Source organism: Rhinopithecus roxellana, chromosome 1 (genome assembly GCF_007565055.1).
Source record: "Rhinopithecus roxellana isolate Shanxi Qingling chromosome 1, ASM756505v1, whole genome shotgun sequence".
NCBI lineage: Eukaryota > Metazoa > Chordata > Mammalia > Primates > Cercopithecidae > Rhinopithecus > Rhinopithecus roxellana.
Genome location: NC_044549.1, coordinates 199430961 through 199719318, shown reverse-complemented (window position 1 = coordinate 199719318; position 288358 = coordinate 199430961). Strand labels below are relative to the sequence as shown.

Sequence of the window (288358 nt, the reverse complement as noted above, 5' to 3'; positions counted from 1 at the left end):
AATCTCCTTAAATTCCCCTTCCCAAAGTCAGGATTAATCCCAGAAATAGGAATACTTTCTCGAGGATTCTTTCAGCTGCAAGTAACAGAAAACGGAACTTAAAGTGGCTTGAATACTAAGGAGACAGTTAATTCACAAAATGGGAAGTTCAGTGGGGCAGGCCTGTGCCAACCTAATCCAGTGGCCCCAGCTCTGTTTTCCACTGACAGTATTGACTTTGTGACTCAGGATGGAGGTTTCCACTGCTGCAGACTGGCAGCAAACTGCTCCTGCCATGCTGGCCTTGGCTGTAAGTAGAGCAACATGGCAGGGTCAGCTTCCCTTGGAGCACATAAGCCATTTGGGCAGGGTGAATACCTGAACAAAATCACCCTGTTGGAAGAAAGAAGGGGGGTGATTCCAGTGAGGCAACCATCAGAGTTCCCCAAGGGCAGGCTGGAGCAAAGGGGGCAGGAGCCTGGGATTCTCCGTGAGGCTGTGCCTCTAGCCAGCTAGGTAAACTGGGCAAGTCATTTCAACTTGAGAGCTCAGCGTTTTTCATCTTACAATCCAATGACTAAACGAGAGCATCTTCAAGGTTCTATCAAACTCTGAATTGTCTTTGACCCTTTGGAATGAGATTAATTAATTTAGATAATAAAATATTCAATCACGACTCAATACAGGCCTTCAAATATGGGAGATGACTCTGGTCCTTTATGAGAGATTATATTTTCCAAAAATGACCACAGCAACTTCTCCCGTCCCACATGCCCATCTGCAATGGAACCTTGCCACTCTCCCATCAGGAAGACCTCTGAGCTGCCAAACTTCACAGCTGACTGTCCCCATGTTCCTCAACGGAGCTTCTTCTAATGTCTGCGGGCTCCAGCCCCAGAAGCCCCTTTGCTGTTTTTAGCAGATGCTGCCTTGACTCTTCACAGATGCATCCTCTGGGTGCTGAATTTCCTTGCTGTGGGTATGCAAACAAGACGTCTCAATGGTTCTGTAAGATGGGCAGGGCAGACATTAACAACTCCACTGTGCTAGCCAGCCTCAGATGGCCCACAGTGGTTTGCACCATCCTTGAATAGGATTGACTTTTGTGACAAATAGGATAGTGCAGAAATGACAGAACTTGACTTCAAAACCTAGTCATAAAAGACAGCGTGGGCCGGGCGCGGTGGCTCAAGCCTGTAATCCCAGCACTTTGGGAGGCTGAGACGGGCGGATCACGAGGTCAGGAGATCGAGACCATCCTGGCTAACACGGTGAAACCCTGTCTCTACTAAAAAAATACAAAAAACTAGCCGGGCGAGGTAGCGGGCGCCTGTAGTCCCAGCTACTCCGGAGGCTGAGGCAGGAGAATGGCGGGAACCTGGGAGGCGGAGCTTGCAGTGAGCTGAGATCCGGCCACTGCACTCCAGCCCGGGCGACAGAGCGAGACTCCGTCTCAAAAAAAAAAAGAAAAGAAAAGACAGCGTGAATTCTGTCTTGCTGTCTTAGAATGCTCACTCTGGAGGAAGCCAGGTACCATGTCAAAGGAACTCAGCACCTGAAAGACCCTAAGCCGAAACCACCCTGTGTAGTCACCCCCAAATTCCTGACCCACAGAAACTGTATAAGAAATGTTTATTGTTTAAGCCACAAAGGGTTGATTTTTTATATAGCAAAGTATAACTAACATTAATATACCTATTACATAAATAAGAAATCGAGCCTCAGAGACATATAGTGACTAGCTCAAAGCCACACAGCTAGAGCTGTGGAAGAAGTGGGAAGAGAACCTTCACCTTGTGACTGCTGATCCACACAACATGGGTTTCCTCATAGCCTCATAAGTCTGCAGTTCTCTGATTTGGCTTTAGGAGAGATGAGACTGCAGGCATGGGGCAGTGATTGCTCAAGCAACCCTGGCACACTCAGGGCCTGGGCCAACACACCTCCTCTGACAGGAAACACAGAGTCAGGGACGGGGGTAGAGATTCTTGGTTCCCACTTGTTTGTGTTCTCTACAACCCAGAGAAACAATTCGTGGAGACCTCTTAGGCCCATACATGCACATGCATCTTGGGCCTCCACTAATGCTATACACGGAACTACGGCTGGCCCACAGTGCTGCAACTCCTCCGGGCTGTGATGGAAGCCTGTGATGCAGCGGCTTCTGCTTAGGGTCCCTGACTGACTGCAAGTCAGGGCCAGCCCTTGCTTTCCAGCACCCCACACTGCTGATTCATGGGGCTACTTTAGAGAAGTTGCTCCACCGAAGGGAGCTTTCAGTTCCCATGTGAGTCACTGGCCATGTGGATACCAGTCATCCATGCACAAGACAGGCCTGGGCTATGTGAGCGCTCAGCAGTGAGCTGAGTGTTGTGGTCATGGGGTCAGCGAGTGACAAGGCCAAGCTGGCTCTGTTTTCTCATCCTTCCAACTAGATTGGATTTATTCCAGCAAGAGTTACTATGGTCCTGTGAGCAGGACTGGGATTGGGCAAGTCAAAAGGGTAGTTTAAGACAAGAGGGCAAGAAGGGCTGAGCAGTCACTGTCTCCAGGGTCTCCAGCCAAGAGAGACTTGAGATAGTGAAGCTTTCTGATGAAGGACCTAAAAGGCCCAGCAGAGTGGCTTGTGCCTACATCCTCCTATGGTATTCAAGGACCTCCAGGATAGGAAAGAAAAAAACAAACAGGGCATAGAACATCTGGGTTTTCATGTAAACTCAAGATTCTGCCACCTGGATAGCCATGAACAAGTTGTTGGCCAATTCCAGCCTCAGTTTCCTCATGAGTCAAATCAAGCTAATGGTTTTCAGCCTGGGTTCCTTGGAGCCTTAGGGTTCTTCAGAGTTACCTTGGAGTTTGCCATAAGGAGGCATCCCCTATACCAGTGTTGTCCAATAGAAATATAAAGTGAGTCACATATGCAATTTTCAATTTTTGGTAGGCTGGGCTCGGTGACCCACGCCTGTAATCCCAACACTTTGGGAGGTCGAAGGGGGCAGATCACGAGGTCAGGAGTTTGAGCCCAGCCTGACCAGTATGGTAAAACCCCATCTCTACTAAAGATACAAAAATTAGCGGGGCATGGTGGCACACGCCTGTAATCCCAGCTACTCAGGAGGCTGAGGCAGGGGAGTCACTTGAACCCAGTAGATGGAGGCAGATGTTGCAGTGAGCCGAGATCATGCCATTGCACTCCAGCCTGGGCAACAGAGTGAGACTCCATCTCAAAAAAAAAAAAAAAAAAAAAAAAAAAACTTGGTAGCTACATTTTTTAAAATCTAAAAATAAATAGGTAATTAGCCAGGTGTGATGGTGGGCATCTGGAGTCCAAGCTACTCAAGAGGCTGAGGTGGGAAGATTGCTAGAGCTCAGGAGTTTGAGGCTGCAGTAAGTCAGATCATGCCACTGCATTCTAGTCTGGGTGACAGAGTAAGACCGAGTTGGTAATAAGTAAATAAATAAATGTGAAATTAATTTTAATATTCTTTTATTTATTGAATATATCTAAAATATCATTTCAACATGTAATCAACTGATTGCACATATTAATAAGATGTTTTACATTCTCTTTATTGTACTAAGTCTTCAATATCGGGCATATGGTTTGTATGTAAGCACATCTCAATTCAGACCAACCACATTTCCACAGCGCAGTGGCTGCTACGTTGTGAAGCAGAAGGAGGAATTGTCTTTAAGAAGAGAAGACCTCTCTCTAGTGGACAAAACAGAAAAATACATGAGAGACCAATGGATTAAATGAGCAAAACACTGGAAAGCACAGGCATATTTGGGGGTTCAAAGGGGTCGGTTCAGCTAGAGTGTGATGGGGAGAGTGATGGGGAAAGGAGGGAGTGTGAGAGAAGAAACCATGAGATCATTGGGCCTCTCCTGAACCCTGTGGTTTTGATGCAATCAGTTTCTCTGAAAAGTGCCTTTGGATTGTGAACTATCACACAAAAGAGTTCTGTCTTTATAGCTGAGACTTAGTGAGGCATAGGGGATACAATGAAAGTAGAACACGACTCTACAGCTTAAAGCATAGACCATAGAACCCAACAGCCTGGGTTCTAGTCCTCACTCTGCCTCTTGTTGGCTGGGATAAATAGAGACAGTTTCCACGTCTATTAAATGGGAATGTGGCCATCAACAGTTCTTACCATCCTTCTACATGTATGCCTCTGTCTTCCCATCAAGATCTGGAGTTCACTTCCCTTCCTTTGAATCTAGGGTTACCTTGTGATTTACTTGGACCAATACAATGTGGCAGAAGTGAGGCTGGTGGCCTCTGGGAAGTCAGCTGCCAACTGTAAAGTTTGGGCTAGACAAGTAAATGATGAGAAACCACATGAAGAAAAAAAGTCCACATGGAGGAACCTGAAGCACTAGACATGACTGAATTCTTCCTGAACCTTCCAGCTGAGCCCAGCCACAGGAAGAATGAACAGAAGAACTACCTAGCTGAGCCTCACCTGAAATTCCAGACCAAAGAATCATGAGAAATCACACACTGTTATTGTTTTAAGCCACTAAGTTTTGAGTGGTTCTTTAGATACTAACAGATAACTGAAACAAATATGATATTTGCTATACTTATCTCATAGCGCTGTGTGAAGATTAAATGAGATAAGGCATGTACCATGCAGTACCTATGATAAACACTCAAAAATTGTAAATATTATTGTAATAGTAGTCATATGAGTATGGTCCATGATAACTGTTGTCATTTTGATACTAGCACATGCCTAAGTAATACAAGCCAGACTCACCTACCAGTACTTGTGAAAATGAAAATCTATTTCTTTGAGTGATCGTTTGGTTCCAAAAATATCTTAAGCTGAAGTATGGGCACTGGAAGTAGGGGGCAGATGTGAATGTCCAGACATCAAAAATGTGCTCATAAAATAACGTATTTTTTAAGTTATCAAATGACAACGGACAATAAAAAATTTTCCCAGATGACTTGAGGACTGTACAGAGTACAATCCCATTTTAGGAAACACTACTGTGCATGCCAGGCAGACACTGGGGACTTCAGGCAGGAGCAACATGACAAGACATTGTATCCTCCAGGCCAGCATGTGCAGAATGGGCGGGTGTGGGAGGATGGAGGAGGATGACAGCAGCCCCCATGTCATGGCCCAGGCTACAAATGTGTGAAATCCAAAGTAGGGGAGAACAGGGGACAGAGAGTCTAAGGGTGTGGAAAACAGCGTCAGCCACTTTCAGATCAGAGGATGAGAAGGGGAGCGGCACAGGAGGAAGAGAAGGCACAGGGGAAAGATTTGAGTTCAATTTGGGGTTAGTTGAGTCTGGGGTGGTGCTATCCTTGTGTCTTGGGTTGGATTTCTGAAAGCAGAGGCTAAGAAGGAGATTCTTGTGCAAAGTAAGGCATGGAGAAGGGCTCTCAGGAGAAATGTGTAGGAGTGAGGGAAGCAGGATAAAGCAGAGGACAGGGTGGGCAGAAGTCTGGCCTCAGCCTGGCCACGCCTAGGGCTGGAGTAAGGTAAGGCACTGCAGAGGCGTTCCTTGCTACGACAGGTGGCTGAGCTTCTATGGCCCAGCATCAGTCAGCTGCTAGTCACAGGCAGCTGGGAGGAGTATGAGAAAACTCCAGAATCTCTAAGCACGGCAGCACCCCATCAGCTATGGTAGTGAGTCCCAAACATGTCTGTCTAAGGGCAACTCTTGGGCTTCAGAAATGCTGATGTCGGATCCTACCCTCAGAGACTGTGATTCGCTTGGCCTGTGGTGTGGCCTGGCTTTGGACATTTTACTATATACCCAGGTGACTGGAATGTGCAGACAAGCTTGAGCTAAGGGCCATCCTCCAGACAAGGGTGCAGGTGTGAAAAGTTAGCAGCCAGGACTCTTAGCACCTAAGGCATGGGTGCATCAGCAGGTAGAGCCATGGAAGAGTATCACAGCAACTGCTACGTCACAAGACATCACACTGCTCAGACTCTGTTGTGCCCAAAAATCTGCTAGATCAGAGGAGTGTCCTACTAAAATGCAGTCTGATTCAGCAGGTCTGGGGTTAGGCCTTCTAACTTGCATTTCTAACAAGTTCCCAGATGATGCTGTCACACCAAAGACCACACTAAGTAAGGAGGTCTTACACCAAGGTTGACCACTGTAGATCTGTAGTTCAAGAGGGAGGTTTGGACTGAATGTATGGAGCTGGGGGTGCCAGCATTATGCATGGTTATTGACACATGGAAGTGAGTGGGAGTATTGGGGGACAGTGCACGGGCAGATCAGTGAGGCAGGCCAAGGCCAGACTCCTGACCTTGGGAGTGAAAACTGATGGCAGGCTTGCTGCTGGAAGGAGAGTGAATGTGGTCTATGCTTTCAAGAAATTTGCTGTGAAGGGGAGGGGCAGACAGGATGGAGCGCAAACTCAAAAGTGTTTAAAATGGAGAAAAAAATACTTGGACCACAATACAGGCTGCAGAACAATTGTCATGATAAGATCAAAAGCATCAGAGGCAGTCAAGAGTCTGGTTAGGAATAAAGACTGGAGCCAGCTTTGCTGCTCCCTGGCAACATGACTTTGGCCAAGTTACTTGCCTCCTTGTGCCTCAGTTCCCTGGTCTGTATAGATGTAGATCACATTAGTACCTGCCTCTTGTGTTTGCAGTGTGATGAGTTGTGTTTGTGGTGATGGAACCTTTTTTTTTTTCAAAATAATATATGTCAAATGCTTAGAGCAGACACAGGCTGCTCCATGTGTTAGCTATCATGATTACAAGAACTCCTGAAGAGGGGCAGGGTTTTCTGCAAGTGCTGTCAACCTAAAATGAAGAAGCTGAGCACAAAATATAATTTTAAAGACTTTACCTGAGCCAATGTGAGGCCAGCTGCCCAGGACACCCTTCCAAGTTGCCTTGGGGAGTACTCCATCCGGCTTTTGTTGCATTCAGGCTTTAAAAAAAAAATAATTTCAACTTTTATTTTAGCTACAGGAGGTACATGTGCACACTTGTTACATGGGTATATTGCATGTTGCTGAGGTTTGGGGTACGACTGATGCCATCAGCCAGGTAGTGAGCATAGTACCCAATAAGATACTTGTTCAGTTCTTACCCCACTCCTTTCTTCCACCCTCTAGTAGCCCCCAGTGTCTGTTGTTTCCATCTTTATGTCTTTGTGTGCCCAGTGTTTATCTCTTAGCTCTCGCTTATAAGTGAGTACATTCAGTATTTGGTTTTCTGTTCCTGCATTAATTCGCCTAGGATAATGGCCTCCAGCTGCATCCATACAAGCGGGTTTTTAAAGATACAAAGAATGCAAGGAGTGAGCTGATAAAAAGTTGGCAGGAATTCTCATTGGTTTACAGAAATAACATTGATTGGGGATTGGCTTTACATTGTTGAGCTGGAGGATATGAGTTATGGCATCCAGTGCATGGCATTTTACAGCTACTTAGCATCAGTTAGTCTAGAATCCACATAGCAAGTGGCTTCCAGAGTAATTACTTAGCTCAAGGGAGGCATGAGATGTGATGGCTTTTCATTCCAATGCCTTTCTGGGACTGATAATTTAAAAGGGCTCACATTCCTATGATTAAAAGTTTCTTTTTGCTCTCATTTCCTTCCTTTTGATCACAAATTTTTCTCCTCAAAAGCACTGATGATACAAATCTGAGTGTCAGCTTGTCCCCTGTCACTGGGAAGGCTCGTTCCTGGGTAGTCCTGTCCCACATGGCGGAGTGGAGACATCTCAGGGAGGAATTTTAAGAACACCAAAAAGCTGAATCAGGATGATATTAAGGAATGGCAAAAGTGAGTCCTCAGTCAAAGCATTGACTCACATAGCTGCCGTCGCTTGCTCCATCATCACCAGTCTCTGGAATACTGTGATTTTCTTTTTCTCAGAAGAAATAAAACAACGAAAGATATCTAGCATTAATTTGAACAATAGAAATATATAATGCACATAGGATTATAATCAAAAAGAGAATTTTTATGCCAGAATGAAAAAGGAATCTAGTCCGTCAAGAGTCAACTAAAAACATCATGAAGAAAATTAAATCCCAGCTTTTCTTTGGAGACTGTAGCCAAGTAGCTTCTTCTCTGATTTTTCCTAGGTGAGTTTCTGCTTCATGGGAAATACTTATGTATACACAACAAGAGGTATTTGCCACCACATATCCACCTCCTTTTTCAGCTAATGTAGAATCTAAAGCAATATGATTGTCTAGCACAACCTTAGTCAGTAAATCCATAGCTTTTTGTTGAGCTGTGATGGAGAGAGCAGTTTCATCAGCAATGTTTCCTAGAGTTTTAGAAAGATTTTAGATCATGTGTTCATGGGAAGTTACAGCCAACAAAGGCAAAACTATTCTCAAAAAAAAAAAAAAAAAATGCATGGAGCTATCTTCTTGATGGCTAGCCAGATAATTAGCACATTTTCTCTAAATAGAATCTCCATCTAACGTAGATCTGCAGTCATGCCTAGAGAAAAGTATGAGGGAACTAGTCCAGTGCTGAGTTTCTTCAGAGCTGTACATAGAGAAGGGTAATGAAATATCCTAAGACACGTTGCCCTTTAACATTCCATGCTCTTAGATACTTATTTTTAAAAAAGAAAAGAAAAGGAATAGTTGCAAATCACTCTAGTGGGAAATTCACAAAGGGCAAAAACGCTTGGAATGCCAAAACTGCTTCACTGGCCTGTGAAATATTAGACATCAGAGACCTTAAAAAAGAAAAAAAATCTCCAGTTATAGGCCATGATTTTTGATGACTTCATCTCCCCAGAGCTCTCTGCAGGAGGAACTCTTGATTAATTTTGAGTATTCTGAGACCGTGGCAGGAATGGAGGATATCACCTTTAAAAAATGCAAGTTCATAAGTTCCTTCATCTAGTCACTTGGGCCTTCCTATTATTATTTGGAAGAGAGAGAGCTGGTGTTTTCCAAATGGTGTGGATCACAGGTTGAGCAGAACTAATGAGACAGCCTTTGGCCAGGAGAGGTTAAAAACTTCAATTAGTTTGGCTAATTGAGTTTTTATTATACCATTGGTGTGTTTCACCAGTCCAGAGGATTGGGGGTTAAAAGCACAATGGAAATATTGGAATATAGGCCAAATGTTGCAAATGGATTGAATTACTTGACCAGTAAAATGTGTTCCTTGGCCGTTCTGGAGCTCAGATGAAACTCCCCATGAGGGAATTACCTTTTCTAATAACAATTTTCTTACTTCTTGGACCATGGCTTATTGGCATGGGCAGGTTTCATCCCAATGAGAAAACACACAAATTAGCACCAGAACATATCTATGTAACTCTGAGATAGGGGCAGTTGGATAAAGTCCAATTACCATATATCAAAGGGTCCTAAAGGTCCTAAAGGTAAAGGAAAATGTCCCTGTAGCCTATGAAGGAGTTTTCCAGGATTATGTTTGGGACAAACCATACAGCAAGAATAAACAAGAGGGGATGGTTTCCAATCATATTGCTTTCCCCAAGCTGTCATTTCATCTGGATTCCAATGAGTCAGCTCATAAACACATCATTTAAAGGGTAACTGAAGCCCTAAGGGAAAGATTGGTCTATCATTAAATCCATATCATAAGCCTGCTTCTGGGGAAAACTTGGTTCCTTTATCTTTCCCGAGGTCGATTTCCTTCTTGAGAGTTCCTGTTTGTGCTGCTTCTAATAAAGTTTTTGTTTGTTTGTTTGTTTGTTTGTTTGACGGGGGGCTGGTGTTTTTTCTTGTTTTTTTTTTTTTTTTTTTTTTTTGAGACAGGGTCTCGCTTTGTCACTCGGGCTGGAGTGCAGTGGCGCAATCTCAGCTCACTGCAACCTCCATTCAAGAGATTCTCATGCCTCAGCCTCCCAAGTAGGTGGGATTACAGACGTGAGCCACCACGCCTGGCCAAAGTTTTAAATGGGTAATAAGTCTGTAAGGACATTTCAGGGTATCTATTGTCTGATGTAACCTTCAGGGCTGCATTCTTAGCGGCATTGTCAGTGAAATGATTACCTTTGCTCTCTGGAGTATCTAATTTGGCATGGCCAGGAATTTTTATATTTTTATGAGATTTCAGTTGGGGGCTGCTTCCAAGAGGTCAGAGACTTGTTAGCTTGTTTTTGTTTTTGTTTCTGTTTTTGTTCTTGTTTTGAGACAGGGACTTGTTCTGTTACCTAGGCCAGAGTGCAGTGGCACGATCATAGGTGATCTTGGAGGCTAGCGTCAGGCATCCCATTCCGGAATATTGTTAAAAGGTTTTCTTTTTGTTTGTTTTTTTGTTTTTTTGTTTTTTCTTTTTTTGAGACAGAGTCTTGCTCTGTCACCCAGGCTGGAGTGCAGTGGCCGGATCTCAGCTCACTGCAAGCTCCGCCTCCCGGGTTTACGCCATTCTCCTGCCTCAGCCTCCGGAGTAGCTGGGACTACAGGCGCTCACCACCTCGCCCGGCTAGTTTTTTGTATTTTTTAGTAGAGACGGGGTTTCACCGGGTTAGCCAGAATGGTCTCGATCTCCTAACCTCGTGATGTGCCCGTCTCGGCCTCCCAAAGTGCTGGGACTACAGGCTTGAGCCACCGCGCCCAGGCAGGTTTTTTTTTTTAAACTGTTCAGAATAATTAAGCACAAATTCATCTGGCCTTTGAGTATATTGTTGAATTATCTTCCAGTCTACTTTTGAGGAAAGACCCAGGAAATGGCATCACGGAGAGACTTGGCTAAAGTGTGGATCCTCTCATGGTCAGCTTCCGTTTGTTTTTCCAAATCCTCTAAGGGATTTTCCCAGATTGCCTTTTTCAGCCATTCAGTGGCCCTGCCCTTTCATACCAGCATGTGAACTAATTGATAAAGGTCAGAATATCTGGGCTCATAAGTCTGGACAGTGAAAGCAGATTGTTCTGCACACCCTATGGGATCTCGGAGTAGGTCAGGGCAGTCTTTTATAATATTCTTCAGTTCAGTTTTTGTCCAAGGGGTATACATAATAGTGGTCTCACCTCTTGCTGTGGTTTTACCTGAAAATGGGCTGCCAAAATGGGGTTTCAGGGAGGGGGTTCAAGTTCTAGGGAATTTCCTAAGGTAGTAGTGGGAGGGAAGGAAGGTCAGGACAGGGGACTTGAGATAAGAGAGGATATACCTGTAGTCCCAGCTACTCGGGAGGCTGAGGCAGGAGAATGGCGGGAACCCGGGAGGCGGAGCTTGCAGTGAGCCGAGATCCGGCCACTGCACTCCAGCCTGGGCGACAGAGCGAGACTCTGTCTCAAAAAAAAAAAAAAGAAGAAAAGAAAAAAAAGAGAGAGGATATAAAGGTGCAGGGGTAGAATGAGGAGAAGCAGCTGAAAGTGGAAGGGAGGAGGCCTTCAAAGTCTTTTTAAATTCAGAAATAGATTTAGGATCTTTTTGTTTACCTCCTGAATTGAGGCAATTTTCTCAGAATTTATCTTTAAAAAACTCTAGGTGCCATTGGAAGTAATTATCCTATTTCATGTTCTAAAACCAGCTTTTTTCTCTATTGTGCACAGAAATGAGTCATTTTGGGCATTTCAAAAGACCCACATTTTGGCCATTGTTGTTGATGATCATCCAGGGCTATGTAGGTCCATTTTCCTAGATATTTATAAGAGGATGTCTCATAAGTGTGGTACATAAAACCAGATGGCGTTTCTAACAGTGGTTGTCCCTTAAAAGAGCGTTCAGATTTTGAAGGTTGATTTTCCATAATAAAGGAACTTCTCAAAAAGATGTGTTTGGGTGGAAGTGTGGTGCTTATGAGCACCACTCCTCTGGGTGTCACCCAAAAGTCATGAGTTGCTCTCTTACGGGCCTCAGAATGCCTCTAACCACCAGGTGGCACCAGAGTGCTAAAGGTATGAGCAATCAGTACCGTATTTTATGCGCATGCAGATGAGAGTCCCTAAAACATGTTCTTGTGGTGAGGGCTTCCCTACGAGGCTCCTTTATGTCCTAGACTACAGTCTTTGACACCTCTGCAAAGTCTCCAGTCACCTAGAGCACTTGAATTGGTCAAAGTGAGCAATTACCCCTTCTTCATAGCAAGAGAACTCACTCTCATGCACTTTTCAGTTTAGAACCAATAGGAGTTGGTCACAGATAAAACACCCAAGTCTGAATCTCAAACAATAGGAAGTAGCTGCAATTTAAAAAGCGTGCTATGTAAAGCAAAACCACCAATGTTAAACTGCCAGTGCCTGGACCCAGACCTCCCTGCCCCAAGGCAGAGGTGAAAAAACGCTGTTCCCCCTACCCTTTTTCTTTTCTGAAACCCAAATCTCCTGCCCATTAGGCACAGATGGAAAACTTCCATTCTAGTAAGGGAGGATTGGAAAACGTAGCTCAGGCAAAATCTAGACCTTCAACCAAAAAAATGGGAAAGGCCCAGATCTCAGCAGGACTCATACCTTACATTCAACAATTTCTCTCAAAGTCAGAATACAAAGGGTTCCCGGAGCTGGCCAGGTGCTGAGTCTGGGAGGTAAGTCAGGTGGTAGAGCCAAGGGGGTTATTCTGAATCCTTCTCATGGCACCAAAAATGCTGACCTCAAAGGAAGAAGATGAGGCACAAAATATATTCATAATTTTGAAGACTTTACTTGAGCCAACATGAGGCCAGCTGCTCAGGACACACTTCCAAGTTGCTTTGGGGAGTGCTCCATCCAGCCTTTGCTGCAAGCAGGCATTTTAAAAAATAACTTCAACTTTTATTTTAGATTCAGGGGGTTACATGTGCATGTTTGTGGCTATATTGCATGATGCTGAAGTTTGGGGTACAACTGATCCCATCACCCGGGTAGTGACCATAGTACCCAAAAGGTAGTTTTTCAATCTTTGCCCCTTTCTTTCTCTCCCCATTCTAATAGTCCCCAGTGTCTGTTGTTCCCAGCTTTAAGTCCCTGTGTGCCCAGTGTTTAGCTGTCACTTATAAGTGAGAACGTGCGGTATTTGGTATTCTGTTCCTGTGTTAATTCACTTAGAATAATTGCCTCCAGCTGCATCCATACAGGCAGGATTTTAAAGACAAAAAGTGAGCAAGGAGTGGACTGATACAAAGTTATTTGACAGGAATTTTCATTGGTTTGCAGAAATAACATTGATTAGTGATTGGCTTTATGTTGTTGAACTACAGCAGTGGTCCCCAAACTTTTTGGCACCTGGGACCAGTTTCATGGAAGACAATTTTTCCACAGACCTGGGAGGAGTAGGGGAGATGGTTTGGGGATGAAGCCAGTGCGTTACATTTATTGTGCACTTTATTTCTATTATTATTGCATTGTAATATATAATGAAATACATGACTCACCATAATATAGAATCAGTAGGAGCCCTGAGCTTGTTTTCCTGCAACTAGATGGTCCCATCTGGAGGTGATGGGAGACAGTGACAGATCATCAGGCATTAGATTTTCGTAAGGAGCATGCAGCCTAGGTCCCTCGCATGCACAGTTCACAATAGGGTTCACAGTCCTGATAGTCTAATGCTGCTGCTAATCTGACAGGAGGAGGATCTCAGGTGGTAATACTAGCAATGAGTAGCAGCTATCAATACAGATAAAGTTTTGCTTGCTTGCCTGCCCACCACTTACCCTCTGCTGTGCAGCCTGGTCCCTAACTGGTCTGTGTCCCAGAGGTTGAGGACCCCTGAACTAGAGGATATGAGTTGTGGCATCCATGATTATGGTATATGACATTTTATAGCTACTTGACATCAGTTAGTCTAGAACCCACAGGAAGTGGCTTCAAGAGGTAATTACTTGGCTCAAGCAGGGACTGAGACGTGATGGCTTTTTACTCCAATGCCTTTCTGGACTGGATAAATTAAAGGGGTTTGTATTCCTCACATTAAAACTTTCTTTTCTTTCTCAGTGCTCACACAGGGGTCAGCTTTTTCCCCACTGAATTGAAATCCAAGTGCACTCCTTGACTTCTCCTATGGCAAGTTCAAGTATTCTTTCCTCAGAAGTGACAATATTACTTCAATAAAGGGCAGTGGCCCACAGCAAATTTCTCTACCACCTTGAAACTGAAACTATCAAGAAGGCCAACCTGAGGAGGACAGTTTGGGACCACTGAGGTACAGCCCCTTGTTTTCTATGCCCTAGCATAGAAACTTTCCTCCTTCCAGGGAAATACGTGAACTAAACGGGAGTCACAATTCTGTCTTTTAACTTTGCTGCTGATGATTTCAATGATTTCCTTTTTTTTTTTTTTTTTTTTTTTTTTTCAAAATAATGGCTACCATTTGTTAAGCTCCTACAAAATGGCAATCACTGACCAACATCACATCTAAAGCACTCAACTCTGCAAGATGAGTGCCTTTCTCATTTTACAGCTGAGGCAGCTAAGGCACAAAATATATTAATAATTTTGAAGACTTGAGCCAACGTGAGGCCAGCTCAGACAAAATCTTCAGCCAAGAAGTGGGAAAGGCCCAGATTTCAGCAGGACTCATACCTTACACTCAACAAGTTCTCTCAAAGCCAGAAGAAAGCAAAGGGTTCCCAGAGCTGGCCAAGTGCTGAGTGTGGGTGGTATGTCAGATGGTAGAGGCAAAGGTATCTAATGTCCCTAAATTGTAGGATCACATGGAGTAATTGTTTTGCATACAAAATCCAAGTCTCCCCTGGGCAGTGGTTCTTAATCTTAGCTGCACATGGAATCACTTGGGGCAGGGTTGGAGGGTGGCTGTTAAAAAATCTTGGTGGCCCAAGCCAGCACTATGTATCCTGTTGGCTGTTGTTCCTGGAGAACCCTCACTAACACATATGGCACGTGCTTGGTTTTTTAAGAGACTGCTATATTCTTTTCAGAGTGGCTATGCCATGTTACATTCCCCAAAACTAGATAGTAAAGTATGAGATACCTAGATTTTCCACATCCTTGTCAGAATTTGGCATTGCCACTATTTTTTCCATTTTAACTATTATGATACGTATGTGATAATATCTTTTTTTTTCAAATAATTTTTAGTAACAGAATAAATTCTAGCTTTTTAAAGTCTAAAGCTACATAAAACTCAAAGCAATCTACTTTTCTACCTGAGATCAAAATGACTTTCCTTTTCCTAACTAAGCATAATTCTTAGCATTGAGGTAAACCTGAATTCATGTGGTATACTTTGTCAAACTTTTCCAAAAAATTTTAAGCCCTGCTTTAGAGAGATTCTCTTGTTACACATATATATTTACATATTTTTTCTTCAAAGACTAATGACAATGTATGAGGTTAATAGGCCTGTAATGGAACCATGATACTACTAATAATATGAAATAAAAAGCCACTCATTTATACAAAGTGTTCCTGAATGGTGCAATAAGAAATGGGATCACAGATTTATGTACATATATGAATCACTAAGAGTTCAGAAATTAAGCTCACTTTAAGAAAACTCGGCCAGACACGGTGGCTCACACCTGTAATCCCAGTACTTTGGGAGGCCAAGGCGGGTGGATCACGAGGTCAGGAGTTCAAGACCAGCCTGACGTGGTGAAACCCTGTCTCTACTAAAAATACAAAAATTAGCTGAGCGTGGTGGCATGCGCCTGTAATCCCAGCTACTCAGGAGGCTGAGGCAGGAGAATCACTTGAATCGAGGAGGCTGAGGTTGCAGTGAGCCCAGATCGCGCCACTGCACTCCAGCCTGGGTGACAGAGCGAGACTCTGACTCAGGAAAAAACAAAAAAAAAGAAAGAAAGAAAACTCATTCTATTTTTCTCTTTGGAGCAGAGGTTGCAAAACTGTGATGCCTAACAAAAATTTTGTGTATAAAAGCTCCAAAACCAAGCATTAGCCTAAATTGGCTATAACCGCAACTTAAATCAAAAACTATATTCAACTACATCTTCGCTGTGGCTATGCAACTTTTTGTTTTGTGGCCTGAAGGTTTTTACTGAGGTAACAACCTCTTATCTCTTGTCCCTCCCTCTACCACAAAAGCAAAAATAAACAACAACAAAGAACACCTCTACAGCTTCCTTCTTCATGGCTGTCTTTGGCAATGCTTCCAAATCTTGAAAGCAAAAGAACCTGCTAAAGTATATGAGGAGGATGAAAACACTATACATGACATATGAAAACCAATCTAAGAGTATGAATTGAAAAAGAAAATACTAGAAGGAAGGCCAAGCAGCAGTCGGCCCTCAATAGAAAACAAAAGAGAAGGAGGGCTGTGACTGCTCTGGCCCTTCTTCCATATTATCTCCCAATTAGAAGAGCGTGGAACCGAAAATTTAAACTCTGAAAAGGTAATAACTTTCAAGGAGGAGCTACGGAAGTGAATAAATGATAAAGAAGAACAGCAGTAGCTTTAGCTGTCAATGAGTTTCTTTGCTCTGGCATTGGCAATATCAATACGATCTTTGTTGGTGTCAGCCTTGTCTGTGATTCGTTTTATTTGCGGATTTTGAGCATCGATCTCATTGCCTATGTTCAGGGCCATGTCTTTTAGATTTCCCAGGATACTACCCACTTGAGTCGGGTTCTCTTCCATTTCATCTTCTCTGGCATCATTAGTTATGCGTTTAATGTATCCACCACTGGCTGCTCCTGTCGTTGGTTGCTGAGGCTGACCATTTGTCACCGGGCCTGGCTGTTTAGATACTACATTGCAAGGTGAGTTTTCTCCGCCATCTCCCCATGTTGTCTTATAAGCCTTGCCAGACTCAAAGTTCTTTGTTCTATTACATGGGCAGACACAAAGGCCACAGCATTTGTTGAGTTCTGTTAAAGTCTTCTCTGTCTCTCTCATGTCTTTGTTTATTTGGTCCAAGCCTTCTTCTATGCGGTTTAGTTGTTCCCCTTGTTCATCCAGCATAGTGATGGTCTTGATTCCTGCATCCTGAGACTCAATGGCTAAACCCAGGATTCTCCTCGTACTTTCCAGAGACTCGTCAGTAATCTGGTGAGCTCTCAGTTGAATTTCTTCTGATGACAGATTATCCATGATGAATCAAAACTCAAGCGGGTAAGGCCACTCCTCTCCAGCCGCAGCTCGGACACCCCAACCGTGATAATATCTTATCATGGTCTTAATTTGCCTTTCCCTTGTAGCTAGTGACATTGAATACATTTTCTTGTGCTCATTTGCCATTTGAAAAATCCTCTTCCATGAAATGTCTCTTCAAGTCCTTTGCCTATTTTTAACTGAATTAGTTTTTGGGTTTTTTTTGTTTGTTTGTTTGTTTTTACTGTTGAATTTTGAGGATTGTATATATATTCTAGACATGAGTTATTTGTCTGATAGGTGGTTGGCAAATGTTTTCTCCCATTCTGGAGCTGGTCTTAATAGGGCCTTTTGCAGAGCAAAAGTTTTTCATTTTCATAGTTTATCTATTCTTTCTTTTATGCATTATATTTTTGGTGTTATGTCCAAGAACTCTTCACCAAGGTTTAGGTCTCAAAGATTTTCTCTTATGTTTTCTTCTTAAAGTTTTATACTCAATCCATTACATTTATATCAATGATCCAATTTGAGTTAATTTGTGTATAAGGTCAAAGGTTTAGATTGAGGCTTCTTGGTTTTGATTTTTGCTTGTTTGTTTTGTTTTGGTTTTTATTTTTGTTTTTCTTTTTGGTCTGTGAACATCCAGTTGCTCTAGCACCATTTGTTGAAAAGACTATCCTTCCCTCATTGAATTGCTTTGGCGCCGTTGTCAAAAATCAGTGGGCCATACTTGTGTGGGGCTACTTCTGGGTTTTTTTAATTCTCTTCCATTAATCTTTGTGTCTATCCCCCTGCCAATGTCATATATTTTTTATTACTATAGCTATGAAATAAGTCTTAAAATTGGGTAAAGTGATTCTTCCCATTTCATTCCTTTTCAAAGTGCTAATTATTCTTTAAATATTTGAAATAGTTTCCAATCAAACTCTCTGGGCCTGGAAATTTTTTTCTTGGGAGATTTTAATTGTGAATTCAATGCCTTTAGTGGTTACAGGGCAATTCAAATTACCTGTTTCATAGATGAGTTATAGTAGTCTGTGCTTTTTGAGGAGTTGGTTTATCTCATCTAAGTTGACAAGTTTTATGTGTGTAGAGTTGTTCATAGTACAGTTGATTCTTGAACAACATGGGTTTAAACTGGGAAGGTCCACTTACATCCAAAATTTCTTCCACATTTGCCACCCCTGAAACAGTAAGACCAACCCCTCCTCTTCCTCTTCCTCCTTTAGCCTACTCAGTGTGAAGACAATGAGGATGAAAGCCTTTTTGATAACCTACTTCCACATAATGAATAGTAAATACATTTTTCTTCCTTATGATTTTCTTTTTTAAAATATAAATTTAAGTGGTACAATGGCATTGTTATACGGATATATTACGTAATTGTGATGTCTTGGCTTCTAGTATATCTATCACCCAAATAGTGTACATCGTACCCATTAAATAATTTCTCATAATTCACCCCCCCCACCACCTCCCATTTTTCTGAGTCTCCAGTGTGTATTATTCCACATTCTATGTCCATGTGTATACATTATTTAGCTCCCACTTACAAGGGAGAATATGCGGTATTTGACTTTCTGTTTCTGAGTTGTTTTACTTAAGGTAATGACCTCTATCACTTGAGCCTTGGGGGTGCAGGCTGCAATGAGTCATGACTGTGCCATTGCACACCAGCCTGGGCAACAGATAAGAGACCCTGTCTCAAAAAAAACAAACAAACAAACAACAACAACAACAACAAAAACATGGCCTTCAGTTCCATTCGTGTTGGTGCTTTATGGCTGAATAATAATTCCATTGCATATATAATGTGAATTGTGCTGTGATAAACATGCATGTGCAAGGTATTTTTGATATAATGATTTCCTTTTCCTTTGAGTAGATACCCAGTAGTGGGATTGCTGGATTCAATGGTAGTTCTATTTTTAGTTATTTGAGAAATCTCCATACCATTTTCCAAAGAGGTTGTACTAATTTACATTCCCACCAACAATGTATACGAATTCCTTTTCTTCACATCCTCACCAGTATCTGTTGGGTTTTTTTACCTTTTAATAATAGCCATTCTGATTGATGTAAGATGATATCACGTTGTGGTTTCCATCTGCATTTCTCTGATCATTAGTAGTAACGAGCACTTTTTCATATGCTTTTTGGTCATTTGTATGTCTTCTTTTAAAGTGTCTATTCATGTCCTTTGCCCACTTTTTAATGGGGTTATTTGTATTTTGTTGTGGTTGTTGAGTTGTTTGAATTCCTTGTAAATTCTGGATATTAGTCCCCTGTCAGATGCGTAAGTCGCAAATATTTTCTCCCATTCTGCAGGCTCTCTGTTCACTCTGTTGTTTATTTCTGTTGTTTTTGTTTTTTGTTTGTTTGAGAAAGAATCTCACTCTGTCTCTCAGGATGAAGTACAGTGGCATGATCTCAGCTCACTGCAACCTCTGGCTCTCAGGCTTCAAGCGATTCTCATGCCTCAGCCTCCCAAGTAGCTGGCACTACAGGTGTGTGCCACCATGCCCAGCTAATATTTTAGTAGACATGGGATTTTGCCATGTTGGCTAAGCTGGTCTCAAACTCCAGGCCTCAAGTGATCTGCCCGCCTCAGCCTCCCAAAGTGCTGGGATCACAGATGTGAACCACTGCACCCAGCATCTGTTATTTATTTCTTTTGGTGTGCAGAAGAGTTTAACTAAGTCTCACTTGTCTATTTTTCTCTTTGTTGTATGTGCTTTTGAGATCTTAGTCATTAATTCTTTGCCTAGACCAATGTCTGGCTTTTCCTAGGTTTCCTTCTAGTATGTTTATAGTTTTGAGTCTTACATTTAAATCTTGAATCTATCTTGAGTTGATTTTTTTATGTGGTGAGAGATATGGGTCCAGTTTCATTCTTCTGCATATCACAATTCGATTTTTCCAGCACCATTTATTGAGCAGGGTATCTTTTCCCCAGTGTGTGTTTTTGTCAACTCTGTCAATGATTAATTGTCCCTAAATATGTGGTTTTATTTCTGTGTTCTCTATTCTATTATGCTGATCTATGTGTCTACTTTTATACTACTACCATGCAGTTTTGGTTACTATAGCCTTGTAGTGTAATTTGAACTCAGGTAATGTAGTGTAATTTGAACTCAGGTAATGTGATGCCTCCAGCTTTGTTCATTTTGCTTAAGAATACTTTCAGGCTCTTTTTCAGTTACATACAAATTTTAGAATTTTTTTCTAATTCTGTGAAAAATGATGTTGATAATTTGATAGGAATTGCATTGAATCTGCAGATTTCTTTGGGCAGTATGGTCATTTTGACAACATTAATTCTTCTGATCCATGAACATGAGATATTTGTCCTTTTATTTGGGTCATCTATAATTTCTTTCATCAGTGTTTTGCTGCTTTTCTTGTAGAGCTCTTTCACCTCCTTGGTTAAATTTATTTCCAGGATTTTTTGTTTTGTTTTGTTTTGTTTTGTTTTGTTTTCATTGAGACAAGGTCTTTCTCTGCCACCCAAGCTGGAGTACACTGGCACAATCTCTGCCTCCCAGAGTCAAGTAATCCACATCAGCCTCCCAAGTAACTGGGACTCTAGGTGTGCACCATCATGCCTGGCTACTTTTTTGTATTTTTTGTAGAAATGGGATTTCACCTTGTTTCCCAGGCTGGTCTTGAACTCCTGGGCTCAAGCGATCTGCCCACCTCAGCCTCCCAAAATGCTGAGGTTACAGGTGTGAGCCACCATCCCCAGCCTAAGGTGTTGTTGTTGTTTTTTTTAATTTTAGTTATTGTAAATGGGACTGCTGTCTTGATTTGGTTCTCAGCTTGATCATTATTGGTTTATAGAAATGCTACTGATTTTTGTCTGTTGATTTTGTATCCTGATACTTTACTGAATTCATTTACTAAATCTAAAAGGATTTAGTATTTTCTAGATATAAGATCATAACCTCAGCAAGCAGAAACAATTTTACTACCTCTTTCCCAAGGTGGATTTTTTTTTATTTGTTTCTTTTGCCTCATTGCTCTGGCTAGGACTTCCAGTATTATGTTAAATAGGAGTGGTAAATGTGGACATTCTTGTCTTGTTCCAGTTCTTAGAGGGAATGCTTTCAACTTTTCACCATTCAGTATGAGGTTGGTTATGGGTTTGTCATATATGGGCTTTATTATTTCATGGCATGTTCCTTCTGTGCCTAGTTTATTGAGTGTTTTTATCATGAGGGGATGCTGAATTTTATCAGATGGTTTTTCTATATCTATTGAGATGATCATATGGCTTATGTCCTTAGTTCTGTTTATGTGATGAATCACATGTATTGATTTGCATATATTGAACCATCCTTGTATCCTTGGAATAAAACCCAGTTGATCATGCTGTATTATCTTTTGGATATGCTCTTGGATTCTATTTGCTAGTATTTTGTTGAGAATTTTTGTATCTATGTTCGTGGGGAATGTTGCTCTGTAGTTTTCTTTTCTTCTTGTATCCTTGTCTTCGGTATCAGGGTGATACTGGCTTTGTGGAATGAGTTAGGGTGAATTCCCTCCTCCTCAATTTTTTTGGAACAGTTTCAGGAAGATGGGTACACCTCTTCTTTGTACATTTGGCAGACTTCCTCTGTGAATCCATCTGGTGCTGGCCTTTTTTGAAACTTAAAAAAAAGTCACTTGGGCCTGAGATTTTTTGGAATAAAAAAATCTGGCAATTTTTTATTATCGATGCATTCTCACTACTTGTTATTGATATGTTCAGAATTTCTATTTCTTCCTTGTTTAATATCAGTAGTCTGTATAATTCCAGGAATTTATCCATTTCCTCTAGGTTTCTAGTTTATGACTATACAGTTGTTCATAATAGTCTCTAATGATCTTTTGTATTTCTGTGGTATCAGTTGCAATGTCTCCTTTTCATTTCTAAGTACGTTTATTTGCATCTGCTCTCTTCTTTTTTACAAGACATGCTCAAAGGAATACTAAAGATGGAAACAAAAGGTTGGTATTCAGCATCATAAAACTACGAGAGTATACAAACTCACAGGTTTTATAAAACAATTACACAAAGGACGAACAGGAAGGAATCAAATGGCAACGTGACAGAATTCTACCAAACCACAAAGACAACAGACAAAGGAAAAAAAAAGCCAAGAATTGATAAAACAACTAGGTAACAATTAACAATATGACAGGAACAAAACATCATATATCGATATTAACCTTGAATGTAAGTGGATTAAATGTTCCACTTAAAAGATAAAGATTGACACACTGGATTTAAAAAAAAAATGATCAAACTATATGTTGCTTACGAGAAACTCAACTTATTGGTAGACACATATATACTGAAAGTAAAGGGGTGGAAAAAGATATTCCACACAAACAGAAACCAAAAGCAAGCAGGAGTAGCTATACTTATATCAGATAAGACACACTTTTAAACAAAAAAAAAGGGTCATTATATATAATGATAAAGGGATCAATTCAACAAAATAATATAACAATGCTAAGTATATATGCACTCAACACCACAGCACTCAGATTAATAAAACAAATATTACTAGATATAAAGAAAGAGATAGACAATAACACAATAATAGTGAGGGACTTCAACAAGCCACCTGCAGCATTAGATAGATCATTGAGACAGAAAATTCACAAAGAAACATTGGACTTAAATTGGACTTTAGACCAAATGGACCTAATAGACATTTACAGAACGTTCCACTGAAAACTACAGAATATACCTTCTTCTCATCAGCATATGGAACATTCTCCAAGAGAGATCATCTGTGAGGCTGCAAACCAAGTCTCAATGTATTTTTAAATATCAAAATCATATCAAGTATATTCTCAGACCATAGTCGAATAAAACTAGAAATCAGTAACAAGAGGAACTCTGGAAACTATAAAAATACGTGAAATTAAGTAACATGCTCCTGAACAATCTTTGGATCAATGATGAAAATTTAAAAATGTTTTGAGATGAACGAAAATGGAAACACAACATACCAAAACCTGTGGGACACAACAAAAGCGGTGCTAAGAGGGAAGTTTATAGCATTCAATGCCCACATCCAAAAAAAATAGATCACAAATTAACAACCTAACATCACACCTCAAGGAACTAGAAAAAGAAGAAAACATCAAACCCAAAGCTAGCAGAAGAAAAGAAATAAAGATCAGAGCAGAACTAAATGAAATTAAAACTAAAGAAAACAATACAAATGACCAACAACACAGAAAGTTGGTTATTTGAAAAAATAAAATTAATAAATTGCTAGCTAAACTTACTGAGAGGTGATTTTCTTCATATTTTCTTTTCTCTAGCTTACTTTATTGCAAGAATACAGCATGTAATACATATAACATACAAAATATGTAATACTCCACTATTTATGTTATGATAAAGCTTTGGTCAACAGTAGGCTATTCATAGTTTAGTTTTGGGAGAGTCAAGTGTTACGTGCAGATTTTCAACTGCATGGAGGTAGAGGAGGTTACCACCTCTAACCCCCTTGTTGTACAAGGGTTAGCTGTCAACTGTATTTGATTATTATACTTTGATGTCTGCAGGGTCTGCAGTGATACTCCTCCCTGTTTCATTCCTGATGTTGCTAATTTGTGTCTTTCTTTTTTTGGGGGGGGGGGTGGGTCTTTCTAAAGGTTTATCACTTTTATTGATCTTTCCAAAGAACAATTTTTTTGTTTCATTTCTTTTTTATGTTTTCAGTTTTATTAATTTTGCTCTGTATTTTTCCCTTTTTTCTACTTACTTTGGGTTTATTTTGCTCTTCTTTTTGTAGATTCTTGAGACAAGAGCTTAGATTATTTATGTGAGACATTTTCTCTTTTCTAATGTAAGCATTTAGTGCTATAAATTTTTTTCTCAGCACTACTTTAGCTTTGTTTCACAAAGTTTGATATTTTGTATTTTCATTTTTATTTCATTTCATGTATATTTTTATTGCCCTTGAGACTTCTTTGACTTTTGGATTATTTAAACATATGATATTCATTTTTCAATAACTCACTTGGTATAGATTTTCAGCATGGTACATTGGTTTAGTATTTTAATATACTCTTCTTTTCAGCTGTTGATTTCATGCCGGAAGGAAAACCACAGCTTTGTTATTGAAAGAGCCTAGAATTTTGTCAGCTAAATTGTGTTGACAAGAAAACATATAAGAAACCATACACACACACACACACACACACACACACACACACACACGTCCATGATATGTTTATACCCGCAGCTAACAGCAAAGAACAAATTCTCACTTTGAAAAAACAAGGCTGATGGCAGATAGCATGGTAAACAAGAAAAAGGAAAAGGAAGCTGTTTAGGAAGAAAAAATACCAGGTCAGCTTGGCATCATTAAAAGAATCAGGTCAAACCAGAAGACTCCAGCAGAAATATCAGAGACAATATTTCAATGTCTGGGTTGACTGCAGACAAACTGCATTTATTGTAAGTTGACAACACTTCCCCAACTTTCCACCATCACTGCTCTATCATAATAACAAGATCAATCAAAGTAATTCTCCTTTGAAAAACTGAAAGGGAAAAAAGACACTGCATTTAACATAACAATGGCAAGAAAAGTCCAGGAACTAAAGACATATCAAGAAGAAAGCAAGCAAGCCTGTACTTACTAGATGTTAGCAGCTGCCCCCAAGTTGTGATAACCAAAAATGCTTTCAGACATCACAAAATTGCACCCAATGAGAGCCACTTTATAGATATGTGTGTCCTTGTTTCCTGTTTTGCATGCTGTAATAAAGCCATGATGCTTAGAGCCATAGCAGCTACCTTGTAATTATGAGGAATGATGCCACAGAGGTGCTGAGGCTGGCAGAATTTGCTGCATCAGCCCTAGAACTAGCTTCCTAACAGAAATTATCAGCCTCCCACTATGTAAGTCGCTTTAATGATGTGCTCTGTTACTTGCAGCCAAGAGCATCCTAGTGAATCCACCAATGACCTTATTCCTCTGCTTAAAATCTTTCATTATTTCTGCATTCAGTATAATTTCAAACTCTATAGCTTAACACACAAAGACCTTTGCCTCTTCTGCCTCTCCCACCACCCATCTTAGCACACACTTTCCCCTCTTGAGCCAGAGTCCCTTGAATCAAACCTGAGATTTTCTGCCTCCTGAGTTTCTCGTGTGCTGGCCCCTCCAGATGTCCTCTTTCCTCTTCTCTCCTTGTTCTCACCCCTATGCACTTTTCAAAACTTAGCCATGTCACTTCTTCCAGGAAGTTTTCCCTAAATCTCCATGTGACAGTTTTAAAATGTGGTCCCCAAGTTAGTAACAGTCCTCTAATTGAAAGTGATCATGTGTTTCCTGGGGCAGGAATTTGGGCCTCTGTGACCTTTCATAGCTCTGGGCACCAAAGCAGTGTGTAATTGACTAACCCAGGGAGGAGTGTTATTCAAGGACACACAGGTGACCTTTGTGGTAAGAACGTGCTATGGGTGACATAAGCTGGCCAGAACTGAAGGCATGGAACCCAATTTAGCCCAACTCAACTCAACCCAATCAGCTAATGCCGCTCATCTTTCCAGCCTCAAACCTTGACGTTCCTGCCTCTTGTACCATGCAACCCGCCCACACTGAACCCCTTGATGGCCCAGAATGTCCACTAGTGCATGAGTGTTCCCCTAGATCTAGTATTCAGCCCCCCTCTCCCTGGATAACTCCTACTTGTCCTTCTGATCCCCCTTTGACATCACCTCCTCCAGGAAGCCTACCCTGCCTCTTCAAAGCTGGTATGCTCAGAGCCTGCCCCTCACATAGAACTTACCACACTGCCTTCTAATCATCCATTTCCATATCTGTAACCTCAAAAATATCCTCACAAGTATTCCTTTTTGAACTCCCAGCACCTAGAGGTATGCTATGCTCAGCTGTGAAAACAAATGTTCATAGCATGATTGTGCCAGTGGCCTGGCTGAATATGCTATGCTCCCGTCCTCCCTTCAGCAAGCATGTACTGAGGTCTGACTCTGTACTGCAGAGACATGGCTTCCTCATTGCACTACTGTCATCATTCAGGTTGCTGGGAAAATCGGCTGTTGAGGACCCACCATCTATGTACTAAGTATCTACCTCATGTTAATTTATTTAATCCTCACACCAACTCAGTAAAGTTGGTGTTATAAATATCTGCAATTCAGATAAGGAAAATGAGGTGCCAAAATTGCATAGCACTGAATGCTAGAGTCTAGGCTTAAACCCCTGTGGCCTAACTCCAGACCCATGGAATTAACCTCTACACTGCCTGCCTTCCTTCTTCATAACTGCTTAGCCACTTGTTACAAATGCAGAGGCCTGGGCCCCATCCAAAGAGCTTCTGTTTCTATAGGTCTGGGTGGAGCCTGGGAACCTATATATGCCACGAGCCTCACCTAGTGTAGTCCACTAAGAAATGATGACTGTGACTGGGCGGGATGGCTCATGCCTATAATCCCAGCACTTTGGAAGGCCCAAGAGGGCGGATCACGAGGTCAAGAGATCGAGACCATCCTGGCCAACGTGGCAAAACCGCATCTCTACTAAAAATACAAAAATTAGCTGGGCGTGGTGGTGCATGCCTGTAGTCTCAGCTACTCGGGAGGCTGAAGCAGGAGAATCGCTTGAACCCGGGAGGCGGAGGTTGCAGTGAGCCAAGTCGGCACTGCTGCACTCCTGCCTGGTGACAGAGTGAGACCCCATCAGAAAGAAAAGAAAGAAAGAAAGAGAGAGGAAGGGAAGGGAAGGGAAGGGAAGGGAAGGGAAGAAGGGAGGGAAGGGAAGAAGGGAGGGAAGGGAAGAAGGGAGGGAAGGGAAGAAGGGAGGGAAGGGAAGAAGGGAGGGAAGGGAAGAAGGGAGGGAAGGGAAGAAGGGAGGAAAGGGAAAGAAAGAAAGGGAAGAAGAAAGAAAGAAAGAAAGCCGCCCTCCCCTCCCCCACTCCCTCCCTCCACTCCCTCCTCATCCCTCCTCCCTCTCCCTCTCTCTCCTCTCCCTCACTCCTCCTCCCCCCCTCCTCCCTCCCTCCTCCCTCCTCCCTCCCTCCTCCTCTCTCTCTCTCTTTTCTCTCTCTCTCCTTCCTTCCTTCTTCCTTCTCCTCCCTTTCCTCCTTTCCTCCCCCTTTCCCCCCTTTCCTCCCTTTCCTCCCTTCCTTCCTTCCCTTCTCTCTTCTCCCTCTCCTCTCCTTTTCTTTTCCTTCTTTCTGTGTCTCGCCAGGCTGTGCCCAAGAGCACCAAGGAGTGTGTCTGAGACTCTACATGGTCTGGCCCTGGTGAGCCTGTCTTGCTGCATCATAACACACCCTGTGCTCACTACCCTCACTCCCTCTACGTGAATGCTGTCGCTGGCCTCCCTCCTTCCACCCACCCATGTGTGCTTGAGCAGCAAAGGAGTGAGACGAGGGTGGATCTTCCTCTGAGAATGAGTTAGCAAATGCCCCAGGGACATCCCCACGTGGCCTCTTCCAGAGGCCCTGGAGCAGGCAAAGACGCCTCAGGTTTCTCAAATGCCTGTTTAGTCTTTGGTGCTACCAGAAATATCCAAAAGGCTTCATCTAGGACCCTACACACATTTAGGGCACACCGCCCAGGGTTCAGTCCTCTAACTGCTAACCTTGGTCATCCTCTGAAGCTCCTCACAGCCCTGGTGATTCCAGCAGTAGTTTGCTCGGCTTGAGACAGATCTGACCCAGAGGGCAAGGCAGCAGTGGAGCTTGGCGTAGCCTCGGGCCACCACCTGCATTTCCCCAACTCTAATTGGTGATGCCACCTAAGTGGGCTGTGTGTGGTTGGGTGAGCAGAGCAGGCTTCAAAGAAAAGGGCCTCCACCCAGGAGTCGGTGAATTTTACTGCCACCCAACATCAAGGGGGTATCATATGAGATTTGGCAGGTGGCCCAGAACAGCTCAGCTGTCGGAGCTTGTTGTAGAGTGGGCAGGTTAGCATTTGGGGGATTCCCCAGCAGTGTGGCAAATGGAAGCTGAGCTGATAGAAGGCACCTCTCTTAAAGCCACATCAAAGATAAGTTGCTGGAAAGTTAGCAAGACTCCTGAAGGTAACAGTCCCTAAGGAGAGCCTGAGAGTGTGGGATGGGTGAAGGTGGGGAGGAAAAGCAGGTTGGGCATTTTCCCCTAACCAATATTACTTGTTTTGACTATTGCTACATAAAGAAGTGCCCCAAAATGTAGAGGCTTAAAAGAAGAACTATTTTATTAGATCTTATAATTTTGTGACCCAGAAAGTTAAGTAGAGCTTGGCTGGATAACTCTTTTTTTCTTTTTTCTTTATTTTTTTGAGATGGAGTTTTTCCCTTGTTGCCCAGGCTGGAGTGCAATGGCAGGATCTCCGCTCACTGCACCTCCACCTTAAGCGTTCAAGCAATTCTCCTGCCTCAACCTCCCAAGTAGCTGGGGATTACAGGCATGCACCACCACACCCGGCTAATTTTGTAATTTAGTAGAGACAGGGTTTCTCCATGTTGGTCAGACTGGTCTTGAACTCCCGACCTCAGGTGATCTGCCCGCCTCAGCCTCCCATAGTACTGGGATTACAGGCATGAGCCACATGCCCATCCTGAGTAACTCTTCCAAGTGGCATCAGTGGGGGTCCCTTGGTGCTGTTGAGCTGGTGGATACCTGGGGCTGAGCAAAGAAGGCTGGAGAGCTAGGCTCAGCTGGAACCATCTACCATTCCTGCATGTGGCCTCACCAGCATGGTGGCTTCATGTGTCGCACTTCGAAAGCGGTGGTTCAGAGCACCAAACGAGAATGTTCCAAGAGACCCAGGTGGAAGCTGCAAGGCTTCTTATGAGCTACGAGTCCAAGAATGTCACTCCAGCCACATTCTATCAGCCAAGCAAGTCACTGAGACCAGCTCAGATTCAAGGGAGTGGAATTGGACTTCATCTCTCAGTGGGAGGAGCAGTAAAGAATTTGCAGCCATATTTAACCTCCCATGATACAAGAGAGCTAGGAAAGACTTGCAAGGCTCATTGTGGAATTTTTTACTCCATATATGTTTGTTGAGGTCCTGGTATGTGCCAGCTACTGCCCTAGGCACTGGAGAGACAGACCAATGAACAATACAGAGACACGATCCCTGCCCTTATGGAGACTGTATTCTAAGAGAGTCTAACAAATAATTACGCAGTGCCTGGCACGCGATACGTGTTCAATCAATGTTGAATACTAGTATTATTATTGTTAAATAATCATTAGAGGCCAGACACATTGGCTCACACCTGTAATCCCAGCACTTTGGGAGGCCAAGGCAGGAGAATCACTTGAGGCCAGGAGTTTGAGACCAGGATGGGCAACATAGCGAGACTTTGTCTCTACTAAAAATAAAAAAATTATCCTGGCATGGTAGCATCCACCTTTAGTCCCAGCTACTAGGGAGGCTGAGGTGGGGAGGATTGCTCAGGCATTGGAGGAGGTCAAGGCTGTAGTGAGCCATAATTGCACCACTGCACTCCAGCCTGGGTGGCAGAGTGAGGCCCTGTCTCAAAAAATATTAATAATAACCATTGGGAAAAAGATTTGCCATAAGCAGATAAACAACAGGGTGCAAAACAGTACAATCAACAAAGAGGCTTACATGTTCAGGAGGTTAACATTTAAGCCAAGGATGAGAAGTAATGAACTAGGGGAAGGGGGAATTGAGAGAGTTTTCAGGCAGAGGAAACAGTGTGTGCCCCACAGGGCAGTGGACATCGAGTGAGGCTGGGCAGATGGCACAAGGACAGATCACCCAAGGCTCTGCCCTTATGTGTTCATGTAGATCCACCTTCCACCTTTTCCACCTGCCTTGTGCTTCTGACGACTGATGTGTATGAGCTGCACCCACAGTTCCCTTTTCTCCTGGTTGGTGACAGTGGAGGCACCAGCAGAAGTTTGGACAGGGGAACTCAGGGGTCGAGGGAGAAAGAAAGTGGAGTATGTATTTTTCTGGCTTCCTCTCTGCTGCACTGGGGTTAAAGTAACCATGTTCCTTTGCCCAAGGCTGTGTGCCCTGCCAAGCAGCCGTCTCCTAAGGCTTTAGGTCTCACTAGGTTCTCCAATGGCTCTTTCTTCTGTGTACTCAGGCCTAGGATTAGTAGTAGCTTCCCACTATTGTTAGATCAGGGATACTTTACCATCCCTTCTTGCATTCCCTATATCCTGCCCACACCTTTGTAAATGGTCTCTTCCTTTTCAATTCAATTACAAGGTAATTGAATTGTCATCAATAACCTTTTTGAGAGAGCCACTTGATTCCTACTGGGACCCTGAATGATACAGCTATAGCAGCTAGAATAATAATTTGGAACGTTATCCCAAGAGCAAGTCTAAGAAAATGATAATTTTCCATTCAGTGGCATGCTGGTAAATATTAACAACCAGGTCTCTAAAGAGAAAAGCTCTGATTTGCAGTATTTGTCTTGAGGTCAAATACTTCCACCTTGGCTGATTTCAAGCTATCAATATGACATCAACAGCTTGCAACAGTCCTAAAAATAGAATACAAGCTGGTGTGAGCCAGCTCCTTCATACTTCTGTCCAGATCCAAAACCAACTCTCCTATTCTCCACCACTAGAGCCACCCCAGCCCAGAGATAGGCTAGGAATTCCATCGAAGACGACAGGCCCTCTGGATGCTGCCAACCTCCTTTCTGCTCCTTTCCACAAGGCCCTGTTGCCTCCTGGGAAAAGGATGGCCTATGTTAGGCTTGAGAAGCCAGAATGGCCCTGAGCCCCTGTTCTGTTGGAATTTCAAAAGTGAACCCCAAGAGGGAATTAGAGATACAAGAGATCTATTGGAGAAAATTCCCAAAAGAGTAACAGGAGAAGGAGCAGAAGTAGGCAGGGAGAGCCTTTAGATAGAGATGCAGATCCAACACCTATAAAAGGAAGGGGGAAGGAAAAAGGATCCAGGAAGTTGAATCTTAGGCCATAGCATAGAAAGTTCTGAGGAAGTCTTGGCGAGGCCAATGGGGAGACCCAGGGCAAAAGTTGCCTGTAGAGGAATTCTGCTTCAGGCAAGAATGGGAGGGCTCCAAGTTCAATCATTATCCAGAAGTAGTGGGGGGTGTTGGGGAGAGTGGCATGTGGCCTCAGTGTTCATGGTGGAAGTAGCTGAGGCCATCATTCCACCATGCATCCTGCAGCAGGGTCTCCTGAAGGAGAGCTGAGCAGGCGTGTCCACAGCTGCTGCAGGAACTCACATCCACTGGTCCTGCTTCCAGGAGGCCTGCATCTCCCCGAGGAGTTCAGAAACCATCTATTTTCTCCATCTATAACCACTACTGAAAAAGTTCAGAAGTCCCAGAGGTGCCCTGGGCCCAATCCTGCTGACTCAACAGCTTCTGTATGTAATGGGCACTGTCCAAATCGACCTCTGGCTGTGACCTCCAAAAGCTTATGCCACTCCCTTCATGATCCTTTGCCCCACAAAACCCTTCCCTTAGGGGTTCCGGGGATGGAATCCATCCCAGAGAAGTTACCTTCTATGCCAGACTCTCCAAATCCAGCTTTGCCCCCAGTGCTGGACCCAGCTGGGCCTCTGAATTCAAGTCCCCATTCCAATGCCTTACACTCACCTGGGGCTTCTTGCTCGCCATGCTCAGACACCCAGGAGACCAGGGAGAGAAGCCCAGGCCTGGCACCTCCATGACTTCTTCTGGCATCAGCCACCTAACCCCCATCCTCTGTACCTCTAACTCCCCATATTCCTTTCCCCTGGCAGGACCCCAGGCTCCAGCTTCACTGAGATATGGTTGTATCTTCTGATTTTAAGAGGACTGTCCTAAGGAGTCCTTGGAAGCCGTGCTTCGGCCCAAAGGTTCTCAGCAAGGAAGCTGAGCAACATCCCATAAGAGAGAAGGGAATGCAGGGAAATGTCCCACGTGAATGTTCACCAAAGGGTGAAAGCAGTAGAGGAGACTTTTAATAATCAAGTGGTTTGGATGATCTACTCTGTGAGTCAGTTAGCTTCCTTCTCCAGATTCTCCTGTCATCTCCCAACAGATTCATGGACAAAGTGGCCATGGTGGCAGGAATTGAAGTTATGCATGGGCTCAGCAACGTGGACTTACACTTACCAAGGCTGACCTGGCTGCAGCCTCTGCTGAGCAACCAACTGGCCAGCAGCAAAGATCAACATTGAGTCTCTAACAGGGACAATTCCCCAGAGTGATCAGCCACCTTATTTAGTGGTAAGTTGACTACACTGGACAGTTTCCATCATGGAAGAGGCAGTGTTTTGTTCTTAACTGGAATAGACACTTACTCTGAACACAGATTTGCTTCCCCCCCATTCTCCCCATCAAAAAGGATTTGCTTTTTCTGAATGCAATGCTTCTGCAAAAAATAAAAAATAAAATAATAATAATACCATCTGTGGACTTGAAGAATACTTTTTCCACCATCATGGTATTCCCACATAACATTACTTCTGAGTAAGGAACTCACTTCACGCCAAATAAAGTGTGGCAGTGGGCTTCTGCCTGTGCAATTTACTAGATTAACCATATTCCCCATCATCCTGAAGCAGCAGGCTTCATAGAACAGTGGAATGGCCTTGTGAAGACTCAATTATGGTGGCAGCCAGGTGGCAATATCTTGCAGTACTGGGGAAGCGTCCTCTAGGAGGATGTGTGCCCTGTAAATCAGCATCCAATATACATACGGTTTCTCCCATAGCCAGGAGTCACCGGTCCAGGAATCAGGGGATAGAAATGGGAGTGGCACCACTCACTACTACCATAGGTAATCCACTAGCAAAATGTTTGCTTCTGTTCCTGTGACCTTATGCTCAGCTGATCTAGAGGTCCTAGTTACAAAAGGAGGAATGCTTCCACCAGGAGATTCAACAATGATTCCATTGAATTACAAGTTAAAACTGCCACCCTGCCACTTTGGGCTCCTCTTACCTCTGAATTAACAGGCAATTAAGGTAGTGCTGTACTGATTGGGATGATGGATCCTGATTACCAAAGGGAAATTGGGCTGCTACTCCATATTAGAAGAAGACAAAGTATATTTGGAATACAAGAGATTCCTTAGGGCACCTATTAGTACTACCATGTCCTGTGATTAAAGTCAATGGAGAACTACAACGCAGTTCAGGAAGAACTGCTAATGGCCTGGGTTTCAGAAATGAAGATTGGGGTCACCCACCAAGCAAAGAACCATGGCCAGCTTAGGTGCTTGCTGAGGGCAAAAGGAATAAGTCACAGGTAGTGGAAGAAGGTAGCTATAAATACCAGCTATGACCATGTAACCAGATGCAGAAATGAGAACTATATATGAGTATTTCTTTCTATTTTGTTATATGTTTGTATGAATAGATATGCATTAAGCAAATATTTTTGAGTTTTTCCCTCTTTATACTCTTATCATCTAACATAAGATGTATTAACAGTGATTGACTTTACATCCTAGTATTTAAGTTACAAAGTATCTAGGGAAAGAATGACTATCACTCAAGGACATTGCAACCTGTTCCAAGGAAAATGTTAGCACATTTTCAGTTGTATCATGTTAGTAGAAAGTATGACTTTCTTATTGTAAAGATAGATATAGATATAGATATAGATATAGATATAGATATAGATGATAGCTGTAGATATCCATTCTTCTGGTTCTGTTTCTTTGGTGAAAACTGTACTTACATATGCCTCAATAAAGTTGTATACACAAATGCAAAAACCTTCTCAGGGACATTGGTCATGAGTATTCAGTCCTCAGCCAAGTGGAAGTGAAAAGTAGCCAGGCACCCTTTCCTCTTTTTTGCTAAAAGTGGGAAATGGAATGTGTATACTGCATGTTATATACAAGTAACAGTGAAAGTTTTTTTCAACATCATTGTTGCTGAAGCTAGAAATTGGGAACTAAGATTTTCTTTCTGAAATCAACTAGCAAATTCAAATGTGCACAGGCTGCAATTTGTGGGACTGAACTCTGAGACTATCTATAAATTATGTGATTGATAGTTTAGGTACCTATTTTTCCTTCCAAGCAAAATGAACAACCAAGTGCAATGCTCAAAGTTCTGCCTACTGGGAGTATTTCTTCTTATCACTGTCCTTTAGGAATGACCCAGAGAGAAGCTGTACTGCTACATCTGAACATCTTGGGTGATGCCTGCATATTGTGCACAACCATCTGTAAGCAAACACGAGTTTTTCTCTTCCTCATTCAGCTAATCACAGGGAATTCTTCATGAGGTCATAAGTACAGGCAGAGACAAAGAAGGCAGTATAGGAAGAATCAGGTCTATAGGTATGTGGACCACTTCCTCAGCTAACTTTCTTGTGCCTTCAAGGCCTGCTCGGGCATGTCTCATATTTACCATTTCCATTTGATGATAGGTGTTTGTTTAACTTTTAAAGAAACTGCCAGCCAGGTGCAGGGGCTCCAAGCCTGTAATCCCACCACTTTGGGAAGCCAAGGTGGGAAGATCGCTTGAGCTCAGGAGTTGGAGACAGCCTGGGCAAGATGGCAAAACCCCATCTCTACCAAAAAAAAAATAATAAATACAAAAATTAGCCAGGTGTGGTGGCGTGTGCCTGTAGTCCCAGTTATTTGAGGGGCTGAGGCAGGAGAATCGCTTGAGTCCAGGAGGTTGAGGCTGCAGCGAGCTGTGATTGCATCATTGCACTCTAGCCTGGGCAACAGTGTGAGACCCTGTCTCAAAAAAAATAAAAGAAAGAAAAACTGCCAAACTGCTTTCTAGAATAATTGTACCATCCCCACAAGTTTTAAATTTGTCACCCAAAAGTCCTTTGATTTGTATGTGGGTCATAAATTGTGTGTTAAAAGAAGTATTGAAATGAAATCTTGAGGCTAGGTGCAGTGGCTCACACCTGTAATCCCAGCACTTTGGGAGGCTGAGGCAGGTGGATCACCTGAGGTCAGGCGTTTGAGGCCAGCCTAGCCAACATGGTGAAACCCCATCTCTACTAAAAAGAAAAAGAAAAAAAAATGAACTCTTGAAATGCTAGTCAAGCACTGCACCTACACCAGACATTTCTGAGAGCAGTAGGAAGAAGAGTGGAGGAAGACAGTCCCAGCCAGCCTAAGGAGTCAAGAGACTGCTTAACAACCAATCCCAACCCCAGGCCCAATCTTGAAAACAAGTATGGCTCCCCTTAAATCAAGTCCTAGAAACCTGAGACTTTGGAGCCAGACAAGTTGGACTGAATCCCACTCAACGACCATTTTCTTGCTGTTTAACTGTGAGTGACTTTAACCTCTGAGCACCTCTGCTGGCTTATCTGCAAAATTCAAATATTGATTGTCTCTTCTTCACATGTTGTTAAGAGGTCTGATTAAGTTGATGCTTGGCAGAGTGGTGGTGGCTCCCTAACTCCATGTTTCCACATGGGCCCTACTGCTGGACAAGTAGGGATCCTTCAAGGTACCCTGAAGTTACGGAATCCAGGTCTCCAGAGGACCCTCTGAGGTACTGTAACTGTAATAGGTTCATTGCCTGATGCACAGAGCAAGTCAGTACACCAAGACACTGGGTTGCAGCAGAGAAAGAGGTTTAATCATAGAGCTACTGAATGAGGAGATGGGAAGAAACCTCAAATCTGTGTCACTGAGAAGTTTGAGACTAGGGTTTTTAAGGGTTTTGAAGTGAGCCAAAGTGTGGAGATCGTTAACTGGTCAAAGAGTGCAGGGTGAAGTCATGAGACAAGAGGATGAAGAAACTGTATTTTCATTATGATCCATTCATCTGGAGGGGTCTTCAAACTAGTTGGCAACAGCTTTTTGGCTGGAATTTGGGATCTGGAAAACATCTTAGAAATTCTTAAAAACCTTATGATTTTGTTTATGATTCTTTTGTTTATGTACATGACTCAGATCTTTTCTATCTTAAATAAATGCCTTATGATTCTAACATCAGAAATCCTATCTATAAGAACAACAGGGATGCCAATGGTCAGTATCAAGTGCTACATGACTTTTGGTTACAAAGAAGTGAGTGGAAGTGCACTCTGATTAATGCTTCATTATATGTATTTCTGTCCAAAATTCTTGTTAACTGAAAGGACGACTTAAGCACTCTGTCTACTCCTTCCGGGCCTGAACTCAATACTTTTCAGAGGGCAACAAGGGATATAACTTAAGAGAAACATTCTTCCTCCCACCCTGAGTTACATATGCCTTTTCTGCTAAGGATTCCACCAGTAATCGATTTCCTTAGGTCAGTTTTTCCTGATCTTGGCTGACCATTGGCTCCCAGGTGCATTTGATTGATCATCCATGTCTGTGGACCACTTCTTATTCAGGTGCAATGCTTCCCGGAACGAACCAATGAGATGCCTGACCCCCTCATTCATCATGATTGCTTCCTTGCCCCTCCCTAGTTCCTGTTTTTTCACACATTATTACATTTCTTTCCTGCTATATAAACCCCTAGTTTTAATTGGTCAGGGAGATGGATTTGAGACTGAGCTCCCATCTCCTCAGTTGCAGCACCCAATTAAAGCTTTCTTCCTTGGCAATAGTTGTCGTCTCAGTCATTGGTTTTCTGTGCAGCCAGCAGCAGTACCTATACCAAACCCCTGGTGCTTTGGTAACAATAATCCATCACACTCTCATCCCCTCATCCTTTTGAGTCTCCATTGTCTATCATTCCACACTCTATGCTCTTATGTACACATTATTTAGTTCCCACACTGCAGGGAGCTGAAGGCCAATGGGACATGACCAATTCAGCATTCCACCGGACGCTATATGATCAAACAGTAAACTGTTTATCATGAATGCAGGATGTGGGCAAATTCATGACTGCTCCCGCTGCCAGAAGGTTTGCTGAGGGAAATCGCTTCCTGGCGTGGAGCTCCTTGAGGTTATCTACTGGGACATCTAGAGAATGCAGTCTTGTAAGCCTATTCTGGACCGAGCAGCTGACCCCTTCTTCCACGCCACCCTTCTCACTATCTCTTTTGCCTAATAAATACAGAGGGCTGTGTAAAGCTCAGGGCCCTTGTCCACTAGAGGCAAGGTACCCCCAACCCCTTCTTCCAAATATACTCTTTTGTCTTTGTCTTTTATTCCTGCATTCACCCCCCTTTGTTCAGTCCCCCGAGGTCTGTGCAGGTTACATAGTGGCGCCCCAGAACAGGGACTTTGAGGACGTGAACAAAGAAGGTCTGCTGGAGCAGAGGAACTGAAATTAACAAGGCAAACGGGGAGCCCAGGACGAGTCCACTGGCAGAGGATATAACTATGGTCAGTGCCCTACAGAGGTACTGATCAGTGCCCTAAAAAGGTACTGGGAGCAGTGCTTTAAAGAAGTACTGGGAATGGGAAGTTTTCTGAATCAGGGTAACATGGGGCAGAATTTGTCTGTTGAAGAAAAACATTATGTGAAGTTGCTTAAAGTTTTGTTGAAACAAACGGGTGCTCAGGTTAGTTCTCACATTAACTAAGATGCTACAGGAGGTTATTATGCATAACCCATGGTTTCCACAGGCAGGCACTCTTGATGTGGAAAATTGGGACAGAGCAAGAGAAAGATTAAAACAGACTCATCATAAAGGTTTTAAAGTTGATTCTTCAGTTTTCTCCATTTGGAGTTAGTTCGTACTGTACTTCTGCCATTATCTCCTTATTATTCTGCGGGACAGCAGGCTGAATCTAAAAATCTGAAAGAATCTGTTGTCCCACCCACAGCTCTAACTGAAAATGAAAAACAGGAGAGGGAGGATAAAAATTGACCTATACCGCCCCCTCCAGTTGCAGAAACATCTGTACCGCCTCCTTCGTTGGCAGAAATAAGTGATTCCAATACAAAGAATTTTACACTCTGCTGCCACGGCCAGAGAGCCCTTAGGACCTTGCGCTTTTCCTATTTCCAAATAATCCACTGCAGCTTAATCATGAACACACTCCACTAGAGTTTAAGTTGTTAAAGGAATTAAAAGCGAGTGTGGTAAATAATGGCGAACGGAGCCCATTCACTTTGGGATTGCTAGAATCTGTGTGTGATGCCATGTGCCCTTTAATGTGAAACACTTGGCGCAAACTTGCTTGTCGACTAGTGCATGTCTGACATGGAACTTAACTTGGCAAGAACTGGGTGCAGACCAGGCTAGACAGAACCGTGCTGCTGGAAATGGAGACATTACAGAGGATATGCTATTGGGTAATGGCCCTTATTCAGACCTGGAACATCAAATGGCACTCCCAAACGCTGCTTATCAGCAGTGCACACAGGCTGCTAAATGTGCCTGGGCCACAATTCCTGAAGAGGGAGTCCCACTACAATCCTTTTTACATATCATGCAAGGGTCACAGGAACCCTATGCACAATTTCTTGCAAGATTACAAGAGGCAGTGAAGCGTCAGATTCCTCATACCACAGCTGCAGAAATGCTAACCTTAACTCTAGCTTTTGAGAATGCAAACGCGGATTGTAAATGTGCACTGGCACTGGTGAGGTGTACAAAAAAACTTGGGAAATTTTCTCAGAGCTTGTCAGGATGTAAAAACTGAACTTCACTGCTCTTCAATGTTAGCTGAAGTAATGGCTAACTTAGTAGTTGACAAATCTAAAAGGAGCCAAGGGTCAGGCCCTAAAATGGGAAAATGTTGTAATTGTGGAAAAACTGGATATTTTAAAGAGGAATGTTGCCAGATCTCAGGACAGAAAGGACCTTACAATGCAGTGCCCCACCCAGCCGAGAAAACACCAGGACTTTGTCCTCCCTATAACAAAGGAAATCATTGGGCTAATCAGTGCTGCTCAAAATTTCATCAGAATGGCACCCCCGTCAGGAAACAAGACAGGGGCTTGAACCGGGGTCCCACAAACAATCAGGGCATTCCCAGCCCAGACCTCAACCCCGTTTCAGGCATGGGTTCCCAGAGGAACATTAATTCCCTCACCCCAGGAACACCAGGAAGTGCAGAATTAGATCTCCCAGCCAGAGAAAGGGTTACGTTAGTTGGGGAAGACAAACCCACCAAGATTCCCACTGGCATTTGGGGACTTTGACCAGCAGGATATATGGGACTAATTTTAGGCAAAAGCTGCCTTAACTTGCAAGGCATTACTTGCAGTCCCAGGAGTTGTTGACTGATTATGAAGGAGAAATTCAAGTAGTTTTAATGTCACAAGACCTTTGGGTTTTTGAACAGAGAGAATACATAGTGCAATTATTACTTATTCCCTGAAAATTACAACCTTCTCCATGAAAGGAGAAACAAGGAAACAAAGGGTTTGGGAGCACAACTACATGGGAAATCTATCTATCCCAACCCATAGCCTCTAATAGACCCACTTGTGTGGTACAAATTAAAGGAAAGAAATATTATGGGCTTATGGATATGGAAGCTCATGTGTCAGTAATATCTAAAGACAATTGGCCCCAATCCTGGCCCTTGAAATTGACTTCTACATCCTTAGTGGGAGTAGGAACAGCTCAAAGTGTTCAGCAGAGTGCTGAGATTTTACATTGTCTTGATCCGGATGGACAGTCATGTACTTTTCAGCCTTATGTTGCAAATACAGCTATCAATTTATAGGGTCAAGACTTACTTACAGCATGGGATATGAGACTTACAAATGAAAACTTTGATAACCCAGGACTTAAAATGTTGAAGAACATGGGATATCAGAGTGGAAAAGGTTTGGGGAGGTTTCTACAAGAAAACCCTAACCCGATATCAGTAACTGGAAAAACAGATAGAAAAGCAGCTAGGATGTCAGGATTTCTGACAGGGGTCATTAATATTTCTCCTCCGCCCACGGACTTACCATTAGAATGGCTTAGTGACAAACCTGTGTGGGTGGATCAATGGCCCCTAACACAGGAGAAGTTAGATCAACTTCATCTGTTGGTAAAAGAGCAATTGAAAGCAGGACATATAGAAAAGTCAGTTAGCCCCTGGAATTCACCAGTATTTGTTATTCCAAAAAAGTCTGGAAGATGGCAATTGCTGCACGATTTGAGAGCTATTAACGTACAAATTAGACCAATGGGCACATTACAGCAAGGTTTACCTTCCCCGGCGGCCATTCCAAGAGACTGGTCTCTTGTAGTAATAGATATTAAGGATTGTTTCTTTTTGATCTCGGCTCACTGCAAGCTCTGCCTCCTGGGTTCACACCACTCTCCTGCCTCAGCCTCCTGAGTAGCTGGGACTACAGGTACCTGCCACCACGCCCAGCTAATTTTTTGTATTTTTATTAGAGACCTGGTTTCACCGTGTTAGCCAGGATGGTCTCAATCTCCTGACCTTGTGATCCGCCTGCCTTGGCCTCCCAAAGTGCTGGGATTACAGGCATTAGCCACAGCGCTCGGCCAGGATTGTTGCTTTAATATACCCTTACACGAGAAGGATAAGCCTGGATTTGCCTTCTCTGTGACTTCTATTAATCAAAGAGAGTGGTTCTCACTATCAATGGAAAGTTTTACCTCAAGGCATGCTTAGCGGTCCCACACTACCTCAGCATTTTGTGGGAAGAGCATTAAAGGAGCCTCGAAATATGCTTCCCACTATGTATATCATTCATTTTATGGCTGATATTCTTTTGGCCACTCCTACAGATCAAATTTTACATCAATTATTCAGAGAAGTAAAGCGAGCTCTTGTCAAATGGAATCTCAAAATTGCTCCAGAGAAAGTGCAAACAACCTCCTAATACTAATACTTAGGAACTATTGTTACAGAGAGGAGTGTACGGCTTCAGAAAGTAGTTCTCCATAAAGACAGGTTACAGACTTTAAATGATTTTCAGCAATTAGGAGACATTAATTGGCTACGACTGATGTTAAGTATTGCTACTGATCAACTTACATATCTTTATCAAACCCTGCAAGGAGACTCTTCTTTAAATTCCCTGTGGCAATTAACTAAAGAGGCAGAAGCCAATTATAGCTTGTAGAGCAAATGTTACAGCAGAAACATGCCTCACGGCTACAACCGCAAAAACCTTTGCTTTTGTTTATTCTTCCTACCCCCCCACTCTCCAACAGGACTTTTGGGTCAGCTCATAGACAAGTCTGTAACAGTAATAGAACCCCCCACTCTCCAACAGGACTTTTGGGTCGGTTCATAGACAAGCCTGTGACAGTAATAGAACCCCCCACTCTCCAACAGGACTTTTGGGTCGGTTCATAGACAAGTCTGTAACAGTAATAGAACCCCCCACTCTCCAACAGGACTTTTGGGTCGGTTCATAGACAAGTCTGTAACAGTAATAGAACCCCCCACTCTCCAACAGGACTTTTGGGTCGGTTCATAGACAAGTCTGTAACAGTAATAGAATGGCTCTTTCTCTCTAATCAAACAGTCAAAACCTTGCAACTTTATCTTTCTTTAATTACACAAATTGTGACTATGGGCAGGCACAGGTCAAAAATGCTTATGGGATATGACCCTGACAAAATTATTGTTCCTGTAGACTCCCAGCGACAAGCCACAGCTTGGGAAATGTCAACTGCCTGGCAAACTACTTTTGCAGACTTCATGGGTGCTACAGATAACCACTACCCTTCAGACAAAATTTTACAGTTTCATAAAATCCCATTCTTTCATTCTTCCTGTGATTACTCATCACAAGCCTATTCCAGGTGGACAGACTTATTTTACTGATGGCTCTTCCAAAGGTCATGCAGCTATATATGGACCAAAACATACTCAAACAATAATGACCTCTGGGGTTTCAGCTCTACGCTCAGAGCTAATTGCAGTCGTTCAGGTTTTACAGCTCACAGCTTCCGATCCTATCAAAGTTGTCTGTGATTCAGCTTATGTTGTAAATGTAGCCAGTCACATAGAAACTGCTACAATTAAAAATACGCTAGACCCAGAACTGCTTATTTTTAAGACTTCAACAAGTTATTCGCTCTTGTGCAGCTTCTGATCATATCTCTCATATTCATTCTCACACACAACTTCCTGGGCCACTCTCTCTATCTAGGTAATGAGAAAGCAGACAAACTGATTGGTTCTGTGTTTCAGCAAGCTCAAGCACCTCATGCGCTTCTGCACTAAAATACTTCCCCCCTCACTCGCATGTTCCATTTGTCTCCCAGCCAAGCTAGGGCTATAATACAAGCCTGTCCTACTTGCCAGCATGTCCCTGGAGCCACACCTGTAGAAGGATGCAATCCACGAGGTTTGGCTCCAAATGAAATTTGGCAAATGGATGTTACACACATAGCTACCTTTGGTAAGATTAGCTATGTTCACGTGACTACAGACATTTATTCTCATACGCTGCATGCTACATGCCAAACAGGTGAGATAGCTGGTCATGTACAGTGACATTGTCTGTCATCATTTGCTCATACGTGGATACCTAAACAATTAAAAACTGACAATGGACCCGCTTATACTAGCCATGCTTTCAAAAATTTCTTAAGCTTTGGGCTATAACCCATAAAACAGGAATTCCTTATAATCTTAGAGGACAAGGCATTATAGAGCAGGCACAGCAAATATTACAATGCATATTGAAAAGACAAAAAGGGGGTACAGGAGGCCAACTACCACCTCAACCAAAACTACGTTTAGCCTTATTTACTTAAAAATTTTTTGACTCCTGGTACGGATGGTAAGACTTTCGCAAAAAGACATTGGCAAGTGTTAGAGGAAAAGAGCAAAGTTTATCCAAAAGTGTTATGGAAATTCCCGGAAGAAGGACAATGGAAAGGTCTGGTGGATTTACTGACATGGGGAAGAGGGTATGCTTGTATTTTCACAGGAGATGGACAAGCCATGTGGGTGCCCTCAAGGTGCGTGCGACCATGGAATGGGAGACTGGAGGAACCCAGGGTGGCCAACCATGGGCCCGGTGCCTCCAGTACAAGCCATGAGCCAGCTGAGCCTGAGTGCAAAGACGGAGAGAAGGCCGACCAGAGTCGCAATGACATCAACCCCCATAACCTGGGGACAACTCAAGAAAGCCATACAGGAAGCTGAGAAACTACTGGAGTGTCAGGAACAGGCAAAAACCCCTGTTTCCATGTTCTTGGCCATGTTAGCTGTAACGTCCTGTGTGGTATGTTTTCCCTATGCAGAGGCAAAGACATATTAGGCATATGTTCCCAATCCCCCAGTAGTACAACCTATACTTTGGAGTGACACTCCTCCTGAGATTTATCATGATCAGGGAGCGTGGGCTCCAGAACTCCTAACTCCCCCTGACATAGAACAGTTAGACTCTCAGAATAATGTCATTAATTGTATCACTCCACTGGAAGGGCTTCCTTTGTGTATCACCACAAAGATGTCGTTCAGCCATAGCTCCCTTACAATTCAAGCTCAAACATGGTTGAGTCACTATGGTAGAATCATGTACTTATCACGTCTTGGTTCTATTAATGTAACGGGTGTGCTAACCAACCATTCCCGGCCCAATCACCCTAATTGTGCTGACTATACAGAATAGATTCCCTTCAATAGTTCCTACACACCTCCATGGATCCCCTGTCTTGGCCCACTGGCTAGAAAATAATCTATGTTAACTGGAGACATTGTGGATTGGGGACCTAAAGGTCAATTAGATGGAAAAGACGAAAATCAGAAATCATGGCACAAACTTTGCTGGCATTGGTGGCAAGCTTTTAATTCTTCTTCTTTATACAACACCGGGATGCAATCCCAGTCTGCCACCCAGACTGCTTGGCATGGAGCAGACTTTAGCCTGCCTCTTCCTCAGTGGCATTATGTAGGAAGAAAAGGACCAATTCAAGATACAGTATGGAAGGCAGCACTCCCATTTATGAACGACAACATCTGGGTTGGAATTCTATCCAATAATAGCAATAGTAAGCTACACAGTCTTAATGTTACATTTGTAAAGAATATCACCACTCAATTTACAGTTTGTGCTTTTAATTTTTATGTCTTTTTGGCAGCTAAGAAGGACCAGCTCCAGGTAAACAGTACCCAATCGACCTGTAAATCTTGCCAGTTATATCACTGCATTAATCATAGCACATTCCAAACACATAATATCTCTACTTTGATGATTTTAGGTTGCATCCCTGGGCTATGGATTCCTGTTAATTGGTCCAAGCCTTGGGCTGCCACACCTGCTTTGCATTTTGTGAAACTTCTTCTAACTCAGCTTACTCATTGTGTCTGTAGAGCCTTGGGCATGATAATTTTTGCTATTGTTTCCTTGGTCACACTAATAACTTCTGTTATGATGTCCTCTGTAGCTTTGCATAATTCTATTCAAACAGCTTAGTACGTGGAGAACTGGACACACACAGCCAACCAAGTGTGACTACTTCAGAATAAAATTAACACTGAGTTACAAACTGAAATGGCCGTGTTAAAATCCATGGTCCTGTGGTTAGGGGAACAAGTACAAAACTTGCAATTCCAGCAGCAATTGCGTTGCCATTTTAATCACACTGATATTTGTGTAACCAACTTACAATATAACCAAAGTGAGTATCCCTGGGACCTTGTGAAAGCCCATTTGCAGGGAGCTTTCACATCCAACATCACCTTTGAAATTGGTGAATTATAAAACAAAATTATTGATTTAAACAGGCAAACTCAAGAGTTTCAGCCTTCTTTAGAAGACTGGACCAAATTCCAGCAAGGCCTGGAGAACCTCAACCCTTGGACCTATCTAAAACACCACACTAACATCTTATATGTAGTTATTGGAATAATGTTGTTTTGTCTCTGTCTTCCGCTTATAGTCTGTAAACTCAGATGGACTGCCAATAAAAAAATGAGAGTCGCTCAGCCTGGTCTTACATTCTTTCAATTAATATGTAAACAGAAAGGGGGATATGAAGGGAGCCGAAGGTCCATGAGACATGACCAACTCAGCATTCCACTGGAGGCTATATGATCAAACAGCAAACTGTTTATCATGAATGCAGGATGTGGGCAAACTCACGACTGCTCCCACTGCCAGAAGGTTTGCTGAAGGCAGTCACTGCGTGACGCCGAGCTCCTTGAGGTTATCTACTGGGACATCTAGAGAATGCAGTCTTGCAAGCCTCCTCTGGACCAAGCAGCTGACCCCTTCTTCCACGCCACCCTTCTCACTATCTCTTTTGCCTAATAATACCGAGGGCTGTGTAAAGCTCAGGGCCCTTGACCACTAGAGGCAAGGTACCCCCGACCCCTTCTTCCAAATAAACTCTTTTGTCTTTGTCTTTTCTTCCCACGTTTGCCCCCTTTGTTCAGTCCCCCTAGGTCCATGCAGGTTACACCACTTATAACTGAGAACGTGCAATATTTATCTTTTTGTGTCTCACTTGTTTCACTTAAGATAATGGCCTCCAATTCTCTCCATGTTGCTGCAAAAGACATGATTTTATTTTTTTAACAGCTGAATAGTATTCCGTTGTGGTTATATACTACATTTTCTTTATCCGATCACCTGTTGATGGACACTTAAGTTGATTCCGTATCTTTGCCTTTGTGAATAGTACTGCAATAAACAGTTCAGGTGCTTTTTGATATAATAAGTTCTTTCCTTTTGGGTACATACCTAGTAGTGGGATTGCACGATCCAATGGTAGCTTTATTTTCAGTTCTTTAAGAAATCTCCATACTATTTTCTATAGAGGTTGTACTAATTTACATTCCCATCAACAGTGTTTATGATTTCCCTTTTCCCCACATCCTCACCAACATCTGTTATTTTTAACCTTTTAACTAATAGCCATTCTGACTGGTGTAAGATGATATTTTATTGTGGCTTTAAGTTTTTAAAAACAGGTTTTTTTTTTTTATCATGTTGAGGAAGTTCTCATATATTTCTAGTTTGCTGAGAGTGCTTATCACGAGTGAGTGTTGAATTTTGTTGAATGCTTTTCTCTGTATCTAAATTGATATGATCATATGATTTTTCTCCTTTACTCTCCTGATGTGATGGATTACATTAATTAATTTTCAAATTTTCAACCAGACTTGTATATCTGAAATGTGTCCCAGTTGGTGGTGGTATTTAATTCTTTCTTTCTTTTTTTTTCTTCCAAGATGGAGTCTCACTGGTGCAATCTCGGCTCACTGCAACCTCTGCCTCCCAGGTTCAAGCAATTCTCTGCCTCAGCCTCCCGAGTAGCTGGGATTACAGGCACCCGCCATCGCACCTGGCTAATTTTTTTTGTATTTTTGGTAGAGACGGGGTTTCACCATCTGGGCCAGGCTGATATTGAACTCCTGACCTCATGATCCCCCCAACTCAGCCTCCCAAAGTGCTGGGATTATAGGTGTGAGCCACCCCCCCCCACCAGCCTAATTCTTTTAATACATTTAGGGGTTTTGTTTGACAATATTTTTGAGGCTTTTTTGCGTCTATGTTTATGAGAGATATTGGTTTGTACTTTTCCTTTCTTGTAATGTGTTTATCTGGTTTGGCATTAGAGTAATGCTGGCCTCATAGAATGAGTTCATAAATGTTCCTTCTGATTTTATTTTCTAGGGGAAAGTGTAGAAAATTAAGAAAGCTTAATAACTTCACTGATTAATTTGAGTCTTGCTCTGTCACCCAGGCTGGATACCTTTTGGACTCGTTATTAGTTATCGATTTAATTTGTTTCATAGCTATAGGCCTATCCATATTTTGTATTGCTCCTTGTGTGAGTTTTGGTAGTTTGTATTTTTCAAGGAATTGGTCTATTTCATCTAAGTTATTGGATTGGTGAGCATAGAGTTGTTCATTATTTCTTTATTTGCTTTCTAATATCCATGGGATCAGTAGTAATGACTCCTCTTCATTTCTGCTATAAGTAATCTGTGTCTTTTTTTTTTTTCCTTTGTAAGCTGGTCTAGAGATTTATCAGTTTTATTGATTTGTTTCAAAGAACTAGATTTTAGTTTCATTTATTTTCTCTATTGATTTCTTGTTTTCAATTTTAGTGACAATGTACAGAATGGGAGAAAATATTTGCAAATTATACACGTAATACTAGAGCATATAAAAAACTGCTACAACTCAACAATAATAAAACTGGCAATCTAATTAAAAGTGGGCAAAGGACTTGTATAGACTTTTCTCCAAATATATATTATACAAATGGCTAACAAGCACATGAAAATGTACTCAATATAATAAGTCACCAGAGAAACTCAAAATCAAAACCACAATGAGGGCCAGGCATGGTGGCTCATCCCTGTAATCCCAGCACTTTGGGAGGCCAATGAGGGCAGATCACCTGAGGTCAGGTGTTCGAGACCAACATGGTGAAACCCCATCTCTACTAAAAATACAAAAATTAGCCAGGCTTGGTGGCTCATACCTGTAATCCCATCTACTTGGGAGGTTGAGGCAGGGGAATTGCTTGAACCTGGGAGGTGGAGTTTGCAGTGAGCTGAGATCGTGCCACTGCACTCTAGCCTAGGTGACAGAGCAAGACTCCGTCTCAAAAAACAAAAACAAAACAAACAAAAAAACCACAATGGAGTACCACTTCATACCCACTAGGATGGCTACTATAAAAAAGTGGAAAACAACAAGCATTGACAAGCATGTGTAGAAATTGGAACCATCACATTAACACAAATAAGTTTACTTCTTTGTTTTCAATTTGTATGCTAAAAAAAAAAAAAAAAAAAAAAAAAAAAAAACCCTTCTAATGTTTCTGGCTAGACCTTCTAGTACTATGTTGAATAGAAGTAGTGTAAGTAGGCATTCTTGTGTGTGTATGTGTGTGTGTATTTAGAGATGAGGTCTCACTGTGTTGCCCAGGCTGGTCTCAAACTCCTGAGGTCAAGCAATCCTCCTGCCTTGGCCTCCCAAAGTGCTGAGATTACAGGAGTAAGCCATCACACCTTGCCTGTAAGTAGGCATTCTTATTTTATTTCTGATCTTAGTGGAATATTTTCAATATTTTACCACTGACTATACAATCAGCTGTTGGTTTTTCATATATGGACTTTATCATGTTGAAGTATTTTCTAGTCATATTTTTTGTCTTGGTTTGGTTTGGTTTTTTGAGATGGGGTCTCGCTCTGTTGCCCAGGCTGGCATGCAATGGTGTGATCTCGGCTCACTGCAACCTCTGCCTCCTGGGTTCAAGCAATTCTCCTGCCTCAGCCTCCCAAGTAGCTGGGATTATAGGTGCATACCACCGTGTCTGGCTAATTTTTGTATTTTTAGTAGGGACAGGGTTTCTCCATGTTGGCCAGGCTGGTCTCAAGAGGACAGGGTTTCTTCATGTTGGCCAGGCTGGTCTCAAACTCCTGACCTCAGGTGATCTGCCTGCCTCAGCCTCCAAAAGTGCTGGGGTTACAGGCATAAGCCACCACACCCGGCCCTGGTCGTAATTTATTGAATGTTTTTATCATGAAAGGGTATTTAATTTTGTCAAGTGCTTTCTCTGCATCGAGACGATCACATGATTTTATCCTCATATTCTATTAATGTGACACATTACATTGATTGATTTTTTAATATTGAACCACCACTCTTGCATTCAGGGATAAATCCCTCTTAGTGCAAGTATATAGGTCTTTTAATATGTTGTTGAATTCAGCTTGCTAGTATTTTGTTGAGGATTTTTGCATCTATATTCATGAAGGATATTAGACTGCAGTTTTCTTTCCTTGTAGTATCTTTGGCTTTGCTATCTGAGTAATGCTGGCCTCACAGATATCGATTAAGAACTGTTCCCTTCTCTTCAATTGTTTGGAAGGGCTTGAGAAGGACTGGGGTTAATTTTTCTTTAAATGTTTGGTAGAATTCACCAACAAAGCCAACTAGTCTTGGACTTTTCTTTTTGGGAAGTTTTTGATTACTGATTCAATATCTTTTCTTGTTATAGGTCTATTCAACTTTTCTACTTCTTCTTCAGTCAGTTTTGGTAGATTGTGTGTTCTTAAGAATCAGTCCATTTTATCAGTTACCCAATTTGTTGGCCTTCAATTGTTCATCATATTCTCTCATAATCCTTTCTATTTCTACAAAATCAGTAGTAATGTCCCCACTTTCCTTTCTGATATTAGTAACTGGAGTCCTCTCTATATATATCTCTGTCTCTTTACTCAATATAGCAAAATATTTGTCATTTTTTTTAATAGCAAACTTTGGTTCTGTTTATTTTCTCTATTGTTTTCTATTCTCTCATTTGTTTATTTCTACTCTACTCTTTTTGATTCCTTCCTTCTGCTAGCATTGGGTTAGTTTTCTCTTCTTTTTCTAGTTCCTTAGAGTATAAAGTTAGGTTGATTTGACATATTTCTTCTTTATAAAGTATAGGCATTTACAGTATAAATTTCCCTCTGAGCACTACTTTAAAAGCAACATCACATAAGTTCTGACACGTGTTTTTCTTTTCAGTCACCTAAAGATATCTCGTATTTTCCCTTATGATTTCTTATCTGCCATAATAGTTGTGTTACTGAAACACCAGTGGTTCACTCTGGGTCCTACTGCTTACCTCACAGAGAGCCAGTCACTGAGACAATGAATATTGACAAGGAAGAAGGCTTTAATTGGGTGCTGAAGCTGAGGAAATGGGAGCTCAGTCTCAAATCCATCTCCCTGACCAACTAAAACTAGGGGGTTTATATAGCAGGGAAGACATATTACAATGTGCAAGAAAACAGGAACTAGGGAGTAGCAAGGAAGAAATCATGATAAATGAGAAACCTGGTGTTTCATTGTCTGGATACAGTGATCTGGTGAGTTTCGGTTATTTGATACTTTTTGGGAGACTAAGGGATCCTTTCCTAGGGAAGGAACTCAGCTAAAACAAATGTAAGTTTCAAGCTTTAAGACCAGAAGGATCAATTTCTATGTTTATCCAAAAACAACTGTCTATGGGATCACTGGGTCAGCTTCAGTCCCCCCTTTCTATTTATAAATTCCTCAATCATGGGGAATCTGGTCATTGATCTTTCTGGCTGCTTCATGCTGAGGAGGGGCTTCGTGGGCAGCTCCATACCATGAGTGACCTCGCAGCCACCCAGAAATCAAAAATTAATCTACTATAGAGTTTTCTTCTGAAACACAATCTTTCTCTCTCCAGGCCCTTAGTTCCTCCAAAGACAAATCACAGCAGGACCAATTTACCAGCAAAATAAGCTTCAGACCCTTCTACTTGGCCTGACTACTCACACAAAGTGCAACAAGAATCATTGTCCACATAGGCTCTCCTAAATTGGCTTTGCTGGCACTTCTCACAAGGCTATTTCAGTCAAAGCCCTGAGAAAATAACCAGTTCCTCCAACTGTGTCCCATTATAAGAGAAAACAGCTTCTTATTAAACGTATGCAAATAAACACATTGCCATGAATCAGGAATATTCACAAATAGTTTACAAATTCTGGAGAAATTAGGCAGAGAGAGAGAAATATGCCTCAAATTCTGTTTATAAAACTATGCTCAATATACAAAGCACATTTAAAGGCTATAAATGGCTCAAAAGAAAAAAATTCTGCAGACTCTGAAAAACAAAAAAGAATCAGCAAAATTTCAGACAAAAAAGCCATAAAAATTATTTTAGTCCTCCATTAGTTTGATCCATGCAATCAACTCCTGCTCTGCTTCACATTGGGCTAGCAATCTTTATGAACACATCAGCCTTTCAATTAGTGTCCTACAAATATTCTCTCTAATTTAATGGCACAATTCTTCAGAGTTATCAGACACTTGCATTCAAGAGTCCTTTTCATGAACTGTTCCAAAGGATCAAGCTCTAGACTGAAGCTGATTATAAGTCACATTTTGAGGAGCATCAAGGCAAAATAACAATTATGGATGACAAAATCTCAGGACCGCCATAGTAAAAGACACAGTTGACAAGGCAATTTGGTTATTTCTGTGGCATATAACAATTTAACATAATAATCATAATTATTACTGACAACATATATTAAGACATATCAGAATTTCAGGAATATCATATAATCCTGGAACACACACTAACAATATATCTATATAACTATAACCCAAAGAAAGTTAAATACCACTTCACATTTGACAATGCTTGCTGTATAATTCCAACACATAAAATAAGCCTAGTAAGCGTAATAGATTTCTCTTGGACTTCAGGGAATTTAATATCCAAAAAAGTTAGTTTGAGGTCAAAAAGACTGAATTTAGAACTTGAAATTTTTCTGTTGTAAAGTCTATCAAATATCAAAGGCTTACAACACTTAATATCACAAAATAGGATCACAAATTACTATAAAATAATCGTTTATTTAGCCAAAATTATAATATAAAATGTTTACTCTTTGATAAAAAGGAGTCCGTTTCCTATACAATAAGACCTGATAAAGACGGCATGAGGTCAATAAACTGTCTCCCTTCCTTTATTTTTTTCTTCTGTGGTTTTACTCAAAAGGTAAACAAAAATCTCTTATTATCTCTTGCACGAAAATTTTGTTCAAAAGAGAACACCATATTTTACCTTTGTATGGGGTGTTATTAATGTTAAAGCTAACTTTAATAAAACCTTATAAACAAATCTATTTTTAATCAGTTTGACCATAAGATAAGATTTCCATAAACCTTTTAAAACCTTTTATAATTTTCTATTGAAAAACAGATCAATGCTCCTAGAAAACCCTGTTATTCTGACACACTGGCCCAGACACTGGCCTTGCATAAAGCCTTGTGGTTTTGATATTGTTTAATTTATAGAAAAACTCTATACTAATCTGATCCCTCAAAATTGATCCTTACAATATCATGGACCTACCTCTTCTACAATAGTCCCTGGGCCTAGAGGGATAGAATAGTTTTAGTTTCTGTACCTGTGTCTCATGAAAACAGTTCATTTTGATTGTCACCTTCTCCTGGGTCTGAAAATAAGGCTTCAAATGGTATTAATGCTCAAGATTCAGCAGGGGTCAGTGCCTTTTTCAGACTCAGGAGTCAAAGGCCTGTAACTTAGCAGCACAAGGATTACTTAATAGATTATTTACACTACAGAAAGTCCTATCATTCTAACATTTCACAAATTAAAACATTGTGATTTGGTGTCTAGGAGTGACTGCCTGCAGTACTTCAAACCACTGGATTAAAGTAGTTAGGTTACACATTGCATATGTCTAATTGCTAGCATTCTAGTCACAGAACTATGACTAAAAGCATTTAAAAATGTGATAGGTCCTATGCCAAACTTATCAAAGTAAGACAATTAACTTTACTCTCCATCATTAAAGAAATGGTAAATGCAAGTATCAGTTTTGTAAATTCAGTATGAGAATAAGTATCTCCTTTCACTTCAATACCATACAACAAAACAAGAACAAAGTAAAAAGAAGCACACAATAATTTCTTTTCAGCTATTTAAAAGAGCATCATCACACATTTCCAAGATTGGTTTCTAGATACAGTACTGACAGCTGATTAGGCAACTTTAACCACCAAAATCCTCAAACCAGTGAAATACTTGCACATATTTTGTTTTCAAGTACACACATGAGGACCCACCAGTGATAAATGGTTTTGAGTCAAAGATCACTAGAAAGTCTCACTTTTTTTACCACTTAATCAAATTGAATATCACTTAATTGGAATTAATTTGAGAAAAATTCCAATTAATATAATTTACTTAAGGACAAGACCAATCTTTCCTTAGCATTAAAAGTTTATAGCCATATCACAGTTTTCCCTCATTACAGGAAAAGATCTAAAACCAACTCAAATTGTTGATTGAATTGAATTACCTTGGAAATGATTTTCACGTACTTTTTCCAGTAAAATAAATAGTGTACTATTTCTGCTTAGAACTTGTAAAAATAGCCAGGCGCGGTGGCTCAAGCCTGTAATCCCAGCACTTTGGGAGGCCGAGACGGGCGGATCACAAGGTCAGGAGACCGAGACCATCCTGGCTAACACTGTGAAACCCCGTCTCTACTAAAAAATACAAAACAACTAGCCGGGCGAGGTGGCAGGCGCCTGTAGTCCCAGCTGCTCGGGAGGCTGAGGCAGGAGAATGGCGTAAACCCGGGAGGCGGAGCTTGCAGTGAGCTGAGATCCGGCCACTGCACTCCAGCCTGGGCGACAGAGTGAGACTCCGTCTCAAAAAAAAAAAAAAAAAAAAAAAGAACTTGTAAAAACAAGTCTTGTATGTTTTAGCCAGGATCTTTAAAGCTCTCATAGTTCTCAAGATCATCAGGGGTAAGCAAAACCAATCAAATTGTTAAATGGCTGGTGTTTATTAATTTTTGGAGGCTTGGCAAAGGTAGCCTAGGAATTCTAGATAAATAGAACAAATGATGACTTGTTAGAAATGTATAGGAAACAAAATGACTATTCATAGAACCAAATAAAAGCCTTCAATTACAAACTAAAAAAATCAATAGTTTTATAGAGATGTATACATAAGTAAAACCCAAAAGAGAACAAACAACAAATAAATGAAAATTAGAAGCAAAAATAAACAGGAAACCAACCCCAAATTTTTATCCTGCTCAGTTTATCTCAGAGACTAAAGTGTTACCTAGAGGTTAAAACACACACACACACACACACACACACACACACACACACACACAGCCAGGCATAGTGGCTCATGCCTGTAATCCCAGTTCTTTGGGAGGCCAAGCCTGGCAGGCAGATGACCTGGGGTCAGGAATTCCAGACAAGCCTGGCCAACATGGTGAAACCCCACCTTTCAGAAAAATACAAGGCATGGTGGCACATGCCTGTAATCCCAGCTACTTGGGAGGCTGAGGCAGAAGAATTGCTTGAACCTGGGAGGCAGAGGTTACAGTGAGCCAAGATTGCAACATTGCACTCCAGCCTGGGTGACAGAGCAAGACTCCATCTCAAAAAAAAAAAAAAAAAAAAGAAGTAAAGAAAGAAAGAAAAAACAAACCCATGCACACAACATATATTTTGTTCCTGGTACACAAATTAATGTCTTCAAGTCAACTGATACCACTATACATTTTGTGAAATTAAGAAATTCACTTAGGTACATGACCCATAAGTACCTTAGTACCAGTACTATCTATGCAAAATAGCAAATATACTGTGAAGCAATGCAAGCATGTATGTGAAATTTGGGTCCCTGCTAAATCTGGCTTCATGGCTAATTGTATTAAAAAAGAATTGCCAAACTGACAATATATTTCTTATAATATTTATTTTATCTTCATCAAAACTAAGAGCTTTAACTATGAGCAATGTTAGTCAAATTTTTCTAACTTTCTAACAAGTTTTAAGGAATATTTTACTATCTAAACTTTTTCAACTTTCTATTTTCTCTATGTGTGCATAAAGATAGAAACACAGAGAACCAGGAAAAAGTAACATATGATTTACACAGACCATCTATGATATGCTTGGACTTCTTATTTTGTCCTAAATTTTCTTTTCTTTTTTAAATAGCCAGTCATTTTATTTTAGAACAAAAATTCACCATACAAGATTCTTTCTCATACAATATTTTTTCTGTTTTCTTTGTAACTTTCTTCACCAAAAATACATTGTCACATTCTTAACTTTCTTCATATCTCTCTCCCCTACTTACTGGTTCCTTTCTACCTTGTTTCATAAATAACTTTTTCAAGTCCATAGTTTGAAATAACATTTAGGTAACTTCTGAATTAGACAAAATTATTCTTTTTCTCACTAAGAACACACATTTTTGGGTACATTTTATACACAGAATCAATATAATTCTTATACTTAGTAACCCTAAATTTTAGTGAAATACTAGGAAGCAAGAAACCCTGAACTGCCTACCAGATATTAGTATTTTATAGATCAGAACAATTCTATAATTTTTAGAAATATATTTCCTGTAACCCTTCCTTAATTGGAAATGACTCAGGCATCCAATAAGCATTGAAAATAACTTTTAAGATTTTAAGTTACACAAAAACTTCACCTATAGCACTTACTCACATTTTAAATTTATTTTTGGCAGTTTATCTAGATTACTTATGCATTATTTATTTCCCTGTTAACCATTTTATAACCTGTGAATATCAGGTGTTTACCTAAATAAGAACTTTAAGTTAACTACAAGGGCATTTTCACCAATAATTCACAAGATTCAGCTGTTTTCATTGAACCAATAACATTAAATTAGTCTTACTTATTAAAAAAATCCTACAAAGATCATTTTGTTCTGGCTAGGTTTATCATTTTATAACCTATGCCAAATCCTGATACCTCAAAATATCTAGCAGAGACAAATATAAAGCCCAAACAATAATATATGTTAACAATTCTTAAGACATTCCTATTTTTATTTTATGAATAGTTTTAAAGCCAGCTTGCTTATTAAAGGTTTACTTATGTCATGTGAACTTGAAAAATACTTTGGGTTTACTTAATTTATGAGTTCTCTTTTGTTTACAAGCCAATTTGGTAGGCAAAAAGACATAACATAATAAATGTACATACGTAAACACATCTAGACTTGCATATGCACACATACAAAGTAACTGGTTTACATGGTTACACTTTATTTGCCCCATATGTAATCCAACATAGGGTGTGAACCAAAATTTTGGGTAAAGCAGTCTCCATAGCAGTTTGATTTTTAAAGGCCAAACCTCCCCTACTCCAAGGAACACTGGGGCCAAACAGCACCACAGAAAACCACCCGGAACCTATTAACCAGGCCCAACCTGCTTAGAACAGCAACATAAAAGCCTGGATACAGGAAACTCCATCCCACTTTCTCAATCAACAGCAAACTCCGATTCCAAACAATATTGGGGACAAGCATTATTACAAAAGAATATCAGTTTATGTAATTATAATTTTCCACAATACACACACACAATCACCAAAACAGAATCCAACTGCTGCAGCAATAAACAAGCCCCAAGAGTGTCCAAATTGAAACAGCCAGGGTCCTTCCTGTCTCCACTGGTTGGGCTTAATCAACCTGCAAACAAACATTCCTTAGGAATTTCCCAAATTGAGAGGAGCACATTCTGCTATCTGGTACCCACAAAAGACACTCACTTGCCTGGACACACACACAAACAATTACAAACAAGCCCCCAAGAGTGTCTGTAGTGAAACAGCCAGGGTGCTTCCCTCTCTGTCAGTTGGGCTTGTTCAACCTGCAAATGGAAATCCTTTCAAAAATGTCCCAAATTGAGAGGAGCATCTCCTGCTGTCTGGGCCCACAAAGGACACTCACCTATCGGGATGCAGATGTCAAATTTCAAAGACAATTCTTCGTAGGCAATTAGGAACACAGTTGAGACCAGCTATAGTGAGGCCAGAGACAGACTGAAACTTACCTCCAACCAAAACTGAGTGGGAAGCTGCTTAGGAGGGCTTTTGAGACTCCTGGCCCATGGAAGCTGAGCAATGAGCAATTGTGGCAACACGTTGTGGTCAGGGAACCAAAATCTGTTACTGAAACACCAGGAGTTTGGTCTATGTCCCGTTTCTCATGGCACAGAAAACCAAAGACTGAGACAATTATTGCTGAGGAAGAAGTCTTTAATCAGGTGCTGCAACTGAGGAAATAGGAGCTAAGTCTCAAATCCATCTCCCTGACTAAAAGGAGATGTTTACACAGCAGGGAAGAAATGTAACAATGTGTAAGAAAACAGGAACTATGGGGCCAGACATGGTGGCTCACACCTGTAATCCCAACACTTTGGGAGGCAGAGGTGAGCAGATCACGAGGTCAGGAATTTCAGACCAGCCTGACCAACATGGTGAAACCCTGTCTCTACTAAAAATACAAAAATTAGCAGGGTGTGGTGGTGAGCACCTGTAATCCCAGCTACTTGGGAGGCTGAGGCAGGAGAATCACTTGAACCTGGGAGGCAGAGTTTGCAGTGAGCCGAGATCACACCACTGCACTCCAGCCTGGGCGACAGAGTGAGACTCTGTCTCAAAAGAAAAAGAAAACAGGAACTATGGAGGGGTAAGGAGGCAATCATGATGAATGAGAGGTCTGGCATCTCATTATGTGGATGTGGTGATATGGTGAGTTTCTGGTGGTTGATACTTTTTTTTTTTTTGAGAGGCCTGAAAGGTCTCTCCTGAGGAAGAAACTCAGATAAAACAAATACAAGTTTTAAGCTTTAAAACCAGAGGCTTGTTTATCAAAAAAGCTCTTTATGGGACTGTTGGGTCAGTTTCATTATGAGAAATTAGTTAGTGGGTACCATGTACATTATTCAGGTGGTATATATCATAGAAACCCTAACTTCACCATTATGCAATATGTGCATGTAACAAAACTATATACTTGTACCCATATATTTACATAATTTTTTAAAGAAAACCTAAAACTAACATTCTTAAGGGTAAGAAACTGGATGCGTTTCCCCTAAGAATAGGAGCACATCAAGGATGTCCTCTGTCACCATTCCTATTCAACATTGTACTGAACATCCAGCTGTTGCAATAAAACAGACAAACAAAAAAAGGGAAATGAAAGGTATAAAGACTGGGAAAGAAGAGATAAAAATATCTTTGTTTGCAGATGACATGGTTCTCACAGTATAAAATCTCAAAGAATGCACAAAAAAAACTCCTGAAATTTATATAGCAAGCCTACAGAAGGCAAAGCTAATATACAAAAGACCTTTGCTCTTCTAAATACCAGCAATGGCCAGGTGCAGTGGCTCACAACTGTAATCCCAGCACTTTGGGAGGCCAAGGGGGGGTGGATCACCCGAAGTCAGGAGTTCGAGACCATCCTGACCAACATGGTGAAACCCTATCTACTAAAAATACAAAAAAATTAGCTGGGCATGGGGGCAAGCACGTGAAATCTCAGCTACTCCAGAGGCTGAAGCAGGAGAATCGCTTGAACCCGGGAGGCGGAGGTTGCAGTGAGCCAGGATCACACTACTGCACTCCAGCCTAGCAACAAACAGAGTGAGACTCTGTCAAGAAAAAAGAAAAAACAGCAATGAACACTTGAAATTTGAAATTGAAAACAAAACCATTTACATTAGCACCAAAAAATTTTAAATGCCTAGGCATCAATTTAATAAAATAGATACAGAATTTATCTAAGAAAAATTATAAAACTGTATAAAAGAAATCAATGAAGACCTAAATAAATGGAGCAATATTCCGCATTTAAGGATAAGAAGACTCAATATTGTCAAGATGGCAATTCTTAACTTGATCTATAGATATAATGCAATCCCCATCAAAACCCAGCAATTTATTTTGTGAATATCAACAAACTGATTGTAAAGTTTATTTAGAAAGACAAAAGACCTAGAACAACCAACAAAAAACTGAAGAAGAACAAAGTCAGGGGCCTAGCACTACCAAACTTTGAGACTTTATATAAAGTTATAGTAATCAAGATAGTGTGACGCTGGTGAAAGAATACTGGAAGAACATAACAGACAGCCCAGAAATAGACTTGCACTAATATAGTCAACTGATTTTTGTCAAAGGGTCATAGGTAATTAAATGGATAAAGGATATTTTCAACAAGTGGTGCTAGAACAATTGTACATGTGCATGCAAAAGAGGAATCTACACACAGATCTTACACCTTTCACAAAAAACTCAAAATGCATCTTAAATCTAAATGCAAAATGCAAATGTACAAAACTTCTAGCAAGTAACACTGGAGTAAATCTAGATGAACTTGGATTTTTTATGAGTTTTTATTATTTTTGTTTTTCTTTAGTTTTTATCTTCTTTTTCTGATACCTAGGTAGGACCCCAAATTGATGAGTTTTTGATACAATACTGTGAAAGAAAAGTAATAAATTAGACTTTATTACAATTTAAAACTTTTGCACTACAAAAAAAAACTTGTTAAAAGAATGAATAGACAAGCCAGATACTGGGAGAAAATATTTGAAAAAATTTTGGATATAGGACTTATATCCAAAATATACAAATAACTCTTAGAACTCAATGATAAGAAAACAATCCAATTTAGAAAAAGGACAAAATATCTAAACAGACACTTCACCACAGATAATAGACAGATTCGAAATTGCATATGAAAAGATGCTCAACATCATATGTCATTATAGAATTACAAATTAAAATGGCAATGAGATACCCCTATACACGTATTAGAATGGATAAATTTTTTAGAACCTGACATCAAATGCTAATGTGAATGTGGGTGTCTAGCAATGAGAATGCTCATTCATTGATGATGGAAATGCAAAATGATCCAGCCACTTTGGAATACAGTTTTACAGTTTATTACAAAGCTAAACATAGTCTTATTGTTACAAGAACTTTGGGGGGTCTCTTTTCTGGCTGGAAACCTGTGGCCAGTGGTGCCTTTGCCCAAGTTTTCCTCAGGCCCACTGGACTCGTCCTGCCTGGTATGCTGCACTCAGCTCACACTACCAGCCTGTATCCTATACCTCCAAGGGAGACTGGGAGTCAGGCATGAAGCAGCAAGGGCTGTGTGAGCAAGTGTGGGGCCCAGCATTGCATAGTCAGACACACCAGCTATGCTGTGGGGCAGGCAGCTCTAGGTGCCAGCCTGGGTGCTGGCTCTCTGTGAAGCTGTGACTGGACCAGATGCATCACAAGCAGCTTCCCCCGCTAACATAAGGGACTGCAGTGGTGCATGGAAGCTTGGAGATGCCAGGAACCACAAGGTCTCAAAGAGGAAGTCACAGTCCTGGCTTGGGGAGCACCCAGATCTGGGATCCCCAAAGGACCACAGCTTTTCTCTCTTCTTTGCCCATGTGGCAAGCAGGGGGTACGTTTCAGCCCTGTTTGTGTTCTTTTAGCCTCGCCATTTGGTGGGTCCCTAGTTCTTGTCCTGCGAACCAGAAGAATGAAGTATGCAGAGAAGTGGAGCATGAACAAGATGAAGAGCTTTATCAAGCAATAGAACAGCTCAGAGAAGACCCACAGTGCCTAGCTCTTTTCTGTAGCCAAGGTGTTGCGATGAGTGTTCAGCTCCTACCAGAGAGGAGACGCTGGAGTGGGAAGCTCCTCTCTGCTGGCAGGTTATCCCATTGTCTCTGCAGCTCTCCGCAGAGAGGAGGCCCTAGAGTGGGTAGCCTCTCTTAGGCAGGTCATCCCATCATCTCTTTGTCATCTCTCCATCCTCTTCCCAAATCTGGTTGAGTACAGGGTTTTTATGGGCAGCAGAGGGGAGAAAGTACATGCTGATTGGTCCATGGGCGGCCATGGCTGGCACAGGGAAAGGTTCCAAAAGGTCCCCCTGTGGTTCATAGGACTGTCAGCTCAGCCACCTGGCTTCAGGCCTTCCCCAGCTTGAAGGTGGGGCTTCACCAGGGACCTGGCTGCCCAGGAGCTTGTTGGCCTCCCACCACTGTTTATGGCACTCAATCTGTTCATGCCAAGGGTTGCCTGCAGGCCAGCAATGAGCTGCCCTCGGCACCCCCCCTCCTCACCCTCCCTCCTGTGCTTATCAGTGCCCAAAGTCCAGAGGGGGCCAAGGTGACGGGGCCTGGCATGTCAGCACTGCCCCAAGCATGCACACACCCGGCCACATTGCAACAGCACCCGAGCTTGGCCCCAACCTTACTCCAAGATCAGAGCAGGCAGTGACAGCAGGGAGAAGCCAAGCAGCAGGAGCAGGTACTTCCAAGCCTGTGGGCGGCGGGGATCTTCCCAAGCCCCTGCGAGCGCAGAGATGCCTGGATCCATAGCCACAGCAGGGTGGCTGTAGCAGTGCCTTGGAGGGTGGGGCTCCTGCCTGTTCCTAGTTCCCAAGAGCACAGGGTTGCCCAAGTCACAGCCATGGCTTTGGCAGCTGCAGTTGTGCCTGGGGAGTTCCATGTCCCACCAACTTCAAAGGGGCAGGGCTCCCATTTGTCCCCAGCTCCTGCTGGCTCTGTGGAGCATGCAGCCCCAGCCACACCTCCTCTCCACATTTTCCCCACATTGGTTCTGGGCAAGGTGCAGGTGGCATGGTGGCCCTGGCCAACCCCACACAACCTGACACTCCCAGGGCTAGCCCTGCAAGTCCCAGCTACGCTTTTGGCCGGGTACTCACAGGCTCCCAGAACATGGCAGGGAGTGAGGTTGAGGCTGTGGCAGAGGCTCCAGGCCTAACAGCAGGTCCTGCCTGGCCATGCAAGGGTGGGGGTGGTGCAGTAAGCTGCCTCAGGGATGCAGAGTATGGGGACACAGAGCACAGAGATCCTACCACCCCCTCTGCCGCTCCTGCCGCTGCTCCTGCCACCACCGCTAATGCCTCCCCACTGCAGCTGGCATGATGGTAGCAGCTGCTCTGGATGGCCCACCACTGCCATGATTATCATATAATCCAATCACACTCCTAGTTGTAATTGAGCTCAAAACCATGTGTAAACAAAAACCTGCATTCAAATACATATAGTGCATGAAATACTTTTTTATACTTAGTGTATAGTGTATAAAGTATTTTTCATAATTTCCAAGAAATAGGATTAACCAAGATGTCCTTCAATAGGTGAAGGAATAAAAAAAACTGTGGTATTTCCATACAATAAACTCAAGAGATGAAGAATAAGCATTTAACAAAACCCAATACCATTTCATGATAAAAAACACTCAACAAATTAGAAACAGAGGGGAATTTCCTTAATCTGATAAAAGGCATGTATTAAAAACCCACAACTGACATCATACTTGTAGTGAAAGACTAGAAGTTTTTCTCCTAAGATCAGAAACAAGACAATGATGTCCATTGTCCTCTCCTATTTGACATTGCACTGGCAGTTCCAGCCAGGACAACTAAACATGGTAGGGGGGGAAAGTACCCAGATTGGAAAGGAAGAAGTGAAACTATTTCTATATGCAGATATCATGACTTTATAGTACATAGAAAACTGAAAGAATCCACCAAAAAAACCCAAAAAACTATTAAAGCTAATAAATAAGCTCAGGGCACAAGATCAATATATAAAAATCAGTTGTATTTTTATACACTAGCAATGAACAATCTGAAAATGAAATTAAGAAAACAATTCCATTTACAATAGCATAAAAATACTTAGGAATAAATTTAACCAAGAGTGCACAAAATCTACTCACTGAAAACCACAAAATAATGTGGAAAAAAAAAAAACTAAAGAAGACCTGTGTAAATGGAAAGACTTTCAGTGTTCCCGGATTGGAAGACTCAATATTGTTAAAGTGGCAACACTCCCCAAATTGATCTATAAATTCAGTGCAATTTCCATCAAAATTATTTTTAAATTTCTTGATAGTGTCCTTTGATACACAAAAGTGTTACAGGCTTTTTAGTCCTTGCATTTGACTCTTTAATCCATTTTGAGTTAATTTTTGTATATGATGTGAGGTAAGAGTACAACTTTTTCTTGTATATGACTATCTAGTTTTCCTGGCACCATTTGTTGAGAAGAATATTCTTTTAACACTGAATGGCCTTGTCAATGGTCTTGATTTTTGACCCTTGTCGAAAATCAGTTGACAGTCCCAGCACTTTGGGAGGCTGAGGGAAGCAGATCACTTGAGCCCAGGAGTTGAAGACCAGCCTGGGAAATATGGTGAAACTCTGTCTCTACAAAAATTAGCCAGGCATGTTGGTGTGCACTTGTAGTCCCAGCTACTCGGGAGGCTGAAGTAGGAGAATCACTTAGGCCTGGGAGATGGAGGCTGCAGTGAGCCATGATGGCACCACTACACTCCAGACTGGGCAACAGAGTGAGAACCTACCTCAAAACAAAAAAAAAATCAATTGACCATAGATGTATGGCTTTCCCCATTGTATTTCATTGATCTATATGTCTCCAATCTTGAATAGAAGGAAGAACAAAGTCGGAGGATTTGTGATTTCAAAACTTACTACAAAGGTAATCAAGACTCTATGGTACTGACATAAGGATAGATGTAAAGACCAGTGGAATATAACTGAAAGTTATAGCTAAGTCATAGCTATAAATCCCTGTAACCTGACTAGGCAAGGATTTCTTAACTGCAACAGCAAAATCACAAGCAACAAAAGAAATAATTTATAAATTACATTTCATGAAAGTTAAAAACAGGTCAGGCATGGTGGCTCACGTCTATAATCTCAGAGCTTTGGGAGGCCAAGGCAGGAGGATCACTTGAGGCCAGGAGTTCAAGATTAGTCTGGGCAATATAGTGAGACCCTGTCTCTACAAAAACATTAAAATAATTAGCTGAATGTGGTGCTGTGTACCTATAGTCTTAGCTGCCTGAGAGACTGAGGCGAGAGTACCTCTTGAGCTCCAGAGTTCAAGGCAATAGTGAGCTAGCTGATCATGCCGCTGAATTCAGGCCTGGGTGACAGAGTGAGAGCCTGCCTAAAAAAAAAAAAAAAAAAAAAAAAAAGGAAAGGAAAGAAAAGAAAAGAAAGAAAGAAAGAAAAGAAAACAGAAAATTTAAAGTGTTGTCAAAGGGCACCATGAAGAATTAAAAAGGAACCCACAGAATGAGATAAATTATTTTTAAATCATACCTCTGATAAAGATCCAGTATCCAAGAAATAACTCTTACAATTTAATAAAAAGACTAATAACTCAAATTGTTAAAAGGCAAAGGTTCTGAATAGACACTTCTACAAAGAGATACACAAATGACCAATACACATACAAAAAGATGCTCAAAATCTTTACTCATTAAGGATGTGGAAAAACTGTTTCCTACTGTTACGGCTTTTTCACTCCTGTTGTTTGGTGAGTGGCAGTGAGTGTTACAGCTCTTTTACTCCCCCACTGGTGAGCTCCAGGTTCTTGTCCCAAGACCAAGAAAAATAAGGCACACAGACACTGGAGAGTGAATAAGGCAGAGTTGGATTTATAAGCCACAGAAAAGCTCTCAGCAAAGAGAGGGGACCCAAAAGAGGGTTGATAGCTGTAAGGCTGAGTCACAGGTTTTTACAGGCTTAGAATAAGGAAATACATGCTGATTGGTTTATGGGTAGGCTTGGAAAAAGCACTACTCAGGAAGAGGTACAATAGTGTAAAGAACCAATTGGGGGCTGAAGTGAAGGCTTGGCCTGAGACCTTGGCCCAGGACCAATCAGGGGCTGATGTGACATTACACTTTATGCAAATGAAAATTTGGCCAGCAGCTAATCACAAAAAGATAGGTATATGTAAAATAGGTAAAAGGTAAGGACCAGTCGGGAGGAAGCGTGTGAAATGAGACAAAGGCACGCCAAGGAGAGGGATATGTGTTCAAAAAAGGAGTGGGATTTGTTCATCTAGATTCACAGAGCAGGAGTTTCTATTCAAACATGCAGGCTCTTTCCTTTATCGGGGGCTTGCACCTTGATTTTCAGGCTGTTCTTGGTTTGAAGGAGTTCCACCAAGGATACAACCTAACTGCTTGCCTGACTGGCTTCTTTGTTCCTCTTTTCTTTTTTTTTTTTTTTTTTTTTTTTTTGAGACGGAGTCTCACTCTGTCACCCAGGCTGGAGTGCAGTGGCCAGATCTCAGCTCACTGCAAGCTCCGCCTCCCCGGCTCACGCCATTCTCCTGCCTCAGCCTCCCGAGTAGCTGGGACTACAGGCACCGCCACCTCGCCCGGCTAGTTTTTTTTTTTTTTTTTTGTATTTTTAGTAGAGACGGGGTTTCACCGTGTTAGCCAGGATGGTCTCGATCTCCTGACCTCGTGATCCGCCCGTCTCGGCCTCCCAAAGTGCTGGGATTACAGGCTTGAGCCACCACGCCCGGCCTGTTCCTCTTTTCTTACTACCTGTCTCTCTCTGGCTCTCTGGCTCCCTCTGGGACTCCTCCCATCCTCCTCCTCTAGCCTTCTGGGCAGGACAGGTGTTTCAGTTTCTTTAAGTGAAATATGAAACAGAGAAGCACCATTTCTGCCTCAAGACGCATGTAAAGAGGTATAGATTCAGGTGAGTTCCTTTACAAACATTTTAAACGTACGTTTTCCTTTAATTGTAGTAGCCTGTATCAGGAGTTCTTAAGCTTTGCTGCACATCAGAACCACCTGGAGGGCTAGTAAATATGCTGATTCCTGAGCTACCTCTGGAGGCTCTGATTCCTTTGGTGTGGGGATTTCCCAAGAATCTGCATTCTCTTCAGAAAAGCTGATCTGGGTTGGGTGCAGTGGCTCATGCCTGTTATTCCAGCATTTTGGGAGGCCAAGGTGGGCAGATTGCTTAAGTCCAGGAGTTCCTCACCTAACATGGTGAGACCCTATCTCTGCAAAAAATACCCCCTAAAAATTAGCTAGGTGTGGTAGCACACGTCTGTACTACCAGCTACTCAGGAGGCTAAGGTGAGAGGATCACTTGAGCTCAGGAGGTTGAGATGTGATCACACCACTGCATTCCAGCATAGGTGACAGGGCAACACCCTGTGTCAAAAAAAAAAAAAAAAAAAAAAAAATCAAAGAAAAATTCGCTGGGCGCAGTGGCTCACATCTGTAATCCCAGCACTTTGGGAGGCAGAGGCAGGTGAATCATGAGGTCAGGAGATTAAGACCATCCTGGCTAACACGGTGAAACCCGGTCTCTACTAAAAATACAAAAAATTAGCCAGGTATGGTGGTGGGCACCTGTAGTCCTAGCTACTGGGGAGGCTGAGGCAGGAAAATGGCATGAATCCAGGAGACAGAGCTTGCAGTGCCAAGAGTGCACCACTGCACTCCAGCCTGGGGGACAGAGCAAGACTCCATCTCAAAAAAAAAAGAAAAGAAAAGAAAAGAAAATGGATCTGGGAACCATACTTGGAGTAGACCTAACATATAAATAATATTTTTCTTATGTTGAAAGAAGTAGAGAGGTTTATTTGGCTACATATCTTTACTTAAGGCCTTGTTATTACTGGTGGTTGTATAATTTAGAGCTGTCTTTCTCAATCTAATTTGTATTGTACTCCAGAAAGCTAAATTCACTCCCTTAGAGTTCAGGTGGGCCACGGAGATGGGGAGGGGGAGAGACAACCAGCAAAAGGGAGCCAGGCCACTGAATGTAACTTGGAGAGGTTTGAGATTTGACATCATTTTTCTTTTTATCCCCAAAGCCTTCCAGGCCCAGAACATGACTGCCTCTGAAATTTTTGAGTAAATGAATTAATAACCAGCAAAAAAATGAATGATTTTTATAGATGTACAATATCCCTTTTATTTCTAATTTGCTGAGAGTTTATATCATCAAAGGATGTTGAGCTTTGTCAAATGTTTTTCTACATTTATCAGAAAAGATCATATAGTTTTTATCTTTATTCTATTGATATAGTGACTTAAATCGATTTTCATGTATTAAAACAATCTCGTATTTCTGGGATAAACTCAACTTGGTCATGTTATATTATTCTTTTAAAATATTGCTGGATTTGATCTGCCAATATTTTGTTAAGAATTTTTCTATGTTCTTCAGGAATATTGTTCTGTAGTTTTCTCTTGTTGTAATTTGTTGGTCTAATTTTGGTATCAGGGTTATTCTGGCCTCATAAAAGGAGTCAGAAAATATTCCATCCTTTATTTCTGATAGTTTGTGTAAAACTGGTGTTATTTCTTCCCCAAATGTTTTTTAAAAATCACTAGAAAAATCCTCTAGTTCTAACGTTTTCTTTGTGGTAAGGATTTATAGTTAATTATATTTCTATAACAAATGTAGGGTTATTCACATTTGCCATATCATCCCATGTCGGTTTTGATATGTTGGATTTTAAAAGAAATTCATCCATTTCATTTAAGTTGTTGGATTTTTTAACATACAATTGATCATAATATTTATTTGTTATTCTTGTAAAGTCTATAAGATCTGTAACATATTTCCTCTTTGTTCTCAATCTAGATAAGGCTTCATCAATTTTTTGGTCTCTCTCTCTCTCTCTCTCTCTCTCTCTTTCTTTTGAGACAGGGTCTTGCTCTGACACCCAGACTGGAATGCAGTGGTACCATTATAGCTCACTGCAGCCTGAAACTCCTGGCCTCAAGGGATTCTCCTGCCTCAGCCTTTCAAAGCACTGGAATTATAGGCATGAGCCACTGCTCCTTGCTGATTTTATCAACGTATTAAAATGTTGTTAAACAACCAATTTTGATCTTGTTCATTTTCTATTTTATTTCTTTTATTTTTATTAATGCCTTCCTTCCACTTACTTTTGAGTTTAATTAGCTCTTCTAATTCTAGCTTATGTCACTGATTTAAGTCTTAGATTGTAGACGTTTATTCTTTCTAATACAAGCATTTAAAGCTATAAATTTCTCTCCAAGTACTGCTTCAGTTGCATTTCATGAGTTTTGATATGTGGTATTTTCATTATTATCAGTTCAAAATATTTTATACTTTGCCTTTTGATTTCTTCTTTGCCTCAGATTCTTTCGAAGTCAGTTGGGTTTTTATCAATAAAACACAATTACTTTATTGATTTCTTACAATCAAATACTGCCAACTAGCATTACTTCCACTCATGCATCATCAAAAACAAAGGATATTTCCTCCTTGATATTTTCAAATGATGCATTATACAATAAACAAAGTTAGAACTTAAAATGCACCCTAATTATGTAAACTAGTAATTTGCTTAAAAAAGCATAACTAACAATTAAGGTGTGTATCTTACAACTAACAAATAAGGTGTGTAAGATACACACCTTAAACAAACAAAACAGGCATTAACAAAACGCATACAGTCAATACATGATAGAAAGCATGTTTCAAATACAAGGCAGCCCCTCAGGCCACCATATTATTTAGGTTTTGCATTATCTTTTATGACATTATAGATTACACATAACATATTTTATACATTTTAACCCTGAAGATAAGAAAAATAATTGTTGCTTGAAAAAAATTATTCCAGGTAGCCATCTGATTTGTTATCAGGAGAAACTGAACCTCCATGAGTTTAGTGTCTGTCAAATTGGAATCATTAGCTCAAGTCAGTGAATGAGATATGCAACACATTTCACAGTGGCTGTTTCCCAAGTCCTAGCAATGCCTCTTCTCCCACAGTTCACCAGAAGATTAAGCATTTCCGGGACCAGTATGCCCCTTCTATGTGGTTCCCTTTTCATTTTTTTTTTTCCGGATTAACTATTACTGTTTTATTTCGTCTTCTCCCCTCTTCTGTGGCCTTCCATTTTAATTATTAATAAATCCTTTCAGAATATTCTCAGGAAGTTCCATAAGGGGAAGTTCTGGAGATGTAAAATCCAAGGGAGGAAAATTGGGGATTGGAATGCCCTTGGCTTTCCCGGCATTTACTGCAAACTTCTGCCAGGTTGAGGAGGCTGTAGCAGTTTCTGAATGTGGCGGCAAGCTCCGTAACACTGACATTTCTACAAAATTAGCACCTACATCCAGCTCCTTTTCTACTGGACCTTTTTAGAAGTCAGACCTTTTCAGCCTTTAGTTATTTTCTTTCCTTAATCTTTCATTCTCAGCCACAAGAAATTCCACATGCCTCTTCAAATCTGCAATTTTGGTTGCCTGCTCCTCTATAATTGATTTATCATATTCTGGGGCTTTTCTTCCAATACATAGCTCTGCTGGCTCACTCTTTTGCTAAAGTAAATATAGTAGTGTGTCTGGATCCTTGCCAAAGATCCGCTGAATCTCAGGCAAGCGTTTCTCTGAGGAAGTGCTGTACTGAGAAATGGGGCTCTGGCCCTCCGCATCCTCGGCAGAGGGTTTGTGAGATGCCTGAATATGGGTAGCCACATCCTTGTCTATGTTCTGCTAGGCTTTCAATCTTTCCTCACGCTGGGCCCTTTTCCATCTCTCTTGGATGAGGAGGAGCTGTTTCATGTGGCTATCCTTTTGCAATTCCAGTGAAAGATAAGCCTGCTCAGACTGTGTCAGCTTCATGGCTTCAGAAAGATATGCCGCAGCCTTTTTGTGACAAGAAATAGCCTCTTCGTATTTGCCTGCAGCTAATAAACGGTCTACTCTTCTGCTCTGTTGATGAGCCAGGTTAAGGGGTCCTTCCATTACTTCCATAGACAGCAGCGGCCTTAGGAAGGGGAGCGGTGGCGCCAGGCAACATGGAGGGCACTGTAGGCCAGCGCGACGCAGCCGCAGAGCCTGCAGCCTCTCTGCACGCCTAGAACCAGCAGTGGGCGCAGAGGGTGCAACAATCTCACCACTTCCTCCTCAGGCCCCGACGACGCGGACCCGCCCCCTGCGCCGCAGCCGCGGCCACGCACGGCGCCATGACGTCACAAGCGCTGTTTTTTTTTTTTTTTTTTTTTTTTTAATTATTTCCAAATTATTGAAGCTTTTCTAGATATCTTGTTGATTTCCAATTCCTTTTGGGTCTTTTATATAGCTTTTCTTTCTCTGCTGAGATTTTCTACCTCTCCATTCATTATGAATATAGTTTCCTTTACTTCCTTGAGAACAGGTATAATGGTTACATTTTGATACATATTTACAAATTCCAACATGTGGCTCCTCTCACAGGCAGCTGCTTGGTTGTCTTTTCTTTTGAGTGTGGGTCACGTTTTCCTATTTCTTTATATGCTGAGTAATTCTGGATTGTGTCCTAAACATTGTTATGATGTGTAGACTCTGGATTTTGTTTCATTTTTCTGAGAAGTGTTGATTGGTTATTTGTTGTTTGTCTTAACAGGCATTTAAGTTGTATAAATAAAAAATATAATTCTAAGCCCCACAACTAACAGAATGGACTCCTCTGCCAAGGAAGGGCATTCTAAAGAAACACTAGTTCAGGCCATGATGGGAATAGGTGGTCAGACATGCCTCATTATACGCTCCTCTTTTTGTAATTCAGCACAGCTGACCAACATTAACATTAAAGCAGTCCTTAAGCCTGATAAAATAGACTCTTTGTAGCAATAAGATACCAACATGACAAATAGACATATTTTGAAATGGTCCTGCAAAGCTATCTCTTGTGGGGAAAACACATTCTGCAGAGAATCCCCTTCCCATTCCAGGTCTTTTCTCTGATCCAGAAGAGAATTAACTAAGAGTCTGGCATCTTTTTTGGGTTTTTTTGTTTGTTTTTGAAACGGTTTTTCTCTGTCACCTAGGTTGGAGTGCAGTGGCCTGATCACAGCTCTCTGCAGTCTCGCCCTCCTGGGCTCAGGCAATCTTTCCACACCCCTCAGTTTCCTGAGTAGCTGGGACTATAGGCATGTGCCACCATACCCAGGTAATTTTTAAATTTTTTGTAGAGACAGAGGTGTCACTATATTGCCTGGGATGGTCTCAAACTCCTGGGCTCAAGCAATCCTCTCCTTTTGGCCTTTCCAAAGTGATGGGATTGCAGGTGTTAGCCACTGTACCCAGCCACCACATAGGTTTAAACTCCATGTCTCTATCATTTCAGATGCTCTAAACGTCCCTGCCATCTGGTCCAGATGGAGTCCTCAGGCAACCCAGAGACCACCACCTTTTTTTACTATGACCTTCAGAGCCAGCTGTGTGAGAACCAGGCCTGGGCCTTTGCTACCCTGGCCACCACCATCCTGTACTGCCTGGTGTTTCTCCTCAGCCTAGTGGGCAACAGCCTGGTGCTGTGGGTCCTGGTGAAGTATGAGAGTCTGGAGTCCCTCACCAACATCTTCATCCTCAACCTGTGCCTCTCAGACCTGGTGTTCGCCTGCTTGTTGCCTGTGTGGATCTCCCCATACCACTGGGGCTGGGTGCTGGGAGACTTCCTCTGCAAGCTCCTCAATATGATCTTCTCCATCAGCCTCTACAGCAGCATCTTCTTCCTGACCATCATGACCATCCACCGCTACCTGTCGGTAGTGAGCCCCCTCTCCACCCTGCGCGTCCCCACCCTCCGCTGCCGGGTGCTGGTGACCACGGCTGTGTGGGTAGCCAGCATCCTGTCCTCCATCCTCGACGCCGTCTTCCACAAGGTGCTTTCTTCAGGCTGTGATTATTCCGAACTCACGTGGTACCTCACCTCTGTCTACCAGCACAACCTCTTCTTCCTGCTCTCGCTGGGGATTATCCTGTTCTGCTACGTGGAGATCCTCAGGACCCTGTTCCGCTCACGCTCCAAGCGGCGCCACCGCACAGTCAAGCTCATCTTCGCCATCGTGGTGGCCTACTTCCTCAGCTGGGGTCCCTACAACTTCACCCTGTTTCTGCAGACACTGTTTCGCACCCAGATCATCCGGAGCTGCGAGGCCAAACATCAGCTGGAATACGCCCTGCTCATCTGCCGCAACCTCGCCTTCTCCCACTGCTGCTTTAACCCGGTGCTCTATGTCTTCGTGGGGGTCAAGTTCCGCACACACCTGAAACATGTCCTCCGGCAGTTCTGGTTCTGCCGGCTGCAGGCACCCAGCCCAGCCCCAATCCCCCACTCCCCTGGTGCCTTCGCCTGTGAGGGTGCCTCCTTCTACTGAGGGGCCTGTGGCGCTGCAGGAGCAGGTGGACAGGGGACTGGAATTGGGGTCATGGAGAAGCGGGCCTGGAAGGAGCATTGCAGAACACATCAGGGTGGGGACGTCACCTCCACTGCAGGCGTGCAGTGAAGATGATTCATTACACCGTGGGTCCCGCCAGCCTCTTATCTGCGGGAAAGTGGCTTCCTACCTGGGAATTTTATATTGCCATCCAGAAAAACATTTCTTGAACTCTGAGTTCATCTTGCACGCTCCTTCATTTAGAAGTGTGTTTCTAATCAATGCTTGGTTCAGAAGGTTCTAAGACATGAAAGGATTCTGGGAAAGATGCTTCCTTGAAGACTTTACAGGGCCTAAAGCTCAATGTGTGTGATAACTGCATGATGCTGACCACACAGTGCCTCCCTTGCCTGACAGTAGGGTTGTCCCAACTGGTTTATTCACTCTGGAGGCGCCTGGCTCTGTATTCCTCAGGTACTGCTGGATGAGGCTGTCTGGAAGACAAAAGTCACCATACCCTGAGATAAGCAAGGTCATGTTGAAATCTGGATTCTAAAAATCCACAACTAGACTGGAGAAATGTTCTGTATCCTGGATCCAAGTCCTAGCCCATGAATTGGCTCTTAAAAATTTAGCTCATAAATATTTGATTGAAGGAATGAATATAATCAGTGCTGCCTTCTGCACTAAGATAATACAAAGATGAATGAGATACAGTTGCTACCCTCCAGGGGCCAACAACCCAACCCCAAAGGCTCACCTACCTTGATGAACACCCACCTTGGTGAAGGCATCTAGGGTGGACTCTTCCAACATCTCATCCTTCCCAGGTGGATAGAGAGCTGATTTCAGATTTATCACTTTGCACCTAAAGTGTCCTCCTCCTATTTGGTGGATGGTGCTAGCTTCCCCCTACCCACCCACACTCCAAACCTCAAGTCCTCTTGGAGGCCTGTGTTTTCTTTCCCTCAACTTCCACAGCCAGGTCCAAAGGACTACGCCTGTCTAGTGGCTTTCAGAGCTGACTCATTCTTGCTATTGCACGCCCATGGTTTCATCCCTGAAACAGGGCTGCACTTCCTTGGCATCTCCCCACTGCTCCTCTCTTTCCCCACCAGGCTGTCCTCTGCCCTTACGCCAGGTGCTTCAAAACCCTTAGTGACTCCTCATTACTTACAAATAAAGTCCATACACTTTAGCAAGGCTTTCAAGGCCTCCACAATCCAATGCCAGCCAACTTTTTCATTCTTATTTCACTCTAAGCCTCCTCCCCACAGCAGCTTGGGATCCAGCCCCAAAACACCACTGGCCTTCTTCCAGACACCTATCTCCCCAATACCCCACCTCTAGGCATTTGTCATGCTGTCACCTGGGCCTGGAACATGTTCTAGCTGACAGGCCAGCTTCTCCAGGACGCCCTCCCCAATCTGCAAATTAGGACACTCTCTGGGTTGTCATGGGATTCTGCTTGTCCCCTCTAAAATAAAACCACCTTGTGTTGTAGTTATACACATGCAGTGTCTTATCTCCCTGCCCCATCAGGCTGCAAGCTGCTTGAGGGCAGGAACCTGGTGTTGAACCCCAGTGTTCTATCACTGTGTGCTCAGTGGGAGCAAAGAATCAACAGCTGATATTATCCTTCAGATTTATGCTTCTTGGGGAGCACACTTTACCTTCTTTGTCCCAGGATGCTTCTCTATAAATATTTACCTTTCTTTCCTAGTTTACACTCTCAGAGAGTAGTAGAAAGAGAGTTGGGTGTAGCAGTAGAGAGATTGCTTATCTCTCTCTCTGGCGATGGCTATGCTTGGCCTTGCCTTCTAGTTCATGGTACATCTGCCTGCCTCTCACACTGGCCCATTGCTTCACACCCAAGGGCATAAATAAAAGCCCCACTCTAAACTGTGCCATGCCACAAAGACCTGGGCCCAATCTGTGAACCTGATTCAGCTCTGGCGTGGGGATTTGGAAAAGCTTCCCATGTGATTCTGACACGCACCTCCTCCATTAGGTACATTTGGCTGCAAGTGTTTTTTTTTGTTTTGTTTTGTTTGGGTTTTGTTTTGTTTTGTTTTTGAGACAGAGTCTCGCTGTGTCGCCCAGGCTGGAGTGCAGTGACGCGATCTCAGCTCACTGCAAGCTCCGCCTCCTGGGTTCACGCTATTCTCTTGCCTTAGCCTCCCAAGTAGCTGGGATTACAGGCGCCTGCCACCACACCTAGCTAATTTTTTGTATTTTTAGTAGACATGGGGTTTCACCATGTTAGCCAGGATGGTCCCGATCTCCTGACCTCATGATCCGCCTGCCTCAGCCTCCCAAAGTGCTGGGATTACAGGCGTGAGCCACTGCACCTGGCCAACTTTTTAAGAAAATGAGTCCAGAGTCTTCTACCGTCCCTTGAGCAGGGATTTGCACACAGAAGGCACTCAATATCTTGTTATTGAATAAAGTAGATATCAATATAGGCCTTAGTAGATACCAATATAGCCCTATGGCCAACCTGGAGAGAGCTTGTAACCCCTTCAGTTCCAGATGCAACTTCAATGATCTATTTGCCAATGGGGGAGTAGATTTGGAGGAGTTTGATTGGTCTAGGGAAGAGCCAGGGCCTAGTTTTAATAATGAGGCCAGTAGCAACTGCTGGACAGGGCTGGATGGCATACCAGTGAAGGGAAGGGGCTCCCATGGACCTGCCAGCCTACAGGTGGGGCCACTACTCACCACTGATGGGAGAAACAGGATAAGGAAGAGATAATTAGGTAGTTTGTGGAATCAGAGCTAAGCCTATGGGTTTCTAGTTGGCCTAGTCTTTCAAACACACTTTCACACTGATTCTTAACGTTTTGTTCAGCTTTTATTCAGAGGGCAGGCTGAGCCAAGGAGCAAAAAGGCAAAGGACTCCTACTCACATACCCACTTGGCAAAACCAAAGCACCTTGGGCTTTGAACCCACCCTTCTTAGAAGGCAGGTTTGGGGGTTGAGGCCCCTTGAGAGGCTCACTGCACCCTCTCCCCATGCCATCCCATTCCTACCTATCCCAAGATGCTTATCTTGTATTTCTTTCAGCACATCCAGCCATCTCCCTGGGAGCATTTCATATCTGACTCTTTATACTTCCGGTGATATTTTGGCATCTCTAATAGACTGGCTCCCAGGGCAGTCTTTAATCAGGAGTCTTCCCCTAATCTAGCTCCTGAAGAATCCAAGGGAAGAGGCACAAAGAGAAGTATGAATGGGAAGATAGAAGGATAACCCAGTCAGCCAGGGAGTGGCGGATGAGACTGCTGAAAAGGAGCTGCCAGAGAGTTGCATGCCACGAGCCATGCTGTCTGTCCCTGACCACAACCTCCACTAGTCACCACCTCCTGGGCTTCCCCTCCGTCCACCCATGGAAACCACTGCTCAGTCTCAACTGGACTCTTGCAGGCCTATCTCTCCCTCCAAACAGAGGTGTCCTGGACACAGGGCTGCAGACCTCTAACCACGCCTGGAACACAAAAAACCCACAGTGGTTCTACAGCATTTGCACCTCCACATTCCCTCAGACAGAATCTAGAAGAGAGGAATCTCGCTGATCTCTGAGCGGAGCATGTCTCCAAGCTCAGGCCAGCCCCAGACCTCGAATGGCCTCAACTGAAGTGGAAATCCCTCAAAAGCACAAACCCAGTTCCTGCCATCTCCCTCGGTGCCTGGCAATGTTTGTGGTTGGTTGAGTGAGTTAACAGGAGACCATCTTTTGGCTTTTTTCTACTTCTGTTTCTTCTTACTATACTTGCCTACATCTCATCTTTTGGTCAACACCAGGTACTCACCCCATGAGCTTCCTGTGAACTTGTCTAGGGCCCACTGGCCCAAACATCATCTGTTTTGTTTGGAATTAAGCTTTGTTGAACTTTTCACGGCTTTCATTTGTGCAACCATCTGTGATGGGACAAAGAAGTCCACAAACATGGAAACCTGGTCTAAAGATGTCCAAAGTAAACTGTCTGTGGAGTCGAATGGCATTTGAGCCCTGGACCTAAACTCCAAGTCCAAGCTCTTTCCCACTGTGACCTTGGGCCTCTCAAGGCTCAGTTTCCTCATCTATAAACTGTAGAGAAGCCAATAACAGACTCACTCACACTATGAGGGTGTGCATGAAGTCATGTATGTAAAAGTACTTACTTTGTAGTTCATTCTGTCCTAGATAAGTATGAATTATTATGCATCATTTCATTTAAAAAGAAAGCTTCACTGTGTTATATGCATAAGTAAAAGATTAGCATGTATTGTCTTACCTTTGGCTGGCTGTCTTAGTCAGTTTGGGCTGCTATGACAAATACCATAAACTGGGTGGCAAACACTCAGCCCATAGCATTGATTATGTTCCCTCATTTCTGCCAAGAGCGTATAGGTTCTTAAAAGTCTTCTACTTATGGAGGATCTGGGTTAGGGATTCGGGATTGGAGAACAAAAATGTGGAAAAAAGGCCTGTGTGAGTCAGGGTGGTGGGAAACTGGCTCAATTTAGACCTTAGGTGACTTTCCAGGAGACCAAGTCTATCTTGAATGCTCTGTGGCTCAGTTTCCTGTCCCCATCTCTCCCCTGGCTTGACACCCAAGTCTTCTGTCTCCAAGTCCAAGGTTTTTTTTTTTTTTTTTTTTCTGTATTATAAAATATTTGGGTCTGAACAAGGACCTTTCAGAAATACAGTCCTACAGTCAGAAAGTATGATACTATCATTGGCTGGAAATTTCAGGCATGCTGAAAAGTTGGTGGGAGATATTTGGGGGTTTCAGGGAAGTTTGGGAAGGGTAAGAGGGATTATCCTAACACTTCACCAACTTATTCTGAGCACAGAGCTTTGCTCTCTACCTTGAGGCCAGCCCAGATCATAGATGTGGGGTTGCTGCAACCCCTCCCACACCTCCACTGGCCCCTCCACAAAAGGTTACAGGTTGAATTGTGTCATCCTCTGCTCCCAGATTCATATGTTCAACTCCTAACCCACAGTCTCTCTGAATATGACCTTATTCGGAAATAGGATTATTGCAGTTCATATAAAATGATATTATGCTGAGGGAAGCTGAGTTTATAATTCAATATGGCTGGTGTCCTCGCAGAAAGGGTAAATTTGGACACAGACACAGGAAAATGTCATGTGAAGACTAGAGTTATGCTGCCACAAGCCAAAAAACACCAAAGACTGCCAGCAGACCAGAAGCAAGGAGAAAGGCATGGAGCAGATTCTCCCTTACAACCCCAGAAGGAACCAACCTGACACCTCAATCTCAGACTTCCAGTCTCCAGAACTGTGAGACAGTATATTTCTCTCATTCAAGCCACCCAGTCATGGAACTTGGTTAATGGCAGCCAAAGCAGACTAATACAGGACACAAATTTCGGTGGGTGGGAGCGGAATCCCAGTGCACCTCCAAACCTTCCATGATGTTTCAGTGTCTCCTGCACCTACACAGAAGGCTACACCTAACTGAAGACATGCAGAGGAGATTGGAAGCTGGTGTTTACTGAGACCTACTATGTATTAGGTCTTTTCACATCTCACAGCTACCTTATGAGTTTTCTGTTTTCTCCTGTTTGACTAAGGAGGACACAAGGGACCAGAACAGGTCACACTCCAACATCCAAGGCTACATGTTAGATCACACGGGGAGCTTAACAAATACTAATGTTGGCCAGGCTCCATGGCTTGTGCCTCTAATCCCAGCACTTTGGGAGGCCGAGGCAGGTGAATCATGAGATCAACAGATCGAGACCATCCTGACCAACATGGTGAAACCCCATCTCTACTAAAAATACAAAAATTAGTTGGGTGTGGTGGCGTGCACCTGTAGTCCCAGCTACTAGGGAGGCTGAGGCAGAGGTTGCAATGAACTGAGATTGTGCCACTGCATTCCAGCCTGGTGACAGAGCAAGACTCCATCTAAAAAAAAAACAAAACTATTGTCTGAGTTTGTACCCCACAGGTTCTGATGCAATTGTTCTAGGGTGCAGGCTGGCCTCAGGATGTTTTTAACCTGGTGGTTCTAATGTACAGCCACATTTGACAACCACTGACCTAGTGTCTTTATTCATTCAATCATTCACTCAGTGAATATTTACTGAGCAACTACTGGGTGCTAGAAACTATGCTATGTCCCTTGCACACATTATGCCACATTTTCACAATTTTACAAGGTAGGCATTGTGTCTATCCAGATGAGAAAAGGGGGGCTTGGAGAGATAAATGACTTTGTTAAGTTAAAGCCAAACTAGAGATTTTCAACTCAGGTCTGTATTGTACCCAAACACCTACTCTTTCCATCACATCTTGCCAATTTCCCAAATGATATGTCCATCAGGACTCTTAACTAGAAATTGCCTCTAGTTACCATGGCAGAAGAAAATGTGTGGAAAAGATACTGGACATGATTTCATTGTAATTGCATCAGAGATGCATCAGGGTACAGTGTCATGATGTCTGCAGCTACATCACAAATGATCCGGCAAAAAATTAAAAACAGAAAAATGTGTATAATTATACATTAAAATTGGGGAGAAATGACATATAAGAAAAGGTTATACTCAAAGAAAGAGAAAAGCTGTTGGGTAGCTCACAAAACTGGTGGGAAGGTAGGAGAAACAGCTAGGACAAAGGGAGGTGGTCTCTGGCACAACATCCCCAGAAGCTAGAGGTTACAGTGATTCTAGAAAGACTGCTCCCACCTACATTACAAAAAACAGGTACACGAGGCTCACAGAGTGAGCGAAGGCCACACGCCCACACTCTGGCCTCAAGGGAGCTGGGAAAGGGCGCCCAGGCTTCCTTAGCTCCTACAGAAGTGGGCTCTGCCTCCCACCAAGACTCATGTAGTGAGGAATCCCCCCAAGCAGGGAGAGGTCAGCCACAGGATCAGCTGACGGCCACCAGAAGTGTGAAAATGGTTACTGGGTTTTCTACTGCTCAGCCTTGTAGAGTCTAAGCCACTAAGATAGGAGGTCAGAGGTGTGACACCACTAGGCACACCAAAAACATTTTAGGATAAGCCTTTGACAAATGATAGGATCAAACCCCACCCCAAATTGCTCCCATCAGTAGTACTGCTCCCTGCCCACATCAACAGAACTACTCAAGAGACAGTGAAGCACTTGGAAAATGGTGGGCTCAATTTTCTACAATAGTACTATTGAGAATTTCCTTCTTAGCAGCCATTTACTTAAAGGTTATCTCTTGGTAGCAAAGCTGAGTTTTTCCAAAGAGCCTTTTTCAGTTTCTTCTCATGTCTTAGATGGAGCTGATTTCCTTTATTCTGAGTGTCAAGAGCCAGTTTGAAAATAAAAGAACTTAGGCTGGGTGCAGTGGCTCACACCTGTCATCCCAGCACTTTGGGAAGCTGAGGCAGGTAGATCACGGGGTCAAGAGTTCAAGACCAGCTTGGCCAACATGGTGAAACCCCATCTCTACTAAAAATACAAAAATTAGCTGGGTGTGGTGGCGGGCACCTGTAATCCCAGCTACTCGGGAGGCTGAGGCAGGAGAATCACTTGAACCTGGGAAGCGGAGGTGCAGTGAGCTAAGTCACACCACTGCACTCCAGCCTGGGTGACAGAGCAAGACTCCATCCCCACCACCACGGCCAAAAAAAAAAAAAAAAAAGGAAAGAAATAAGAAAATAAGAGAAATTTATTTTTCCACTCAGAAAAAAAAAAAAAAGACTTTGTTACACAGTCTTGGCCAAGGAAACACTTGTTTGTGTTGAGAATTTAGAAGCTTCAGTAGTGGAAAGGTCACTGAATTTGGAGTCTGAAGACCAAAATTGTAGTCCCAGCTCTGCCACTAACTGACTGGGGGGCACTTTTGGAAATAGTAATGATGAAAATGATGATGATGGTGGGGGTGGGGTGGTGATAGTGACAATAATGATGACAGTGGTTGTGGTGGTGATAATGACGATGCTGCTGCTGATGATGATACGACAATGTAGCTAGCAATTATTTAGCAGAAACTTTACATCAGGCACCATGGTAGAAGGCTTGGATTGCCTTAGCTCATTTAATGCTCACAAAACCATTTGGAATTGCTGTTATCGCCCCTTCTTCTAGATAAGGATGGTGAAGCATGGAGGGATTAAACAAATTATCCAAAGTCACATAGTCAGGACTCAAACCTAAGCTTTCAACTAGCACTGTGCCTCCTTTCATAACCCTATTGACATTTCTAGACCTTGGTTTCTTCATGTGTAATACAAGGAATTAGATTAGAGGGTTTCTACCGAGAGTGCATGACAGTATCACGTGAGAAGGTACTTAAAACTACAGATGCCCTGACCCTGTCTAGACCTACTAAATCAGAATGCTGCAGAGGGTAAGGCTCCAGGACGTGTATTTTTGTTAAGTCTGGATGGGCCCAGGCAACTATATTTTTAAGTACCTTCCCAAGTGATTCTGATGACCCCAGTGAGAACCAGTGAACCAACATACTGACACTGGTCCCTTCTATCTCCTCTGGTTTTCATCTGCATGTGCCAGCGTGTTTCCTGGAACACTAATCCTTAACATGGTTCATGACCAGAGGTTCCTGGGGTGATTCAGCTGTAGAAATGGCATCTGCCTTTTCTCCATTATGGAGATTCCCAGCACTGCCTGAGGCTACTTCATGAGGAGGGGTGACCAGAGAGTGGTGATGCCAAGCCCCACCTGCTACTCTGCTTGACTCAGCCTCTCACAGAGATGCTGTCAATGTGAGCTGAGGACCATGGATGCTGAGCTCTTCCACCCAGTCCTCTCATGAAGTCACCTCTCCACTGTCCCTCTGCCAGGCCACTGCAATGAGTTTTCTCCAGTCTCCTCCTGCAACTCCAGCTTATGCTGCCTCCCTCAGGCCATTGCCTCCTTCCACCAGTCTGGCTTGGAGGAACTGGGACAAGGATGAAGGAAGAGGGATTCATCCTTCTCGTTGCCACTCTATCCCAAGCCCAACCTCTATTTTTTTTTTATTTTTTATTTTTTATTTTTTTTTTTTTTTAGACAAAGTCTCACTCTGTCTCCCAGGCTGAAGTGCAGTGGCATGATCTCAGCTCACTGCACCTCTACCTCCCAGGTTCAAGTGATTCTCATGCCTCAGCCTCCCAAGTAGCTAGGATTATAGGCACCAGCCACCACACCCAGCTAATTTTTGTGTTTTTAGTAGAGATGGGGTTTCACCACGTTGGCCAGGCTGGTCTCAAACTCTGGACCTCAAGTCATCCACCCACCTCGGCCTCCCAAAGTGCTGGGATTATAGGTGTGAACCACAGCGCCCGGCCCCGACCTCTTAATTCTCAAATTTTACTGAAGCATTTGGGGTTAACCAAAGTAAAGAATCATACAGAGAAGGCATCTGGTAGTGTCTAAGGCCTAGACTCCAGACTCATTGCCAGGAACCTTTTTTTTTTTTTAACTGGAGACAGGGTCTCTGGCTAATTATTTGTGGGGCTGTTGTTGTTGTTGTTGTTGTTTTGGTAGAGATGGGGTTTCACCATGTTGCCCAGGCTGGTCTTGAACTACTAGGCTCAGGCAACTCACTGGCCTCAGCCTTCCAAAAAACTAGAATTATAGGATTACATGGCCCCTATGCTTGGGGGCTTAGAATTGTGTTTCTGGTTTATACACATGATCCAGCAATCCCACTCCTGAATATATAACCAAAAATAATCAAAGCAGTATTTCAAAAAGATATTTGTACCTGTTTATCTCAGCATTATTCACAATAACCCAGAGGTGCAGGCAACCCAGATGTCTGTCAATGGATGTATGAAGAAAATGTGGCATATGCACATGAGGGAATATTATGCAGCCTTGAAAAAGAAGAAAATCCTGTCACATGCAACATCTGAATGAACCTCAAGGACATCAGGCATTATACTAAGAAAAATAAGTCATAGTCACAAAAGGTCAAATACTATGTGAATCTACTCATATTGTAACAAAGCAGCTTAGCAGCTTAGCCTCAAACTGTTTTAAAACTTTTTTTTTCTTTTCTCCTTTCCTTCTCCCCTACCAGTCTCAAGATACAATTTTGAGACAAACTGCATATGCGTTTCCTTTCTTCTTGAAATACAGCCTTGGGATGTGCTGTGACTCTCTAATTTTTTTGTTGTTGTTGTTGCTGTTTTTCCCATACTGTGCTCCCATGCCTTGTGCACATTTATTTACCTAGATGCTTGTTGCTTAACACCATACTCACACTGTACTCACTTATCTGGTCATATATTTCCTTAGAATCTTCAGGGGTCGGATCCTTATAGGGATCAGACATCTCCTGAATTATCTCTCCAACAAAAGGTTGCTTTAAGGCACCCACTCACAGCTAAAAAAATGACTACAGGATTGACTGCAGTTAATTTGTAACCTGGTAGGATCCACAATGACACCAGCTCCTTCGCCAAATGGAATAATAATTCAAGGTGATCCATTGGAATAAGTTGCACCACCTGACACCTCCTAGTATCCACCCTCTGCATGCCTCTTGTGCATTCTAAGCCCTTTCTTTAAAATCTCCTACATTCCCTCCACAAACTGAAGAGTGAAATTGCTTTCTGCTCTTTCCCTTGCTAGCACATAAAAATCTTGCTCTCTCTCTCTCTTTTTTTTATCACAACTTGTTATTACTTCAACTTATTTCTGCAAGTGGTGGGCAAGTGAACCCTTTCACTGATTACAATATAAAATATATTGTGGGGACAATAGGCTTCTGGCTCCTTAAAGGTTCACTAGAAATCACTGACATGAGGCATATTGATTAATAAGCGGAAAGGTATACAGATTTATTTAACACACATACACAGGAGCCTTAAGAATGAAGATCCAACTTCCCAGTGAGTTACAGAAACTTTTATACTATTTTTGAGGTTACAGAAAAATGAGAGCTTAGATTCTGGTAAAACAGGCTATTAGAGGGAAAGAAGAGGCTTGGCTAGCAAAGGTGGCCTTGTTATATAAGTGAAGCCTCCCTCAGAAAGAATAGATAGTATATTAGTCTGTTCTCACTCTGCTATGAAAAAATATCCAACACTGTGTGATTTATAAAAGAAGATTAATTGACTCACAGTTCAGCATGTTGGGGGAAGCCTCTGGAAATTTACAACATGGTGGAAGCCATCTCTTCACAGGGCAGCAGGATAGAGAATGAGTGCCAGCAGGGAAAATGACAGATGCTTATAAAACCATTATGACAGATGTCAGTAGTTGCAACTGAGACCATATGAGCCACAAAGTTTAAAATATTTACCTCTGGCTCTTTACATATAAATTTTGTCAACCCCGATCTAGAATAATACCTGGAGTGCTCCATAAATATTTATTGAATGAATAAATAGCTGTGATTTAGCCAAATACAACTTTTCTATTACCAAACAGTTTCTATTACCAAACTCTGTTTTTAAGTATGAAACAGAGAATGGGCACAAAGAGGCCCATTTCAGTGCTTTTTTCCAAGATAAAGAAACATTTTGCCCAAAGGTGAATTGAAGTCCCCATCCCTTACTATCTTGTAACTGCCTCACAACTGTGAAATGGCAAATCTCCAGCTGCAATTGCTTCCTGGACTTCCTGGAAAAGGTTGCAACCAGGAGCTCATTTTTAAACATCTGGAGGTTCCCCAGAGTCCTGTGGTATAGGACTTCGTTTTTTGTCTTCATCTAGTCCCGTTTTCAAAACTTATTTGACCACAGGGTCTAATATTGTTCATGAAACAGTCTTCACTATCCCAGGGAACTACTTGACTTACAGAGAGAGTGACTGTGACATTATGCAATAGATATTTGGTCTTCATCCCCATTTCCTGGCATACAACTAAAATTCTTGGAATCTTCCAAGTGCTATGTTTTTTGTATGCTAATGTTGACTTGTTAGTAGTGCCGAATCTGTATGGGTCTGCAGCTACTCAATTCTGGCCTCCTCAAAGGAAAAAATTCAACTGAGGGGCAAAGGCAGAGGGTGAAACAGAGGCAAGTTTTAGAGCAGGAGTGAAAGGAAGTAAAATACACTTGGAAAAGGGCCAAGTGGGTGACCGGAGAGATCCAAGTGCCCCATCCGGCCCTTGACTTGGGGTTTTATACATTGGCACACGTCTGGGGTTTTGCATCTCTCTTCCTTTGATTTTTCCTTCCGGGCAGCCTGTCCTCAGTGCACTGGTCTGCCAGCACTTGGGAGGGGCCGCATGCGCAGTGTGTTAGGAGGTTGTACATGGGCTCACTTGAGACATTTTTCCCATTTTCCCTTACCAGCTGAGTGTTCCCAGGTGAAAGTCATATACCAGTTAAACTCCACCATTTTGCCGCTTAGTGTGCATGCTTGAGCCCGTTTGCCCCAATTCCTGAGATCTTACTGGGAAGCCGCTGATCACCAGCTTCAGGTGTTTTCTATCTATTGGGGGCCGTCTAGTTGCCAGCTGCAACTAATTACTATTTTAGAAAGACAGTTTGACAATTGCCTGACCATCACCGGATAGTTGCCTGACATTCCTGGTGGGGAGGAGGGACCCTCGTGCCCTGCTCATGTCTGCCTACTCTAACATTTCCCCGCTCAAGAGTGCAAGACCCAATTCTTCGGGAAAATGGACGAAGATCAGTCTTCTGTAACTGCTTCCTGCTGCCAGAGGGGCAGTGGTGGTTGTTCTGTGGGTCTTGGCCTCTTGCTAACTGTCAGGGCAGGGTGGCTCCATGGGCTGGAGTTGAGTTTCACTCAGCTCCTGCAGCATTTGGGAAGCTGAGTGAAGTCCATCTGCCAGTCCTCCCCAGGGTATGTGCCTCTCCTTGGGATTGCACTTATTAATGGAGGGGGCTTCTCTGTCAGGGGATTATTTATGGTGCACAAGGTGCAGGCTTGACAAATCTGTTGAATAGTTTTATTTAGTCCCTTTCTGCTAAATACCCATTTACAAATTTGCCGTAGTCTGTCCTTTCCAAAGCAACAGGAGTTGTGGAAACTCTTGATGATTTTCTTTGGGAGGCTTTAGGTAGAGAAACCCTCCCAACCTGTACCAACCACTGATTTCTTCTTTATACCCACATTGGGTGACCCAATCTATTTCTTCCTTAGTGTACTGGAGAGGGGGCAGTTCATTGGTGGGAGAGGGGAGCAAGGCCCCCAAGAAGGTATTTTTTGAGACAGCTGCCTCTTTAGCTTTTTGATCAGCTAACCGTTTTCTTCATGCAGTTTCATCAGAACCCTTCTGGTGTCCTTTACAGTGCACTACTGCCACTTCCCAGGGCAAATGAACAGCCTCTAGGAGCTCTAAGATTTGAGGCCCATACTTAATAGGAGTATCCCAAGTTGTTAGGTACCCCCCTTTCCATTCAGATAGCCAAGTGGACATGAGACACCAGAAAGGCATATTTAAAACCTGTATACACAGTTATTCTTTTTCTTTCCCTAGTTTTAGGGCTCTGGTTAGTGCAATGAGTTTGGCTAGTTGCACTGAGCTCCCCGGGAACAGAGCTTTAGCCTCCAGAACTGGGTGAAGGGACACTATAGTGTACCCTGCATATCTAGTTCCATTCCAGACGAAACTACTTTCATCTGAAAACCATATTTCGTCCAGATTATCTAGGGGCTGATTCTTTGAGTCTTCCTAGCTGGCATAAATTTGGTTAAGTATCTCACAACATGAATGTGTTGAGTGATAGTCTCCTCATAGTGGCAGTAAGGAGGTTGGGTTAAGGGGGGAATACCACTCAACTGTTACCTGTGGATTTTCTAACAAGACTTGGTACTTTAGCAGTCTATTATCAGTGTGCCATTATGACACTTTTATGTTCAATAAGGGGCCTACTTGCCGGGATGTCAGGAGCCAGACTGACAGTCCCATGGCGATTTTAAGTGCCTCCTCAAGTAGGATGGCCACTGCAACAAGTGTGACCACACTTGCACTACTGGGTCTAGGTTGTTTACAAAACAACCTACCGGACATTTGATAGGCTCTATGGTTTGAATTAGAACTCCTAGGGCTATACCTTGCCTTTCAGTGACAAAAAGTTGAAATGGATTGGTTAGTGTGAGTCGCCCAAGGTCTGGGGCTTGTGAGAGGGCAGTTTTTAGCTGTGTAAAGTCTTGCTCCTGATCCTTTACCCAAAGAAGTGGGTCCCTATCAGTCCCTTCTTTTAGAGCCTGATGTAAGTCCCACCATGTCCCAGTATCCAAAGTCTGCAGTATCTTGTGATACCTAGAAAGGCCTGATGCTGCTTTTGGGTGGCTGGGATAGGTATTTTAAGGATGGCCTGTATCCGTTCTGGGGAGAACTTATGTTCTCCAGTGGTCAGGATTATCCCCAAGTATTGGGCCTCTTGTCTTAGAAGCTGTGTCTTGGCCTTGGACACCTTGTACCATCTGTCTGCCAGTAAATTTAGTGTCTGGACTAGATGTTGGATTCCCAGCTGTCTTGCAGGGAAGCAGATTAACAGGTCATCCATATGCTGTAGGAGCCATGAGCCCGCCTCAAGAGTCAGGTCCTGCAAATCGCTAGCCAAGGCTTCCCCAAACAAGTGGGAAGTATCTGTGAAACCTCGTGGAAGCACTGTCCAGGTGAGCTGTTGATGCCTTGCTTTCTCATTCTCCTACTCAAATGCAAATAAAATTGGGAGGATAAGTCTAGGGAGATACAAAAGAAAGTGTCTTTGAGATCTAAGACTGAAAACAACTGAGATCTGGAGGTACTTCTCCTAGAATTATTAATACATATGGGTTGGGGACCATTGGGACTACTGCCTTTTTTATGATTTGCAGGTCCTGGACTAGCCTGTATTTGTCATTGCTCTTTTTTTTTTTTTTTTTTTTTTTTTTTGAGACGGAGTTTTGCTCTTGTTGCCGAGGCTGGAGCGCAATGGCGCAATCTTGGCTCACTGCAACCTCTGCCTCCCAGGTTCAAGTGATCCTCCTGCCTCAACCTCCCGAGTAGCTGGGATTATAGGCATACATTACCATGCCTGACTATTTTCTTTTCTTTTTTTTTTTTTTTTGTATTTTTAGTAGAGACGGGGTTTTTCCACATTGGCCAGGTTGGTCTCAAACTCCTGACCTCAAGTGATCTGCCTGGCTCAGCCTCCCAAAGTGCTAGGATTATAGGTGTGAACCACTGCATCTGGCCTCATTGCTCTTCTCAACAGGTAAGATGCAGGTGTCACAGGGCAAGTTATCAGGTATTAATAATTCGTGTTACAGAAATTTTTCAATTAGGAGCCAAAGTCCCTCTTTGGCCAGCTGCCTTCTACAAGAATAGCAAGAAAGATCCTTGAGGTGAATTACTATGGGCATTGCCGTTATGGCCTTTCCATATATTCCTGTGGCCCAGACCTCTGGATTAATGGAAAGGTCTGTCAGCAGTTCATCCTGTGTGTGGTTTCCTTGAGGCATAAGATTGCATTTGGAAAAGGAGGTGTTGCCTTGGAGGAAAGGTTAACTAAGCCCCTAGTCTAAATAAACTATCTCTACCCAAAAGGGGCATAGGACATTCTGGCATCACTAAAAATGAATGAGAAAAGACAGTCTCCCCCACAGGCACCACAGAGGAGGAGTAAATCTTCAGGTTATAGGCACCCCATTTAGCCCCAGCACCAGGGAGGATTTGGAGGATAATTGCCCAGGAAAAGAGGTAAGCACTGAGCAGGTTGCTCCCATGTCCAAAAGAAAACTTATAGTCCTACCTGCCATTACCAAAGCAGCCCTTGGGTCTGTCCCTTCAACAGTGATGTTCAGTCTGGGAAATGGCTGCTGTGTAGGGCTCCTTCAGCTCAAGGCCATCAGGGGTTGGGATTCTGTCCCAGAGTCCCTTCGGTCCTCAGGGCAGTTTCGTTTCCAGTGGCCAAACTTGTGGCAGTAGCGGCAAGCCATGCGGGGCTTTTTTCCATCAGTCTCATTGGGGCAGTTTGCCTTCCAGTGGCCTGCCCTCCTGCGCTGATGGCAGTTACCTGTGAGGGTAATCTGAGGGCAACCTGGAGGGGTCTGGCAGACTTGTAGTGCAGCCAAGAGTTGGAGCTGCCACTTTTCCTTTTGCCTCCCTTTTCCTGAGCTATTTCCTCTTTCTCCTGGTTTTGGTTGTAGAAGACTGAGGAAGCTATATTGAAAATGTCAGGCCTGGGCCGGGCGCGGTGTCTCAAGCCTGTAATCCCAGCACTTTGGGAGGCCGAGACGGGCGGATCACGAGGTCAGGAGATCCAGACCATCCTGGCTAACACGGTGAAACCCCGTCTCTACTAAAAATACAAAAACTAGCCGGGCGAGGTGGCGGGCGCCTGTAGTCCCCAGCTACTCGGGAGGCTGAGGCAGGAGAATGGCGTAAACCCGGGAGGTGGAGCTTGCAGTGAGCTGAGATCTGGCCACTGCACTCTAGTCCGGGCGACAGAGCGAGACTCCGCCTCAAAAAAAAAAAAAAAGAAAATGTCAGGCCTGGAGTATTGGGTACCAATGCTAGCTTTTGGAGTTTCCTCTGAATATCTGGGGCTGCCTGAGTTAGGAAATGGTCCTTTAGGGTCAGTTGTCTTTCTGGTGTGTCTGGGTCTAGGTTAGTATGTTTCATTAGGGCCTCTTGTAGCCTCTCTAGGGGTTTTCAAGAGGGCCTTGATCTATTAAGGCCAATTTATTATAGTTCATAGGCTTTGTTTTGCTAGCTTTCATTCCTTCTACCAGACAGAGAAACATGTGGTTCCTTGCCCCTATACCCCCCTGGGTATGGTAACCCCAATTAGGGTCAACCTAGGGAACTGTGGTGGCCCCCACAGTGCTGCCACCAGAGTCAGTCATGTGCATTGCACTTATAAATTGCTGGGTCACCTCTGTAATGGAGTCACATTCTCCCTTAGACAGTTTGCCATAGTATGACTGAGAGGGCCCTCTAGGTGAGTTCAAATGTTTAGCCCAGTTTACAGAACTCTTCGGTGTATTTTTCAGGGTCTTCCATAAACTTCCTACTTCCATCTTAATCTGGCTCAGGTCTTGCATAGTGAATGGAGTCTGGACTCTAGTGGGTCCACTGGGGCTGCCAACCTCTTGAAGGGGGCATAACTTAAGGGGGTGGTGTCCAGAGGGTGGCCCTGGATAGAAAGAGGAAGGCTCCAGGGCTGGGAGACTTAGATATAAAGTGTAGAAGGGGCAGTGGGGTTTGACCCAACCTCTGCCCTTGGTTTCTCCGGGGCTTGAGCCCTGGGTAAACCCAATAAGAGGCCTCCCAAACCAACTGGAGGGAGCTGCCTGACAATGGCCTCTATCATCACTGGATCCATTTTGCAGGCCTGACAAAGGCCATGGTTGTTTCTTAGGGCCACGAAGGCCTGTACATAAAGGATTTCTGTTCATTTTCCCTGTTGATAGCAAAACAAATCTAGTTGATGGATTGTATTAAAATTTATGCTTCTGTTTTCTGGCCAACATTACTGGTCCTGGAGCTTTTATTCAACCCAGGCTGTGTTACAGAAAAATATTAGCCTTTTCCTTTTTAGGGTTCGGGGTTCAAACTTTTCTCACTTCTTGAGGATGCATCCGAGGGGCATGTCCCATGGTATAAATACATGACTATTCATCTGTGAAGAGAAAATAGAGGAGGGAAAAAAAGGGAAAAAGAAGGTGTCCTCTCTTATTTCCCTATTATCCTTTCCTGAACAGGGTATCTCCCATTCATCCTTGGGGCTCCAGAGTGAACCGGTCTTACCTGGTACCCTTAACCTCGCTCCCATCTCATCATGATTATCCATTCCAGAAGAGAGGAGATACCGGAGTGAATAGGGGGCCCCTTATTCATCCTTGGAGTTTCAGAATGAATTGATCTTATGGGTACCCCTACCCTTGCCTTCATCTCTGCTCTAGGGTAATCTATTCTGTGCCTGTAGCCTGGGACCAGCCTTCAGTTCTGTCCTGTGGGTACTTTTGTCTCTTTAGCCTGTGGCCTTGGGCCAGCCTATATCCTTGTATCCATGAACTTATAGTGACTCTCTCAGAGCATTCTAGCAACAAAGTGAGTATCTCTTTTTTTATCATCTCATTTCCCATTTTTCTTTTTTTTTTTTTTTTTTTTTTTTTTTTTTTGAGACGGAGTCTCACTCTGTCGCCCAGGCTGGAGTGCAGTGGTGCTATCTCGGCTCACTGCAAGCTCCGCCTCCCGGGTTCACACCATTCTCCTGCCTCAGACTCCCCAGTAGCTGGGACTACAGGCGCCCGCCACCACGCCCGGCTAATTTTTTGTACTTTTAGTAGAGACGGGGTTTCACCGTGGTCTCGATCTCCTGACCTTGTGATCCGCCTGCCTCTGCCTCCCAAAGTGCTGGGATTACAGGCGTGAGCCACCATGCCCAGCCTCATTTTTCTTAAAGTAGATGAGAAGCCTGTGTCTGTACCAGTTCGGCCAACTGCCACAGTGGAATGGACTTCTTTCCCTTCAGATATGACCTTAAAGGTCTGGATGCATATTGGTAAGGGCGTGGAAGTGATTTGAGAAATGGAGGAAAATTTGTATGTAGATTCTTCGTCCTCCTCCCTAACCATCACCTGATGGTTGCCTGACATTCCTTGGCAGGGGTGACGGGGTCTCCTGCCCTGCTCATGTCTGTCTAGCTACCTGCACTAACAGACTGACAGCTTTAGGGTGGGGCTGGTCACCACAGACAGAGGCATGATTAGAGGGTTGGGACTTAGCTCCACCACCAACCTCCTGAGAGGGGAGAGAAGCTGAAGGTTAAGTTGATCACCAATGGCCAATTACTTAATCAATTATGCTTATATAATGAAGCCTCCATAAAAACCCAAGTGGCCTGGGTTCGTAGAGTTTCCATACCACGTGAAGGCTCCTGGGAGGTGGCATGTCCAGGGAGAGCATGGAAGCTCTGGCGCCTCTTCCCCCATACCTCGCCCTGTGTATCATCTCTTCATCTGTATACTTTGTAATATCCTTTTAATAAACCGGTAAACGTGTTTCCCTGAGTTCTGTGAGGTGCTTCAGTAAACCAATCAAATCTAAAGAGGAAGTCTTGGGAACCCCAACTCAAAGCTGGTCAGTCAGAAGTTCTGGAGGGCAGGACTTGTGACTGGTATCTAAGGAGGGAAGCATGATTCTTGGGTTCTGGGTCCCAAAATGGCAGGATCTGACACCATCTTCAGGTAGACAGTGACAGAATTGAATTGGAGGAAACCCAGTTGGTATCTGCTGCAGAAGTGATTGCTTGCTTGCTGGTGGAAAGGAATCCTCAGGAAATACAGAAGTCTTCTGTGTTGATTGTTGTGTTGTGACAACAGAGGAAAACCTGTTTGAGAGTTTTTCCCGAACAGTAACTATAATGTATTGAGAAAATGGGACACCACTGGGAGTGAACAGAAGTGCTATGAATATTCATGCTGGGATAACGGGCTCTCTTGGGTGAACCAGGAAGAATAGTGCCCTTATTCTGTGGGAAATGCTATTTTCTATTACTATCACTCAAAATGGAAAAAGTCTAAATCTGTATTATCAAGAGCTTATTTTAAAATTTCAAAAGTTTTCAGTTGATGAAGGGTTGAGGAGAAAAGTCAATAGTAGAGTCATGAAGAAAAAATTCTGGAAAATATACATGTCAGAATTCAAAACAAATTCCGGAGCCCCGAGGTCCACATCCTTCTGCATTGTCTATGAGTCGTTACTGAAAATCTGTGTTCTGTAGGGGAAGATAGCTCAACCAGCTGAGAGCTGTTGATTCTGCAATCAACTTCTGATTCCTTCTGTGGGTCTTACACTTGAATCTTCCAGCAGAGAGATTAATTGACCAGTGACTATCAAGAGGAGGCTGACTCTTTTGAGCTGCCACCCCAGGCCACTGGCATGGCTGGCATCCACTTCTGGCCTGACTAGCAGGGGCCACAATGGTAGGGTCCTTGGCAGAGCACATGGCTGCCCCACGGAAGGAGCTGCCATCACAGTGGTTAAAGGCTTAAACTCTAATTGGACAGACCTGAGCTCAAAATTTGTCTCTACCACTATAAGGTTTGGGCTTTAGGCAAATTAGCTAACTTCTCTAAAGCTGTTTGTTTATCTGCTTAATGGGGATAATTATGTATCATAAGACTGATATAAGGATAAAATTAAACCAGGTGTGGAATACACATAACATGGCACCTGGAACATACAAAGCCCTTGACAATCACTCCAAGAGCCTCATCCCTCATCAGGGCTGTGGGTATGGTCAGCTTCCAGTGAGGAATAGTCTCCTCTTCTGCTGCTTGTTAAGGCTATAAGGAGAGGATGTGGGGATTTGGTGATTTTGAATCTGATCTCTTAATGTGTATTCACATCAGAACACAAGAATATGCCGCATTTGTTTGTATGTTTGTTTGAAAGATTATAGTTTGAAATACTCAGCTCTATCTGTAAAGGAAATCCATGTTAAACTACCTGAACAGTAGTGATTTTGTTAACCTTCCCTGTATCTGACAGTGTGCTGGGTGACGGAAGACCCCTCAGGAGCCCCCAGCTCTACCCCAGCCTCCACCACTCTCCACCACTTATTAGGTGGGTGGGCAAGGACAGTCGTTTAACCTCTCTGAGCTTCGTCTCCTCATCTTCAAAGTAGGATAATGAATACTAATTATGTCGCAGAGTGGCTGCAAGTTTTAAATATAATGCTGTATGGGTTTCTGTTGTTTTTGTTTTTTTGTGGCGGGGGCTAGGGACTGGCATATAGGTCCTCAATAAATACTAGGTTTGCTTTCCTCTTCTTTTCAAACTGCTTTTGGGTCTAAGTTTCTGTGGTATTATGGTATCTATCTATCTATCCACCTACCTACCTACCTATCTATTTATATTGGTTTTCATCCATGGTTCCTGGCTCATAACTGCCATAGCCCTTGTTACAGTCTTTTGTTATGTTAGGCATGTTGGGCTTCAGGAAACCGAGTCTCTCTGGCCTTCTGCCCTCCTTTCACCTGCTCTAAGGCAGGACTCTACCCCTGACTTTTTGATTGTAGGTCTTAAGACCCTCCCAAGAGAGGATCCTGCCCTATACCCTGGGGGAAGCAATGCTGACATCACGAAGCTTCCATAAAAGCCCAAGAAGACTGGATTCAGGGAGCTTCTGGATAGCTGAACACGGAACACGTGGAGGTTACTGAAGCGTGGTGCACCCAGGGAAGTCACGGAAGCCCCACGCCCCTTCCCCCACACTTCATCCTACGTATCTCTTTATCTGCATCCATTGCAGTATCCTTTATAATAGACCAGTAAATGTGTTTCTCTGAGTTCTATGAACCTCCAATTCTAGCAAATTAGCTGAACCCAAAGAGGGTATCATGGGAACCCAACTTGAAGTCAGTCATTCAGAAGTTCTGGAGGCCCAGACTTACAACTGGTGTTTAAAGGTGAGGAGGCAGTCTTGGGGACTGAGCCCTCCACCTGTGAGATCTGATACTCCAGGTGTAGATAGTGTCAGAATTGAACTGGAGGACACCCAGGTGTGGTCCGCTGCTCAGTGTGTGGGGAAAACCCCATACACATCTGGTCACCAAAGTATTCTCCTGTGTTCATGATTGTTGTTGTTGTGTAAGAGTAGAGGAAAAACACGGTTTGAGGGAGGGTTTTCCCCCTTCCGCCCCCCAACAGTTTCAAACAAAGATATTGGACCAGGTGACCAACATTAAAATCTCTCTCATCCTTAATATTGCATGAAGCTGTTGAGACAGTGGTTGGAGCAATGCTTTCTCTTAGACCACTACATTGATTACTTTTCTCTTTGTCATCTTCTCACTCTCCTCTTTTTCTTTCTGTTTTCCTTTCTGTTAACAAGAGTGGAAATCACTTGTACTCATGTACCTCCTCCCAACCCCACCCCCAAACTGACAACTCTATCCATCTAACTCATTGTTTTAGCTACATCTAATTTATAAAATTAGATGGCTAATGAGATGTCATATCCTAAAATCAACTAAGAAATTGATTTTCTTTCTGTATTATTCTACCCAGACAACACCCTGCTTCCTCAATTTAGAAGGGTGTTGGGCCACCACAGTGGTATCCACCACTGACTGGATACCACGAACTAGGTCCTACGAGGGAGAGAGGTGTTTCTGGCTTAAATGATGAGAACTAGGGCAGACAGTAAAGGATAGCCAACCACAGCCAAGGAATGCAGTCAGTTACAGGCCGAAGTTCCAGTTTAGCATTCCTCTTTTCTACTGTCCCCATAACAGACATTGATTGAATGCATTTTGTTCTATCGTATTCAGTTCCAGAGTGCTTTGCAACACCCATCTTATAAACAGAAGTTGGGCTGAGGCTGGGGCCAAAGTTAGGGGTGGTAGTTCATAAACACGTAGTTTTTGAGCACTAATTTTAGGTAAGACCCTGATATTAAGAAGTAAGGGGGATTAAAAGATGGGAAATTCGGCCCACCAATACATGTTTTCCTATTTCCCAATATATCAAAATATTATCATTTTAACATGCAATCACTAAAAATTTATGAGCTAGTTAACATTCTTCGAACTCTTTGGTACGTAGGTGTATTTCACACGTAGAGGACGTGCACAATTCAACTCGAACTAGCTACATTTGGAGTGCTCCTTAGCCACACAAGAACAGCCTTGTTGTCAAGATGCCAGACATTTGATTTGTGGCCCTCTGGGATTGCAAGGGTTAACCCGGGGCAGCTTGGGTCGCGGGGTGGGATGGTCGCTCCGGGGACTGGGCGGTGGGAGCAATTAACTCCCGCCCTGCGGAGTCGCCGGGAGTTGTAGTCTGAGCCCCTGGCGGGTCTGATGGGAGTTGTAGGCCTCAGCCCCAGGGAGCACGCCGGGAGTTGTAGTCCGCCCCCGCCAGCCGCCGGGTGTGCGTGTCATGGCCGTCGGCACCGCGGTCCCGTCCTCTTCCGCTTGGCCCCAGAAAGTTTCGGTTCTGCCCGGCGGAGGACCCACGAGCGCGTAAGTGCCGCGGGAGACCGTCTGGACTCTGGGGGCACCTGGGTCGCTCACGATCCCGGAGCCGAGAGCTTCGCTCGGGACGCGGCTTGTCACCTGCTGCCCTTACAGTCCCCGCCCATCCCAGGTCTCCCTCAGACCCTGCCCGAGCTCCCCAGTCCTTGCCCAGCGGGCGGGGAAGCACTTCGGGCCCGTGGAAGCCGGCCCAGGCACCCAGCCTGCCTCTGTTGGTCGGTTAGAAAGACAGACCCCAAACACCAGTTCCAAGACCCCGGACGGCCGAGGGGCCGCAAAGGAAAGGAGCCCACCGTGCGGCGTCTCAGAACAAGCCTGGATCCTTTAGCACAGAATGGGGCAGGCCCCCGAGTTCCTGCCTGCGTGGTCTTTAGGAAGTTTAGTTTCTGGCCCTCTGGGGCCGGGACAGCCCAGATCTTCACTTTGCAAGGCTCCGCTGGTGCTCGGATCTCTCCCCTCTTCCCAGGAGGGGATACTTCTTTCTTCCCGGCCCATCCTTTGGCCAAGGCCTATTCACTATCCACTGCCCCTTGTGCCCATGTGCAGGGTCTGGAGATAGCCCCCAGGTCTTTTCCCGAAACACCTGTTGTCTCTGGTGCGGCGGCACTGCACTCACTGGACTGGAGTCCGTGCTGTTGAAACCTGGCGGGGTGTGGTGCGGAGCGGGGAGGATGGCGGAATTTTATTTTTTGTAAGAAAAGCACATGTGGTTGACACGTTAACCGCGTGGCCCCTGTTAAAGCACATGTATTCTCTGATGTCCCTGTCACTCTTCACCGTTCCCATTGGGTGTCCCTTCCAGAAAAAAAAAATATATATATAGAACACTTGTTGAAACTGCCTGTGTTGGCCAGAGCCTCTCAGCCCCTCCGCTTGTCTTACCACAGCAGTTTCCTTTCCCAACAGAGAAATGGGTCAGGGGCTTTTGGGGGACAGAGGATCCAGGGCTTAATCTGCTCACTGTACGCCCCTGCAGGACTTGTGGGGCTGTGGCAGCAAGCTTAATTCCCCCGCCATCTGCCTAATGCGGCTGGAGGGTGTTGGGGGCTGGTGTAGGGGAGGGGTGGGGAGCTGGAGCTATCACACCAAGGTTTTCTGCTTTCTGTAGTTCCCACCTTCTGAAGTGGACCCCTGTTGAGTGAGCTCTACTTGACCCTCCCTTCTGTGACAACCACTGTTCTGAAAGCATTGAATGCCCCATACTAGTTGTGCACCGTAGTTATTATCACCCCGGAAATAAGAGCTAATTGTTACAGTGATGGATCTCAGCCTCCTCTGATTAATAGGATCTCTCCTAAAGGCTCTTACTTTAGGAAATAGAGTTTATCTGTTTATGTTCAAAGTGTCTATCTTTGTGTAGCACTTCGTTTACTTTTTAAATTGTTTTTAATATTTTATTAGAAAAATAAACATACAGAATCACTGAAAGGATTGTATGGTGAATATCCGTATACTCAATTCTTAATATTTTACTTTTTTTTTTTTTTTTTTTTTTTTTTTTTTTTTTTTTTTCAGTTACTTTAGAGATTGGTAGCTGTCTCAGGCAGTGATCCTTTAGCTGTTGTTTGGATGACCTTTGCCCCTTGGGGCTAGGTTTGGAGCAGCAATGTAATTTCAGGAGCCAAGTTTTTAACCTGGTCCTTTTTGAGGGGGATGGCCCCCATAGATGTTTGTGATGAGAGGAATCACCCATAACAGCAAGATCAGAGCAGCTGGTAGCTTTGACCCATGTTGATCACCGAGGCTGTGGGCTGCTGGCTCAAGCATACGAAGTAGGTACGCAAGAAAAGACAGCCCCCTCACCCCAACCCACCCTGCTTCCCTTTAGGGGAGAAGTTTAGCTGATAGGTTACTTTTGTTTACTGAAGATTCCAAAGACACAGCTTTGGTGACTCAAGACTAGAATGTCTTTAAACATGAGGCAGAGGAAGTGTGTTGTCCAGCTGTGGTCTTATGGTGGAAACCACTGGTAGGCACCCAGAGTTAGGGGCCACGTTCACTGCAAGCAGCCCTAGGCAGCAGGTAAGGGTCATTAACTGGTGCCTGTGATTAGAGAGGCAACTTGTGGGCACAGATGAGTCCATTATGATCAGGGCAACATCTGCTCACGTCATGACTGCTATGTTCTTGTCTTAGTAAAAAGATAAATAGTATTTTGTTTGTGATCTCAATGCCAGTTTCAAGAAAATAAGAACTCTTTATTGGTATAAGAGCCTCTATTTAAGCAATTAAATAAATCAATAGGTGGGAATTGGAATGTTTCTGTGGGTCTACCTATGGAAATATTGTTTACATTCTTGCTGTTTGTTGATACATCACTAAAAATGGCTGAAATAACTGTACTACCCCCATAATAAGAGCCATTGCCTCGGAGCAAATGGGCCCCATGGCTTTGAGAAGAGGGTGGCAGAAGCTGTGCTCAGTTGGGCAAGAGCAGTTTTATCCCTTTTCTCTCACATTGGAGCCAGTCAGCCTGTTGGTTTACTAACCTCCAGTGGTCCTTCATGTTCACTTGGGTCTCTGTGGCATTTGAAAGGCACCAAGGACCTGTTTCCCATTAGGCCGGATGCCATTTGGAGGATGTGTACATCAGTGTGATTCTGATGAAAGACTTAAGGAGAATCTGTGGTTTGGGTATAATATTGTGGCCCTGTGGCTGGGACCCACGGCTGATCTGGCCAACGACCTCAGGAATCTAGAGTGCTGTACCCTAGGCCAGTCCCAGGAAACCGAGTTAGGGGAAGTCCTTAGCATACAAAAGAAAATCTTGTACCAAAAAAAGCATTCCAAGAAAACCATTAGCATGCAGGGGCCAAGGCCAAGAGAAGAATCCCTATGTGAAGTCCAGGATAGGGCTGGACAGCTGAACCAGAAACAGTGGTTTAAAATGGAGCTGGAAGGAATTTCCTGAAGTTGACTCTGCAGCCCCAGATGCTTTTTCCAGGGTATCTGTAGACTTGGTCAGGAGCAGGGAGGGGACACTTAGAAGCCTTAGCCACTGAGAATGTCTGTTACCCCCCCTTTCCCACCTCCTTTAAGGGTAGCGATTCTTAATTAATTCACATGAAGGAAGTTTACCTCTCAACATTGCATCCGAAAAAAGAAAGGTAGGAAGAGGTCAAATGACTTCCCCAGGACGGACAGAGTGCCTAAAAATAATTGAGTAAGCTAAATATACCTTGGGTCTCACCCAACCATGGCATGATCTTTGTTGCATTATTTGTTGCATAATACATAATGGAAAGTTCATGTAACTAGTCTGATTCCAAAATCTAAGTAGGGTCCAATTTGACAAAACTTGGCTACCACTGATAAGAGAGAAGAAAATATCTTGCTCATTGCTCCAACTCCAGCTTCAGAGCCATCCTGGTTCCTGCTTGCCCCTCCCATCTGTGGCATGGCCCCACTCCCTGCCCTCTGCACCCGGGCTGGCACTGCTGTTGTCATGCTTCTCCCCAAGAAGTGTAACAGAACCCAGGCCCACCAGCACCTCCCCGCCCCAGGTTGCCTTGTTGATGGTGTCAGATGCACACTTTCAGTAATGGAGAGACAAGGGCCTTGAGAGGTGTATTTGTGCTAGGGCTGCCATAACAAAATACCACAGACTGAGTGGCTTAAGCAACAGAAATATACTTTCTTACAGTTCTGGAGGCTGGAAGTCCCAGATCAAGCCATTGGCAGGTTTGGCTTCTCCTGAGGCCTCTCTCCTTGGCTCTCAGACGGCTGCCTTCTTGCCGTGCCCTCACATGGCCTTTCCTCTGTGCTCGTGCATCCCTGGTATCTCTTGTGTGTGTCCAGAATTCCCCTTATAAACTCACCAGTCCGATTGGATTCCGGCCCACTCTCATGGCCTCATTTAATCTTCATTACCTCTTTAAAGGCCCTGTCTTCAAATGCAGTCACATTCTGAGGTGTGAGGGTTAGGGCTTCAACATCGGAATACGGTGGGGTGGGGTGCACAATTCACCCCCTGACAGGAGGTTTGGGTTAGCAGGGTTGTTTGTGAGGGTGGCGGTGCTTTCCATTTTCCAGGATGGGGTGAAGGAGGCTGTGGGTAAGGCTTCCTCAGGAACCGAACTGTGGTTCACACTTCCTTCTGTCCACACCAAACCCAGAGAGACTGGAGCAGCTGGCCAGAGGAAGGTGTAGGGAGCATGAGCTGGGCAGGGCATGGCCTTGGCAGAGGGAGCAGAGCATCCAAACCCCAGAGGCAGGGCCCAGCCACAGAAGGGCAGCGCAGGGAGGCCCGAACATAGGTGGGGGGGGAGGGAGGGAAGGAGGAGGGACAAGAGAGAGGATGGGCCTATCCCTATCGAGGTCAGGCAGACCATCTGTAAAGGGCCTCACAAGCTGAGTTAAGAGATTTGTACCCATGTCTGACAGCAGCCACTTGAGCTTTCAGGACACCAGAGGTCTGTTTATAAAGAGACGCTAGGTAGGGAGTGTGGAGTAGACACACTTCATCCATCCCTGAATTATATTATTCTATTCACTCTGGAAATAATAGCTCACAATATTTTTACAGTAATTAAAACATAATGTTCACAATTTCTACATGGTGTTTTAAGTGCGTTATTTTAGTCAACATGCAAATAGTTTATGCTCAATAAGGAAAATTGAAAAATCAGAGAAATAGAATTTTTTAAAAAATGTGCTCATGACGGCCGAGCGCAGTGGCTCATGCCTATAATCCCAGCACTTTGGGAGGCCGAGGCGGGTGGATCACCTGAGGTCAGGAGATTGAGACCATCCTGGCCAACATAGTGAAACCCCGTCTCTACTAAAATACGAAAAAAAAAAGAAAAGCCAGGCATGGTGGCAGGCGCCTGTAGTCCCAGCTACTCAGGAGGCTAAGCCAGGGGAATCACTTGAACCTGGGAGGTGGAGGTTGCAGTGAGCTGAGATTGCATCAATGCACTCCAGCCTGGTGACAGAGCGAGACTCCGTCTCAAAAAAAAAAAGTGCTCATGTTGCCACCATTGAAAGATTAGTAGTATTTACATCTTAGTACATTTCTATGCCTCAAAGTTTAGTTTGGTTGGTGGAGCAAGGATCTATGTGTTTTGTTTTGTCTCATTCATTCATTCATTCATTCAGCAGTAATTTATTGAGGGCTCTCCATGTGCCAGAACTGTGCTAGGGGAAATCATGAACAGCAATGAAGTTTACAGACAAGTAGAAAGAACAGAGATTCAACAAAAAATTACCAAACGTCCCCAGAAGCCACAGAAGCATAACGTGAGACTCTGCAGTGAGGGCTGAGAATCATGAGCAGAGTACAATGAGGTACCTTGTATGTTCACTTGTTCTCATGAAAGCACTTACCAGGCCTCTAGAGCTCCTTCTTACTTGTTTGTAAGTTTATTGGGGTATATGTTATCTATTTCTCCCGCTGAGCCTGAGTTCCTTAAAGGTCAGAGCTCCACCCACTGCCCCTTTTCACAGCTGTAGCCCCGGCTCCTGGTTCAGACTTGCCTCTTTATCGTGCTGCCAAAAAATACCTTTTACCTGGCTGGCGGTTTGTTAGCACACAGAAGTTACCTGCTGCTTCCTCAAGGCCGTGTTTTGTGGCTATGTCATATTCTATCAGAGATTCAGTTCTTAGCTCATAACTGGCTGGATTGACCCCCTTGACACTTGGGTCAGGAGAGGTCCCAGAGCATATAATTTTGGAGATCTGTAGTTTTTCCCCACCTAGGTTGGGCTGTATTCTTTGAGGCAGGAGTAGATGTACCAGTTGAGTTCTCAATTATTGATGCAGTTGTTCCAGAGACTGTCCACATTCTCATGCCTGTCATTGTCACCTCTTGGATATTTTCTCAGCCCCACAGCTTCAAGTACAGAGGTGTGGCTCCTCCCTTGAGCAACTGCCTACCTCACTAAAAAGAGACTTGACTTCCCCCAGATCCAAAAGCAACCCCTCAGAACCCTCTCAGCCCTGCTCTCTGGGGTCCATGGACTGGAATATTGGCCATTTTGTATGTGTTCTGGGAGAGCAACCAAGGAACCTGCTATTGTTGGTGGAAGGGAGGGAACCAAGAGAAGGTTCAAGAAGCCATGGCAAAACCTCCAGTTCTCATTCCCTTTAAGAAAAAGAGAAGGTCGTCGGCAAAGCCTGAGTCCTGTCGTCTCGCCTTCCTCCCATACAGCATGAGCTTCACCACTCGCTCCACCTTCTCTACCAACTACCGGTCCCTGGGCTCTGTCCAGGCGCCCAGCTACGGCGCCCGGCCGGTCAGCAGCGCGGCCAGTGTCTATGCAGGCGCCGGGGGCTCTGGTTCCCGGATCTCCGTGTCCCGCTCCACCAGCTTCCGGGGCGGCATGGGGTCCGGGGGCCTGGCCTCAGGGATGGCTGGGGGTCTGGCAGGAATGGGAGGCATCCAGAACGAGAAGGAGACCATGCAAAGCCTGAACGACCGCCTGGCCTCTTACCTGGACAGAGTGAGGAGCCTGGAGACCGAGAACCGGAGGCTGGAGAGCAAAATCCGGGAGCACTTGGAGAAGAAGGGACCCCAGGTCAGAGACTGGAGCCATTACTTCAAGATCATCGAGGACCTGAGGGCTCAGATCTTCGCAAATACTGTGGACAATGCCCGCATCGTTCTGCAGATTGACAATGCCCGTCTTGCTGCTGATGACTTTAGAGTCAAGTATGAGACAGAGCTGGCCATGCGCCAGTCTGTGGAGAATGACATCCATGGGCTCCGCAAGGTCACTGATGACACCAATGTCACTCGACTGCAGCTGGAGACAGAGATCGAGGCTCTCAAGGAGGAGCTGCTCTTCATGAAGAAGAACCACGAAGAGGAAGTAAAAGGCCTACAAGCCCAGATTGCCAGCTCTGGGTTGACCGTGGAGGTAGATGCCCCCAAATCTCAGGACCTCGCCAAGATCATGGCAGACATCCGGGCCCAATATGACGAGCTGGCTCGGAAGAACCGAGAGGAGTTAGACAAGTACTGGTCTCAGCAGATTGAGGAGAGCACCACAGTGGTCACCACACAGTCCGCCGAGGTTGGAGCTGCTGAGACGACGCTCACAGAGCTGAGACGTACAGTCCAGTCCTTGGAGATCGACCTGGACTCCATGAGAAATCTGAAGGCCAGCTTGGAGAACAGCCTGAGGGAGGTGGAGGCCCGCTACGCCCTACAGATGGAGCAGCTCAATGGGATCCTGCTGCACCTGGAGTCAGAGCTGGCACAGACCCGGGCAGAGGGACAGCGACAGGCCCAGGAGTATGAGGCCCTGCTGAACATCAAGGTCAAGCTGGAAGCTGAGATTGCCACCTACCGCCGCCTGCTGGAAGATGGCGAGGAATTCAATCTTGGTGATGCCTTGGACAGCAGCAACTCCATGCAAACCATCCAAAAGACCACCACCCGCCGGATAGTGGATGGCAAAGTGGTGTCTGAGACCAACGACACCAAAGTTCTGAGGCATTAAGCCAGCAAAAGCAGGGTACCCTTTGGGGAGCAGGAGGCCAATAAAAAGTTCAGAGTTCATTGGATGTCAAAAAAAAAAAAAAAAAAAAAAAAAAAAAGAGAAGATGACAGGCAAGAAGGAATGTTTGGGAAAGACGACCCAGGCATGCAGTGGGTTAACACTTTAATCATAGGTCCAAGGGGTTGGGTCACCTAATAAGTCTTTGTTCACCTGTGCTGAAATGCCTGCCCCTGAGCTGCCCTCTGGCAAACTCCGGGGCACTCTCCTAGCTACCCTCTTGAAGCTGTGGGAAGGACAGTCCGCCTGCCCGCTGATTGTTCCAGCCCCTGTTCCAGCAGGACCTCCAGGCCTTCGAAGCTGCAGGTACCAGCCAAGTGCCTCCCTTTCTGTAGGTGGTAACTAGATAGATGCCGTTGGGTGTGCTGAACCAGGCCTAGGCATTGGACTCTTCCAGAAAGGCTTTTCTGCCTTTTTAACCATCCTTGTCCTTAACACTCTTTCTTGGTCAGGGGAGACTTTACAACTGGTAGGCTCCTCCTTATTTGGGACTGGGGGTGGAATCTAACTGTAAGGTGCCCTCTCTGGGTCAGCCCTTAGCTATTGTGTTGGGAGCAAAATTTTAAAGGTGGAGAAAGGTTGACTTCCACACCTCCAACCTCCTGCTCCCCTGATGATTCTTCTTTCCTTGTATGGCTACTCGGATGCTATTATTGCTGCTGTCTGAGCCAGTTTCTGGGCAATATTATGAGTATTAGTCACTTGCATCGTAGCGTAAATATGTTTACATGAGTCAGTCAGCATCTTTGTATCTTAAGTTGACTAAATTGCTGTTGCTATTGTTTAAGGCATTTAGGGCATCTGGGCAGGTATGGGAAACACTTGGAGGTCAGAGAAGGTCCTTTACCTCTAAAATGATATCTAGGTCACTGTAGTTAGGAACTCATACACTAGTACCAAGTGAAAAATAAGAATTTTAAAAAATGCATTGAGTCCCTTTTCCTCTTTATCAGAAAATTGGATGTTTTCAGGCATTTTGGATAGGCTTAAACATAATTTTGAGTTGTTGGCAAGGAAATTCAATGCTTCCAAAGATTTTATAAAACTCATTTCTCTGATACTTGAAAGAGCCTGTCAGAGACAGCAATGAAGGTTTTTACGTGTTGTGCAACGAGGACTGTGGGTTTATGAGGTGATTGGCACACTGGGGGCCCTGTGAAGTATGTGAGTCCTGGAGTCCTTACCCCAGTGCTGAGGCAGCCATGGTAGTGTGTACAGAGCTTTGAGTGTCTCCTGAGTTAGGAGAGCCATTTGCTAATGGGTTGTAGATGTCAGGATCAGGCTGGTTCATGCCAGGAGTCTGTGATTCCCTCAATGAAAGGGCAAGCTTATCTAGAGACACAAGGAAGTTGGCCATGTTTGGAGAGAGATTGTGCCCATTCTGTGCCTTTTGTTGGTTAGTAATGACCTCAGACCGAGATGGAGGATCTAGCAGGGCAACATGCTGAGTTCATGAAAATAGCATCCCCATGGTGACCATGTTCTCTATGGAAGCTCTGATTTACTTCCTGAATCCCTGTAAGGTGATGACCCAGAGCCAGAGTGGGGAAGCCCACCGCACCCCACAGGCCTGGCAGGCAGTTTGTTAGGGCTCATTACGCTGGTGGTGACACAGGCTCTTTGGAAAATCAGCTTGTGTAATCAGTGGCTGGGAACAGCTCACCCCAGGACCTGGGAACTTGACACCAGCCAAGAGCACACTCCCAAGGTCAGACAGGAAGGTCTCCTGCCTTGGGCTGACACAAGGGCAGTGTCACCGAAGCACCAAGAAGTCTTAAAGGAGCGTGTTGCCATCTGTGTTCAGGCTCATGATGCCAAGATACTGGTTTTGGTTTGCAGACATTGTTTCCCTCTTGCCAGACTCCAGTTTGGGCTGGTTTCCAGAAAATCCAGCTGGTTGTATGGTTCCTTCATTGTCCTGGGTGCAGCCTGGATGAGCTACTCAGGATCTGTTGTTACTATCACCTCCTTCCCAACCTCCGCCCTCTCCACAGACATGGTCAGAAGTGTACACACAGACCCAGTGGGCTGCATTTAAAGACTCACAGGGTATATCACTCCAGTCGTCTTCCTCCAGGATTATTTCTCTCAGAGACTGCAAGCTCCTCTGTGTTGGCAGCAGCCAAATAAGAGGAATGCAGATAGAGAAACAGCCTTTACTCTTGCGTGCCTTTCCTTTCCTTCTTGGCTCTCTCCAGTGACCGCCTGTTCACTTTTTAGGCCTGGCCATCACAGAGTGTCTACCACTTCTCCCTTCCCCAAACTGAATTAAATTTTCCCTTTCTCAGATCCCATTGCATTTTTTTTTTTCACAAATTCATCACAATGCTGCTTTTTTGTGAGATATAATTTACAGTTATATGAGTTGTGACAAGTATATGCTTGTCAAATACATATAGTCATGTAACCATCACCGTAATCAAGGCACTCAACAGAATTGCCCCCCATATTTTCCTGTGCTCCTTTGTAGCCAGACCTTCCCTTCTCCCCTAGACCCTGGCAGCTGCTGATGTGATTTTTCTCCTAGTGATTTGCCTTTGCCAGAATAGCATATAAATGGGATTGCACAGTTGTAGTGGTTTGAGAGGCTTCTTTGACTCAGCACAGGGCATTTCAGATTCCTCCATGCTGTTTTGTATACCCATAGTTCATATCTTCTCAGTACTGAGTACCCATGCATTTTTATCCATATCTCTATGTGGGCCTCTTCCACTGTATCTGGATATGTGATATTTTTCCATCTGTCTCCTTCATGGGTAGCCAGGCTGCTCCAGGGATGGACTGTGTCTTGTGTGCCTCTGTATCCCCAGCCTGCACCTAGTAGGCACTTGATGGAATGTGCTGGGGCAGCTGTGTGTTGATAGTGGAGATCTTTATCCTCTCTGGCTCTCTCTAGGGCGCCGGCTGGTCCCTGCTCAGGCCCTGTGTTCAGCTGGTGACCTGGAGAGACACCCAGGGATGGGCAGGCAGGCTTCTCATAAAGCACTCCCATCCTCAGTTTGGTGTCCCTGATGGATGGGTGCCAACACTTGTTGGGAGGTTTGGGGGGTTCTCTGTGGCTGCCCTGAAGCTCTTCTCTCTGGGGCTCATGAATTCCTGGGACTGTGGTACAGGCATATGTCTGTTTCCTTCCTCCTAAGCCAGAGAAGTCCTCTTTGGGCCTTGTTTGCACTGAGTCATAGCTACATTGGCTAGTTAGTTAAAAATAGTCTCCAGTTATCTCCACCCTGTGATAGGGCCCTTCTCTCCTCGGGCAGAGGCAGGAATCCTTATGTAAATATTTGGAGGAACTTGTGGCTGGGGTGATTTCCATGACGGGATCTGCTTGCCTGGACTCCTGGAGCCATGAGGGCAAGGTGGGAGTGGGAGAGTGAGAGGTGGCATGTGTTAGAACACTCAGTATTCACACTGCTTGGGAGACACTGGAGTTCATGGTGGTACCTCAAGCCGGTGGAAGTGGTTGGTCATTTGCTGTAGTGACAATGGCTCAGTCTTAAAAAGTCAGTAGGACTTACTGGAAAAACCAGACTGACCAGAGTTCAAACCTGTGATTCCTCGCCTCACTGGCCCATGGCCTTAAACAAGTTACGTGACTCCTCTGAGCATCATTTTCTCCTTTGTAAACAGGGATGATGTTATCTGCGCCACCAGGGTGATTGTGAGAATTAAAAGTGATCTTGTGTGTAAAGCCCGTAACAGAGCCCTGCACGCAATAGACCCTCATTTAGTGTTGGCTGCCGCCACAGCCAACTCTAGTCTTGCTATCTACTTTGCCAGCAAACATTACAACTTTGCACTGGATATCTGAGGGAAGAATGAGAGGTTCTTAAAGGACGTAGGAATCTCCAGATGCATGTCCACACCTCTTTCCAGTGTGCTCACATCTCTTTAACTTCTGTTGGCCTTCAGCCCTATGGTTAAATCACTTCAACAGCTGCCCAAGTAGGGCTGATAACTCAGGACTCACTAGCTGGGAGAGGACTGGAACCAAACTTAAAAATAGAGACACATCCATTGCCTGGTACAGGGGCTGTGCAGGCCTCTGGAGAGAAGGCCAGGCAGCATCTGCACACCCAGGCTGAGTTGGACTCTGGGCAGCTGGAGGCTGCAAGCCTCCCAACGAAGGGGACCCTGCCAGGCAAGCCCAGCTTTCCTTGGTCCAGAAGTTCTGAGGGTATGTGTCCTTATCCTCTCCCCCACTAGCACAGACTGGCTAGAGACTGACCGCTCTTCAGAGAAAGAAAGGCTAGAGAGTGTGTGGGGGAGATGGGGATCCTTAGGCTTAGCAGAGCTGTCTGAAGCTGGGCTGCACTGGTTCCATGTAGCCTTTGGTATGAGGGGGTGGAGAGAGCCACTGGGTGGCTTTTTAAAGGAAAGTAAGGCGGTCCTATCTACGGTGAATGGACAGTGAGCTCAGAAGGAATAGGCTGCAATGTGATTGATCTAATTTCTTGTTAAGTCCCAAATCAGGTCACTGTGTCTGAATATAAGTGTGTCAGAAACAAACCAGAGAGTGCCCACAGAGCAAGGCCCACACAGAAAGGTCAAGCCCTCCTCTTGAGGGAATACACCGAGATAGGGGGACCTTTCTGCCCAGAGCAGAGTTCTCTAATATTGTCGTTAAATTGTGTCTGTGTCTGCTTCCTCCATGGCCTTCTCTTCCTCTGTGCAGGTGCCACCATGGAGTCTGACCACTGCTAAGCAGACAGCCACAGAGGGCCGAAGTTCTGAGCCTTCCTCCGGACCCAAGCAGGAGACACACAGACAAGAAAGGCAAACTCACCATGGCCTCCACCAATGCAGAGAGCCAGCTCCAGAGAATCATCCGAGACTTGCAAGGTATGCTAGGTTGCTGGGCAGACTGAGTTTGGTTTTGAGGGACTTGTGGCAGGGCTTTTTGCTGTTGCCAGTTGAAATTCAACCCTTTCATTTTTGTTCACACCACGAGTAATTGGAGTCCTCAGGTCACATCACATTGAAATATTTGGGGCTCAAATATCCACCTTGTGTAAGGCTTGGAAAGTTTGCCTGGTTTTCTTTCAGAGGACTGTAAAGCCAGTTTGTAAACAAAATCATACACCCCGCTCCAGGACTGGATCTGATTTCCATTAGTGCACATATGTGTGTTTTCAAGCTGCCTGTTAAGTCTTTGGCTAAATCCCAAACTTCTGAGCTCTGATGAAGTTGGCTCCTTTGGGAAAGAATGTTCTTTCTCCTACTGAGCAGGAAGGACAGAGACCCACCTGTCTTGTTTTGCTGCCCCACTGGGTCCTGGCTGGCGGACGGCCCATTGCCTGGGATGCACTGTAGGTCCAGGCCTGCTGCCTCCCAGACTTCCCTGAGCTCAGCATTATCCACTGAGAGAGGCTGTGACTTGTATCCCTTATCTCACTGGAGAAAAGCAGGGCAGAGGAAGGTGCAGATAAAGCTTCATAGACTCAGGAGAAATGGACTATTTTCTTTTTGGCTGCAAATTCCAAGTTTCACTCTTTCAGATGCTGTCCCAGGGGTCAGAATTTTTATGTTTTCCATCCCCACTCATCACCAGTGCTGATCTTTAAGCAATGTGGAGCTCCAGGACACTTGATACTACACAGTCTGAAGCTGACCACTTCCTCCATGCCTGCAGAGTCTGCTGTGACACTTTCTTGACAGACTAAAAGCCCAGGCTCCTAACCGCTTAGACACCACCAGCAGTTATCTCCCATACCAGGAGCCATTGGCCTAGCCCGGCCACAATGCAGTTCTCATTCTGAAGTTCTAAAGTCAACAAGATGAAAAACACTTTCTCAAGCTTTTAATCTTGTGTCTACTGTGCCTTGTGCCTCTGATAGCTAAGAATTACATGGCATTTTGTGTGCACCAGGCACTTTCTATACCAACAGCCTGGCACCAGTCTATGCTCCTAACCACTATAGTCTACTTTCAGCTAAGACATTAGATGCTTTTTTAAATCTACGCAGAGAGACAGAGAAAGTAAAATGCCAGTCTCTGCAAATCTGAGTTTGCCAGTAGCTTTAAGAGATCTCTCCATAAAGTAGGCAGTCTTTTCTGTGTTTCAATATCTGGTTCTTGAGGATAACTTTGAGACCTAGAGGTCCTTATTGGGAGGGAAGAGGGTGAAATAGGGGACCTCAGGTAAAGCTTCTGATCTAGAACATTGCCTGTCCCATGTACCAGCTGAGTCTGGCCACCCGCAATATCCTGGGTTGGTTTCAACATCCTTTACATAGGCCACAGAGCACTTTGGTGGGAATTCTTGAAAGATGCCACCTTCTCCGTACTCTCCACTTTGATCTGTTGGTAAATGCCTTAATAAGCTTACAAATCTACCGCATCTACCATGAGCGTGGAGTGTCCTTAACTGAGGCGTCTTTGTGTGGTACACAGCCTTCACTCCTCTGCAGGGCAGCCCACTTACCCTCTTGGTGACAGCAGTTTCAAGGACTTTGGAGTCAGGCAGGGGTGTGCTCAGCTTCTGGCTTCTCTTTTAACTCTGGAAAATGTTGGACAATTCCCTTCACCTTTCCAACACACAGTTGCTTCCTTCATGTGCCAGCTGGGTGTGATGATAACACCCACTTCTCAAGATTATTCAAAGAATCAGATAGTAATTCCTGTAAAGCTAATATTATTTAGAGTATCAGAGATTAGAGCTGAACATTTCATATTTCATGTCCAGAGTCTCCTCCTTCAAAGTTTCAGGAGTTCCCAGATCAGGCTGCGAGTGTTTACCTGACCTGAGGAGGAAGGCTCTATGTCTCTCCCAGGCCCTTGGCTCACTGGCTGTCAGTGCCAGCCGTTGCAGACACTTCTAGGAAGGTACAGCTGGACAATTGTCACTTGTAAGCGTCAGTCCCAAGGACCTGTCTCCACCATTTGCTAATCTTTGCCTGAGGGGTCAGTGTTGACTACATTTTCAGCCATCTTAGGCTTGGCTTCAGTCCTGGACAGGTCTGCTTCAAACCATGGTTCTCGGGAGCAGGGGTTAGAAATTTAAGAATTGCCAGAGAAGCAGATTGTTTTGTCAAGCACATCCCAACCATTTCAACTGGGGAAATGTTTTCCAGGATCTAAACCAAATCCAGTGTCTCGATAGTCCCTCTGTCCCACAGCAGAGGCAGTAAGTGAGAGTCAAAGGTGGGTTTTCCTCTTTTCTGCACAGGGAGGTAAATTCTCTTAGAAGTTAAGAGGTGGGCTCTGGAGTTAGGAAGCTCTTGAGAAAACCAGGGATCTTATTCCAGCTCTGCTGTTTGCTACCCGTGTTCTTTGGCCAAGTGCTCTGATTTCTCTGTACACTCCTCATCTGCAAAATGGGGATAATCATAGCAGACTTCATAGATTCTAAACTGTACTTAATTTTTTTTTTTTTTTTGACATTTTAACAGCTCTGGAACCGGGATGTATCTTATAATTAATGGCATCTTAGATTCATCAAAATAAGGCAATCCCTGCCTCTCAATGCCGTATTAAATGAGAAAATACATGTAAAGGCCTAGCCCCTCAAGGACACTCAGTTAACAGAAGCAGGTGCAGTTGTCATTGTTGGAATTGTGATTATCATTACTATTATTTTTACACACTGGGTATTCTGATCCTGCACTTACCTATAATGAGCAGTAGGGTTATAGTGAAGAACCTGAAATATGGCTAGAATAAACATAAAGCTTTCTGGAAGTCAGTATTCAGGGACTGAATGATTAATCCACACAGCAAACATTTGTTGTCCAGCTACTATATGCAAATTACTAGCCCTGGGTGGTGGACAGACAATGGTAAACAAGAAATGTGCCCAGTCAACAAGCATTGTAAAATATCTGTGGGCTCTCAGGACATTTCAACACTCCCTGACTTGGAGTTATATCTCATGGATACTTATATACCCTTTTATGTTTCAGAGGTGCTTGTATCACTGACCACATGCTCCTCATGCTTCCTGGGTTATTCCTGCTTCTCTCTCTGAGTTTAGTCACTATCTGGTTACATGTTCCTATTTGTTGTCTTAAAGATGCTGTGACAGAACTAAGCAAAGAATTTCAGGAAGCAGGGGAACCCATCACGGATGACAGCACCAGCTTGCATAAATTTTCTTATAAACTTGAATATCTCCTGCAAGTAAGTGATGCCTGTAATGTGTTGATTTTTGCATTGGTATCTCTTTTCTCCCTCTTGGGTGACTCATCAGCATTCAAGATATGGTTCAGAAAGCCCAAGGGGCCAGTAAGCCCTTGTGGTTAGATTGAAGGTCAGAGGAGTCCCCAGCGCAAGCTCAGTCCTCCAAGTGTGATCCTTTGGGGAACTGCAAGGTTGCCCCTTATGATGGCTTTGAGAATCAAAAACATCCTTTAGAGATTTAGGTCATTGTAAGGTAGGTCAGAAGGTTACTGTATGGCAAGGATCTTAACTTTGGGACAGTTACATACCCCTTTGGGAGTTTAGTGAAAGCTATAGAGTCTTCCCAAAAAGACATTCATGTATGTATACACACAATCACGCATTTTTGCAGGCAGATTCTAAGAGTGTGCGGACCCTCTAAAGATTATCCATGGGCTTCTGTTTTAGAGCTTTGCTACTCAATGTGCAGTCCATAGACCAGCAGCATCAGCATCCTCTGGGAGCTTATTCGTAGTATATTCTTGGCTCCCATCCCCACCTACTGAATCAGAAACTCTAGGGTCAGCCCAGGATATTTTCTTTTAACATATTCATGGTATAACTCCTATCCCTGCTTAGCCCAAAAAGTGCTGATGTAACGAACACTGCAGATATGGAAAATGCATGCAACTAAAACAGACAGGAAGGAAATGATCTAGAAGTTATTTTAGGGTAGTGGTATTAGGTGTTAAATTTTTTTCAATTTTTGTGTTTTGTTTTATCTAGATATCCTAATAACATATGCATATCTTGCTTCTGTAATCAGAAAAAAATGCTATAAAATGTTATAGAAAGGTATACCTGTATCACTGTGAACACCATTATTTTGCAACGTCACATCCCACCAAAACACGTAGTATGTGGGCCCACTAGAGGAAAGGCCCCTAACGTGCTGAAGGACTTGTCTCTCTCATGCCATTTCACCTGGCTCTTTAACATTGTAAAAATGTTTTTGAGCCTTTCTTTTTTTCAATTAAGCCCATTTTGGTTTTGAATTTGAAATGACTCAGAGCTGACATTTATTTAAATTTGTTGTAGGTGTATTAAACAATATTGAAACTTAAGAGTTGAGTAACTGGGATAAAATGTCATTATCTTATTTCCCTAAGTCAAAGCAGAGTTAACACTCTTCATATTGCCCTTAAGATTCTTTTTTTTTTTTTTTTAAGACAGAGTTTCACTCTTGTTGCCCAGGCTGGAGTGCAATGGTGTAATCTTCGCTCCCTGCAACCTCCGCCTCCCAGGTTCAAGTGATTCTCCTGCCTCAGCCTCCCAAGTAGCTGGGATTACAGGTGCCCGCCACCACGCCCAGCTAATTTTTGTATTTTTAGTAGAGATGGGGTTTCACCATGTTGGCCAGGCTGGTCTTGAACCCCTGACCTCAGGTGATCTGCCCACCTAGGCCTCCCAAAGTGCTGGATTACCGGTGTGAGCCACCACATCTGGCTAAGACTCTTTTCTTATATTTCTTTCTCATCTGTTAATAACAAATTTGGTGGTTTTCCACCCAACTATATGAACAGGGTATTAACACACCTTGATTTGCCAATAAATAAAAATAATGCCAATAAAGGGTCTCACCCAGTGCTGGCACCTAAGAAGCTATTGTTATTATTTATCATTTAAATGCTGGGATGAAAAGCAGTGGGTTTGGACCTCCTCTCCCTGTCCCTTTCCCTACCCAGTTTGATCAGAAAGAGAAGGCCACACTCCTGGGCAACAAGAAGGACTACTGGGATTACTTCTGTGCCTGCCTGGCCAAGGTGAAAGGAGCCAATGATGGGATCCGATTTGTCAAGTCTATCTCGGAGGTAAGCAGAGCAAGCAGCCAACAACTTCGTGTCTTCCTTTTGTCTGCTTAAAGCAGATCTTGCAGAGACCTTTGCTGCAGACAGCTAAATGAGGAAGTGGGAGTTTAAGGGTGGTAAAGAAATCTAGTCCAGGTATACTCAATGCTCATTGTTGCAGTGGCTCAAGCTTGGGAAAACCACTTCAGTGAGTGTTTACCAAGAGGAAGAATGCTGAGTCCTGAATGTACCTCAGGCCACAACCCACATGTTACTTAACAGGGTGGCCTGTTCACATACATTGTAAGTCTGGTAATGGTAGCCCTTGAGGTGTACAGCATAGGATGGCTCCATCTTTTTAAAAAATTTATTTTCTGAGGTAAAGTTCTTTAGAGTTTGCTAGGCTACTTTCCCTACACTTTGCCCGGGAAACTTAGATTTGAAATGAGAATGATGTGGGATCTCAAGAAACATTTCTTAAAATAGTGATATGTGAACTTTCTACATTCAATTCTGAGCCCCTCAAGAGCAAAATGCCATGGCTTTGCTGTTTTACAAAACTCCAGAACAACAAACACACACACATACTTCACATACACACTCACACTCTACTCTCTGTTTATTTTCCTCCCTCAACCCTCAGAGAATCTTTCTTCTGTCTCGTCAGCCTAGTCCATCCAGGAGTGTAGAACTTTGCATATCAGGGAGCAGGTAAACCCCTAAATTTGAGACAGGAGGTTTGTACATTTGTTCTTTCTTTTCAGTATCTCTTCATTAGAGTGTGAAGTCACTTTAAAGTCAACACTCCTGCTGCTTGGCTGGCTGCCCACAAATACCACAGCCTTAGGTATTCTGGGAAGGGCTTCTCACCAACCATGCCAGCTGGAGCCGAATAACTTTCTTCTTATGGAGAATGATGGTGTTAGATATGCTGGCATCAACAGCTGGACATTTCCCACCATTTGCACCCTCTGACATCTGAGATGATGAGGAAGGATCCTGGCTCTAAAGGCCTGGTTCTGCGAGTTTCTTTAATGTCCATGTTAGTGTGGATGAGTCTGGTGAGGTCTGGTGGGATACTTGGGTCCAGGAAGTAGAGCAGTATTTTAATTTTAATGCATCATAAATGTGAAAGGGGTTCTCTTTGTCACTCTCCTCTCTTCATTCCTCAGCCACTGCATCAGAGCAACTAAAGCCTTTGACTTTATTACTTTGGACAGTTGAAGTCTGGAAATAAATTTAGTTTTAATCCCCATTCCCCAGGATTATGAAATGCTTGCTAAAACACATCTACTTTTTGGCTAGTTTCTTCTTCTTTTCTCATAATGCAGACAGATCTTTAGACAGTCTGAAGCCATGGAAACTGACTTTCTAGAAGCAAAAACATTCCTTGCTTGCATGAATGTTGGTGTTTTAGTGGCTGGCATAGGCTCTACTTCCCATAGGGTCCAGTTGTTTCATTTCTATTGAAGACTGTTCTCTGGGGCATCATGGGTTGGAATGGCTTGGAACATCCCTAGGCTAAGTGAGTTGCTGGATCCTTGGTTAATTTTAATAATGAAGTTGCCATCTGGGTATTTAACTGAGAGGGTAAGAGTTAATGGATAAGAAGCATTTGTAGGTCCCCTCTGATCCCTTTGAGGTAGGAGGCAGCTATTTAGGCTAGAACAGGTGAAGGTTCTAAGAAACCATTTCTGGAGGTTCAGTATGGGCTCAGCTTGGACTGTGCTTCACTGTGATGAGGGTGTAGCTCGGCGTCGGGCTCATGGCGCAATGGCCTGGTTTAAAGCAGAATCAGCTCTCATGTACCCTGCAGATTCCCTGTCCTTTGCTGCCATTGTATTGCTTCTCGGCATAGTGTATGTGGGTTCTGATTAGAAGCTAAAAGAAATTAAGGAATTAGGTAATGAAAGCGGATCCATAATCTCAAAACATAAAAGGCTGCATGTTCCCTTCCCCCTAAAAATACCTTTTAAAACAAATAGTTCCATATATATATATAATTCAGTTAATGGGCCTGACTAAAAATATAGCCTCAAATGTTTGCCATTAAAAAGTTCTGATGTTCTAAAGGCTGGTATAATGGTAAGTTTGCCAAAAATAAGGACAAGCTCCTGTCTTTGGGAGCTTACAGACCTGGGCTGTGATGTGAGGGTCTTAATGAAATTCTGCAGGGTGTGTGTTTGTATAATTGACACGCTTCACTTCACAATGCCTTGCTCAGCTCTTTCCAATTGCCTGAATTTCCTGGTTATCACCACTAAACACTTTGTTCTCACCTCAGTCGTCAGTGAAAAAAAAAGTGATTTAGACAGGATATACCATCAAGATTCTCCCCCGCAAATCTGCTGAGATCGTCTGTCTGCAGACATGTCATGGTGGTTTTTGTAAAACCAATAAACCAGGCTGCTGCCTGCCTTCACTTCCAGGTGTCCTGGCTGCACCCAAAACACACATGGGGAATTGTCTTACAGCTTCTCTAGTTAAAAAGATTTAACACCTTTTTGTTGTTTAAAACTACTTCATATGGTATCATTTCCTTGAGTCAGCAGTAAGAAGAAATATAGCTCTGAGCTAAAAGGTGCTATACACCAGGATGTTTACCCCATTGAGTCAGGAAATATGTGGTACAGCCTCAAGCACTGGCATTAAAATACAGGGGTCTGGAGTCAGATAGTGACTCAATATAGTGTCAGAATTAAAATCTGAATAGTATGGGTTATAGGAACCCTCTTTGGCAAACCACTGCTCCCCCTTCCCCCATCACATATACACACTGTAAATATTTCTGACCTTTGAAGGGGTCGGGAGGGTATTGGTCCCAACTTACCCTACCCAGAGCCAGAGCCTGAGAGAGTAGGTACATGTGGTAGGTCAGGAGGTTTTGAATTCCTGCCTACTTTCTTGAGCTTCTGGGCTGACCTATCAGGAATATGAATCCTAATTTGCAAACTTGCCCAAGTGTCTTCTGTGGCTGTCCCTTTTATTCCATCTGCCTTGGCCATTGTATGCTCCCAGCTGACAGAGCCCTGCTTTGTGGCCTCATGGCAGAGTCTCTGACCAACATATTCTATCTCCATCACAACAAGCTTTTGAGTGGTGTGAATGTAAGCCTCAAAACAGTTCCAGTCACATCTTCCCCTTCCTCTGAATTGGTTTTTAGGTATAAGCTCTGTGGGGAGAGGTTTTGAAGACAGACCTACACCTGGGCCTTCCTATGCAATCCATGCCAAACTTGTGAGGCAGACCCATATCCATTTTATCCTTAGCCCCGTGTGACTGGGCTGCCTAGAGACACCCCTGGTCTCACCCCTGGGCTCCTTCTGATTCAATGTAGTGATTTGGCTTATCTGATCAAGAACAGGAAATCCAACCAGGAAAGCGTTGGCAGACTTGTAGATTTTACTGATGGTTTCATGGAATACAAATGAGGTAGTTATATGGCCACACACACGCACCTCTGCCCTTGTCCCTCTCTTCTTCCTTCTGCACATGTTTCTGCCAAGTCTTTAGGCCCTTCCCCTGCACCTGTTCCCCACACACCTTAAAAACAAACCAGCATTAGCTGAGCTGAGACCATCTCTTCTTCCTCCTCAAGCTGACTTGTGGTGTGAGAAGTCCTTCATTTACCTACCTCCAGGTTTGACTCTAATATAAAACTGAGTTTTATTTGGTTTCCTATGACTCCAAACCCAGAGATTCTGATAGAGCAGAGGAGGGAAAGTGACATTCCAATAGAATCCACAGATGTCTGGAAGCCTCTTGTTAATATATCTTCCATGATATGTTTGCTGGAGTCTGCAGATTATTCTCAGATGAAGGCCTGCAAGTAGTTCGCCCACTTCAAGCCTTACTCTCTGCAGTGATAGTATCAAATGTGTTGTGTCCTTTGAAGGACAACATGTAGGGTAAAATTGGGTGACATTTTTTGCCCTGTATCTGTGTTTCACAAGCCATCTATGAGACCAGGTCTGTATTTGGAGTTAGGCTAACAGCTCTTTGGCTCTATGTAATCTGCTTTCTCCAGCTCCGAACATCCTTGGGGAAAGGAAGAGCATTTATTCGCTACTCCTTGGTGCACCAGAGGTTGGCAGACACCTTACAGCAGTGCTTCATGAACACCAAAGTGACCAGGTAAATACAGGACGGGGCTGGGGTTTAGCACCATCCCATGCAGAAATGAACTAAAGTTCATTAATAATAATGACAATTGCAACATAGTGCTCATTTGTGTCCCTCGTGACACTGCAGACTCCTTCCACATCTATCATTGTCTTCCACCCCTCCTCCCAAAGTCCTTGACACATGTGGGCAGGTAGCACTGAGTTTGTGTAGGTTACTGAGGCTTAAAGGGGCTTAATGCTTTTCTCTAGGCCTCAGCCATTGCTCTCTTAACTCCCGATACCAGACAATTTCCCTGGTGGACGGCATGTCCTTGGTGCCAGCACTACTGGACAGACAGGTTACAGCCTTGGCCTCTAAGCAGAATCACCTGTGGGGTTTTTAACACTATTGAGCCTGGGTCCTCACCTGGCATACTGTGTGAACACACCAGAGACTGTGGTGGGCAGCCAGGACTGGGGGCCACTGCAGAGCTCAGGTCAGGTGTGCAGTCAGCCTTTGTGCAGGTAGTGCTGAAGCCTCAGCAGGGAAGAGAGAAGGGAGGAGAGGGGCAGGGATTGAGTCTATAATGGGGAGAGTGGGTATCAGCTTAGAAGCTACAAATCCGGTACCGGTCCACTAAACCTCTTTGGATTTTCCAGCATCTCTTGCCTGGCCCCTTTCCTTTGGGAGTATTCAAAATTTTTTAATCTAAAAAAACTACAAAGGAAAACCTTTTGTTTCATTATGTCAACTTAAAGATTGATTTGTGTAGAGATGTACTTGTATTTCTCATGCATGTGACAGGCCTTGTGAATTGGTGTGAGTTGAAAAAGTTTGCATATTTGATTTGAAGGTTATTTTGTTTTAGATGTTTGGTGAAGATCGTCATAAACAGCTTGACTTAATCACAGTTCACAGACAATAATGTCCCACTTTTTTGCCCACGCGGGAGTGCAGTGGCACAATCATAGCACACTATAACCTCAAGCTGCTGGGCTCAAGTGATCTTCTTACCTCAGCCTTCGAGTAGCTGGATAGGCATTTACCACTGTGCCTGGCTAATTCTTTACTTTTTGTAGAGATAGGGTCTCACTATATTGCCCAGCCTGGCCTCAAATTCCTGGACTCACGTGAACCCCCTGCCTAGGCCTCCCAAAGTGCTAGAATTACAGGTGTGAAGCACCATGCCCAGCCATCTTTTTCTTTTTGGGTGGGGGTTGGGGTAGGGGGAATAGGGTCTTAACCTGTCACACAGGCTGGAGTGCAGTGGCACAATCATGGTTCACTGTAGCCTCTACCTCCTGGGTTCAAGCCATCCTCCTGCCTCAGCCTCTTGAGAAGCTGGGACTACAGGTGCATGCCACCATGCTCAGCTAATTTTTTATTTTTTTAGTAGAGATGGGATCTTGCCATATTGTCCACCCTGGCCTCAAACTCCTGGGCTCAAGCTATCCTCCTGTCTTAGCTTCCCAAAGTGTTGGGATTATAGGCATGAGTAACTGTGTTCTGATGCATCTTTTTAAAATTCTTGTTACTTTGCCTGAAATGAAACAACCATTACCTCAAAATGCAGATAACATTTATTTTATTTTTTCTCACCCTGTCTTATGGTGCTGAAACATTTCTGAATAATTTGTTCCTTGGCTTTTAAATTGGTATCTGGACAGAAATTAGCAGTTGAGTTTAGTGTCCCATATTGAGTTCTGAAAATGGAACAGAAAGTAAAGTTATCTTTCAAAAAATAAGTTTTCTTTCTCCTACAATTGCCCTTCCTTGGCAAATAATTGACATTTAAGGTTCCCATATCCTTTTTGAGAAGTAGATATGATGTATGTAATAAATGAACAAGCATCTAGATCATTGCAGTAATTTCTTTGAAGAGGAGCAAGCTTATTTGAGAGTTATGTTCTTCTACCATGAAAATGAAATTGGTTTGTATGCCTGTGTCTTTTAATTTAGTAACCTGAGTTGGAATTCGATGAGGCAGAGCCACAGTGGGAGGACTGAATAAATTCACACATTCTTTATCTTTATTACTCTTATAATTGACATGTTTTTCTGCAGTGACTGGTACTATGCAAGAAGCCCCTTTCTGCAGCCAAAGCTGAGCTCGGACATTGTGGGCCAACTCTATGAGCTGACTGAGGTTCAGTTTGACCTGGCGTCGAGGGGCTATGACTTGGATGCTGCCTGGCCAACATTTGCCAGGTACTTTGAAGGATTGCTTGGTTTAAAAGACAGGAAAAGAGACATTTAAAGTTTTGAAGATTGCCACCAGTCTACTTAAAGCAATTTTGCTTGCTCAGTAAATTACATAAAACTGTTCAACTCTTATTCCAGCTCCTTTTACAGACTTTGTTAAATCATGACTAACAATAACATCTGAAGGCTCCAACCTTAAACCAACCTAATTGGCCAGGGCATGAGTCAGTGGAGATGCATACTGCAAAAGCCAAGGCTTTAAAAATTTTTTAAGGCACTTGTTGCTATAGGCATTGGGGGAGGAGTGGGCTTTTTCCCCTGCCTATTCTTATGGAGTTACTACAGAAGGCTCCTAAGCAGTAGGAGAGGAAGTAAAAGCCACAGCTTGTCCACATAAGAGTTGCAGGAAAGGTTGCTGCATTTTGTTCCTTCTTTCTTTATTTTCTGAGGCCATCAAGCCAGCCATGTCTTACACCAGTGTGGCACTCACATACCACCAGAGTCCTTACATCAGCTCCAGGAAGGAGGTGTGAGGTACAGGCTCAGAGGATCAGGGGACTTGACAAAGTCACCCAGCTGGTGGGCAGCAGGCCTGGGACACCTGACTTAGGTTAAAATCAAGTCCAGCATTCTTTGTTTTGTTTTGCTTTCTGTTCATAAGGCTTTTAAAATTTAACACTCATATTTTTTATTAGGAAATACTTCACATATAGAGAAAAGTGGTGAATATGATAGTCACATGCAAACCACCAGGATTTAATAGCTTACATTTTGCCATATTGAGGTGTCCTTTTTTTATTTTTATTTTTTGTAGGGACAGAGTCTTGCTATCTTTCCCAGGCTGGTTTGAACTCCTGGGCTCAAACAATCCTGTCTTGGCATTCCAAACTGCTGGGATTATAGGCGTGAGCCACCACGCCTGGCCCAGATATTCTTTTTAAAACTTTTACATTTTGAAATAATTTCAGAATTACAGAAAAGTTGCAAAAATAATACAAAGTACTCATCTATCCTTCACCCTGATTCCCTAGTTATTGATATTTTACTATAATTGTTTATCATTTTTTTCTACTTACATGTTGAATTATTTCCTAAGCCTTTTGAGAGTAAATTACAGACTTGATCTTCTTTTCTCTTAAGTACTTAATTATGCATTTCCTAAAATCAAGGACATCCTGTTATATAACTCAGTACAGTTATTAAAATCAGAAAATTAACATTGATACAATACTGCTATCTAATCTACAGATCTCATTTAAATTTTACAAATTATCTCAATAATGTCTCATAATCTAAGACCCAATCCCAGATCACACATTGTTAATTCATTAATTGCTATGCCTCTCTAGTCCCCTTTAATTTTGAACAGTTTTTCAGTCTTTGTCTTTCATAACATTGACATTTTTGAAAAATACAGGCCAGTTATTTTGTAAATTGTTCCTTAATTTGAGTTTGTCTGATGTTTCCTCATTATTGCATTATGTTAAGTGTTTTTGGCAGGAATACCTCAGCTGTTGTCTTGTCAGCACACTGTATCTGGAGGCACACAGTGTTGATTTGTTTCATTACTAATGAGGTTAATCCTGGTCATTTGGGTAACATGGTGCTTGCCAAGTTTCTCCAAAAGTTACTCTTTCTTCCTTTGTAATGAATATGTATCTTATGGGAAGGCATGTTGAAATTACATTATTATCCTTTTTTCTCTTAAATCTGTCCTGTATTAGTTTTAATACCATTTGATAATTGTTGCCTGAAGCAGTTATTACCATCATCATTACCAGAGTGATTTTCTAACTCCATGATTAGTTGGCATTCTGCTGTAAGGAAGATCTTTTTCTTTTTCCCCATTTATTCATTCATAGCAGTATTGACTCATGGATTCTTACTTTATTCAATAGGTTACATTCTGTCACTGTCATTATTTATTTTGAAGCTTAAATTATCCCACTTATCCAATTACCCCAGTGGGAGCCCCTGTCAAGCTGGCTCTGATGGGGAGACTTGGTTACATCCGATACTTTTTTTAAGAAATAAAATATTATAGAGCAGCTAAAGCCCCACCCCATTGCCATCCTTTCTCCTTTGTTCCCCTTTCAGAAGTAATCGTGGCCCTATAATCAATGCATTTCATGCCCAGATCTTATGCTTTCATTATTACTTGTGTATTTGTAAATAGTTTATATAGTATATATAGTTTTTTTTTGTAAATGTTTTAACATTTTACACATGTTGAATCATGTGATAGCTCTCCTTTTGCAACCTGCTTTTTTCATTCTGCCTTGTTTTTGAGATTTTGTGTCTGTTTATACATGGAGTTCTGTAAGTATAGAGTTGGGTTGGCAAACTACAGCCCACAGGGCTGTGTGGAACACAATTTCGCCCATTTATTCACCTGTTGTCCATGGCTGCTTTTATGCTAACAGTGCCAGTTGAGTGACAGAGACCATATAGCCCACAAGACCAAAATATTTAACTATCTGGCCCTTTTCAAAAAAAGAAAAAAGAATGCTAACCCATGGTGTAGAGAATTCTGTTGGGTGAATAGCCATTTGTTTGGTTTCCCTTTTTCCAGTTACAGCGCTGCCAAGAGCATCCCAACTGTTTCCTTATGTACCTATGTGACTGTCTTCAGGGAAGATACTGTGAAGGGCAGTTGCTGGGTTGTGGAGACTAAGTTTGAAAACACAATAATTTTAGATTTAGGAGATGATTCTGATGAAGTAAAAATGTGTTGAGGTTCCTGCTAAACAAGGGTTATCACACAAGCCTTTGTATTTCTAAAGCAATGCCATTCAATGGAACTTTCTGCGATGAGGGAAATGTTCTGTATCTGCACTGACCGGCCTGGTTATGTGACCTAGAAGCAGCCTCCCAGCCACACTGTTGCTGTGTCATGCAGAGCGGCAGCTGAGCCCCCAAACACAGTGTGACTCTTATTTACCAAGCTGACTGCTGCTTGTTCCTCACTGGCAGACAAACTGAGGCAGGCACCAAAAGCTCAAGAAAAATGTAAACCAAATATCGGGAAATACATGTTCACATAATTCTTTTTTGGCAGTGGGAGGAAAGCCATGATGGTAAAACTCTAGCCATGGAGTTCATCTGTTACAGACCAGTGTAGCTGTGCTCTTTGGTGGAATCTGTTGGGTTTGACTTCCTTACGTTCTACCTGGGAAGGCAGCCCCCTACCACCACCTGGTTGCCTGGTGACAAGCAAGGCCTCCATGTGTGTAGGTTTCCTGCTCTGAATACAGGTATGTCTGCTTTGTGGCCCCACAGGAGGACATTGGCCACTGGCTCTTCTGCTTACCTGTGGAAACCCCCTAGCCGCAGCTCCAGCATGAGCAGTTTGGTGAGCAGCTACCTACAGGTAAGGCCAGGAAGGCTGGGAATTATCTTACTATAGCTTCTACCAGAGTATGTCCTTGCCCCTAGCAACTCAAGGGTGATGTTTTCAGATACCTGTTGTTCCAGCCAGAGCAATAGAACCACTCAGTTATAGCCACTATTCCCTGGAGTCTGGGTTTTTCAACCAAATGGAATCTAGGCTCTCTTAAAATTAAATTCTTTTAAATGATTTTAAAGTATTTTAAAAGAAGCAGTTTGGCACCATGGTTAAAAGTGACAGAGTCAAATCCTGACTCTCACCTACCAGCTATGACCAAGGGGAAATTACTTAACCTTCAGCTCTCCCATCCACAGGATGGGGATAATAAAAATCATTCTAGTTCATAGATGAGGGCTTGACATATGCAAGGGCTCAGTCAATGTTAGTAGGTAGGGGCAGTTTGTTAATTTTTTTAGAAATGTGAATTTATCACGGCTGTATATAGTTCTGTGAAAACTGATCAGCAATTTAAAAAATTAAAATGATCAATATAAGGAGCATTAAGAGTAGAAAATAGATGAATCTTTTACCTTATTTTGTGGCTTCATCATGCCAGGAATTGCGGGTATGGGTGTGGCACAATGAGTGAACAACAGCTTAGATATAACTGAATTTATCTCAGAGACAACGTCTATTAAAAGCTGAAGAAGGCTGGATGGGAAAAGCAAGTCTGTATCTCAGTGGAGCTCACATAGGTGGCCTCCTGGCTTTGGAATGTGCTGCTGAATGTGTGGCAGATGCTTTGAGCAAAGGGATTCTAGTCTTTTGAATAGCTCTTTAGACTAACCTTAGGGCAAGTAATGCCTGTATTTTTACCTCTGCTCTCATTAAACTCTAAAGCTTTTCTGAGTAGCCCTGTAGCTTCATCCCAAAGCCACTTGTCTTTTGTGTTTTTCTTCCCAGACTCAAGAGATGGTGTCCAACTTTGACCTGAACAGCCCCCTAAACAACGAGGCATTGGAGGGCTTTGATGAGATGCGACTAGAGCTGGACCAGTTGGAGGTGCGGGAGAAGCAGCTACAGGAGCGCATGCAGCAGCTGGACAGAGAGAACCAGGAGCTGAGGGCAGCTGTTAGCCTGCAAGGGGAGCAACTGCAGACAGAGAGGGAGAGGGGGCGCACTGCAGCAGAGGACAACGTTCGCCTCACTTGCTTGGTGGCTGAGCTCCAGAAGCAGTGGGAGGTCACCCAGGCCACCCAGAACACTGTGAAGGAGCTGCAGACATGCCTACAGGCCCTGGAGCTAGGAGCAGCAGAGAAGGAGGAGGACTACCACACAGCCCTGCGGCAGCTGGAGTCCATGCTGCAGCCCTTGGCACAGGAGCTTAAGGCCACACGGGACTCACTGGGCAAGAAGAACCAGCATTTAGCCAGCATCCCAGACTGGCTAGCCATGGCTCAGCAGAAGGCAGATACAGCACCAGACACAAAAGGCCAGCAAGAACCTATTCCCAGTGATGCGGCCCAGGAGATTCAGGAGCTAGGGGAGAAGCTTCGAGCCCTAGAAAGGGAGAAAACCAAGGTCGAGGAGGTCAACAGACAGCAGAGTGCCCAGCTGGAGCAGCTGGTCAAGGAGCTGCAGCTGAAGGAGGATGCCTGGGCCAGCCTGGAGCGCCTGGTGAAGGAGATGGCCCCACTCCAGGAGGAGCTGTCTGGGAAGGGACAGGAGGCAGACCAGCTCTGGCGACGGCTACAGGAGTTGCTGGTGCACTCGAGCTCCTGGGAGCAGGAGCTAGCAGAGTTGAGGCGGGAGAAAAAACAGCAACAGGAGGAAAAGGAGCTGCTGGAGCAGGAGGTCAGGTCCCTGACCCGGCAGCTGCAGTTCCTAGAGACCCAGCTGGCACAGGTGAGCCAACATGTGAGTGACCTGGAGGAGCAGAAGAAGCAGCTCATCCAGGACAAAGACCACCTCAGCCAGAAGGTGGGTGCACTCGAGCGGCTTGCTGGGCAGCCCGGCCCAGAACTGCCAGTGGCAGGTGGAAAGAATGAGGCCCTGGTCCCTGTGAACTCCAGTCTGCAAGAGGCCTGTGGGAAGCCAGAGGAGGAGCAGAAGGGCCTGCAGGAGGCACAGTTAGACGATACCAAGGTGCAGGAGGGCAGCCAGGAGGAAGAGCTCCGGCAGGCCAACAGGGAACTGGAGAAGGAGCTGAAGAATGTGGTCGAGCGTAACCAGCTCCTGGAGGGCAAGCTGCAAGCCCTGCAGGCCGATTACCAGGCTTTGCAGCAGCGGGAAGCAGCCATCCAGGGCTCCTTGGCCTCCCTGGAGGCTGAGCAGGCCAGCATCCGGCACTTGGGCGACCAGATGGAGGCAAGCTTGCTGGCTGTAAGGAAGGCCAAGGAGGCCATGAAAGCCAAGGTGGCTGAGAAGGAGGCCACTCTGCAGAGCAAGGAGGATGAGTGCCAGCAGCTGCGGGAGGAGGTGGAGCAGTGCCGTCAACTGGCAGAGGCCCGGCACAGAGAGCTTAGGGCTCTTGAGAGCCAGTGCCAGCAGCAGACCCAGCTGATTGAAGTCCTCACTGCAGAGAAAGGCCAACAGGGAGTTGGCCCACCCCCCGACGATGAAGCCCGTGAGCTGGCTGCCCAGCTGGCCCTGTCTCAGGCGCAGCTGGAAGTCCATCAAGGGGAGGCCCAACGACTGCAGGCTCAGGTGGTGGACCTCCAGGCCAAGATGCGGGCAGCTCTGGATGACCAGGACAAGATGCAGAGCCAGCTAAGCATGGCTGAGGCAGTCCTGAGGGAGCACAAGACCCTTGTGCAGCAGCTGAAGGAGCAGAATGAAGCCCTTAACAGAGCCCATGTCCAGGAGCTGCTGCAGTGCTCAGAGCGTGAAGGGGCGCTGCAGGAGGAGAGGACCAGTGAGGCCCAGCAGAGGGAGGAGGAGCTGCAGGCCCTGCAGGAGGAGTTGTCCCAGGCCAGATGCAGCTCCGAGGAAGCACAGCTGGAGCACGCTGAGCTGCAGGAGCAGCTGCACCGGGCCAACACGGACACAGCCGAGCTGGGCATCCAGGTTTGCACACTGACCATGGAAAAGGAGCAAGTGGAGGAGGCACTGGCCTGTGCTGTCCAGGAGCTCCAGGACGCCAAAGAGGCAGCCTCAAGGGAGCGAGAGGGCCTGGAACGCCAAGTAGCTGGACTGCAGCAAGAGAAGGAGAGCTTGCAGGAAAAGCTGAAGGTGGCCAAAGCAGCAGCCGACTCACTGCCTGGCCTGCAGGCCCAGCTCACCCAGGCTGAGCAGCGGGCCCAGAGCCTCCAAGAGGCTGCACGCCAGGAGCTCGACACCCTCAAGTTCCAGCTGAGCGCTGAAATCATGGAGTACCAGAGCAGACTTAAGGTAATCCTAGCTTCAACCACTTGGGCCTACCCATCTCCCTGGGCAGGCCTGGTGGGTCCGTGGGAGGATGCACCTTCAGCCATGAGGCAGGTGAGGGCTGGAGAATGTACTGTGGGTGCAAGCAAACACCTTGTGGCCCTGTCCTGCTATCACAGCTCACAGTAGCATCTTTCTCTCTGCAGGAACATGTTAGGGCCAGAACATTTGGAGTGATACCTTAGCCCAGAAGTCTAAACTCAAGACCACTGCAAACAAGATTAGCCCACACAGAAGTTTTTAAAATTAGTAGCCAACATTGAAAGAGCAGGGTGTTTACAAACACAGTTTGAGGGCTTCTTTTGAAACCTCAGAAGATCCGAAAGCCTGCATCCTCACCCCGCCCCCTCCCCGTGGCAGCAGTCAGCAGGAACCTGAGGGAGGCACACATCCTCTGAACTTTTCCTTACACTGGTTTTTGTACTTGCCAAGCCCCCCACCCCGCCCTGGGCATGTGAGTGTGAGAACACTGACTTGGCCTCTAAAACCCCTTCTGAGCGCTAGCAGTTCACAGCTGCCTCACGTCCTCGCTCTGGGTTCTTAATGAATAACCAACCCCATCAGGTGCTCTCCTGACAGCAGATACAGGGTAGGGAACCAGCTTATTTCGTTTTTACAAGGCCCTTGGGACAGACAAGTTAATGAGATGAGCAGTTAATATGTCTCTTTGCTAGTGCACAAAGATGAAGGGTTAAGGACTGTTTAGATTGAAGACATGGCAGAATGGCCTGGGGCTTTGATTTCCAGGGCTTGCCACTAGGCTGTCTGCATCAAGGTCTGTGCACTCTCAGGCTACTCCTAACACTCCTCTCTGAGGCAGCGCCACTGCACTGCCACAGGTGTGCCTCCCCACCCAGTGCCATCCCACCCCGTGAAACTCCATGTGGCTCATAGCCAACCTTTTCCCTTGCAGAAATTAAGTTTTAAGTTTGGGGACCAGGCTAAGTCTCTTTTCTTAGTAAGCTTGAAAGTATTTCACTATTAATAAGCCCAAAGCTCACTGAGGAGCCAGTTTGCAGGGAAAAAGAGAAAGGCAGCTTGGTTTTATCTATTTGGGTGATGGGGCTGAGGGATCCTCAGAGCAATGACCCTACATTTATGATCCATTTCTTATCCTCTCTAGAATGCTGGCGAGGAGTCCAGGAGCCTCAGGGGCCAGCTTGAGGAGCAAGGCCGGCAGCTGCAGGCTGCCGAGGAAGCTGTGGGGAAGCTGAAGGTAGGCTCTGGTGATGTGGACCTCTCAGGGAGAGGGCATCTGGTGTGGTTTTGACTGGATCATTTAAGAGGGCTCCCTGCATGCCTCCAGATTCCCAAGCTAAAGCCGTCCTCAGTTTACCTTTGTAGACACCCTCAGTTTGTACCCTGACCCCCTCCATCCATTCCCTGGACACCTGGCTGGAGCTGCCAAATGCAGAAAGGAAATAAGTGTCCTGTTTGGCCATCTCTATAGGTGATCACCAGCCAATGATTCTAAAATGGGCAGGAGCAGGGGTGGCACTGGTCCCACAGTCTTCAGAGCAGTGACTTGTCCAAGTGAATCCTGCTCCCTGCCATCCTTACCTTCAGTGTCACCCTGGGAATTCTGGTACCTGCCACTTGCCAACCACCTTAACTAGTTGCAGTTGAGGCCCCACAAATATAGAGCAGAGATTCATGGCCTCTTGAACTTAATAGAAAACAACCCTCCATTTAGAAGTGACCCAGCCAGATGGGGTGGATGGCACACCAGCCACTTTATGGTACGTTGCATGGGCTTCTGCAAGATGGGGTAGATGGCACACCAGCCACTTTATGGTACATTGTATGGGCTTCTGCAAGCTGAGTGTCTTCTCCCTGATGTCCTGTGCCAGGCCACCCAAGCAGACATGGGAGAGAAGCTGAGCTGCACCAGCAACCATCTTGCAGAGTGCCAGGCGGCCATGCTGAGGAAGGACAAGGAGGGGGCTGCCTTACGTGAAGACCTAGAAAGGTTAGTCACAGTCCACCTACGCAGCTGTCGGTAGTCTTCAGGGAAGGAGTGTTTGGTCTCGTCATTTAGAAAGTCAGTCACTCATGTTAGGTTTAGGAAGTCCTTTTGCAAGAAAAGCCACAAACTCAGAAAGTGCTTGTGCTGGAAGCATGCCACAGAGAACCTGGCTGCCTGCCCATCCCAACCTATACACGGCTAAAGCACCTTTCTCCTAACTCGATTTTCTTCTCTCTGGCCATGCATACTTGAGTAACTGCAAGCTTTGGAAAAACTAAAATGAAATAAAAGTTAGATCATAATAATAATGGTAATAGTAACAGCATATATTTAAATAATGCTGAAAACGTGGCAGGCTCTGTTTTGACTACTTTGCATACATTTACCCATGTAATCCTCCTAACAGTCCTATGAGGAAGGTGTTATCATCTATCCCCATTTTATGGATGAGGAAGATGAGTGTGCCAAGGACCAGGATCAGCCTGTCTTTGTGCAGACTCTCTGATGCCGTATCTGTGGAGAGCAGATCACGCTGCCATCCCAAGGCCTCCTTGACCCCCTCATTTTCAGACTTGGGGCCATGTGAAGTTGTGAGCCTAGGTCCACCATGCGGTCATGGAACCCAGCTAGTTGAGCCAGGACCTGATTAAGAAAAGGTGTAACAGGGAGGAAGACCTAATTTTTAAAAGGTGTAGCAGAAAGGAGGAGTTGCCAGAATCCAACTGCATGTGTGCCACCAGCAAAGATAAGCACACCGAATTGTCCCAAGTCTCTAACTTTTCTATTTATCTATTACCTCTTCCCAACACCTGCCTTCTAGGCCTGGGCTTCAGCTTAGTGGGACATCCAGGATATCTTTGACATTCAGTAACCTAGACATACATTTCCTTTCATCTTACCCTTCCAGTGTTCAGATCCTATAGGGCACTGGCTGCCCTTAGTTAAGTCATGTTCATATGACAATTTAAACAGAGCCTGAGTTGGTGGCATGAAAACATGATATAACAGTGGTTATTTGTAACATCTCAGGATTTGTTTCAGTTGTTCCAAGCTGCACAGTCTATCTGCCAACTTATTTTATTCAGTGTATGTGTGTGCATGCACACACGTACACCACCTGTGTGTGTGGGTGCACCTATAAGCCCATTTTGGTGGACAGGGTCTAGTAAACAACTTCCTGGCAACTTTATACTAGATGTGGAAGGTATAAATTAATCAGTCTCTCTGCAGAACCCTTTGTTTAATGGAGCTTTTATTATGTCCCACTGGACCATCCTTGGAAAACCACTGCCTTAGGAGATAGCTGCATTAAAAATGGAGTGGGTGGGGTGAGGAAGACAGCAAGATTCAGCCAGCTTCCTCTGCTGAAGACTGAGACACACTGCAGCACCCAAAACGGAATTCCTTGGGCCTCAGGGGGGCTATCAGGTAGAACAGCTGGCAGTGCAGATTAAGACTGAGCACCTGCTGTGGGCCCAGCACCATGCCCCATGTGTAGAGTCCCAGGGACATACGGAAGACAGGCCCTCCTCCGTGTGGCCACCTCCAGGAAACTACACCTCAGTCCTGCCTGTCCTGACTCCTTTCTCCTCCTGCTCATCCTCCCCATCACCAGCCCATGAGACTTGTCTATCAGGCTTCTCTTGCAAGCCCAGCCCCTGTCCAGGAGCCAAGGGGTGCAGAGTACTATTCACTTAGGGTGCTTCTGGCAACCTGGGGTCAGCCTCCTCTCCCTCCAAGGATACCCCTTTGTATGTGGGGGTTCCCCTCAAAAGCTAGGGAACTGCATAACCTGTGAGCAGATACCTGTGAGCAGTACCAAGGGGCTCCTTCATGGCGGGGGCAGTGGCACCTCTCATTAGAGTCCTGGGTGAGCCCAGAGGCCTGGGAAAGCTGGAAATTCTGGCTAATCAAGAAAACTTACCACTCCTCCCCCAGGACCCAGAAGGAACTCGAAAAAGCCACAACAAAAATCCAAGAGTATTACAACAAACTCTGCCAGGAGGTGACAAACCGCGAGAGGAGTGACCAGAAGATGCTTGCTGACCTGGATGACCTCAACAGAACCAAGAAATATCTCGAGGAGCGGCTGATAGAGCTGCTCAGGTGAGTGCTGTGTCAAACCAGCAGCTGGGGTTTTCCCCACACTTGGGTTTTCTCTAAAGAAATGCAGCTGTTCTTGAAAGCACACTTCAGAAATTTCCCCATTTTCTTGCCCCTCTCCCAGGAGCCCCTCTCTCCTCCTCCATCTCACTTTCCCCAGTACTAGAGTCCCAAACTCCAGTGCCTGCAGGTACCAGGCAGCTGATATAAGTGGGAGCTGGGTCAGGAGGGGACTGTGAGAAACTGGGGACACAGTTGGGCTCTACTTCTGCCACATCAGTCTTGGCCCAGAACTGCTAGACCACCTTTCTTCTCAAGAGAAGGTGGAAACCTGGATTTTAATGTGAAGTGTCCTGATTTTTTAATCCTGACAAGTCATTCAAAACTTATTTTAACTTTTCCTTATGGAATTTTCAAATATACAAAAATAGAATCATGTAATACACCTCCCAGCTTCAGCAGTGTTCAGCTCAGGGCCAACCTGTCACCCGGCTTCAACAGTGTTCAGTTCAGGGCCAGTCTTGATTGATCTGTAGACCCACCTGTTTACCCACCTTCCCAGATTTTGAAGCAAATCCCACACATATCATTTCATCCATAAATATTTCAGTATGTACCTCTCCAGGGTAAGGACTCTTTTATTTTCTATTTTTTGAATTTTTTTTTTCTTTTTTGAGGCAGAATCTCACTCTGTTGCCCAGGCTTGAGTGCAGTGGCGTGATCTTGGCTCACTGCGACCTCTGCCTTCTGGGTTCAAGCGATTCTTGTGCCTCAGCCACCCGAGTAGCTGGGATTACATGCACACATCACCACTCCCAGCTAATTTTTATATTTTTAGTAGAAACAGGGTTTCACTATGTTGGCCAGGCTGGTCCTGAATTCCTGGCCTCAAGTGATTTGCCTGCCTCAGACTCCCGAGTGCTGGGATTACAGGCATGAGCCACCAAGCCTGGCCCAGAACCCTCCATTTTAAACAACCACAGTATCCTTATTATACCTTAAGAAATGAAGTACACTTTCTTAATATCATCAAGTGTCTAGTCAGTTTCAAATTTTTCCGATTGCCTTAGAATTTTTTCAGGTTGTTCTAATCAGGATCTAAATTAGATTCATCTGTTGCAATTGATTTGTCTCTTATATCCCTTTTAGTCAATGGGTTTCCCTATCATCTCTCTACTTTTGCCGATTGCATCCTCATGGTGTCCATTTAACACGATGATCCATCCCTTGCATTTCCTGTGAGTCCATAGATAGAACTATTGCAGTGGTTCTCAATCCTGGCTACATATTAGAATCACTAGGGAAGTAATTTTAAAATGCCCATGTCCAGGCCCCACCCAGACTAACTGAATTGGAATTTCTGGGAGTGAGACTCAGACACCAGTGAGCCAGAGCTGAGAACCATCATTCTACTGGCAGCTTGCTTAGACTCAGGTTCAAAATTTTGGCAAGAAGCCTTCATAGAATTGGTTTGTAGTTTGGGATCTTTCTTTCAAGAGGCACATACAATCTAATTAGCCCTCTTTTTGTGATGTTAGCAGCACCATGGATCAGCAAAGCCTAGATACGCTAATTCATTAAGTGTTATAAAACAGTGATATTAAAATTACAACCAATTTGAAAGTTTAAAAACTCTGCCTTCTTATCATCAATATACAGAGTTAGAACTCAGGGTATTTGTGACCTGAGGGGTGTGATGGAAAATACCAGCTCCTGGCAGCATTCCACATTCCCAGAGTGTGGATGGACCAGCCTAGAGAATGAGGCTGCTTCAGAGAATGAGTCTTCCTGCTTCCCAACAATTTCAAGTGGCCTTGAAAAAGCCAGTCAAGCCCATGTTCAAGCTTTTTTATTTAAGGCAAAAGATCTGGGGTTGATTGGGAGTTCCTGGTCAGTGATGGAGCCTGTATCTCTCAGGACCTGAGTGGCTCAGGTGTCACATTACTGGTGGCTGAGGAGCTGTTAGAGCTGCATTAGCCCTGAGGGTGCCGACTGCGGCTTCATATGAGAAAGAACTAAACTTCCCATGTCAGAAACCATCAAGCCTGAAAATGCTCATTAGTGTCCCTGAGGAAGCCTGTGTTCACATCCCCCACCCCCAGTTCATCAGGCACATTCTGACACTGCCAGACCTTTCTGGAAAGCCTCACACTTCTTTCAGTCTGGCTTCCAGAGTGACCTTACCATCTCTCTGAGGGGCAGAGGAGGCTAACATCTGATCAGATTTTCACGCTAGGAAATCTTTGATCTTCTCCACTGATTCATTGTTACTTGGATCAACCATAGAAACATAAAGGGCCCCGAGCACATTAAGATTCAGGTGGGGAGTACATTGATGGTCATTGGGCTTACTGCACGTAGACGGTCGGCATGGCAGCACGTTTTAGCTTAAACTCCCAGTGGTCCCCAGCACTGTTGTTTAGGTGCCTGAGTGGTGGCCCTCGTTGGTGCTGGCAGCTCTTTGCAGTTGACAGTGCCTTCTGTTGTACATATTTTGCCACCCGTGTGTTCTCACACATGTGGTGTCAGTTAAGTCTGCATGTCGGGGGAGATGGAGGAGACCTAGCGTGGGCTGGGGCATATTTCCAAGGTGAAAGTGAATTTTCTTTCTATGACTTAGGAAATTTGATACCAGTCTTTTGAAATGAAGCAAGGATCATCCTATTGTTTTCATGGATTCTCTCTTCTTTTCTTCCAATGTGGTTTTGTCCCAGGGACAAGGATGCTCTCTGGCAGAAGTCAGATGCCCTGGAATTCCAGCAGAAGCTCAGTGCTGAGGACAGGTGGCTCGGAGACACGGAGGCAAACCACTGCCTCGACTGCAAGCGGGAGTTCAGCTGGATGATGCGGCGGCACCACTGCAGGTCAGCAGGGGGCTCGTGGGTTGGCACCAACACCCTGGTGGGGCCCAGGACCAGCGCAGAGAGCTCCGAAAGAGGACTCTGTGATAGGTGTTGGTACCATGGCTGACTGTTTAGGAAGAGCACATTGCATTTTGGCTTTAAGGGAACCAGGTGAGGAAAGTGTATTAGTTGGGATCCTAACAAGACACTCAGGGCTCCCTGAAAGAAAGAATACAGAGATGTGGATGGAGTTTGGGGTCCCCACAGGGATGGGGCATACCCAGAGACTAGCAGTTCTTCTACCATTCCTGTAGGGACCAGAGGGGAGCAGCGTTACTGGAAGCCAGCAAGAGCTGGCCTGAAACCTCACTAGAGGAACACAGGCAGTGCCAGGGACACAAAGGCCAGAGAAGGATGGATAAAGATGAATCTCGGGCTGGGCTGGGGGCAGGTGCAGAATAATCAGCGTAGCTGTGAAGTTCTGTGGTCTCTTAGAGCCTTAGCTTCTGAAATATGGGAGGCATACCTACAGCTTGGTGCCAGGGAAGGTGGGCTCATCCATATTTTATCTCCCTGCCTCCCAGGACCTTAGGAAGTAAACCATGCTTTCACCAAGCTGACAAGAAGGCTTTGTTGGAATCCTGTGAAATGAGCTCATGGCCACATCCTAACGTGGGGGCAGAGCTAGGTCTGATGAGAGTCACATGGCATCCAGAGCCCAGTTTGGGTGCTGAGCAGATCACACAAGATCATAGTGTATCATCCTCACCGCCTGGGCTTGTTTTGTTCCCAGGATATGTGGCCGCATCTTCTGTTACTACTGCTGCAACAACTACGTCCTGAGCAAGCACAGTGGCAAAAAGGAGCGTTGCTGCCGAGCCTGTTTCCAGAAGCTCAGTGAAGGCCCTGGCTCCCCTGATAGCACTGGCTCAGGCACTAGCCAGGGAGAGCCCAGCCCTGCACTGTCACCAGCCTCACCTGGGCCCCAGGCCACAGGAGGCCAAGGTCAGTCTCCTGCTTCTACTACCTACTATGTTCTCTAGATGCCACTCCCACCCTCCACCCCGCTTGTTGTACCTAGTTAGTGCTAATAAGCTGAATTCAGTGTTTTCTAAACTTAGGTATTAAAGAGGTGCTAAAATATATTACCACCAACTGGAGACTTTCATTTTGATATATTAGGATTGAAAGAGAATTGAAAAAGGAATAACTTTGTCCTGATAAGATTCAGTGTGATTTAACCTGAAGTCTACGTACCTCTTAATGCACATCCATGAAATACACTGCACGCTTTGGTGAATGCTGTCTACCAGAGCCGCAGCCTTGGCATCCAGAGTAACTCAAGGCTAGGAGTTGTGTCTGGAACCATCCATATCCTTCAGTCTCTTCCTGAAGTTGGCTCTTCTTTCATGTCCAAGGAGGGTGTAATCTCTTTTGTGTCCTCCCACTCAGCCCAGTGAAAGAAGTAGTTTGAGTTCTGCTGCTTCTGTTTTGAGCACACCCTAACAGACAGGCCTGGGCTGCCCTTCGGGGCACTGGACTTTGGATGTGGAGCACAGGGAGGCAGAGCTGAGATGGCACAGGCAAAAGTGGTCTCAGCTTATCTCTGCTCGAGCATCATTGCCATCTGCAGTTGGTCCCTGTGAACTCCTCCTTGGCCTCTGTCTGGATGCAGGCCAGCCAGCCTTTAGAAATACTGTTCTTTCCTCTTTTGTTTCAGTGGATTACCAGGTGGTTAGCAGGCCCCATTATGTTGTTGGGTACAAAGAACTGATGAGGATGGGGAGCGTACTTTGCACAGCTATAGTTTTATCTTCTTCAAATCTTTTGCCCATTTTAAAATGATTTTTAATATTGAATTTTGAGAGTCCTCTGTGTATTCTCTACGCAAGTTCTTTGTCAGATATGTATTTTTCAAGTATTTTTTCCCAATCTATAGCTTGTCTTTCTATTTTCTTTCAAAGAGCAAAAAAGTCTTCAAAGAGCAGAAGTATATCATTTTAATGAGGTCCAATGTATCAGTTTTTTTCTGTTATGTGTAAATGTTTTTCTTTTTGTTGTCATGTCTAGCTTTACTTAGCCCAAGGACTCACAGACCTTCTTCTGTTGTCTCTTAGAAGTTTTATAGCTTTAGCTTATACATTTAGGACTGTGATTCATTTTCAGTTATCTTTGTGTGTGGTGCAAGGTGTGAATAGAGATTCATCTTTTTGTATGGTTGTCCAGTTATTTCAACACCATTGATTGAAAGGCTGTTCTTTGTACCTTTGTCAAAAACCAATTTTTTTTTTTTTTTTTTTTGATGCTGCCATAGAAAGTAAGCAATTGACCTTATACGTGTGGATTTATATCTGGACTTTTATTCTATTCCATGTATCTATGTGCCTGTTCTTTTACCAATACCAAACTGTTATGATGACCATAGTTTTATAAAGCATCTTAACCTCACGTAGAGTGGTTCCAGTTTTGTTCTTTATCAAAGTATTGGCTATTCTAGGTTTTTTGTTTTTCTATATAAGTTTTAGAATCAGTTTGTCAATTTCTACAAAAAATCCTGGTGATATTTAAATTGAGATTGCATTGAATCTCTAGTTCAGTTTGGGGAGAATTGACATCTTAATAAAATTGACTCAGTCCATGAACATGTTATAACTTTCTATTTATTTAAGTCTTCGGTTTCTGTCAGTGGACATCATTTTAGATCCCTGTTGTCTGCTTTCCCTTCCCTGTGCCAGCCTTGCAAGGCAGGTTCAGGAGTGTGGCTGGGTCTATCGAAAAAAACCAATCCCTGGCCCCTTTTTTCAGCCTATGCCTCAAGCTCTCTATTATACAGACTTGAGACAAGAAGAATAACTTCACTTCTAAAGCAGGGCCTGTCTTAGTGGTCATGTGGCAGGTCCAGCTGGGAACTTTAAGCTCACATGAACCATTTTTCTTGCTAAACACCCCAGGAACTTTGCATGGGCTTGCCCTGACTCGTTAGTGACCACCGAGTGCTCAGGTCACTTGTTTTGGTTTTTGACATTTCCTGTCTGCTCATTTTCAATTTTTGATTTATTATTTATTTATTTATTTATTTATTTTTGAGACAGAGTCTTGCTCTGTTTCTCAGGCTGGAGTCCAGTGGTATGATCTTTGCTCACTGCAACCTCTACCTCCTGGGTTCATGTGATTCTCATGCCTCAGCTTCCTGAGTAGCTGGGATTACAGGTGCCTGCCACCAAACCTGGCTAATTTTTGTATTTTTATTAGAGACAGGGTTTCACCATGTTGTCCAGGCTGGTATTGAACTCCTGGCCTCAAGTGATCCACCCGCCCCGGCCTCCCAAAGTGCTGGGATTACAGGCATGAGCCACCGCACCCAGTCTTTTTTTCTTTTTGCCTCAAACCTGCTCTCATATTTTTCCATGACATGTGCTGGAGAGTGTTTGTGGGCAGATGACTGGTACAGGAACATTCCTACAGTGGCCTTCCTACTAAGTGGCTTGCATAGTCGGACACAAGGCCCCTGGTTGGAAACCCAGTGCCTGCTGCAAGTCCTTGAGCACTTGGAGGTTCTTGCCCACACATCAGTGGATTAAGGGAAAATGCAGGTCAGACAGACTCCTGCTTTCAAAAATACATGAATAAGTACTGCCTGTGTCTTATGGAGCAAGGATTTAGTGGCATAGAAGTGTGTTTTCTGTTATTAGGTTCTTTTTTAATAAGATTTTTCCTTCTAAATAAGGGACCTCAGAGAATATGCAAGAGGTTGAAACCTCTCTTAGCCTCTGAGAAGTCTCTTAGGTTGTACATTCCATTTCATCTGTAAGCCTTCCTCTACTTTTTTGGAATTTCCCAGCAACCAACCATTTCTCTCAACTCTGGACAGAATAGCTGTCAGTTGAGTGACCAATTAAATTGTGCCTCAGCAGCTTGTTCTGCATAGCTGCACTCTCTCACTTTCCCAAAGGCCGTTACCCAGCCTGTGCATAACAGTGTATTGTGTCTCTTCTCTCCTGATCTGCCTCTGCTGCCCAGGAGCAAATACAGACTACAGGCCACCAGACGACGCTGTGTTTGATATCATCACAGATGAGGAATTATGCCAGATACAGGAGTCTGGCTCCTCGTTGCCTGAAACACCCACTGAAACTGATTCTCTTGACCCAAATGTGGCTGAACAGTGAGTAGAGGTCACCCCCATTTCCTGAGTGCTCATTACAGGCCTGGCCCCTGTGCTTTCTTATCAAAGGATGAGGAAAGTGAGACACTGGAAGCAGGACTGACTGTCCTTGCCTAAGGGAAGGTGCCTGAGAACAGTGCTTGTGATGGCCTTGAAGAGCATCAGCGCTCAGAAAGTGGTCAGTGTTGAGCCTTGCAGAGAGCTCCTGGGAGATGTCAGTGGCCCCAGGTTTCAGCATCACCATTAAGGCCTGTCTTTCTTGGCTTGAGCGACTGTATTAGTTTGCTTGGGTGCTGCATAAAATACCACAGACCGGGTGGCTTAAATAACAGAAATTTACCTTCTCACAGCTCTGGAGGCTGGAATTGCAAGGTCAGATGCTGGCAGGGCTGGTTTCCTGTGAGGTGCTTCTCCTCGGCTTGCAAATATTTGCCCCCTTGCTGCCTCTTGGTGTGGATGTCCCTGTTGCATGTCCCTGGTGTGTCTCCATGTCTCTCAATCTCCTCTTCTTATAGACACTGGTCCATTGGATTAGGGCCCACCCTAACAGCATCATCTTAACTTAATCATTCCTCTACAGGCCTCATCTCCAAATGCAGTCACAGTCTGAGGTACTGGTGCTTAGGGCTTCAGCATGTGAATAATTTGGGGCATGGGGAGACAATTCAGCCTATAACAGCAACCCTTGCTGGGCCACCTTTGGCAGTTGCTCAGAGCAACATGCTGCTCTTTAAAAGCCTTGCTCTCAGGCCCCTGTGCTCCTGGTCTTGCTCACCTTACCACCTACCCACTTGGCTTGCCGAGTGATGAAGGTAGAGTGTGGCTTAGTGCTAATGGAATGAAGCATGCCCTAGGGACCACAGGAATGTAGGGGTTGGGAGAACACTGCAGGCTAATACTGTCAGGAAACGCATCAGAGCAGGGGTGTCCATTCTTTTGTCTTCCCTGGGCCACACTAGAAGAAGAATTGTCTTGGGCCACACATAAAATAAACTAACACTAACGATAGCTAATGAGCTTAAAAAAATATCGCCCTCCCCCCAGAAAAAATTTCGTATCGTTTCAAGAAAGTTTATGAATTTCTGTTGGGCAACATTCGAAGTTCTGGGCTGCATGCAGCCTGTGGGCCATGGGTTGGATAAGCTTGCTTCAGAGGAAGATGTTCCAGGAAGGGAAGGCAAGGACCAAAGTCACAGAGGAAACACTGAGTAGAGGCTGTCTTGGGTCTTGAGTTTGGTGATTGGATTGGCTTTGTCCATGAAGCTCCAGCACAGTGAGTTTAGTTCATCTTTTGGAAACACTAATCAGGCTTGGTAAGGATGCCATGAGAAATGAAGCTCGGATTTAGTTGCAATTGTCTCTGATAGATGAGTCCTCTCAGAGGTCCCTTTAGCTGCAGATAAACTCACCCAAAGCCTCAAAGTCTTAGCAGTAAGAAAAATATGGACAGGCCTATTACTCTATACCCTGTGGAACCCAAGGGACTTTCCACTCACCTAGCCTGCACTTTGCCCTAGCACTGGTATTTTATGCTGCTTTTAATCAGTGACCTGGATCCACTGAACCTTCCTGACTGCTGCAAGAATGCTGCAGCTTACACAGGCGAGCAGACTTCTGAGGGCCAAAGCAGCCACGGCAAGGATATCCTTAAGTACTTATTCTCCCTTGGCCTTCTCATTTTTCTAGTGTAGCTATTTGCCAACAAGGTTTTCAAGGAGAGTTTTACAAGGTCAGTTTTTAAAAATATGAATTGTATAAAGTATCACCATATTAAAATGTCAAGAGTTTATGACATGAGACCCATAAGAAAAGAAGGTCCTTGCTTGATGTTTCTCAGCCCCTGTTGTCCGGCTTTAGAGCAGTTTACAAAAAAGCACTGGCTGTTCAGAACCTCAAGAAAGAATTTATGTGGGTCCCAGGTCCCAGACGTTTCTTGACCCATTTTCCCTCTAGTTAAGGACATTCTATGATGCTCCTGCCTCAACATTGAGATCTGCCCAGAATTCAGAGGAAGGCTAAGACTGATCTGTCAGATTGATCATTCAGGATTTCTGCTGCATGTCTTTACTCTTCATGACGCTGCCAATGCAAGGGACTTTGGACTTACGTGTATCTCCACAACCCTCTGTTCCCTGACTAGAGAATGACTAAACTCACCATGTTATAGCTTCATGTATAAAGCCAGCCTGATCACCAAACTCACCAGACCCAAGATCATCTCTACTACTGTTGCTTCTGTGACTTGAGGCTTTCCCTTTCCTTCCTGGGACACCCCTCCAACCCCTGACCATGTAAGTCTGCAGCGTTCTCCCAACCCCCATGGCTCAATGGTCTCTGGGGCATGTTCCGTTCCATTAGCACTAAGCCACACTCTGCCTCCATCACCTGGAAAGCCAAGTGGGTAGATGGAGGTAAAGTGAGCAGGACCAGGAACCCGGGGGCCTGGGAGGACATTCTGGCTTGAAAGTGTCTTGCTGCCTCCTCTAGCCTGAGTAAGAAAGTGACTGTCCTACAGCTCTCTCTCTCTCCTCACCCCTCACCTTCCCCTGCCCAGTAGGAACAAAAACAGAAGGCATTCTGACTGCTGACAAATATGTGTGGTTTTGGTCTTGGGAAATCAGGAACTGTTCCAGGGGAAGGAAACTGCCAGTGTGCTGGTCCACGGCCACCAAGGTGGATGTGGGACTAACTGATGGGAACCTATAATCCCTGCACTTCTGTTTGGGTGAAGACCCACCCTTCCCAGTCAGTTAAAGGCTGCATTGTCAGATTTTTTTTTTGTGCATTAGCTAGAGATAAACCTGAGCATTTCTGGAAGCTTTTTCCTACATTCTTTTTCTTCCTAAGTTTTAAGACCTAAACCGAAAACACCAAGAGTCTGAGAAAGTGTGGGAGATCTAGAGCCCTAGATTTGTGTAAGCATCCCTGGCAAGAAACTTCGGGAAAAAATAAGCAAATCCAAGGTAAGAAGGGATCCGGGAGAGATTAAACACTAAGTCCGAATTCGTGAGGAATATCAGGCCACTTGGAAGTAGTGTTGTTGAGAGTGATGCTGTTGAGCGCCTTCCTTGCACCAGCTGCTCTTACACGTGACCTCACTAGTCCTTGTGCAGCCCATCAGGGAGTGGGAATTATCTCATTTTTTAGGCAAAGAAGCTGAAGCCTCAGGAGGCTGGATAACTTCTGTCGTTGGAGGTGCCAGAACTAGGCTTTGGACTCCTCCCTCCGGTCCACTGGCTTAAAATGCATATGGAAGAGTTCAGCTCTTTTTTTTCCATCCCATGGCCCCATTTTGCCCATCTCCCCTGCCTTCATGTTCGCTCTTTCGCACACATACACAGTTTTGGGGCTAAGGAAGTTGTTTGCCTTGCCCCTCTTCCTGGCAGAGGTGGGTCAGAAAGGGGTCCCAAAGTCCAGCCTGCCAGGGAGATGTGGCCAGATGCTGGGACCCCCTAAGCAACCTCCCAGTGGTCCCTGTGCATGGCTCAGAGCTAGAATGGTTGTGCAGGGCAGGAGCACAGCCCCTGACTTCTGGAGAAAAGATGGTATTCGTCGTAGCCCTCTAGACACACCAGTGCACACCCCCTTTTCAGTCACTCGGGCTCACCCTCCACCATCTCCCTGACCAGGTGTCCAGCTGTTCTCTGGACTAAAGCACAGAAGGAAACCAAGCTCTTGTCAGCTGGTGAACCAGGCCTGTGGGGTAAGGGCTGGCAGGGGCACTGGGCTGTGGCTCCCTCAGCCTTTGCTCAGCCTCTACCCAGTCATGGCCTCCTTGAGGCCCGGCCTCCCCCTCTAGCTACCAGATGAACAGAAAGGATGGTGGTGAAGAGCTCGAACTTTAGAATCAAACATGCCTGGTCTGCCACCTCCGGGCTCCATGGCTCTAGGCAGTGCAGCCCACGAACTCAGTTTCCTCCCCTATACCGAAGAGACTGGAACAGCACTCACCCCTAGGGGTGTTAGAAAGATTGCATGAGAACTGTGTGTGGAGCACTGAGCCCAGCCCAGTGCCTAAAGCCTGGGAAGACTTTCATGGAGGTATGTTGCTTTCCTGATGTTGTGTCATCAGGGGCTGAGCTGTGCATGCTACCGCTACCACCTCAGTACCTTGCACTGCGCAGCCCAGAGGTCTCCTCCAAGGAGGATCCTTCAGATACCCAGATGACCCTAAGTGAGCTTAAACTCTCGCACAGAAACAACCTCTGAACCCTCAGAGCGTCTTTGCCAGTAATTGCTTCAGAACAGGCGCTTCATGGTCAGAGTGTTTAGGGGAGCTGTGGTGGATTTGTCACCCACCGGGAGATTTGACGCTTGCTATCTCAGAAACAAAATGAGAACAGGATATGGTGAATGGTTAAGGTTACAAAGCCACCTTGCACATGGGCTTTCCCAAGATCTCTGCCTTCAGCTGAATACAGAGGTGGCAGGTACCCTGTGGCTTGTCAGTGGCAGGAAACCTTCCTGGAGCCAACATTTCTGGGCAAAGAAAGGCTGTTCAGTGAGGTTGTAGTCCTAGCTCTGTTGTATGAGCTTTGGCAGGCATTAATCTGTCTGAACTAGTTTTCTCATCTGAAAATGGGGATGATAGTGCCAGGCCTCCTACAAAATGGCATTAGTTACCAGGGACCAACAGGGACTAGGCAGCTGGAAGGAGGTGCTGCTTTGAGAGCCCCTTGGAGGAGGAGGCCAGAGGGACTGCCCTGACCACTCCTGGTCCCCATCCTCTTTGTTTTGCCTCCACCCCTCCAGTAGGGGTAGCTCCAGGCTTTTCTCTTCTGTGGCACCATGTCCTCAGTCCAGAACATCCACGGAGGACACCTGGGCCCCTAGCTCCCAGGTAGCCCCTAGAGTCAGTGTCATCTTGTGTTCCCCACATCTCAGATGATGTGGCCGTTAGTGGCCTCTGCCATATCTCTAAAGGGGTTGGAGCCCTTAAGTACTGCAGCCACCCCCAGGTGTTGGGAACTTGGTAGGGAAATAGGGAAAGAGCATATCCTTTACCCTCCAACCCTGAGGCCACACCAAGGCAGTGTGTACTCAAGCAGAGCCCACACCCAGCCTGATCCCCTCCCACCAGGCCTCCAACACCATGTGCTGGTGTGGACAAGCGGAGGGGAGAGCCAAGTGGAAGGGAGAAGGGTGGGCTGAGGTTGGGAAATGGCTCTGCCCTGCACATGACCTCAGTCTGCTCTGTGGAATGGAGCCTGTACCGAAAGCATCTTCTGCTTCCTGGGCTGTGGTGTGGATGGAGTGAAATCAAGACATGAAGGCCTTCTGTAATCTGCATGTGCTGTGCCAGCGTTTATTCCCCTACCCAGGGGAGGGGGTTAGAAAACTGACATCTACTCCAAAGAGTGGCAGGTAAGGGCCCAGAGGCATAGGATCAATTAGTGGCTGAGGAGGCAGGGAAGGCAAAGAAAGATTTTGCTGCTGTGCTGTTCCTGGGGCCAGGCAGGCAGGGCTTTCCTAAGCTACAAAAGGCCAGTGCAGGGACCCTGGGAGGGGGCGGGCACCTGGACAGGGAAAGTCCCACGGTCCCAAGTGGCTGCTTTTCTGTTGCTATGGCCAGGCAGGCCCAAGCATTGTGCTCACAAGCACCCCAGGAGGGAAGGCCACCATGAGCCAATGGCGTAGGTGGTGAACCAGGGCTTGGGTCGGGGTGCTGCATCACCTGCACAGGGGTACACAGTGGTGGAGCTGTCACTGAACACTGAACACTGTCAGAGTGAGCCCAGAGCCTGCATTTTCATCACATCTTGCTGCATCTCTCCATGGGGACTCGTGGAGATGCTGCTGGGCCCTGTCTCCTGACTCTACTTCTGCCTCTGTCCCTTGGGCCAGGACACCGTCAGGGAAACCAGGGACGGGTGGCCCCTCTGTCAGAAGTGTTCCATGTTAACATGAATGCACAAAGGGGGAATGACAGAACTCTCTTTGAAAGCCACTTAAAAGATAAATGTTGCCTTGTCACCCTAAAAGGGCAGATTTTGTAGTTGAAGGAAGCACTCGGAGGTCCATGTGACCTGAGTACAGTAAAACTCTGCTTGTAGATGCATTTAGGCATGTTTATGAAACAGTAGGTAGGATCATGTGGGCTCGGAAAGGCCCAGCCTGTGCTCAGCTGTACCAGGTGCACATGGTGTGCCACACACCTGGAAGGCACGATATAAACCCTCCCTTGCCTCGCTAACCCACAGGGCTGACATGGAGGGCTTCCATTTTGTGTCACCAGTTCTTGTAAGAAATAATAACTACTGCTAATTTTTGGACCTTTTCTCCCCAAATGCAAACTGTGCCAAGTGTTTTACATGCAGTGTCTCAGGTATTCACACCAACCCATAGAGGTGGTGCTGTTATGATCCGTGTTTCACCAAAAAGAAAGGAAACAGGTGCTCAGAGGCTGAATTTCGCCCAAGGTCTTACAAACTGGTGAGTGGCAGGGATTCAGCTCTGGTCTATTCAGCCCCCAAAACCACACTGTTAAGTCAGTTCTGGCCTGCCTCTCTGTGCATTCCAATTAGCTGTTGTCAGTTGGTTCTCCGTATTTGGTGAGTGATTTTGGGATACATAAGCCCAAAAAACATCTTTAAGCCTGTTGAACAGACTGCCAGGATTTAATAAACATGCATAAAATCTGACATTTAAAACTATGCCTCATCCTGTGACCACATTCTAGAAGTTAAACAAACGTGCCCCACACTTTAGACAGGAGGTTAGAAACCACAGTAAAGAGCAGGGTCGTTACCACTGGTGTATTCCATTTCCATGATAGAGCACTGCCCTGAAAGTTTACCACTTATTTTCCGTGCTCTGAGCCCAAAAGTAACTTTTTTGTATATTCCAAAAAAGTATATTCCAGGCACACATATTAAAATAGAATGTACCAAAGCATAAAAGTAGTTTAGAGACTTTAAAAGTTTTATTTCTTAGCTATGAAACTCATATGTTAGTAATATATAGCATATGTGTATATGTGTGTGTATATACATTTACATATGTTTATATGGCAGACATTGGAAAATTTCATTTTTAAATGAGCAAAGCCACCAAAGAGTCCACTTCAGAAATGCTGCTTAGATTCATTACAGTCTTAAACGCTGTTTTGCACATTTTTCAAGCATTCCATGGACCACTGGAATTCTCAGCCTATTATAATTTTATTTTGGCCATTCATAGTCCCTGGTGCTAGTTATTCTGGATTAATCAAAGCAATCTGAACATCTGCCTATACAAAAGTCAAGCCCCAAGGTGAGGCAGAGCCTGATCTCATTTCTGTTAGATGCCTGGTGGTGCCAGCATTTGTTTTCATGGCTGCTCTGATCTCCAGTGTTTGCCCAGTAGTCAGAAGAGCCTTCTGAGCTTGGGCACCCAGCGTGCTACCTACCACCAACAGCTTTGTTGGCTGTGCTCACCTCTTCAACCTTCAGCCCCAGTCCCAATCAAGGAGAATGAGATCATAGAAGTCACATGTCATCCCCCTTGATTTCAGCATTCTTGGATATGGAGGAAGGAAAGTCCTTAAAAATTTTAGACCCCCTACTTGGGCTTTCGGCATGAGTGTTCAAGAAGAGAACAGTACATGTTCATGCCTGAGAAGAAGCATTCCAAACCAGTCAGAGTGTCTGATAACTTCTCCATGAGAATGCGCAAGCTATAAACAAAGCCTGCCTCACCACATCAAGAGGACACAACCATGCCTTGCAAATTCCAGAGCAGCTTCTCGAAATGCTGGCAAGACCTATAGCTGAAACATGCTGGTGGCCTCCACATTGTGGGAGGCAGAAAAAGTCTTGGAATTGTCCTCAGAAGATTTCCATTGATGTGAGACCCCAAGGTAAGGGAGACAGCCAATGTCCTTCACAAGTTTCCAGAAGTTCTTTCGAAACTTCAGGCTGACAAAGGCATAGAGCATAGGGTTAAGGCAGGCCCTCAGGTATGCGATGGCCTCTGTCACTATGATGGTGTAGTGAAAGCTGGTCATGGCATAGTACTCCCAGTGTGTGCTGCGGATGAGCTTCACGAGGTTGAAGGGCGTCTGGGTCAGCAGGAACACAGCCATCACCAGGAAGATGATCTTTAGAGATCTGTGCTTCTGGAAGCCTCCAGCATGAAGCAGTGTTTTGATTATGACTGAATAGCAGACAATCATGGCGAGCAGTGGCAAGAAGAACCCCAGTGTCATCTGGGTGGCAAGAACCACGGTGGAAATCTCCTCATCATGATAACCACATATGAGCTTGTCCAGATTAAAGACATTGCCATAGATAATTTGGGGCAAGGAAACCAGCAGGGATATCACCCAGATGAGCAAGCAGATGACCTTGCCCCAAGTCATCCTCTTGGCTTGCTGGTTGTAGGCCTTGGTGGCCTTAACCACTACAATGAAACGATCCACTGTGATGCAGGTGAGGATGAGCATGGATGTGTAGAAGTTAATAGTGTAGATGCCCAGTAGGGTCTTGCACATGACCTGGCCAAAGATCCATTCATGGATGCCTGCATAGGCCCAGAAGGGCAGAGTGCAGACAAACACCAGATCAGCCAGGGGTAGGTTCACCAGGAACACGTCCGTCAGGCTCTGCAGCTTATGGTAGAAGACAGATATGACCAGCACCAGGGAATTCCCCACCAGGCCACAGACAAACACCACCAGGTACATGCAGGGCAGAAAGACCTTGCTGAACTGCAGGAAGTCTTGATGCTCCTCCTGGCTGCTGTCATTGAAACTGTTGAAGAACCCATCATCTTCATAGTGATCATACTCTGCCATGGTGTCTGTTCTGATGAACACCTGTGAGTCAGAACCCAGGAATTATATTTAGGGCTGAGGATGGCATTCTCTGTCTTCCTGCTGTCCCATTGACCACATTTAGGGGGCAAATAGTCATCTCCTAAACCCACCCACTAGGCTGTGTAGAAACAGCACAGTCCAGTATATTGAAGATAACCAATTCTGAGGGGAAATTGCTCAGACAGGACAAGGACTCTCCATTAGCCTGAAAATTCTCAGGATCTCACCCATGTGGGAGACAACTCATAACTGACCCCTAAGCACATTCCATAAAATCCTGTGCTCAGTTATTTTGAAAGCAAAAGTCGCTTTGCCGTCAGGTGGGCACAGTGCTCTTTGGAAGAGCAACACTGATAATGGATGGTTGAGCCCGCTGATAATCTGGGTATCAGTGGATGAGCCCACTGATAATCTGAGCTCATCAATGGGACATGCCTGTTTTCATCTCCCCCTGCCTCACCACAGTTGCCCACCCATCCTGAGCCCCATTTCCTAATAAATTGTGAAAGCTAAAGCAAGTGCCCCTACCAGGGGGCTCTCCTATCAAGGAGACTCCTGGAGACCACAGGTGTTTGGGGATGGCAAGACTGCTCTGCCTGGGTAGGTAGTCCTTCCTGCCTTTACTTCCCCTCAATTGCATAGATTTTCAAAGGCTACTAATGGGGAAACAAGGGATAGAAAAGCCCACGGCTGCCCAGCACTTTGGCTGAGCTGGCTTCATGGATAAAGCACTGGGTGGTTCTCACTTCCCAACTAAACTTTCCCCTTCATCATCTAACACAGTTTATGGCATTCCACCATCAGAGTCTCATTTCCTGAAGACTTCTGAGCAAGAAGTCTCTTCAAAGGTAGATTTCCCCAAAGCAGAACCTTGCCTTAGGTCTTGTGATTGGCAGGTTAGGACTTAAGGGCCTCATTTAACAAGCAGAAGACCCAATTGAAATGGGGTGCCAGATGGGCTACCTTTCTTACCCAGGGCACCAGCCCTTCAAGATGTCACTTCTCTCTGACCCTTCCCTCTGCCCTGTGACCCTGCCAAAGACCACGGACAGGACAAGGGATCATGCAACCTGTGGTGTGGGAGCAGGGGCCGCTATGGCAACATCAGCCCATGAGTGCGAAGCCTGCCGTTGCTACTGACCTGCAGATACTCAACATGCAGCAGCTCATTTCCAGTGACCTGGAGCTATGTCTGGCCAGTACCTCAAGAAGATGTATGAAGAAGAGCAGATGTTTGGACAGAATCTCTGCCAGCAAAGTCAAAATATTGCCTGACCAGAGAAGGGCATATAAACAATGAGGTTACCTTTCCTAATCCACTCAGAAACACTTCTGTCCCTGACGTTGAGTCCTGACTGCGAGCAGTGTCTCCGATGCTGCTGCTTGCCTCTGTCTTTCCAGGGGCCAAAGTGCCCTTTCTCTCTAGCAAGGAAGGATGCTGCCTTTAGGCTAAGACTGCTTAATAACTATCCTTACCCTTACACCACAATAGTTAGATCTCTAAGGGTGATAGGTCAGCCAGTAGACATCCTGCCCCCGATAAGCTCTGTGGGGCACTATATTAAGTAGGTCAGATGATGCGTTTGTGTTATTAATTCGCATGGGCAAAAACATATTTTTTCATCATTTAAAATATGAAACAGGTGACTTTGCTCTTAAGAGTAATGTCCAGCTCCCCATTATTGCTTGACTCGCTCTTGCCTTTTTTTGGTATCCTTCTGTTCCAGCTTTTACTGGTCCCTTATGCTGCCATTACACATTTCATCAAAGGACCTGTTCAAATTCATGTGTAATAATTGGTAAACTTTGATGTATAATAATTGGTAAACAGGTTGGGCCTGGACAGTGCTGTGCAAATAGAATATTAAAAATTACTTCCCCTTCTAGGCGAACCAAAAACATTTATCTTCTGTAATCAAAATCCTATTTTGTTTTCTGAAAATTAAAAAAAAAATCTACAACTTTGGAAATAGTGTAAAAGTCTGATAATGATGAAGCAAATTATAATTCAGACATAAAATAGAATATGACTTAAATGTTTAGGAAGTATTTTTACTGATTTTGGAAAATGCAATACTCTTAGTTAAATTGCTAAGAACAGAGTAAACAAAGTAAGTATGCAAAATAAGTATTAGCTATTACTATTACGACAAGTAGATGTCAAAAGGATACAAAATTAATAGTGATTCGTAACCTTTTTTGACCATAAACTCCTTTGAGAATCTCCTAAAAACTACAGACCTTTTCTCAGAAATAATGTATACACACACACACGCACACACACACACACACATGCACAAATACCCCTGCAATTCTGGGAGTCCATGAACCCCTTGAATCCCTCTGCCATGTATTCTGTGGGCCCTCATTTAAGAGTTCATGATAAACTATGTGATTTTTGACTGACCGTACTTTTAGAAACTTGGAAAAAAATGATCACATTTTATTAGCAGTTGGCCTCCAGCTGGTGGAATTATGGGTGACTTATTTCTTCCTTTTTTTAAAATAGTTTTCAAAGTTTCTACAGTAGTATATTGATTTATATTGAAAAAATAACATAAATGATAATCTGAGAAAACAGCCTGTCTTATGCAAAAGAAATGAAAACAGATTATCCATTGAGCAAATATAGACAATAACTAGATCCTCCTTATCTCCCTGGGTGGGTCTGACTATGCCATTACTAGCAGTACCATCAGCCTACAAGCACTAACTGTGTGCCTGGAAACATGTTCAGTAGTTTTCATGTTTCTCCAGTTTAACCCACACAGTAGCAAATGGCAGTGATGGAATTTGAACTAAGAGCAGCTGAGCTCCATAGCCTGGCATTGTGCACTGTGCCCTAGTACAGACAGGAATCAGAGAATACCAACAATACCTGGGGTTAGTCCTCCCTGTCTTCTTTTCAGTATAAAGAGTAAGACAAATGACTCACCAGCAGACGTGCTTTGCCAGTTTGTCCCACAGATGAGCTTGCTCGTGAAGCAAGGTCTGCCTCTACTTCTGTGATGTGGTTCATGTTTCCGCTGAACATTTTTTAAGAGCCTTCAGCTGGTTACTATAAGAGACCCACCCCCTACTCCCATCCTTCAGATCAGAATCCATATGACCAACCCGCCCCTGTGTAGTGCATGGGTCAGAGATGGGTGGGTTACTCTCATACCCCACACCCCCTTCATTCTGCTTTGGGGCTGATTCTTCTGTCAGGGCCTGACAGGGCTTTATTCGTAAACTAAAGGGGAACAATAAGGAGGTTTGGCTCTGGCCATCCACTGAAGATGGTGGCATTTGTACCTTAAAATTACTTCATTCACTAGTCAGACATCTTTTTGGAACAGTTGGGGTCTGGGCCAATGCTAAGTCCATGGCATGGGCTGGGTTCTGTGTGCACATGCAGCTCCAGCATATGTGATAGCTGTTAAGCCCCATAGCAGCCCTGCAGTCGATATTATCCTTCCTTTATAGATGAGAACACTGAGGACCATAGCCAAAATAACAGCCCCCGGTGCACACAGCTAGAAACTGGCAAATTGAAGATACACACTCAGGTGTCTGTCATTACCAGACCAATCAACAGATGATGAGTCTGCCAGAGGGCCTGGTGCAGTGCTTCCTCCTAAGCCCACACCACTCAGGCACCTCAGCAGGCAGTGCCCACCCACCCTGCCTAGCCTGGCTGGAATCATCTGGTTTCCTTGGGCTGCCCTCTCTACTCCTGGAATTCCCCAGCTGTTGACTACTTTGATCTCAGTACAGTTCTAGTTGTCAGTCTCCATGATCTAACATTACTGACCCTTCTGGGAAATAACGCTGGAAGGCAGGAATTAGAGGCATGTCAGCCTGGGTCACATGCCCCAGTGCCTCCTCCTGGAGACGGTACTAGGGAGAGGCAAGTACTCCAATGTCTGCTTTCCCAGAAGCAGCTGCCCTCTTGTGGAGGTGCCTGGCCTCCCTTCTCTGGCTCTGCACTACCATTCAGGTTGCTTCTCTCCAATGCTTTTGCTCTCTCCCACCTCCTAGGCAAACCTCATGTGGCTCTTCCTAAGGGCAAATATCAAGCATTGGGAGCATGGACCAGGAGCAACCTCAGGATCCAGAGACTAACACTCAGTTCTACTGCAAGCCTGGCCCTATGCTGGATGCTTCTATGTACAGCCATCTAATCCTAGTCACTTACAGATAGGCAAACAGAAGACTAGAGAGATTAACCCACTTGCCCAAGAATACACATCCCCAGCAGTCACCCGGGACTGTCAGGCTGCAAATCCAGTGCTTCCTGCCCTGCTCTGAGTATGGAGCTATGCCAGGGGCCCCTGATAAAAGATCTGAAGAGCTCTAGTAGGTCTGCAGGCCTTTTTTTGAATGAATTCGTTCAGACTGTCCTTTCTACCAAACTGGTGCAAATGAGTGAGGTGTTCCTTATGGGCATGAACCATGAGGCCGCATAGACTACATACCGATGGACAGATGGATGTAGGGAATGGTGGACAGATGGATGTAGGGAATGGTGGACAGATGGATGTAGGGAATGGTGGACAAATGAATAAAAGAACAGACTGAGCCAAATATGCACCTGTCTTCCTGAAAGAGACCTTTCAAGGCAGGGTGGCAATTTAACCCTGCCTGACATTTAGGAATCTTTCAGCTTTGAGATCTGAGTTTTACCCAGGGACAAGCCAACCATGCCACTCAAGACAGGTCCACAGGGCAGTGTTAGAATGGCCTGAGCCTTGTCAAGCACCCTTCGCCATGCTCTTCTCAGCAAGCCTTTCTACTCCATGAGGAAAAACAAACCAGCACCTGGGGCTCTCCATGACTGTGTGTACGTGTCAATATGGGGATATGTGTATTTGAGAAAGCATGGCTTGTTTATCATGGCCATTCTTTAATAGAAACTCCTCTATAGTACAAAAGACTTGCACCTATATTTGAGGTGCTGAGCCACTCACAGGTTTGGGGCTAAAATTTTATTTTAATCACTTTACAAAACGCCTTTTACTATCTGCCAATTTGTAGTGTTAATTGTTTTAAGGGCATTATTTTTATTTGAAACAAAACTTTAAACTTGCTAAGGGTGGGAACCCAATCATATATGTCTTAGATTTCCCCAGAAATACCTAAACATTTTCTAAATAAAATTGAGGGAAGAGTAAAAGGGAAGTGGCAGACATACCTGCTGCAGATTTATCTTGGAAGTCAGACTGTTGGCCTGCTCTCCCTACCTGAAGACCTGGCAGAGCTTTTAAGTTATCAGTTCCAGGATCCAGGGATGAGACATTTACTGCTGTTGGCAAGGCATTGGTGGATGATGGGCTGTGATCCACAGAAAAGTAACCTAACCAGCCAGGAGTGGCAGTGGGCACCTATAGTCCCAGCACTCAGGAGGCTAAGATGAGAGGATCATTTGAAGCCCAGGAGTTTGAGGCCATCCTGGGCAACATAACCAGCAGACCTGTACCGCTGCAAGCCACCAGGAGGAGCTGAGAGATCAACTGGCAGGAACAGAGCCACTATAGCTGAGAGGAATTGTTCTGGAGGAACAGTTTTTCTATAAGCAGGAGAGCAGGAGAAGGAAACCACGTACAGGGGTTGACTACCTCCAGCGGAAGAAGGTGAGTTGTCGAAGTGTCTTACCAGTAGAGAATGTGTCTGAGTCACGTGGCACCAAAGTATGTTAGCAGCAGCAAATCCATACGGGTCTGCAGCAACTCGAATCTTGCCTCCTTGGAGGAAAGAATTTGGTCGAGGGGCACAGGTAGGTTTAAGGCAGAGGGAGAGACTGAGGCAAGTTTTAGAGCAGGAGTAAGGTTTATTAAAAAGTTTTAGAGCAGGAACAAATGGAAGTAAAGTATACTTGGAAGAGAGCCAAGCAGGTGACCTGGGAGATCCAAGTGCCCCGTCGGGCCCTTGACTTGAGGTTTTATACATTGGCATGGTTCCAGGGTTTGTGTTTCTTCTCCCCCGACTCTTTCCTTGGAGCAGGCTGTCCGCAGGCATGGTGGCTTGCCAGCACTTGGGAAGGGCTGCATGCTCAGTGTGTTTACTGGAGATGTATGCATGCTCACTTGAGGTATTTTTCCCTTATCAGTCATTTCTAGAGGAAGGTCATATACCGGTTAAACTCTTCCATTTTGCCTCTTAATGTGCATGCTTGAGCCCACTCGCCCACCTCCTGAGATCTTACCAGGAAGCTGCTGATTACCAGCTTCAGATGTTTTCTATCTATTGGGAGACTCTTTCTCTGGCTCTGGCTGCAACCAGTTATTTTACGGAGACAGCTTAACAGTTGCCTGACCATTACTTGACAGTCACCTGACATTCCTGGGGGAGGGGGGCCCTCTCCTGCCCTACTCATGCCTGCCTAGCTACCTACTCTAACACTAGGAATTTATAAGCAATGGATTAGCAAAGTAAAATCAAGTTAATACAATAATAATAATTTGATAGCAAAACTAAAATATGCCCCCAGATTGCAGAGTGAATATGATGTGTGTGGTGTGGTTCAGCCCAACCTTCCAAACCTGCACTGTTCAGTGCAGCCTTCTGCTGTGAGAGACCTGTGCTGCACCTGCACTGCCCAACACAGTGGCCACCAGTCCAGGTGATAATTGAGCACTTGAAATGTGGCTAGTGCAACCAGGCAGCCACATTTTTAGTTTAATTTATCTGATGAATTTAAGTTTATATAGCCACATGTGGCTAGTGGCTACTGTATTGAAGAGTGCAGTTCTAAACTGAAGACATCTCCATTTCAGAGGAGACTGTTCACAGATGGAGGCTGACCAGAGGGAGGTATAGGAGCCTGTGTAATCAGGAAAAGCAACACTTCTCACTCTGCGGGGCTTAGCGAGGCTGAGGGGAGATGGCGCCCCCTGGGGAAGATTGGCAGCAAGGCACCTTGGGCCATAGGGATTTTCCAGGCATCCATTCCTCTCTGGGCTAGTTTCTAAAGAAGCAGACCTGTACCGCAGGCAGTCTGCAGGATTAAAGTTGTGCAGTAATTACATAACAAACAGTCTGAGGCCATTTAATTCGTGACAGGGAAGGACTATAGAGTCCCATTTGTAGAGACCAAGCTGGAGGGGCTCCACTATGACTCAGAGAGGTGTGGACTCCAGGACTGCAGTGCCAGGGGCCGCCTGGTTTGTGCTCACCACTTTATTCTGACTCGCTTCTAATGTGGAGCCTTGGGTGTGTCCTCCTTTGGGAGCATTTGGGACAGAAGAAAACCTTACTCTGAGGCAAATAATGTAGACATTCACTGGGCATGGGCTGTGTGCACAGCAGGCTGCCCAGGAATGCCAGGACGGCACCCACAAAGGGACAGACAAGTTGACGGACTGGAACGTGTGCTCGAGAGAGATTGATCTCAGCTGACCACTGGCTCCAGACAAAAACTCGGACGGAAAGGGTGGCATGCCATCAGCCAAGCTAGCAGTAGGCTGCCATGACCAGAGCAAGGGGAGGAGGAAGGCCGCGTGGGCAGTGAGTATCTGGTGTCTTCGCTGAGACTGCCTCGATAGCAGGGAACGGAAGCAGCTCTAGTAGGAGATGGGGTGCCCTCTAGTGGTCATGCTTTGGTTGCCGTCCTTTCTCAAGCTCTTAAATCCCTTGACATCCTCTGAGTTGCTTGAACACTTTCTACAGTATCTCACGGTAAGAAATACATTTTGCATGGCTACCTAGTGTGCATATGTGTACACATACGGTCAAAACAAGAGCCTCGAGGCTGGCCGCAGTGACTCATGCCTGTAACCCCAGCACTTTGGAAGGCTGAGGTGGGCCGATCATGTGGTCAGGAGATTGAGACCATCCTGGCCAACATGGTGAAACCCCGTCTCTACTAAAAATACAAAAATTAGCTGGGTGTGGTGGGTGCATGCCTGTAATCCCACCTATTCGGGAGGCTGAGGCAGGAGAATCGCTTGAACCGAGGAGTTGGATGTTGCAGTGAGCCAAGATCGTGCCGCAGCACTCCAGCCTGGCGACAGAGCAAAACTCCGTCTCAAAAACAAACAAACAAAACCCAAGAGCCTCATAAATACTTATCCTCGCAACATGCAATATACTATTGTATTTTCTATTTTATTCTATTTCTTTTAATGTTGGTCATAACCTCCTGATTCACAGCCCACTAAATGGGTCATGACCTACAGTTTGAAAACCTATTGAAAAGAAAGCCCTCTGCCCTAATGTTACCTTTGAGACTGCATCACCCACCTGTCCCACTCCCACCTCACTCATGCAGGGCATCCACCGGGACCAGCAAGGGTCTGGGAAACCTGCTCTGTGAATCATTTGCTTATAGGTAATCAGGCGTTGTCTGTCATCACTGTGGTCAGGGAGGAGGGTGATGGAGGAAGAGAAGGAATCATAGATTAGGACATTTTTTATCCTGAATGCAGGAAAATTGGGAGAACCAAGTACAGCTTTCAGAGTCTCTCTCATTCTACTTTATTTCTTTATCTCATTTATGGTATTTGCACCTTGGACAAGGATGAAAGCAAACAAGCAGGCCTGACTGACCCTGGCCTGTCTCCTCTGGACTTCTGCTTCCCTGCTGTCAAGTGGGTGGCTGCACGAGCTGGCTCCTTGAGCAGCTTCTTGCACTGATGTTCCCTGTTTCTGTTTGTCCCGGGGTGAGGGGTGGGGGCCTGGAAGCCAGCGACTGGAAAAGCAAAAAGAAGGAGGTGTTAGGCAAGGAGGAAGATAGAGGGTTGGGGCCAGGAAGAAAAATAAATGCCAGAGTGACAAGGCATGCCCCCGGTGGCAGCAGGTGCTGCAGCCCGCGTTCTTTCTGCACCTTCCCTGAGAAGAGCAACAGAGGCCAAGGGCAGGAAGCTGCTGACCAGAGCAAGCCCACCTCTTTCTCAACCAGTGGGCTTGCAAAATGCTACCTCTGAGTCCTTTAAAACTTACAGCCTTTTCAAGCCATCAGAACCCAGAGTCCATCTGGTTCCATTTGCTTCCATTTAGAAAAGGAAAACTAGGGTCTCAGGAGGAAAGAGCTCACCATGAGTCACACAGTCACAGTGCTGAAACTGGAACCACAGTGGACCCCACCACAGTCATACCACGTCCCCTGCCCTTAGGACCACAGAGACCTCAGCTAGAGGGAACCCCACTGCTCAGGGCTGGTGGCATTCAGCTCCTGGAAGAGCACAGATTGTTGCAGCAATTTAAAAAGAAGCCACACTGAGTGGCAGATCTTCCTCACTGACGCCTTCACATGAGGATGAAGCCATTATTTCTTTTCTGGACCTAGGTTTCCTCTTTGGCAGAACAAGGGAGTGGAGCTGGTTGGGCTCTGAGGCACCTGAGATTGTATAAGCCCCTGGCTGAGCTGGACCTGGGGCCCCACAGGGAAAGCACTAAGTTGCAGTCAGGGTATCTAGTTCTGGCTCCAGCTCTGCCTTTGAGGAACTACCTGGGCCTCTGTGTCCCCATCAGTGAAGGCAGGGACTGCAATCTGCCAATATGTTCTAAGAATCCATAATTCAGAAGGTGTTAAAAACCTCCCCTGGGTGCCTGTTCTTGTGCCCCAGGAATAGGCCAGAGGCTTCTCTAGTCGTGCACTGGCACTGAGAAGGCAGGACCCAGTGGTGCTGTTACCTTGGTCCCGTGGCAGTGGCTCTGCTGGCATGGGCTAGGAGAGTGGTTGATTGTGTTTCTGCTCACCCTTCCTATAGCAGGAGGTCTCTTCCCTACAGCTGCTCCAGGGAAACTGCTGTAGCCCTGTTGTCTTCTCCTTGTCCACCTGCTTGGCCCTTGCCCCTGCAGCCCTCCCTCTACCCACAAAATCTGCTGGGGTCTCTGTCATGGCCTCTGTGATTAAAGGATCTCCCATGCATCTGGATTTGGCTGCCTGTGACTCCAAGACTGCGGACCCCAGGATGTGAGGCCCTGTGTGTTGATAGCTAAATGACTGTGTTCTCGTTTGTGACATTTCAGGGACACTACATCAACCTCGCTAACGCCTGAGGACACTGAAGACATGCCCGTGGGGCAGGATGCGGAAATCTGCCTGCTGAAGTCTGGAGAACTCATGTAAGTGGCAGCTACCACCTGGGTCCTCTCCAGGTATGGCGTTGGGAGGAGTAATGGCCTCTCCAGTGTCGGCGCTGGGGACCACCCCGGGGGCTCTAACTTAATACCAGTGGGGCTTCGTTTATTCTTTTTTTTCAGGTATAGCTTGTATATGTTAAAATTCAAGCAAGTATACAGTGCTTGATTTCTCATGAATGATACAGTGTAATCACTACCACAATTAAGATATAGAACTGTTCCTTCACCCTGGGAAGTTCCCCGTGCCCCTTTATAATATTCCTCCCACACCTCATGTTCTTTTTTCAAAGTAACTTTGTTAATTTTTTTATTGTATGAGCAATACACTTTCATTGTAAAAAATTAGGAAAATAGAGATAAGCAAAACATGTTGGCGTATAGCCTTCCAGTCTTTTTTATATACCTATATACATATAATTTTTGACACAAACATATATTCTAAATCTTCTTTTGCAGTATTTTAAAACTTGCTATAGCATGAGTATTTTCCCACATGACCGAGTTCTCCAGTGTTGTATCCAGTGGCTGCATAACTGTCATTGAATAGATTCAGTCACTCATTCACAGATATTTATTATCACAATGTGCCAGGTACTATTTTAGGTGCTTAGAGCATGTCAGTAAACAAAACCAACAAAGGCTCACCCCTCGCCCTCATCAAGCTTACATTCCAGCAGGGGTTGACAGATGACAAGCTGTCAACATAATTAAATAAGTCAATATTGTATAAATGTTACAAGGTGGTGCTTGCTATGGAAAAAGATAAAGTAGGGTAACAGGGAAGGGGAATTTGCCATTTTAAATAGAGTGACAGTAAGAAGATAAGACTTGAAGGAGGTGAAGGAGTTGCCAGGCTTCTATCTACGGGTATAGCATTTCAGGCAGAGGAAACAGGCCTCACAAAGGCCCTGCGACGGGATGGTGCCTGGCATGTTGAGGGGCCGAGAAAAGGGCCAGCATGCCTGCAGCAGAGAGAACCAGGAGGTGGAGTCAGAGTGGAAATGAGGGTCCCAGCACATAGGGTCTTGTTGGCTATTGTAAGGACTTTGACTTTGAATCTGAGGGAAATGGGACCCCCAAAATGAGGTGTGTAGCATTAAGAATGACTTAATCTAATTTACATTTGAAAAAGAATTGTTCTGGTTGTCATGTGGAGAATAGATGATGGAGGACAAGAGCAAAAGTGGGGAGACCAGTTGAAAGGGTATTAGAGGAATGCTTGTTCCTTGGACCAAGTATTGGCAGAGAGGGCAGAGCCAGGGCAAATTCTGGACCTATTTTGAAGGTGGTGAAGATAGAATTTCCTGAAGGGTCAGATGTGGTCGTGAGAGAATAATCTATTCCACCAGTCCTCAGGTGACCTTGGACCACACTTGGACAAACACTATATTGAATTATGGGGCAGACCAAGCAGGAAGAATTAAATAGCTAGCCCACTCACAAGCTGTTGATGCTAGGGGAGTATGAAGTGTCAGGGCCACCCTTTCTGGAGAGCAACTTGGCTGCAGGATGTACCAAAAGCTCAAGAATTGCATTTTCTCTTTGATGCAATGGGCCTATGTCTGGGAATTTATCCTGAGGAAATAATGACTGGATGTGCAAAGATAAAGCTACCAAAATGTCCCTCGCATGCTACTCACAGCAGTGACAATTAGAAATAGTAAAAGAGAACTTGAGTGGTCATGAATGGCTGTTGAATTTTGCCAGATCTTTTTTCTACATCAATTGATAAGATCATAGACTTGTTCTTCCTTAGCCTGTTGATATGATGGATTGCACTGACTGACTTTCATATATCAAACCAACCTTGCATACCTGGGATAGATCCCACTGGCTGCGGTATATAATTCTTTTTCACACCCTGCTGGATTTCACAAAATATCTAAAGGATGTTTTGCCAGATGTAGAATTGACAGTTTTTTTCTTTCAGCATTTAAAATAAGTGTGCTGCTACTTCCCTCTGGCCTCCATGGTTTTAGATGAGAAATCCCCTAGCATTCAAATTGGTATTCTCCCATAGATAATAAGTTATTTCTCTTTGCCTGCTTTCACGTTTTTTCTTTGTCTTTTGTTCTTAGAAGTTGAACTACGATGGGTCTTGGCATGAATTTCTTTGGGTTTTTCCTATTTGGGGTACACTCAGCTCTTGAATCTCTAGGCTTATATCTGTCACCATATTTGGGAAGTTTATAGCCATCATTTCTTTGAACAGTTTTTCAGATGTACTCTATTTTCCCACTCCATTTGGGACTCCAGTAATACAAATGTGAGATCTTTCGTCCTTGTCTTGCAGGTCCCTGAGGCTCTGTTCTTTTTCCTTGCACCCCGCCCCCCAATTATCTTTTCCCTGTGTTGTTCAGATTGAGGAATTTCTGTTTTTCTCTCTTCAAGTACAACTGTCATCTTTATTCAGCTATTGAGTGTCCAGTGACTTTTTTTTATTTTGGTTATTGTAATTATTTAGGTCTAAAATTTCCATTTGGTTCTTTTTTATGTCTTCTGTTTCTTTGGTGTGAGTTTTCCACTTTTTTATTGTTTCAAGAACATTTAAAATTGTTATTGAAGCATTTTTTTTGATGACTGCTTTAAAAGCCTTGACAGATAACTCCAGCATCTGATTGATGTCAGTGTCGGCTTCTGTTGATTGTCTTTCCTCATGCACACTGTGATTTTCCAGGCTCTTAGGATAACGAGTGGTTTTCTAGTATATGTAGGTGGGGGGCTCAGAGACGCTAAGCTGTTGTGATTTTCCTCATATTCTGGGGGTCCTTAATCAGTCCGCCTTCCTTCTCCTGCCCTTCACTTTTACTACAACTGCTGAATCATTTTCAGGTTTTTTAGTGGCGTTTAATGGGAAAGAACAAGGAAATGTTTGAAATCATTTATAATAAAACTTGTAAAAAATCTACCCTCAAATAAAGGGATGAGGAAAGTTATGAGATTTAGAAGTAATTAGAACACACAGATCCAAGGCATATCCTTGAGGAGAATAGGATAGTACTGAGATAGGTCGGCTGGACGTGGGAATAAAATGCGAGGAGAATGACAACACCTTGAAAGTTATTTTTTTCTGCCTCTTTCAAAGAGAGTGACAGCAAGCTAAGGATTAGCAACCACATCGTGAGAGCATCTGAAAACATGTTAAAGGTTGGGATTATCTCAGAACACTACAAATGTGTTAGTACCCTTTGACTCATGTAAACTGGAATTTCTGAGGTCACTCAGTGGAATTCACATTTGTAACATGAGCCTTATAGACAATAGGCATCTTAAGATTATATTATATTTGAGCAAACCCTTGATTGTTTTTGTTAAGATCTCCTTTGGAGAGGCTGAGTATTGTCCTTGTCACTGAATAGATGATGTCTAGAATGGATGATTGAGACACAATCCAAATACCTGGGTGCCAGGGGAGAATTCTGGAGCATAAAATTATAAAATGCCCCAGCATTAATGGGGCATTATGTCAGGGTAAGTGACTTTTTACATGGTAATATGGTAACATTTCCACATTACGAGAAAGATGTCTGTTCCAGAATGGACCCCCACACCTGCCCTCAGATTCTTGAAAATTGTAAATATTGGTCGAGGGGTCTTAATTAGAAATAAAATTTAACACATGGAGGAGTATTGCATTGAATTGAATTCTCACAAAGGTGAGTACTGGAGCTGTTCTTTGAAGCATGCTGGTTTTTTCATCATTTCTTACCCTTCTCGTTAGTGTTGGGGAGTCTGCCCATTCATCTCCACAGGTTTGGAGGCAAATGAGCCCTCAGCACCACCACTTGCTGTGCAGTATTGGGCAAGTTACCTAACCTCTTTGAACTTAGTTCCCTCCCCTGTGTTAAAGGGGATAATAATACATTTTCTCCACAAAAGGCAGTTTGGTATGGTAGGAAGATGATGGCTTTGCCTCAGACCGTGTGAGCCTGGATCGAATTTCTTAATCTTTTAGAATCTTAGTTTCCTCTTTTGCAGAATGGCAACAGTCATGCCTTCCTCGTGGAGCTACTGCAGTAACATGCAAAATTGCTGAGCACAGGGCATGGCCTATGATGGCTGCCACCTTCCCATTTCACAGTTGAGAAACTGAGGCTCAAAATGAGTGAGTGATTCACCCAAGGCCACACTGCTCCTAAGTTGCAGCTCTTAACTGGAGGTCCTGCCTCCATGACCGTGAGCTAACCTAACTGCCTCCAGAGTTGCACAGTGTAGGAGGGGTGCCACTCGGCCTGGAAGGGTCCCCGAGGGCCTGGAAGGGTCCCTGAGGAGCAAGCTCCCCAGGTTCATCTTGTAATCTAGTCCTTGCAGCAGTCCTGAGGCAGGCATGGTTGTCCCTGTTTGGCAGATGAGGAAACTGAGGTGTATGAGAGGGTAAGCCCTGCAGCTGGGATGCAGTGAGGCAGGTCCCTTGGCCCTAACCTCACATTCTTCACATAATACTCTGGGTCCAGCACAGAACCCCAAAAACAGAGGAACTCACTGTCAATGAACCCTGTAAACTTCTTGAAGAAGCTTTTATCTACCTAGGGAGAGTAAGAACAAGCTTTTCTCCCCAAAACCATTGTATTACTTGCATCACTCCTACATTATAAAGAGTATGGGATATTGGCATTTGAGGAAAGGCCAGTGTTTCCATGTGGAATCTTACAATGGATGCCAGATGTGGCTGAGAAGATGGACTGTATTGAAAGGCTGGGAGGCTTGTGCTAATTAGGTGAAAGGGTGAGGCAGGGAATTGGAAGGAGAAATGGCAGAGAGAAAACAGACGGCTGAGCAGCAGGGCACCTTCAGGAGAGCAGCAGAAAGCTGTGCCTCGGCACTCACTTCCTGTCCACGAGGGCTGTGGAGCAGGTCAGGCCATCCTCAGTTCCTTAGTTCCCATGGGCTTTCAGCTCCACACAGGCAAATATGTCATCTGTATTTTTTACTGCTGTGTCCTCCATGCCTAGAACTATGCCAGGCATGTAGTAAGCGCTCAGGAAACATTTGTTGGAGTGAACTGCCCATCCCGTAATTAAGCATGTTGGCCAGGGTTACCCAGGGCTTATCCTCTCAAGAAGTCTCCAGCCCCCTCTGAGCCACAGATGACCTGGCCAGTGGACACAAACACTTTGCCCAGTCAATCAGATCCCGCTCTGTATTTTTATTTTAGGATCAAAGTACCCCTCACAGTGGATGAGATTGCCAGCTTCGGGGAGGGTAGCAGGGAGCTGTTTGTGAGGTCCAGCACCTACAGCCTGATCCCCATCACTGTGGCCGAAGCAGGCCTCACCATCAGCTGGGTCTTCTCCTCTGACCCCAAGAGCATCTCCTTCAGCGTGGTCTTCCAGGAGGCCGAGGACACACCGCTGGATCAGTGTAAGGTAAGGCTGGGCTCCCTGCCTGTGGGCTCCTTACACACACATCTGGGTACTTGGGCAGGCCTTTCCCAAAGCAGGGCAGTGGCCATCCCACCCTCTGCTGGGCAGGCCTCAGCTGGAATGTTCTGAGCCGTGTCATGCAGAGAAGGCAGAGCACCTGGGCCTTGTCCAGTTGGGGAGGGAAAGACCCAGAGGTTCTGGAAAGCTGTTTTCAAATGTCTGAAGGTCACACCTGTGTCAAACAGGTACAGTCTGCCCTTGGGATAGATGGGTAGGTGAAAGAGGAATACAGACATATGACTCAATTTAAGGATCATTTTCTAATAGAGCTATGCAAAGCAGGAATGGGTCACCTTGGGAGGTGGTGACCTCTCTTCCTCTAGTTTTTAGCTTAGGGCGCATCCCACCTGGAAGGGTGTCAGTAGAGATGACACCAATGTCACTTGGGTGGTCGAGCTTGAAATCTTGGTGGCGGGTACCAGTTTATAAATTCCTAAGACATTCTAGGCATGGAATGTTGACAGTGCCTGGACTGTAGTTCTCAATCTTGGCTGCAAATTAGAATCTCTAGGTGTGGGATCCAGACATCTCCAAGTGATTCCAATGAGCAGCCACCGGTGTAGATTGAGAACCACTGGTATAGATCAGGGAGTTGAAGCCAGAGTGAAAAGGATGGGGTGGAATCCAGACCACAGGGACAGAGGTTGGGCAGGGCTCCGTGGGTGGCTGATTCAGTACGAGGCAAGGAGGAGGGAGACCCACGCCTGAGGTCTGAATTTGATGCCTGCAACTCTGCAGAGAAAGGGTGTAGAGGGATATGGGAGGGAGAGACGGTTTGGATGGAAACACAAGTTCCATTTGAATCATTCTGAGTGGAAGAAATGGTAAAAGCAGTTGGGCCTGCTGGACTGGAGCTGAAAGTGGATCCTAGCCTGGGAATACGACTGCAGAAATCTCCGTTTTGCAAGAATTGCAAGGATCAAGATAGGGAAAAGCAAGCTAAAGTCATGTGAAACAAGAATTCTGTGAAGTCTTCGCAGAAACATCTATTAGTCCCTTGTGTTTGGTCTACTGGGTGCCCTCGAGGGGCTTGAGGCTGAGGGATAAGGAAGGCCCAGAGCAGGAGAGCCCAGCTAGGAGGGCCACACAGCAGTTCCTGCTCTGATAGAGGAACATGTACCCGTTTGGGTTTGCTCTCCTGCCATCCTGCCCTGTTGGAATCTGCTCATTGCAGGGATCGCTTTTGTCATTTCTCTGCTTTTCAGACTCACTCTCAAAATGTAACTCTGCTCCCTTGGGTTGGCCTTGTTTATTGGAGTCTCATATTCTGTCTTATTTAAAACCGCTCTGCCCATCTTACTCTTTTGGGGCTTGTACCCAGCTCCTCATACCTACCTCTGGAGCCCTTCCTTCTTGAGCAGTTCTGAGCCTCCGCCCAGGAGGTCCTGGCACAGCCTACATGCCTGTCAGCTCCACACTAACAAACGGCAGCACTGCCAAGAGCTGCCCTTGCCACTCACCATCACATTCCCCAGACCTACCAGGGCCCCTTCTGAATCCACCCAGATCAGACACCGTGAGTGTTTGTGGCAAGGAGGGAAGGGACGAAATCAGGGATCCAGGCCTTTGCTGTTTTGCCTGTCCACACGTGACTGGGCTATAGGCTTCTCCCCTTGCTCAGTCCCTACCCACTGAGTCCTCAGGAGCCTGGGGTTCCTGTGTGGCTCTACCAGGAATCAGGAACTTAGGGACCTACTGAGCCTTCCGCATCTCTAACTTCCAGGGGGTCCCATTGCCTTTCCCCACAGTGACACCAGGGGGCAGAAGGGGCCCATGTACAGGATGCTCAGGTGCTCCTCTGCCTTCACAGGCCACTGTCACCAGCCACAGATCGGGGTGGCTGTTATCTCTGCCTGAGGTCGCCCAAAGAGACCATGGCCAAAGTAGCCTGTTTCCACACATATGACCTCAATATCTATCCCGGGGACTCCCTGGGTGCTCTCCTGACCAGCCTGGGCCTTAGAGGAAATGACAGGTACAGTGCAAATTGCAGCACTCAGACCTCATGATTACGGAGGTATAGACACAAGGACTATGCTGTGTATTTGCAACCATTTATTGAGTGTCTGCTGTATACTGGACTCTGTAGGCCCCGCAGGGGATACAGAGAGATGAAGGAAGCTCACTGTGTAGTCGGAGAGAGACTCTAATCAATAGACCCTTGTGATTCCAGGTGGCTTCATGACAGGGGTGGGCGGGCACTGTGGGTACCCCTGCGAAGGGTGCCTAGCCCAGCCTGGGGAACAGAGATGAGGAAAGGAGACCCCTGGGTGATGGTGAAGGCCACAGTGGAGGAAACCAGGAGCAGCACTGTGAGGTGAGGTGAGGGGCCTGTGCGCTTGAGGAGAAGCATCCAGTAGATGGAAAAGCACAGCAGAAGGCCAGCCCCGTCTCTAGGGTTGCCTGTCAGATACCCCCCACCCTGTGCCACCCTCTCTCCAGACCCACTTCTTCCATTATAGTCATGGACTCGACACTGAGATTAGAGATTGTGAATCTAGGCAAGGCACTTGGTGAAAGAAATTATGAACCAGGTCACCAGTGTACACACCGCTGGCCTGAGGCCCAGGGACAAAGCAGAGAATTGGATCCAGACCCTGTCCTCTCTCTGGGCAGAAGATCTGTCTTTGGCCAGAGAAGCTCGATGGCCTGCTGGGGTGGGCTTCAGAGGGAGTCAGAGGAGGAATCAGCTGACAGCAAGGACACTTGACTTTGTTTTTTAGCTTTATTGAGATATAACTCACCGACTTGAAATGTGCAGTTTAATGGTTTTTAGTATATTCACAGAGTTGTTCCACCATTACCACAGTCTAATTTTAGATTATTTTCATCACTCCAAAAAAGTGATGAATGTGCCCATTAGCAGTCACTCCCCAACCTCTGCCCCCAGCAACCACGGATCTATTTTGTGAATCTGCTGATTCTAGATGTTTCATGTGAATGGAATGAATGAAAAACAGCTGGAATGAATGAAAAGGCTACAGAATAAGATGTTTTAAAGAAATGAAGAGTATCATTTTCACGAACACACATCAATCTATGTTAAACATGTCCTCTTCAGGGGACCTGCCTTGAGGAGCTCTTGATGTTGCTTGTAATCAAGGTAGTGGGTGCGAGGGTATGCAGGGTGAGCACACCAAGGTCCCCATGTACACAGCAAGCCTTCCCCTCCAGCAGCTCCTTCCCGTACACCCTTGTTGCTGTGTTTGAGACCAGGCCAGAGTTGTTAGGTTGTGAATCACAGGAACAGAACCAACCCCTCACCCTCCCGGGATCCTTAGTCCCTGGTGGAACTAGAATGTGATAGAATGTTAATGGAAGTAAATGAGATGTGGTGTGCAGAAGAGGCAGCATGGAGCCTACGTATAGCAGGCCCTCAGTGTACACTCTTTGTACACCTTTGTCCCCTCTAGGCTTGTCAGGGGCCCATCCTGCTCCCTCACCACCACCAGCTGCCAGCCTGAGCAAGCACACGGTTGTGTTAGGGACACAGCGCTGATTCTCCCTCCGTGCCTTTTTCATTCCCCTTTTGATTTCTCTTTGATCCACATGTTTGAGTTTGTTTTTTAGTTTTCAGATATTTTGAGATTTTCCAGAGATCTGCTCTTGATTTCTAATTTAATTTCATTGTAGACCTAGAACATACTTTGTATAACTTGAATCCTTTGAAGTTTGAGAGGTGTTTTCTTAATGGCCTGGAACAAAGGTGTCCAATCATTTGGCTTCCCTGGGCCACATTGGAAGAAGAATTGTCTTGGGCCACACATAACATATACTAACACTAACAATAGCTGATGAGCTAAAAAAACAAACAACAACAACAACAAAAACTCATCATGTTTTAAGAAAGTTTACAAATTTGTGTTGGGCTGCATGCAGAGCCTTTCTGGGCCGCAGGTTGGACAAGCTTGGCCTAGAATGTGACCTACCTGGGTGAACGTTCCAAGTGCACTTGAAAAGGATGTACCTTCTGCTATTGTGGGGTAGAATGTTTTTTTTGTTTGTTTGTTTGTTTGTTTGAGGCAGTTTCACTCTTGTTGCCCAGGCTGGAGTGCAATGGCGCGATCTTGGCTCACTGCAACTTCTGCCTCCCAGGTTCAAGCGATTCTCCGGCCTCAGCCTCCCAAGTAGCTGGGATTGCAGGCAAGCGCCACCATGCCCAGCTAATTTTGTATTTTTATTAGAGATGGAGTTTCACTATGTTGGCCAGGTTGGTTTTGAACTCCTGACCTCAGGTGATCCACCCATCTCGGCCTCCCAAAGTGTTGGGATTATAGGCGTGAGCCACCGTGCCCAGCCGCAACGTTCTATTATAGATGCCAATTAGGTCAAGTTAGCTGATGGTGTTGTTCGTCTTCTGTTTCTTCATTGAGTTCCTGTCTACTTATTCTATCAATTATTAAGAAAGAGACATTGAAATCTCCAACTATAACTGTGAATTTGTCCATCTCTCCTTGCAGTCCTACCACTTTTTGCATCATGTATTTTGAAGCTCTGTCATTAGGGGCATAAACGTTTAGGATTATTGTGCTTTTAATGAACTGACATATTTATCATTATGAAATTATCCCTGGTAATATTCTTTGATATAAAATCTATGTTATGTGATATTAATACAGTCAAGCCAGCATTCTTTGGGCTAGCATGCTAGCCTGGTAATCTTGTTTACATCCATTTACTTTTAACCTATTTGTATCTTTATATTTAAATAGCATTTCTTGTAGGCATGATAGGGTTGGGCAGAGTCTGGTAATCTCTGCCTTTTCATTGGAATGTTTAGGCTATTTTCACTAACTGTGATTGCTGTTAAGGTTAGGTTTGAGTCTGCCATCTTGGTATTCATTTTCTCTTACCCCATCTCTTTTTTGTCTCTCTTCCTCAGTTTGTGAGGGCAGTTGTTGGGCTCACCCTGTTCCTGTCTCTCAGGGATCACTATCCTGCATTGCCTGATAACCAGTGTCTTGAAAACTGTCCTTTTCATATGTTTTCTATTTTTTGTTTTGTTGTTGTTTTTGTTGTTGTTGTTGTGTCCTGGGAGGGTAAATCTTAGATATTCTCCCATGCCTTTAAATATGTTGTCTCCACGGCCAGAAACAGCCAGACCCCTTCTCACTAGCTAACTTGTCCTAACTCAGCATCACCTTTTCCAGGAAGTCTCCCCTGGCATTCAGCCTCCTGCCTCCCACCCCCAGGCTAGAATGGCGCCCCTTGCCAGTTCTCCCCTCCTGGTACTCTCACCCCAGTGTAACTGAATGTTTCCTTCTTTGTGATCGCCATTAAACCACAAGATTCCTGAGGGCAGAGCCCTTTGTGGGAATTCACTTCATTTTGGGAACTGTGTAGAGTTTGGGAGCATGTAGAGTTTTGAGAAATATGCAGCTGTGTTCAAGATTAAGTTGAGAAAGTAATCGCATCCTTATATTAACAACTATTTTGGATTCAGTTATTTTGTACAAGTTAAAAATGTTTAATAGGAAAAAATAAAAACTGAATGTAATAAAAATTGTATTTCTGAAAAAGAAGCTACATTTTATTTTGTAAAGAATAAAAATGGTCACTTCTGGGGAAGTTTACCTCATTAGGATCTCAAAGTTGCTCAAATGCTGCTTCCGTCGTCTGTAGACCTTCTGGTCCATATAACCATTTATGTGTAGTCAGTCTTAAACGGAAGTCTTAGGGACACTTTATAAGACAAGACCCTCTAGGTGCTAGTCACTTCTTTAAAAAAAAAAAAAAAGAAAGAAAAAATTAAGGGCTGGGTGCAGTGGATCATGCTTGTAATCCCAGCACTTTGGGAGGCCAAAGCGGGCGAATCACGAGGTCAGGAGTTCGAGACCAGCCTGGCCAACATGGTGAAACACTGTCTCTACTAAAAATACAAAAATCAGCTGGGTGTGTTGGTGTACACCTGTAATCCTAGCTACTCAGGAGTCTGAGGCAGGAGAATCACTTGAACCCAGGAGGCACAGGTTGCAGTGAGCGGAGATCGTGCCACTGCACTCCAGCCTGGACGACAGAGCGAGACTCCATCTCAAAAAAAAAAAAAGAAATTTTAAATGTTGGTGGCTCTGGCCAGGCATGGTGGCTCACACCTGTAATCCCAGCACTTTGGGAGTCTGAGGCGGGCGGATCACCTGAGGTCAGGAGTTCAATACCAACCTGGCCAACATGGTGAAACTCCGTCTCTACTACAAATACAAAAATTAGCCGGGCATGGTCGTGGGCGCCTGTAGTCCCTACTACTCGGGAGGCTGAGGCAGGAGAATTGCTTGAACCTGGGAGGCAGAGATTGCAGTGAGCCAAGATCATGCCACTGTACTCCAGCCTGGGCAACAGAGTAAGACTCCATCTCAGAAAAAAAAAAGAAAAAAAAAATGTTGGCTGGCTCTGCCTTATCTCCTGGTATATTTTCAGTTTTAAAATGAGGCCTGTGAATGATGGTTTCCAGTTGCATCCATGTCCCTTACAAAGGACGCAAACTCATCCTTTTTTATGGCTGCATAGTATTCCATGGTGTATATGTGCCACATTTTCTTAATCCAGTCTGTCACAGATGGACATTTGGGTTGATTCCAAGTCTTTGCTATTGTGAATAGTGCCGCAATAAACATACGTGTGCATGTGTCTTTATAGCAGCATGATTTATAATCCTTTGGGTATATACCCAGTAGTGGGATGGCTGGGTCATATGGTACATCTAGTTCTAGATCCTTGAGGAATCGCCATACTGTTTTCCATAATGGTTGAACTAGCAGCTGGAAACCATCATTCTTAGCAAACTATCACAAGAACAGAAAACCAAACACCGCATGTTCTCACTCATAGGTGGGAACTGAACAGTGAGATCACTTGGACTCGGGAAAGGGAACATCACACACCGGGGCCTATCATGGGGAGGGGGGAGGGGGGAGGGATTGCATTGGGAGTTATACCTGATATAAATGATGAATTGATGGGTGCTGACGAGTTGATGGGTGCAGCACACCAACATGGCACAAGTATACATATGTAACAAACCTGCACGTTATGCACATGTACCTTAGAACTTAAAGTATAATAAAAAATAAATAAATTAAATAAATAAATAAATAAAATTTAAAAAAAAAAATGAGGCCTGTGTCTTAGCTGGTAAGTAGGTTGAAGAGCCTACCCTGGTGGGGAAGAAGTGAGCCATTCAAAGACCTCCCCCTGAGCCCTGGCCCTGTCCAGCACACACCCTTTGCACAGATGTTGTCTCTGACAGTGAGGCCCTTCAAAGATCGTCTGAAAAAAATCAGTATCACTGTCTCCTGGGACTAATTTCTCATTCTCAGGGAAGGTAGAAAGTGAATAGGAGGCTGAGGCACAGATGCGGGAGGATGAAAGAGTCCTGGGGCACAGGGACCAGCCAAAGCACAGCCAGGAGACAGGCCTAGGTGGAGCCAGGGACGTTGAGCCTGGAGGAGAGTGGGCCCAGCAGCTTTGTGCCTGGAAGGTTGTTATCTGGAAGGAGGTCTCAGCCTGTCCTGTGAGACCCAAGGGCAGCACCAGAACCAACGGGAGACAGCTGGACAGGTGGATCCCACCTAGACTAAGCTTCTTATCCTGAGGCCAGAAAAGGGTTTCTCCTTTAGCCCATGGAGTGTTCTAGCATCTTCTGTGTTCAAGGCTAGGGGATCACTCCTTAAGGGCGCCAACCAGGTCATGATTCTGGAAGAAACTCATAGCCACTAGTCATCAACAGCCTCAGGGTATGGGATGGCACTGTGCCACTACTGGGGCTGGTCCCAGCTCTAGCCCTGCTCAGCTGTGACCTCGGGCAACACACAGCCTCCTCCCCGAAAATAAAGGGTCTTCCCTGAGGATTCCGAGGGCCCTCTCGGCCTCTGTGATGTTTTTGCCTATCTGCTTTCCCTCCCAGGTCCTCATTCCCACGACCCGATGCAACTCCCACAAGGAGAACATCCAGGGCCAGCTCAAGGTTCGCATGCCTGGCATCTACATGCTTATCTTCGACAATACCTTCTCAAGGTAGGGCCACTTCAGGCACCAGCTCCACATCTCCAGGCCTCTCTTCCACCTCATCTCAAGAGCAGAGGTGGACACTCAAACAAATTATTTGTCAGTAACTTATTATTAATCGTTCTTGATTGTTGACCACTCTCCCATGGTGTTCCAGTGTTTGTTTAGAGATTTTGTGGCACACAGGCTCATGCTTGCAGAATCTCTCCATGTCCCTGCTGAGGGGAAGAGGAGTGACACTCTTAAGTCACACAGCCAGTAGTGGCGCCAGATCTGAAACAGGCGGTCTGGCCATTCTGAACTCTTAATAACCAAGGTGCCCTTTCCCTCTCTCTGATGTTGATTCCCACTGCCCTGCCACTGCCCTGCCCAAAGAAGGGGCTCAGGAAATACAATGGAAGGACTGAATGAATGAATGAACGAGAAAGGGAGGAATAAAAGAAGGAAGGGCAGAGCTTGAGATAAGCAGGCCCAAGACGACACCGCGAAGCCCCTGGCCGTGTGGCGGGAGCGGCAGGTGCCATCTCTGGGAAGCACTCTGAGAACCAGCTAAGGTTCAGGAGTGTATAGTTTAGAAGATAGGAGAGAAGCTGGACAGGAGAATGGGAATAGGGAGATAACGTCAGAGGGACAGCAGGAGGGGAGCGGAGAGAGGACCAGCATTGACTGAGCAGCCAATCATGTGGACAAGGGTGGTTAGGACTGCTGGGCACCTGCCCCTGTTTATGTCTTCTGCTTCAGCACAGACCCCTTAACTGGAACTGGCTCCTTAGAGAGAACTGCCCAATCTGTTTCTGGCCACATCCCACATCCTCTCTGAGCAAGGTCCTGGGCTACTGGTCACATCCCCAGCATGAGTACTTGGCTCTTAGTAGAATAACTAGACAGGACACTAGGGAAAAGCTATGTCATCCCCTCACCACCTCCAGGCCTTGAACTGCCAGGGCTTGTGGCCAAGAGTGCCCACCACAGGAGGGGTTGGAAGATGAACTTCCCACCTCGCCCCCTCCCGCCCCTCCCTACACTCCCAAGCGGAAATGAAAGCACTCCTGGAGTTAGCAGGACCTCATGGCATAGGCCTGTCATGGCCAGAGAGCTCTCTTTGGAGCCACCCTCTACCCCAAGAGTGGACATGAGCCCCAGCCCCTCTTGAACAGGATAGGGCAGTGGTTAGGAGAAGGAGAATGGGTTGGGGACCACCAGGCCCAAGCTCTGCTCTTCCCCCAACGGCCCTTAGTTGAGTCTCCATTTCCTACTCTGCAATGGCAGCCACACTGTGGTTTGATGGAGAGACCAAGGAGAGGTATGATGAGGGCAGAGCACCGTCCCAAGCCTGAGCAGGTTCCCAGTTACCCCTGGAGGTGGCCATGGTGCCGTGACAAACTCTGGCCTTGGCCCCTTGAGGTCATCTCAGGGAACTACTTGAGATTTCCAAACTATGGATGTCAGAACTAAGTTAGCTGCCAAGTCAGAAAAAATCCGTGCTGGCCTCCGCCATATGCCTCCTCCCATTGCCTGCTCCTCACCCCCCCATACACACACTGTGCAGTCCCCACCGCCAGCTGCTTCAGAGCAGCCACGTGAGGGAGGTGACATTCACAGCCTGTGACCAAAAGGACATTTCTGTACCCAAGCCTCAGGAGAGTCCACGGTGATGTCCCGAGACCTCCTGACCCTCACAGGGAGAGAACTCCACTAGACAGACAGGAAATGGGGCACGGGGCTCCAGCACCCACACCCGACCAGGTCACTGCAGAGACCACAGAGGCCTCAGCAGCAGCTGCCACGCCTCAGACTTTCAGCTCTCAGGTAACACCCTCCCTTTCCATTTCTCTTTCCTCAGGTTTGTCTCTAAAAAGGTATTTTATCACTTGACGGTTGATCGGCCTGTGATCTACGATGGAAGTGATTTCCTGTAGCTTCAGCACCTCGGTAGCTTCACTTCATCCACAGGAAACACTACTCTTCCTCACCTGTCACATAAAGCATTTTTTTAAAACGTCAGCTGCTCCAAAATCATCAACTCTGCCCCTCTGGAACAGAGGCCCCTGAGCTGCCCCTCAGAGGCGGCGTCCGGGGAGCACTTTGTGCTCAGCACTCTGCACCGGCCACTCTTAGCCCCCAAGGCTTTGAAGGGCTCAGGCAATGTTTCCATTAAGTAGAGACCCAGCTGTTCTCACACCCAAAGGGATGCTCTGCCAGAGGTGTAAACACCCAGGAGACCGTCAGCCTCTCCTGGGAGCACGGTTGGCACTAGGCCTCCTGTGGAGAGTTTCACGGGCAGGGTGATCCCAACTTCTGCCTGTGGAGAGATTTTCTGCCCTGCCCCACCAGGGTCTCACATCTTGGAGACCTGAGCTGGGTGCCCTGGCCATGCCCTGTGGCTGTGACGCCCTCAGGTACTCCCGGGAAGAGGAGGCACACAGCCGTCGCGTGAGTCAGGGTGCCAGGGAACCCTCCTGAGATCCTGACTAGCCTCCTCCAGTCATGCTCTTGTCCCTCACTGCCCCAGTAAGCTGGAGGCTGCTCCAGAACTCAGCAATGTTGGAGGGGCCTCTAAGCTGCACTCTCTTCCTGGCCCTTTTGTCTGGGTGATTCTGTCCTCAAATAAAGCCCTTCACTCAGCCAGGCCTCTCCACAGCCCAAAGCATTGCCCTAAGAATCAGAAGTAAAGATAATCCGAGAACAAAACCCACTGTACTGGGGGCCTGCGGTGGCTGTGTGTACACTATATCTAATGCCCAAATGCCAGCCAGTGTGGATGTCGTGACCACAGAGCAGGCTTGTGCATTGGCTTTAGAGCTACTCCTCAGCTGATGGCCCATGTTTGTTTATATAAATAAGAGCTTCTGCACCGCCTGCAGACGTGTTTACTAATGATCATAGCCAGGATTAGAACCACTTTCAAACACTGGGGCCTTCTTAACAAAAGTCTTTGATAACTTAAAAACCAAAGTGACAGAGTAAACAGAGGCATGATGGATCCCTGGGCCCCACTCCCCTCCTGACAGGTTCCCTGACAGCCCATTTGCCCACTTCCCGCTGCTCGGCCCGCACCTGACCTCTAGGAGACATCCCCCCCTTGAGGCAGAGAGATCCTGTTGCCTGTTCCCAGACAAGAATTAGTTAATCTTCCCTGTTCTCTGTGGTCCTTTTCTTCTCCAACAGCAGAGAGCTCACCTTGGACAGCTCTTTGTTCCTTGTTCATGGAACCAGCTGCCCGCAGTCAGGTCCCAGGTTCTTCCATGGGTGAACAAGCATCTGACAAAGGTCCTACTTTGGCCAGGGGTGAGGGAGAGAGCCCCAGGCAGGCTATCCAAGAATCTGAGAGCTGGGCCCAGCAATTCCTCCAGCTAGCCTTGTGACCCAAGTCCAGTCACACATTTCCCAAAGTTTCTCTTTGTCATAACCCTGGTCTGGCTGGTTTTGAGGGCTTGAGAATGGGTCAGGAACTCCAGGCGAAGTCCAACAGAGACCCCAAACCCACCACACACCAGCAGCCACAGCCTCACCACCAGCAAAGAGGACTATTGTGGGGCCACAGCTAAGGAGTCATTTCTGGAATGGACTCAGACCTTTGAACAGGAGAGTTGGGCACTTCCAGTCAGTTGACACAAAGCATAAGGAATGGGGAATAGAACCTTTCAAAGAGGTTGCCCAGAGAAAAGCTGGGCCTCTTGCATTTGGCTTCCTTGGAGCAGCCTCTTCTGGCAGAAAGCCATCAGGTGCTCAATCATCTTCCCCTGGCCAAGGCTCTGACCGTGCTTAATATTGGAATAGAAGTGGCCAGGCCCCCAGCGACTCTTCTTGGCCTCATGTTTGTCCTCACAGGCATGCCACATGGCCTGAGATGATTCAGAGCAAATCATGCTAACTTTGAATCCATCCAGCCTCTTGCAAAAGATAATCAGGAGTCAGCTTGTTCACTGTAAGAAAGAAACTAATGAAAGAGAACCCAGAGCAATCTAGAATCTTTGAGTGCTTAGCTTTCTGAGGATACTGCGGAGACTCTGGCCAAGCTGATGACCTTCTGAAGTGTCATTGGCACCATATGCAACAAGAACCACCATTCACTGAGTAGCTGACAGGTTTGGGGCCCGGGACATTCCATCTGAGGTCCTTTCTGAACATGTCACTCACCACAGCAGAAGACTAGTTGCAGCTTACCCAGAACCACTCCTCCAGGAGAGCTGGGTGTCTCGTGCGCACCACCTTCAGCGCTGACTGCCATTGTTCAAAGAAAGCCTTTGCTGCATTCGGAGGACTGCCCCGTGCCCCGAGGTGACTTCCTAACTATGTGGTTTCATTAGCAAATTTATTTTTTGTGCCGAGTGGACATTTGTATTTTGTTAGGTTGCTGTTCAAGCTCAAGTTTGCTGTGCTCTCTGCAGCTACAGAACATCTTGGCATATTTAAGAGTGGCTTTTATAAATAGCTTTATTCTGATTTTAATCAGATTCCCAACTTTACTGAGAATTAAGGACTGGGGTACTTTTTAAAAAATGCAAATAACAATTGAAGAACCACTGCTGCAGTTGGTAACCCTGGCTAGACTGAATTACACTAGAAATCAGCCAGAAGGAAGCGTCCTTGGGATCCCAGATCACTCTTTAAAAAAAAGGGGGGGGGAGGGTGAGCAGCCCCTTGATGGCTCATCTCTCTGCATAACAGTCACGTCTTCATATCGATACCAGATGCCTTCTTCATCATGCCACTGAAGCCACTCACCACCGTCAAGAACATACCAACCTCTGTCAGACGTACTTAGCTGCAAACAAGGAGGCACGTTTGGCACAAAGTGTCCTCCAGGTCCAAGTGGACTCTACAGAGTGCTTGACCTCAACACACTGGACTCCAGGTGGACTGGACCAAGAGCAGGCAAAGACACGGGAACTGAAAAACTCCACAGGGTTTGGAAAATAGAAATGAAAAGCCACATCATATAACTCAAGAATAGATAGTGTTTTGGAAATTTTAAAATTATCATCTAAGGTGGTGAAACTATTTCAGGCCAAATGAAAGGAAATCCCCATTTGGGGATGAAATCACAGAGCCTGTGTTTTGTGATATGGTTGGATGTCCACTGATGAAATTTTAAAGAAGTTTCATTTTTAGAAGTATACCTGATTTCATTTTTTAAAGTGCACATGATTCTACATGTGAGAATTCTTTAGGCCAAGAAACTGTCCTTGGCTCAGAGGTGTTGGGAATTAAAGCAGAGAGAAGCCATTCGTGATGCTGAGAACCAAGGATGGTCATGTACACAAAGACCATGGAGACGGCCATTCTTGTTTACAAAACACTTAGCAAGAAAGCACTTTGTAGGGGAACCTTAGTAAATTCTCATTTCATTACGTTTCTTCCAAGGAAACAGGAGAGACTGAATTAATAATTCTCTCTTTCCTCTTAAGCACTTTTAAAATAATAAAGTATATCTCGAAATTTTAGGAGGCATCTCTGATTTTAAAAAAAGAAAAAAAAGAAAGGCTGCTTGACGTATGTTATCCAGAGACACTCTGCCTCTGGTGGCTGCAGAGCAACTCCCAAGCCTCATTTGGAAGGCTTAACATTTGGAATTGCACTTTAATTGATTAATCCTCAATTCATGTGGCCTTACGGGATGGTGGGTCTGGGACCCCAATTCATTCTTATCTGCCAAAGAATTACCTAGAAGTACATCAAACACCAGCACCCCACCTGCACAATGGGGGTGGAAAACTTTTGTATCCCTAAGCATATTATTTTATAGTGTCTGCCATGCCATGTGGAAATACTTTATTTTTTAACCTCAGGATTTAAATAAAGTAAACACTACGACATTTAGACATTTGTCTCTCATTTTTTGGGGATATAAAGTCATGACAAAGTTATCCAGAGCTGAGTTGGAGTTGAGCTGTGCTGCTGGGAAATAGAGCATCTTTTATGGTGGCTTTTCAGGGGGACTTTAGCCAGCAGATGTTCTGGGAAGTTTCCAAGTGGCCTGGCACCTGGCTACTTCCGGCCTGCTGTGAGGGTGGTGTTTAGACCTGCCTGAGACAGCCTGTCTTTCAGTCCATGCTGCTATGCCCTATGGGCTTCTAGCCCTCAGCTCAAATGTCCAGATCTCCCAGGGCACCCACAGAGCATTTCGAACAAAGAACAGACATCTGAGTTTACCGGAACAGTGGGGCTGGGGAGAAGCATCATGGATGGCCTAAAACCACGATTAGTCAATATGAGGTACAAAGCTGGGCAAGACTGCCAGGCTGAGATGGCTGGCAGAGGAAGAAGTCAGCCCTCCCATTCCCGCATACCCTTCTCTGGCTGGGTCAGCAAAGAGCCTGGACAGAGGCCCAGAGGGGCGTGTCTGGTCAGTGCTGGATATTGGACTGAGCTCAGGCTGGGCAGCCCACCCACACTCACCTCACACCCCCACTCCACGGATGACCAGGGCTGTGTCCATGGAGTGCTCTGCGCCTCAAAAGAACACCTCCCCACACCGCCCTTTCACTGCCCTTCCTCCGCCAGCCCTCTCCTGCTGCCAGACTTTCGTTTGACCTCTTCTTTAATCTTTTACTCCATGGAAGAAGTCACATTTTCTGTAACTCTGGTTCTCTCCCAAGGGTAAAAGACAGTGTCTCCTTCATCTTTATCTTCATCTCCCTCCTCCCTTCCCTCCCCACCGCAGCAGGAAACATGCCAGGCAGGAAAGGACTCAAAAAACACTGAATTTAAAAAAAAAAATTAAAAAATAATAAAAAATAATAAAATAAAATAAAAAAAAAAAAAAAACACTGAATTGACCTCACGGGTCAGTCCCAGTGCCCTGGGTCAGCCAAAAAGTCATCAGCATTCCCATTGGCAACTAACTCTGCCAGGAATAGAGGTTCCTGAAACACTCTGGTGGCAGAGAAGGGAAAGGGTGGGCCTGCAGGAGGAGATATGGGCAATGATAGCTGGTCACTCAGTCACACTCCCTGCACCCCCTCTTATGTCAAAGGTGCCCTCGAGCCGGGCACAGGGCTCACGCCTGTAATCCCAACACTTCAGGAGTCCAAGGGAGGAGGATTGCTTGAGCCCAGGGGTTCAAGACCACTGGGCAACACAGTGAGACCCCCATCTCCACATTTTTTTTTAGCCAGGTGTGGTGGTGCATGTCTATAGTCCCACTCAGTAGAGGCTGCAGTGAACCAAGATCGTGCCACTCCACGAGTGACAGAGTGAGGCCGTGTCTCAAAAAAATAAAAAGGTGCCCTCAAATCAAGTCTCTGTCTAGTAACCAGGTTGAAGTAATGGCAGATAGTTACTCCAACTGCCCCAAATGACACAGCCAGAGAGTTTCTTTGTTAATACAACAGTCCTTCCTGAGGTTTGGGGGTCTCCTGGGCTGGGGGCTAGCATAAGAAACAGTTGAGACACACGTAGATGTGTGTGCTGTGCATCTGGGGCTGGGATCTGGGGACCTCCAGGTCAAAATCCTCCATTGCGTCTCACCCCCACCCTGCCAAACTGCAGAGTAACTCAAGATGACCCAAGCCTTTGCTGGAGGATTTCCAAGCCCTCCACTTGATTCCAGGTAGTCTGGGCCCAGATCAGTGTTCGCAGACTCTGTGGCACATAGAGGTGCCCCCCGCTCCCTGCCACGGCTGCCGGGTGAGGGCTGAGGATGCAGAGACTCCCGGGTGATTCAGAAAGCTCCTCGCAGCAAGGTCAGCCCTTTCCATTTGAAGATGCGTGGGAAAAATCTCTTGCCACCCACACACATCTGAGGAACAAACAGATGGTGAAACCAGTAGCCCAAGATGAGAAAACGGACTTTTTTTTGAGACAGCAGTTGAAGCTGAAGCCTCAAAAGCCAGGGGGAAAGCATAGCGATTACGAAAGACATTCAAAGTGGGTTGGGGTGAGAGAAAGGTCAGCCTTTTACTTTTCCCACACCTGCTGGTTTCTGAAGAAGGATGGTAACGCGAGCAGAAGGGTGATGGCCAACCTCTGGGCTTTGATGTGTGTCCCCTCCTCGCCCGCCCCCATCCTGCAAGCTCTGGGGAGGTCGGAGACTAGTGTGGTTTCCTCATGCCTCCCACCATGCTGGCACTGAGGTTATCTCAGAGTTGACAGCCCCATCTGAAGCCTGGAATGAATTAAGTCTTTTTCAGCTAAAAAATGAACAAAACCTGAGATGCGTGAGTGTCCTTACCAAAAGGAAGCCCTCTTTTCTAGAACAGGTCTGTCTTCAGGCCTGTGGGTCCATAGAATCATCACAGAAAAAGTGATTTCAGGAGGCCTCCCCGCCTTCTGTTCCCAAGGCCGACTCTGACTGAGCCTCGGAGGAGAGAAGGAAGCCATTTCCGGGAGGCCAAAACATCCATCTTCCAGGTCAGTGGGGCAGGTGCTGTCTTCTCCCTGGCTTGAGAAAGGAAAGCTGGTGAGGGAGAACAGTGGGGGTGGGGTGCGGGGATAAAAGATAGGAGAGCAAAGAAGTGATGAGAAAAGAGGGGTAACAGAAAGGGCCTCCCCAAAGGCTGCAGGGAGGGCTGGACCCAGGGCTGGTTAGCAGAAGCCATCTTTCTCATCGGAAGAAAGTGGCAGTGAGAAATGACAGTGTCGGTGTGGCTGAAGCTGCCCGGTGCATCTGGTGGAGGCAGCACTTTAATGTAAGCAAGCCTGGACCGTTGAGGGAACAGACACCAAAGGCAGTGACTGCCGATGTGGAAAGACAAGCCAGTTTGTTCCTCTGCCTCAGAGGTGGCTTCAGGGCCCTGCAAGCTTTCACAAACAGGGCCCTGCATGCTTTCACAAGCAGCTGGGGCAACAGCCTCAGTCCAGTCCTCCCACGAGGCTTGTGAAAGAGAGACGGGGTTCCTATGTGAAACCCAAGGTCTTGGAAGAGGCAGCTCCTCTCCACCAGCAGGGATGCCACCCAGCTGTTGGGTGGTCTCAGAAAGAGGACCACACATTCATGCCCTGAAGGTGACCAGTGGAAGAAGGACAGGGAGACCAGAACTGGTCCTGGATCAGGCCCCCATCCTCTTTGGTTATGCAAGTTTCAGGTATTGAGCAATCAGGAAAAGCCCAGGACTCAACCAGGGCTCAGTTTTGCTCCAGAGTCAACTGTTCATTTATTCGGTGTCCGTAAATAAAAGGAAGTTGCAGAGAGATTCTTAGAAGAAGGTTTTCTCTTGCTTTAGTTACCTGAGGGCCTATTAAAATGCAGATCCAGCCAGGTGTGGTGGCTTACATCTATAATCCCAGCATTTTGGGTGACCGAGGCAGGAGGATCACTTGGGGCCAGGAGTTCGAGGCCAGCCTGCGTAACATAGGGAGACCCCGTTTCTACCAAAAAAATTCAAATATTAGCCAGGCGCCTGTAGTCCCAGCTACTGGGGAGACTGAGGTGGGAGAATCCCTTAAGCCTGGGAGTTTGAGGCTGCAACTGTGATTGCCCCACCGCACTCTAGCCTGGGTGACACAGTGAGACCCTGTCTCAAAAAAAAAAAAAATACAGATCCGTGGGCACCACTCATTTCAATTCTGGTTCATCAGGTCTGGTCCATTCACAGGTCCTCCAGGTGAGGCTGGAGCAGGTGGTCCTGGTGAGCATTGCTGCGTCACCACTGATTTGATTAGAACTTAAGGAAAGGAGGAAATAAACTAATTGATCTGTCTCCTAATTTAACTCTCCCAATAATCCTTGAATCTTGGAACTAGGCCATCTTCCTCAAATCCATTAGCCCAAGCACTAGGGTGCAATGATGGAAATTTCAGTCTTGGAGAGGAGGATGTTTCTAAATGAATCCCCTGGTATAAAACTATTCTAAGGGTAAAATGGTTTACAACCATAACTTTTTTATGGCTTATATTTTTATTCAAGGGGTCTGGTGCCAACTGGCAGATCATTTGTGAGTGGAAAAACATCCCCTTCCCCAAATCCAGAAGAGTTCCATGCATGTCCAAATTTTAAGAAATGGAGAAAGTATCCAGGGTTATGGGCTGGGGAGATCAGGTAAAGAAGGAGTTCCTAAGCTGGTCCATACACAGAATCAAAGGTTTTTGAAAATGGGTGGGCAAAAAATGGCATCTTTACCCTAACTACTAACTAAAATTTAAGTCTTCCTTCAATTATGAATAGAGACAACATGCCACACTAGTATTAACAAGACCTGTCACTTTGTCACCAGTAGAAATGGCAGATATTTTCATATTACATGACAATTTCTGCAGACTCTCAAAATATCATTTATGTTTATTTCTACTCTGAAATGAAGGTTGTCATTAGATCTGATAGATTTTATGTAATGCATTAGTAAAGAGACAAGATGTTTTACTAGTTCATATATCTGCTTTAATACTTGGAGAATTGTATTTCAATTTAATTGGTTTGTAATTCCATTTATTTTATTGTTTGCGTTTTAAAACATTCTGAGAAAGGGGCTATAGGCTTTGTCAGATTGTCAAAGGTGTGGATGAGGCCACAAAAAAAAAAAAAGTTAAGGATCTTTGGGTTGTGGCAGGTCCTCATGAAAAACAAGAGAAAGATCAGCTCATTGCAGCACTGGTTTGTTAATAGTAACGATAGTAGCATTGTTTAATTTGTATAATTGTATAATTTGCTAGGCTCTTGCTGTAAGTCAACCTGCTTTTACAGATGAGGAACCAAGACCCAGGGAAGACCCAAACCATTTACAGAACATGTTACTGCTACTGCATTATGCTGAGACAACTGTAGGAATGGTTTTCTCTAAACCATTCTCATTTTACTTGAATATAGATTATCTGATGATTTATAAAAAACTTTTCCATAAACCAGGATTTGCTATGGCAGCCCTTGACCTTCAGACCTTTACTATGATTGTTAATACTAAAGGCTGTATCAGTTACCTGTTGTCAGAATAAAGCTGCATTGTTCTGCATTATTTGAAGTTGGACAACTTCAAAACCGTGGGTTAAATTACTAAAGATTTATTTTGCTCACGAATATGCAGGTTGACTGGGGGCTCTGGACTCTTGGTGGGCTCACTCCCTTGTCTGTCCGTGGTCAGCTACGCCTTGAGGCTGTGCTCCCTCGTGTCTGAGGGTTGGCTGCTCATTGGCTAATCGTGGCTGGAGTTGACTCCTACATCTGTGGTCAGCTGGTCAAAGGAAGGCTGGCTAGTCTAGGATGGTCTTGGCCAGATAACTTGGCTGTACTCCACGTGGTCTCCCTGACCCCAACAGGATAGCCTGGGCTTATTCAGATGGCCGCTGAGCAGGTTTCCAAGAGAGCGAGTACAAGTGCCCGAGCTTCGCAAAGCCCAGTCTCAGACCTGGCGCATCATTTCAACAGTGTTCTGTTGGTCAGAACAAGTCATAGGCCAGCCCAGATTCCAGGTGTGGGCAAAGGGACTCCTCTGGATGGGAGGAACTGCAAGGTCACTTTATAAAGGGCACAGGGACAGTGAGGGGTAAAGAATTAGGACCATTTTTATAATAATTCTACCAAAGAGTCAGATAATCTTCCCTTCTTGCACATATTTCCACTTCAATTTTCATCCTCAGTAAAACATCCGCCTTCTCCTGCAGATACACTCATACAAGTACACAAAAATACACACAACACTCTTCATGGCCACAATGTCTGTGATAGCAAAAAAACAGGAAAGAGTTTGTTCAAAGTGGGTTGGATTGAAGCAATATATGACGGCACCCTGGGAGACTATGTGATGAACACTACTCACACCCACGCAACATTTCCTGACAAAGACGCTGGACACAGCAGTGGCTGCCTCGGCAGATGGAGCTGTGGGGCTTTGGAGTTGGTGGCAGGAATAAGATGCTTTTAGTTGTCTCTTTATACCTTTCTATGTCGTATGAAGTACTTTTATTAGGTTTCAGTTTATCTTTTAAACTGTGAAAACTAATTTCTAAAAAGACATTCACGTCATCTTACGGCCATCTCAAATTCCCAGTAAAAAACCAAATGCCCAATTCCTATATGCTAGAGTCATTACACAGTTGTTGATGTCTTTCTGCATTCACCAAAGGGGTGACTTACTCACCAGCCAAGCTGAACGGCATAAAGCCATGAGCAGGGAGGGCCTGGGAGGAAGCCACAATATGGCCAGGGTTCCTCTTCCCCTGCCTAGGGGCTGGCCCAGCTAAGGCCCCCTGTCCTCCTGACTCAGGGCCTCTGTGAGAAGAGCTATATCCAGATCATATGGTGCAAACTGACCACTGGAACATCAGTACTTGAACTTCAACTGGGGAGAAAGTACAACAGCCTGTAAGAGGTTGGGTTCTAGAATCAGAAAGACATGGATCCAACTCCTGGTGCCACTACCTACTTCCTGTGGCTTGGGACAAGTCACTTCGCTACTCTGTGCCTCAAAAATGTGATAGCTGTTATCATTGAGAAAGACGTCCACACCTTGTCCAATCCCTTTTACTGTCTTGGCTCTTTTGCTTCCTTCTGGGCATTAGTCAACTAGTCAAGTTGGGGGACTGAGTGATTGGGGTCATTGAAAGATGAGTTAATTTACAGAGCAGCCCCCTTTGATGATTTTAAAACATGGCCCCAGAGTTATCTGACACCCTTCCCGTAAGAGGTGGAGTCTTGACTCCCTTGACTCCGGGCTGGCCTCTGGCTGTTCTGACCAGTGGAAGAGCAGAGGGACACTGTGGCTTCTGGTGCCATGTCAGAAAAGGACCTGCAACTTCCCCCTGGTTTTCTTGCATGGGGAAGCCAGCTGCCATGTAAAAGGTCTGAGTACCTTAAGCCCTCCCTGCTGAAGCGGCCGTGTGCTGGGGCCCTACTCGGCAGCCAGCATTAACTACTGGCCCTAGGGCATGGCCCTCCAAGTCAAGCTTTCCAGTGGCCACAGCCCCAGCCAATATCTGACTGCAGCCACACGAGAGACCCCAAGCTAGATATGCCCTGCTGAGCCCCTTCCAAATTCGTGGCCCACAAAATGGGGAATAAAATAAAATGGTTATTGTTTTTATAACACCAAATTTTGTGGCAACAGTTACCAGGACACAGCTGAATTAAATACAAGCAAGTTTCTTAGAATCACTTCTTTCATTTAATTACAAATGGGCCAAAATGAGATCATCTAAATATTTTTGTTTGTGTTATTGGATCACTCCTGACATTTTATCACAGCAAACCTGACGCAAGTTTCGCCTACACATCATTTTTCCACATCCTCACTTTCCATTCATTTGCTCCTCAGCCAATCACAGGCTGCCTTGTTGATGCCTGGCAAGCTGCTCCTAGCCAGGTCACTGCCAGCTTCCACTCTCTCTTGACCTCAGCTCTTCCCATGCTCATGGCTACCATCTTCCAGGTAGCATCCCCGGTCTTGCTCTCTGCTGATCCTCCCCTCCCAGAGGCAGCACCACCAGCCACCCAAATGTGCAGATTCAAAACCCAAGTCATCCTTGATTCCTTCCTTTCTCTCAATTCTAACCTTCACCATTGTGTCTACCCCCAGAGTAAGTCAAAAGCCATCCATCTCTCTACACCACAACCACCACCTTCACTCCAACTCCGCCACCATCATCTTTTTCCTGAACAACTGCAACAGCTCCTGACTGGCCTCCCTGCTTCCTTGCACTGCCCCTAACCCCCAGCCACCACCCTTCTTCACCTGGGGGCTTTAGAGATCTTTAAAACATGAATTGGATCATGCCACACCCCACTTACAAATCTTCCTGAAGTGGAATAAATCAAAATTCATCATCTGTGCCAGAACAGCACCCCTACCTTCCTCTCCCATCTGACTTCCCTCTCACTCATAACCCTCCAATCACCAATGGCTCTTCTTTTAGCCATTTAACTCTGATGATCATTTTCCTGGCTCAGAGACACCTGTGAGAATTGGGGGTGATGGTCCCACCTCATTTCAGGCAACATCAGTTTTCCTGTGGTCCTTAGAGACTTCCTGGTTTCCAAAAGTTGAACAAGAGAAACCCTGGAGCTCGCTGCGGCCTTTATCAACCTCTGCTGAGCATTCTGAGCCACCTGGATGATTACCCCAACTGAGAAAGTGCCACCCATGGCATGAGGCCTTTCCGAGCTTGCTGCTCTATCCCCAGGGGACTCTGTCCCTCCTTCGGTTCCTTTGGTGAGTGGTGGCCTAACCACACAGAGGAAGAGTCCATCTAGTCTCCATTTCTTATTTTAATTTCTTAAAATTGTGATTTGGGGTTTTATAAGGATAAGAGCATGAGTTTTTAGGGGAATTGCATGATGTCTTGGATTTGCTTTAAAATACTACAGGAAACTTTTTTTTAAAAGGAAGAAGGTAAGGAAGGAAAAAGAAGGGAGAGAGCAGATGAAACAAAGAAGAGGAAAGGAAAGAAAATTGGGAAGTGTAGCTGAAACCAAAACTGGACAGAATGTTAATCATTACTGAAGCTGGGTGAGGGGGATGTGGATGTTCATTATACCAGCCATCCCCAACCTTTTTGGCACCAGGGACCAGTTTCATGGAAGACAATTTTTCCATGGACCTGCAGCATTGGTGGAGAGGTGATTTTGGGATGATTCAAGCATGTTACATCTATTGTGCACTTTATATTATTATGACATTGTAATGTATAATGAGATAATTATACAACTCGCCATAACGTAGAATCAATGGGAGGCCTGAACTTGTTTTCCTGCAACTAGACGATCTCATCAGGGGGTGATGGGAGACAGTGACAGATCATCAGGCATTAGATTCTCATAAGGAGTGCATAGCCTAGGTCCCTTGCATGTTCACAATAGGTTTGTGCTCCTATGAGAATCTAATGTCGCCACTGATCTGAGAGGTGGCGGAGCTCAGGTGGTGATGTGGGCGATGGGGAGCAGCTGTAAATACAGACGAAGATTCACTCACCTGCCTGCCACTCACCTCCTCCTGTGCAGCCTGGTTCCTAACAGGCCGCAGAGCAGTAGTGGTCTCTGGCCCGGGGGTTGGGGACCCCTGCATTAATACTATTCCCTCTGCTTTTGTGTATGTTTTTAAATTTCTGTAATTAAAAAGTTTAAAAAGGAAAGAACATGAGTGGAGAAGTCCTAAATCAATTGCATGCATGGACACTTCACCAGAGAGTTGACAGTGATGTCCCACAGGCATGAGTGCTGCAGGGCCTTGGCACGCGCCGCCCTCCTCCCCGGCTTCCTATAGTCATTCCTATCCATTCTTCAGCTCTCGGCTCAAATGCTACCTCCTCAGGGAAGCCTTCCCTGCCTCCTCTTTCCAGAGCAGATCAGAGTCCCCTGTCACACTCTCTAGCATCCTGTACTGATAACCATCAGCTTGTTCCTGTGATAGTGTGACTTGTGTCTGCGATTGTGAGCTTCATGAGCACCACGCCTGTGTCTGCAGTTGCTCACCACCTTGCCCAGTGCCTAGCGTATACTAAATACTCAATAAATGTTGAATGAGGCTAATTACAGCAACAGTTGAAATGCTGGGCCTACTTGTGGCCTCTCCAGCACGGTGGTCTCAGGGTGGGCAGACTTCTGACACAGCAGCTTAGGGCTTCCAGAGCAAGCCTCCCATGGCACAGGATGTGGAAGCTGCCAGCTTCTTCTTCTCAGTCTGTACCCAGACACTGGCACAGCATCCCTTGCACCAAATTCCACTGGTCAAGCAAACCCAGAGCCCACCCAGATTCAAGGAGAGGGGACATCAACCCCATGTTTTGATGGGAGGAGCATTAAAGAAACTGTTGCTCCTTTCTCCCCTGCTTCCTGTAGGTCATCTTTAATCCACCCAGCTGACTCACTGTCTGCAGCTGTTCAGAGTTCAGTCCCTGTCTTTCATGCCTAACTCTCCAAGTCTCCAAACATTTTCCATTGCTGTAGCTCTTTCTGGCCTCAAAGACTGTCATAACATCATGCAAATGCTAGAGACACAGCTCTCATCCTGGGCACTGTACCTTTGCTGGGCAGACACATGTGAGCAAGAACACGCACAGTCCGTGGCTGCTTGTTGCTAAGGGTCCATACACAGGAGTCAGAGGATCAATCAGTAGAAAGAGGAGTCAGAGGATCAATCAGTAGAAAGAAGAGTACTAGGGAATTACAAATGAGAGGAGTGCTGTGAAGGAAAGGGACAAGCAGTGTGCCACACAGGACGATGATGGGGCTCTAACTGGTACTCTGGGACTTTGCCACATCATCTTGCCATGCCCACGCAGTGAGTCACATTAGCAATTGCCATAGTACCTTTTAATACAAGAAGGGACGCTTCCGTCAGCTCTTGACTGAGGGTTGTTTACACTGTTCAGAAATTTCCAGATGACCTAATTCAGATGTGCTTGAAATGTGTATTTGAGGTCTAGAAAGTGGAGAGTCTGCAGAGGACGCTGCAGCAGACCCAGGAAGAGACAGGTTCCTTGAAACACCTACCTGCCCACAGAGCCTGGCCTGAGAGAGGGCCGCTGGTGGAGCAGGCACAGTGTTTGTCCAGGTGGTCGGTGGGGGGGCCGTCCTCAGGCCAGGGAATCCAGGCAGCAGCCACAGCTTTTCAGGGAAGCCTGGAGGGTGACTCCCAGAAGGAGATGCCAGTCCCTTGGCAGGGGAAGCTTGGGAGAGCTCCTCAGATCTGAGCCTGAGGTCTGGTGAAAGCCCCAGCCCAGGTAGACCCGGGACTGAGGCCTAAGCCTGGCCACCTAGACCCAGAGAGGAAGAGCCAGGGTGGAAACCAGCCCTGCAGACCATTGGCCATGGGCCAACCTGAGAGGCCAGCATGCCCCTTGAGATCATCTGACTGGCTGCAGAGGAGATCTGGGGTCACGTGGGGACAGTAGTGAGTAACGCCTGGATCCCACACAGGGAATCTGACCTAAAGCCACATCTTGTACGGGGCCCAGAAAAGTTATTCATGGGTCTTGAATCTGAGAGAGAAGAGCCAGGGAAGGGAGAGGCAGGGGAATGGGGCAAAGAGAGGAGGAAAGCCAACAGCAGGAATTCTACGGCTCAGACGCATGCCTAGGTCCGGGGTTAGGTCCTTGGACCTGCACATGCACACCTCCGGTGAAATCTGTGGCTTCTTCATGAAGGAATTAAGGCTCCACAGCCATATGTATCTGGGGAAGAGCCTGGGAGAGGTAGCAGCTAGGAACCTTCTCGATTCTGTGAAGATGACGCCATCGTCCTTGCCAGCACACCCTCATGTGCATTTTTTTTTTTTTTAAAGAATTTCAAAATGTATTTATTTCTAGACAGATAAAAGCAGAAAGATTATCAGTCAGCAGGGCCTTGGCTGTGGCGTGTTACCATTTAGCGTTTGCATGGCATAGTCAGTGGGAGGAGTGCTGGCCAAGCCCGTGCCTGCCCATCTTTTCAGCCCCTGGTCCTCAGCACAAAGTCTGGCTTGGCAAATGCCGGTCAACCCTCCAAAGCAAGGGCTGGTTTGTCTGACCACGTCAGGCAAAGCCAATTACTAACTGCATGGGCTCGGATGAGTTACTTAGCATCTCTGAGGCTCAGCTCCTTCCTCTGTAAATCAGTGTTAGCAATATTCTGGGAGAGATTGTGACTGTCTCATATACCATGGGGCCCCTGGCATGCAGCTGGTGCCCAAGCATATCTGCTGAATGCTTAGGTTATAATGAGACAGGACCCATGCTCTCAGCCTTCTCAGAGGAGTTCTGTGACTGGCACCCAGCCAAGCTATGGATCTCCTGCATACCCAGTGTTCTTACCCATCCAGCCTTAGGTGGGCTCTTGGAATTGGCAGCCCCTGGTGAGAAAATTGTTGCAGGACAACTTCTCTAGAAGGAAGTACTGAGATGGAGTTTGGGGTGCAAGGTGTTTATTACGAATCAATGCCTGTGGCGGGATGTGAGAAGAAGCATGATTGGGCAGAAAGAGAACTCGAACTGCCCTGAAGGCTCCACAAAGCCCTGGCTTTGGAGAGTCAAACAGCATTTGCCAAGCCAGACTTTGTTCTAAGGACCAGGGGCTAAAAAAACCGATAGGCACAAGGTTGGCCAGCACCCCACTCACTGACCATGTCATGCAGATGCTAAATGGTGACGTGTGACAGCCAAGGCCCTGCTGATTCCCTCCAGTGCCAGTGCACCATGAGGGTGTGCTGGCAGAGTGCCCTGGAGTGGATTCTGCCCATCAGAATGCCACCATGGGACTGAAACGACGCTATTCTCTGTCTCACAGGCACCAGAGACAGGTGACCCTGGGAAGACCTGGCTTGGGCAGGGTGGCTCTGCAGCGGAGGCAGGTCCTGAAGAACTGGCAACCAGAGGGCCTGTGCCGACCACACTCCCTACAAGTTCTTTCTTGAGGCATCTCCGTATGACCATAGAGATTTTTTGCTTAGCTTCTGGTGCTGCAATTGAGCGTATACAATTAAATATGTGGAGAGGACCTCATAAGGAATCACTTGTTGGAAAGACACATATTTGCATGTCACTTTTAGGCTTTGATAATATAAAAGTCAAAGAAAGGCATTAAATGGGTCATTTGCTGTCTGGGTTGTCTGTTCCAATAATGTAGGAATGATTAGAGAATTAGCTCATTGTTCCGGCAGCATGTTGGATAGGGACCTCAACTGGAAGGGAGGAGCACATGAGATGGGGAGAGAGAGAGACTTTATTGCAGAAGCACTATGGTGTGTTTTGGCTGGGAGGGGAAGTCTAAGGCTGTGGTACTTACTAACCACACACAATGACTAAACAATCAGTGACTACTCGTTGAATGGAGGGAAAGATTTTTTTTGAATATCTAAAACATGAAAGGTGCGGGTACTGGAGCCCATGATTGCTTCTCTTTTTTCAAAGTCATGGGGAGCCCCTGAACAGACCTCACACTGAGACAGGCTGACTAGTGTATAGGAGAAGAACCCTCCAGTGAAGTTGGAGTGGCCAACTTCAGTGAGGGACAGAGATCTGTGGGCACTGGAGCCAGGCTGGTGCTGGGGGATGATTTCGGCTGTGCTTTGTTCTGGACCCCACAAGAAGCTCCAGTTCTTGTGAGGCCAACTTAGAACTGGAAAGCCAAGCAAACCCACTCAAAGATTGCAAACACAGAAGAACCATCTGGAAGTGTGAGACAGCTTCGCATCGATGAAGCAGAAATACTGTGGTGGTGTCCAAAGGTGTCGACTCATGAATGCTTCACGACAGCCTTGGCTCTGTATTCAAGTCAACACCATCACAGAAACCAGGATGCCACCCTAATGGCCATACTGCAATGGCGATGGCCTGGGGGAAGGTCCACAAGACCAAAAGGGAAGGAGCTCACCGTGGGCTGCTTCCTTCCTTGCTCAGGACTCTCTGCAACAACAACAGTGAGCAAATGGAAGAAGTTATAGCCACTCAGCTCTCTCAGGAGCTGTGTCAGCTCTCTCATGAAGCTACCAGGGCAACTCACAAGGCCAAAGCCCTGGACATCAAAGCTGGGAAAAACACTAGTGTCTAGTCCTGGTTTAGTCAGTTCCTTCCTTGACCACCAGTCCCCCAGGCTGCCCGTAGATAGCAGGACAACTTCACTGCCCAAAGGATGTAATGTCCCAGTGCTCGAGATTGGCAATCTTTATTTTCTAGAAGTTTTCTAGCTGCTGAACTCTGACACATGAAGTACATATTTGAGAAATGATTAATTTTAAATGTTTATAAAGATATTAATTCATTATATTGTTCCTACTCCACATAAGGCATTTGTGTGTGATGAGGAGGGTGGGCATTTAAGACATGTACCAGAACAGGTCCACGCAAAGCTACTTGTCCAGGCTCCCACCTGGGGAGGCTCCATAATTGTCCTAGTGAGGCTGTCCTGTGTGAGGCTCAGCACCACTGGGACTCCCATGACACAGCGTCAGAACCGCAGTATCTAAAAATAAAAGCCAAACTCAGCTGTGTTCTTTGCACCTAACTGCACAATGTTATTTAGGAGTGGCTCTTGAATCTTTTTTGTTCTCTCAAGTTCCTATAAGGGCAAATATCTGGGTCTCCTCTTGGAAATGGTCAATGGATGGCTCTGTCCATAAGTGACCTTGGAGAAGTTATCGTCCCCTTTACTATGGATGCAGTTCCTGTGCTGGGCCCATGTTGATCTGCTGGTCCCAGGTCAATGCTTTCTTCCCACCCACTGTCCCCTCACGGGCAGCATGTCAATGGGATAGCAAGGCCTGCACTTCACCCCTTTGCCCTCCCTGGCTGCTGCCCATGTATGCTCACTTTATTCCTCACTCTCTTGTGCTTTAGAAGTGGTCAGGGAGAAAGAGGGTGAAATGGCAGGGTCCAGTGCTTTTGTGTCCCCTTTGGGAAGGGATGGCGTTGGAACAGAAACCACAACGATCCACAAGGCACTGGGGAAATTAGATGCTTCCTCTAGAGCAAGCGGCAAAGTCAGGGGTGGTTTATGGTGCTGTTCCAATAGTCCTCCTTGGAAATTCCATTTGACTAACACATAAAAGCCTGAGGAGTAAGTTTGGACAGAGGAAAAATAAAAATTTGTCAGCCATGATGGTTTTAAGGTTTTGGAGATCTTATTTCCATTTCCTTATTCCCACTGCTTACTCTTCACATTTTTTTTTTAAAGACTAGTCAGTTGCAGTAGAGAGAAGCAGAGGAAGTAGAACAAGGAGTTCAATCTGTAACTGATTGAACAATCAGTTGAGGTAACTCACTACCTTCAGACCAGCCTTCACACCCTTAATATATCTATTTGATCTTTAATTGCACACACTTAAAATATTGAGACAGGGTAAAGAAAGTGACAAGTAATTAATGTTTCATATACACATTAAAAAGCACTTTTCTAATATGCTAAACATTTTCAAAGGTGATACATTTTGCCAAATTGTGAAAAGAAAGACACAAAAGATTCAAAGGTGAATTCTATTATTTTTTTCAGCCTAATCTCTAAGTTAAAAGCTTTTAAAATGTTGCCACTATAGAGTAAGAAAAGAAGAAGCATGGAAGTAAATAGCCCTCTAGCAAGGCCTGCGCTTCACCCCTTTGCCCTCCCTGGCTGCTGCCCGTATCTGCTCACTTTATTCCTCTGAATAAAGTGGGCCTCAGGAAGAAGAGGGCCAAGAAAACCAGCCCATTTTCTAGGGAGCAGACGGTGGACCCACAGCAAGTGCCACTCAACAGAACAAGCCTACAACAGGGCCAAGGCTGGCTCCTGCGAACCCAGCTGTTATAATCTCCCTGCTCAGGCCATGGAGGGACACTGTCACCATACCAAGGAATAAGTGCAATCCTTGTCTAGGGCAAAACCTCCAGCAGGACAACAGACTTTGGATATCTTGTGGGTGGGGCCAGTTGTCCAGGGGTTCACTGGCCAGACCTGCAGATCGTTTCAAAATCAGAACAAGGACCTTCACTGGCCCAGAACAGAACAAGGAGAACACAAGGAAATTAGGTGTGAGATTGCCTGGAAAGGTTCTAGATCAGGAATCTATAAGACCTGGCATGGGTTATCAGGCTCAAGAGCAGGGTAGAAAATTTCCCAGAGATGGACATTTTCAGGAAACCTTCTGCTTTTGCAGTCTGTAGCAGCAGCCAATGCTTCTGTGTCCCCTTTTGGAAGAGGCAGCATGAGGACTGAAGCCACAGAAGTTCACAGTGGATGGAGAAAATCCAAGGCCTCCTCCAGAGGCAGCGACATTGATGCTCCGGCGAGTGGCAAAGCCAGGGTGCTCCACAGTGCTGGTCCTTAGTCCTCCTTTGAGAATCGCAGGCATCACAGTCAAGAGCCAATCAACACCCTCCTTGACTAGTCAGTCAATTTTGAAATATTTGCTTTGGCAAATTCTGACTACAAGTAATCATATTGTACAGATTCATCCCTTTTTGAGTTTTCTTTTGTCTTTCACTCTCTCTGGTCCCATCAGTGGGGAAACTGTTTCTGTATTTCTCATTTCTTCCAAAAGAACCAGGCACCTCAGAGAAGACCCCTCAGAGGGAGAGTGCTCCTGATGTTGTCTCCAGCAACATAGACGACAGCTTCAAGCTTCCCTCTCTCCTTGTAAATGAAACCCACTGGGCCTGGCTGATGCAACCCAAGTTCTTCAGGGTTTTCACAAGATCCCGACGGAATCTCTCACCCACAAAAACATAGAGAACAGGGTTCAGGCAACTGTGGAGGAAGGCGATGGTCTGGGTCACCTGGAAGCAGATGTCAATGTTGGTGGAAACGGCACAGCTGGAGATGAACATGACATAGGCGTCAATGGTCTGCACCAACAAAATGCAGTTATAGGGAAACTGAGACAAGACAAAGACGGTCAGGACAGTGATGGTCACTTTTAGGGCCTTGTGCTTGGACGACTTCTTGGCTTGTATCAGGGTGTGAATAATGATGGTGTAACAGCAAGCCATGACCACGAAGGGGAGGAAGAACCCCAGAATGACCTTCAGGGTCAAGACAGCTGACTTCAGTTTGGTGCTCTCATCGCTAGGGTAAACCATGGTGCAGACAGCAATGCCAGATTCCTCCTTGATTTGGCTGTATAAGATTTCTGGGATGCAGAGCGCAGCTGCCAATACCCAGATGGTAAAGCAAACCATTTTGCTGTACAGAAGCCTTTTCTCCCTCCAAGTGTGTGCTCTCATGGCCTGGGCAATAGCGATGTACCTGTCCACGCTGATGCACATGATCAGCAACACGCAGCTGTAGAAGTTCATCTTGTACATGCTGTTGACCACCTTGCACATGAAGGTCTGGAATTTCCACTGGTCAGCAGTGGCAATGGCCCAGAAGGGAAGAGTGACAAGAAAGAGGAGGTCAGCAATTGCCAAATTCAAAAGGAACATGTCGGTCATGGTCTTCACTCTTGTGCAGTACCAGTAGACCAGGATGACCAGACTGTTGCCCAAGGCACCCACGATGAACACGAGCCAGTACAAGGGCGGGAGGAAATGGCTCGCAAACTGTCTGACATTGTTTTTCTCACAGTAGAAGTCAGTGAAGTTGAAGTTAACGTAGTCTTCCATGGAAGAGGTGGATTCAGAGCCATAGTCATCAGCCATGTTAGGAATAGGGCTCTGCAAGGGGACACAAGATGGCATTAGGTCAAGGCAAATATTTTGAAGGTCCTGTCTGATGGCAGAGGCATGGACCTCTTGACCCTTCCAACCTCAAACACCTATGGTAAGGCCAAAGACACGTAGGCATTCTGAGGCCTAGGATGTAGGCATTCTGAGGAAATCTGCTTGGGTTGTCACATATTTATTTATTCAACAGATGTTTATTAAGCACGTACTGTATGTTGGCTACTGTGCTATGCACCAAAGAAACTGTAGTAAATAAGTCAGATGTGTGTCTTCACTCTCAGGGAACTTACCTACCCATAGAGCAACCAGACAAGTGAATGAACATTTATAGTGTGCAAGCCAAGTGCTCTGATAGGGTAAGAGTGCCTCCACACTCTTGATGGGCAGTTTTATCAAACTGTGGGTATGACTGTGATCGTCCTTCTCCTGTCTATTCAGTTTTTCACTGACCCTAAAAAAAGGTCAGCAAGGGCTCTTAAACTCTTCTGGATCCCAGTCCCTTGAGTTTCCTGAAAGCTCCAGGAGCACCGGCATACACCCACATACACATGCACATACACATATACACACAGACACTCTCAACCCCACGTACACACACAAGCACCATGACCTGCTCTATAGTTAGCAGGACCCACGGTCCAAAAATTATTAGGAATTTCAATACATCGAGCATTCAAACAAGCAGCACTTCTAAGCACAGGGCCCCTGTGTGACTGTGTGGGTTGCACAGCCATGAAGCTGGCCCCAACAAGCACACATACTCACATGTACATGCATACACATAATACATGCACTTGCACATGCTCTCATGTACACAAACCTGCCAACACTCATGCTCACACGCACATATATACACGCTCATGCATGCACACATATATACGTGCATATACGCGCATACGCACACACACTTCTTACACTTTTTTGGGGTTCCTGAATCAGAAGCCATCCTAGAACCCCTCCCACGGAAACAGGAAATGAGGGCTGGAAATGAGACCCTGAGATGTAAGCCCTTGAGTCAAACCTGGGGTGGGAGGGAATGAAGGACATGGACTGCCCATGGAGGAGGAGGGGAGAGTCCCTGCCACGCCTGCTACATTCCTTCCAAAACCTCTGCCCACAGATCCTCAAACACTCTCACTTCCCACCAGTTTCCCTCCCAGCGCTCCCATTAGGACTCCCAAATTCCACCAGGGACTACCAGCTCTCACTCCCTTTCCTTGAGGGACGTTCCTTGCCAAATCTCATCTCCACTTTTGTTTCTCCTGAGGCAAATGCAATAGTTCAATTCATCTGGATGCATTTGGACTAGAAGTCACCCAAAATCCACAGTAAGTTTTTATTTTGTTTTGAACAGTTAATATTAACAAATGTATAAGTACAAAGATTATTTTATGTACTTAAATGTTTATATTTAAATAACAAAATATTCTCTACCTTCTGTTAGCTGGGCTCTCCCTATCTGTATATGTTGTAATATCCATCTATTTCTAGTAGATCCGACCAGCATTTCCCAAACCATGTTTTGGGTGGAACACCCAATGGTTAAAATAGTTGAGCATCTCTGCTGCATATTCCTTCTTTGAAATTCACAATACTCCTGAGCACATTGAAGGATCTGAAAAGTCCTACAGAACTTGTTTTATTTATTTGTTTGTTTGTTTGTTTTGGGATGGATTTTCACTCTTGCTGCCCAGGCTGGAGTGCAATGGTGCCATCTCGGCTCACTGCAACCTCCACCTCCCAGGTTCAAACGATTCTCCTGCCTCAGCCTCCTGAGTAGCTGGGATTACAGGTGCATGCCACCATGCCTGGCTAATTTTTTTTTTTTTTTTTTTTTTTTTGAGACGGAGTCTCGCTCTGTCACCCAGGCTGGAGTACAGTGGCATGGTCTCGGCTCACTGCAAGCTCTGCCTCCCAGGTTCACGCCATTCTCCTGCCTCAGACTCCCAAGTAGCTGGGACTACAGGTACCCACCACCACGCCCGGCTAATTTTTTGTATTTTTAGTAGAGACGAGGTTTCACCATGTTGGTCAGGCTGGTCTCGAACTTCTGACCCCGTGATCTGCCCACCTCGGCCTCCCAAAGTGCTGGTCACCGCGACTGGCCCAGAACTTGTTTTATTTTAATTACACATTAGCACAGTAAAGACTCTGAGAAATCCTTCAGAATCAGTTGAATTTTGTTTAACAATGTTTTCAAACCTTATTGGAATATAGAACCTGTTGTGTGTGTGTTTGTAGAGGGCTTCTTAGATATCAGGGCTCACTGAGTTGATTGATAAAGGACAGTAGATGTTAGTCGTATCTGGGCCTTGGCTGGCAGGAAATAGCAGGAGGACCCAAGGTAACTTGGATGACAACTGGGAAAATCTGACATCTAGTCCTGACTCCATCTCCAATATGTGACCAAGAGAAAAGCCTATTGCAAAGAGCGGGACCCAGGAGCAGGATCCTGGAGGTGGCTCTTCGGGCCAGGGCAGCTGGAAATGGCCCACTACTGCAAAGAACTAAAGAAAACTCATCTCCCTATTTTATATGGGATTAGTCCCTAGGCCTGATTTATCCATTTCAGTTTACACTTAGAGATGTTTCTTCTGGCATTGGCCTTTATCTGGACACCCAGCCTCTTGAGAGGACAGACCTCCTAGGTGACACACATTTTAGAGACATGCCAGGAGAATCCTCCCAATGCTGGACACGGGAACCAGTTGCAATCATGGCTCCACTAAGACAGTCGTCCTGTAGGAGGTGAGATTTGAGTGGACTTTGAGCGAAAGAAGTACTTGAGGATAGAAGGAAGACTGTGAAGCGCACGGAGACCCCAAAGTGGACATCACAGCAGGTTTAAGAGGTTGGGAGGATGACCTTTTGGAGGAACCTCAATAAAACCCAGTAAAACCATGCAGATGAGCAAGTACCGACTGTGAACCCACAGATGAATAGGTACTAAACTTGCTCTTGAAGTTTTTGTTTGTTATTTGTGAGTTGGTGTTTTTTGGTTTTTGTTTTTTTGGGTTTTTTTTTTTTTTTTGGTCAAATAGTTTTAATAGACTTTCACATGAGCCCGAGCCCAAGGCTGTGAAGCAAATTGCAAGCAGCCTCACAGATGAGGGCCCAGGGGTGTTGCTGCATGGAGTTGCTTCTCTGGTCCAGCAAGCCTGCTCTTCTGCTGCAGCTCCAGGTAGCGAGGCGCACCATGGATTTTAAAGACATGTTAAGAGGAGGACAGACGAGGGAGAAAGAGGAAGGCAAGGGAGGAAAGAGGGCATGCGTGGCAAAAGGACGAGCACAAGAGACGGCTTTGGTTCATGGGGAGAAGATGAGACGGGGAGTGGGGAGCGGGGGCAGGTAGGAAGGCCAGCGTCACTTAGCTGTGTTAGTCCTGGGCTAAGGTGCTGGAAGGAGGTGGATTCCTGGGCCAGCGTGGGAAGGTGATCTGGAGCGGGGCCTGGAGGAGACTGTAGAAGGGGCAGAAGGGGAGAAATATGCGGAAGTCCCAGGACCTGGGTGACCCAGCTTTCTCCACGGCCCGGCGAGTAGGCACAGCCAACACTCCCAAGACTGAATCCCAGACAAGGATATTGTGTCCTGCTGGAAGCCCAGGGGCATAGTTTTTCTGCTGGGTGAGGATTAAGGACCTCATGCTTTTGCGTGAAGTTAGTTAGGTTAGGGACTCCCCAGGCATATTTTTTAAGTAATTGAATTTTACACCCCAAATCTAGATTTATATAAAATTTGTCAGGACCACAAAAGGAATCCTGGAATAATATCCCCTGTGTCACGACTCTTAGACATCAAATCCTCTGGAAATCCCCCAGTAAATGTAAACAAACCTCAGTGCACAACCAGGGCAAGGGGCCCATCCTGCCTGTCTGTGTCCCGGGCAAGCCTCTGAGCACACAGGCCGTTGCTCACACACAGGCATGTCTTCTTCCCTCAGAAGTCCTGGGCTCAGAAGCAGTAGCCCAGGCGTCCTGGTTGTGAACACCCAGAGCAGGAAGAAGGTCCCAGAGCTTTCCAGGGCCTCCTTCTCTGACTCATGTGTTCTTTGGAAACCCTTGGCCAGACCCAGGCTCAAGATTCCCCTCTCTGGGGAATGGACAGAGAAAGGGCAGGGACTGTGCTTGCCAAGGCTTCCATTGTGCCTTAGCACCAAGAATGGGCACAAGGGAATGGGAGCGATGGAATAAGAGAGGGCACAAGAAGGAGGGAGGAGGGAAAACAATGAATTTGTTATCAGCAGGGACACTGGCAGACACCTTGGCCCCACACTTAAGGAAGTATTAAATCCCAACAATCAGACCTGGATTTCAGTGCTTTGACATTCACCCTGAGGGAGCAACCCAGCAAAGCTATGATTGCCAATAGCACCCCTCAAGGGCTCTTCCTCCAAATCTCTATGAGACCTTGAACCCTCAAACCACCTTCCCCAGTCTTGGTCTCCTCATCTGTAAACAGGACTCTGCCTTTACTGTGACTCTGAAGAAATGTGGGGCACCTGCATGGGTGACTGGCCCAGCACATCCTCAGAAAGGTGGCCACAGGGTGCCACGGCTACTTTCCATGGAATGTGGGATCCAGGGCCACAGGGGTCCTATCTTCTTCCCATTTAGATGGCGCCAGACTCCTCTGATTAGAGAAGGTCATTATTGAGGTGCAGTTTCCTTCTTATCTGGGGCTGCTTTGCAGAGTTTGGCTATTATCCAAGATCCCAAATGATAAAACCAAATGACTGGCAATCTCAGAAGCAGCCCTGGCTCTGCTGCTTTCATCTACTTCTGTTTCCACAGCCTCAGGTATTGAAAGGTGAATTTAATGCAGGAGAAACTGAAGAATCTACTTTTGGTCAGAAGAATAGTTACTTCACCAGGACCAAATTAATTACTATTTTGTTGTTATGGATATAGGTGCAACTAGGTAACTACACATATGTAATACTAATGAATCATTAGCATATCATAAATAATTTAGTTGATGAACTGTTTCAGCCACCACTCTCTTTAGATCATAGAAACCTACAATGTACTGTGAGGCAGTTTGTTAGCCCACCTGCTAGGAAGTCTGGATTTCAATTATCTACATGTAAAACCCAGGCTTTCCCTTTGAGAAAAGCAAAATTAAAGCCCTTAGGTAATTTCGTAAGGCATTTATGAATCTAACAAAAACATGGGAAATTAATTTGATTCTATACTTAATTACATTTGGCTGTAAAAGAAAAAAAGATTCTCTGGATTATGATTTGATTCACCGATTTTTTGTTGTTGTTGTTTAAGACAGAGTCTCACTTTGTTGCCCTGGCTGGAGTGCAGTGGCGTGATCTTGGCTCATTGCAACCTCCACCTCCCAGGCTCAAGCGACTATCGTGCCTCAGCCTCCCAAGTAGCTGGGATTACATGCGCATGCCACCACACCCAGCTATTTTGTATTTTTAGTAGAGATGGGGCAGGCTGTTGGGCAGGCTGGTCTTGAAATCTTGGCCTCGGCCAGGTGATCCGCCCACCTCTGCCTCCCAAAGTGCTAGAATTATAGGCATGAGCTCCCGTGCCCAGCCTAACTCACTAATTTTTGTTCAGCTCTTGACCTTTCAGGGGAATATATACTGTTATGTGTTTTCATAAGGTCTACATAATGTTATGCAGGAAACACAACTAATGTGCCCACCATGGGTTTTTTAATAGCAAATTACATGAATTCTCCCTTTACCTCATTTGTCTGAGTTTTAGAACAGGCACATGGAACTAAGCACACCCTAGTTAAAGGTCATTAAAAACCCTTAGCTATTTATAACACCACATTTTCCTCTGTCTCCACAACATACCCCAAAGCGTAGCTACCTCTTTGCATTTGCAAAACCTTCTGTGCTGGACAGCAACCTACCCAGTAATGGGCATTGCCAGGCAGAGATCTTACCCTGGGAAACCACACAGATAAATCCTTCCCCCACAGTGGATCCTTCCCACACCCCCTAAAAAGGGAAGATGAGCGTGTGTTTTGAGGAGCCGTAGGAGCATGGCTGTACTCACTGTGAAGTCTGTGGGTGTCATGGTGCGTCAGTCAGATGCAAGGCTGCTCCTGGAAAAGGGACAAACATCAAAAAGGGGACTGGCTTGTAAATGTATAGTAACAACCAAATGCCAAAAAGATGGAGATTAAATTTTAAATCTGTTTGTTCTTCTGAAAAAAATATGCCAAGCAGGAGTTAGAGTCTATATAGTGTTCTAGGTTTCAGAATCATCTCAGTCGTCCACATAGAAATGCAAGAACCTCTGCTTTGAAGTTATCATTCACTTCTTTGACTCTGAGGGTCACCTGATTCTAGCATTTGTTTTCTTTCTACTTAGACAATAATTAGTGCATCTCACATCCACACATGAGGAATGGCAGGGGGGCTGTTAAACTTTTCCCAGCCCATGCTTTCTACATTAGCTCCCTTTCCCTTGATTGAGCTTCTCTGGCCCGTCCTGTTTTGCTGACTGGTTCCCCTTCCTCTGCTCTATCAGCTAAGGGACTCACCGAAGCTAACAGGACAGTGGTCGCTTTGAGAATGCCCTGGGCTCTGGACTCCCCAGGAAAAGGGCCTTTGAGTAACCAGGTGGCACGAAGAACATGAGGGCTGGATGGCGCCCGCTGGGGTTGAGGCCCCCTCCCTAAGAGACCCAGTGCCCCCAGAACCCACCTTTCTCCTCTTTACCCTGACTTCAGCAGGAAAAGGAAGTCCTAGGTTTGTGTACTGAAGAAAATGAGTTCTAGTTCCCTAGTGCACAGAGCCTCGGAACTGACTGCAATAAATCTCGAGTTGTCATTTTCATGTGTTTTGAATTTCTTTAAAGCCCACCCCTATATAACCGAAGAAACAACAGCTTGACTGCCTTCAAGGACGGAGTCTGTGCCTGAGCTGGGGCATTTCCTTTTATACTCTTAGCAAGTACATTTCAAAGAAACCTGTCCAGCGTCACACCCCAAGATTCTTGAAAAAAAAATCTCTTTCATAAATCCCATCCTAACCTATTGGCTTCCTTTCCATAACAACATCATGACCCCACCCTGCTTTTCTGAAAGTACAGTGGTTCCCAATGCATAATGTGTGGTAAAACCACTTTGGAAAACTGGCAGTTTCTTAAGATGTTATTCATGTACTCACCATGTGATCCAGTCATCCTACTCCTAAGTATTCACCCAAGAAAGTTGTAAGCATATGTCCCCATAAAGACCAGTATGTGAATGTTCATTACAGCTTTACTCTGTAGTAGCCAAAAACTGCTAACAGCCTAAATGCCCATCAAGTGGTAAATGGATAAGTTAACTTTGAAATATTCATCCAATGGAATAGGGAATGAATGACCGATTCACGCAGCAACATGGACAAGTCTCCAAACAATTATGCCAAGAAGCCAGACCAAAGAGAGTTCATATTGTATGACTTCACTTGTATAAAACTCTAGATAATGCAAACTAATCTATTGTGATGGAAAGCAGAATCACTGATTTCCTGGCAATAGAGAGAGAGAAGGGGAGGTGGCTGGGCATGGTGGCTCACACCTATAATCCCAGCACTTTGGGAGGCCAAGGTGGGTAGATCACCTGAGGTCGGGAGTTTGAGACCAGTCTGGCCAACATGATGAAACCCCATTTCTACAAAAATACAAAAAATTAGCCAGGTGTGGTGGTGTGCGCCTGTAGTCTCAGCTACTCAGGAGGTTGAGGCAGGAGGATCACTTGAACCTGGGAGGCAGAGGTTGCAGTGAGCCAAGATTGTACCACTGCACTCCAGTCTGGGCGACACAGCAAGACTCTGTCTCAAAAAAAAAAAAAGAGAGAGAGAGAGAGAGAAGTGGAGCGTGGGAGGGCAGGAGGGCAGGTGGGTACAAAGAAAACCTCAATGGGGGATAAATATGTTCACTGTCTGGGTTGTGTGAGAGCTTCACAGGGGTGTATGTATGTCAGAACGTACATTCTGCATTTTAATATTTGCGGTTTATTGTAATTGGACCTCAATAAAGCTGTTCAACTGAGGCAGGGAAAGCAAAGTACGACGAAAACATTCTGGTTTTCTTCACTTCTCAGTGTCGTCTCTGGCTGTCAGCAGGCCCTAAGGAGGAAGGCAGCCAGAACTTCCTGTTCTGTTATAGCCACTATGGACCCACGTGGGTTTCTTTTTTTTTTTGTTTGTTTGATCGTGTGGGTTTTTTCCTTTTATTTTAGCTTCAGGGGTATACGTGCAGGTTTGTTATATAGGTAAATTGCGCTTCATGGGGGCTTGGTGTTTAGATTATTTCGCCACCCAGGTTAATAAGCATAGTACCTGATTGGTAGATAGTTTTCTGATCCTTACCCTCCTACTTCCCTCCATCGTCAAGGAGGTCCCAGTGTCTGTTGTTCCCTTTTTTGTGTCTATATGTACTTAACGTTTAACTCCCACTCATAAATGAGAACATGTGACATTTGATTTTCTGTTCCTGTGTGAGTTCACTTAGGATAATGGCCTCCAGTTCCATCCATGTTAAAGGACATGATCTTGTTCTTTTTTATGGCTGTGTAGTATTCCATGGTGTATATGTACCACATTTTCCTTCTCCAGTCTATCGTTGATGAACATTTAGGTTGATTCCATGTTTTTGCTATTGTGAATAGTGTTGTAATGAACATACACGTTCATGCGTCTTTATACCCATATGTTTTTAAGATTAAATTAGATAGATGATTGATAGATAGATGGATAGATAGACAGATAGATAGATAGACAGACAGATAGATAGATAGATAGATAGATAGATAGATAGATAGATAGATAATTTGTGTGTATATGTATGTGTGTTTCACCTACATATTTCCTGGCTCTGTCTGCTGAGAGGACCTAAAAGCAATGATACACAGCATAATGAGCGCCTAGTGCCCTGATCTTGGAGTCTAAACACCTTTCTCCACTAAAGCAGCCAGGACTCCCTGGAGACATGTAACTACATGTTGATGGTGTGGATTTGAAAACCAGCTGGTTGGTCTTCAAACTCAATACCACCAACGTGGAAGCAAACCAATGTCACATTTGTCCTAAACATTTGAGAAGGGAAGACACAGCATCTTTATTCCTGGAAAAAATGTCGACCTAAATCAAAGAATGAGGAAGCATCAGAAAAACCCAAAATGAAGGACTTTCTGCAAAGTAACCGGCCAAATATCAAGGTCAAGTGACACAAAGAAAAACTGAGAAACCATCTTAGGTTGAAGGAGACTAAAGAGACAGGACGAGTAGATACAATGCAAGGACCTGGATTTGGTCCTGGAGTGGGGAAAAAGTAATTCTGAAGGACATTACTGGGAAATTAAGGGTCTTACAATCGGCACTGTGAATTCGATGATAGTGCTGGATCTGTGTTAAACTTCCTGATTTTGCTGACTGCGTTGTGGTTTTACAGGAGAATGCCCCTGTTCTTAGGAACTGTCCCCTGAAGTATTTAGGGGCAAAAGAGTACAGTGTCTTTGACATATTCTCAAAGGATTCAAAAAATATGCAAAAAATGCAAAAAATTAATGAAAGCATATGTATAGAGAGAGAAGGAGAACAATAAAGCCAGTGGGACAAAATGGAAACAATAGTTAGGGGAAGGGTTTATAAGCATCTTTACACAACTCTTCACTTTTCAGTAAGCTTGAAATTAGATACAAGTAAGACTCACAATACATTTTCAAAAGAAGAGGAAAAAATATTTTGGCAATTGACCCTACGACACAAGAAAGCCTGGAACAGGACTGTGTCTGAAATAAAAATGAGTAGCCCAGCCTCCGGCCGTGACCTTACCCAGCCACCTGGGCGTGCACCGAATTTCACTGCAGCCCTCTGGGGGCCAGGAAAACGCTGGCATTTATCTGAAAAAAGACCATGCTTTTCTTTTATGACTTTTTTTGTTACAAAAGTAACACATACGTTTGTAGGAAGTTTGGCAAATACACAAAAACCGAGAGGAGAAAATTAAAATCACCCATAATCTTTCTACCCCAAAATAACGACTTTTAACTTTCTGTTGTTTTCCCTCCCAGCCGTGTTTCTATGAATTCGTACACTTTGAACTTTTATTTTCTTTTTCTCACCTAACAGATTACAAGCATTTCCTTCATCATTAAACATTCTTCAGACAGGTGAAGGCATGAGCTACATGGCATTCCGACAGGGGCTGTGCTCCAATTCATTAAAACATTCCCCTCTGTAGGGCAATTCACCTGCTTCTAACTTCTTTTTATAGTTATTTTGAAATATTTGCCAGGTGAATGAAAGATGCATTTTCTTTAGAACGGTTGTATTCTGCCCCTTTCCTGCTAAGGCAAAGAACTTTCCCCAGGCAGTATTTTTGAACTGTTCTGACATCTTCAGCTCTGTGGAGTGATTGCTTCCTGCATGGCATGACTCCAGGTGCCATCAAGAAGCCCAGTGAGCCTCTGTTTTGAAATAAGGAACTCACCCAGCAAGCAGAAAAGCAGCCACTTCGGAGTTAAGAATTACTCCCTCTTTTTTTTCCCCCAGATGAAAAATGCCCAGTTGAGTTGGGAAGACCTCAACTCAGCAAATTTAATTTTATTACAGCTTGGGGAATGGGGAGGTTGATTTTTGAGATATCAGTGAGAAAACACTTTATATATACTTCTAATACCCAGGGCTTATGTCACCTCCTTTTCGCTTGCATGAAAGGATTGAATATGAATCATGTAATATCTGAGAAAAATTCCCAAAGAAAGAAGCCACAAAAAGAAGAAAGAATGGCTTTGGTTATAGTGAGTAATAGCAAGGTTCAGACTGGAAATAGCAATAGCTGGTAACGATGTTGGTAAGAGTTTGGAGAAAAGGCCTCCACACTGCTGTGAGGAGTATACATTTACGTGATCTTTTTGGAGGGTTAAGCCGTATCTGTCACAATTTACAAAGCACAACATCTCTGATTCTGCAGCACGTCTGCTTGGAATTTGCCCTACTGGTATTCTCACAAAAGAACACAAGGGTCCAGGTGTGGGGATACATGTTGGAGCAGAACAAAAATTGGAAAACAACTTAAACATTCAGCAATTGGTAATATTATGACACATCAATCCAATAAACCACGTGTAGCCAATAAACAAGGATGGTCCTCATGCTGATAGAAAAGAGGTCCCCACGACTCTAAGATTAAAATGCAACATGTAGGAAGGCTTATGTTGTGTGATCTTTAAAAAAAAAAAAAAATAGATAGAGAAAGACATACACTGCACTGCTCACCAGCACCGAAACATTTTCTGGAAGGAGACTGAACCACGATGACCAATGGAAAATGAACTCATGTTTTCATTTAGATTTGCAAACTATTTAAATACCTTACCAAGTGTGTGAAATTTTAAGAGTTGTCATAAAAATAACTTGTCAGATTTTAAAAAAAGAAGAAGCCCAGTGCTCTAACGTTCAGCACACCTGTTTACAAAACTCATCTAGAGGAGGAACTTGTAGCCTGCTCCAGTTACCGCAGAAAGAGCAAGTCTAGTAGTTACATTCACCATGGCTACTTTATGCAACTAAATTGTGCACTAGAAAGGTTTGTCTTTATTTTATTTATTTTTTTTAAAAGGTAATATATAAATACAAGCCAGGCAAGATGGCTCATGCCTGTAATTCCAACACTTTGGGAGGCTGAGGCGGGAGCATCACTTGAGGCCAGGAATTTGAGATTAGCCTGGGCAACATAGCAAGACCCGTCTCTACAAAATTTTTAAAATATGCCAGGCATTGTTGCCTACCCTGTAGTCCCAGCTACTCAGCTGGCTGAGGCAGGACAATCACTTGAACCCAGGAGTTCAAGGCTGAAGCGAGCTAACATCGCACCACTGCACTGCAGCCTGAGTGACAGAGCAAGACCCTGTCTCTAAAATAAATAAACAAATAAATAGTATATATAATGTAATATATTATAGTAGATCATAGAATGTAATATACTACATTTTATACAATATGCATCTGCTTCTGGCTCATAGAAAATTTGGAGAGAGCCGAAGAGTAAAAACAGGACCTACCCCTCCCTAGACTCCACGTCTAGAACCTCCAGACAGCCTTGCCATCTATTTCTCTTTCATTTTTGTCAGAATACGTCTCAAATATTTTATTCTCCCACGTACTAAGTCTCAGTGCTTGCTTTCATTTTCTTCTTGCTGCTGAGAAGGAGGGAAAAATATAGGGGGGAAAATCCCACATTTGACCGAACATACTGAGAGCGAGGACCACCTCAGTGGTCTGTCAGGAGTGGATGGGCAGTTGACTCAGCACTGCAGCAAATCTCTCCCTTGCTGCTCAGTGAGGCCTTGTTGCAGGTGCCATGGGCCACCCATCGAACCCACTTATTCAATGTGCCTTGAGTACCTGATACATTTATTTGGCTTAAACAGTGTATAAGACATGATCCATGTTCTCAAGAAGCTTGCATTCAAGTACAGTGGGTAAGTCATGGCTGCCAATAACAACGAATGGAAAATGCTATGAGTTGTGCTAGGAATTGGAAGGAAGAAGTCATGTCTCTAGCTCTGGGGAAAATCCAGGAGGGCTTCAATGAGGAGGTGACATTTTTGCGGGTCCTTGAAGGCTGAAGAGCATGCAGACATGCAATAAGGAGAGGGAACATTGCTCCAGGGTGAGAAAACATATGGACAAAGGCGTAAAAGCCAGAAAGCAGGGGGTATGTGCAGGGACCTGGGAGATAAAGGAAGGGAGAGAGCTGCTAATTCTCCAAAAGAGAAAAGTACCTGTTAGAAAAGTTAGCTTGGAACCTATTATTATCCAATCATTATTTTGGTATTCTCTAACATTCTTTTTTTTAACTTTTTTTTTTTTTTTTTTTTTATACTTTAAGTTCTAGGGTACATGTGCACAACGTGCAGGTTTGTTACATATGTATACATGTGCCATGTTGGTGTGCTGCACCCATTAACTTGTCATTTACATTAGGTATATCTCCTAATGCTATCCCTACCCCCTACCCTCTCCCCAAAATAGGACCCGGTGTGTGATGTTCCCCTTCCTGTGTCCAAGTGATCTCATTGTTCAATTCCCACCTATGAGTGAGAACATGCAGTATTTGGTTTTTTGTTCTTGCGATAGTTTGCTGAGAATGATGGTTTCCAGCTGCATCCATGTCCCTACAAAGGACACGAACTCATCTTTTTTTATGGCTACATAGTATTCCATGGTGTATATGTGCCACATTTTCTTAATCCAGTCTGTCACTGATGGACATTTGGGTTGATTCCAAGTCTTTGCTATTGTGAATAGTGCCACAATAAACATACGTGTGCATGTGTCTTTATAGCAGCATGACTTATAATCCTTTGGGTATATCGCCAGTAATGGGATGGCTGGGTCAAATGGTATTTCTAGTTCTAGATCCTTGAGGAATCGCCACACTGTTTTCCACAATGGTTGAACTAGTTTACAGTCCCTCCAACAGTGTAAAAGTATTCCTATTTCTCCACATCCTCTCCGGCACCTGTTGTTTCCTGATTTTTTAATGATTGCCATTCTAACTGGTGTGAGATGGTATCTCATTGTGGTTTTGATTTGCATTTCTCTGATGGCCAGTGATGATGAGCATTTTTTCATGTGTCTGTTGGCTGTATGAATGTCTTCTTTTGAGAAGTGTCTGTTCGTATCCTTTGCCCACTTTTTGATGGGGTTGTTTTTTTCTTGTAAATTTGCTTGAGTTCTTTATAGGTTCTGGATATTAGTCCTTTGTCAGATGAGTAGATTGCAAAAATTTTCTCCCATTCTGTAGGTTGCCTGTTCATTCTGATGGTAGTTTCTTTTGCTGTGCAGAAGCTCTTTAGTTTAATTAGATCCCATTTGTCAATTTTGGCTTTTGTTGCCACTGCTTTTTGTGTTTTAGACATAAAGTCCTTGCCCATGCCTATGTCCTGAATGGTATTACCTAGGTTTTCTTCTAGGGTTTTTATGGTTTTAGGTCTAACATTTAAGTCTCTAATCCATCTTGAATTAATTTTTGTATAAGGAGTAAGGAAAGGATCCAATTTCAGCTTTCTACTTATGGCTAGCCAATTTTCCCAGCACCATTTATTAAATAGGAAATCCTTTCCCCATTTCTTGTTTTTGTCAGGTTTGTCAAAGATCAGATGGCTGTAAGTATGTGGTATTATTTCTGAGGGCTCCGCTCTGTTCCATTGGTCTATATCTCTGTTTTGGTACCAGTACCATGTTGTTTTGGTTACTGTAGCCTTGTAGTATAGTTTGAAGTCAGGTAGCGTGATGCCTCCAGCTTTGTTCTTTTGGCTTAGGATTGTCTTGGCATTGCGGGCTCTTTTTTGGTTCCATATGAACTTTAAAGTAGTTTTTTCCAATTCTGTGAAGATAGTCTTTGGTAGCATAAATGGGATGGCATTGAATCTATAAATTACCTTGGGCAGTATGGCCATTTTCACAATATTGATTCTTCCTATCCATGAGCATGGAATGTTCTTCCATTTGTTTGTGTCCTCTTTTATTTCACTGAGCAGTGGTTTGTAGTTCTCCTTGAAGAGGTCCTTTACATCCCTTGTAAGTTGGGTTCCTAGGTATTTTATTCTCTTTGAAGCAATTGTGAATGGGAGTTTATTCATTACTTGGCTCTCTGTTTGTCTGTTCCTGGTGTATAAGAATGCTTGTCATTTTTGCACATTGATTTTGTATCCTGAGACTTTGCTGAAGTTGCTTATCAGCTTAAGGAGGTTTTGAGCTGAGACAATGGGGTTTTCTAAATATACAATCATGTCATCTGCAAACAGGGACAATTTGACTTCTTCTTTTCCTAAATGAATACCCTTTATTTCTTTCTCTTGCCTGATTGCCCTAGCCAGAACTTCGACCACTATGTTGAATAGGAGTGGTGAGAGGGGGCATCCCTGTCTTGTGCCAGTTTTCAAAGGGAATGCTTCCAGTTTTTGCCCATTCAGTATGATATTGACTGTGGGTTTGTCATAAATAGCTCTTATTATTTTGAGATACGTTCCATCAATACCGAATTTATTGAGAGTTTTTAGCATGAAGGGCTGTTGAATTTTGTCAAAGGCCTTTTCTGCATCTATTGAGATAATCATGTGGTTTTTATCTTTGGTTCTGTTTATATGCTGGATTATGTTTATTGATCTGCATATGTTGAACCAGCCTTGCATCCCAGGGCTGAAGCCCACTTGATCATGGTGGATAAGCTTTTTGATGTGCTGCTGGATTCGGTTTGCCAGTATTTTGTTGAGGATTTTTGCATTGATGTTCATCAAGGATATTGGTCTAAAATTCTCTTTTTTTGTTGTTGTATCTCTGTCAGGCTTTGGTATCAGGATGATGTTGGCCTCGTAACATGAGTTAGGGAGGATTCCCTCTTTTTCTATTGATTGGAATAGTTTCAGAAGGAATGGTACCAGCTCCTCCTTGTACCTCTGGTAGAATTTGGCTGTGAATCCGTCTGGTCCTGGACTTTTTTTGGTTGGTAGGCTATTAATTATTGCCTCAATTTCAGAGCCTGCTATTGGTCTATTCAGGGATTCGACTTCTTCCTGGTTTAGTCTCGGGAGAGTGTAAGTGTCCAGGAAATTATCCATTTCTTCTAGGTTTTCTAGTTTATTTGTGTAGAGGTGTTTATAGTATTCTCTGATGGTAATTTGTATTTCTGTGGGGTCGGTGGTGATATCCCCTTTATCATTTTTTATTGCATCTATTTGATTCTTCTCTCTTTTCTTCTTTATTAGTCTTTCTTTAACATTCTTAAGTAGCCAACGTGAAAATCAGCATGGGGTTGTTGTGCACACAGCGTCTCCCCACACTTACAGCCTCTGATGCTCACAGCACTAACATCAAATCGGATACTAACATGAGTCAGGAATGCAGGTCCTTACTTTGATCTTTGTACAATTTGCTACACGGAGCTTGAATCATCTCTTACATTTTTTCATAGCTCTGCTTTTTGTTCCCTACACGGGGCGGGGTCTCTGAGCCATCTATCAGATCAATCCACTCACCAAGCCTGGATCAGATGCCTGCCAACCGCCCAGCAGGGGCTGTACGGGGCCCAGGGTCTCCCAGTGCCAGCCTGTGAGGCATACACCAGGGGGCTTCAGAACAGACAAGCAGATATTGGAAGAAAAGGACTCTGAAATTCCAGATGCTGAAATAGCAAAGTAGCTTTGGCTCATTCAGGAAAGGAAGTATGGAGATGGGATCCCACAGACTGGCTGCTGCACAGTTCAGCACACAGTGACCACTCTCTGGATGGACTTGCCAGCCGTCTATGGAGTAACAGCTAATTCAGAATCTAAAGAGGTTGGGTGTGTTTGAAAAGGCAAACCAGCATCCACTGACGAGTCATTTAAAATAACTTTTTACTTTACTCTGATTGTAAAGGAGTATTTTTACAATGCACAAAAAATCCCCAAAATGCCAACATACATAATATAGAAAATAAAAACTCCTCAAGCACCCTTTCCTAGTTTAGCCATTGTTAAGTATCTGAGATACTTCCTTTCTGACTTTTTCTCTGCAACACAGCCTCACACACACACACACACTTAATAGAAAGGAAATCAGACTACACATATAATCTTCTGTCTTTGCTTCCTAATTGCCCATCTTTCATGGATCACCTTCCATGCCAATTCAACATAGAGCCATATCATAGGATTGGATAGCTGCTGTGTATTCCATTGTCCAGACACATCACAATTCACTTAACCATTCGCCTCCTGGTGCATAGTTTCCTTGTTTCCAATTTTTCACTGCTACAAAGAATCCTTTCCATGGGGCAATGTCTCAGACTCAAGGACCTCATGGGTGCATCCTTTACCCAGCCCCTGGCCACCATCTTTTCGCCCAACACCTGCTTCTCCTTTCTTTAAGGTATAAATCACAGGCTGCCTTAAGCCTAAGCTTCATGTATGTGAGCGGGAAGGGAGTTTTATTACTCGCCCTTCAAGAAACCTGGGTTGGGCATCACCAGTTCCCATTTGCCTTCCTGGAAGTTTCTAGCAAAGTGCCTAGTGCCCACGACCTCTGAACAAATTAATGCAAGCCCAGGTTTTAGAAGCCATCATAGCAGCACACAACTGAGGACCAAGATGACACAGGGTTGGGGGCAGCAAGAAGAAAACCAATACTCACCGTGGAAGGTGGTGCAACTCTCCCGGGGACAGCAGGCCACACCAGCTCTCTCTGTCTGGGGAAAGAGCTGGGTTGCTCTCTGCCTGGGATGAGGGGCAGGCTTTGTGGGTTCTGAGCAGGCAGCTACCCGGTAACACCACCCAGAAAGGAAGCCAGGTCACCCCTGCCTGTGTTGTCACTGGTGGGGTAGCCCGAGAGGGTGGGGAGTCACCTGTGTAACTTCCAGCAATCAACAGAGTCAATCATTTGCAATCAGAAACAAAAAGCTGAAAACTGCTGGGATAAGGGGAAACTGTCTCTTCTGAAGACGCACATACAGACTGATGATCTAAGAGCAAATTCTCTCCCTAGACAGCACAGTTACTTACAGGGAATGGGGAAATCGGAGGGTCCCATCGAGGGAAGTCAGCCTTGTCTGGCTTGCCAGAGGTGCACACTGATGAGATTTCTTTGGGTGGTGTCACCCGAGCAGGCCTGTATCAGATTACCACCCTGTGGCAGATATAGCACTATCCATCACACCTTTTCTGGCCTTGACAGATGTACCAGAACCCCAGAGGGCTGTGCTATCCAACACAGTAGCTACTAGGCAGATGTGCCTATTTAAATTTAAATTAATTAAAGTGTTAACTAGGGCCAGTTCAGTGGCTCACCTCTGTAGTCCCAGCACTCTGAGAGGCCAAGGGGGGCAGATCACTAGGCAGAGCCTAGGAGTTCAAAAACAGCCCAGGCAACATGGCAAAACTTCATCTCTACAAAAAACACAAACCATTAGGCAGGCATGGTGGCCCGTGTTTGTAGTCCCAGATACTCAGGGAAGCTGAGGTGGAAGGATCAGGAGGCGGAAGTTGTAGTGAGCCAAGATTGCACCACTACACTCCAGCCTGGGTGACAAAGTGAGACCCTGTATCAAAAAAGAAAAATGTTTTAAGTGTTAACTAGTTTCTCAGTCATGCCGGGTATATTTCAAGTGCTCAATAGCCACATGTAGCTAGCAGCTATCCCAATGGACAATACAGATATAGAACCTGTCCATCGTCGCCGACAGTGCTATTGAATGGCACTACTTTAGAAAGTCTGCCTGTGAGATGTGGCTAGGAACACATGGAGTGCTGGAAAGCCACAGACACCTTCAAATTGGGGCAAATCTAGTAAGGTTTTACACATCAGATACATTAACACAGATAAGACAAAAAATTGTATTAATTACAGGTGTTTTGGTGAAACTTTGAAAAAAGCTAAATATACAAAATATTGCATTTTTAATGAAGCTCACAGGTGAAGTCTTCTCATCCACTGCTACAGTGGGGACTTCAATCCTGATGTGGTTAATGATTTCCTGTCATTGTTATGACAAAGATCCCTGTTATATATTTGTTCTGGGGGAAAATCACAACTACACTCTTGTGGATGTTAATTTCCACCTCTCAGTGTATTTATTGTCCCGAGGACTCAATGCTGCTCTCTCATGGCATGGTACTCCCACGCACATGTTCCCTTCATCACCCTCAGTTCCCATAGAGCAAAGGGATGCAGAAGGTGCGCTTGGGTTTATTGTCTAAATGGAAAAAGGCCAACAACTAGGCCATATGAAAGGTAGAGGGCAGGCACAGTAAGAACGAAAGAGATGTCTGATTCATCAGCCTTGAAGGAACCGCGGTGCGAGTGAGCCGTGAAATTCCCTTCCTTGGACCAGCGCTCATTGCACATAAATGGTGCCTGAAACTATACATAACTGAGAACCGGCCAGATGCTCTGGCCTCTCATTCCTCCCTCTCACTTGACAAATAAAGATACAAAAGGAACTGGTGCTAGAGGGAAGAAAATGTTCCTTTACTTGACTTTCTTGGCTGAGTTTGTTTGTTTCTCCCCCGTGTTTGATTGCATCCTTGGAAAGCTTGCAGCAAGGTGAGACACGCACTATTGCAAGTGTCTTGGGTGAGGAAGAGGCTGTGCTTCTCCCTTCTGTTGACTCAGGCTGTTTCTTCATCAGGTAAGAGCATACAAGGTAGACACTGCTTACCCCTAGACCGTTGGAGTGAGGCTCAGAGGAGGAAGGAGAGTGAGGCAGGCGGTCCGGGAAGAGGAGAAGCGCGGGTAAATGCACTAGGGTGGGAAGATTCCCTCCTCCACATGGGCCCCCGTGGTCCGGGTGAGGTGGGGAAGCTTAGGTAGGCTCTTCCATCGAGGTCTGGAAGAGCAGCTGCTCTAGAGCACTCACATGCCCTCTCCTGGGATGCAGAGAGGATCATGAGGCTGGGGAGAAGGGAAGACGCAAGGAAGTCATGGAGAGAACTTCCGTTTTCTCAAAGGGGCCTGTGCAAATGTGACTCCCTTTGCTGCAATCTAGTTTAGGTTCATTCCTTGGAGAAAAAGCCCTATCCTCTTGTTTTCTTTGCTATGTTTCTTTCTTTGCAACTAGAATTCAGAGCTGGGTGACACTATAAAAGGTTGCTGGTCCCCTTCTCTAAGGGCTGTTTCTCTCTTGCATTCTCACCCTGCCAAAGTTGAGTTCTGGAAGACAGGGCAGTATAAGTACACCTTGAGGGAAGAGATGGGGGTTCTCTAGAGGCTGAGTGCCCTCTGTGGTGCCCAAGGAGGCTGAGCTCTGTTCCTGCGAGCCCCAGCGGTCAGACCTGCTCAGATCTCAGGATTTCTTCAGGACTCAACCTACCCCAGAATGGCGTGGAGTGCAGCACATTCATTTGTCACTGAGTCACCTTTCTGGTTCCAAGGCTGCGTCTTTCCACTGGACTAGTGAGCGGATTGTCAGTGTTTTGCTCCTGGGCATGCTTCCAGCTGCTTATCTGAAACCCTGCTCTGTGATGGCCTAATCCGTGGCTACACCCCTCACTCTTCATGGTCTAGGGGCCTTGGACAAGTTGTTCCTGGTTGTGTTCATGCGGATGCATTGCAGCAAGCTGCCAAGGCAGGCCTTTTGGCACTTTCAGCTTTAGCCTTTGCTGGGCTTTGCTCTTTCAACCATCATGATGTGGGCATCTGCAAAGACGCTGCCACACTGTGGAAGCGCTGACCTTTTTGACTTATACTTTGAAGAATTAATGCATGCCTCTTTGCTTTCACTTTGTCATGCCATTCAACTCACAATAAGGAAGAAATAACAGATAAATCCATTGGTGGACAGCCTTCTTCTCTTAATCACGAGACTATTTTCAGAATGTAATCTTTGAGGAAAATGTTTGAGAGGAATTATGTCCAAGAAATTGTGAGACTGAGGTCTGTATTCTGGTGAGTTAATGGGGCTGCCTCCCAGCTTCTTACAAGACTCACATATAACTCAACATGATATATGAGCTTTTGCCTTTGAATTTATCAATCTTTTAAAGAGAATCCAGCTTTATTATTATTACTGCATGATCAAATTTCTTCTGTACTTGCCTTGGGAATAATGGACAAAGAGAAATACTGTTAATTCATGAACAAAAACTTTGCAGAAAATGAGACAGTGTTTAATTTTCACAAACTTCCCTTTCTATTCAGCAGACACCAGCTACTGATGGTCACATATACTAGGGAACTTGAAAATTAGGAAATGCTAATATCTCACATTATGAATTTCGAAATCCTAGGAAGAAAAGCCTGGAATGCTTCTGAGTATAGCAAAGTTCCATTTAAGGGCAAGGTCCCCCTTGTAGAAGTATCAAAATATTACAAATTCTAAACTGAGACTTCATTCTCAAATGTGTTTTACTTGTTCTAAAACGATCTGTCCACAAATATAAAACTATAAGTAATAAATTGTTATTTTCCCACTATAGGAATCTGTAATGGGAAAATGCATTCTATGAAAAGAAATATTTTTTAAATGTTTAATAATAACAATAACAACAACAATAATAATAATAATAAAAGCATCCCCTTTGAGTTCTGGACCAAGTGCTATACCTGGCAACTAAAGAGCATTTCAGGAATAACTGTGGACTAGAAACTGCAATGCACAACCCTGATACCTGTAACAGAGAAAAGACCCAAGCTGACTTTGTTGCAGGGGCCAACAGGAGTGCTGAGTCTGCTCATTCCAATATATGATCAAGTCGTTTATCTCTTGTTCATTCCAATATACCAAGTGTCTAGCACAGTCTCTGGCACAGAAAAAATTAATTTTACTTCAGTCCTCTACTTTTTAGGTTCCCCAAGTTGAAAACTACTATGGTTTTGTAATCTTGTTCTCCTCCTTCCTTAGCCTCCCGTACATGCTGGGAAAGTCATATTTCAAAAGCATATTGGGGTCTTTGGAAGAGGACAATGCTATCTTTCTACTTTTCATTGATTAACGCCTTATCTTGACTTAGAAAGCCAAAGTGTCTGGAGGCAGTTAGTAGTTGGTGGTGACAGTGTGATCAGTGCAGGTAATAAGAGTCCTAGGTTCAAATTTCCAAGGAATAAAATCTGCAAGGACCCTTTTTTCTCCACTAATCCATGAGGAAAGGGACTATGTGGATACTGGCCACGGTTGAAGCCCAGCAGCACATTCTAGGAGAATATTAAACATCTTCTGACTAAATTAATGCAAAAAACCTGATATAAGTCCTGGGGATCTAGAATAGAGCCATCTAATAGCACCTTCTGCAATGATGGAAATATTCTATAGCTATCTGTCCAACGTGTGGCCACATATAGCTAGTGAACACGACACTGTGGTTAGTGTGACTGAGAAACTGATCTTTTTAAAATTTTTATGTAATTGCAATTAGCTTAAATGGAAATATAAACAGCCAACATGGCCAATGGCCACCCTGGTGGATTGTACAGGTCCAGACGAACCTACTATTCAGCAGCTAATATTTCTACCTCAGCTCTAGCCTTAGATAATTCACATTAGGATGCAAGCCAGGGCAGCTGGCCTGTGGCAGATTCACTCCCCTCTGCATGGGAGTGAAGGGTGCTGAAGGTGAGTTCTTCCTTTCCCAGTAGCACTCAAGCCAGGGCAGGCTTTAGCTATACTGGTTTTCTGGAATACTTGTAGATACTTTACATTCTTCGTGTGTCACAGTTAGCAATCAAAACCCTTAAAGGACAGGAATGAGGAGAAAGGAGTCATTTTTGCTAAATCCTGTTACCATGAATAGCTCCTGAAGGTCAGGGTGCCAGCTAGGAGGTAATTCTCAGAGAGTGAGAGAGAGAGGAGGAGGGGCCCGCACCCTGCAGCAGCAGCAGGAATGGGAAGGACAGCACAGACATGGCCAAGGGCCCCGCAGGAGCTGCCAGATGGTGAGATGTTGCAGGAGGGAGAGAGTAAAACCAGTCGGAGGCTCTGGGAAGACTCGGGTATCTTTAATTGAACAAACACGTGGGAGAAGATGTTGGTTTTGGCGGATAGTGACGCATGCAGCACTGGATGCGATGTGGCTGAGGTGTTGAAGTGAAGGTGTCTAGGAGGTCTTTAGATGTTCTCCACTGTAGCTCAGAGGGGCGGTCAAGAGTTCAGTGGTGTGGCTGCCAAGCTGTTGCAGAATGCAAGCTGTTTATAAGGGAAATACGTGTCATCCTCAACTCATGAGGTTTTACGCTTGCAGCACTTGAGTCATGAGACCAGTCAGAGGATTTTTCATTTTTATTTGTCTCATCTATTAATGATAAAAATCATCCCTTCTGCCCTCACACGCATTGTCTCATTGAAAGATCTCATTGGAATCCTTCATTCAACACGTATTTGTCAAGCTCCTACCATTTGCTGTCACTGTTCTCAGAGGTCGGATGTAGCAGTCAGCAAGACAGAGCACATTAAATAGCGGCAAATGCCATGCAGACAATCAGAACAGAGAGAGCTGATGGAAGGAGAGGCCTGGGAGAGGGGCCCTCATACTGGATGGTCTGGGAAAGGCCCACTACAAGTGACACTTAAGGGCTAAATGACAAGAAGTTCCCATCAATGTGAAGATTGGAGCAGCCATTATCAGCAGAGGGAACAGCTGGCAGGAAGAATTCGACATATGCAAGGACAAGAAAGACCAACATGCAGGAGGACAGGGCGCAGTAAGGGGCGGCCAGATCAGTTGGAGGGGCACGAGCATGTCAGGCATTGAGGCTGGAGGTTGGGTCAGTAGTTTTCACCTGATGCCAGGTGTCTGGAAAGCTACTGAAGGGACTTATATAGGTGATAACATGATCTGATTTCCTTTTTTTCTTCTCCTTTTTTTTTTTTTTTTTTTTTTTTTGAGATAGAGTCTTGTTCTGTCGCCCAGACTGGAATGCAGTGGCATGATCTCGGCTCATTGCCACCTCTGCCTCCTGGGTTCAAGTGATTCTCCTGCCTCAGCCTCCTGAGTAGCTGAGTAGCTGCAATACAGGCACCCACCACCACACCCAGCTAATTTTGTGTTTTTAGTAGAGATGGGGTTTCAGCATATGGGCCAGGCTGGTCTCAAACTCCTGACCTTGTGATCCACCCACCTCGGCCTCCCAAAGTGCTGGGACTACAGGCCTGAGCCACCGCACCTAGAGCGATTTCCTTTTTTTTTTTTTTTTTTTTGAGATGGAGTCTCGCTCTGTCACCCAGGTTGGAGTGCAGTGGCACGATGTCCACTCACTGCAAGCTCTGCCTCCTGGGTTCATGCCATTCTCCTGCCTCAGCCTCCTGAGTAGCTGGGACTACAGGTACCTGCCATCACACGTGGCTAATTTTTTTTTTTTTTTTTTTTTTTTTTTTTGTATTTTTAGTAGAGACGGGGTTTCACCATGTTAGCCAGGATGATCTTGATCTCCTGACCTCATGATCCTCCCGCCTCGGCCTCCCAAAGTGCTGGGATTACAGGCATGAGCCCGATTTCCATTTTTAACAGATCACTGACTGCTGCATGGGAAACAACAACAACAAAAAAAAACAGCAAAACCTTTGGTTCTGCAGGCACCAGAACCAAACGTCTAGATGAGAGCCTTGCCTTGGCTAGGCTGGCCTAGGCCACCACAGGATCCACCGTCAGGTCTGCCTGTCACTGTCCCTTCTCTGGACCTCTGCCTGTAGGGAGGCATCATGGTGGATTCAGGGTGCTTATATCCCTCCCTCCTGCCACCCCTGATGGAAGGACACACACACTAAATGTCACCCAGGGAATGTTTGCAGTGATGGTCATTATTCAGTAAGAAGTGCTGATGGGTTTTTTTTATACATATTTTTATCATTAATTCTAGTTAATTATGTTGGGGTTTTTAAATAGGCTTTATTTTTTAGAGCAGTTTTAGGTTCACAGCAAAACAGAGCAGAAGGTACAGAGAGTTCCTATATACTCGCTCCCGCAGCACATGTGCAGCCTTCCCACTATCAACATCCTGCATCAGAGTGGCACATTTGTTAGAATCAGTTCATCTACACCCATACATCACTATCACCCAAATAGTTTGCGTTTGGGTTCACTTTTTGTATTGATCACTTTGTGGGTTTGGGCAAATGTATGACACGTATCCACCATTAAAATATCATACAGAATAGTTTCGTTGCCCTAAGGATCCTCTGTACTCCACCTATTCGTCCCTCTCTTCCACCTTACTCCTGGCAACCATTGACCTTTTTACTGTTTCCAGTTTTTCCTTTCCAGAATGTCATATTAGTTGGAATCAGACAGTATATAGCCTTTTCAGATTGGCTTCTCTCACTTACTGATATGGACTTAAGGTTCCTCCATGTCTTTTCATGGCTTGCTAGCTCATTTATTTTTAGTGTTGAATAATATACTGTGTCACAGTTTATTAATCCATTCACCTGCTGAAGGACATCGTGGTTCCTTCCAGGTTTGGGCAGTTATGAATAAAGCTGCCGGGAACATCTGTGTGCAGATCTTTGTGCGGCCATAAGTTTCAGCTCATTTGGGTACATACTGAGAAGCACGATTGCTAGATCATATGGTAAGAATATGTTTAGTTTTGTAAGAAGCTGCCAAACTGTCTTCCAAAGTGGCTGTACCATTTTGCATTCCCACCAGCAATAAGAGTTCCTGATGCTCCATATCATTGCCAGCATTTGGTGCTATGTGTTCAGGGCCTGGGCTATTCTAATAGGTGTGTGGCTTTAATTCGAAGTTCCCTAATGACCTGTGATGTCGAACGTATTTTCATGTGCTTATTTCCCATCCGCATATCTTCTTCAGTGAAGTATCTCTTTAGGTCTTTTGCCCGTTTGTTAGTTGGGTTACTCGTTTTCTTATTGTTGAGTTTTAAGAGTTCTTTGTATATTATGGATAAAATTCCTTTATCAGATGTATCTTTTGCAAATACTTTCTCCCAGTCTGGGGCTTGTCTTCTCCTTCTCTTAACAGTGTCTTTCATAGAGGGGCTTTTTTTTTTCACGTGAGGGCCTTTTGTGACCCTAAACATCAGAACTTTTACATGTTTAATTTTTTAAATAAGAAATGTACATTTGAATCGGGCCCCATCCCCTAGTCTTACCCTGCCCCACTTTGTCCATGGCGCCAACTCCTGCCCTCCCTGGCCCTATAGTATATTAACACTTGATCATTTTTTCAAAAGCTGAAAGTTCGGTGGCTAGTTTTTGAAAAGTCAGAAAATTTCCACAGCATCAAAATAGCTACATGAAAATAGCCTCAGTTTCTAAATGGCCACATCCAAACAATCACATCAAAAGGTCAGGCCCCTGCAATGGAAACCCACAGGAAAGCTTCAGGCCTCAGGCTGGTGCTGGCCATAGTTAATAATAATGTTTTGTATATTCCAAAATTACTGAAAGAATAGATTTTTAAACATTCTCACCACGAAAAAAATAAGTAGGTGAGGTGAGGAATATATTAATTAGCTTCATTTAATCTTTTCACAATGCAGACACATCACATTGTACCCCATAAATGCAATTATTATTTGTCAGTTAAAAACGAATAAATGATCTGGGCATGGTGGCTCATGCCTGTAATCCCAACACTCTGGGAGGCCGAAGTGGGTGGATCATTTGAGGCCAAGAGTTTGAGACCAGCCTGGCCAACATAGTGAAACCCCGCCTCTACTAAAAATACAAAAATTAGCCAGGCATGGTGGCAGGTGCCTGCAATTCCAGCTTCTCAGGAGGCTGAGGCAGGAGAATCAGTTGAACCTAAGAGGCAGAGGTTGCAGTGCACCAAGATCGAGCCACTGTGCTCCAGCCTGGGAGACAAAGCTAGACTCTGTTTCAAAAAAAAAGAAAAAAAAAAACTAATAAATAAAATAAATTATGCTTTTAAAAAAAGACCCCACCACAGGACTCAGATTACTCATGGAGTTTCATCTTAGAAATAACAGCCCAATTTTCAGTATTAACCATATTTGGAAAAAATTTGTCAAAGAAAAATGAAAACAATGCCTAGCAGCCCTCCCAAACAGAGTTCTGTGGGCAGGTATCCAGCAAAAGGAGGTGCTTTGTGGCTGGGCACAGTGGTTTACGCCTGTAAACCCAGCACTTTGGGGGTCCGAGGCAGGCGGATCACCTGAGGTCAGGAGTTCGAGACCAGTCTGACCAACATGGTGAAATCCCGTCTCTACTAAAAATACAAAAATTAGCCAACCGTGGTGGTGCGCACCTGTAGTCCCAGCTACTCAGGAGGCTGAGGCAGGAGAATTGCTTGAACCCGGGAGGCTGAGGTTGCAGTGAGCCCAGCTTGTGCCATTGCACTCCAGCCTGGGCAACAGGAGCGAAACTCTGTCTCAAAAAAAAAAAAAAGGAGGTTCTTTGTGAAAAAGGCAAAGCAGCACTCACAGGTTCTGAGAAAACCTACTGGAAAGAGGTCTATTCAGTATCTTTTAAACTTGGAGTTTATTTTTCAATAGTTTCACGTATTTTATTCACTATATCTTGGGCTGCAGGAGTTGGGATCCCCTCCTACTTTTCTCTTCCTCTGATATGCATTGAGGAAGCCTTTTCTCGCCCTATATTTGAGATGACCTAAGGAAGAGACAGCTGTTGTCTCAGCTTCCATCCCTGCTGTCTTGTGTCCAGGGGGCTTTGAAGAGAGCCCGGAGGAAGGCTGGGGGAATAGTTACCCTTCCACTCCCCAGTCCTGCAACTACCCCAGCCAGGTCCAGCCTTCCTTTCCACCTCAAAGATTTAGCTCATTTCTCTTTTCATTTTAAGGTTTCTACCATCTACCAAACTTCTTGAAATTTTCCCCACTCTGCATCTCCAGGAATGGGCACAGATGAACTGAGCCAGGATCACAGGCTTTGGTGTCAAGACTGTGCTTTACTAGGTGACCCTGGGCAAGACACTTTCCTTATCTATAAAATAGAATGATACTATTCCCTTCAAGGGATTGCTGTGAGAGGAAAAAGAACTAATACAGGAAAGAGTCAAGCCAGTGCCTGGCACATGGCGATGCTCAGTGGAGGTATTTTCTACTGAAGTGTGTCAGGGTATTATGATTACATCTGGGGTCTATCCAGCTCTATACTTGCTTGCAGGGTGGTCTGTGTCTCACAGCCTCAGATTTCGCTTTTGTAAAACAGAGACACTAATAACTATTCCCTAGGATTGCTGTAGTCTGTGAGTTTGGCACTCACACAGTGCCAAAGCAACAACGCTCATCCTTTTGTTATTAAAAGAATTCATCTCTAAACACTACAGAGAAATCCAGTAAATGACCAATGCAGGAACATCATTCGAATCCAACCAAATGAAAGGTGTGTCTCACTAAATTACCCTGGGTTCCTCCTTCTCACAACCCTCCTTCTTAAACATCCCAAAGCCTTTGAGCTGGCCTATGTCCCTGAGCATCAAGAACCTCAGGCTTCACTTGACTGTGATTCCCACCCTCGTCTAGGAAAGAGAAAGCAAGTGAACGGACTGAGCACCGAGTTTGTGCCAAGAGTTTTACAAACTCTATCTTATTCAAATCCCATAATAAGTTATAAGAGACTTTGCATCCTTCTTAGAAAAAGCAAGTTGAGTCTTTGAGTAGCTAACCAAATGTCCTAAGATCACACGGTAGTGGTAGCTGGGATTCAACTAATTTCAAAGGCCATAATTTTTTCCTCCCCTTCCTTTCATATAAGTCACATCCTCTAAAGAGACACTTTGTTCCACAAATTTAAAAGTTTACATTAGGGCATTTCTTCACCCAGGGAACCAAAAAGTAAAAGAATAAAATGCCTTCTACTCTGTGTCAAACTTAAAACAACAAACAAAATTGGTACAGTATTTCACAATTTACAAAATAATTTTCACGTTTGATCTTCACAACCACCATGTAGATGAATATTGTTTTTGCTTTTGTTTCTTTCTTTCTTTCTTTCTTTCTTTTTTTTTTTTGTATGTTTTGTAGAGACAGAGTCTCACTATGTTGCCTAGGCTGGTCTTGAACTCCTGGGCTTAAGCATCCTCCCGTCCTGGCCTCCCAAGGTGCTAGGATTACAGGTATGTGCCACTGCACCTGGCCAGATATTACTTTTGTGTTTATGCTTTATAGACAATGAAATTGAAACTCAGAGAGATCAAGGGATTTGTCCAAGGTCATATAGCTAGTAAGTGCTAGAGCCAGGATTTGAATCCAGAAGTAATTCAAAATTCTGCTTTTCTTCCATTACCTCAGTTATTAGATACTCCCCCTGATACACAGCAACACACTAAGCATTTGCAAATGGTATGTTAATTCATTTATTCATTTACTCAAAACTGATTTTCCACCTGCTACAGTCAGACACTATTCTAAATACTAAGAATACAGTAATGAACCAAACAGACAAAGGGCATACCCTGATAGAGCTCATAGAGCTCACTTCAAAGGGAGAGAGAGAAAAAAAATAAACAAATAAAGAAGCTAATGTTAGACAGTGATAAGGGCTCTAAAGGAAATAAACAGGATGTATCAGTAAGCTATTGCTGCATAACAAATTGCTCCAAATTGTAGTGGCTTAAACAACAATTATTTATTTGGCTCATGATTCTACAAGTTGTACTTTAAGCTGGGCTCAATTGAGAAGTTCTTCAGCTAACTTTAGCTGACCTCAGTTGGGCCTGCTAGCCCAGGTGTTTGTAGCCAGCTAGAAAGTTAACTAGGGGTTAGCTGTACAGGATGGTGTTAGCACTGGTCCACATGCCTCCCATCCGCCAGATGGCTAGTCTGGGTTTGGACAGATGGTGATGATGATAAGGTTCTAGAGAGAGAAATACACAATGACTCTGAAGTTCTGGGCTCAGAACTGCCACACCATCACTTTGTTGCATACTATTGGTCAAAGCAAGTCACAAAGTCAGCCCAGATTCAAGGTGTGGGGAGATAGACACCACCTCTCAAAGGGAAGAACTACAAAGTCAATTTCAAAGGGTATGGATACAGGGAGACTATTAGTTGGAGACATCAATGAAATTAATGTACCTAACAGGGTGATGTGATAGAGGATGGCTGAGTGGTGGGAAAAGGAAGGAATAGAGCTACTTCAGAAGGGAGAAGGCCTCTCTGATGAGGTGACATTTATTCTCAGAGCTGAAGTATGAGAAGGGAGAGCCATTCAAAGCCATAGGAAAGAGCATCCCCTAAGAAGAAGTTATTCTAAAAGATACACTCCCCATAGCAAAATGTCCACATCCTTCACACAGACCTGTTGCATGATCATATATTAAATAAAGGACTTAGCAGCAGGTACACAGGAGAGCAACATAGTATAACATCAAAATGCTCATCCCTTCACCTCCCCACAACCCCAAATGACAACTGAAAGCATGCAGATTTTTTCAGTGGCTATCATTTTCATGAAATAGTTGTGGACCCTTAGAGAAATGTGTCTCCCAAAATAGAGATGTAGGAAAGAGGGGGATGCATAGGAAGCAAAGCAAAGGGAATATTAATGAAGAATGAAGATGGAAGAGACTAATAGCAAGAAAGGAAGTGGAGATGGTGAGACAGGCAGAAACATCTTTGACATGTAGTAAACTCTTAAGTACTTGTAGAATTAGTGAGTGGATGAGGCCCCCATATATATATATGTACATGTATGCATGCATATGCACATGTGATGGAGGAATAAACGAGATAAAGGGAAACAGAGGGAGCCATCACTACTGATGGTGGTAGGGAAGCAAACTGATTACAAAGGTTATATCAGATTAGAGCAATGAGTAACACTTCAACAGGTGGCACATAAGCCTGTGGGGGAAGATTATAGGAGGGAGGAGATGGTATCCTAGGAGGAGTGAACAGCTTGTGGAATGCTCAGAGGCAGGAAGAGGTTTTGTTTTGTTTTGGCTTGGTTTGGTTTAGTTTGGTGTGAATTTGTGGAAAGATGGAGGTCTTCTAGAGAAAAGAGGACTTCATAGATGAGCTGTTATGGTGAGCTTTATCGAGGGGAGAGGGGAAACAGGATTATTATGAGCAAGACATTGTAAGAAGAAAATAAAGACAATTAGAAACTCCAGGAAAAACAAAAGGCTGTATGAGAAATGAATTATAATAGTTCACTGCTTTACTATGCAGTGAACAATGTTACAGTCACTATACTATAACAGTGTTTATCAATATTAATAAAAAATACTAAATATAACTGTAATGTAAAGATGGGAAGGCAAGTAAGGCTGATGTAGAAATGAAATATTCTTAAATTATTGCAGGAAATAAATGAAGAATATCTAACATTGATTACCAAAACATACAGCTAAAAGAATTATTTAAAACCTCCCAGTAAAATGCATGGTCCATAGACCAACACTAGCATCACCTAGGAGCTCGTTAGAAATGCAGAATTTCAGGCCCTGCCCGAGGCCCACTGAATCAAACCTGCCATTAACAAATCCCCAGGGTTTGTGTACTCAGTAAAGTTTGAGAAGCTTGAAAAATTGGTTTGGGGAATAGGACTAGAAGTGGGGAACGTAGAACAAGGAACAAGTTTGTCTTAAGTCTTATTTATCTTTGTTTAGCCGTGGTCGTGGTATTTATTAGTTTGATTTTACAAGTTAAGTTCCTTAATAATTTAAAAAATAAGCACCTGGGTAGAATATGCTCTTTTTCTCACTAATACTTAATCTTATCTTGGCTGTGGCCCTCAGTTTAGATTAGAATACTCTTTCTAAGACATCACAGCCCTACTTCAGCCTCACTTGCCTTTAGAAGCACTTCAGGCAAGCATTGCTCCTCTTCTGCCATCTGAAAACTTTGTCATAAAGACATTTCTCAATTCCTCTGAGTATCTGCAATCCCCTCCCCCATCAGCCTGAGAAGAGACCACAGCCACAAACTATCTACAAAAGGTCACAGCATCTGTTGTCTCCCCAGTTAAAAGTTTCTCTAGCTAGTCATCGCTAGCCCGGTGGTTCTCAAAGTGTGTGCCCCAGACCAGCAGCATCAGTATTACCTGGAAATTTGTTAGAGCTGTGAGGCTCCTCAGACCTATGAAGGAGAAACCCTACGGATGGGGCGCAGTAATCTGCACTTCGACAAGCCCTCCAGGAAGCCCTCATGCTCACCAACCCAGCCCCTGTTCTATTCCTGGGCTGGTTTGTTGCAAATCTCACTGGGCTCATAAATTAGCATCTCCTCAGTGAGAGTTTCAGCTTACTAGCCACATTCACAAAGAGTGGAAACACAACCTACCCCACAGATGTTTTCTAAAATGTCTGGGCCTCTCCCTTGCCAATCTTTTAAAACACTGTTTAAACAGAAGCTTAAACGTGTGTGCCACACACCCCGAGTTCTCTGATCGACACCACCGCCCAGCTTTGGGGTTTATACTTGTATTTGCTCCATAGCCTCCTCCGCATGCATCAGAACCAACTCCAGAGAGGATGGAGCTCCTTCCCCTTCCTTTCTGGCCCCTCTGCACCCCTCATTCTTATACCTAATTCTCTCAAGCTCCCAGACTTCAGCTTTCCCCCAAGAGATGCACTGTGGTGATAAATTCTGCTGCGGTTGAGGGTGATTTGATGAGCCTAGGCCTGCCATTCCTTGCTGCCACCTGGCTGCTCCTCAGTCTCAGTCAGTACCAGTAAGCGATGAGCCCCTTAGATAACCCCAGGTGGGGGCCACAGGCTGACATCACTTCCTTACGTGGGCAACTGATAAACACCAGCCAAATCCCAAGCTCCTGCTGTAGAAAGGATTTCCACAGGAAATAGTTGACCCTGGGAAGCAAACAAAGCCCTCTGCAGAACATGGAATCCAGATTTCAGATGCTGGTTGCAAGTCGCTTTTCTTGTTATAAAGCGCCTGGTAGAACTGCCTTTCTTTTCTTTGTCTTTCATCTTTGCCTTTGCGATCTTTGGGGGCTTCACTCCATTTGCTAAAGGTGTGTGGGTGTTAGCGTCACTCTATGGAAAAAAAACTTGCGCACACACACCACAGCCTTTTTTTCTCTATTTCTATGCAAGCCATTACTCCTATGACTTTCTGAAATAAAGAAAAATGTCTAGGATGTAGCTACTTGCTTTTTGCAATTTCTCTTAGAAAAGAAGTTCTGGTCCTGCAAAACAAAAATAAAAAGATAACCCACATTTTTCAAATGTGCAAAAGTTTTCTTCCCAGATGAGGGGAAAAACATATGAAAAGGTGCTCTGTCTACCTAGTAGTAGGGAAATGCATGTTAAATAAAAACAATGTTTTCACTCTTCAAATAGACAAATCATTATGAGTTGAATATCAAGCACTGGTGTTGGGAATCATGGCCTCTCACCCACTCCTGAGGGTGCAAAAATGGGTTCAGCCACACTGGAAAGAGATGATAGCAATATCTGCTAAGATACAAAGTTTGCATTCCTTGTATCAAAGCAACTCCATTCTGGCATCCCCTCTGGAGAAATTCAATGCATTTCTTTAAGGAGGCATTGTAACAAAGATCAAAGCTGCCTTGCTTATGTGGGTGAAGGTGAAATACTACCTACATGTTCACCAAGGAGACAGTGATTACATAAAAGGTGGTACTTTTATTCTATGGAATACTATGCAGCCATTTAAAAGAATTAATGTGGATGTACATGCACTAACATGAAAAGATCCCCAGGACATGCTTCTGAACAAACAAAGCAATTTGTATAATAGATGGTATGTTCAATATGATGGCATTTCTGATAGAAACAAAGCACTCAAACATTATCCATTTGTCTAGGAACATACACGTGTTTTTAAGTGCAGAGAGAGCCTTTGGAAGGATTAATATCCAAAAAGCCATGGTGCTTAGCTCCTGGAAGAAGTCAGTGGGTGGTGGAAGGTGGTGAAGCAGACGTTTCGTTTGTCTGTAATCAATGAATGCTTTACTATGAGAGTGTTTTCAAGAATAAATTGCTTAATTGTGTAATTAACAGTCAATATTTTAGGATTCTTATAAGTATTTCTATCTGTTGAATAACATTGGAAAATCTGTCGCTTGTCTTAAATGTTAAGTAGGCTTTGTATTTGTACAAATATACAATTACTTCTCTTTAGACGTTATTATAAAATCATCCCATTTGTCAAAAGCACTCATTATTCATTTGATCGTTAAGAAGAAAAATAGTTTCTCTGTGTTCAACCACAAACACACACGCACACATGTGCACACACACAGAGACACCATAACTCACCCTGGGGACAGCAATTTCCACCCTATGCCACACTGTGCTACCACCTCAGGATGTCTGAACCACATGCAAGCAAGCCTTTCTGATTAGCTGATAACTTAGTTTCCAGGCTTCTCTGCCATCTGATTGTCAACTCATAATTCTAGAGCAGCGAAAACCAAGAGACACCTGACTTGGTGGTGATGCCTGGGTCTGTGGGTGTAGCCTGACAGCCAGGCACCTGATTTCCTGACCCCAAACCACATAGCTTTCTGCATGCCCCCGTGAGCACCCTTGTAACATGCTACCCTGCCCCTCCTGCCAGGTTGAGCCTGAGAGCGAGCAGTGGAGAGGCAGTGGGGCGCCTGGAAGGTTGCTGGTCTGCAGAAATCATTTCAAGAAACATCTTCATGACAACTTTCTAGTTTATACCCATCGTTTAATGAGGCAGTGTTGTATGACAAAAAGATGTGGAGAGTTGGAGGAAAATGCAAAAGCAGATGTCATGGGAACTCGAGTACTTTTGTTGACGTAACCACTCTCTCTCCCTCCGTGGGCAGACCCACTGGAGGAACCAGATTGCAATCCTGAGGGAAATAGTTTTAAACCAGAGGATTGGTGATGACATCATCTTTCATCTTGGGTGTCATCTTGGATGTCCCAGATTTGGGGGTGACCTCTTCTCTCTGGACCAGACATACCTGAATTTCTTTTTATTTCAATAAGATGGGGATTGTATGGCTCAAAAAAGACAGAGATGAATCATTCCCTACAAAGGCCATGCCCAGCCATCTCCAGGCATTACCCACACTGCTTCCAGGCACCTTCCACAAAGGAAGGGCACATCAATGAAACAAGCGAGTGTAGGATTAGAGTTGGCTGCATTCCCTTAAAAGTTAGAGGTGAACCAGAGGAAGTATGCTCCTTCTTATAGCTGTGTCCCATCCCAGGCTAGGGAGGGCAGAACTTGGGGGCCTAGGATAACATCCAGCCACTACTTCATTGAAATGTTGACCATGTTTTCTAAATGAAATATAGAAGAGCAAGCAAGCATGGCTTTAAGCAAGCATGACTGGAAGGCCATGGCATCTTCTTTTTCCTGCTTCTAGAAAGGTCTTCATGAAATGAACAACAAAAATTGATTACATTCTGCTTAATCTAGCATCCCAAGGGTTTCCCATAACAAACATACAGCATCGGTAGGCTTGGATTCCTGTGCACCCCTCGCACAGCAGGACTGACCTTGCTAATGGCCTTTATCCATGGTCCTCCATCCCCGAGCAATGCCGGTGGTGATCTTTGTGATCTCGTGCTCTGGCCGTCCCTTCCTGCCCATGCACATGCACTGTCTTTAGCTCTTCAGTCAGTGTCAACAAGACCTGCTAGCCTGAAGGACGCTCTGCCTTCTCAGCAACTCTGTGTACCTCCACTGTGGCCATCATGTGTACATTTGACAGCTGACTTGGTGGGAATTCTCTTCAAAGTGGGGGTCTTATTAAAATACAGATTCTGGGTCGGTAGGTCTGGGGTGGGGCCTGAGAGTCTGCATTTCTAACAAGCTTTCAGGCAATACCCATGATGCTGGGCCAGGACCACATTTTGATGTCAAGGGAGAGTCTTATATCCACGATTGGGAGGTGTGGGGAGAAGGCCTGCCCCGTGGTAGCCTTCTGAACAGAGAAGGACTGTAAGGGCTTGATGAGACAGTGTATCAGAGAGGCTTGTAACTATAATGTGTGGGGAAAATATCAGCTGTTATTATGATTTTCTATCATGTAGACGATATACTTGCTTTGGAATCAGAGAGAGCTGGGTTTACCCCCTCTACCACTTACTGAGAATTTGAGCAAGTCAATCAATCTTGTTAAACCTCACTTTTCTTAACTGTAAAATGAGAGGCTATTATTTAAACAAAGCTATATTTGCAGATATTGACTCAATACACATTTACATATTCATTTTTCTCTCTGTTGATCTAAGTGAACAAAAGTTTTACATGTGTGTATGTGAGTAACTCACTAAACATTTCTGCGAAATGCTGAGAATCTAGAACCAGAACTTGGCTAAAAATCCACTCTAAAACTGTTTAATAAAACAGCTTTATTAAGAGTCACCTGGCTCTCTAGAAGTTTGAAAAACTTCTCGGGGAACCCAGAACGATTTATGGTTTGCTACCACAACTCTACGAAGCTAGTAGTTTCAATCAAGTTTCACTTGCACAAGTTCAGTAGAAAGCTGGGGAAAATCCTCTTGAAAGAAAATTGCTGCCCTTGAATCCTTCTCTTCACCAGAGCTATCCAGAGACAGAATATGGAACCCATTCCAATGGGGCTGACATTTATCTTTGGCTAATATAAGCTTTCTTTGTTGTTGTCGTTATTGTTTTGAGACAGGGTCTTGCTCTGTCATCCAGGCTACAGTGCAGTGGTGCAATCACAGCTCACTGCAGCCTCCAACTCCCCGGCTCAAGTGATCCTCCCACATCAGCCTCCCGAGTAGCTGGGACTACAGGCATGCACCACCGTGCCCAGCTAATTTTTTGACATTTTGTAGAGATAAGGTCTCACTATGTTGCCCATGCTGGTCTTGAATTCCTGGGCTCAAGGAATCCTCTCGTTTCCTCCTCCCAAAGTGCTGACATGAGCCATAGTGCCCAGCCTAAGATGAGTTTTCTAAAGAAGTGCTAAATACTAACAATATAAACTTCCAGCCTCGCCTTTTAATTCCAACTCAACCCAGATTCTTCAAGCAAGGTTGATGGATGTGTTCAGACTAGCAGGTACAAGAAAAAAAAGCTTGAATTGCGGGAATTTGGCAGGAGCCAAGGACAGTTCTGGCACAAGAATGGCCCAGAAGTGCCCATCATTACAAGTTTACTTTCTGCCAGACTTATCATAAGCAGTTTTTACACCATATTTTAAAATTTTTACATATTTACACCATGTTTTACACCATATTTTAAAATTTTAACAACACCTTGAGAGGAAGATATTATTATTACTCCCATTTTACCAAAGGGGGAACTGAGTGAAAGAGAAGGGCAATTAACAAATTAATTTAAAAGATGAAAAATGTAACTGTCTTTCGGGGTTTTTTTCTTTTCTTTTCTTTTCTTTTTTGAGATTGAGTCTTGCTCTGTCACCCAGGCTGGTGTGTAGTGGCACGATCTCGGCTCACTGCAACCTCACCCTCCCAGGTTCAAGCTATTCTCCTGCCTCAGTCTCCTAAGTAGCTGCGATTACAGGCATGCACCACCATGCCCAGCTAATTTTTGTATTTTTAGTAAAGATAGGGTTTCGCTATGTTGCCCAGGCTGGTCTCAAACTCCTGACCTCAAGTGATCCGCCTGCCTCAGCCTCCCAAAGTGCTGGGATTACAGGCGTGAGCCACTGCACCTGGTTGCAACTATCTTATTTTTAGCTGCACAACATGAAACCAAATTGTTAACCTACTTAATTGGATCCATTAATTGTCGTGGAATAGCCTCCATGGTGAACACAAGGCTTCTGTGGTATACACAAAGCTGAACATTACAGCACTACTGGTTATATTGAAAGACTCTAAACAATCCAAGTCTAAAACCAACTACTGTGGATCCAGGCAGTGGAAGGGTATGAAGCCATTGGTATGTTTTCAAAGAACTTTTAGTGACATGAAAAAGCCCTCATTATATACTATGAAATGAAGAGGGTAGGCTATTTTACACATTCATTTATTTATCCAAACTTAGTTATCCCACATTTGCTTTTCCAGCGTAGTTCTGTGAATACACCTGGTGAATCAGGCAGGCTTGCCCTTGTGGACGTGAAACTTTCCTGGAAGAAAAAGCCCCAAAATGTTAACGGTTTTCTTTTCAAAAGAGTAGGGGTTTTTAAATTTTTAATCTTCATTTTTATGTTGTTTCAAAATGTTCTATATTAAGCATGTATTACTTTTTTATAGATTCATTGAGTTATGATTAGCACACAATAAACTATACATGTTTGAAGTATGCAATTGGATAAATCTTGCTGTAGTACACACCAGATAAATCATTACCACAATGAAGGTGGTGAACATATCCATCACCCCAAAAGTGTCCTCAGACCCATTTGTTATTCCTTCCTCTTACCACGCCACCACTCCTCACCACATTCAACCACTGATCTGCTTTCTGTCACTATAGTTTGGTTTGCATTTCTAGAATTTTATATAAATTGTAATACATAGCAAACGCTCTTTTGTCTGGCTTCTTTCAGCATCATTTTGAGATGCATTCATGTTGTCATGTGTACCAATAGTTGTTTCCTATAATTGTGGAATAGTATTCAATTACATGGCCTATACCAGTTCGTTATCCATTCATTGACTTGTAGACATTTTGGTTGCCACTGATTTTGGGTTATTACAGACAATGCTGTTATAAACGCTCAAGTAACTGCAGGAACATATATTTCTTTCTCTCTTGGGTAAACACCTAGGAGTGAAATGGCTGGGTCATATGATAACTCTACATTTAACTTTTTGAGGAACTGCCAAACTGTTTTCAAATGACTGTATCGTTTTTACGTTCCTACCAGAAGTGTATGAGTTCATTGTTCCCTCTCTTTTAAAATTACATAAGAAATAAATGAATACCTCCTGTTGTAAAAAGAAAATCCAAAAGCTTCAGAAATATAGAGTAAGAAAAGTGAATGTTCCCTTTTACTCCATCCCTTTCTTAGTTCCTCATACCTATTTATCATTAAAAGTTTGGTGTGTGTTCATCTTTTCTTTGCAAGAGTGTGTGCATGTGTGTGCATGTGCACGTGTTTGCATGTGGAAGCATGTATGTGTGTGTAAGTGAGATTCTGTGAGCTCTGTTGCTCTAACTCTGGCTTCACTCACTGAATAATGAAGCTTGGAGGTCGTTCCTCATCGGTGCATGAAAACCTCAATCTTTTGAATTGTTGGTGAGTATCCTACTTCAATAAGCAGAGGGGAGAGGTGTTTTTCAATGTGGTTAGAATTTTATTTACCCTTCCTGTGAAAGAGGCAGGTCTCTTCAACATTTTCTATTCACTTGACAATTAGAGAAGCTCCTTCTTCTCCTCAGGAAAGGCTGCCTGTGGGGAAGGATTGCATTTCTTTTGGTGGATCTGGGTCTTCTGGGAGCAGCACAGGCATGACCACCCTTCTGGAGAGTGAAAGAACAGTCAGTGGAAATGTAAGGGATGGCCACAAGGTGTGACAGCTCTGCCATCACATTAGGTTTACGCTTGTCTTCACGTTCCTCAGAGCAGAATTGCCTTTCCAGACCCACCATTTGTTCTGCTACTTAGTGGTGAGGAAGCTCACTTTAATTAAGTATAGTCATTCTGAGAAGGGCAAAAGGGCTTCAACTCTTCAACTTTCAGCTTTGGAAATGAGTAAAATTGGGAGTTTCTTTTTATCATGTTAGAAAATCTACCACATTGGCTGAATGTGGTGAGAAAACCTATTCCCTTGTTTAAAACAGACAATAATGCAACCCATACTTGGTCAGCTAAACAGTTTTTTACTGTCTCCCCATGTGTGTTTTTACTCTCTTATATTTTCTTTTAATAATTAATGATACTAGGACTATATTAAGTGGTACCTCTTTATCTCTCTCTCAGCAATAACCTGGGGGCTAAATCATTTATACTTATTAATACATAAAATTAGGACTATATTATAATAAAGTTGCATGTCCCACACTGAACATTGGCATAATATGTTTTCATGTCATTAAATATTAACCAAATATTAACTCCACATCTTAATTGTTAATGACTTCATAATATTTCAGATAACAGACATACCATAATTTATAACAGTTGCCCTGTGGTTGAAAGATTTTTACCAGTAGATGAAGATTTTGAGTAGCGATAAGTGAAGAAACGTTATAAAAATTATTCATTATGACAAGTGGAAATTAGGTTCTAGTAGCAATATTAAAATTAAATCATGTATCACCTCTTAAAATTTTGTTATCTTCCTATGATAAATGCCTTCCTCGTAATTTTGAACTAAATATGCTACTCTTTTTTACTCTTTACTCTCAAACTTTAGAAAATATTTCACAAAACTTATACTCAGTAATTTGATAGCAATTTATAATTACACATTACCTGCTAGTCTCTGACAAATATGTTGGTTAAGTGTCCACTTTTGTTCAATCTTTCCACAGGGGACTTGAACATCACAGTCAGTCTCACACATAGTGTCCAGCTGTGTGTCATGTTAGCGATATCATGCATGACATTGCCGCCAAAATGCATTTCTTAAAAAAAAGAATACTTTCCTGCTTAACAAAAAATAACACTATCACACCTAAAATTAATAATCATTCTTTAATATCATGTAATAGCCATTACATTATTTAAATTCACCAAATGTTTCCCTGAATGTCCTTCCCAGCTTCTTTGTCCAAACCAGGAACCAGTCCTGGACCACACATTGCACCTGGCTTTTATGTCCTCTCTCTAGCTTTTAATCCAGCCTCCAGTCTCTTCATGGGTAGCTTCTTATTGCAGCTGCTTGGCCAGTGGCCTATAGAGGCCCCCTACATCGCTTGCCAGTGGTGTCATTTAGCTTGTTCCTCTCTCCCTTGTATTTCCTGGAAGTTACATCTACATATTGATTAGATCCAAGTTAAACATCTTTGGCTAGACTGCATCACAGGGGATGCTGTGACATCAGAATTCATGACCCCAGGAGACATGGAATAACTCGTTGTCCCACTAGTCCTGATGCTAGGATCAACCTTTAGGTGACGGTGATGGTGGTCTGATCCATCCATTGTACAATTCTGTTTTTCTCCTGAAGACCAGAACCACATCAGCCATGTTACTTTGGCAGCATACGGATATCCAAGTCCCATCAACCACCCCCCTAAAGTCTCCAAGCACAGGTTGATAGTTCTTGCCTGGATCTACATTCTCATTAGGAATTGCAAGATTATGACTTTCATCCCTCTCATTAGGAATTGCAAGATTATGACTTTCATCCCTCTACATTTAGCTGGCATTCTTCAAGCTTTATGTTGTCAACTGGAGCTATTTGCTTAACTTGAAATATAGTTTCTACCTGAGGACATTAGATGCACTTTTCTTTCAGTTACACAATGTCAAAATAAGACATTGGTATTAGCTGCCTTGAATGAGTTTCTTCTGGCAGTATTCTTTCTGAGTATCATTATGGACTCATGAATATACATTCAATGCGAGTGTGTTTTTATTGAATTATCCTTGGGTCTCATAATACTATTCTCACCAGAAACCAGAGCAGTCAGAACCGAGTTTGATTTAAAACAAAGTTTCAAAACAAGAGCAGCTCCAAAGATAACATTCTGGAAAGAACTACTTTCCTAGAGAACAAAGGTGAGATCATCTAATAAATTACTGTCATTGTTATTTATATCTGTGCTCCCTCCACATCTTCAAGATATGGGAGAATTCCAGAAGCGTGTCTGAGGGAAGGCTGCAAGCCAAGAGAGTTCTCCGTGCTGGTTGTCAGCAATGTTTCGACTGCGGCTGGCATAAACTCAGATCCAATGTCAAAAGGTAGTAGATCGGCCCATACTTTAAGATGCTTCTAAGCCTCCAAAGCCATTACTTTTTTTCTTACTTGTAGCAAGTAAGCTTTCTTTCCCACAAAACAGATTGTAGAACCAGGAGGATCAGAGCCAGTGTCAGATGGTTCCCTCAGTAAGTCACTGTTTCCCCGTGAGGGTTGGTGGGAGAAGTGCTGAAGAGAACGGTGTTGTTGTTGTTGTGAAAATCACTCCTGAGGAGGATAATGTGGGGAATTCCATCTCCTCCATGCCCTGCATGGTCCTGCAGGTTGCACTTTGATTTTGTCCTGTGTCATTATTGGTCACTTCCCTGGGAAGCCGATTGAAGGGAAGCCACCACATCCCAGATCCTCACTTGGTGCATGGCCAAGGTTTGTTCCCCTCCAGTGGAGGCTGAAGGGTTTTTCCAGGCTGGTCCGCCTGTTCCTGGCTGGTACAGATGGAGGATGCAGAGGCTACAATTAATTTGTACGTTTCTTCAAAGGAAGAGCAAAATACATAGAACCAATTCACATGGCTTTAAGACTCACTTTACCTCCCAAGAACAGAGACCATGTCTGTTTTCATCATTGTGACACCAGAGTCTAAGACGGTGCCTCACATATATATCAGGTGCTCAACACACATTTGATAAACGAGCTTGATTACCAAAAGTCCATAGCTGGTCGTATATGATTTTTATCTTCTCAGGAAAAAGGGGCTCCATAAGAATGACAAAGATAATGACCACCAGGTGGGGAATAAAATACTTTGACAACAACTCGGCACCTTAGGCAAGCCACATGGCTTTTTTGGATCTTGGTTTTCTACGGGACAGGTTTGTAATAAATTATATAAATGGCCCTCACAGCTTTTGGCTTCTATAAATAGGTTTCATTTTTAGGCAAGGGGTACGTAAATTTTTCTAGTTAGTTACACTAAGAGATGTAAGTTATGAAGCCTAAGAAAGTGGTAGAATTCATATCAGTTATATGCTTTACTGCTAGTTTATGGTCTCAGCTATGCTCCCACTTATCTGTGACTTTGCCCCTTGTATCTGCAAATAAGCAGGCACAAGAATGTAAACACACACACACACACGCACAGAGAGGCACAAGCACACACACACATCTTTGCAAATATAATGCTATATAATGCATCATCACAAGGTCTACTTACTCATAGGACTTCTTTTAAACATTCCCACCCCTCCTCAGCACACATTAAAGCTGTAGAAAATGGTTTTTATTGTAGGCTAGCAGCCAGTTAGAAAAAACTTTCAGGAATAAGGCAGGTATATTTGGCTGGCTTCTGACTGCGAAAATACAAACACTCATCAAACCAAACAGTACTTCTGGGCTTCCTGGGCTTTTGCATTTTAATCACTGTTCTCGATTTTACTCACAATCTCTTCTCTTTCAACATTAAAAATAAATCCTCTCTTGAACTTTTGCCCTCTGAAGTTTTGATCTGGTAGGGAGTTTTTTGGTTTTTTTTTTTTTTTTTCTTTCGTTTTGCTTCTTCACAGTCTTTCAAAATAATTATCATACCCACAGGCAGTCTCTGTACTGATACTAGGCAGGCTTGGAATAAATGCCACTCCGGGGCCCTTTCTAGTGTCTATCCCTGCCTCTCCTAAGCACATCTATACAAGGCCAGTGTACTTGGATCCTGTGCTGAACAGAGGTATTTCATTTTCCCTTATCTTCTCTCTAAAAATTATCCTAACTAAAAGACCCAGAGGAAATATGCCCAAATGAGAGTCAAGCACAAACATGTTGGCAATGGACTAGATCAGAAATCAGTGGAGATTTCACCAGAAAATCTCTCCTAGCAGCAGGAAAAATACGTGATTTTTAAAATTAAGAAGGGAAAAGATGAAAATGGTCAACAAGTCCGTACTTATAACTTCAACTCCTTGGGCCGGGTTTCCTTGCTGAGGCAACCCTTTAGGAGACTAGGTGAGAATGCAACCTTTTCCTACACTCCAAAGCTCCACTCAGAGCCTGTCCTGTCTTCGTCATTGGTTTTTCGAGATGACTCTGCACGTTCCATGTGCTCTGTCACATGGTGGTCTCATACTGAAGCATAGGAACCTGGCCTAATTATTTTGACAAAATCTAAATTAATAAGAGATTAATTTCAGACAAAAAAAAAAAGCTTGCTTTACAAAGGGAACCTCACAATCATATTAAGAGAAAAGCAGGTTTTTCACATTTGCTGGTGTTATTATTTTCATCACCTACCAAAAAACAAAAGCATTAGCCAGGCGCGGTGGCTCAAGCCTGTAATCCCAGCACTTTGGGAGGCCGAGACGGGCGGATCACAAGGTCAGGAGATCGAGACCATCTGGCTAACACGGTGAAACCCCGTCTCTACTAAAAACTACAAAAAAACTAGCCAGGCGAGCTGGTGGGCGCCTGTAGTCCCAGCTACTTGGGACACTGAGGCAGGAGAATGGCGTAAACCCGGGAGGCGGAGCTTGCAGTGAGCTGAGATCCGGCCACTGCACTCTAGCCCGGGCGACAGAGCGAGACTCCGTCTCAAACAAACAAACAAACAAACAAACAAAAAAAAACAAAAGCATTGATGAGATAAATGTCCATTCACCATCTGAATTACCTTAGGATTCCAAAGTCCGTTCCTTTTCACTGCTGTTCTTCCCAACTAACACACACACATACACACACACACATTCTTGCACATGCCTATATGCACATACACCCTTATATAGACTCATGGGCACACGCTCTTCTCGTGGCATAATTTCTCGAAAAAGAAAAATTCTTGCAAGTATACATTTTACTTTATTTTTACTTATTTATTTATTTATGTATTTATTGAGACAGTGTCTGGCTCTGTCACCCAGGATGGAGTGCAGTGGTGCAATCCCGGCTCACTGCAACCTCCACCTTCCAGGCTCAAACCATCCTCCCACCTCCGTGTCCAAGAAGTATACATGTTAAAATCTACATTAAATTTTTCTTTTTCTCTCCCTTAAAATTACAATGGCTGGTTATCATACTGTGATCATTAGACACTATTAGAGTTGCATTCTATGATTAATATATAATTAATGCCATTCTATTTCGAATTTCCCAAATTCTTATTTTTCAAAAATGAAGTGAATTTTATTTCAGTTCTGTACATTATTAAGAATGCTATATATGGGCGGATCACTTGAGGTCAGGAGTTCAGGACTAGCCTGGCCAACATGGTGAAACCCTGTCTCTACTTAAAATGCAAAAATTAGCCGGGTGTGGTGGTGGGAGCCTGTAATCCCAGCTACTTGGGAGGCTGAGGCATGAGAATTGCTTTAACCTGGGAGGCGGAGGTTGCTGTGAGCCAAGATCACGCCACTGCATGCCAGCCTGGGTGACAGAGTGAGACTCTACCTCCAAAAAAAAAAAAAAAAACTATGTAATATTCTCTGTGAAAGATCAGCTTTCATTCATTCATTACTTTTTGTCATTTGAAAATGAGAAAACTACTCCATTGGTGTTTTTTGTTGGTGAAAGTACCAGCAAAGGCCATATTCAGTGGCTCACATCTGTAATCACAGCACTTTGGACAGCACTTTGGGAGGCCAAGGTGGGAGGATCAATTGAGCCCAGAAGTTTGAAATCAGCATGGGCAAAATAGGGAGACTCTGTCTCTACAACAACAACAACAACAACAAAATAGTCAGGCACCATGGCTCATGCCTATAGTCCCAGCTACCTGGGAGGGTGAGGCAGGAGGAGCACTTGAGGCCGGGAGTTAGAGGCTGCAGGGAGCTATTATCTCACCACTGCACTCAAGCCTGGGAGAGTCAGATGTCCTTCTGGTAGATACGAATGGAGTAGAATATTTAGACCAGATTTTTAAGTTCATTATTACATGAAAATTATCTCTGCATAGCAAATTTTTAAAAACAGGAAGAGATTAGTTCCCATTTCTGCCTCACATGTTGTGTATCATCAATGAGCACCATCCAGGAGAATAGAAATCCTGCCTTTTGTTTTTAGATTCTACTGTCAGAGCCATTTTTACTTCTACCTGTGAAATAATTGAGCAATACCTCCAACTATGTCCCTATTTCTTGGAGAGCTTCCTAGAGTCCAGAGTTCACAGTGCGTGCAATAATCACAAAGTGAGTACATAAAATCAATTTCCTCTGAAAACCACAATTTACAACTTCAAGTGAACAAACACCGATTTCTGTGGCAAACATCTCATAACAAATATTTGTATCCTCAAGGTTCAAGTCAACAATTCTTAGAATTATATTTTTAATATGACATTACTGGAAAACTCTTTGCTCTTTTTAATAAAGACAGATTCAACTTTTTGGCAATGAGATACAAGTTCAGATTTAACAAAATTCTCTATCTTTCTCCTTTGGATCTAAACAAAGGCACTTTCAAAACAGTTGTGTCTATAGCTTCTTATTTTCTCAGGATTTTCATTTGTTAAGCATTGAGGTTGCTCATTTTTCATTCTGTAGTTTATAGAGCACATGAGTACAGTTTACAAAATATGGCATGTGATTTTAACTTTAACAAATGATAAAAAATATATTAGGGATAAAATAAATTATTTCCATGACACTGGGTAAAAACATAAGTATGTATTATTCAGCTCAGTACCTGTCACTTTGACTGTTTCTGTGTCACCATACTTACTCCAGCGTTCCTGTACACTAGTCCTCCAGATCTTCCCTTGACCTTGGAGCTCATATTGAAGGGTTAATTCCCATTCTGGCTACAGTATTTATAAGCATACGTCTTGTAGAATTTTTTCAGAGTAAGGAAGAGCAACACAAAATAATCTTGTGAAGCATAAGATGCTTTTTCTTGATAATACACCCCGACAGCTGTTAAAAAGAGCCAAGTATGGTAGCATTTATTTTTAATCTATTATTCATATACTTATTTACTGTTCTTGGAAATGGATATAGACAGTATTTTTCTTCTTGAAAATTGAATGTGTAAAGGAGTGAGATCCTGGAAAGGCTTTTTAAAAATTATGGTAAATTGATTTAATCAATTTCTTAAGAAAAACACAAAATTAGCAGACATTAAAACCAGCATTTCCTTTATAAAATGATCATTATGATTAACCAAATTGAAAAATCACAGAACACTTTTTTTCCTTACATAGCAGCAATGAAAACCAAAAACAAATAAACTATGGACTTGGGGTGATAATGACTTGTCAATACAGTTCATTAGTTGTAACACATGTACCACTCTGGTGGGAGGATGCTGATAATAAGGAGTGGGAGGCATATGTGGAGACAGAAGGTTTATGAGAAATCTCTCTACCTTCCTCTCAATTTTGTTTTGGACCAAAACTTCTCCAAAGGATAAGATCTACTTTTAAAAGTTGTCTTTTAACCTATTTGTCCAACGACATCTCTAGCGGGTTTTAAAAATGTTTACTTTAAATATTTAAAATTCAGTTTTAGTCTATTAGGCAATTTCGTCAATATGATTAACTCCTAGGTTGGTATAACAGTCCAAAAAGTCAGGTGTGAGGAAAACATCCCTTTTATTTTTAAATTTAATTTAATTTAAAGTCCTGGGACGTGCAGGTTTGTTACATAGGAAAGCATGTGTCATGGTGGTTTGCTGCACTTATCAACCCATCACCTAGGTATTACGCCTCACATGCATTAGCTATTTATCCTGATGCTCTCCCTGCCCCCAGCCCCCAACAGGCCCCAGTGTATGTTGTTCCCCTCCTTGTGTCCACATGTTCTCATTATTCAGTTCCCACTTATAAGTGAGAACATGCAATGTTTGGTTTTCTGTTTCTGTGTCAGTTTGCTGAAGATAACAGCTTCCAGCTCCATCCATATTGCTGCAAAGGACATTAACTTGTTCCTTTTTATGGCTGCATAGTATTCCATGGTATATATGTGCCACATTTTCTTTATCCACTCTATCATTGATGAGCATTTAGGTTGAGTCTGTGTCTTTGCTATTGTGAATAGTGCTACAATGAACATACACATGCATGTATCTTTATCATAGAATGATTTCTATTCCTTTGGGTATATACCCAGTAGTGGGATTGCTGGGTCAAATGGTATTTCTCATTCTAGGTCTTTGAGGAATTGCCACACTGTCTTCTACAATGATTGAACTAATGTACACTCCAACCAAAGTGTAAAAATATTACTATTTCTCCACAGCCTTGCCAGCATCTGTTGTTTCCTCACTTTTTAATAATCACCATTCTGACTGGCATGAGATGGTATCTCACTGTGGTTTTGATTTGCATTTCTCTAATGATAATGTTGAGCTTTTTTCATATGTTTGTTGGCTACATAAATGTCTTCTTTTGAGACACGTCTGTTTGTGTCTTTTGCCCACCTTTTAATGTTTTTTTTTTCTTGTAAATGTATTTAAGTTCCTTGTACATTTTGGATATTAGACCATTGTTACATGGATAGGTTGAAAAAATTTTCTCCCATTTTGTAGGTTGTCTGTTCACTCTGATGATAGTTTATTTTGTTGTGCAGAAGCTCTTTAATTATATCCCATTTGTCCATTTTTGCTTTTGTTGTGGTTGCTTTTGACGTTTTCATTATGAAATCTTTGCCTATGCTTATGTCCTGAATGGTATTGCCTAGATTTTCTGCTAGAGTTTTTATAGTTTTTGGTTTTACATTTAAGTCTTTAATCCATCTTGAGTTAATTTTTGTATAAGGTGTAAGGAAGGGGTTTAGTTTCAATTTTCTGCATATGGCTAGCCAGTTTTCTCAGCACATTTATTAAACAGGGAATCCTTTCCCCATTGCTTGTTTTTTTATCAGGTTTGTTAAAGATCAGATGGTTGTATATGTGCAGTCTTATTCTGAGATCTCTATTCTGTTCCATTGGTCTCTGTGTCTGGTTTTGTACCATGCTGTTTTGGTTACTGTCGCCTTGTAGTATAGTTTGAAAGCCTCCAGCATTGTTCTTTTTGCCTAGGATTGTCTTGGCTATATGGACTCTTTTTTGGTTCTACATGAATTTTAAAATGTTTTTTTTTTTTTTCTAATTCTGTAAAGCATGTCAATTGTAGCTTAATGGGAATAGCATTGAATCTATAAATTACTTTGGACAGTATGGCCATTTTCACTGTATTGATTCTTCCTATCCATAAGCATGGAATATTTTTTCATTTGTTTGTGTCCTCTCTGATTTCCTTGAGCAGTGGTTTGTAGTTCTCCTTGAAAATGTCCTTCACTTCCCTTGTTTTCTGTATTCCTAGGTATTTTATTCTCTTTGTAGCAGTTGTGAATGGGAATTCATTCATTATTTGGCTCTCTATTTTGGATGTATAGGAATGTTTGTGGTTTTTGCACATTGATTTTGTATCCTGAGACTGCTGAAGTTGCTTATCAGCTTAAGAAGCTTTTGGGATGAGACTGTGGGGTTTTCTAGGTATAGGATCATGTCATGTGCAAACAGAGACAGTTTGACTTCCTCTCTTGCTATTTGAATATGCTTTATGTCTTTCTCTTGCCTGATTGCCCTGGCCAGGACTTCCAATACTATGTTGAATAAGGGTGGTAAGAGAGGGCATCCTTGTTTTGTGCCAGTTTTCAAGGGGAACAGTTTCAGCTTTTGCCCATTCAGTATGATACTGGCTGTGGGTTTGTCATAAATGGCTGTTATTATTTTGAGGTACATTCCATCAATACCTAGTTTATTGAGAGTTTTTAACGTGAAGGGATGTTGAATTTTATCAAAGGCCTTTTCTGCCTCTATTGAGATAATCATGTGGTTTTTGTCTTTAGTTCTGTTTATGTGATGGATTACATTCATTGATTTGCATATGTTGAACCAGCCTTGCATCATGGGGATGAAGTCAACTTGATGGTGGTGGATAAGCTTTTTGATGTGCTGCTGGATTCGGTTTGCCAGTATTTTATTGAGTATTTTTGCATTTACGTTCATCATATCCCTTTGATTTTTTAAGATACAACTTAATTTTTAACTTGAACTCTCATTTTCTAGGGAAGGCAGAGAAAATCCACCAATTTGTACCCTACCCACCCTTCGGTGACTTTTCCAAGAAGCTGGGCTAAGTTCCAGTAAGAGAAAGCTCTGTAAGTTGACAAGTGCATCTGACATATTATAATTATGTTTTGGTGGTGGTTGTTACTGTTTTTTTTTTATTATTATTACTCCAGATTAGATGAATGGGACAAGGAGAGTAGTATAAAGAAGGGAATGGTGATGATTTTGAGTTATTTCAGATGTAATCCCAGGAGGTGCTGGAAGCAGCAGGAGAGAGAGGAGAACTCATAAACAACTCTGAATCATCTCATTGGCAGATAGTGATAAAATGGTTAGTGGTAGAATGAGACCAAGATACACTTGTGGATTATGAGTTCTCTTTAGATGTGTTGAATATAAATAGTTTTTGAGAATCCCACTTGGAGAATACCTGCAAGTTCCTGCAAATATAAATTGGGAATGCAAATGAGAAGTGTGGTTGGAGATGCAGATTTTTTTTTTTGAGACAGAGTTTCACTCTTGTTGCCCAGGCTAGAGTGCAGTGGCACCATCTCGGCTCACTGCAACCTCCGTCTCCCAGGTTCAAGTGATTCTCCTGCCTCAGCCTCCTGAGTAGCTGTGATTACAGGCATGCGCCACCACACCTGGCCAATTTTGTATTTTTAGCAGAAACAGGGTTCCTCCTTGTTGGTCAGGCTGGTCTAGAACTCCCAACCTCAGGTGATCCACCTGCCTTGGCATCCCAATGTGCTGGGATTACAGGCGTGAGCCACCATGCCCAGTCGGAGATGCACATTTGATGGTTATCCTCAGATGCGACAGATGAAACCCTGGGAATGAATGGAATTACACAGCCAAGGGGGATACATGGTAAGACAAAGCAGCTGAGGAGAAATTTCAAGGGATACCAATTTTCAGGGGTTTGCAGCAGAGGAGCCAAACACGGACAGCAAGAAACTATAGAAAGGAGAGGGCAGAGTAGCAAAAGCCCAGGAAACGGTAGAGGAGGAGGTGTCCATGGTGCAAAATGGTGCAGACCTGAGGTAAGGCATTCGATTTGGCAGCCATTAGCTCACTGGATGGCTTTGAGAAGTCTGTTTCAGTAGGGAGGAGGAGAGAAAGCCAAAATGCAGAGTGAATGACATATGAAGTGCAAGAAGTCAACAGAGGCCACTCTCTGGAGGAGTTTAGCAATAAAGAGGAGGAGGTTAGGGCAGCTGACTATAGAAAAGGTGTGGACAAAGAAAGAGTTGGTTTAGCATTGTTTATGGTTTATCATTGTTTATGGTTTGTCATTGTTTTATTTTTTAATGTGGAGGAGACTTGAGAATGACTTTAAACTGAGGAAGGATCAAAGAAAAGGGAAGAAGATGAAGATATAGAAGCCAAAAAGAAAAATCTTAGGGGATAATTGATGGAGCTTGGTCCTAGCAGAGGTAGAAGGGCTTAGATGAGAACTGGATCTAGTTAACCTTGGACAAGAGTTCTTGCGAATCAGTAGAGCAAGAAGAGAAGAAAATACATGGGTGTCCTACAGGAAAAGATGAGAGCTTAGAATCTCTTTGTAGCCCCATGACACTTATTACACATTTAATAATTTTGCTCTCTATATCTGTGAAAAGAGTAAATAGTAAACCATGAATGATAATCATTGCTCTCACAGTAAGTCACACCAAAATTTCTATGCACCTTGCCTCAAAAAAGATGTTTCCCCTAGTGTAGCAAGAAAGTGAGCCTAATGTTCATCATATTCCTACATGATATACCTTTGTGTCCCTCAAAAAATATATGGTGACTTTCTGTTTAATTTTGCTATTAAATATCTGAATGGGACCTGCCCAGTACATCTAATTCAAATCAAAGAAATATTGACAGGACCTTACCAAAGCCAAGCATGCCTGCTCAAAGAAAGCTCATGAAAAGGGTTATGAAACAACTAATCAACCACAAGTAAAGCCCTTCCTTCTGTTCCACCTACCCCACCTTCAGTGTGAAAGGCCTGGGTATCTTCAGCCATCTGGAGAAAAATAAAAAGAAGAAAAAGCTAAAAATAGTGGGCTGCAACCAAAATGAAAATATCTGAATGTTGGTAACAGCGTTTGAAGAGGAAAGGGCATGTTCCTTTGAGTGGTTTCCATCTCGGTCTCATGGCCTGAAATGTCTGCCTAATTTCTGATTTAAAGAGAACAGAAATGAGTACTGGCTCTTAGAAAGAAGGTACCTTGATTGGGGTGAGCACATAAAGCAATGGAAAAAGTGACAAAAGGGGCTTTGCTATTACCTTTTGTTTTCTCTTTTCTTCATTAAACTGTAAAAGTAATGCCTGTTTGCCTAATAAATAAATTCAGGTTACAGACATATATAAAGTAGGGATCAACCACCTCCCATACCTACTGCCACTCTAGCACCTCTTCTCACATTTTGATGTGAGGAAATTATTGCTTTACCTTTCCAAATTTGCATGTATGTGTGTTTATAAAAATGGGATCTTACTATTCTCCAACTTGACTTTTTTTGTTTTCACTATATGTTATGGAAATCTTTCCATGTCTGTGCACATGGATTCTTCCTTGTTCTTTTGACAGCTACAGAAAACTACTCTTTTATTGCTCCATAATTTATTTAGTCATTCCCTCATAAGAGGATCATTTAAACTATCTCAAGACTTTTTACCACAGAAAAAGCTGCTGTAAACATCTCTGTACATACATCTTTGTGGTCTTGTTGTTTCTTAAATTGCTGGCTTAAAGGGTGTGTACGTTTTCAGTTTTGATCAAATTCCAGATTGTCCTCCAAAAAACGTCATACTAGTTTATCCTCCTACCAACAGTTTTTAAGAGTGCCTTCTTCCTCATGCCCCAGACACTACTGAGTGTTAATACTCTTTAAATATGTCCTTGCTTATAGATAAAAGTACTTTCTTTGAGCAGAAGGTTAGGGATATTAAGGGAACTTCCCTTCTAGAAAAGTAGCAGGAGAATCATATGTTAAGATTTAAGAGAAGTGGGGGAGATGAACGTGTGGGGACTAGGAAAGCTTTAGGAGACAGCCACTTGGGTGGAGTGGAGCAGGAGCTGACCCACAATATCCAAGCATCTAAAAAGCCCAGAGAAAATTGGGGGAAAAAATGTCAAAAAGTTTTTATAAAGCCAATACAGTTGTTTTGTGACTTTTCTAGTTTGGGAACAAGAACAAAAAAAAAAGAGAGAGAGAGAGACAGGGTCACCCAGGCTGAAGTGCAGTGGTGCGATCATGGCTCACTGCACCCTTCACTTCCTAGGCTCAAGCTATCCTCCTGCCTCAGCCTCCCAAAGTGCTGGGATTACAGTTGTGAGCCACCGTACCTGGCCGGGAAAAATTTAAGGTTGGAATCCATCAGTATGTTAAAATTGAGTCATCTGGTGAGAAACAGAAACTTCTCAGGGTTAAAGGATCGCACGAAGGCTCTGACTTGAGACTAAAGAGAAATGAGTCAAAGAGAAGGACTGATGGGCCAGAAGAAAATAGAAGATTCAAAGATCACAGCTGGCCGGGAACGGTAGCTCACTCTTGTAATCCCAGCACTTTGGGAGGCCGAGGCGGGCGGATCACAAGGTCAGGAGTTTGAGACCAGCCTGGCCAATGCAGTGAAACCCTGTCTCTACTAAAAATACAAAACTGAGCTGGGCGTAGGGGCGGGCCCCTGTAATCCCAGCTACTCAGGAGGCTGAAGCAGGAGAATCGTTTGAACCCAGGAGGCAGAGGTTGCAGTGAGCCGAGATCACGCCACTGCACTCCAGCCTGGGTGACAAAACTAGACTCCATCTCAAAAAAAAAAAAAGCTAAATCACAATCAAGTTAGAGGCAAGGTTTAAGGGCAGTGAGAGAGTTAGAGCAATAGTCAGAGAGTTGGTGATTAGCGAGGAGTATTTCTGAGTTCAAAATTTCAGCAAGGCATGGAACAGCTGCTTGCTATGATGGGGTGTGGGGAGCAGACAGGTCCTGAAGTAAAGTGGAGCTAAAAGTTTCTGAAGAATAGCAGGTAGAGTCACGACAAAGGGGTGCTATGTGGGTCATCCATCAGGGATGGCAAGACAGGGTGGAGTCATTCTGCAGGTCACCTGCAGAAATCCCAAGGCCTGATTGAGTATGCTTGAATGAGTGAATGATCTGGATGCTGAAGGGTTGATGGAGAAGAAGGAGCAGCAGAGCAAGAAACAAGAGCTTCATTGAGGGAGGGCTGGTTGAGAGGTGCTTCACTCAAGGGTCAGGAGGGGACTGTGAAGCATGCACAGACTACCAGCCACCCATAAGTACAAGTGTCGGGAGGGGAAGGGTGGAGAAAAGGAAACTTTCTCTTTGGTGAGGAGTCTTCAAGGAAAAAGCTGATGATCTCAGGACATCAGGAAATATATTGTGAATCCCACAAGACATTCACTGGAAGCTGGAGAGGAAAAGTGTTGATTAGGATTTCTATCAGGCAATCTGGGGACACTGAAATGATTGAATGTGGATCAGGGGAATTAGGAATCAGGGTATCCGAGAATGGATAGAAGGAAGGAATGGTCCACATGGTGCTTTCCAGTGAAGGTGTACTGGTGCCTCTCCATGGTGATGCTGCTGGGAGGAGGTGTGAGAGTGAGACTTGAGATCAAGTCCCTCCATTCTGCAGGGACTGGGGAGACTGTGTATTTGGCTGTGTATGCGGAGGCTCCGCATACTCATGCATGTTCTTCCATCAGCTCACTACATGACCTTGTAAAAGTCACCTACATTCACTTAGCCTCCATTCTCTCTCTTCACAAATAAGAGTAATCATAGTATGCATCTCATGAGGCTGCTTGAGGATTAAACATAGCATGTTAGACATGAAACATGTGTTACTGGAACACAGTAAATATGCAATCAATTAAACTATAATTACTCACATTGTAGAAGGTTTTAAAACATATATCCATTTTGAAGGGGAAAGTTTTCACAATATTGTAAATTCTAAGTAACAAATACAACAGGCACATGGAAAAATCTCTCAACACACAAACACAACCTTCTTATGTGGATACAACAGTGATCTTAGTAAAAACAACTATCTCCATGGTTTTGATGGTTTCTCTTACACTAAATCAATTATAGAAATTCATACATTAAGTATCTTAAAACGCAAAATTTTTCTGTCTTATACATGCAGATATTTAAGTTCATGTTGTCTTCTGGTTTATATTCAGTCTCACTGTTTTAAAATAAAACCAAATTATATCACATAAGAACAACTGGGAACCATTTATCTTCATTTGTATACACGAAAAATATCAGTTCTGTGTATGTTAGCTGTTCAAAGTTACTCTCCACAGTCTTATTTGTGGATGATTTAATGAAGATATTCCTACCACGTTTCTGCTAACCCTGTACGTGGGTTAGTTTTCAGGCTGACCGGGTGGAAGTCAGATAAATTCCCTCCATTCCTAGAAAGACATTCTCCAATTAGCTTAACACTAGTCCCTTAGATTGGTGTCTTAGCTTCAATGGTAGCAGTAGACCAGATATGAAAGTTTTCTTTATATCACCCTGGGTTTTAGTGTGTTCAGTTATTTTTTTCCCTGTCCAGGTCATTTGTTTTCTACTTAATATTTTTAGCAAAGCAGTGACATTTTGGCAACATTGGCTTCTAAAAGTAGATGCTCACCTAACATTTAATCTCTTGGAGTTTGTAAGGAAGCCACACGCTGGGCTGTTTCAGGTATTGGTGCCCGAGTTTGCTACGTTCCCTCTGTCCTTTCTACCTTGCTTTTCCCAGGCTAACATTTGCTAATCCCTGAAGATTCAGTTCAGGGATTTTCCTCAAAGCTTTCCCTGAAACCCTACATTGAGCTAAGTGCTCCTTGCCTGGTTTCCTAAAAGGTGACTACATTATATGGACATGACATGATCCTCTAATGGGTCTGTCTGTCCTGCTGGATGGATAGCATCCTTGAGAGCAGGGACTTTGCTTCATCTTTGTTCTCCTAACAACCAATAGGCACTTTAGACACAGGGCCGATGGCCTATAAAAATGCTTGAAATCAGAAATACGTAGTTGCACCTGAACAACATGGGTTTGAACTGTGTAGCTCTGCTTATACATGGATATTTTTCGATTAATATATTGGAAAAAAATTTGGAGATTTTTGACTATTTGAAAAAACCCAAAGAAATACCAAAAAATTAGGATTTTAATTAATGCATAAAATATATGTACAGACTGGTCTATTTTATAATTCACTACCCTAAAATATACACAAATCTATTACAAAAACATAAAATTTATCAAAACTTATGCACAGAAACACTTAGCGAACACATGGCATCATTCACAGCAGAGAGAAATGTAAACAAACATAAAGATGCAGTATTAAACCATAACTGCATATAATTAACTGTAGCACACTTTGTACTACTGTAATAATTTTGTAGCCACCTCTTGTTGCTATTGCAATGAGCTCAAATGTTTCAAGTATCAGCTTAAAATAGCTATGAGGCTAATTATCTCCACCTGAGCAGTTCATCTCTCCAGTAAATTATGTATCATAGCAAAAAGTGATCTCCAGCAGTTCTTGCAAATTTTGTGTGTAGTGCAATACTGTAAGCCTTAAATAAGATCATGGGACCCATACAAAGTGTCACTAATGATGCTGGAAGTACTCCCAGTAAGCAGCATAAAGTCATGATATTACAAGAAAAAGTTGAATTACTTGATATGTACCACAGATTTAGGTCTGCGGCTGCAGCTTCCCTCCAGCATAAGGACCATTGTAAAAAAGAAAAGGAAATTCATGAAGGCGTCACTGCATCTACTCCAGTTGCTGCAAAAACCTTGTACTTTTGGTGAACTACCTTTTAACCTTGTATTAAAAATGCAGCTTTCATGTGAGTGTAGGATTGCTCTAAAAAAGGCATCTCTAATATAGTTTGAGAAAAAGTTAAGTCATATATGAAAACTTAAAGAAAAAGGAAGATGAAGGATCTGAAGCCAGAGAATTTAGTGCCAGCAAAGAATGGGTCGATAATTTTAGAAAGAGGTTTGGCTTTAAAAATATCAAGATAATGAGAGAAGCAGCTTCTGCCAACTAAGAGGCAGTAGGTGAGTTTCAAGACACCACGAAGAAAATTATTGAGGAGAAAGGCTAGCTGCCTAAATAGGTTTTTAACACAGATGAAAATGCCCCCATTCTGGGAAGAAAAAAGATACCACAAAGGACATTTATTCATAAAGAAGAGAAATGAGCACCAAAGTATAATAGGAAAGGATTATCTAACTCCACTGTTTTGTGCAAATGCAGTGAGGTTTATGATCAGGACTGCTCTTATCTATAAAGCTGCAATCTCTGAGCATTGAAGGAAAAAGGTGAACACCAGCTGCCAATCTTTTGGTTGTACAAGAAGAAGACATGCACAACAAGCACCCTTATTCTGGATTAGTTCCATCAATGCTTTTGTCCATGAAGTCAGGAAGTACTTTTCCAGTAAGGGACTGACTTTTAAAGTTTCCTTTTTTATTGGACAATGCCCCTGGCTACCAAAACCCCATGAGTTCCATGTCAAAGGTGTTGAAGTGGTCTACTTGCCCCTAAACACAATGTCTCTAATTCAGCCTCTAGATCCGGGTCATATGGACCTTTAAGGCTCATTGCACATGGTTCTTTATGGAAAAGATTGTCAATGCTATGGAGGAGAATGCCAGCGGAGAGAACATCATGAAGGTCTAGAAAGATTACACACCACTGAAGATGTCATCATTGCTACAGGAAAAGCCATGAAAGCCATCAACCCCGAAACAATAAATTCCTGCTGGAGAAAACTGTGTCTGGAGGTTGTCCATGAGCCAAACAAGGAAACCATGAAAGAGATTGTAGATATGCAAAATAAGAATGGGGGCAAAGGGTTTCAAGGTATGACCCTTGGAGAAAGATTCAAGAGCTAATAGACCCACACCAGATGAATCAGCTGAACACAAGTTGATGGAGATGAGTGCTTCCGAACCAGTAACAAATGATAAGATGTAGAAGTAGTGCCAGAATATACATTGACATTAGACAATCTGGAAGAAGGGTTTCAATTATCCAAGACCGATTTTAACTTCTTTTATGACATGGACCCTTCTATTATACAGGCACTGAAACACGCAAATGGTGAAAGGACTGGTACCATATAAAAACATTTTTAGATAAACAAAAAATAAAAAGTCAGATGGAAATTATGTATTTCCATAAAGTTACACTGAGTGTGCCTTTCTCTCCTGACTCCCCTTCCACCTCCTCCAACTCTTTCTCCTCTGCCACCCCTGACACAGTAAGACCAACCTCTCTGCTTCCTCTTCCTCCTCAACCTATTCAAAATGAAGACTTTTATGATGATCCACTTCCACTTAATGAATAGTAAATATATTTTCTCTTCCTGATGATTTTCTAGTATTTTCTTTTCTCTAGCTTACTTTATCGAAAGAATATAGTATATAATACATATAATGCATAATATATGCTCATGAACTATTTATGTTATTGGTAAGGATTCCAGTCAACAGCAGTCTATTAGTAGTTCAGTTTCGGGGGAGTCAAAAGTTATATGTGGATTTTTTACTGTGCATGGGGTCCGCAGCACTATCCCTTGTGTTGTTCAAGGAACAACTGTAAATGCTTGGGCTCAAAATATAAAAAGAAACCTATAAATTAGTAATTGTTTTATGGGATGTCTTCAAAATGTAGCATTAAGTCAACTAGAATTCAGTAAGTAGTTATATAAAAATATAAGGGTTAAGTCATGAGAACTAAATAATTCATTCTCAGAAACTCCTAAAAGTTATATAAATCACCTCAAAGTTACATTTAACATGGGAAATAGGGATAGCTGAATATGTCTGCTGCCTTATGATATGCTTTCTAAAAGAGGGCATGTCCGGGGCCAAAAGCAACCCACAAACACAGTGTCTGGAACCCAGTAGGAATTCACAAATGTTTGTTGAGATGTTCCTGTTTATCTCCAATTCAATTCTGCAAGCATAGCTCAGAGCTTATTAAAGGCCAGCCATACTATGTTATTATATAATCAATATTTCTTCCTTCAAGGAGCTTGCAATATAGTAGTGGGGAAAACAAACTCATATAAGTTGGCTAAGAATGACATTTCCATTTGAGTTCACTTTATTTTTCACATATTATTTATCCATCTCATTGAGAAAACTTCCAGTCATGAACACAGCTTGTACTAGGCTATTCAGCTCTTTCAATAGGACTACACAGCCCCAGCTTTGTAGGCAAAACTTCCTGAGCAAATTTGATTTTTTGTTTCCATTTTCTATGATGAAACGCAATTGGTGAACACCCTTACATTGACAACAGTCCAGGGAAACATTTATTGAAGACCACAGATCTAGGAAGATCCACATTTCTGAATAAGACACTTTTCTTAAAGGTGCTCCACCCTTGTATAAGCTGTCAGTATATCTCTTTTTGTAATTTGCCACTTGTAATAATAATAAATCTAAATGTACATCTCTGGACATTTCTACTGCAGCACCTGATGAAAATTTGGGTTCCCTGTTCAGGACAACTCTCAATTTCACAATCATCACACTCACCCACAACTTTTCCACACTCCTGTTAAAACCTAACCCAAATTCCACGGCCTTCTGGAAGACTTTTCTGAATCTCTCCTCTCCAGTCTCAACAGAAGTAAACTATCTCACACCCTCTCTGAACTACCCTACTACTAACTGTCTGCTTTGAAATTATTCTACGAGTTTGAATTCTCCCTTGACTTGATTATAAGGCCATTTTTGAAAGAGACCAATCCCATCTTGTTCATTGCTCCCTTCCCCATCGTGTCTTGCGGGTCCAGCTTCCCATTAACAGCTGCTGAATGTACAGACTGAACTTGTGGGTTTAACTGAAATGTATATGCATAAGGGAGTATGGAAAGAGGATTTGGTGCATATCATCATGTTTACAATTTTTCTCGTACTCTACAAGAAGGTATTCCCCACAACCAATTCTCAACATTTTTTGAGGTAGGCTTCTCATTTTGATGGTTTTGGTGTTTGTTTCCTTGGGGTGTTGTTAATGCATCGAGATTATCAGTGAAACTAATCTATAATTTGGGCTAAGTAACTGCCAATATCCACACATTCTTACAGAGAGTTGTGTTTTATGGTGAACCACTTCCTCACTTGACCTCCTTTAATGCATGTGATAGTGATTTCACTAATCTAATTTGTCAGCACTCTCCAATACTCTGCCAATCATTAAGGTATTTTGAAAGCAACTGAAAATAGCCTCTTGCCTACCGCAGGCCTACTCAAATGCTATATGTCCTGTAAAGAGCCCTTTAATCTTGGCCATTCTCTTCTACAAGGTCTTGGCTACTTTCTCAGTAGCCAAGATGTGGCAAGATGGGGAAGTAGAAGAGAATTTGTATGGTAGAATTTCATGTGAAAAGTCATGCTGCAAAGATTCTGTCTTCTTAAGAATAATCTCCTAAATGATTTCCCCTATTTTCCACCTACTACCAGTTCAGTATTTATCAAACTTTTCTCTTTCCCATATAACCTTCAAGATTTTTACATTTTCTGTGTATCACTTACATATATTTTTTTTTACTTAATCATTTTCTTCATTTCCTGTTTCTACTTAAGCCTCACCTTAGTCCCCCCACACCCCCCCAAAATTTATAGTGTGGGGGCAGCTGGGGCTTTCTGAGTCCCTCCACTTCTTCCCTCAGATTTCCCCCACAGATTTTTTCCTCAGACTCACTATCATAGCCACAGAACTTTGCACACAACAGTGGTTCTGTAAATAGTGGCAGAATGAGTGAATCTGTTGACATCCCTGAGGAGGCCATGATCAGCTTCCCATTCCTCCTTTTGCCAAGTCTAGGTTGCAAACACCCTGAAATTGGTGGTCCTAGTATTATAACTGGTAACTTATAAAGTTATGAGTCTCATTTCATAATACTATACAAGGCCGGGCGCGGTGGCTCAAGCCTGTAATCCCAGCACTTTGGGAGGCCGAGATGGACAGATCACGAGGTCAGGAGATCGAGACCATCCTGGCTAACACGGTGAAACCCCGTTTCTACTAAAAATACAAAAAACTAGCCGGGCGAGGTGGCGGGCGCCTGTAGTCCCAGCTACTCGGGAGGCTGAGGCAGGAGAATGGCGTAAACCCGGGACGCGGAGCTTGCAGTGAGCTGAGATCCGGCCACTGCACTCCAGCCCGGGTGACAGAGCAAGACTCCGTCTCAAAAAAATAAATAAATAAATAAAATAAAACAAATAATAATATAATAATATACAAAGAATTTATCTTCATTTTATTTGTGTTGAACACTGCTAAAAGGTACAAAATGAACTTGTGTGCCTCCCTCCAAATTCACACACACACCTACACTCACACATATACGCATTTTAAAAAACTGTCACAGCAATTAAAAAAAAATAAAAACAGAGCCTAAGAAGATCACTAGTAAAGTAGGGTGGAACTGTTCTCCCTCACGGCTCGAATTGTTGTTTGCTTTGGTGACCAACCCGCACTAGTAAACAACCTGAAGTACAAGTTCAGCCTTTTCATGAGCCAAATTCATTACTTTAAGACCAAAAATACATGTTCACATTTGCTGTCACTATTTAGACAGCTTATGTAACAACATTCAACTCTGTTGGGTAGATTGGCTAACGGTGATAACCTCCTTGGTACGGAAGATTTTAGATTAAAGCAGAATTTTAAATTACAATAACCAGCTGATGGAGTTTTGCAGAACAACTTAAAAAATCCCCAAACCACAAATGTAATATTTGCATTATACACACACTCCTTTCCTTCCCCTGAATTAATAACACTTCGCAAGCACAGGATTTGGCCTGTGAGAAAATAAACGAGCTTTTCAGCAATGCGAACTGATGAACAACTTTGTTTACTGATCAGTCATAAAAGCTTTTGTGAACTTCATCTCGTACCCACAACACCTTGTAAAGTGACCCTCTCACTATGTGAACACAACGAATGTCTACAGAGGAAAGAACCAAGTATTATGAGGATTAACTACTGGAATGGAATGTGTCTATTAATAGCTCATAATAGGCACTAAATAATGGCAACCATCATTATCAAATTCAACAACACTCACTAAACAGAAATGGGGAGGTGGGATGGTAAAGGGGAAGTTGAACTGAGCTTGGAAGGGGTTAATATGCAGGGTTGAGAGAATCCGCCCTTAGGAATCTTGCAAGAAGACAGGGATTCTGCCCAAATGCCATTGCAGTGCCAAGGATAGGGAGCCTAGCCAAAGGTGAAGTTGGGCATACCCACGCCACTGCCTCCAGGCCATCCTTCCTTGCCTTGGAGTGCTCCAGGTGACACACAGGAGAATCTTGCTTACTGTTCTTGACCCAAGGCTTGAGATCCTTCCGTGGGCAAATGCCTGCACATCACCTCTGGATCATCTGAGTGAAGGACTCTGAGTCCCTGGTATTTGCAAGAATAGATCTCATCCTACTCTTGTCCTTCCAAGCCAGCGTTTCTAAGAGTGGTCCTGATCTGTGATCACTCCTGGGACATCGGTTAAAAACTGCAGATCCCAAGGAGCCAAGTTAGACTTGTGAATCAGAATTTCTGGAGATGAGGCCCGGGAATTTGCTCAACAAGCTTCCATAGTGGTTCCAGGCATATGGAACCTTTAGAAATTCACTGCTCTTGGAGAAAACCCATGCTTTTTGCATTTTTTTTTTTTAATGGGAAAAGGTTGCTAGAGACTTTTAACTGGAAATATAAGAGAAGATAATAACAACAACGACAACGGTAATAATAATCGGCGGAGTCGTAGGGAGGGGTCATTTGAAGCTCTATTTGAGAACCTGCAGGCTTTGATGTTGTTGGCCTGTCTCAGCCACCCTGATGCTCAGCTAGGAACTCCTGAAAAAAAATATGTCTGGGCCGCGCCCTATGAGACCATTGAAAGGTGTGGGATGTCCATTGCACCCTTGGGGTCGCCTAGGCCACAGGAAGTTTGGACGAGAACTTCCCAACAATCCACAAGCCGATGCCCCCAAGCGCGCAAGCGCGGTGGCGGCCCCAAGCAGCTCCAGGAAGCACAGCCCTCCGGTTACCTTCTGCAACCACACTCAGCTCCCAAAGGTGAACGTGGCACAAAAAGGTGGGACTTCCGGCCCTGGAAGCCAATGCGCACGTGGCAGTCAACCGGTTGCGCAATACTTCCTGTCGCGTGATCCTCAGGACCAATGAAAATGCATAATTGCAGTCCACATGCCTCGGTTTCCGTTAGCAACCAGAGGCTTCTAAACAACCTACCCTCCTTCCCCATCTTCTGTGGTCCAGCTATCCACGGCGATCCCAGACTTGGCGGGCCACCGCCTGGCCCCTCCCGTTCCTTTAGGCTGCCGCCTGCCGCCTGCCGCCATGGTGAGTAGCCGGCCCTCAGCAGCCGCACCGCGCCCAGGAGAGAGCGCGGCCGGGACTGGAGACACTGAGCGGGTGGGCCCGAAATGATTACGTGGTCTAGTTGGGTCTGGCCGCTCCTCAGCCTCCCTGAGAAAGGGAGGCTGCACCGGGCGCGAGAGGTTCGGTTAACCGCAGCCCAAGCCCTTCTGGGGTAATCCTGGGTGAAGCCTTATCCCAGCAGCCCAGCCGCGTCGCTTCGTTTCTCTCTCTTGCCTGGGTGGGGGAGGGGGGGCGGAGCCAAGTCACAACTCTTCCGTGGCAGGTGAAAAGAACTAGAGGAAACTGCTGGCGGCCTAAGGTGCACGGCAGGGTTCTCACTCAGTTTCAAGAAGCTCCAGGTTTACGCATACACACACATTAACACATACGCAGGGTTCTCACTCAATTTCAAGAAGCTCCAAGTTTATACACACATATGTTAACGCAAGCTCAGAGTTCTCAATTTCAAGAAGCTCCAAGTTTGCACACGCACACACACACACACGTTAACCAGAGGAGCAGGGAGAACGAATTCAGCTTTCTGTGTGATTGAAATCCAACTTTCTGATGTGGATGTGACTTTTTAAGAATCCCAGTACTCCATTCTACAGCTGAGGAATTTGGGTGGCATTTCCTTTGTTTTGGCTTGCTCAAAAAAGACCATTAATCCCTCCAGCGAATAAGCATGCCATCTTAAATACCAGTCATACTCAGAACAGTGCACAGCACTGAAGTGTTCAGGAAAACGGATGAAACCAGGGTTGAGCGCACCACCTGAAATGGCTACTGAAATACTTCAGCAACCAAAATTTCTGTTTAGACAGCGTGTTCCAAGCGCTGTCTGGGAGCTGAGAAGAAACCTGTGAACTAAACGGATTGTTCCCTCCCCTTCTTGAGTTTAGACCCTCTCCACTCATTCTCTTGATTTCCCTAAAATATCAAGAGAATACGTTGTAAACAAATCACAAAAACATTGATATCTCTTCCTGTTCTATCTTCTGTCATCCCTTTCCATCAATTAACAACTGAGGCTTTGGAATCAGGCTCAGGTTCTTCATTAGTAAATTGCAGATAATAACTACACGAGGCTGTTAATATGATAAGATAATGTGTATAAAATAAATAGCACAGTACCTGCGAAAATATTAAGCATTCAGTATCTGATACGTATTATTAAAGTATGCTCATTTTTATCATTACAGTTTCCTCCTTGTACTTCTCTTAAATTGTATATGGATTTGTGGGCATGGTTAAGAACAGGGAACCATTTCTGGTACTTTACCACTCCTCTTCTATCTCCTTCCCCCTAAACACATATACACAATTTATGCTACAATTTCAAGACACTAGCTTGGCAATCCTCTGGCAGTATTTCTTGCTATATGTTTTCAGCTCTTTTTATTATTATTTTAACAGAATTTTTCTACAACAAAATTCAAACAAATTCTGACTTCCCCACTTGGATACCTCCCATTGTTTCTAACCATTTTAGGACTGATCGTCATATCTACCTCTCATTTAGCAGACGGTAAAACTAATGTCATTGGGGTTAAGTGACTTGGTAACAGACTGTTACCAAGGTAGATAGTTGCATAGCTAGAACTAAACCTGGTTTCTAATCCAGTGCTTTGTCTGTTATACCACACATCTACCTATTCCATTCCCTCTCTAATGATTTGACATAGATACATATATGTGTGGAAGTAAAGGTTTGTGAATAGCCATTTCCTAGGCTGATGCTCTTTTTCCTTTTGAACTCAGCTGTCCACCTTTACCCTCTTTCTTCATTCCAATCCATTTTAAAGGAAGTTTTCTGTCATTTACCCCTCTCAGTTTGAGTAATTTTTCCTTCTTGGTCCTAGGACAGTCTTAACTTTCCTTGAAAGGAGGCAAAGGAATGAACAGACAGGAACTGGCCACCTGCTGGCACAAGGCACTATGCTAGGTGTTGTGCATTATAAGAAATGATTCATGCCCTCATAGAGTTTACAATCTACTTGGAGGAGCAAAACCTGAAAAAAAAGATAATCAATAATGCAAGGTAGTAATCAGCCTGTGATGGTACCAAAGAAGTAGCAGAGATTATATATGCTAGCTTTTGGAGGAAGGCATATCTATAGAGTTACTGAGGGCATATTGGGAGGTAGCACAGAGTAGGTGAAACAGGTTAGGCCGTGAAGGGTGGGTAGGAATGCAGTGATGTGGTGGAGCATGTGTGTACTGGCTGCTGAGAGCCAATTTTATGCATTTCTTCTCACCTCTTCATTCAGTGACATTATATCAGTGGCTTGAAATCAGCCATGATGGAAGTATTTATGCCATGGAAATCAGCAATGCTACAAATCAGGATCCCCCTACCTAGAAAACCTGCTGTTAAATACTTACCATCACACCACTGGGTAGGATTCAGATTCTCGAATAGGAATGGAGAGAGATACTTTAGGATCAGAGTAACATGAGTGGAAGTCAAGGCAGGAAATTTTAAGTCATGTTTCAGGACTGATGAACAGACTAGTGTGGCTAAAGTAGAGTGTTCGTTTAGTAGAATCCTGGGAAACAGGGTAAGAGAAAGAATTTGGGAGGTTTTGAGGAGTCAAGAGTGTAAATTTATACTATAGACAATGAATAATGATTAAGAATCTGTATTTGTGCTTTGTTTTTAGCAAATTGTGACATTGTTTTGTGATATTTCTAAATTGTGGGATATTCTTGCCCATATTGATGTGTGACTATCAGAGATAATATTGTCTCTAATGTAGGTGGTCAATTACTTTTAGTGCGTAATAGAAATCTGTCTTGTTAGTCACAACTCAGGTGCATAAGCAACTGTAACCTGTTGCACTTGGTTACCTTATAGATGTCCCTTTCGCTTCCCTTCAACTCTTGCTGTCTCCATTCTATCCTCCAGACCTTAAAGACTTACACCACCTAAACTGCTTTGTAAAGCTCATCAGCTGCTTAATTACAAATCCAACTAACATGGCTGATGCCTTGCTCTTAGCTGACTGCTGACCTGCTCTATTCTTTGGGTGCTAGCCCTACCTCCTTGGGCTTGCCTCTTAAATATCTGTCAAGCTGTCATCTGGTTTAAAGTACAGACCAATTAGTGGTTCTTTCCAAATCAAATATACTTGTTAAAGCTGTATTTAATGGGGTAAGGGTTAAGCTGCTATAACAGAGTTGCTATTTTTTGCTGTAAGGTTAAGTGGCTTGAAGAATACAGAAGTTTATTTCTCTCTCACTTAACAGCCATCTTACTGCTCATCTCAGTTCAGTGACAGGGTCAGTGTCTCTCCATGAGGTAGAGATGTGGGTCCCTTTCATCTCGTGGCTCCCCCAGCCTCTAGGGCACTGATGTTGTCTGCATGATTCAGTCAAGTCACCACCTCTTCCAGGTTTCAGAGAAACAGGGAGTGGCAGAGGTACACCCCATATCTTAAGGCCAGGTCTTTGGAACTAGACCACAACATTCATTGCTGAGAAGTAGCCAGCAGTGACTTGATTGCAAGGAGGGCATGGAAGTGTCATCTAGCTGGGCAGCCATGCAGCCAGGAAGAAGGGAAGAATAGAATTTGACGGAGATCTAGCAGTCTCGACCACAGAATGTCTTATGCATTTTCATTGTTGGCTCTTTGATCAGTTCTTCAAGACTAACAATTAAATTACCTCTTTCTTTTTCAGGCAGAGTTGGGCCTAAATGAGCACCATCAAAATGAAGTTATTAATTATATGCGTTTTGCTCGTTCAAAGAGAGGCTTGAGACTCAAAACTGTAGATTCCTGCTTCCAAGACCTCAAGGAGAGCAGGTATCAGAGGAGGACTCTAAGCAAAACAAATAGGAACATGGATTCTTTCTGGTAGCCAGTGTGGGGGTGCCATAGCAGATGTCAGTCAATTTCTGGGATTCATCATGATCAATTATTTGCTAAGAGCAACTACACTAAGCCTCATGGATACAGGAAACAAAAGAAGTTGTATCGTGGTGGAAGCAATGAATCTATTATCAGAAATGCGTGTGATAATTACAGGATGCCAGAGCTTCAGAAGGGTAGTCAGGAAGTTGCCAAGGGTTTGTGGATTAATGATTGGCTGGTTGTATTAAAGATTCCAGAACTTTAATTACTTGAGTTATTAATTAAATGGTTAGAGCTGTAAGACATGGAAATTAGTGAGAAAACACGTCTGTGTTTCATACTGAATAATTAGAAGAGAGGAAAACAGCAGGAAATCATAATGCTGACTAGTACCAAAATTGTTAGTTGATTTCCAACATGAGATAATAATAGTTGGACCATAGTTGATTTGTAGCAAGAGATGAATGTCAAGTCAGACATAAGTGAAAAGACCTCCAAGTGAGCTCCAGCTGCCATAAAACCATGAATGTGTCAGTATTAGAGGCCATCAGCCTTAGACCATTCAGCCCATTAAACTCATCTGGTAATCTAGTTTCCTAACCCCCAGCAGATGAAAGCAACAATTTAATTGGCAAGAACATATGTTCTATTAAAGATTATAGAAAGATTATTAATATTTTAATAAGGATTTTTGTAAAAAAATGTTTTGGTTTTTTGAGAAGGACTAAATTCTGCTGGCTAGATGAAACATTAAAGAATTATAAAACAAATACTATTAACTCAAGTTTAACTATGATAATGCTTTAGTGTAACTGGGTCTTGCTTGATATCTTTTTGGAAGTAGGAAGAAAATAAAGCTGAGGTTGGGGTAGTTGCCCTTCATCTGCTAAGAGTCTGAGGGAGAGGGGACTTTGGAGGGTAGAGGTAGGGAGAGGAGAGGACTGTGTTACTGTGATACTGTCATTGAAACTAGAAGGCACACATGGAAGGTTTTTCCAGGATTCAGCTGTTGGGCATGAATCCTTTGCCCAGCACCATTGTTGAAGATGATTGTGGGGTTTAGTCACCACCAATGTGGCCATAGGCAAGTCATCTCCACTCTTCAAACCTGTGTTACTATCTGTAAATTTAGGGGATTGTAGAAGATGGCACCAAAGTTCTCTTCCAACCCAAGCATTCTCTATGTGAGAGTAGTTGTTTTTTGGTTTTTTTTTTTTTTTTTTTTTTTTTTTGAGACAGAGTCTCGCTGTCACCCAGGCTGGAGTGCGGTGGCACAATGTCGGCTCACTGCAACCTCCACCTTCTGGTTTCAAGCAGTTCTCCTGCCTCAGCCTCCCAAGTAGCTAAGATTACAGGCACGCGCCACCATACTCAGGTAATTTTTTGTATTTTTGGTAGAGAAGAGTTTTTGCTATGTTGGCCACGTTGGTCTCGAACTCCTGACCTCAGTGATCCACCTGCCTCTGCCTCCCAAAGTGCTGAGATTACAGGTGTGAGCCACCATGCCTTGCCCTTAGAGTAGATTTCTAATGCTATTGTTGATGATGATATTCATTTTTGTGGAGTGTTCAGTGGAACTTTAAGCTAGTTTTTTTTTATTATTAGTATTCTTTTGGGTCTCAAGAATGCAAAGAGAAGCAATATATAATTACCATTTATTTCCCATAGACATTTACTAACCTGTGAATAGTTCATATAGTTATTAAAATGCTAGAGAAATATTAGAAAGAAATGAGACTATGCCTTCCAGGTTACTTTTGAAATTATTAAATGTAATAAGACTGATTTCAGTGGAGTTTGAAATAAGACATTTAATACTAAAAAGTTAAAGAAAAAAGTAGATGATGATTTGGGGAATGTATTTGAGCATTTTAAAGGATGTGCACAATTTAATCATTTGAATAGATGTCAAAAGTTAATTGAGTTTAAATTATGTTCAATGTTTATTAATAAAGAAGATACTTCCCAGAGAGATTTTCACTGTAATCTTTGAATTTCTTAGATTGCATGAATGTGGGTTTCTTAACTTTGTTGTATTTTGTAGATTTTTTTTGTTGTTTATCCATAAGTTTTGGATCATGGTTGTTTTTCAGGCTGGTGGAGGAGACCTTCACCATAGATGAAGTCTCTGAAGTTCTCAGTGGATTGCAAGCTGTGGTTCATAGCGAGGTGGAATCTGAGCTCATCAACACTGCCTATACCAATGTGTTACTTCTGCGACAGCTGTTTGCACAAGCTGAGAAGTGGTATCTTAAGCTACAGACAGACATCTCTGAACTTGAAAACCGGTAATAAAAGTTGAACTTGCAACTGTGACAGTAGTGGCCCAAGCATAATCTTAAAAGTTAGTGAATATCTTTGCTGCATATTTTCTTGGGGCTGGTGTGTGAGAAAATTTGGGTAGGGTAACAGCAAAGCATTGAGTCACTGAGTGATCTCTTGGGTACCACTAAGCGCCCTTTTAAAAGTTCTTTGTTTCTACTGTTCCTAGGTATTACAAAGGCCATTGAGATTTATCAAATTGCTTTTCAGGCTATCATTAATTATTTTTTACTGCATTTTTATTAGCTTGGTCAGTATTACCATCAGTCTTTATAGATTGGTCAACTAAGAAATAAAGATTATGAGGCAGTTGAAAAGTCAGTTCAAATACAATAAATACCATCAATTCAATCCAGTAGCATTGGAAGTTTTCTAAATAATTGAATTTAAAACTATACATTTATTAACTTTAAAATAGGAAATATAAAATACAAAAAAAGCTTATAATATGGACATCAAGAGCTCAAATTCAAAAAATAGGGTAAAATTGGTGAAGCTGAAACTCATTTTAAGAAAAGGCATGCCAGAAATCAGGAAGGACTGACCACCAAGCCCCATGAACTACTCTAAGCACAGTCACAGCACATCAGTTCACGTGCAGAGTGCTGAAAAATGCTGAGGACAACCTGGGAGCAGGGGAGGAAAATCACTCAACTTCTGCCACTGTCAGTAGGTGACTGGTGAGAAAACTCTGAGAAGGGGGCGCTTTAAGAAGCTTAGAAGCTGACTGCTGTTAACACTTTAAGCTTGTGTATAGTCACTTCTCATTGGCCTTTGCAAATCTTCAGATGGCACAGCCCCACTATCTGTCTTTCCTAGGAATTTGTGATACTCTTTTTCAGTAGTTACTATGGACTGTTTTCATTTTTCTGAGGCTACTTTATTAAGAATCAGTTTGTCTTTTTTGAACACCTACTAACTAACAATACATATTATGTAATAAAACAATCTCCTCATAGCACCTCAAGAATACAAAGTTGACTATAAATTTCCCTCATATTTGTATTAGCATTGTAGTTTATTTCTAGCAGTAGATATTGCATACCTACTAGGTGCAAAGTGCCAGGTGCTGTGGATGATTACACTTGAATCCACGTGGTTTAGGTTCTCAGCCATTTGCAACTAACATTTTTGATATGGTGAAGTTTGGTCCACCTTGCTCTGTTCTCTCTGGCATGTAATGGGTTGGTACCAGTGATTTTACTCTTCTTGTGTGTGGTATAAAACTATTTTAAATGAATAATTATTATCTTTGCTTTTGTCTTCAAGAGAATTATTAGAACAAGTTGCAGAATTTGAAAAAGCAGAGATTACATCTTCAAACAAAAAGGTAACTTTTTGGTCATTCTAAATCCGTATCTTAATAGCCAATATTTAAAATCCTCAAGTCACTCAAAGAATTCAGAGATCAAAACTGAGAACTCTTAAGGAAAAGCATTCAATTCAAGAGTAAAATTCAAAAATTGTCTCTCATATTTTCAGGCAAAAGAAAAAATGTTTTGGAAGTAACTATGAAAAACTGCTCTTGTCTGTGATGGCCTACACATACACATAATCCCTGAGTTCAGTCTCAATCCCACTCATAAATACTCTGCTCAGAAGATGCAGAGCACAGGCTCTATCTTGGGTCAGCCACACCTGGGTACACATCCTGGCTCTGACTTCCTGGCTGTGTTACCTTGAGCAGGTTATCTGAGGTAGCTGAGCTTCATTTTACTCATCTGACAAAGGGAGACAATACTAATAGTTATCTACTTCTCTTTCTAATCATTCTCATTAATTGGAATGACCACTTACCATTCTATTTCACAGACACACCGTAAATACTCCATTGTTGGGTAAATACTGCTGAGATGAATCTGTGTACATACACATGCAAAACACTTTCCTGTTATTCCTTTGGGTCATATTTCTGGCGAAGAAATTTCTGGATCAGAGGGCATGAATTATTTTATTTTTAATACATATTACTAAACTATTTTAATACATATTACTGTATTGTTTGTGCCAAGTTATTGTTTATCTGTAGTATACTTGCCTAGATCTTCATCAATATTATTGTTTTTCACAGAGTCTAAGGTTCATGTAGAAATCACTGTTTCAACTCCCACAAGTTAAAATTCTAGTTTCTAGATGCCAGGCTCTATATCAGATCTGGCTTTGAGATCCTTCCTTTCCTCCTTTCTTCCCTCATTTTCCTTCTATCTATATTTTTTAAAAGATACAGGGAAGATAGGTTTTATTTTTATCTCTAACATGTGTTGGGCACTGTAGGACAGACATATCCTAGGCACTGTAAATAACAAAGGATGAAACCAACAGAAATCTCCACACCTGTGGAACTGACATCCCAGTGGGTATGTTTATATATAGTATTTTTGACTTGCAAAGTGCAAGTGTTCAATGATTATACATGCTTTATTCTGTGGTGATTTCAGTTTGGTTTCTTTATTTTGTTTCAGCCCATCTTAGATACCACAAAGCCAAAACTTGCTCCACTTAATGAAGGTGGAACAGCAGAACTCCTAAACAAGGTAATGTTATTATTTGGAGAAATGGAAAGCCTCTAATTCTGTCTTCTCATTGCCTAGGGTAGAGAAACAGAAGTGGAAGGTTTGATTCAGGTCCTCTGAGGATAAATAGTCCATTACAGTAGTTTTACTTGATGGTACCCCATGGGCCAGAAGAGGGCATACTTAACCTTCTAGAGAGCCTGAAGTTGCTCCTGATCACACCTTTTCAAGGTAAAGTGAAGAGCATGAAATTTTGGACAGCGTTTATTGATGGACATTTAAAGTTTGTGATCTACAGTAACAAGGAGAAGGGTTTTTAAGTTTGTAAAAATTATTTATCAATTAGCCGGGTGTGGTGGCGAGCGCCTGTAGTCACAGCTACTTGGGAGGCTGAGACAGGAGAATTACTTGAACCCAGGAGGCAGAGGTTGCAGTGAGCTGAGATCACGCCACTGCACTCCAGCCTGGGCGATAGAGTGAGACTCCATCTCAAACAAACAAACAAACAAACAAAATTATCAGCACAGGTTGAGTATCCCTTATCCTTGGGACCCGAAGTGTTTTAGATTTCAGATTTTTGAATATTTGCATTATACAGACCCCAGTTGAGCATCCCAAATCCAAAAATCTGAAATCTGAAGTGCTCCAATGAGCATTTTCTTTGAGCATCATGTCAGCACTCAGAAAGTTTCTGATTTTGAAGCATTTCAGATTTCAGCTATTTTTCATGACCCTTGTATTCTCAACATTATGCTAGATGTTATTGAAGATAAAAAGCAGTGTAATACATGCTCCATTGCCCTCAAAAATTTAATAGTTGTTTTTTTTTTTTTTTTTTTTTTGAGAGAGTCTTGCTCCGTCACCCAGGCTAGAGTGCAGTAGAGTGATCTAAGCTCACTGCAAGCTCTGCCTCCCAGGTTCACGCCATTCTTCTGCCTCAGCCTCCGAGTAGCGCCCGCCACCACGCCTGGCTCATTTTTTGTATTTTAGTAGAGACGGGGTTTCGCCGTGTTAGCCAGGATGGTCTCAATTTCCTGACCTCGTGATCCGCCCGCCTCAGCCTCCCAAAGTACTGGGATTACAGGCGTGAGCCACTGCGCCCGGCCAAAAATGTAATAGTTTTATTGGGAAGGTAGAACCGATGTTCTAGAAATAGAGCCCAGAGAATCCTCTCCTGTGTGCTACAGGTGTCACACTGGGTAGCAGAGAAGACTCAGTTGTATGTGGATGAGAGTAGGTGAGAACAGACTCTTGGCTAAGGGAATACCTAAGCTGGGCCTTGAAGGGTGAAGACCATTTAAATTGTAGAGGAAGGAGAAATGAGTGTGTTGGGCAGGAGAACAGAACAGGCAGTGTCAGGTAGGAGGCAGCATGACTTGGAACAGAGTGCAGTGCTCTCTGACTGGGCTGATGTGTTTGTTGGAGCCTAGTGAAAAATAACACAGGTGATTCGAATGTTTGAGCTGTATAAGAGCAAAGGTGTTTGGCCTCAACTCAGTCAGAAGCATCTGTGGGCTTGAGCATGGTACTGAAATGACAGAGTTCTCAGGATAAGGGGCAACAGTGTGCAGTGTAGGCAGAGAATAGACCCAGGATTTGCAGGACCAACTGGGAGAGAGGTAGCAGGGAAGGGGGTCTTTGGAAAAGACTTGAAAACAGAGGACTGAAAGCGGAAAGATGTGTCTGAGAAACTGAAAGAAAAGAAACTAGATGTCTTAGAGCCAAAGCTGACTCACAGATACTGAGGCTGATAGGCTGGATGAATTGGGATATTACCAAAATATCAGTAGTGCATTTTTGAGCTATTATGTAATTTAAATTAAATTTTAAAATTAGATTTTTAAGTGAAACAAGTAATAATTTCAAATATTAAAATATTTTGGTTGATATAATAAAACTTGAATTTACTCACAAGGAAATTTTAAGACTTCAAGAAGAGAATGAGAAATTGAAGTCAAGGTTGAAGACCATTGAAATACAGGTAACTGAGAAATGTTTTCACACAATTATTGAACTGCCTACAGACTAAATACTGAAAGTGTTTTGTTTAAACTTCACTATAGGCTACAAATGCACTGGATGAAAAGTCAAAACTAGAAAAAGCACTGCAAGATTTACAGCTTGATCAAGGAAATCAAAAGGTGAAACAAGTTTTAGCTACCTTTTTCACATTTTCTAAGTAGAATGAAGTTATAAACTTAAAATTAAGTCTTAGTTACTGCTCACTGTACCCCACCCCTTGCCACTCCCTGAGACGAATGCCTCTATTGTCCTATGTTGAGACATCCTTGCCCCCGAAAGGCCTGGCGAGAACCAGTGGCCTTCCCTCTGTATCCTCCAGGGCAGAGGGGACAGTACATAGCTCACACATCTGCAGTTGCCCTGGCATGCAAGATGTCCTCGCCATTTCCTGCAATTTTCTTGGCCTGCAAGATATTCTCTTTTGTTTTTTTTTTTTTTTTAAGTTTTGCCCTCTCACGTTGACATCCAATTACAGTGGAGGGGAAAGGAAATGAAGAAAAGTTTTTAATTGGTTTATATTTGGGTTTTATTATACTGAACATTACTTAAGTTTGCCTTTGATGAGTGTGACAAAATGATTATGAATCTGCAAATGCATCTGTACTCAGCGGCAATATAGAATACAATGAAATCCAGTGTTGTAGTTCTTCACGCTTGTCTGAATGTAATGACTGAATGTCACTCTCCCTGCGGGAAGTCATTGTATGTACAGTCTGTCTCCTGTGGCCTTTCTGTTGAGTGTGCCTGCTACAGTATGATTTCCTATGAGCAGGACCATTTGGGTAAATATTCAGTGCAGCACTGGCTTTTCTAGTGGTCATACTCTCGTTGCAAATGTTTGGTAAACAATCCCAAAATCTTCTTCACTGGGCTTTTGCTAATCTTTTCTCTATGAAAAATTTCAAACATACGCAAAAGTAGAGAGAATAGTATCGTGAACCCCCATGCACTCATCATTCTATTTAGCGGTTACCAATGCATGGCCAGTCTGGTTTCATTTGTACCTCTTTTTCTTCCCACCTGCCATGTTTTTTTGAAGCAAATCTCAGACATTGAACCATTTTATCTGTAGATATTTTTAAAATAGGAGGATACTTCTTACATAGCTAATGATTTTCAACCATTATATGCCAAGGACAATAGATTTATAAAAACACGAATGTTCCAGAACAGCTTTATAATTCCTCATAAGTCAAACAATTGCAAACACATTTGGATGATGAATTTGTTTAAAAGCTTTTTGGGGCTTTCCTCCAATTTTACTATAAGATTCTAGACACAAGAACAATCAGTGAATACATGCTTTTATTAGTTGCAATGAAATAAAATCTTTTTTTCAAAGACCAGGTTTCGAAAATGAGGAAAGATTTTTTTTTCTTTTGTTGAAAGTACTTTTTCCTTTGGAGATAGGGCCTTATTCTGTCGCTCAGGCTGGAGTGTGGTGGTGCAACCATGGCTCACTACAACTTTGACCTCACAGGCTCAAGCGATCCTCCCACCTCAGCCTCCCAAGTGGTTGGGACCACAGGCACGTGCCACCATGCCTAGCTAATTTTTTATATTTTTTGTAGAGATGGGGTCTTGCTTTGTTGCACAGGCTGGTCTCAATTTCCTGGGCTCAAGCAGTCCTCCTCCCTTGGCCTCCTAAATTATTGGAATTACAGGCATGAGCCACTGCTCCCGGCCGAAAGTACTAAGTATTTCTCATCCACATATTAACCAATTATAGATGATTTTACTGTCTTATCAATACAAATGTTTTTTCTGTCGTGAATCTTACCGAGTCAAAAACAAGATCCAGGAAGAGAGAAGATCCAGTGCTTGTCTTATGCTGTAGTTGTCAAAAGTATGCAAAAATGTACATATTAATATAAAAAACTTAAAATCTTAAAAATTTAGAAAACCATGTAATCAGTAATTGGGCTTTCATATTATTTCCTTATAAATAATGACTAAAATGTATGTCTATTAAGTTTTGGTATAAATTATATTCTATCATTTTTTAGAATTCAGACCTCTTTGAGGGTTTTTTTTAAACTTGGCTTTTCAAAATGAAACCTATTTGCCATCTCAACCCTGGTACACACATCTTGGATTGAAATACCAGCAGTTCACACATCATATTTTATGTATTTGGAATTCAGTGGCTACTGAGTGTCAGCTGTGTGCAAGACACCACACACCCGGGGCTGACAGTGGACTGGCCTGCTGGTGACTCTGCAGGGGCTGGCACTTACCTAGGCTGGCAAGGGAGGCTGACATGCACACACAACATACATCATTTTTTTCATCTCCTATGATGTTGAATCACCATTCTAAAACAGTTATTTTTAGAATATCAACATGAAATTACATGCATGCATTTATTTTTCATAGGATTTTATAAAGGCCCAAGACTTGAGTAACTTGGAAAACACTGTTGCTGCTTTAAAGAGTGAGTTTCAGAAGACACTTAATGACAAGACAGAAAACCAGAAGTCACTGGAGGAGAATCTGGCGACAGCCAAGCACGACCTGCTCAGGGTTCAGGAGCAGCTGCACATGGCTGAAAAGGTCAGAAGACCATGTTTAAGGGATTTGTCTGTTAATGTCCAATTAACTGATGCACACAGTAGAGAGGAATACATGTGACTAAGATAAACATTGGACAGCTGCAAATTCAGATTATTTTTTCTCAAGATATTAGCCAATATGTTCTAAAGATTAATCATTTCCAGGCACTGATATTCTTCCATCTTTGGTACTAAAATATCTGTGATAATAAGATATCTCCTCTCCCTCTATGACATGGTGAAATGCTCCTCTGTAAGTGGCTTGAATCCTGCCCTACATCCAACCATGTTGCTCTTCTGCTCCTTCTTCCCACAGCCTGCAGAGGGATGGGGGACTGTTTTTTTTAAAGGATTTGTATACTTTCTTCATAATTTATATAAAATATGTAGAGAGCTAGATTCTTCACTTTGAATATGCCTGTAATCCCAGCACTTTGGGAGGCCAAGATGGGAGGATTGCTTGAGGCCAGGAGTTCGAGACCAGCCTAGCCAACATAGCAATTTCTCTATAAAGAAATTAAAAATTTGTTCATATAAAAAATGGAAAAAAGAATATGGGAACTAAAATTTAAATTAAAAATCCTTTTGCTAAAATACACTACTTTGGGACTTGGGGAAAAAGTGTGCTTATTTTACTGGAAAATTAGTGTAATGTTTCAAATAGATTTCTCATATCCAGGCCTTGAGTTATTTACCAACACTGTACTTGGGAAAATGTTACTATTTTATGGCTTCTCATTTGAAAGAATATATTTTTAAACTTTGGATAGTCTTAATTTTATATAAATGTGTCTTTTAAGGAAATTAGAAAATCATTAGCAAAATATTAGTAAAATTCTAACAAAAAAACTACATATTTTTATCACATTTGTTATCTCTTTCCTTAACTATTTTTTTAGTAATGGGCTGACATTTTTTACTAGCAGGAATTAGAAAAGAAATTTCAGCAAACAGCAGCTTATCGAAACATGAAAGAGATTCTTACCAAGAAGAATGACCAAATCAAAGATCTGAGGAAAAGACTGGCACAGTAAGCCACACTGATCCCGCCTTGGATTTCTCTCTCTGGATTGATGTTTGTTCTCTGTTAAATCTAAGCTTATTCCAGAGAAGTCAAGCTGGTGGTAGTTGCTGGATCATTTAGTCCAGAAGGCTTCATTCAAGGAAACTGGAGGAGCTCCAGCCTGACCTTATCTATAATGCCCACCAGGGCTTCTTTTTAGGTTCATCTAGACCTTTAGACTCACACAGGCCTACAGTAAGCTCCTCTTGGCAATGGATCCACTTAGCAGGATGTCAGACAGGAAACACAGCAAGCTCACAGGGCAGTATTAGGCAGTTCTTTTCTCCTCGGTGGTATACTCTAAGCAGTCGAAGAACTGGTCTTACTGTTCCCCTGAGTGACAGTTCAAGTTGGAGAGAATGAGATTCATGCAGATGGGTGTCATAGCCAGCTTAGAAGTCCATGTTCTACATAGGCTTAGCATCTCTTGTAGCAGTCACATGATGCCCAGTTAAGAGCATGTCCAGTTAAAAGAACTTATTGCATAGGGGGAAACCTAAAGGGGTGGTTCCCACCATGTATTTATAGTTATTCATAGTCCTCCAGGTCCAGATGTGGTCATCAGATGTTTTGCCTGGAAACTGAGTTGACATTTACCTTTATCAGAGTTCCAGGGGAGCAGAGCTAGAAAGGGAATTCAAGGTGAGATTTGTCCTTAGAGAAGTAGATTTGCTAAACTTTTACTCATATAGTCATATCAACTATTCTTGTCAATGTGATGATTGAGGTAATTATACGAAGTTATCAAAGGTCTAAATGCCAAATATAGAGACTTGGAGTCTTAGCAGTGATCTGGCCTATCCTCCTACCTGATGTAAAAATCCCCTGTGAGTCACCATCAAAACAAAGTTGAATGTGTCCAACTTCTATCATGACAGTAATTTGAAGTGAGAAATATAGTGCCACTGCTTCAAGTAAACTTATTTGGTAATAACAACAACAAAAGGTATCCTGACATTGTGTTCTTAATTTATATCTCCAGATATGAACCTGAAGATTAAAACTGAAGATTTCATCTGGAAGCTGCCACACACAAACATACAAGCAGTCTCACCTCAGGCATGTATTTTGAAGCATTTTGTCATATCCCCTCTCCTTATTTTTCTAATATTTAGACTTCTAATGTTTAGAACTAGAGTTCCTATTTTCAGCTAATTGAAAACAGAGAAAACCTAGTGATTCTGTCTGGTCATCCCACATGCCTCTCTATTGAGTGCTCCAGAGTCTTAGCTTGCATGCACCGAGAATTCTTTACAGCAAAGAAGAGATTTTTAGAGTGGGAAGAAGAGGCTTATCCTTCTGCATTAGTATAAAGAGTCTATCTTTTTAATAAATGTTAAAGAAGCTAACAGTGTTTGTACTTATGCATTCCCCATGGGTAAAAATAAATAATAGCATTATTAAAGATAGTTATTACCAAAAAAAGATAGTTATTACACATAAATATGTTTCTTTATTTTGAAAAGTGAAATCTTAATTCATTTACTCTGATGATAAACTATGAATTCATTGAAAATGTGAATTCTATCTATTATGGGTAGTGTTTACCAATTATAAGGAAAATTTACAGCAGTGAACATGAACATTCAGGTAACTTCCTTAGTCTCTCCATCTTAAAGACCATTTATCAGAGGAGGTTCAGCGTTTTTTGCAGCATAACATTTTGTGAGTCTGTATTACTAATGGATAAGTCAAATCCATCCTGCACTTCTACAGTTCAGAAAGTATCTGGACTCAGAATAAATGTAATATTTATACTTGTTTCCAGAATGTTATTTTACATTTTATGTTAAATAAGAACACTTTTTAAAAGACATAGTCAACATAAAATCACCTATCAGACTTCAGATTGGACTTTATTTATATGGATCTATAATAATTAATTGTATTTTCAAGAGGTTTTACTGTATTTGTATTGGCCTGGTTTTCTCAGACGATTTTGGACAAATCATTAGAAACTGGGCATCATTTCCACAGTTGTGTAAGGCAGTGACATACTGTAAGGAGAAACAAAATCAAGTCCATAAAGCAATAATCCCTCAGAAGGAAAGTCCTTACTTTTCACATATTAATATTTAGTAATTTTTCCTGCTTCTAAAAGTAAGAGTATCACACCCTAAATGAACACTGTCTACTAAGAGACATCATTCTACTTCCACAAATGAAGATTTTATTCCAAAAAACGAGTTTACTGATTGGAGCATAGGGCTTGTTATTATTTTTATTCAGGCTTTTAGTAATAGCCTTGAATGTATTATTTTTATTATAGGCTTTTTGTTAAAATACTGAAGAAACAAATGTTAAAGGGTAAGATAATTTCCCTGCAAAAGGACACAGAAGGCAGTCTTAACAAGATGAATGGATCAGAGAAGGGAGAGAAGAAAATGCAATAACAAGCCAGCATTTACTATGTATTTTCTCCTCACCTCTCTCTCCATGTTTAGGTCATTTACCAGTGTCTGTGCCCTTTTGGAGCTTTTGTTGAGGGCTTCATTCTCACCCTGTATTTCTTTAGCCCTAAATTGACACTCTCTCCAAAAATCCATTGTCTGTGGACCAAGATGTTCTATATAATTCAGAAGCAGAACTCTTGGCTAAAGGGCTAGTGTGTCCTTCAGAAACCATTCAATTACTTTCTCCCTACACCTTTGTCAGTTTGATACCAGTGAGGAAAAAAGGTATGTTGATAAGAAATCTATATTGCTAGGTAAAATTTGTACTTGTTTTCTTGATAGCAATTTTGAAATATTCTGTACAGTATGTTCCTATTGTTTAATAATAAATTCAAAAATATTTTTAAAACCTTAAAACCTAACTATGCCAAGCATTAAGAGAAACAAATACGATGTTCTTTGATGTAAATTAACATGATGATTCTTTCACATGCAAACACATTTTAGTGTTTCTGGTTTGTCATTTTTGTTGTTGTTGTTATTTATTCTAGACCCTTAGCAAAATGCAGTGTTAAATTTTTATTGTTTTTAGTAGTTTCCCAATTTTAAGATTTATCCCATTTAACTGAGAAAGCCTTTTTCATATATATATATATATATATATAGAATTTCTAAGGATGTTCGTTTGAGCCTTGATTAGACTTTTAATGTGCTAAGCCAGACAGGCAGTCTGTGCATTGGTGGCCATCACAATGCAGCTTTGGTTTAATTTAATTCAGGCCTGCTGCTGAGTTATGCACAGACTTTTTGTTGACCAAAATAAAGTGTAAAGGGTTTTCTTCTGTTTGACATTTTAGTGTTCTTTTTTTCTCTTTTATGTATTACATTTTTAATCTATATTAAATAAATGTTTAAATGATCATTTGCGTATGTCTTATAAAACTCAGCATAAGAAAAATACTGCCCTACCTTGACTGTGTAATCTTATTTGATAAAGCCTTTGCTGTTAATTATTTCCATTCTGATTAACTGAAAGAGATTTATAGAGATGCTTAAATTTTAAGCCCTTGGTGCTTTTAGGTATATACTGGTTGCAAAAATTTGGCATTAATGATTTCCCTCTGCTTATGTGTAAATGCCTATGTTCCAAAGCTTTGCCACTAGATACTCAAAACGTAAATTGTCATGTAAGCCAGTCTTCCAGAAAGAAAAGCTATTTCAGCAAAATGATATTTCACATTTAGACAAAACAGTAGTATTTAGACAAGAATATTTTGACCAAACCATTTTCAAAACTGCTTAGGAGAAAGGGGAAATATTATACTTAAAGGTAATAACCTCTGTCTTGAAGAGAATAGAGGTGAGTGGGTTGGTGACAACTGATTTGGAGGCTTTTGTGGGGGGCTGTGGTGTCTTTTGCATTGTGTCATCAGCTCCTCCATCAAGTAAGCGTGTCCCTGTTATTGCTTATTGTAGAACATGAATTGATGAAAAGTAGTCAATCTCTTACATTATATGAAGTATAACTTCCTCTCTTTTTTACCTATAATACATCCTTTAACTTTTACAGATTGAAAAACCACTGTTAGACAAAGCAAAATGGAACTTGGAAAATCCCGTATAGTTTTGTAAAATAGCAATGGGCTTACTGTCAAATTAACTAATAGCTTATTAAATGGATTTTCATGAGCACTTGGAAAAGAAACATAACCACCAGCAGCCAGCATGGATCTCCCTAGTAAGAAATCAGGTATGGCAGGGCCAGTTGCAGTGTCTCATGACTATAATTACAATGCTTTGGGAGTTCCAGGCAGGGGGATTGCTTGAGGCCAGTAGGTCAAAACCAGCCTGGTCAATATCGCAAGACCCCATTACTACAAAAAATTTTTAAATTAGCTGGGCATGGCAGCATATGATCACATCACTACACTCCAGGCTTGGGTGACAGAGTGAGACCCTGTCTCAAAAAAATCACATATGGCAGACTAAACTAATTTGTCTTTTTTTTTTTTTTTTTTTTTTTTTTTTGAGACAGAATCTCACTCTGTTGCCCAGGCTTGAGTGCAGTGGCGTGATCTCGGCTCACTACAAGCTTCACCTCCCGGGTTCAAGCCATTCTCCTGCCTCAGCCACCCGAGTAGCTGGGACTACAGGCACCCGCCACCATGCCCAGCTAATTTTTTTGTATTTTTAGTAGAGACGGGGTTTCACCATGTTAGCCAGGATGGTCTCAATCTCCTGACCTCGTGATCTGCCCACCTCAGCCTCCCAAAGTGCTGGGATTACAGGCGTGAGCCACCACACCTGGCCTCATTTGTCTTTTTAAAAGCATGAGAGGTATAGTATGTCAGAATTTCAGCAAGGTGCTTGACCAAGACCTCATGATAGTCTTGTTGAAAAGAATCTTAGGTCGGTTTTCCCAAGGATTTGGGTGCAGGTAGTTTGGGAAGTGATTTCAGGAAATCCTGCGGAAGACTGAGGAACTGAGACAGATTGAAAGAGTTACCACTATGGACAACTGAGACCCAATCCTGCTGGGGACTCTCTGAGACATGGTATGGAAAACATCTGAATTATTGCACTGAAGGACAAGGTAGCTGGAAATATTATCCACCACTTTCCATCCCTCACTGGTTGAGGGTCGATTCTGAGGTATTAATTCCTTGCTATGTCCAGCGTGCCTGGATGTGGACCAAGTTCACCCTCATAACCAGAGAATGCTCTCAGGCAAAGAGACTCCAGAAGCCAAGCGTGGGAACTGTCTGCTTGCAAACTCGGGAGTAGATGGGGAGTGACTGTTAATGGGTCTTGCATTTCATTTTGAGGGGATGAAATGTTCTGGAATTAGATAGTGGTAATAGATGTACAACTTTGCGACTGTGCTAAAGATCACTGAATTGTATACTTTAAAATGATAAGTTTTATATGAGTTATATCTCAATTTAAAAAAAAAGAAAACCTCTGGGAATAAATGAAGGGGATATGTTGAAGTAACCACCAGCATCTCCAGTCATCCACCCCGCTCTACTATACCACCTGGTGTCCCATGTTAAGTTCACTTTCTCTCGAGGATAATGGCAGGTCACAATATTTTTAAAACAAAGAATACAAAAAGGAAAACATCAATGAAAAGGTTAGTGGGACAGGCTGTAGTCCTCTGTGTTGCGTATTGGTCTTGAAGCCATAATTAACATTTATTATCTCCCTCTTCTACTTATTCTAGATTCCCCTCACCCTCAACCAGCACTTTTGCTGGTCAGCATGGCTGGCCATATGAGATGACATAGACTTTCCTTTCTTAGATGTCTGATCATTTTGCCCCTGTCCTGCTGTAGTTGTGAAATGTCCCATTTATTGTTACCCCACATATCACTAAGAGGTACCCCTACACTACAGCCTGAACCATAGAGAGGTACAAAGCCCTCCTGACTGTGTACTCAAAACTTGCAGCCTTCTGAGTGACCCAAGAAATGGTCAGAGCAACATTCCTAAGTGTTGTACATGCTGACTTCAGAATCCAGATAATACTCCCTAGTGCTTGCCTCTCTTAGTAGTAGAAGATACAAAATGCAGTAACTGGTTCTTGACTTGGCAGATGTCCCAGTATTCCCTAGATTGGACGTCTGGCCTCTGAATCTTTGTAGGAATTACTTCCTTCTCTCTGGTGCATGTGTCATAAGGAACACTCAGATTATTTGCCAGTTCATTCCTGTTCACCAAGTCCAGCTAACATTTTGTCATCAAAGTATTGGACCAGGATGATGTTCTGCAGAATGTCACGATGATCAAGGACTTCTTTGGACTGTTCTGTAACAGAGCAGGAGGGTTTATATGTTCCTGGAGCAAAACTGTGAATGTACACTGTGTTATCTGACCCAGGTGAATTCAACCTGTTCTTGATTCTCTTTTCTGAAGGGGATTTAAAAGAATTCATTAACCAGATCTCCAGCCTCATACAAGTGCTGACTTGAAGGGATGCTACATCCAGCACAGCAGCTGCCATTGGAGCTACTTCTGCCAATTCTTGGTTTATGTTAGTCCACTGTCATCTTCCACCATCTTTCTGTGTTTTGCTGTGTTTTGCTTTGCAGGAGCCATTAAATGGGATGTTGTGGGGACCACTGTCAATACTTCTGGGATATGGTGTTGCCTCTGATTTTGACCAGGAGTGGGGAGGGGGTGGGATGGAGAGAGCATTTTGGATCAGTAAATAAGCCTTTTCTACCATTATGGCTCTTAGCCCTCAGGTCAAGAAACCAATTTTGGGGTCTCTCAGTTAAGTACACTCATCCCATTTATCCTCTCAGAAGCAAGGGAGATCAGGGGATTGACCCACAGGCCTATTGGATCTACCCTGAGATGGCCTTGGGTCAGAACTTTATAGATGCCTATCCTATATGTCCCACTCTAACATGAGGGCTCTGGTGGTGCTTCAGATCCCCTGGGTATATCACTCAGGCCCTGTGTTCAGTCGTTCTTGAAAGATGTGTATATTCTACTTTCTCAGTGTACAGTTACTCTGAGAAATGGCCATGGGGCTCTTTGGGAAAGATTTGAGAGAGTGTGTATTGTGCAAGATTGCTATAGTGCTCCAGGGCTCCTCCTCAGGACACCCAGCCTCTCCTTCAATCCATGGGCTCTGGAACTGAGAACTGACTGAGTCTGGTAACTATAAGAGATCAGGATTTTCCACTGTGGTGGCTGACATCAGTGTTTTACTCATCAGCTGTTTGGTTAGTTGGCTTGATTTTATAACAGTAACTTCATTGACTGCCCATTCATCTCACCTCTAGGAGCGCCATAATCTATTAGCCACTTGTCCTTGGCTCCCTGGTTGTTGTTCTGGCCTTGTGGCCCATTAGGTTACTGTATTCATTTTATTCCTCTAATGTCTGAGTGCAGACATTAGTTTTTTGTTCTGGAATCCTTCCTATGATAGGAAGCCCAGTTACGTGCCAGGATCGTCTGTTGTCCATTCTAGCCAACAGAGGACAGTCACCACTGAGCTTCTCAATAATGCTAATGCCCCCTTACCAGTGCAGTCTTCTTTGTTTCAGTGAAGGGAATACCCCTGCCCCTGGGTGGGCTCTCTTGCCTTATATCCATTCTAGCGTGTCATCCCTCTGAGCCTTCTGACCCCTCCTCAGCACTCTTGTTAAGCAGTTGTGGAATCTGCACCTCGTTTTTGGCATACCATCATCCTCAAGCACCAAGGCCCATTGCAGCAGTGTATTAGGACTGGCTCCATGTGTTCTTACATGCCAAATCCTGAGTCACAGAAGCCTGTCTCTGTGTCAATAAACTCTTCCTTACCCAACTTCTTTTCTGCTTCCCACTAGGCCAGCATCCTCAAGATCCATAACCGTACATGTTCTTCCAGTTTCTGCCAGTCCAGGTTCTGTTCTTTTGGGGGAATAATCCATTTCTTCTCAAAGCAGGATAATATTTCTCTGCATAGGCTGAACATGCTTCCATAGCCAAGAAAGGGCTTCAGGTGAAGAGACACAGAGAACCTTCTGCAGGCCACATTCCAGGCTGGGATAAGGGGAATTGGGTGTGACATCAATAGCATCTCATCCCACAGTGAACTAAGAAGATAGAAGAGCAAATGCAATGAATATTTGCATGCTTTCAATACTCACTCATCAAAGGGTCAACTCAACTTAGAAGAAATTACAAACCCTGCTCAGCATTTTCAGCCCAGTATGCTCACATGGCCAAGCCACAGCTGCCTTTAAATAGTAACAACTCTGAAAAAAAAAAAAAAAAATCCCTGGACTGAGTGCCTGGAGCAGAGCCCGTCATTGTGACTCAAGTATCACAGGTGCTCAATGCAAACACTTGTGAAATTGAACTTCTGTTTCCTGGCCAAGTACTGCTTAAGCCATGAAAAACCTTTGTGGGTAGGTTGTAAAAGAAATCAGATATTACCTATAAAGTATTTCCTAACCGTAAAATTTCTCCATATAAATAACCCAAACTTCTTTAAAATCAAACATTAAAAACTTTTAATACAAAATATAATTTCCTGCCTTCTTAAGCAGTGAGTCATAAGCATAATCTTATCTTTTCCTGATGACTCAAAGTCATAATTACAAGTGCCAATTATTGTCCTGTACTGCAGTGCCCTCAGGGCTGCTGAGGTATGGAGCTGTTTGCCCCTTTAGTCAGTGGTTTATAAGCACTGTTTTTTTAAACTGCTGCGTCTGCCTTTTATGGTTTATGCATGTTCTTTCCTTTTAGGCTAGTAGGTAACACTGGTTTTGTTTGGTTTTCCAATCTCTGTTACCATTTTCCAAGGTGGGCTTGGAAAATAAATGGAGCCATTTCTTAGGATTATACTTAGCCTCAGGATGAGGGCTTAAGGGACTCTGTGTGAAGAGCGTAGGCTTTGTGGCATCTTTGCTGCTCCAAGACCTTTTTAGATTGCTTTATAAGAGAATGTTGAGAATGTTAGTCTTCCAGGTTACCAGCTTTGTTTCAGATAGTTGGGGTTTCCAGGTAAATGATTTTGGATAAGTGAGATTGTGTGCCTTTTATTTCTCTTGCCTTATTGCGCTGGCTAGGACCTCTAGTCCAATGTTGAATAGATATGATAGCATCTTCACTTCATTCCCAGTCTCAGGGAGAACATTTTAACTATTTCACCAATAAGAATAATGCTTGCAGGCTGGGCATGATGGCTCACACCTGTAATCCCAGCACTTTGGGAGGACCAGATGGGCAGATCACCTGAGGTCAGGAGTTCAAGACCAGCCTGCTCAACATGTTAAAACTCCATCTCTACTAAAAATACAAAAAATTAGCCGGGTGTGGTGGTGCATGCTTGTAGTCCCAGCTATTCAGGAGGCTGAGGCAGGAGAATAGCTTGAACCTGGGAGGCAGAGGTTGCAGTGAGCCGAGATCACACCACTGCACTCCAGCCAGGGCAACAGAGCAAGACTCTTCTCAGAAAACAAAACAAAAAAAAAAGAATAATGCTTGCTATATTCAGTGTCAAATTAAGGAAGTTCTTTTCTATTTGTAGTTTGCTAGAAAAGCTTTAACTATAAATAAGTGTTGAATTTTGCCAGATGCCTTTTCTGCATCTATTGAGATAATATAATTTTTCTCTTTTTTCTGTTAATGTTGTGAATATTTAATTTCTTACTGTTAAACTATCCTTAGAGGCCTGAAACATGCTCCACTTGGTTGTTACGGCAGGTGCTGTAGAGAACGGTTCCACCCTGGCCCAGATGCTGTACGGCAGGGGTTGAGCCACAGTTATTAATAACCTAGGTCTTGGCAAAATGCCTCGTTATTCTCCCAGAACAGAGAGGATGGGAGGCTTGTAAGGAGTTGCCCTGAGGCCAGCTCCTCTTGCCTCCCTGTCTTTCCTGTGAGGGTTTTGATGAGATTCTGAAGAGCTCAGAATAGACCTGCAGAATGCAAAACCACTTAGCTGCAGTCTAGACTTGGCTCCCCAGCAACAAAGTATCCCACAACTCCTGCTGCAGTCATCCTGCCCCTTTTGAGTGGGTGTTGTCCTTTTTGGAGTGTGAGAGAAGGACCCAGGAACCTGGCACTTTGGCTTACCCACTTCCTTTCCCTGTCTATGTAAGTAATCAAGTGCCTGAAACTAAAAGCAGCTCATCGTATCATTACCATCTGACTTGGCCTTGCCTTGGCTGCCACTGTGTGCAGATTATTCCTAATCTCCATTCAGGAATAAAGGACTATGGCCCCAGCCACTGGAAGACCTGCTAGCAGCTGGCCCTTCACTGTCTACCATTTGAGCACTGCCCAGCTGAAGACAACCACCCTACCCAAGTTTATGCTCCCTTTCAAGGTGGCTGCCTCCAGTAACAATCAATGGAGACATAACTCTCTCACATCAGTGTGGGACAGTGTCAAAGTGTGTCTCATCCTCAGAGCTCCTCACAGGGCTGACAGCCATGCCACCTGGCCTGCCCAGTCCTGCTGCCTTCACTTCCTTTACACCTGTTGGCCACAAGGCTCCCTACTGATCGACATCCTGCACACAATCTTGGCCTCAGAGTCTGCTCCCCCTTATTTTGAGGTATAATGTACAAGGGTCCTGTTCTAAGACAGTGATGACATGCTATCCTTTTTATATCTTTCTAGTTCCAGTTAGCTGATAAATTATTGAAGGTTTTTACATCAGTCTTCACAAGAGAGACTAGTCTGGAATTTCTTTCTCTTTCTTATAAAACATCTGTTATTTGAAAGCCACCAGCAGTATTTCTGAACCAATAACTGATTAACTTTTTTAAAGAGCTTGATCCTGATCATATTCAGTGAAACCTTTGAATACTTTTAAGCAGTGTTTACTCCACTTCATAAATGAAATCAGTGATCTGTCATCAGAATTAAGCCCATCTTGAAGGAAGGAACAGGAGATAGTGAGGTGGGTGGGGATAACAAACAACTACCAGTATCCCCCAGGACAGCTGCTCTGTTTACCCTGCAGAGATTTTCTTTCTTTCCTTCTTTTTCCTTTTTGTGGAGAATGGGATCTCACTGTATTGCCCAGGCAGGTATCGAACTCCTGGACTCAGGCTGTCCTCCTGCCTCTCCAGCAGAGGTTTTCTTTGATAACGGAAGCTGCTGGTTTGTATTCCAGGGGCTTGATGCAGCAAGGGAGATGTCACTGCATGGTCTACAGCATGGGCTGTACTAATGGTGTCTTCTTGTGCGTACATACTTGGGAGAGCTCTCAGTAATCAGCAGCTATCTCTTTTCTGTTGTTGGGTTTATATCTTCAGCTTCCTTCTACTGTACCTTCCTGCCATATACTTTTTGACTCTGACATCTTTAGGCCTGCTCCAGAGTCTATACTGGGTATTTGCTTTAGACAATTGTTGCATTCTAAATAAATGAACCACCTTATTTTATCACCTTTTTGAGGTATAATTTACAATAACATGCACTCCTTTTAAAGGTACAGTTTGAAGAGTTTTGGCACATATAGATAGCCCTGGAACCACCACCACAATCAGAATAGAGGAGAGAGGACACTTTCATCACTTCACCAAGTCCTTTCATGTCCCTTTGCAGCCAGGCTCCCTGACCCTGGTTGGTCCCTGAGCAACCACCAAACTGCTTTTTCTCTTGACAACTTCGATGTGCCTTTTCTAGAATTCACATGATGAAATCATACAGTATATTCTCTTTAATATCTGGCTTCCTTCACTTAGCAAAATGTATTTAAGATTCATCCATATTGGCCGGGCACGGTGGCTCACGCCTGTAATCCCAGAACTTTGGGACGCCGAGGTGGGCTGATCACCTAAGGTCGGGAGTTCGAGAGCAGTCTGACCAACATGGAGAAACCCTGTCTCTACTAAAAATACAAAATTAGCCGGGCATAGTGGTGCATGCCTGTAATCCCAGCTGCTCAGGAGGCTGAGGCAGGAGAATTGCTTGAACCTGGGAGGCGGAGGTTGTGGTGAGCAGAGGTTGCACCATTGCACTCCAGCCTGGGCAACAAGAGCAAAACTCCATCTCAAAAAAAAAAAAAAAGGTTCATCCATATTGGTGTATATATCATAATTCATTCCTTTTATTGTTGAGTAGTAACTTCTAGTGTATAGATATGTCACAGTTCATTTATCCAACGAAATCTTAGACTAATCAATATTTATTTATCAGTAGAATCAATTATTTTTAAGTTTGAATGCCCACTGTGTGTCAAGCACTGGTATTTGAAATACATTGTGAACTGAATCATAATTTGTACCCTCAAGGAGCTTACAGTGACAGCAAACAGAAAATAATAAACAATAAATAAATTATGCGGTATACATATTAGTTTCCTAGGACTACTGTAACAAATTACCATAAACCTGGTAGCTTTAAACAACAGAAATTTACTCTCTGGCAGTTCTGGAGGCCAGAAGTCCTAAATGCAGGTGCTGGTGGAGCTGGTTCCTTCTGGAGGCTCTGAGGGAGATGCAGTCCATGCCTCTCATATCTCCTGGTGGCTGCTGGCCATCCTCGCCATTCCTTGGCTTATAGACACATCACTTCAGTCTCTGCCTCTGTCTTCAGGTCACCTTCCATCTTCTCCAGGTCACCTTCCATCTTCTCCTCTTCAAGACACTTGTCATTGGATATAGTGTCCATCCTAATCCAGGATAATCTCATCTCAAGGCCCTGACTTTATTACATCTGCAAAGACCCTTTTTCCAAATGAAGTCATGGTCATAGGTTCTGGGTAGATGTATCTTTTGGGGGGCTACCTTTCAAACCCCTATAATATGTTAGAAGAAGGAAGTGCTATGGTAATAATAGAGTAGAACAAGGAGGATCAAGAGTGCTGGAGGGATGCTGGATGCAGCTTCAGCAGGGTGGTCAGGATAGACCTCATTGAGGAGACACTGAGCAAAGGATATGAGAAGCCATTGCAGGGTTGTAAGCCTTGGAATGATAAAACCTGACGCTATTTAAAAAGGACCACTCTGTGTTTGCATTAAGAATAGAATGTTGGCCAGGTACAGTGGTGCATACCTGTAATCCTAGCACTTTGGGAGGCCCAGGTGAGCAGATCACTTGAGTTCAGTTTGAGACCAGCCTAGGCAAGATGGCAAAACCTCATCTCTACAAAAAATTTAAAAATTAGCCAGGTGGTACATGCCTGTAGTCCCAGCTACTCAGGAGGCTGAGGTGGGAGGATCGCTTGAGCCAGGGAGATGGAAGCTGCAGTGAGCCGTGATAATGCCACTGCATTCCAGCCGGCGTGACAAAGTGAGACGCTGTCAAAAAAAAAAAAAAATAGACTGTCCTTGGGCTAGATTGTGAGCAGGGGTGAAGAGGTGACAATATATTAGTAGTCAGTTGGGCATGGTGGCTCACGCCTGTTATCCCAGCACTTTGGAAGGCCCAGGCAGGCAGATCATGAGGTCAAGAGATCGAGACCATCCTGGCCAACATGGTGAAACCCCGTCTCTACTAAAGATAAAAAATTAGCTGGGTGTGGTGGTGGACACCTGTAGTCCCAGATACTCAGGAGGCTGAGACAGGAGAATTGCTGGAACCTGGGAGGCAGAGGTTGCAGTGACCCGAGATCATGCCACTGCACTCCAGCCTGGCAACAGAGCGAGACTCCGTCTCAAAAAAAAAATAGTAGTCATCCAGGTGAAAGATGGTAGAGGCCTAGACCGAGGTAGAAATATAGAAGTGACAAGGGTGAGCCAGGCATGGTGGCTCATGCCTGTAATCCCAGCACTTTGGGAGGACAAGCAGGGAGCTGATCACCTGAGGTCGGGAGTTCGAGACCAGCCTGACCAACATGGTGAAACCCTGTCTCTACTAAAAATGCAAAATTAGCCAGGCGTGGTGGCACATGCCTGTAATCCCACCTACTTGGGAGGCTGAGGCAGGAGAATCTCTTGAACCCAGGAAGCGGAGGTTGTGGTGAGCCAAGATGGTGCCATTGCACTCCAGCTTGGGCAACAAGAGCAAAGCTCCGTCAAAAAGAAAAAAAGTGATAAGGGTGGATGAAGCTGGATTTCTTTTTCAATTTAAGTAAGACTTACATACGCAAGGTGCACAAATCATAAGTCTACAGCTCAAAGAATTTGCACAAAGTAAACACTATCTAAGGTACCCAGATGAAGAATCACTTGTTATCTGCACCCCTAGAGGCCTCCTGTGCTGGCCCCCAGGCACCATCCCCTTCCAAAGGTAACCACTCTCCTGACTTCCTTTTTGAACTTTATGTACGTGAAATCATACAGCATAGACTCTGTTGTGTCCGGCTTCTTTCAACACTGTGCTTGTGAGTGTCATCCCTATTGTTGCATGTAGCAATTGTTTTTTTGTTCTCATTGCTATATAGTGGCAATATTCCATAATTTATCCATTATACTGTTGCTGGACATTTCGGGTTTTGCTAGTCTGTGTCTTTATCTTTGTCTGGCTAATACAAAGAATGCTAATATAAACGTCTAGTGTGGATCTTTTGATGTAGGTATGTACATCTAGGAGTGTCATTGCTGGATCACAGCATATATGAATGTTCAATATTAACAGACACACCCCCCAAATTTTCCAGGTTTCCAATTTACACTCCCATCAGCAGTGTCAGAGAGTTAAGTTCTGGATATATTTTGAAGGGAAAACTAATAGACTATCAGCAGCACAGACTGAAAGGAGATGAGAGATGGGACTCACGGATGACTTCAAGGGTTTGGGGCTGAGCAACTGCTAGGCTAGGCTTGGTATCAACAGAGATAAGGAGCTGGCTTTGGGAAGGGAAGCGGGCAAAGGTCAGAAATTCTTTTTTTTTTTTTTTTTTTTTTTTTGGAGACAAGAGTCTTGCTCTGTCGCCTGGGCTGGAGTGTAGTGGCACGATTTTGGATCACTGCAACCTTCTCGTCCTGGGTTCAAGTGATTATCCTGCCTCAACCTCCCTAGTAGCTGGGATTACAGGTGCCCGCCACCATGCCCAGCTAATTTTTGTATTTTTAGTAGCACTGGGGTTTTGTCAAGTTGGCCAGGCTGGTCTCGAACTCCTGACCTCAGGTGATTCACCTGCCTTGGCCTCCCAAAGTGCTGGAATTACAGGTGTGAGCCACTGCATCTGGCCAGAAATCCTCTTTTAGACAAGCATGAAATGGCTCTCAGGCTCCCAAATGGTGATGTTGGGAGGCACCAGACATACAAGTCTAGACCTCTGAAGCGTGGCCTGGACTAGAGATATAACATTGGGAGTTATTGGTAGAGAGGGTTTTTAAACCATTAAAGAGGTAGGCACACCAAGGAGGTGAGTGTCAGTGAGAAGCCCTAGGGTGCTCCAACCCCAAGGAATCAGGGAATAGGAGACATCAGCAAAAAAGATAGAACAGCTGGAGCCAGTGAGAGGAAGGAAGACCAAGAGAGCGTGTCCCTGGATGCTGGCTGGGGAAATTACATCAGCAGGAAGGAATCATTACCTGGGTGGCATGCAGCTGGCAGGTCCAGGAAAAGGACAGCTGACTGTTGGATTTAGCTACGTGGGGGGTCACTGGTGTCCTTGACAAGACAGTTTCGTTGGACTGCTGAGGGGCCTAGCTGAAGTGACTGAGAAGTAACCAGAGAAACTTGGAGACAAAAGTAAGCATCGACATCTCTTGATGGGCTGGGCTATAAAGCAGAGCAAAGCAAAAAAAAAGGGGGGGGGGGAGGGCATAAGGTAGGTAGAAAGGAAAGTAAAATCAAGAGAAGGGATGTTTTTCTTAAAATATGGTGGTCAAGACAGGCCTCACTGAAGTAGAAGCATGGTGTTGACTTTTTTCTGCCTCACCACCAGAATGTATCCTTCAAGGGGGCTGAGATCTGTGGTTGTCTTGTTTATTGCTGCATCCCCCATACCCAGAACAGGGTCTGGCACATAGACTCAATAACTCTCTCAAATAAATGAGCAAATCGGGCTTGATAAACAAGAAACACATATAACATGCCAACATGCCAAATAGTGCCCAAGGGATACAATGAAGAAGGAAAGAGAGAAACAGTGTTGGGATGGTAGTTGATATTTTACATAGGGCTATCACTAAGGCTTCAATGACAGGGAGACTTTGGAGCAATGACATATATAGTGGTGGAGGCCTAAACCAAAGCATGAGGCCAGGAAAAAAAAAAAAAAAAAAAACATTCACAGATGATATAATTGTGCATGCAGAAAACACAATAATCTGAATTATCCAAATAGAGAATTTAACACTGCTAGAGAGAGAGTCACTCCATATGATTAAAATTTTAACCCTCTAAGAAGATACAACAATTTAAAGTTTGTCCTTAATGGCTTCAGAGTCTATAAAGTAAAAATTGACACAATTAAAAGAAAATAGACAAATCCACAATCATAATGGAAGATTTTAACACTTCTCTCAGTGATCGATGGAACACACAGACACAAAATCATCATAAGGATATAGAAGATAGGAACAATACAATAGCAGATTTGGCCTAATAAATAAAACAAACTGCAGCATCCAATTTTTTTTCTCTTTGTGCAAATACAGAATATTTATGAAAACTGGCCACACACTATACCAAGTCCCAACCACCTGGGTGATGGCTACAAGAGCACTTGTAATTATTATTTATACGTGTATTTATTTTCCATAGTATGCTCTATGCCATATATGCTGTATTATAACACAAAAAGTACGGCATAGGCCAGGCACGGTGGCTCACTCCTGTAATCCTAGCACTTTGGGAGACTGAGGCAGATGGATCACCTGAGGTCAGGAGTTTGAGATGAGCCTGGCCAACATGGTGAAACCCTGTCTCTTCTGAAAAATACAAAAAAATAGCCAGTCGTGATGGCATGTGCTTGTAATGCCAGCTACTCAGGAGGCTGAGGCCAGAAAATTGCTTGAACCCAGGAGGCGGAGGTTGCAGTGAACTGAGATCACACCAGTGCACTCCAGCCTGGGTGACAGAGCGAGACTCCGTCCCCCCCCAAAAAAAGTACAGCATAAATGAAACAAAATGTGGCAGACAATGATAACACATCATTCTGAGTAGGCCGTATATTGGGAAATGGAAACAAAGTCAGAAGGGAAGTTTTAGGAGCACTTAATTCCCTGTAATACAGTAGAGAATCAATTTTGCAAAACCATTCCCAAGCAGTTGAGCTATTTTCAGACAATATAGCACCATGGCAAGCAGGGAAAAGAGTTTGGGCTCCTCAAGTTCATGAGAAGAAATTGTTGTTGCATCTATGACAAATTATCTTTAAGACCTTTTCCTGTTGACTCTGAATATATTTTAGAAGAGAAATTTTAACAGTGAGAAAGAGCAGGCAGAGGTGGACCTTAAACAAGGGACATTGGGGATATGGAAACTGGAGGGGAGCCAGAGAGGAGAAGATCTAGAAATGCTAATGAGTGGCAGGGCAGTGTTGGTAGGGACCTTCCTCTTCTGGAGAAAGGTATTCCACATCAGCCACCATGGAAGCTTCTAGAAGCCAAACATTCAAGCGACTCCTCTGCCAAGCTCGGTTTTTCAGGGAGTCTCATGCATCTGTATTTTAAAGCTCCATATAGATGATCCTCATATGCAGCCAGGGTTAAAAGCCTGTGTGCTCCTGAGACATTAACCTGCCTGCAAATCCCTTGGGGGTGCTTTTTAAAACTAGGTTCTGATTCTAGAGGTCTGGGAGGGGCCTGAGAGTCTGCATTTCCCACAAGTGCCCTGGCAATGCCGACGCTGCCCATCCCTAGGCCACATTTGGAGTATTGAGGGGGGAAAGAAATCAAATATAATTTGAACCACCAAGCTTGTGAAACAAAGCATGTGTGTTTTCTGGCAGAGTGAGATTCACAGGGCTTCTCCTGTTATGAAATGAAAAGAGCAAGTACAAAACAGCGCAGCAGGACACAGTGAAATTCCTTAGGGGGTCACTAATTGAGACAGCATGGCCCCAGGTGTACCCTGACCCTTGAAAATATTTTCACAGTGCTCCATCTGTTTTTCTCCACCAGATTATGCCTTCTAGTTGGTCTTGATTGCTTGTTCCCAGCAAAAATATTTGAGGTGAAGGAATAAATTCAGCCAAGACCAACAAAAAGGAAGGAAGGATTCCTCACTGCTCTCTGAGCCCCTTGTTTTCATAGCACGTGGCTGAATCTTCCTTAATGCAGGGGATCAGCTGAGTGGTCGTGGTGAGAAGCCACAATGTTTTCTAAACAAGCTCATTTCTGCATCTGTTCTCTCTGACCTGAAAAATGCTTCTTTGTTCCATTCCTCTTGTTCCTTTAGAAAGGACTCCCACTTTGTGGTGTTTACTCAAATTAGTTACTTCAGACAACATAGGCATCAATTCACAGAAAATCCACTCAGGGTACTCAGTTGACACAGTTGTCCTTTGGATGTGGGCATACAGGCAAAAGGACATAGAATATTAAAATCATTTTGTAACCTTACTCAGAGGTTCGGGAAGCCCTGAGTTTTTACCAGTATATACTGGTGAAGTACAAGTTCAAACATTTATTTTAGTATTTCCCTACATTATTTTAAGTTAGGCTTTCTTTGCTTTCAAGTCTTAGATGTCTTTTCATTTTCTTTTATTTTTAAGGCTGCCATTCAAGTCATCTGTGTCCCATTAGTTGTTATCATGTCTCACAGAAGTGTGGCCAGAAACAGAGCCACAGCAACACGGAGCTGTAGCCTGCAGCTGCCAACCCAGTGCCAGTTCTGTGCAGCCACCTTGCCTTCAGCTCTGGCCAGCAGTTCCCCTGATCCTGGAAGCTCTCTGCCTCTTGTTATATTTGCCAAATATTCTAAATTGCTTGGAATAGCCCAGTGAAGAAGGTCAGCACTACGCCCCATTTGGTGAATGTAAACTCAGGAAGGTTGTACACTTTTTATTTTATTATTTATTTGTTTGTTTATTTGATGAGGTCTTACTGTGTCACCCAGGCTAAAGTGCAGTGACACATTCATAGCTCATTACAGCCTCTAACTCCTGGGCTCAAGTGATCCTCCCACTTCCCAAGTAGCTAGGACTACAGGTGTGTACCACCATGCGTAGCTAATTTTTTAAAAATTATTTTCTGCAAAGAGAGGGTCTCACTATGTTGCCCAGGCTGGTCTCAAATTCCTGGCCTCAAGTGATCTTCCCACCTCGCCCTCCCAAAGTGCTGGGATGATAGGCGTGAGTCACTGCACCTAGCCTATACACTTTTTAAATTCAAAATTCCATTAATAATAAATACAGTTAATTGCCTAAGTGCCTATAGAATGTTATAATGTGTGTGTTTGTGTATGTGTGTGTGTGTGTGTGTGTGTGTGCGTGCATGTGTGTGCCACATAAAGACTACATTAACACATGCTTTGCAAGTTACGGGGTGAAAAGGCCATATTAAATGACCCCACAATGAAATAATCAGACAAATCCTCAATGTAAGACATTATACAATTCAAACAATTAGCCTGGTCTCTTTAGAAAGTCAATGTCTTGAAAATAAAAAGGTGGGAAAACTGTCCTAAAAGCAACTGTATTCATGACAACCAAATGCAGTGTATGAATTCTTTCTATCTGGAAAGCTTTAAAAGAAACCTGGGGACAACTTGAAATGTTTGCTTTGCATACTTTCACAAAGTCTGAAGTTGTTCACCGCCTTAGAACATTTCCGCTCTTACTCTTCTGTCACATGCTATTTTACCTGTCCAAGATTTAAGTTCTACCTTTTAATCTTTTTCAAAATGCCACCAGTTAAACACTCCTCTGCAGTGAGACCCTTGATGTGGGTTAAGGGCCTCACCCTGATGTTCTGGAGCATGATCATGAGACATCTTGATGGGCATTACATTTTTTTATCCTACCTGGGATTCACTGGGCTTCGTGAATCTGTGGTGGGAAATGTTGAGCTGTTGTACTTTTAAGTATTTCTCTGTCCCATCTCTCTTCTCCTTCTAGAATTCTAGCTAAGCATATATTAGACTTTATTGTCCTACATAGCTTATTTACATATCTTAAATTTTTTCTTGGTTTTTGCGTCTTAACTCTCTGCAATGTGCCACGTAATTTTTTTCTGACATATCTTTGAGTTCATCAAATCTCTCCTTAACTGTGTCTCATCCACTTTTAAATCCATCAACTTAATTTTTAATTCATATTATTCCTATTTCTAGAAGTTCCATTTTAGTTCTTATTCTAATAATCTGTATTATCAATTTTCACTCCCTATTCTTTTTGTTTTCTGCTTTATCTATCAAAAATGGAGAGATGAGTACAGATATCTCTGTCATGATGGTAGATATGTCAGTTTATCCATGTAATCCACGAAGAAATCAATTTGTTGTTCTTGTTTTTTGAAGCTATTTTATGAACTGTAATTTTTTTTAATGTTATAACTTTCTGGTGATAGATGTCCTTTCTATCACTATTGGTTTTTTTTTTTTTTTTTTTTTTTGGCTTTCTTTTGGATAGCATTTTCCTATTTTCATCATTTTACTGTAAATGTTGCTGTGAGCATATGTTTGGTATATCTCTTGTCAATAGCATGTAACTGTATGTGTGAATTTTTTATTCCAGTCATTACAGTCTCTGTCTTTCATATGGTCCATTGAATCCATTTACATTTATTGTAATTACTGGTACATTTGAACTGATATTTCTCCTGTCTTACTTTGTGGTTTATATTTGTCCTGAATTTTTAATAACTCTTTTCTCCTTTTTTTTTTTTTTTTTTGCTTTCATCAGACTATGCAGGAATATATTGCAGTTAGAATTCTCTAACAGTATTATATGAATACATACATATAAATGAATTGAAACACTTTTGGAATCATCTATCAAAGTTTAAAATACATACACACT

At 43.8% G+C, this 288358-nt stretch overlaps 5 protein-coding genes and 4 pseudogenes across 13 annotated transcripts; 5 read left to right on the top strand and 4 right to left on the bottom strand.

Moving 5' to 3' along the window:
* Positions 1-14909: 14909 nt before the first annotated feature.
* LOC104671332 lies at positions 14910-16962 on the bottom strand (annotated as a pseudogene). Its single transcript, XR_749273.2, has one exon. The product of XR_749273.2 is annotated as a synaptosomal-associated protein 23 pseudogene (transcript).
* Positions 16963-64505: 47543 nt separating this feature from the next.
* On the top strand, positions 64506-71158 carry XCR1 (X-C motif chemokine receptor 1). 2 transcript variants are annotated; one of them, XM_010374795.2, is made up of 3 exons: positions 64506-64576; positions 69691-69812; positions 69990-71158. In XM_010374795.2, the coding sequence occupies exon 3, from the start codon at positions 70021-70023 to the stop codon at positions 71020-71022; it is 1002 nt and encodes a 333-aa protein (XP_010373097.1). In that variant the 5' UTR covers positions 64506-64576; positions 69691-69812; positions 69990-70020; the 3' UTR covers positions 71023-71158. The 2 variants fall into 2 exon arrangements, with proteins under 2 accessions (XP_010373097.1, XP_010373098.1); XM_010374796.2 differs by lacking the exon at positions 69691-69812 and having other exon boundaries at positions 64512-64576.
* On the bottom strand, positions 67778-68635 carry LOC104671333 (annotated as a pseudogene).
* Positions 71159-93802: 22644 nt separating the features above from the next.
* On the top strand, positions 93803-173603 carry FYCO1 (FYVE and coiled-coil domain containing 1). The gene is made up of 18 exons (XM_010374799.2): positions 93803-93907; positions 106092-106258; positions 109428-109534; positions 111259-111384; positions 115388-115494; positions 117529-117672; positions 120946-121036; positions 121958-124384; positions 125544-125636; positions 126271-126389; positions 128325-128492; positions 131204-131353; positions 132126-132337; positions 135353-135497; positions 154243-154338; positions 159512-159722; positions 167680-167789; positions 169624-173603. The coding sequence occupies exons 2-18, from the start codon at positions 106204-106206 to the stop codon at positions 169697-169699; spliced, it is 4437 nt and encodes a 1478-aa protein (XP_010373101.1). The 5' UTR covers positions 93803-93907; positions 106092-106203; the 3' UTR covers positions 169700-173603.
* LOC104671351 lies at positions 100023-101426 on the top strand (annotated as a pseudogene). The gene has a single exon (XR_749274.2). The product of XR_749274.2 is annotated as a keratin, type I cytoskeletal 18 pseudogene (transcript).
* Positions 142405-147336, bottom strand: CXCR6 (C-X-C motif chemokine receptor 6). 4 transcript variants are annotated; one of them, XM_010374797.2, is made up of 2 exons: positions 147227-147336; positions 142405-144291 (listed from the first exon to the last, which is right to left on the bottom strand). In XM_010374797.2, the coding sequence occupies exons 1-2, from the start codon at positions 147323-147325 to the stop codon at positions 143239-143241; spliced, it is 1152 nt and encodes a 383-aa protein (XP_010373099.2). In that variant the 5' UTR covers positions 147326-147336; the 3' UTR covers positions 142405-143238. The 4 variants fall into 4 exon arrangements, with proteins under 4 accessions (XP_010373099.2, XP_030792009.1, XP_010373100.1 ...); XM_030936149.1 differs by having other exon boundaries at positions 147170-147273; XM_010374798.2 differs by lacking the exon at positions 147227-147336 and adding an exon at positions 145598-146262.
* Positions 173604-176005: 2402 nt separating the features above from the next.
* On the top strand, positions 176006-271003 carry LZTFL1 (leucine zipper transcription factor like 1). Of its 2 annotated transcripts, XM_030936127.1 has the most exons (11): positions 176006-176135; positions 239882-239973; positions 257008-257132; positions 259274-259468; positions 260772-260832; positions 261965-262036; positions 263931-263996; positions 264079-264156; positions 266414-266590; positions 267516-267619; positions 268635-271002. In XM_030936127.1, the coding sequence occupies exons 3-11, from the start codon at positions 257056-257058 to the stop codon at positions 268651-268653; spliced, it is 849 nt and encodes a 282-aa protein (XP_030791987.1). In that variant the 5' UTR covers positions 176006-176135; positions 239882-239973; positions 257008-257055; the 3' UTR covers positions 268654-271002. The 2 variants fall into 2 exon arrangements, with proteins under 2 accessions (XP_030791987.1, XP_010373107.1); XM_010374805.2 differs by lacking the exons at positions 176006-176135; positions 239882-239973 and adding an exon at positions 253127-253308 and having other exon boundaries at positions 268635-271003.
* On the bottom strand, positions 188409-208144 carry CCR9 (C-C motif chemokine receptor 9). 2 transcript variants are annotated; one of them, XM_010374801.1, is made up of 3 exons: positions 207901-208144; positions 196781-196829; positions 188409-190748 (listed from the first exon to the last, which is right to left on the bottom strand). In XM_010374801.1, exons 2-3 carry the CDS (start codon positions 196799-196801, stop codon positions 189660-189662), a joined length of 1110 nt encoding a protein of 369 aa, XP_010373103.1. In that variant the 5' UTR covers positions 196802-196829; positions 207901-208144; the 3' UTR covers positions 188409-189659. The 2 variants fall into 2 exon arrangements, with proteins under 2 accessions (XP_010373103.1, XP_030791978.1); XM_030936118.1 differs by lacking the exon at positions 207901-208144 and adding an exon at positions 197434-197602.
* On the top strand, positions 210455-210857 carry LOC104671338 (annotated as a pseudogene).
* Positions 271004-288358: the final 17355 nt, after the last annotated feature.

Bases quoted from the DNA above. Each gene is read 5' to 3' on its own strand.
- CXCR6 (XM_010374797.2), bottom strand. From the start codon at position 147,325: ATGTTCAGCGGAAACATGAACCACATCACAGAAGTAGAGGCAGACCTT. The intron at 144,292-147,226 runs GTGAGTCATTTG...TCTGACTCACAG, and splicing joins CTGGCAAAGCACGTCTGCTG to GTGTTCATCAGAACAGACAC.
- CCR9 (XM_010374801.1), bottom strand. From the start codon at position 196,801: ATGACACCCACAGACTTCACA. The intron at 190,749-196,780 runs GTGAGTACAGCC...GTCCCCTTGCAG, and splicing joins TGACACCCACAGACTTCACA to AGCCCTATTCCTAACATGGC.
- XCR1 (XM_010374795.2), top strand. From the start codon at position 70,021: ATGGAGTCCTCAGGCAACCCAGAGACCACCACCTTTTTTTACTATGAC.
- LZTFL1 (XM_010374805.2), top strand. The intron at 257,133-259,273 runs GTATCAGAGGAG...GTTGTTTTTCAG, and splicing joins CAAGACCTCAAGGAGAGCAG to GCTGGTGGAGGAGACCTTCA. The intron at 262,037-263,930 runs GTAATGTTATTA...TTTACTCACAAG, and splicing joins CAGCAGAACTCCTAAACAAG to GAAATTTTAAGACTTCAAGA.
- FYCO1 (XM_010374799.2), top strand. From the start codon at position 106,204: ATGGCCTCCACCAATGCAGAGAGCCAGCTCCAGAGAATCATCCGAGAC. The intron at 117,673-120,945 runs GTACTTTGAAGG...GTGGCCCCACAG, and splicing joins GCCTGGCCAACATTTGCCAG to GAGGACATTGGCCACTGGCT. The intron at 125,637-126,270 runs GTAGGCTCTGGT...GTCCTGTGCCAG, and splicing joins AAGCTGTGGGGAAGCTGAAG to GCCACCCAAGCAGACATGGG.